At 39.1% G+C, this 255161-nt stretch overlaps 4 protein-coding genes across 17 annotated transcripts; 1 reads left to right on the plus strand and 3 right to left on the minus strand.

Moving 5' to 3' along the window:
- Positions 1-12145: 12145 nt before the first annotated feature.
- Positions 12146-57342, minus strand: TRAF3IP2 (TRAF3 interacting protein 2). 4 transcript variants are annotated; one of them, XM_081346663.1, is made up of 11 exons: positions 57220-57332; positions 52551-52695; positions 51310-51377; positions 50061-50816; positions 48843-49032; positions 43589-43785; positions 41544-41632; positions 40493-40561; positions 38631-38747; positions 22173-22247; positions 12146-18047 (listed from the first exon to the last, which is right to left on the minus strand). In XM_081346663.1, the coding sequence occupies exons 2-11, from the start codon at positions 52586-52588 to the stop codon at positions 17889-17891; spliced, it is 1758 nt and encodes a 585-aa protein (XP_081202789.1). In that variant the 5' UTR covers positions 52589-52695; positions 57220-57332; the 3' UTR covers positions 12146-17888. The 4 variants fall into 4 exon arrangements, with proteins under 4 accessions (XP_081202789.1, XP_081202790.1, XP_081202791.1 ...); XM_081346664.1 differs by having other exon boundaries at positions 57274-57302; XM_081346665.1 differs by lacking the exon at positions 52551-52695 and having other exon boundaries at positions 57220-57342.
- A 13958-nt stretch (positions 57343-71300) lies between these two features.
- FYN (FYN proto-oncogene, Src family tyrosine kinase) lies at positions 71301-192040 on the minus strand. 7 transcript variants are annotated; one of them, XM_081346424.1, is made up of 15 exons: positions 190135-192040; positions 137241-137304; positions 136482-136521; positions 116969-117046; positions 100198-100455; positions 98233-98329; positions 95753-95851; positions 93834-93937; positions 93160-93309; positions 85220-85384; positions 82853-83032; positions 79522-79598; positions 79276-79429; positions 73365-73496; positions 71301-73018 (listed from the first exon to the last, which is right to left on the minus strand). In XM_081346424.1, exons 5-15 carry the CDS (start codon positions 100442-100444, stop codon positions 72810-72812), a joined length of 1614 nt encoding a protein of 537 aa, XP_081202550.1. In that variant the 5' UTR covers positions 100445-100455; positions 116969-117046; positions 136482-136521; positions 137241-137304; positions 190135-192040; the 3' UTR covers positions 71301-72809. The 7 variants fall into 7 exon arrangements, with proteins under 7 accessions (XP_081202550.1, XP_081202551.1, XP_081202548.1 ...); XM_081346425.1 differs by lacking the exon at positions 136482-136521 and having other exon boundaries at positions 116969-117042; XM_081346422.1 differs by lacking the exon at positions 136482-136521.
- A 34610-nt stretch (positions 192041-226650) lies between these two features.
- CCN6 (cellular communication network factor 6) lies at positions 226651-230934 on the plus strand. Its single transcript, XM_081314075.1, has 4 exons — positions 226651-226895; positions 227546-227791; positions 229440-229633; positions 230631-230934. Exons 1-4 carry the CDS (start codon positions 226781-226783, stop codon positions 230910-230912), a joined length of 837 nt encoding a protein of 278 aa, XP_081170201.1. The 5' UTR covers positions 226651-226780; the 3' UTR covers positions 230913-230934.
- A 653-nt stretch (positions 230935-231587) lies between these two features.
- On the minus strand, positions 231588-250458 carry TUBE1 (tubulin epsilon 1). 5 transcript variants are annotated; one of them, XM_081327245.1, is made up of 12 exons: positions 250140-250458; positions 247689-247741; positions 247501-247559; positions 246592-246644; positions 245330-245445; positions 242887-243008; positions 241291-241478; positions 239894-240069; positions 238439-238579; positions 234346-234486; positions 232922-233096; positions 231588-232478 (listed from the first exon to the last, which is right to left on the minus strand). In XM_081327245.1, exons 3-12 carry the CDS (start codon positions 247514-247516, stop codon positions 232320-232322), a joined length of 1287 nt encoding a protein of 428 aa, XP_081183371.1. In that variant the 5' UTR covers positions 247517-247559; positions 247689-247741; positions 250140-250458; the 3' UTR covers positions 231588-232319. The 5 variants fall into 5 exon arrangements, with proteins under 5 accessions (XP_081183371.1, XP_081183373.1, XP_081183370.1 ...); XM_081327247.1 differs by having other exon boundaries at positions 246592-246649; XM_081327244.1 differs by lacking the exon at positions 247501-247559 and having other exon boundaries at positions 246592-246649; positions 250140-250213; positions 250350-250414.
- Between the last annotated feature and the right edge of the window lie 4703 nt (positions 250459-255161).

Consider the following 255161-nt stretch of genomic DNA (forward strand, 5'->3'; position numbering starts at 1 on the left):
TCTGTTTCACTGATAAATGAAAACATTTTGCTGTATAATACTTCCTCGGTGATTGCGTAACAAAACGGGTCTATTACTAAAGTAAAAAAAAATATTCACCACAAATTATATATCTTTTTTTTCCCTTTTGCCCTTTTTTTCACTTAACGTACGCTATACGCGTATTCTGCCTTTGTTTAAGAAAAGGAATGTTATTCTATGATAACCGAGGCAATGTACCCAGAACAATATTATGTTTCTCCAGTTTGGAATAATTTATTGTTTTGCTTATGAAACTAATATCCTAATTTTGTATTTGGTTTCTTCCAGTAATATATACAAGCTGAAGACTGGCTATTTTTTAAGTTTAGGAACTGCCAATGCTTTTGTAAGGTATTGTTCAAAAATGTTGGATCAAGTATAAAATTATGCAGAATGAGGAGAAGAGGTACAGTTTTGAGTGGTTATACTATGAAAGTGGATAGAAACTTGAAAGTACCTGGGGCTTTGTTCACCCAAGACATTTATGGTAAACCTATCTATCCATAGTTAATTTAACAAACTGTTCTGAGGTCATTCAACCTATGAAGCATAAACTAACCATATGGACTGGCTTCACACTGAACACTTGATTAGAAGGGCAGCAACAGGCTAATCTTCTCTAGACTCAGAAACTGAGCAGGTTTGGGACTGGTTAGTATTTGTATGAGAGACCAACTAATAGTAGGGCTGTGGGTTGAATTAGGAAGTCAAAGGCACCTTCCTGAAGAACATAGGGGCAAGCCATTTCCATATTGCTACTAAGAAAACTCCATAGTTATATCCATTATTGTGCTAGGGGTTCTTTTGAGAATTCTCTATTGAATTCTCTATTGAATGAGAATTAAATTCAGTATATTGTTTGAACACAATCATAATGCAGGCTACAGTCTGGTAGTCTCTCTAAGTAGATTTTCTTCCCCATGGATGGAGAGAAAGTACAGTCTCAAAGGAAAACTGACTTCATATGCAATATTTACTTTTTATTGGAAAAGGAATAAATGTGTCAGTCGAGACTCTGGGTTTGCTGATCCTAAGCTGTTGCAGGGTATTAGATGAACTGTATTAATTTACTTGTGTTCATCTCAATGCAATGGAATTTGTTTTTTCAAAAAGCAAACAAAAAAACTTACCTTCACTGAATCCAGGCTATTTCAGGCATCGGGGATTCTCACTGGAAATAACTTGTACAACCTTACATTAGCATTCTTTTTTTATTCCTCAGTTTTGAATATATGCATACTTGCTTGCCTACTGATTAAATAGAAATTTTATAAAACAATTTTTGTGTACAGCAAAAAAATGTAATTTTATTTAGTACTCAAAACAGCAAATCCAATCGTACCTAAAACAAAGACCTTTGTCCATTGCCCTTCAGAATGTCTAATGTGTGTTGCTAGGCAACAATCCCAATAATGAGCTGTAAATTTGAATAAGCTACCGATATCAATCAAACCAAATAAAGTAGCTTAATCTTAAATATATTTCTTAACTACCTTTCTGCCCTAAATAACCTCTAGATTTACATATCATATTAAAAAAACAACAAAGCTGGGTGCACAAGCCAATTGAGATTTAAGTCCTCTGCCAAAATAGATGATTGCTGATATTAAATTAGTAACTATACCAGAACAGGTGTAATACTAGGATGCAAAATGTTATATTGTTACTTCAGAAATCTGAAAGGATGTAGAGACCTCAGTTTCTTAATATTGTCTTACTAGGGGCTTGGCCATACATAACATACTTCCACCTTCTCAATACCTCAGTACCTCTCCCAGGCAGGATACTCCATAGTAGCCTTATTTACCTTTTGTGTTCTTGGTCAAATGAACACACTTCCAAACAAAGCACCTTCCATCTTTTTTGTCTGTTTGTTTTATGACAAAGCCTACTGGCCTATTTAGCCCAGAAGCCTTTTTAAAAATAAATATGCTGTAAGCTGTCACTTTATTTTTTTAGTTGTCTTTTTCCTTTTTTAATTTTTTTTGTAATTAAAAAAGTCAGGTGAAAGAGCTTGGAAGGCGCAGGGGCATATTGTAGAGTCCTTATTAACTAATAAATACAAATTGCATTAAAAAAGACAGTCTTACATAACAGATGGACTCTGCTATGTCAATTTTTATCAGGTGATTTTATTCGGTCATAAATATACCTAAGTAATTCTATATATCTAAATATAATGATGGCAGAAGGAATATTGATTTTATGTTTGGAAATGTTAGTATAGTATCTATACAATGCATAATTTTAGTTGCAATATTTAAAAGAAAACAGATGAGTAGCCATTATTTTTTTCAGTGTTTTTAGGTCTTGTTTCAGCTTTTTCATCAAGTAAACTACCTCCTCTTCCACAAAACCATTTTAAAGGAAAGTCAAAGCAAAACAAAAAATGATGTAGTCTTTGTAGCATTGCCTTCTTAAAAATTGGGCTCATAAGGAATCTGCATTTGTACTGTCCTGACAGAAAATATAAGAGGGCAATGTGGATGCATGGAGAACTCTTGAGGGCTCACTGGGTACCTATGAAAGTCATGAAAACCAGAATAGAGGCACATAGAGAATAGTGCTGGGGCAGGAATATTCATGGGCATCTTATAAAAATTAGTCAAGCAAGGTGCAAAGGATGTAAGAGCAGTGAAACAAGTTGTGTATGCTGTGGGAAACAAAAATACTAATGCTGGTCAAGGGGGAAAGGAGAAACCAGCCCAAATTAATGATGTTCCTTCCAGTATTCCTTCTAGGCTGATATTTCTCTTCCTGTGATTTTACCTCAGGCATATTTCATATTTTAATCAGAGTCTGTGTCAGTGTTTTTATTTGGTTTTCCACAGTTGTTGTCCATCTCAAATTCCTTGCAATTACCTTTTGGCCCCTTGGGAACCTGGGAGATATTACTTTAGATTCTAGCTTACTCAGTTTTCATAATCTTGTACTCATTTGCATTCCTTTCCCATACATAGTAAATCTAATAAAGAAAAAAAGGTTCCTTCAGATACAAGGAGATTCCTGGTTTGAGGTTTAAGTCTCTCTTGGATTAAACACACAAATATACATAAAGGGAGATCATGCTGCTATATTTTGTAGCCTGTCAATATGCATTCTACTCGTGCTCTGTGTTAATCAAGTATTCAGTAGCCAATTTACATGCATATAGTTCTGCAGAGAAATCCAAGATTCCTACATTAGTAGTACTGAAAGTACACTTTTCATATTGAATCAAAAAAGTCATAAAAATTGTATTTCCTCAATCAAAAAGGTAAGGTAAAACAGACAGAAAAAAATCTTGGTGATTTTGTGTGTGTGTGTGTGTGTGTGTGTGTGTTTCAGGCCCACTTTATTGGTGTACATGGTGTTCTTTACTAAGAATATGGCATAAGTTATTCTTAATACTGTTTGTGATCTTGATGTGCTATTTATATTATAAATATAAATATATTTATATTTATATTTGTACTATATACTAAAACCATAAAAATACACAAATGCTGTAGTTAGTTCTCCTAAATATTATCAGAAGTTCAGGATTGCAGAGGAAATAGCACATAAGCCTGCCTCTCTCATTGGCATAAGAAATCATTCATCATGTTGGCTTCCATCCCATTCAGATTTCTTTGACCTTTTCCTTGATTGTAAATGCCTAATGGCCAATAACACATCAGACATTATTGTATATATCACTCCGTCTTATCAGTTTCCATTTCATAACATAGCTTTTTGTATACTGGTAGAATTATGTCTGGAAAACCCTTGCTTTAATTATTTGCATTTGTTAATTGATTTATATGTTGCTATTTCCTAAGATTTTAGATAGCTCCCTATAAACGAAAACCACATACAGCAATAAAAGATTAAAAATAGTAAAGTGGATTCTGAACTGAATACTTTCTCTCTAGGTCACCTCCTTCCAGTTAAGCTGAACTCTTGTGTCCTGAAGGTGCAAGAGGAAAGGGCCCATTCTAGTCTGAGGGCAGGCTGTTTCAAAGTGGGGGGGGAGGTTGTTCAGGTAGAAGTGGGTGGGGGAAACAGCCATTGAGTTGATTAGAAGTACATTCACAAATACACGTAATCTGCCAGCGTTTAACATGGGTAGCAGATTTTATTCAGAAAATAAAGATTTATAGGCTATCCTGGTGAAGACGTAGTAAGCTAAAGGAAGCTTATAGCAATGTCTCAACATTTGGGATGGAAGAAGAAGAAATTTGGGATGGAAGAAGAAGAAATTTAAATGGTAAAGACTAGGAAGCTGGCAGATGGAAGAAAAACATGTCGTAACAGAGGTAAAGTCTTTAGTGCCAGAAGACTTTTTTGGGGCAAAGAAATGCAGTGATTGTTCCAAAGATTGGGGTTCCAAAGACTAGTAGTCCAAAAGAGAATACAGTTGTTTTGATTATTTTTATAAGCTTTACAAAGGTATTTTTAGTCACACAACAAATATTTAAATCAAAGTCATTGAAAAGTTTTTAGAGAATTCATTTTTCTATCCCAAACTAATTTATAGGTGTATACTCATGCATGCGCGCGCGCACACACACACACACACACACACACACACACACACTATATTTAACATCTTTGTATAGATCAAGTAGATTATAGCCAGGTCTTTTATGTCATAGTCATAATTGCCATATAATCTTTCTGTTTTTACTACAACAATAAATATGGTTACAAAAGTAAACCAAAACAATTTCTGAAATTCTTATTTAAAGGATGATAATCTTGATCTTGGCAAGAGAATAGGCATTCTTAAGTCTGAGTCAAGAATGGACAACTTGTATTTCATGTGAGCTTCCAGCTTCCTTTTGTTTTCTTGAGGTCCCACAGGTGGTAGTATTCTGTAGATTTTCAACAGAGGAATGAAATAGATGCCACAGTTTCTGATAAAAAGAAAACAAGGAAAGTACCCTAAAACCCTATCCTCCAGTAATATTGTGCTATTACAGTCCTACGCAAGTAGAGTAATACTAATTAAAAGCGAAGCAACCGGTCATGGAAAGATTACCTGCCCTATGCTTAAGTGGACTGAAACAATGTCGTTAGAATTCAGTACTCCCAATAGCCACTTGATAAATTGTATTATATTAATTTTTGTTGCATTAGGAAGCAGACAAAAATCTAGGCCTAGGGATCTCAAGTGATTGGAAATGACAATATAAAGCAGACATGTCAAACACAAGGCCCAGGGGCCAGATTCGGCCCGTGAAGTGGTTTCATGTGGCCCGCGAAACCATCCTGGAAACAGTGAGGGAATGGCCCCCACTGCCTTGGCCCTGGCCCAGAGACCTTCCTTCTGCCAGAGACCCTCAGATCTGTCCCACTCCTGCCCAGGCCCCCATAGGCACCCTTGATGCAAATGATGTATAGCTGGCCACGCCTACCCAGTAGGCCATATGCACTCTGGCCACGCCTACCCAGTAGGCCACGCCCACCCTGGCCACACCCACCCGGCCCCCTGAGGGCAACCACAATGCTGATGCGGCCCTCAATGAAATTGAGTTTGACACCCCTGATATAAAGTATCCATCTGAATGGATATACTAATTTGGATTTTGCTTTTTATATAATTTAATTTATGTTGTGCAACTTCTACCCAAACATTCCTGTCCATTTTAGACCTTGTTATTGTTTCTGATGTCTAAAGCAGCTGTCTCACTCTTCATAAAACATGGCATGCATTTCTATGCAAACAGGAGCTCAGTATGTCTTGTTTTCCATATCCTTCTCAATTTCAACAGTGAACTGAAAGTTCATGTAGAATTAGTAGTATTTATCTGATCAGTAGTTAGTTTGGAATTTTGATGATGAAGAGCAAATGACTGCTGCAAAATTGCAAAAATTAAAATTTAGATCTAGTGAATAAAAGGGATCAAGAATTTGCATTATTTTTTATACTGGATCCCTGGGTAAAAAGTTTATATTAGAATCTGTAGATTGAAGAATAAACCCATATCTTTTGTTTTTCTAAGTTTTGCCCGGGCACAATAGCATGTATAATGTGCAAGGAGATTTGAGTAAATAAATGGTCATGGCTTCTCAGTAATGAGACAAATGTAAATATGATCTGCATCTATGTCCTCACTTGAACTTGGAGGACTCTTATATCTGTAAAAGATGACAACTCTTGCTATAACCAGACCAATATGAATGACTATTTTTAGAACTGAGCAGCCTCCTTATTTAGCCATGATAGAACTGAACGGGTTGTTTGCTATAGCTCAGCAATAAGCTGTAAGTAATGCCAGATATAAGTGTGCCTTCTCTAAAATATAACAGAATAAATGTGGCTTGCAAGTAGCCAATCATACTTCTAAGTAAAATAATAGCAAAACAGTATTAAGAAAATTGTACTAATAACATAATTTTAGAAATAGATATATTCCTCCTATGTTGCATTCTGTAAATTAAGAATGTGGATTAATCCAGGGCTTTTCAACTTTTTCACCCATTGTACCACTTTTAGGATATGGCAACATCCGAGTACCACCAGTCGCCTATCAAGGTGTCAAAAACTTGATGACCTCCCAAAAAAGGAAGAAAGTGATAGTCCTTGACTTCACTTAGTGACTGTTCGAAGTTACAATGGCACTGAAAAAAGTGCCCCCCGAGCCACAGCTGAGCAGGACGCCTGCCCGCCTGGTGGCGCTCTTCCTCCTGTCCGAGGTTTTCATTGTTGTGAGCATTTCTGTTGAGGATTAGCAGTGGGGGTGGGGGGTGTTTGTTTTTTATTCCCCCCCTTTTCTGGGTGGTTGCAGAAGGTTTTGGTCACTTCACATGACCCTGGGACACTGTGACCATCATAAATATGAATCAGTTGCCAAGCATCCGAATGTAAATCACAAGACCCTGGAGATGCTGCAACATTCCAGCTGATTGGCGCTTCTGGGCTCAGCAGAAGTGCCAGGATCAGCGCCGAGCTCCAGCTGGAGCCTGGCGCTGATCCTGGCTTTTCAGCTCAGCCCTGACAGCCCTGCAGCTCCAGCCATCTGCGGTGCTACCACCGGTTCAGCTCATTCCCCTCCCTCGCTACCACCTTTCTAGGATGGTTGCGTACCACCTGCTAGGTGCCAATGTACCCCAGGTGGTACCTGTACCACTGGTTGAAAAGCCCTGGATTAATCTACCCATCTACCTACTTATCTATCTACCTATGAATATATTGAAAGCCACATAAGAAGCTGGCTTTTAAATAGCGGATGATTTATCCTGGTTCATTATAGTCATGACTGCATTGATATATTCTGCTAACCACGGTTTAATTTGGTTTTGGTTTAATATGTGAATGTGACTGGTATGGGGTAAATTATGGATTATTATTTGGCATGTTGTTTGAATTTAGCCAGTTGATATTTACTCTGTAAACCATGATTGAACAGGCAATGTGTCAAATATAATCTTTACTTTCACATCTTTTTATCTAAAAATGCCGTATGTTTCAAATCTATGCTTCAGGCTGAAGCTATGACCTTAGGCTTTTCCATGGGAGATTTAATCAGGCCCAAGGTCTGTCCCTGTTTTGAAAAGTTGAATTCACAAGTTAAGCTTTACTACCATATATGTGAACATGTGATGGCAGTATCTTCTGAGCATCAGGGCTACTTGATTGATGGCAAAAAGAGAATGCAAATAGAAAATCAGTCTGTTTTCTGGGAGTTAGCAAAAGCACCCCTGTATTGCAACCCTCAAATAGGTGGCAAGCATTTCTAAAAACATGCTACTTAATTCCAGTAAGTATCATACTATTCAGTCTGCTTTGTATAGAAAAAAAAGTCCCAGCAGTATTGGTTACTACCTCTTTAGCCTAGCTTAGGCTACAGAGATATTGCGACAATAAGCTAGTAACCTTGACCTATATTAGTCCAGAGAGCATTATTCTGCAAATTGCAAAAAAGACTTGGTTGTAAGACAAGGGGAGTGACATAAGCATCTGTTTTGTTTCCAAAGTGACAGTCTGGACCACCCATGCTTGATATTAGAGGCAACTAGGGGAGATCTTGTATAAAATGTTAAAATAAACAATTGTCTCCCTAACAGAAATGTTTCTCTTCCATGAATTTTATAGCAATGTTTAAAGAGACAAAATGGGGAGAAATAATATAATGAATGAAAAACAATTTACTTTCCTCTCACACCTTATTGCTTTATTACAATACAGTAAAGGACTCAGGATTGGGGCTGTGTTCAGTCCCATTTTGAACTCAGTATTCCTGTATGTCGAAAGGAAGATGTTTCTGAAGAGTCTGTTTTCATTTCCTGTTTCCTGAAACCCCTTTTCTCTCCAGGTTGAAAGATTCAATACTCTCATTTGATCCTTATCAGGCTAATGGAGCCATTCAACTCATGTTTTCCAAGCTCCCACCTCAGAGCCCACCAGGAAGCTGGAAGCCTCCCTAGACCATTTGCCATTTCCTTGGCTTAAAAAGGGTTTTTCTCCCCTTTTCTGAGCATTTGGAGGAACTTTTTTTATGGAGAAAATTGATGGCTGTTAGCCATTTTGAATTCTGTGTAGTAAATGAGGTAAACATTTAAATAATATGTAGATAAACAAGTTCCTCATAATCTATCATTTTCTGTCCTTGAAATAAACTGTTTACTATCTAACTTATATGAGTTTATATGATTATACGCCTTGTTCCAATAATTCATGTTATTTTTTGGATCGAGAAAAATACACCAGAGGCACATCTGTTATATAACTTGGGATGGGCAGTCTTATATCTAGGACAGTGGTGGCGAATCTTTTAGAGACCGAGTGCCCAAACTGCAACCCAAAACCCACTTATTTATCTCTGGGTGCCAGGTGGGTGTGGCCCACTGGGTGGGGGTGGCTGTGGTGGTCATGGAAGATTGGGTGGGTGTGGCGAAGGTGGGTGTGGTTACCTCAATGTTGCCCGTGGGGAGGGACACCTGTGGGGGTGGGCAGGGTTGGGGGAGCTGGCAGGTGGGGCGGTAGGCAGGAGACTCATCCTGTGGGGTGAGGCGAGGCAGGGTGGGGGTGCCATTGCCATGGGGCAAGGCAAGGGCTGGGGCAGCTGCTGCCTGACACCATCGGCCCCCACACACAGAGGCCAGTGACTGCATGGGGGCCAACGGTGTCCGTCAGTAGCCACAGCTTGCTGGCCCCTCGACAGGTGCACTTGGGCTCTGCAACCCATCGCCAGCGGTTCAAAGAAGCTGCCTCCGAGATGGATGGTCGGCCAACAGCTGAGGAGGTGATGCAGTGGGTTGTGCCTGGATGGGGGGGAAGGAAACCAGCCGTGCCAGGATGCATTCAGCCACGTGGGACTTCGGCGAATTAGCAGGCAGCTGGTTGAAGAGGGACAGTTGCCACCTCTGAGGTATGGCGCAGGTGCCCACAGAGAGAGCTCTGAGTGCCGCCTCTGGCACCCGTGCCATAGGTTCGCCACCACTGATCTAGGACATACGGATCCCTTTGTACTCGCTGCACTGCTGGGAAGCACTTTCAGGGTGTACTATTGAACAAACAAAAAGGTCTGTTTTCAGATATGTAATTTTTCCTAGGCTTCTCCCCCTCCAAAATGGCATTAAAAGGAATGCCTGTGTCTTAAAGGGTAAAGGCTCCAGCGGTGCTGTTAAATCCCTTTAAAAACTCAGCTCCAGCAGTCAGGGCAAGCCCAACCATCTACCCTGTCTTTTGTTGCCTCCAGTCACGGGCATGGTCAGTATCATCACTGAAGTGATTAGGGACACGTTTTTCAGTTTTTAATGTTCGGGGTCTGAGAAGGGATTTAAAATAGCCGCATGGAGATCTTGAGGCTTGATGACTAAAGGCACCTCTTATGCTACCTTAAAACTTCTCAAAAGGCTTCTAAAAATGCTGATTTTGCTTTTGGATTTCAAAAAGTGAGGGGCAAAATGCCTTTTAAAATGCCCTATGATGTAATTATACCATTGGCCATGCTCCTGCCACGCCTGGAGGCCATTTTTAAACCTTTTAAGTCTTGTTGATGTGGTAGCTCTGTATTGTTTAACCATGATTCAGGATGTCCAGATACAGGAATTATGAATAAAATAACTTTCCCGAGAATTGGTAGCGACATTTAAAAAATTGTTTTTCCCTCAGATAATAATAAAAGCTTGAAAGTATGAATTGCTTGTGGCCAGCATCTTTTTCTTTTTCTTTTTGCAACAGTGCTGTAAATGATGTTCTGCTTTGAATGGATACGATAGAGATTGGAAGCGTAGGAATAGAGGAATAGAGAATTAAGTCATAAACTGAAAAAACAGTAGCATGTTGTTGCTGTTCACTCTGATGTAGGAAAAGGAAAGCTTGCTTTCTAATGTTTGCTTCTTTATGATGAATTTGCTATGCCTTGAGTGATGCCTGGGAGATTTAGTGTTTTATCTGCTAGGATTTCCAGGAGCAACTGAGAAAAGTCATTATGCATATTTATCACATGATCCAGTTCATTATACAAACAGATCAGGGAGAATAAGCCATCCTCCTGGAAGACTCTTCAGAGTTCCTACACAAACTGTTTACTGACGCACAGTCTTCCTTGGTCAGAGAACAACGTATTCTTTGGTAGTGGAATGAATGAGGCAGGAAGTTCATTCTCTCGTTTTTCTTATTCAGGATCACTGAGAGGAAACACTCAAAGAAAGATGTCTTACAAGGAAGCTATTGAGAATTGACATTCTGGTGGTATAAATCAGTAAGCTAGCTAAGAGACAAAGCCTAAACACTCGTCTTTCCCATCTACAGCCCATTTTACTTCGTAGCCAGCAAATTTGAAAAAAAACAACAAAAAACAATTTTAACATTTAAACCAGTGTTTTTCATCCTTGGCAACTTTAAGATATGTAGATTTCAGCTCCCAGAATTCCCCGGCATCCTGACAGAATTTGCATCGCACTCCTGGGTCAGGCTGGGATGAGCTGGGCTTTGTCTGAAAATATTTTAAAAAGCCAACAGCAATTGCAGAGTCATGGCGTGCTAGAAAGCTTCTTTGCAAAAAAAGCTCCTGGGCCGGGCTAGCCTGGGCTTGAGCTGTCCCAAAAAAGGAAAAAAAAGAAGACAAAAGCAGCTCCAGAGCCACGGGGAGTCTCAGAAAACCCTTTTGCAAAAAGGACCTGAAGTCTATAGTCCAAATGCACAATCTTACGTACCTTACTGAGATTCGGAACTAGGAGGGGTTGAGCCTAGAATGCCTTGGATATGAGTAGGTACTCAAAGAGCTGCAGTACTCAGTTAATGATGGCAACCCACCCAGGACTATGGTCGCATGACATCTTGCTTTACGACTGCATCAGTTAGCAATAGAAATTCTGCTCCCATTGTGGTCATTAGTCAAGGACTGCCTATACCAAGGGTCTTCAAACCTGGCCCTTTTATGACTGGTGGACTTTAATTCCCAGAATTCCTCAGCCAGCATGCCTGGCTGAGGAATTCTGGGAGTTGAAGTCCACCAGTCATAAAAGGGCCAAGTCTGAAGAACCCTGGCCTATATGTACGGTATGTTGTTGCAGCAGTTTGTAGCTAAGATTTGTACCAGCTCAGTTTGATGCAAAAGCATTTCTTATATAGTACAAATGCGAGCTTATATTTACATTAGGTACATTTTAAGCAGGAAGTTAAAGAGTGGTCATATGGTTTTGGTGACCAATAGCACTGCAGTTGCAGCTTTGGGGTGGGGTAGGGTGACTTAGTCAGCCCTCCTGGGTAAACATGGTGGGAAACATAACCAGAGGAGTTAAATCTATTTTATTGTAAGGCCACATTAAAACAAAATCTTGCAAGTGTGAAGGTCCAACCTTCCCACTGCCATTTTTAAACTGATCAATGAGGGTGGGTCCTTTCTAAGTTTCTCTCTGACTATTGAATGACTGAATTCCTCTCGTCTGATTTTCCATTACTGGCATGCACATATGTGCATAAACACACGCGCTCACACAAAACACACCGTGTGTGGTGTGTGTGTCTGTGTCTGTGTCTGTGTGTGTGTGTGTGTCACTACTTGATTGTTGTTGCTGTTTATAAAAATAAAAAATAGCATCCCTTAGCAACATTCCCCAAATGAATCTGGTAACACCATGGTATTGAAAACCACAATTATCATAAAAGCCCCTTGTAAGGAAAAAACGGATAGATTGAAGCCATGTGGTAAACATTTATATCCTCCCCATAACAAATTTCTCCAAGCAGCTTACCGTAAATAAGAGCACAATAAAGTAAAACCATATAAAGAAGAATGTCATAAATGCAGTGGTATAATTTGAGATGTGTCATGCAACACTGTTGCAATTTGACCTGGGGATGAACATAGCAGAATTCTAGAGAACATAGTGTGACTTGCATGGAGGATTCTTGGCCATGTTAATTTTTATGAAATGATGTTCTAGTCACAGCTGTGTTGAAGTGTTATTTTTAATGTAAGGATCAAACAGCTGTGATTGTGACACAGTGGAAAACAGTTCAAGCTGAAATGTGAATCATGGTACAATTATGGCAAAGGGAAAAGAGCAACATATGAAACTAGAAAGCTGATCTTGGTTAAACGCAATCCTATATGTATTGTTTACTTGAATTTAAATTTAAATAACTTTAATTAATCTATTTAAATTAGGAACATAACTTATTTGTTTTACTGAGTCCAAACCATTGGTATAATTCCTACTTACTTGATAGCTGTATTGATATAACACCTATGGTAGACTTAACCATGGGGTTTCCAGGAAAAAAAAAAAGGGTGACCGAAGATAGCTCGGCAAAAAGCAGAGCTGACAACCACAGCAGAATTAAGAGTCAGTGAATACACCTACTCTTTGTAATTCCTCTCCAGACAAAGAAAGAACTTTGAGATCACCCTCAAAGTGCTCCAGACAGGGTGATTAAAACTTTGATCTTACAAATAGACTTAAGGGTCCAAATAGATTTGAAATAAAATTTTGGAATTAATTATAAAGAATCCTACCCATGAGAAAATGCTTTTGCTTTGAATTTTTTTTAAAAAAGCGTGGTGAGACAAGATTTTAAAAATTGGAGATTAGAGGGAACTTGAGTTAAATTAAAAATTTATAATTAAAGGAGAAGGACATTAAAACTTAAAATTACAGAATGAAGCAAAACATTTTAACATTGGACATATTGAAGAATATTTTTGAACTTTGAATCCAGAAGTTAATTTTAATAGTGTTTGCTTGTACAGATAGACTTGTGTTTAAAAGATGTTACGGAAGATGAACAAGTTCTCCCTGACAAGTTAGAGACTGATGAGAAAGTGGGTGCAAGAATGATACGAAAAAGGTGTTATACTGAACAAAGAAATCAGCTGATATATACAAATAGCAACCCAAGAAAATGACTTGGATAATGTTCCTAGATTGGATTTACAAAGACTCTTGTTAAAGTTTTTGAAGAATTTTGTGAGATGGGGCAAAAATTAAGTAATAAGTTCCATTACATTAAGATCAAGATTGTTAGAAGTAAAAGCAAGTAATATAAAGTTGGTGGTTTTGATCAAGGTTAAAGTAAATACGTTATCTCTAATAACTCTTAATGGACTTTTGCTGAAATCAGGAGTAAAATGATGGTTCTATGGATTTGTTTATAGATAAGATAAGAAATGGGATATGGAAAGAAGAGATCTATTTGTTATAGTTTAATAAAAGGTGATAAGTTACTGAAAGTGTTTATACTTGTGATGGAGAAGTAACTTGTTTAGATTTGTTTTTCTTCACTATATTCATATTTTTTTCTTTTCTATTACCTATTCTCTTTCTTTTCTGCACCTTTTCCTTTTTCCTTTTTAGTTTATATTAGTTTTTATTGTTGCAATTGTAATCTTTAATAAAATTACTATCAGAAATAAATTTAAAGAGATAAACCTAATCACTGAATATTCAATTAGCCAAATTTTCTATGTTCACATAGCTTATTGAACTATAAACAAATAGCATGGACTGAGTTCATAGACTAAAATGTGGGTGATTAATTTGTGGCTCAATGTATCACGTTTCAGCTAGCTAGTGAAAACTTTTCTTTGGTTTCAAAAAGAAGCCTTTTTAGGGAAGCTAGGGTTGAACTAGGACCCTAATTGCTTTTTTTCTATAGATGCTAGCTGGTAGTTAACTGAACTACGATTTATTAACTATTAGTTTGCCAATCTGATATTATACTGAATGATAAACTACACTGGCTGAGGTCGGACAGTATTGGATCCAAACTAGCAATAATTGCTAGTTTAACTTGTTATATAAACCCAGCTTCTCTGTCCCAAGCATGTGCTTTATTACTGAGGGTTAAGATCCACAATTTTCACATAGCCTTGGAAACAACAAAAGGCACTGAATTATTAGTTTTAATTTATTGTGAAGTGTTTTTGAATAAATGCCAGTTGAAAAAAAAGAATGGTAATGCACAAAGATGCTGCTGAATGCTTTGTGCAGTTTTTAGATCTACAAGGTCTGATCTACAGGAATCCAAGCATCACTAGTATAGTAGCTGATAGGTTAGAACTGTTACTGCAAGGAGTATCTTGGAGATTCTTAATCACCCAAGTTCATGGTTGTCCCAAAGGTGCTTATCAAAGGCAATTGGACTTTCTTGGTTTTTTCCCTTCAAAGGTTTGACTTCTTATCCAAGAAGCTTCTTCAGTTGTAGCTGAATGGTGAGGAATGGAAGGATTTATATTCCTTCTAAGGATGCTAAGGAAGACTGCTAAGGAATATAAATAATTCCATTCCCCACCATTCAGTCAGAACTGAAGTAGCTTTTTGGATGAGAAGTAAAATGTTTTCAAGGAAAAAAACCAAGAAAGTCCAGTTGCCTTTAATAAGCACCTTTTGCATTACTGCAAGGAGTTTTAATAATGGCCACGAAGCACTTTGGAATCAGAGAAAAGATCTGTTAAACACAGGCACACTGTGGGGACACTTGCCTGATTGTCCTTTTCAGGAATAGGGAACTCTGAAAAACATACATGCTATCATTACCGTATCTGTATATCCAGCCTTAAATATTGTGGAATTACTCCTCTCACTTCCTTAGAAATCATACCTTTAACTCTAAGAACTCAAGATATTCTGTTGCAATTTGGACCTTGTAAGAACATCAGAACAGTTGGATGAAAAGCACTAGCCTTTGTCATGCTTTCAAGAACAATCATTCAACATAATGACCAGAATCTATATAGCTTCTTTTGCAAATCTGTCCACTGCATTTATTTCAGCCTGCAAAAGGTTACACTTATATCTGAAAGTAAACAAAATTGTGGGGTTTTTTTGTGATAAGGGGACTATAAGTGGTTATTTTCCGCTTGTTGCTATACAGCTTTGCTTCTTTTAAAACCCAGGTATTCAGCTAAGCTTCATTAATGTGGACATGTGATAAATTATAGTAATTATCTTTCTCCTTCAACAATCTGCTGCTTTTCTGTTGCACAGCTACGAATTATTTCTCCCTTTGAACTTTGCTGTAGTTAGAATTAGCAGTCATTCTGATTTCTGCTCTGCTAACACAAGATAAGAGACACTGGGTTTTTAACAAGAGCCCTTTTAAATTAAGTAGCTTTTTGGACTAAGCACCTTTGTTTATCTCGTTTCACATGTAGTAATAGGTCTTGGCTTTCTCATTTAAATTGTGTTAAGCAAAGCCTAAAGATGGAATAACCAGTTTGTTTTTCTTTTTAACTAGTACATGCTTTTCTCCTGGGCTGTTATTTTAGGAATACAGTTTTTCCGCAGAACCACAAAGGAAGGAGATTGCCTACATTAATCCTTTTCCCCACCACCATCTCCCCCGCCATGTGCTCTGATCTCAACCCTGCTACTGACTTCATTGTTAAGAGTGAAAAGTATCTATTTTGAGCCTACACTATGAGAAATGAGCAATTACTGGTACAGTATCTCAGCGGTTCTGAGATGAATACTGTAAAGTATAAGTATCTTTCCAAAAGTTTATCATCCTCTCCATCTTAAGGTGAACTGTAAGGGTTCAGAGATGTGAATGTTGTGAGGGTCCTTCCTTGATGCACAATTATGGGCATTTCTGCAGTGTAGTATTTGCACCAGTTTTTCTACTTTCCAGTTCCTAAAGAACACTGCAGGACTTACAATAATTGTGAAAATAATGAAAACGGTGGTAAATGAGAGAAAAGACCTGGATGTGGTGAATGTTCCCAACACTAAGGGAATAGACCTCCCAGAAGCTCATTATAAATGTCGTACACTTCAAGAAATGTAGCTGGCTGGGATTTCATATATAATGCAGTAAGGTGATCAATAAATCAGATTTTGGACACAATATTTGCAAGAACAGATCTAGAGCTAACAGTCTGCTGCAAAGATACAGGTATGTATGTAAAAGATATGTGGTAATACCTTTTATACAGGCATGACTACAGTTAACTTTAAATGTAAGGAAACATCAGGCAGAAAGATGTTAGATCTCATCTTAGCTGGTGTATAACCTTTCTGAAAGCAGCAAGACACCCATTTCATTTTATTTTCAACGGAATTGGCTTTGCAGAATTCCTGATAGCCTTTCTTAAGTCGCTGGTAATTTATGTCTAACTGACAAATTATTGGCTTGTCCTCATACCAAACACAGTGCTGCTCCCACTCTGTATGCAGTAGCTTTATTTTTATTTATTTATTTTTTTAAAAGAAACACTCGTTATATTCTACTTATAGTTATGATATCCACATTCAGTATTTTTATAGATAATGTATAATCCTATGACCTGATGTCATTATATTCTGAGTATTTCTCAGATTGGTTCCTTCTACTTGATGGAAGCTATAGTCTTAACGTATCAGGAAGATACCGGGTTAGGGAAAAGTAAAAGAAATCTCAAGCAATTAGAGAGGCTTAGTCCAAGATAATGGTACTTTTGAGTGAGGAGATAGAAATAACAGAGTGTTCTGACTGAGTGACAAGAGGACAGTAGGCACCATTAGATCTGTGCGCCAGTTGGAAGATCTCTTGTTGCTGAATGACTAGGAGATCCTAGCAGATAGTGATAATACACTACTCTTTTGGCTGATGGCTACCATAATTCTTCCAAAAGGCTACTGAAGTTTCTTGCCTACCTCTTCCTCTGAGCAACAGCTTGAATCAAACCTCTTGCCGTTCTCCATGTCACCTTAGCAGATATTCCCTAGCATATTTATAGTTTGCCATTATTGATAAAGAGATGTTAAACCATTATTATAACCAATAGTATCTGTTATTAGGGAGACCCTGTGATAGGTATTCATTTTGAGAACAGCCATATAGGAAATGTAATACATGGCTTTGCTCTAAGACAGAGCAAGAGAAAGAATATTCTTAATTATGTTGTGGATCATCTGCAAACTATGTTTAAAAAGATAAGTGCCTAACTAAATAGCATCCTTGAAGATCATGATTATGCTTACCAACAATAAAAATATTAAAACTCTCATGTTTTTCTTACCATGAAAATGGCAGTCCATATGAAAAGTAACTCCTTTATCATGTACACGAAGCAGCTTTGCGATATTATTTTACAATATATGTTCATCTGCCTGACAACAAAAGGTGCTGTGAGCCAACAGGAGTATCCCCCCCTTTTTGGCATATTCAGCCTCATTCTAGTGTTGGCTTTGCCGCAGACTTGGAATGTTGCTCAAGACAGAAGAAAAGCAACCCTCATGAAATACATTTTTCCATTTGCAGTTTGTTGAAATGTAGCGATGTGCCTGATCAGCATCAGAAAGAAACATTCAGAAGGGAAGAAAACACATTGGCTTGCTGTACTCCAAGACAATTCTATTTGTGGTGGGAAGGGGAGAGTCCGTTCATCATGCCGTTCATCACCCAGAAGAGTAGCCAGGAAAATCCTGGCCATCAGCCAAGAGAATCGTACAACATTTCGTCCATGTGTGCTTCAGATGTGTGGTCCTAATGGAACAACCTGGAGTGTGGGCAGAGGTCCTATTGGAGGTGCAATATACTCTTCTTCTCTCAGCAACCGCAACAGAATGTTCTTTTTATTCCGAGGCCAATGGTAGATGTGAGTATTCTGAAGCCAGATAGGTACATGTTCCTGTGAAGAAAGAAAAGGTCAAAAAAGAGAGGGAAGGGTAGGGGTAGGAAAGAAGACAGAAAGAAGCAATATATAATCCCACCTGATTCTTTATGGCAGCCTTTGAGACATGCTCACCATTAGAGTTACAGACTCCACATTTGAAATGAATTCCCCAGCCTTCCTCATGTTTCTTTGCCAACAAACTAAGCAATTAGTTTTAAGCTTTGGGTTTCTTTTCTGAACAATTTCAGTAATTCCTTGTGAAATCACTTCTAGGAAGCATTTTTCCAGCATGTTTATTGCTTTTTACATCATTCAGATGTAATGTCCTATAAATACATCTGCATTCCTTAGTTACAATGTTTGAGGTACAGTAGAGCTATGTAGCACCCTTATAGCTCTGATAGCAAAGCTTCAGGAGGATCTTGATTAACTTATTTTAGATTATGTTAGCAAGTTTTCCCATGCTGATTAAGGAAAATTGAGAAAGAGATAGTAGTTCCTACATTTCCTTGTATGTGATATTACAAGGGGAGCAGGAGGGGTTATTTTGTTATTTTCCTAGTGTTTGTACAGTTTCATACATATAGTAGTCTGTTTGAATATGATTATGAGTAGGATCACACCTCATGCTAAGTTATAACCAAACAAACCAGGATTCATGTTGTAAAAAGGAGAAGTCACAAAGGAAGAATACAGCATCTGGAATTGTAGAGATGTCAGGAACATTAACATTTGGAATGAATTGAACTTGGCAAAGAATCTTAAGACCACCACCCCCTCCCAAAAAAAGCTTCTAAAAATGTTCAAAGTAAAAGAGAAAATAATCAGTATATCAGCTTTTCAGGAAGGTAACAAAATGTTAGCAAGTAACAAAGAAAAGGCAAAACTAGTCAACTCCCATTTTGGCCATTTTATTTAACCAGTATGTAGGTATGTGTTTCACTGAGCTGGTTCAAGGAGCAGGATTGAAGTGTTTGACCGATAAAATACAACTTTTTAATATTTTGAGTCAATTCAAATTTCCAGGGTCAGATCAATATCAACCTAGGGCACGGGTCGGCAACCCGCGGCTCCAGAGCCGCATGCGGCTCTTTAAGCCGTCTCCTGCAGCTCCCAGTCCTCCGCTGCCATGTGCAGTTCCGGAAAAAAAGTGGGACTAAAAAAGTTCAATCAATTCAAACTGCTCACAAAAAAAACCCCCTCGTGAAGTTTGAATTGATTGGTTGAACTTCTTTGGTTTGTGGGACTGCCCACAAACCTCTTTGTTTCTTCAGACTGCACATGGCGGCAGTGGAGGAAGAGACGGGAGGACTGGAAAGCTGAGTGGGCCTTTTTTCTACCTGCTGCGCGGGTGGGGGCAGCCAGTCTCGGGGTGTCCCAGGCCTGCCTCTTCTCTGCCTGGCAGGTCTCTCCTTGCCCTGCTCCACCACTGCCTCTGCTAGCCCGGAGAGGATACGCTGGGGGCCTCAGAAGCTTCCCCTGTCGGCCCCCGCCTTTTGGCTGTCCCGCAGGCGGCGGATCTTCCAAGAGATTTCCCCGCGGTGCATGCCAGGCCTGCTGACCTTGGCAACAAGTCCAAGCCATTGGCGCACCTCCCCTGTCGCCTTTTGTGCAGGGACCCGGAGGCATCCCCACCCCCGTATGGGGATCTGCAAGCCTCTGCCACCCCCTTCTCCACTGCCTGGCCCAAACGAAGAACAGCCGGAGGCAACAGCTCCGCAAGCCTCTGCCTCTCCCTTGTCTCCGCTGCCTGGCCCGAACCAAGAAAAGCCGAAAGCAGCAGCTCTACAAGCCTCTGCCTCCCCCTTCTCTCCGCTGCCTGGCCTGAATGAAGAAAAGCTGAAGGCAACAGCTCTGCAAGCCTCCACCGCTCCTCTTCGTTCAGGCCAGGCAGCGGAGAGAAGGTGCTCTTCCCTGCCTGGCGGGTCTCCCATTGCCCTCCAGAGTCTCGGCAAGCGCGCTAGGCTGCTGTAATAGCAGCTGCCACTGCTGCTTTCCTGTTGCTTCCACCTGGCAGGTAGGCGGTGCTGCTCCTGCCACCAAAGTTGCCAAAGACGGCGAGCATGGCGGCTACTACGCCAGGCCTGGAGCACCTCCAGCGTCTCAGCGAGTGCACTAGGCTGCTGGAACAGCAGCTGCCGCTTTCCTGTTGCTTTCCTGTTGCTTCCACCCGGCAGGTAGGCGATCCTGCTCCTGCCGTCAAAGTCACCAAAGATGGCGAGCGCAGCGGCCCCACGCTGAACCTGGAGCACCTCCAGCATCTCTCAGTGAGCACACTAGGCCTCCCGAACAACAGCCACTGCTGCCGGAGCAATTGCCTGGCCCGCTGCTGCCATGGGGGCCGGCCCGGAAATTTGTTTCTGCGGGGGAGGCAGAGGCTGGCAGAGATGCGGCAGACCTTCAGCGTCTCGCCGCCGCCTCCACTGCTACTGTCGGTTTCCACTATGGCCGAACCCAGGCAGCCTCCTCCACCCCCAGCAGTGGCATCCGGGGGGGTTCTCCAGTTTCATCGGAACTAAGCAGCAAGTGGAAAAGTTAGCAGTAGCAGCACTACCAGGAGCAGTTTCAGTCATCACCTTCATTGCCAAGCGTCCCCATGGAAGTCAATGGAGGCGCCGTGGCTGGCCTTTCGAGTGAATGAGAGCGAGAGAGAAGCCTTTTCGAGCAAAGTGGGAGAGGGAAGCTTTTTTGAGCAAAGTGTGAGTGAGAGAGCAAGAGAAAAGCTTTTGCAAATGAAATGTAAGTGAATGAGAGCGAGAGAGAAGCTTTTCCAAGCAAAGACGAGTGAATGAGAGCAGAGGGGGCAGGGTGTTTGCATGTCTCGCCTTAGGCTCCACTCTTCAGTTAAGCTCCGTTCTGCACATGCGCGCACGCACACGCACACACATTTTTTCTGGCTCTCAGTTTTCCCTTTTGTGAGGGAACCGGTTCCGAGTGGCTCTTTCACCGTTTCAGGTTGCCAACCTCTGCCCTAGGGCCTTTATGAAATCTTGAGAAATTTGAGATAATGAATCAAGTGTCAAATGAAATGAGAATGAAACATGTTTGAAAATAGGGCTGAAATTACAGAAGTCAACTTGGATTTGTCAACTAAGATACATCACTAGAAGTATAGTTTCAAAATCACTGGAACTGCTTACTTCATTAAGCATTGGTCAGACCCCCCAGTTATGGGCATCATACTTTAAGAAGAATCCAGATTAACTAGAAGGGATTCAGAAAAGACCAATGAGGTAACCCAGGAAACTACAAATGTAATCTGAACAAGAGACATTAACAGACTTCAAGAAGATTAAAGTGGTGGGAGGATAAGGTAGAACTTGAAGTACCACTTGAAATATCCAAATATCACAAAGAAGAAGGCCAAGACTTATTCATTACTGTCACAGACAGCAGGACAAGTAATAATTTAAATTATTATAAGAATGCAAGAGTAGTTCAATAGAAGAATACCATAGGGTCGGTGGTCTCTGGGTCATTGGATGTGATAGATAGCCACATGACACTAATGCTTTAATTTGGATTATTTCCAGTTTTGTAGTTCTACAAAATGATATGCTGGCCTACACAGTATGAGAACCTAGTTGGTGTGTCAGAATCTGCATATTCTGCAGAACAGATTTTGGGTAAGGATTGAGAGGAGACGTATAGATATATAAAATAGGTTATATCCATTAGAAATCATGGAAATTATAAACCTTAAGTTTAGTTCATTCTCTATCACATAAAATAATAAGACAAAACAAAATTTATTTTAGCCAAATGGTGTTCTTCAAGATGGACAAGAAAGATTTAAGCAGGTAAAAATGGACAATTGAAGCAATGTAGTTATTGTTGGGTTATGCCTGTCCCACTTTATCTCTAGATAAAACAGAAAATTAAGGTACTAAGAAAAATAAAATCCTTTTTTTATTTCAGGAAATTGGTGCTAACTCTTAACACTTCAAAATAAAAAAATGTTTTGTTCATTAATAAGTTTGATATAAATTATATTTCTGTCTTAAGAATATTGTGAAACATTTCTCTAAATCCAAAAAGGGGTTTACTTAACATTCCCAAATATTTTTTTAAAATGTTATATATCTAATTTAAATTTTCAACAAACACCGAAATGGAATTATTCTGCCGTTGTCATATTACCTTTTTTGCATTGGGAAAGAGGACAGGAATGAATCTAAAGTTCATGCTTCCTTGCTGTATAAATTCAATTTGCATCTGAAAAAATACAAAAAAATTAAAATTTGTCAACATTAATTTCCAGATGTATGTATTCTGATTTCTAATGTTTTATGTACAAATGGCCTTCAGCTATAAACAGATCCGTGTCCCTACAGTAGCACACTGGCACAGGCAGATAGACTTATGTGTGTTTTTCTTGGATTATGACCTGCACAGAAATCACAACGATGAAAGTAGATTGTGATCCAGTGTTAGACACATCATGTAGGTGCCCTGGTCTGAGCAACACTATTTTTCATTCTACACTTTTGGAAGTAGGGGGAGCCTGGATGTACCAATAAAACAGAATATTTGTAGCTCAAGGTTGAAAGGAAGGGTCCTTGGTGTTCTCTGAGCTTGATTGTCTTCTTGCAGACACTTCCTTACCCAAACTAGGCAATATCATCAGTGCAAGAAAACAACCAAGCTCAGAGAACACCAAGGAGCCTAAGTGTTAATTACCCCTTATCACTGAGCAACAGATAAGCATGTACAAGATACACATGGTGTTCTGTGAGGCCTGTTGCTGTGTATTTTTTTGTTGGAAGGCCCTTGTCTTGTTTTTACACACCTGTTGAATGTTACTGTTGATTATGCAACAAAGATGCATTTGTGCTTTCAAAAGAAATAAAATATGTACACTCTATACGTTTTACTGTGAACTTTTCTTGTTAGGTAAAGGTAAAGGTTCCCCCGCACATGCGTGCTAGTCGTTTCCAACTCTAGGGGCCGGTGCTCATCTCTGTTTCAAAGCCGAAGAGCCAGCATTTGTCCGAGGACGTCTCTGTGGTCATGTGGCTGGCATGACTAGACGCCAAAGGCGCACGGAGCGCTGTTACCTTCCCACCGTAGTGGTCCCTATTTTTCTACTTGCATTTTTACATGCTTTCGAACTGCTACGTTGGCAGAAGCTGGGATGAGTAACAGGCGCTCACTCTGTTACACAGCACTCGGGATTCGACCCGCCAAACTGCTGACCTTCTGATCAACAAGCTCAGCGTCCTGATGGACAATTGAAAGCAGAATTGTATTTCATTTCTGGAAGCTTTTCAACTATATCACAGGGCTTATTATCCACTTAGACTTGAATTTCCTTAAGTATGAGACTAGTACTGAAAATATCAGTTGGGGTTTAATTTGCATATTGTAATAATCTTGAGTTAGAGATTGAGAGCAGATAGACATTGGAACAGCCAGACAACTCCAGCTGTATCTCTGGCTGTCATATATGCCAGCCATAACTTAGTACCAGTCTGATTTAGAATAGAATAGAGCTGGAAGGGACCTTGGAGGTCTTCTATGGTAGTACAGCCCCCTGCCCAAGCAGGAGAAACGATGCCATCTCAGACAAGTGACTGTCTAGCCCACAGGTCTGCAACCTGCAGCTCCGGAGCTGCATGCGGCTCTTTCAGACGTCTCCTGCGGCTCCCAGTCCTCTGCCATGTGCAGTCCAAAAAAAAAAAGTTCAACCAATCAATTCAAATATGCAGGGTAGGTGCATATCTCGCCTTGGCTCCAGTCTTCAATCAAACCCTGTTCTGGGCATACGCGCATGTATGCACATGCGCACACATTTTTTGCGGCTCCCAGTTTTTCCTTTTGTGAGGGATCTGGTTCCGAGTGGCTCTTTCACTGTTTCAGGTTGCTGACCCCTGGTCTAGCCTCTTATTAAAAATCTCCAGTGATGGAGGACCCACGATTTCTGGAGGCAAGCTGTTCCACTGGTTAATTGTCCTCACTGTCAGGAAGTTTCTCCTTAATTCCAGGTTGCTTCTCTCTTTGATCAGTTTCCAACCATTGTTTCTTGTCCTGCCCTCTGGTGCTTTGGTGAATAACATGACCCCCTCTTCTTGATGGCAGACCCTCAAATACTGGAATACTGCTATCGTGTCTCCCTTATTTCTTCTTTTCTTTAGACTTGAGCTAGGGTAGGCAACCTTGGCTCTTTTATGACTCATGGACTTCAACTCTCAGAATTCCTGAGCCAGCATGGCTCAGCTTGGAAACCTCTCCCTTTCCTCTCAACATGGCTGGCTCAGGAATTCTGGGAGTTAAAGTTCATGAGTCATAAAAGAGCCAAGGTTGCTTACCCCTGGACTAGCCAAACCCAAGTCCTGCAGTTGTTCTTCATATATTTTAGTCTTCAGACCTTTGATCATCTTAATTGCTCTTCTCTGAATTTTTTCCAAACTCAACATCTTTTTTGTGATATGGTGACCCAAACTGGCTGCAGTATTAAAGGTGTGGTTTTATAAAGCGGTACTAATACTTCATGGGATCTTGATTCTTTGCCTCTGTTTATACAACCCAGGATTGTATTAGCTTTTTTGGTTGCTGCTGCACACTGCTGGCTCATAGTCAAGTGACCGTCCACTAGGACTCCAAGGTCCCTCTCACAGTTACTGTTTTTGAGTGACGTCTCGCCCAATCTGTACTTGTACCTTTGATTTTTCCTGCCTAAATGTAAAACTTTGCTTTTCTCCACACTCAAACTCATTTTGTTGGATAGGGCCCATTGTTCAAGTTTGTCAAGATCTTTTTGGATCCTGAGTTTGTCTTCTGGGGTGTTGGCTACTCCTGCCAGTTTGGTGTCATCTGCAAATTTGATAAGTTCCCCTTCAATTCCCTCTAAATCATTTATGAAAATATTGAAGAATACTGGGCATAAGACGGAACCTTGTGGTACCCCACTGCTTACTTCTCCCCATGTGGATGTAGTGCCATTGAGGATTACTCGTACGGTTTGCCAGCCAGCTACAGATCCATCTGGTGGTGATGTTGTCTATTCCAGAGGTCTCCAAACTTTTTGATTTGGCGGCTTGGAAAGGGAGGCAGGCACTGCTACATGCGTGCATGCAAATGGGCCGCGCACGTGCATGTACAAAAATGAGCCCTGTGCACGCGAACACAAATGGGCTGCATGTGCGCACATGTGCACATGCAGATGGCCGCACACGAGCACATACGCACATGCAAACAGGGTTGCGCAGGCGTGAGTGCTGCATATGGAGCGGTGCTAGCGCTGGCGGGACACCATGGGCGGCACTATGGGCGGGGATGTAATCTGTCATATCCTGGTGATTTATATTCATCAAGGTCGGATAGGTGTTCTCTTACCATTTTTTGCTTATTTTAATTTTTGTTTCCAGTTTGTCTTTTGCAGTGGGTTTTTTTGGTATGTTGGGCTATAGTTTCTTTTTTATTTTTTTATTTTTATTGAAAAGTTTTACAGTACATTTTTTAAAAGATATAACCCCTCCCAACCCCCTCCCCTCTCCCCAAACCTCCCCAACTCTTCCCTCCCCTCCCCCTCCCCCCTCCCCGACTTCCCAGAGCTAAATACAGGGTATAAAAATACAAACAATCATAGTCTACCATATGCAAAGAACAATAAAATATTAAGTTCTATCGCACTTTAACTCTTATTAAAATAACTACAAGTAATTTATATATCACATCAATACTTATTCAAATGCTAGGTGAAACTTTTTAGTCCCATATTTATTCTGGATGTAATCAATCCATCTTCTCCACTCCACAATATATCTCTGTTGCGACTGGTCTTTCAAGTACGCTGAGATCTTTGCCATTTCCGCCAAATTGGAAACTTTTAAAGTCCATTCTTCTATAGTCGGCAGTTCTTCCTTCTTCCAATATTGCGCTACTAAAAGTCTCGCTGCCGTAATTAAATTCAACATCAACTTAGTGTCCACAACAGTAGTATCTGTAATAATGCCCAGTAAAAACAATTGCGGACAAAACTTTATCCTTTTCTTGAATATTTTTTGCATATTCCACCAAATTTTAATCCAAAAAGCTTTAACCTTTTTACAGGTCCACCATATGTAGTTTCTTTTTATGTGAAGACTGATGCAAAGTATCAGTTAAGCACCTCTGCTTTCTCCCTGTTGCCTGTTATTTCCTTGCCATCTTTTCTCTTTAGTGGACCTACAGTTTCCTTGACTTTCTTCTTGCTCACATGCAGCCCTATGTTTTTTTATTATCCTTGATTTCTGTTGCAAGTCTTTGTTCATTTCGAGCCTTTGCTTTCCTGACTTCAACTTTGCTTGTTCTGGCTCTCTGCTGATAATTGGCCTTAGTTATGTGCCCCTCTTTCCATTTTTTGTATTTGTCTTTTTTTGTGTTTCAGTTTGTCAGAGAGATCTTTGTGCAGCCATGTTGGTTTCTTCTTGAGTTTCTGGTTTTTCTTTTTCAGTGGTATTGTGCTGGTCTGGGCTTTTATGATCTCATTTTTCAGAGTTTCCCATGCTTCTTGGGTTGTTTTCCCCTTTAGGACTTTCATCCATGGGATCTTTCCTAGGCTGTCTCTGAGTTTGTTAAAGTCAGCTCTTTTGAAGTTTAAGACACTGATTGGATTGTTTTCTATTGCTAGTGTTTGCATTATATTAAATTCCAGTATGATGTGGTCACTTTCACCCAAGGTTCTGGCAACTTCAACTCCCTCTATCACTTCTTCTCTATTAGTAAGAATTAAGTCCAGTATAGCTTTACGTCTAGTTCCCTCCTCCACCTTTTGAATGACAAAGTTGTTGGCTAGGTTGGTTAGGAATTTGTTTGATCTCCTGCTTGCTGTAATTTGTCTCCCAGTTGATATCTGGACAGTTGAAGTCTTCCATTACTACTATAGTATGCTTTCTACCTACATTTGTTAACTGGTTGGCAAAGAGTTCATCTATTTCTTCTGATTGGTTGGGTGACCTGTAATATACACCTATGGCAAAGTCACTTTTTTTCTCTTTTATATTGACCCATATACATTCTGGAGAGATTTTATCTTTCATCATGTGCATTTCTGTAGATATGTAGTGTTCTCTTACATATAGTGCAACTCCCCCTCCTCTTTTTGTAGACCTGTTTCTTTTGAACAATTTATATCCATCCATCAATCCATCCCACCAGATTTCTGTAATGCCAACTACGTCATACCCTCCCTTGTGTACTATTGCTTCTAGTACGCCCTGTTTGTTCCCCAAGCTTTGAGCATTTGTATATAAGCATTTAAGACATTTATGTCCATGGATATGTTTCCTGCATCTCCTGATTGTTGTTTGAGTTTTTCTTTTTTCTCATCACTGCCTACCTCATTGTTTGATTTGTTTTTTGGGGATTTATGATTAGTTTGGGGTTCTAGAGATTCTAAAGATTGGTTACCCTAACCCCTCAATTTTAGTTTAAAGCCCTCCAGAGTTGGGCCAGTCTTTTTCCGAGTACATTTTTCCCTGTTTTCGTGAGGTGCAGCCCATCCTTTGGCAAGAGTCTTTCACTTAGGAAACGCAGTCCATGATACAGGAAACCAAAGTTTTCTTGGTGACACCAACCCTTTAGCCAATGGTTTATTTGTAAAATTCTTTTTCCCCCTCAATGGATGTTGGGCTTTCATTGGGAATACTGATGAGAGCACTACTTGTGCTCCTAGCTTCTTAACTTTATTGCCTAGTTGTTTGTAATCTCTTACTGTTGTACTCAGGTTTTTAGTTGTGTCATTTGTCCCAATGTGGAGGAGGAGGAAAGGGTAGTAATCGGTAGGCCTAATAATTTAGGTTCTCAGCCACATCTTTGATTTTTGATCCAGGGAGACAACATACCTCCCTAGATTGTATGTCCGGGTCTGCAGATGGATGATTCTGTTCCTTTGAGGATAGAATTTCCTATTACCAACACTCGCCTTCCTTTGGGGGGGGGCTGCAGTCTAGGGTGCTTTTCTGTTTATCTGAGGTGTGTTTGTTGATGTGAATTTTTTAGGGATATTAGAAGTGACTTTCAGGGATATTTGAAGTTGTTTCTTTGCTAGGTGTCTGCATATTTTCTTTGAGGGGGAGGTTGTGGATCTGCGTGTTTTGATCTAAGGGGGAAAAATCAATGGCTCAGTTTTAATGGGGCTGCTTCTGGTTGGGTTGGATTGGGAAGAAAGGGTTTGCTAGTTGTATGCTGCTTCTTTCTCTGAGTATTGTGTTTCCTTCTGTGTGTGACATACCTCCATTTGTCTTCCTCCAAGGGTTTATCAGTAGGGTCAAATTCTCTGGGCGTTATTTGTTCATTATTTGGTTCGGTTTGGGTATAGCTTTCTTTCATAGATTGGGGTTTGGCTAGAGTTGCCTCTTAAGTGCCTTACCTTTTCCTCTAATAATTCACATAGTTTACATCTAATGCATGTATAATTTGGGTGTTCTTTGGGCATAAGCACATATATGGAACATGTATTGCATACCACTATAGTATCAGTTGCCTGTTCCATGAGTTTGTTGTTTGAAAATCCCTCTTTTTGGTTGGTGAATGTGCTTTACTGTTAGCCTTGTTCCTTCCTTCTCTGCTCTAGGTAATTGTGCCTGTTTTCTTACTATCCTTTTATCTGCCTGTTTGTGCTCGTTTTTCTACTTTGTTATTTATTTAACCTTCTTACTATTGTGTTAATTTTATTTATGCTTTTCTTCCCTCTATTTTTTTTAAAAAAAGTTGTTGAGCTCCAATTCCTTTTTGTTCTTTACTGGGGGTCTTCCCTCCCTTCCTATTGGGACCTCAGACTTAATTGTTGCCTTCGCTTCTGTTGCTCGCTGCTCCGGCCTGCCCCTTGTTGTTTTCTCTGCCGGCTCCCTTCTGTCTTTGGTGTTCATCTCTGCTCTGGTGAGGCCTCCGTTCAGCTTTCTGGTCGGCTCAGTTGCTCTGTCTGGTCTGCTCCTCTCAGCCGGCCACTCAGTTTGAGAGGCTTGAAGCCTCTCTGCGGCTGCTGCTGCGTTTCTCCCCCTCCCTCAGGTTTTGCTGCCTCCATTACCTCACAGCAGAGGGATTGCTGTAGAGGCCTTTTGTCTTCCACCGGATCAGGCTAGCAGGAGGCGGGGGAGGGGGCTGCTGATCTTGCTGGGGAGGAAATGCCAATCCAGTCCTCTACCTGAGGCAAGTCTCCCCTGGGGACGGCTGCAGGGCTGGAAGGAGGCAGGGAGAGGGCTGTGCAAGTCGGACTGTCTCTGCTTTGCTAGGCCCTGGGTTGGGCTGTCTGGCTGCCCCCTTGAGCTGGGCTGCCTTGATTGGGGTGTGGGCCTAGGCCAGACATACGTATGGGGACTATTTTGCCATTGGCGGCAATGGGGTGAGCGTGGCTTCCGGATGATGCGTCCAACCTGCGGGCTGGCAGTTTGACACCCCTGGCCTAGGCAATTACTGAATCAATAATATGACCCACCCGTTTTTGTTTCTAACGGCTTCCCCCCTTGTCTGCTGTTCAGATGCTGGTTCAGTGCTCTCAGTTGCCTTTTTTGCCAAGCGTTGGGCTGCTTAGCTATGCTCCGGAGCTGGCTCTCTCATTCTCTGTTGCCAGCTGCCTCCATGTGCAGCCATTCATTCGCTGCAATTGTAATGTATTGGGCTTTGTCTTGTTAAGGGAACACCACGTGGGTTAATTGCTGGAAGGTTGCTTAAGCTGGGAAGCTGGCTAACGGCTCCCAGCTCCTCAGACAACCTGTCTCCAGTGCCGCTATTGGTTGCCTCTAGGGCGGCAATAGGTCGCTTTAAACCTATTGGCCGCCGCCTAGAGGCCAGGGTATAAGTTGCTGCATTCGCAGCCCTGTTTCTCAGTTCAGAGCCTGCAAGCAATAAACAATGATCTTTGTTGAACTCGCCTCGTCTCGTCATTGAAGCAATGAACCCAGTACATAACACTGGTGACGAGGATGGGATCCTGCTCCTCCAACTGAGCTGAAGAGTCACTAGGGGAGAGGCAGCGCACGCCTGGCGGGAAAAGCAATTCCCCCCCCTACGGTCAGCTAGCATAGCCACACTAGCGACCACACACCCAGAGGACCAGTCCCTGGGCAATGGAGGAGCAGGACAAGAAGACACCGAGCACCAGCCGCGAAGACCAGCAGAAATGGCCAAGGTCGGAAAGCTGGAAGAATTCAACATAACTCAGCCAGAAGGATGGTCCTCATAATTGTCCATGGTCGAGAACTATCTTCGAGTGAACCAGGTTGCCGAGGATGGACTGAAGGCCACCATGCTCCTCTGTGTGTGCAGCCCAGCAACGTTCGATATAGCGGAGAACCTGTTCGCGCCAACGCCATTGGAGTCCGTATCATTCGTGGACTTGAAGAAGAAGCTCGGAGTCCACTTCCAGCCCAATCTGTCGGTAATCACTTGGCGCTGTGCATTCAAGCAAAGAGTCCAGCAACCAGGTGAAACTGCGTCTGAGTTCATCGCGGCTTTGAGGCAGGCCGCACGCCTGTGCTAGTTCTCTGATGTCAAGGAGAGGCTACGAAACCGGCTTGTCTGCGGTCTCCGCAACCGAGAGCTACAGCAGAAGCTCTTCGCCAGAGACTCTGTTGTTCCCAGACACACTGAAGGAAGTCATGGTGGACGAAGCCGCCGGCAGGGCTGTACAAGCCATGCAGCCTGCCAAAACTGCACAACGTGAAGAAGCCGTCCACCACGAGGACGCCAAATACACAGAAGACCCCGAAGACGACACAGAAGTCTACAAACTACACAGACACCATGTCCAGCAGCGTCGCAGTGACAAGCAACATGAGGCCACTTACAAGGCAAATCCCTTCCTTAGATGTCCAGGTTGTGGCGGCCGCCACCAATGCTTGGACTGTAGGTTCTGGACGGCCATGTGCCGGCCTGCAGAAAGACGGGCCACATCGTGTCCATCTGCAGAGGTCGCCAGAGGAACCAGCCATCGAATTGCCAGTTGGAAGATCCGACCAGGAGAGGTACCGGGGCCCCGGGACAGTATAGTATGGGGGTTTGCTCCAGCCGCAGAAGCATTTGCCGTACCGGGGCTCGCTGCCCAATTAAGCCAAAGTATAGACTTCAGGTGGAGCTGCAAGGGGTCCCTTGCAAGATGGAGCTGGACATGGGCTCCGCCATTTCTATTATTTCCCTTGAAACATTTAATTTCATTTGTAGTCGCAATAAGAGATGGGCCAAGCTGAGGCCATCTGATATTGTACTAACTGATTTTCAGAATGCCAGAGTCGCAGTCAACGGTGAGGCCACACTAGCCATTAAATTTAAGGGGTTTTCGGGGTACCTGGATGTTGTCATAGTAAGGGGTCAGCGAATGAGCCTGATCGGGCTTGACTGGTTTAATGCACTAGGCATCCAAGTAACTGGGATCAACCGGACAGAAGTCGAGAGTCTAGCGACAGTATGTGAGGAATTTGCAGATGTGTTTGATTCAGCTCTGGGGACATACACGGGACCGCCAATAGCATTTAAACTAGATCCAAATGTAATGCCAGTCAGGATTAAACCTTGTAGGGTTCCATTTGCTCTTAAACACAAGGTAGACACTGAACTAGATAAACTTGTTGAACAAGGCGTACTGCAGCCATTAGATGGGGGTGAGTGGGAGACCCCAGTCGTAACACCACTTAAAGCCAACGGGGAGGTCAGAATATGTGCAGATTACAAATGCACAATTAACCGTGCACTCAAACAGAACGCATACCCAGTACTAGTAGTAAGCCATATCCTGGCATCGTTGCAGGGTGGCACCATTTTTGCAAAATTAGATTTGGCTCAGGCCTACCAGCAGCTCCCTGTTGTTGAGGCCACAGCCATGGCACAGACTATTGTAACCCACAGGGGGGCGTGTAAAGTAAAGCGCTGCAATTTGGGGTCAGTGTAGCCCCCGGCATTTTTCAGGGCATCATGGAACGTACACTCAAGGGCATTCCGGGAGTTTGCCCCTATTTTGGTGACATGCTCATCGCCAGTGAATCCACTGAGGTGCTAGCAAGGAGGCTTAGAGCCATCTTGCAAAGGCTGCGCGAAGCAGGCCTGAAGCTTAAAAAGAATAAGTGCAGTATCGGAGTCCCCTCCACTGAGTTCTTGGGGTTTTGCATTGATGCTGACGGCATCCACCCTGCTGAGTCTAAAGTAAAAGCCATTCAAATGGCACCCAGCCCTAAAACAGAAGGAGAGCTGCAGGCATTCCTAGGCCTCCTAAATTTTTACCATGCGTTCCTTCCTAACAAGGCCGCAGTGGCAGAGCCGCTACACCAGCTCTTGGATAAAAATGCTACATGGAAGTGGACTAGTGTTCACGAAAAGAGTTTCCAGGAATTGAAGGCCCTTCTATCCATTAGTTCCACTATCACTCATTTCAAGGAGTCAAAACCAGTTTGCTTAGCGTGTGATGCATCCCCATATGGGGTGGGTGCAGTCCTAAGTCACTTAGAGAGAGATGGAACTCAAGTTCCAATTGCTTTTTATTCAAGGACACTGTCCTCCGCTGAGCGTAATTATGCTCAAATCGACAAAGAGGCACTGGCCATAGTTGCTGGAGTTAAAAAATTCCACGACTACTTATACAGCAGGGACTTCATGGTCTTCAAAGACCATAAACCACTATTATGGTTATTCACTACAGACAGACAGCACATTTTATCCCCTAGAATGCTTAGATGGTCCATTTTTTTATCGGCTTATACTTTTAAGATGATTCACAAACCCGGCAAGGATATGGGCCATGCAGATGGCCTGAGCAGGCTTCCACTGCCTCAAATTGAACCAGATCTGGCCCCAGCGGCCCACGTTTTGTCCATTCAGGACTTGCCGGAGTTTCCCCTCCATGCAGGGGTCATAGCTGCAGAAACGGCAGTGGACAAGACACTAAGTAGAGTGCTATCTTGGGTACACACAATGTGGCTGGATAAAAGCCCAGGTCCTGAGTTTCAGAGCTATTTTTCAAGGAGACATGAGCCCTCAGCTCACAAGGGTTGTATTCTTTGGGGGAACAGGGTCATAGTTCTTACCTCACTAAGAGACAGCATTTTGCAATCACTGCATGAAGGCCATCCGGGTACTGTTCGCATGAAAGCTTTGGCTAGAAGCTATTTATGGTGGCCAGGATTAGATAAAGCCATTGAGGCCCAGGTGCATGGGCGTCACACATGCCAGCAATCAAGGCCTGAAATGCCGCACACTCCAGTTCACAGGTGGGAGGAGACTCCCAATCTCTGGTCTAGGATTCACATAGACTTCGCCGGGCCCTTTCAGGGACAGCTCTTTCTTATAGTGGTCGACAGCCACTTGAAATGGCTAGAAGTTATACCAATCACAAACATGACTACTGGTAGGACCATCCAGGTGCTTAGGAAACTCTTTGCCACGCACGGACTGCCAGACGTTGTAGTGTCCGATAACGGGCCCAATTTACTGTGGCAGAATTTCAGGCGTTCCTTAGAACAAACCTCATTAGGCATGCAACATCGGCTCCATTTCAGATACTAATGGTCACGCCGAACGTATGGTTCTCACCACAAAAGAGTCATTGAGGCGTATAGTGACTGGGGACTGGCACCACAGGCTGGCTGACTTTTTGCTTTGCCAACATTCCACGCCATGCACGGCTACAGGGAAAAGCCCAGCAGAGCTGCACTGGGGGAGGCGACTAATCACAAAACTGGACAGGTTGCACCCAGACTGGGTGGCAGCAGAGGCCTCCGGCCCTAACCCCCCGAGGGGGCTGCAAGTGGGTGATGGGGTGTGGGCCAGGAACTATGAGCATGGGAACTTGTGGGTGCCAGGGAAAATCACCAAAAAGGCAGGCCCTCTCTCATACGACCTGGGCCTAGAGGGCGGACAAGTTGTCCATTGCCGTATTGATCAGCTTAGAAATGGGCTGCTTGAGCGTTTTCCAGAATGGCCACAAAGGCAATCATTTTTGGTTGGCTCAGCAGGTGAATAATACATCTCTGGTCACATTCTCATCTTCCCCTGCAATAAACCATGTCCTTCTAAACTTCATCTTACAGAAGCTTTTCAGAAATCTATAAAGTATTGCGTGCAGATCGTGTGAAACCCAAAGGAAAAATTCCACGGATTATATCCCCAAATGGCTAAATGTAGGTGCTTTGTCAGAATTTTGTGGAAAGGTGACTCATCAGGCCAGATTGCATCCAACTCAAGGGAGCATAAAAGACCTGTAATCTGAGATCGTGCTGCGCTGTTTCCCTCTTAATTTGTACAGTGACTAGGAGCCAGTGTGTGAGTCCATGTGTTTTTTGTTTTGTTTTCTTGGCTGATGTTTGCTTGCTGAGCACAAAGTCACAAGGGAAGGGGCTAAGGCTGCCTCTGCCTCACTCATCAGGAGACAGGCACTAGGTAAACGTTTCTTTCCCGGCCAACAGCTCAGTCTCATCCAGGTCTCTTGGAAAAGGCCAAACTGGTTAGGAGTTCATGACCAGAGTGAGCAAACAGGAGTGCGAAGAGGAAAACTTGGTGAGGAGGAAGAGCAGGGGAAGAAATTCTAACTACCCATCTTCAGAGTTCAGCTACACGGTCAAGAGGTCAGGGTTCCACACTCTATAAAATTACTGTCTGCCATACGCACTAGCTTTTAGATTTATCAGTTCCTAAAGAAAAATACCCCTTCATGGATTACTGCCTTGTCGTGGCGAAGGGGCTTGCGTAATTCAATGAAGCTATGAGCTATGCCGTGCAGGGCCATCCAAGACGAACAGGTCATAGCAGAGAGTTCTGACAAAACGTGATCCACTGGAGAAGGAAATGGCAACCCACTCCACTATCTTTGCCATGAAAACCCCATGGACAGTACCAAAAGGCAAAATGATATGACGCTGGAAGATGAGCCCCTCAGGTCGGAAGGCGTCCAATATGCTACTAGGGAAGAGCAGAGGGCTAGTACTAGTAGCGCCAGAAAGAATGAAGCGACTGGGCCAAAGCCGAAAGGACTCTCAGCTGTGGATATATCTGGTGGTGAAAGGAAAGTCCGATGCTGTAAAGATTTTTTCTCCATAGGAACCTGGAATGTAAGATCCATGAATCAAGGAAAGCTGGATGTGGTCAAACAAGAGATGACAAGACTGAACATCGACATCTTAGGAATCAGTGAACTAAAATGGACAGGAATGGGTGAATTTAATTCAGATGACCATCAGGTATACTACTGCAGGCAAGAATCCCTCAGAAGAAATGGAGTAGCCTTCATAGTGAATAAAAAAGTAGGAAAAGCAATACTGGGGTACAATCCCCAAAATGACAGAATGATCTCAGTTCGAATCCAAGGCAAGCCATTCAATATCACAGTAGCCCAAGTCTATGCCCTAACCACAGGTGCTGAAGAGGATGAAAGTGACCGGTTCTATGTAGCCCTACAGCACCTTATAGAACTAACACCCCCAAAAAATGATGTCCTTATCATCATGGGGGATTGGAATGCTAAAGTAGGAAGCCAAAAGATAACCGGAATAATAGGGAAGTTTGGCCTTGGAGGACAAAATGAAGCAGGGCACAGGTTGACAGAATTTTGTCAAGAGAATACAATGGTCATAGCAAACACTCTTTTTCAACAACCCAAGAGACAGCTATACACATGGACATCACCAAACAGTCAACCCAGAAATAAGATTAACTATGTGCTCTGCAGCCAAAGATGGAGAAGCTCTATACAGTCAGTGAAAACAAGACCAGGAGCTGACTGTGGCTCAGACCATGAGATTCTCGTTGCAAAATTTAGGCTTAAACTGAAGAAAGTAAGGAAAAGCACTAGGCCATTCAGGTATGAACTAAATCATATCCCTGATGAATATACAGTAGAGGTGACAAATAGATTTAAGGAATTAGATCTGATAGACAGAGTGCCTGAAGAACTATGGACGGAGATTTGCAACATTGTACAAGAGGTAGCAATTAAAACCATCCTAAAGAAAAAGAAATGCAAGAACGCAAAATGGCTGTGTGGAAGCTTTGCAAATAGCTGAGGTAAGGAGGAAAGCGAAAGGCAAGGGAGAAAAAGAAAGATACACCCAACTGAATGCAGAATTCCAGAGAATAGGTAGAAGATATAAGAATGCCTTCTTAAATGAAAAGTGCAAAGAAATAGAAGAAAACAATAGAATAGGGAGGACCAGAGATCTCTTCAAGAAAATTGGAGAGATGAAGGGAACGTTTAATGCAAAAATGGGCATGATAAAGAACCAAAATGGCAGGGTCCTAACAGAGGCAGAAGAGATTAAGAAGAGGTGGAAAAATTACACAGAAGAACTATACAAGAATGAGCTTAACGTCCCTGATAACCACGATGAGGTGGTCACTGACCTCGAGCCATACATCCTAGAATGTGAAGTGAAGTGGGTCTTAGGAAAGCTGAGCAACAACAAAGCTGAGCTATTCAAAATCTTAAAAGACGATGCAGTAAAAGTTCTACACTCAATTTGCCAGCAAATTTGGAAAACTCAACAGTGGCCACAGGATTGGAAAAGATCAGTTTACATTCCAATTCCAAAGAAAGGCAATGCCAAAGAATGTTCAAACTATCGCATCATTGCACTCATTTCACATGCTAGTAAAGTTATGCTTAAAATCCTACAAGCTAGACTCCAGCAGTATGTGGATCGAGAACTACCAGAAGTACAGGCAGGATTTCAAAGAGGCAGAGGAACTAGAGATCAAATTGCCAACATACGCTGGATCATGGAGAAAACTAGGGAGTTCCAGAAAAACATCTACTTCTGCTTCATTGACTATGCTAAAGCCTTTGATTGTGTGGATCACAACAAACTGTGGCAAGTTCTTAAAGAGATGGGAGTACCAGACCATCTTATTTGTCTCTTGAGAAACGTATATGCGGGTCAAGAAGCAACAGTGAGAACTGGACACAGAACCACCGATTGGTTCAAAATTGGGAAAGGAGTCCGGCAAGGCTGTATACTGTCGCCCTGCCTATTTAACTTATATGCAGAGCACATCATGAGAAAGGCAGGGCTAGATGAATCAAAAGTTGGAATTAAGATTGCCAGGAGAAATATCAACAACCTAAGATATGCAGATCATACAACTCTAATGGCAGAAAGTGAAGAGGAGCTAAAAAGCCTCTTGTTGCAGGTGAAGAAGGAGAGTGCAAAAGTTGGCTTAAAACTTAACATTAAGAAAACCAAGATCATGGCATCTGGCCCTCTCAATTCCTGGCAAATAGATGGGGAAGAAATGGAGGTAGTGACAGATTTTATTTTCCTGGGCTCCAAGATCACTGCAGATGGGGACTGCAGCCAAGAAATTAAAAGACGCTTGCTCCTCAGGAGGAAAGCCATGGCAAATTTAGACAGCACACTAAAAAGCAGAGACATCATCCTGTAAACAAAAGTGCGTATAGTCAAGGCTATGGTCTTCCCAGTTGCAATGTATGGCTGTGAAAGTTGGACCATAAGAAAGGCTGAGTGCCAAAGAATTGAGGCCTTTGAACTATGGTGCTGGAGAAGACTCCTGCGAGTCCCTTGGACTGCAAGGCGATCAAATCGGTCAGTCCTAGAGGAGATCAACCCTGACTGCTCTTTAGAAGGCCAGACCCTGAAGTTGAAACTCAAGTACTTTGGCCACCTAATGAGAAGGAAGGACTCACTGGAGAAGAGCCTAATGCTGGGAAAGGTTGAGGGCAAGAGAAGAAGGGGGCAACAGAGAATGAGGTGGCTGGATGGAGTCACTGAAGCAGTAGGCGTGACCTTAAATGGACTCTAGAAGATGGTAGAGGACAGGAAGGCCTGGAGGAACGTTGTCTATGGGTTCGCGATGGATCGGACATGACTTCACAGCTAACAACAACAAAAGGAAGCCAGGAGAACACATTACAATCTTGGCAGCAGGCTTGTCACTACCACAAGGGCTAAGGCTCCTAGGGATCCTAGTGAGAAAATCCTAACTTCTATCAAAAGCAATGGAACAGGATCAAGATATATGTGACTAAAATCTGTGTCAGAAGATATTCACTGCTAATAAAGGGCCAAATAGCTTTTCCTGCCTTCTCTGCCTCCTTCCCCATTACTGCCACTGAAGGAAGCTTATCTTTGCAGATCTAAAACATGCCTTTCCTCCAGCTGTACCTGTCAGTCTGCTCTCACTCTGTGATAAATCTGTCCTGCTGGAAGCTTTCTAGACAAGCATGTTATAGTATTTCTTTCCTACTATAGCTGAAAGGCAGGAAGCTCTGTTGCAGTTTATTCAATCTGATCAGAGGAAACCCTAGAGAGAATCCTCAAACGTGTTGTCAAGCTGAGTCTCTGTGGCAATGGAGAAGCCGTAGGGAGACAAAGATCAAATGCACAGAGAAAGAGAACACAGTAGCTCAGGTGGATGTGAAAGTGTAGCTAGAAAAATTCCTCAAAATACAATTCTGTTTGTATTTTTCACAGTCTGCCATGTGTGTGTGTGTGCGTGTGTGTAGCAGCTCTATGTGTTCCACATGTTCAGTGCAGGCATAAGATATCTTCACATGATAGTCATCTGTGGCAAGGCACAATGATGAACAAAGCAGGGCTTAACTACAGCACAAACGACAATTATTTGGCAGAAGAAGAAGCTGAAGACTTCTTTTTGAAATGGCAAACACGTGTCCTCACTCACCATCCTGTGAATGTACTTAGTATGTAAACCATGCTCGTCCTTGTCCAGCTGAGATCCAGCCCCTTCAACATCCTGTTTGTATTTTGGACTGATTGCTATGATTATCATTACTGTCTTCTGTCAGAAAGAGAAACACTTTTGTGAAATCATAAAATGCAGTACAGTTGGGCAAAAACAGCTGGGAAATCTGCCAGCTGGAATTTTACGTGATCTGATGTTCCCTGGAAGCATAAGACAAGCCAGTTCCTTTTGGCAGTGAAACGGTACAGTATACATTGGAATTCCTCATACCAGATTTCCTGGCTCTCCCATGAAGCTCAGCTTAATTTAACAGTGAGAGAAAATATTTTTCAGCATTGGCCATGCTGAATCACAAAGCTCACCAACTCATCCAATTGGACATAATTATGCATACTGTACAACACACACACACACACACACACAAATGCATATTTATAATGTTGATTCTCACAGCTTGGAATAGCTAAGAAGCTGTGGGAGAAACACCTCTTATTTTCCAGAGAAGAAGATTTAAAACTTATTTTAGGAGGTAGGTTTAAAAACAAACAAGCCATAATCACAAAGGTTCTCCTTCTACATGCTGGCTCAGGAATTCTGGGAGCTGAAGTCCACGAGTCATAAAAGAGCCAAGGTTGCCTACCCCTGTCCTTTCATAAATACTAGATTCATACACTGTACTAATTCACACTGTGGCTTTAAAAAAATTACTTTGTATCCCATCTGAAATCAGAAGGAGCACTAAAATTTACAGCAGGACTGGATGACTTTTTCTGCTTGGCAGAGCATGCTTTATTATATTATCATCTTCACTTCACTGAGGGGTAGAAGTGACAATAATGTAATAAGGGGATGAAGCCAAAATTATCGATTTGTTCTTTGGGGAGTATATGTGTCAATTTTGTAGGTGTATGAAGCTTACTGGAAGTGTAGCACAAACTTCCTTTAGTTTATCACTGAACACTGGTAGGATATTGGTTTGGGGGATTTACCACTCACTTTGGCTTGCAAATTGTTGAGGCATTAGGTACAAAGCTTTGGAAACTGCCTTTTATCTACAGTTCATGATTTCCTTATCTAGTCTTACATGTATAGTAAGCCAACATGTGCAAAAGTATCTATCCAGCATGCTATTTCTAGCAACTGATAGATTTCTTCTGGGCAGCACAATCATTTTTTTCAAGGCATACCCACCTATCTCATCAAATTATTAAAAGTGAGCAGAACCTAGGTTCACATAATGAATTAAGCAACAGTTTAATCTTAGTTTATCAAATAAGCCCCAATTGCCTTGGTTTACATGATCTACTTGGTCAAAAGCAAAATATGCCCAACTATGGGTTAATTCAGTATGTAAAACAAGTTCTCTTGCTGCTCATATGTTTCTTTGAATCTAATCCAAAATATACAGCATAGCTAATTGATGTGCTTGATGTATGTTTTTTTCATACACACACACACACACACACACACACACACACACACAGAGAGAGAGAGAGAGAGAGAGAGAGAGAGAGAGAGAGAGAGAGAGAGAGAGAGAGAGAACATGTACATTCCTGTACATAATACAGACAAGATGGATAGTTCATTACTCAGAGAAAGATTCCTCGAAATGCTCAGCAAAGGAATGTTACCGATAAAAAAAGAGCCAGGCTTTCTTCTCTCAGTTGCTTCCATTTTAAATTTGAGGAAAGGGGAGGAGACAGGGCAGGAAAAACATTAATAATTAAGCCACATGGGAAGGGGGGAACAGGTTCCTATTTTAATTCATTGGGTCTTAGGAAGAAGCCTTATGTATTCAGTGCAGGAAAAAAGTACAAGATTTACATTTTATCATTACTTACGTCACTTAGATAACGTTCCATCCACTTGATAATATCAATTCCTCGAATGGTGTCCTCAAATATGTCAATCTGTTAAAAAGTGAAAATATTAATATTTCTTTAGCCCTGACTGCTCTCTACGAGGCTACTTTAACCTTAATTCAACATTAGCATCCTTTGCAAACAGTTGGATTTAAAAAGCTTTTAATGCAAATGTACCTAACCCAACAATACTGTCAATTTTTTAAAAAATCACTATAACATTTTTACAGTTCATATCTTAGTGGAGAAATTGGTTAAGTTAACTCAATGCACCCTGGAAAAAAATACACACACACACTTGTGCGATAAGGCCTTGCCCACTTTGCACCTGTGCCATCCCAGTGGTGACCTCATCTGCCCCAAAGGTTATACTCGCCTGCCATAAGCCATGGTTTACAAACCACAGTGCTCACATTCGCACAACACATTTTGCCAAAACTATGAGCATCATGTTAAAATACTACAGACTGTTTTGACCCAACCAGGATCTTTAGGAGTCCCAGAAAATGGCCCTCCTTTGTTCATGTTAGAGTAAGTCAAATTTCTTGTGTGCATAGATTGCAAAATACCAGGCCAGCTTCCGCCATTTCACATCATTAATTGGTGTCTACCACTTCAGAGTATGTTTCACTCAGTCTTAGAGGAAGATGTTCATGAAGTTACTGTCATGGAAGAATAAAATGTAAACGGAAATTCTTGACGTGAAAGTAGGTCTGTTCCTACTAATATTGAAGTCAACACCTGTGAATGTTGTTCACACATGCAGGGTGCTGCTGGATAAACCTTTTAGAAATAAGTTACAATTCCAAAACATCATTTCCACCCAATACATCCTGTTTAAATTCACATTTATATGTATTACTTAAATGAATTTTCTGTCTCTTTTATATAATATTCATTATAAAATATAATGTGCAGACAGGCACATTAAAAACAAACAATACCACTTTGAATTTAGAATTGCCTCTCTTCAGATATTCTCACTTTTTTCTCTTTGCAGTGATTCAGGCTTCCAAAATAAAGTACCTACCGCAGTCTGAAATCCATTTACAAATAAAAAGTTCACAAGTTTCATGACCTCCACAGCTGCATCCACAGAATAGGTTATAAAGACTTTACCTAGGAGAAGTGACATTATCAATAAATAAAACAGGTGTGCTTTGAAACAAACTAGTTCTGAATTCCAAAGAATTCACAAAGGCAGCCTACCATGAGTAGCTGCAAGATGATACGCTGCAGAGCAGGTGGCAAGAGGCCCTTTGCACAAGTACATCTAGTGCAGGCATATCAAACATGCAGTCCATGGGCCAGATGCAGCCCATGCAGGCCACACCCAACCCGGCTCCACAAGGGCAAAAACCATCCCAATATATGGCCCGCGATGTGATCGAGCTTGACACCCCTGATCTAGTGCATCAATTTCATCCTTTCCTGGACCAGGAGATTCTCCAAACAGTCACTAATGCCTTGGCCACCTTACAAGTGGACTATTGCAAGGCATTCTACACAGGGCTGATCTTGAAAACTACCTAGAAGGTATAGCTGCATGCACCACTACCATGCAGTGGTGCTGTCAGAACCCATACCTATAGATCCCATATTTCTTTTCTCCCCTCCTCCAGCTCCTCATCTATTCTTTCTACCCTGACCCAATTGTCACTCTCTTCCTGGGTTCTGCCATACTCCTGGAGGGGAGGGGGGAGTGCTTGTGGGTTATTGCCTTGACTTCCTCTATTGCTGCAATGTAACACTTTGCTTTCCTGCATTATTTCTCTGTGAACTTTCTTCTTGCTTGATGTCAACTAGCAGAGGGGGGAGGAAGAAAGGAATGTAACCTCCGGCAACTGGTTTATCTCCGCGCTCCCAGGAGAAGGTGCGAAGAGCCGCATAAACATCACTGCTACAATCGGAGACGGCCTGATGTTATCTCCCCTTTCCCACGAAGGACTTAACACCTGGGGATTGGCTGATTTGAACCGTCCGAACTATGGGGTGGGTTTTGCTTGGGACACTTTAACATATCGATCTGCGTGGGAAATCCTCAGATCCTGTCTAGTATGCCTGCTATCAACTTCTCCTAATGAAAGTTCCTTTTGGAAGAAATCGCTTCCATGAGTTCTGCTTTCTTGGGATGAAGTTCTGAAGTGGGCCCTGACAGGCGCAGACAGCCGTGTGCAGACTGCATTATGCTGAATGTATGTTCTTGCACGGGAAAATTTATAAATTTATTTTCTCCAAATGGAGTGTCGGAGAACAGATCAAATTCTATCAAAATTTGCAGAGAACGCCTGTCTCACTTATGCGAAGACCTTTGAAAGCCATGCATGGTGGTGATGAAATTAATCCACTCAAATGCAAATGAAATATTGGCCACTAACCTCTTCAGATATAAAGAATTATGCACATTATCCTAAACTACAAGAAACATTGCTAAAGCTACCACTGTCACACTTTTCTGATAACCAATGACTCTGCTAGTCTTAGCCGGAACCTTACTAAATAAATTAAGAGGTAGAGTAAGTGAAGGATCAGAACTTGTCACTGACCAGTACAGCCTCCCTTTTAAGGAGTTCAATTTTTTGCTCCAGAAATATCTATATTGGCTTTGTAGATTAGTCCAAACTTTAATGCCCAGTGTATTGAATGCATCCTCCAACTAGCTGGTTCCTATTTATGTAGGAAGAAACTGTACTTGGGCCTCTTTTTACAGGAGAAGAAGCAACAAGATAAATTCTTCAAAAAGACTGTTTTCCTTCAGCTTTTTAAAACTTTCTCCCTGTTTGTGTTTTTAATTCTGTTCGGTATCTTTAGGTGTTTTTCTTTTCACTTTGCAAACACAGAGTCCCCCAGAGTTACGTGCTGAGTAGGCTAGCTATATAAATCAGAAAGATTTATAGGAATGTTCTTTCAAGCTTTTTATTAATATAGCTCTAGAAATCTCTTAATCAGTAGAACTCAATCATGCAAAAATGGTATGTGATACACGTTAGGGGGGGGGGCGATGATCCTTATTTATTTCCAGCACATACTGTAAATATATACAGAACTAACAAACAGGAAACAGCAGAAACTTACGTAGCTCTTCAGGCAAGTTGCTGGTCCTCAGTGTCCCTCTAGCTGCAGAATTATTCAGGGGTCTTGGGATAGCCCCAGGGGTGGACATGCTGCCAGACTGAGCCATGGAATCAAAAGGAACTCTCTCTATGCCCTCGTGGGCACCATATATTTTGAATGGTGTGTTATTATCAAGCATCTGCTTCTGAAACCGGTCACTGAGAAGAGAAAGAAAAACGGCTGTAAATTCTGAAAATGTTCAAATCTAATGATTATGAATATATGTTTGGTGTCCTTTCTTAATAATAAAGGCATAAAGATTCTCTGTGTTCAGAGGAAGGAAGGAAAAACTGCATTTATAAGCCAGGGAAGATTTAGCGTTCCCCTACCCACAAGCTCCTTTTGTTTTATTTTTATTTTTATTTAAAAAGTTTTACAATACATTTTGACTTTAATCCCCCCTCCCCCACCCCCACCCAACCCTCCCTATCCCTTCCCCCCATTCCCTCCTCCCCCCCCCCCCGACTTCCCAGAGCTAAATACAGGGTATAAAATCAAAAAACAAACATAAGCACCCCTATGTTATCAGCAATAAACTATTAATTCTATCTCCCTCTAGCTCATGTAAAATGAATACAAACAATATTAATATTACAAATAAAGTAAAAAAGAAAAAGAGAAAAACAGAAAAAGAGCTTTACTCAGAATAGATTTTCTTAATCCCAGTCCTTATTCATATTAATTTCAAAAAAAAGAAAGAAAAAAAAAGAAAAAAAACTTTCACCTACTATTTACATTCTCCAACCTTTCTCTAATTTCTAAACAGATTCTCAGTTACGCGCCAAAAGCGCCTATCTATTAACCTTAATAATCTCCAACCAAACTAAACCATAATCAAAAATAATTCTTGCATGTATCACACCAAATGTCTCGCAGTTCCAAGTCATCCTTGAGTTCAAATAAAAAGAGTAAAAAAAAAAAAGGTTTAAGCAGTCTGTAAGACAACTTGTTGTTAGTTAGGAGCTTGCATACCCATTCTTAGTTCAACACATACTTTTAGTCCATAACCCTAATATACTTTTCTAACAAGCAAATAACATCCATCTTAAATTGTGTTAAATATTAAAAAAAACTTTCTTTCTCCTCTATGATAAATTTAATCCATTAAGATTCTAATTTAAAAATTTAATCAGCAATCTTAACGCCCCAAAACTTTTGGAGCACGTCTGTCATGACCCCCAAAACTTCTTTGGACCGCGCCCCTCCCACATCTTCACTGTAAGTACACTTTGGAGATTCCATAACTATCTGCTGGTCTTGCTCTTGCTCTCGTCTCGCTCTTCTTAGGGCGGCACGCGTCTTCCTCTGGCCTCCTGCAACATCCGATGAAACTGTATCTTGATCCCCTCCAACACCATTGTCCTCTATCTGTCTGTCTGCAACATCTTGAAGCTTTCCCTCGCCGTATCCCTTTACAGCTTCCAAAAATGATAGGGGGGTTGCTTTTAACACATTGCTATAAAAATCACGTGCCTGGGCCACAGTAACCAGACGATGTCTTTTACCTTCATGCGTCACCACCAGTCCAACTGGAATCTCCCATCTAAACTTAATATCACATTTCTTAAGTTCCTGTACTAAAAATGCAAAATCTTTCCTTCTCCTTAAAATCTTCGGAGGAATCTCTTTTAAAACCAAGACTTCTTGCTCAGCCACTACCAGTTTAGTATCATAAGCAGCTTGAATGACTTCATCTCTAATTACTCTCTTTGTAAAATAGACCACCACATCTCTGGGTAACTTCCTTTGTCTTGCAATCCATGAATTTACACGAAAAATTTTGTCCATATTTCCCTCAATTTCAGATGCTGGCTGGCCCAATACCCCTTCCAAAGCCTCAGAAATCAGCTGCTTTAAATCTTCTTTACAGTTCTCCTTTAAACCCCTGATTCTAATAGCATACTGCATCTGATGATACTGTACTGAGCAAGGCTCAATTCTCCGTCCATTTTATCCCTTATATTTTCATTTTCTAATACCTTTGCTTCTAATATAGAGTTCTTTTGACTGAGATCCTTCACTTTTACATCCAGCTGTTGCACACATTCAGCTACAGATTCAATCATAGACAACATGTCCACCCTCATTGCTCTAAACTTCTCTTCCATCTTCTTCTCCAATTTCTCCATTTTCTCCTCCATTTTCTCCTCCAACTTTTTCAGCTTTTCATCCATCATGTCAGACATCAATTGTGAATGCTTTCCAAGAGCATCTTGTAAATCCTTAAGCGTCAATGCCGGAGGAGGTGCAGGAGGAAGTAAAGCTTGCAATGAGGTCTGTTGCACCAGGGAAGACCCCGCACTCCGAAGAGCTTTAGAAGTTTTAGCCGCCATCTTCCCCCACTTTCACTTATTGCGCACTTTCACTTTAAAGCTATAAAATCCATTGAGCTAGAGAGTAAAGATAAGAGTCCACATCACCTTGACCTCCTGTACCGCTCTGCCTGCATCTTGATAATCAAAAGTATTTCCTTTTGGCAGGGGTGGTTGCTAACGCCTGGCTCTGCTCCATAAATCCTGGAGCAGGGGCGCTGCGCAGCTCGGAGCAACCCAGGCTTCGGGGGGGCTCAATCCTTCAGCCACCCAAACTCTCAGCTCAGGCGGCCCCGGAGAGCTCAACCCCTACCTGGGGCCTCACCCCCTCCTCTTCTCCCGAGGAGGGGGCTTCAAATCCATCTAAACAGCTGATCGGCGCTGTTTACATGGAAAAACACAGCTGCGGAGCGGGCAGCCCGAAAACGGCTGTCTTCGGCGTCGCGTCGCCACCGGAAGCAAGCTCCTTTTGTTTTAAAATGCAAAAGAAATGAATTGAGCTTTCTCCTATTTGTTGAAACAGAATCGGGGTGGACCGGATTTAGACAAGTCTGCCACCATTTGTACTTGGGGCCTGCCAGTACTGAAGATGCTCAGTGACAGTGCAATCCTGCAAGCTAAAGTCCTACCATGTTTCCCTGAAAATAAGATCCGGTCTTATATTTTTTTTTGCCTCCAAAAGAGGTACCAGGTCTTATTTTCGGGGGCTGTCTTACCTGCTTACCTTAGGACCGCTGCAGCCTCCCATGCCCTCACACCTGTCGTGCCACTGCTTGAGTTGTTCTGTGGCCACTTGCGGCCGCATGCCATGTGGCGCATCGTACCAGTGCCGCTGCTCACGGCAGGTGGCCATGTGGCGCATTGCGGCCTCCAGCCGCCAGCGGCAGCAGTGGCACAATCACCGTGATGAGCCACTCGGTGCCTTGCTATGAGTGGTGGCGGCAGCACAATTGCCACGACAAGCCATGCGGCGTCCTGCCACGAGCAGGAACATTGGCACGATGCACCACGTGGCATGCGGCCACAGAACTCAAGCACCAGCACGATGGGTGTCAGGGCGTGGGAGGCCTGGCTGCAGCAGTCCTAAGGTAAGCAGGGGTGCAGGCCGTGTGGGGCAGCTCCACACCCCTATCTCCGCCCTAGCTTGATTTTTATCTATGTGCCTGGCCCCAAAACTAGGGTTTATTTTGGGTTAGGGTTAGGGCTTATATTAGGCGCATGTGTAAAAATCAAGCTACAGCTTATTTTTGGGATAGGTCTTATTTTCAGCAAAACACGGTAATTAGTTCAACGGCTTGTTGCTCAACATAAGGATTGGAGGAATTCATATCAATACTTCTTAAAGTATACTTTCTGTATGCCAAGTGTATCCAAGCTCTTGAAAACGCCATCAGGATTTTAAGAGGTCGGTCACTAGCATTTTTTACTTTTTAAAAAAATTTCAATTATTTATTTTGTTCTGTTTAATATCTTAAAAATTAAAGAGAAATCCTGAAGCATTTGATAGGAATCTGAGATCTCCTCTTCCTGTGGGATAAAAACAGTTCTGTGATTTCAATCAATCCTGAAGTCAGGGTGACTGTAGCAGCCAATCCTTTGTGAACAGGGAATTGTAAATCAAAAGGCGATGTCAAAGCTCCATTACGGGTTGGAGCAGGAAACACATGTATGTTAGTCACTACCTGCATTGCATGGCCTCATTCATTTCAAATAGACTTGGCCCCCAGAGGAGAAGCAGTAACATACAATATGTGGGCATGCAGACATACATCCTTACTATGCAAGTTGAATTGTCTGTGTTGAAGGACAATCTATTTCCAGACTGAATAACCTGCAGCTCTCAGTGGTCACGTGGCCTTCCAACTAATTTCATAAAAGATGACAAGATGGTATATGCAATTCTACATTGCTGCAAACTTCACCCACTTTTAACTCCAAACCCTCCTATGCTTTGTTATGGCTGGTTGACTTATCCCATAAGTTAGTGACTCTTCATAGATACGGTTACTAGATAGAGGCTAACTCTGGGTGAATAATCCAAAGAGGCAAGAAAAGAGAAAGCACTATATCTAGAAAAACTGGAAGCTAACGAGATGAACAAGGAGAAAGACATAAAATTACTGAATCAAAGTACATAAGATTTTGTTTTCCTGCCAGAAATCAGAGGCTTGTCAGAAGCAGCAGAGATTCATATCAACAAGGCAATTCAGCCTGGGAAGACCACTCAATTTGCCTCAGTGAAATTATTAGGGAGGTTTTAAATTACTTTAGGTTTATATACATTTTGTAGATGATCTCACGGCAATAAATTACAATACTCTGGAAGTGAAAAGTTTAGAGAAATACAAAAGGTTTGCACTTTCACTCAGAACCTTTAGATGAAACGCTAAGGTAATTTCTCTATTAACGACATTGTTTCTTCAAGAATCATCCAATGTGTCAAAATAACAGCAATGACAGTCTTTATATCCCATCAATCATGGCCAAGTGATGCTGTAAGTCACTAGCAATGAAATGGCCAAATCCACATTACTTAACTATTGTCAAATGATTTTTCTAATGTCCCATTTCTAGTGTTCTCTTTAAGTCAGTGGCTTAGTAAATTTAAGCTTGTCTGAATCTGAAGCAGCCATTCTTGATTAAATTTGGAACAAATAATGACTAAGTCAGTAGTTTGAAATTCTGGTTCACAATAACCAGAAATAGAACCCATTTGCATATACTTAGCCATCAGCCTTGATTATAAGAGCAAATGAGATGGCAGGTGAAATGGCAATACATGTGTTGATGTCATCCAGGCAAAGATTAGCATACCGTTCACACAAATATGATGCTAAAACAATCACAATTAGCTTTGCCTGGGGGAAAAAATGAAATAAGCTCCAAGCTTGGAAGATACTTACTGAAATCTCTGAAGTCCTTCGGAAGAGCTTTCCCCCTCAAGCAGCCTTCCTTCATGACACTTAGGTCCATATGGACTAGAATAATGCGGGATTATTTGCTGAGCAGGGCGGATGACTCTCGCACCAGGGCCAGGAAGAAGAAGCTGCACTTGAGGTGAACGTGCCAAATGTTGATAGGGGGCTTGCCCATCTAAGCATAACAGGAAATAAAAATTCAGGCCATTGTATAAATGAGACTCCTTTCCATAGCAGGTAAATAGATGATACAGACAATTCTCGACTTATAACGGTTCATTTAGTGACCGAAGTTACAATAGCACGGAAAAAAGGACTTCTGACCATTTCTCACACATACAATTGTTGCAGCATCCTCATGGTCACGGGATCAAAATTCAGACACTTAGCAACTGACTCACATTTATGACAGTTACAGTGCCCTGCGGTCACATGATCACCTTTCGCAACCTTCTGACAAGCAAAATCAATGGGAAAGCCAGATTCACTTAACCAGGTTACTAACAACAACTGCAGGGATTCCCTTAACAAATGTGGCAAGAAAGGTTGGAAAGAGGCAAAATTCACTTAAAATGGTCTCACTTAGCAACAAACATTTGGGGCTCATTTGTGGTCGTAAGTCAGACATGTCAAACTCACATCATGTGACAACGTGCAACGCATCAGGACAGTTTTGCCATTGCCGGCAATGGGGTGGGCGCGGCTTCCATGTGACGTGTCTGGCTTGTGGGCTGGCAGTTTGACACCCCTGTCATAAGTCAAAGATGACTTGTATGGCCAAACTGGATGCATTCATTACACCAAGACATGGTTTTATTTATTCACATTTTATTGACTAAACTCCACATGCAACTCACTAAGGCTGCACACGCTTCAAAACCAATTTGGAAGAAGTGCTTGGGATTCCTGCAAGCACAGTATCCCTCTGCTATTCATTAAATTATGCACGGCATTAGATAATGGTAACATCACACTAATGTGTGATTGTTTTCTTAATTCTAGCTTATTGAATAATCTGTTGGGTGGAATCACTTGATTAAGGCTGCCATAATGAATTCATACAACATATGAAACCAAAGCCCAATAAACTACAATATTACAGGTTAATATGGCACAGACCTAGCCAGTAGGACCACCACTTTACGCAAATACAGTCAATGTATGTGTGGCAATGGAAAAACCATTTATGACTAATGAGCTTACAGGGATTCTGGCAGTACATATTACGATTGTAGTATCTTGGACGCCACTGAGCTTCTGGTGAAATATAAAGATGGGGCATCTGTGGAAATAAAGGGTATGACTGAGAGTCCATCTGTGGATATTCTCTAGACATCAGAGGCTTTGGAAGGTCGTGTAGGTTCAAAGCAGAAGTAAAGGACAAGAGAAGCTCAGCTTGTCCAATGCCCAGAGGATCCTGAGGCTGAGAATCATATCCTGCATCTTCTGTCCTTAGGTCTACTGGCACCCTATTATCGTGCTGCCAGTTTGGCGTTGCCTTTTCCTGACTTTCAGCAAGTGAATGCTGGGATATTTCAGATGAACTTCTTTGCAAATTACTAGAACTGTGCCCGATGTCAGGAGAATCAGTGGATGGTTGAGACCTCAAGAGCTGGTTTGTTTTGTGTTGAGGCAAATGATTACATTCTGAATGATCTGCGGAGTTGCTGGATGGGCCAGGAAATTGCCCACTTCTAGAATCATAGGTGTCTTGTGGAAGACTGTGGCCATCAGTTTCTAGTATGCCATTATTATAATTGACACGATCAAGGTGCTTATAGAATCCTAGCTGCCCATTCATTGGATGAGACATTTGAGATGGATAAGATCCCATAGGCATTGAGTTATTTGTAATTTCTGCAGAAGGGTCCAATGCCTCTTTCAGTAAATGTTCTGGAAATGGAGACCAGTCAATAGTTTCATCCACTTCAACTGGCATACTTCGACCCATTGCAGCACCTAAAGTGGAAAAAAATATATACAGTACAATTTTTTTTATTATTTACTCTGCATAAAAGTACTTCATATCTAATTCAGATGTGCTCCCAGCAATAAAATGGGAAATCTGAGAAATGAAAGCAACACTTCTGGAAGATAAGGTAAAGTTGGGATTGGTTGAATTTTATTACATAATTGGGAATCTTATGGAAATACTTTAAAGAGATTCCTGACTTGACAAACACCTGCCTAGGTGCCTGAAAAAATTTAGACTGCCATAGTCAGCTTTGATTGCTCTCTTTACCACAGTTCTTTTTGCTTTCCACCCAATCCTTAGGACTTAGTCAATCAGTGGAGGGAACTGAGCTGGCAAAACCTTCCCCAAAGGTTTGTGAAAGTCTAAAATTTTCTAACGCATTTGGCATAATTCACATAGACAACCATGATCTGTTTTATTGGCGCTGGTTCGGTCTGAATAAAAAGGCTTTGCAAAGTGGCGAAACAAAACACTAACCTTGTAAGGATGTCATTTCAATCTTTTGTAGGAAATCTATGGAAATAGATACCAAGTGCAAGTGGTAGCTAGAGAGTAAAAAGAAGAAAATACAAATCACAACAGAAATAAACAATTATGATCATCATTCACAGAGAAGATAGGAAAAAGATTTATTTCCATAATAATATGCTCATTTCCAAATTTCCACTCATTGAAATGGCTGAAGGAAGACATATGGGATCCCATTTAACCAATGCTTGTTTTATGCCTTATTGCTTTTGATTAATGATATCATGCTCTGAGATCTATGGATATAGATTATGTGATAAATATTTAAATAAACCAGTAGTCAACAAATAAAACACTTTTCTTCACTTTAGAGTTCTTCAGATGCTTGGGAAGCACAATAGGAAGAGGAAGGACTGTGGGGAATGTTCACTGCCTTTAATTACCTATAAAGTAATAAAGACGGGATAAGAATACAATAAATAAATAAATATTAGTCAACTCATCTTCAGTCAATGATGCTTTTGTATTTATGTCAAGGAAACATTAAAAAAATATTATCTGAGTTGTTTTGGTAGAGCTGGGCGGCACTATAGGGCGTTGCAGGTCAAAACAACTAGACACGGGAACAGCTTTTTCCCTCACGCCATCACTGCAGAACATCCAGTTCTCACAATGCTGTCTAATGTCTGACTGTATTTACTCATGTAGTATGGCCGTAGTATTATTTATCCTTCCAATTATCTTCTTTTCTCCCCCCTCTTATTGGTATTATTATGATTATTATCATTATTCTGTTGCTTTGTATGCACACTGAGAGCTTCTGCACTTTGTCAAATAAAGTATTTAATTCAATTCAATTGTATCTAAGCTTGTTGTGATGTATGGCTAAAATATTCATCATCGAGTTCCCAACTTCAAAATTACACATGCATTTTTTGATCAGAATCAGTAAGCTTCTGTGATATCATAATAATCAATGAGGTTTGAGAAGCTATGGAAGCTCCTACTTTCAGTCTTCTAAATATGAAAAAAGCAACTGCGTGATTTACACAGGACTGTATGCTGGCTGGAGAATTCTGGGAATTGAAGTCCACACATCTAAAGTTGCCAAGGTTGAGAAAGACTGCAGTAGACCAACTAGTCCCATTGCCCCCCTCACTCCCACCACACCGAAGCTGTCATTAGCGAAGGGAGGAAAACCTTCAGGCTTAGGATCCTAATAAATGGAGTATTAGTTTCTCCGTTCTGACCTGTGCAGCTCTCTGGTCCAAAAATCAATGCATTTCATTTGAGGAAGCACATGTTCTTCATGGTTAATTTTCTTGCCAAGTTTGGAAAAATAACAATGAGTTCCAGTAGAGCTGACTTGAAGTATTTCTTCAAATCTTGCTCACTCTTCAGTTGCATAAAGGGAAAAATTCAGTAATGAAATGAAACACATCCAAATTAATTTTTTTTTTACTTTTTGCAGAAGAGAAACAGCTGAGAATGATTTTAAAATAGCAAGAGTTCTACACATTTTAATATCAGTCAATTCCACAATTTCAGAAAAAAGACTTAAAATGTATTTATTTCTACAGGATAAAGATTCACCCTTCAATGAAACTTCATAAGAAATAAGTTGAATCAGAAAACTATTCTGAGTCTCTGAAGTATCAGATTAAATTTCATCCTGACCCAAACATTTGCAGCATTTAAAACATATAAAGGGGGACTTCCGCTGGCGGCGCGGCGCCGAAGACAGCCTCCCCTGGCTGCCCGCGGCTCAGCTGTTTTTTTTTTCGCCCGAAACAGCGCCGATCAGCTGTTCGGGCGAAATTGAAGCCCCCTCCTCGGGAGAAGAGGAGGGGGTGAGGCCCCAGGTAGGGGTAGAGTTCTCCGAGGCCGCCTGAGCTTTGAGCTTGGGCGGCTGAAGGATCGAACTCCCCCGAAGCCTGGGTTGCTCCCAGCTGGCCGTCGTCTCTGCTCCGAACTTCCTGGAGCAGAGCCAGGCGTCTGCGAACCATCCCTGCCTGAAGAAAGGACTATGATTTAAAGGAGCAGGCAGAGCGGTACAAGAGGAAAAGGTGAAGAGATGAAGAGGATTATTTTATTTTACTCTCAAGCTTGATGGACTATGCTTAAAACTTAAAGTGAAAGTGCGTCACAATTGTAAGTAAAAGATGGCGGCTAAACCTCCCCCTAGAATTTTTCGGAGTGCTGGAAACTCTCCGGTGCAACAACAATCATTACTGCAGGCGTTGCATTCTCCTGATGTATTGACATCGAAGGATCTTGAAAAACATACCCAGTTAATTTTGGAGTCAATGGGTGTTAAATTTGCACAGATGGAGGAGAAATTGGAGAAATTGGAGCAGAGAATGGAAGAAAGGATGGAGCAGAAACTTAGAGAGATGAAGGTAGACATTTTGTCCTCAGTGCATAAAGTAGCTAAATGTGTGGAGGTGCTGGATGATCAAGTGGAAGACTTGACTCAAAAGAATGCTATATTAGAAGCAAAAGTATTGGAAATTGAAGATTTAAAAGACAAAATGGATAGCGAACAGAGTTTGGCTCAATTTTACCAGATGCAGTTTGCTGTTAGAATTAGAGGCCTAAAAGAGAATATTAAGGAAGATTTAAAGCAGCTGGTTTCTGAGGCTTTTGAGGGGGTATTGAACCATCCAGCATCTGAAATAAAACAAGGCATGGACAAAGTGTTTCGTGTGAATTCCTGGATTGCTAAGCAGAGAAAGTTGCCTAGAGATGTGGTGGTTTATTTTGTAAAAAGGGAAATTAGAGATGAAGTTATACAAGCTGCCTATGATACTAAAGTTGTGATTGCTGGTCAAGAAGTTTTGGTTCTAAAAGAAATTCCTCCAAAGATTTTAAAGAGAAGGAAGGACTTTATATTTCTTGTGCAAGAGCTCAAGCAAAGAGATATAAGGTTCAGATGGGAGATCCCAGCTGGGTTGAGCTTCATGTATGATGGCAAAAGGTACTGTTTGGGTACTGTGAAGCAAGCGCATGATTTTTACAACAATGTTTTAAAAGCAACCCCATCAACACTTCTGGAAGCTGCAGAGGGATCTGGAGAAGGAGAACATCAAGAGGATGAAGATGGACAGATAGACGAGAAGGGTACAGGAGGAGATCAAGCTGCAACTCTTTTGGATGATCCTAGAGAACAGAGGGTGACGCGTGCTGCCTTAAAACGCTCAAAAAAGATTAAAAAATAAGACCAGTAGAAATCTATGGAACTTCCACAATATACTTATAGTCAAGTGGTAGCTGTGTTTTTAAGAGTTTTGGGATGATATCTATGGTAACAGAATGTTCAATTTGGAATTAATGGACAATTTACTACAGAGGAAGAGGAAGAAAATTTTGTGGGTTAATGCGGGTTAATTTGTGTAAGAACTATCTATTATAGCCTATTTTGGCTAGAGAGGTTAATAGGGATAGGTGCTTGTGATGTGTAAGTGAGAATATGTCTAGGTAATAGTGAATTGTGGAAGAACATAGATGGGAATGATGCTAGTTTTCTTTTATTTTAGTTCTTTATACATATTTAGTATTGTTAAGGATTGGTTTACTCTATATAAGCTAGAGAGTGATGGATTTTAGAGTTTATAATTGTTAGTATATGATTGTTTATGATTGCTTTTTAGATATATACCTTGTATTTTGCTCTGGGAAGTCGGGGGGGGGGAGGGGGGGAGGAGGGGAAGTAGAGGGGTGGGAGGCAGGGGAGGGAGGAGGGAGAGGGGGAGGGGGGGAGATAGGGGGGAGGTAGGGAGGGGAGGAGGGAGGGGGAAGGGGGGTTTTTCAAAGGAAAATTGTATTTTAAAACTTTTCAATAAAAAAAACATATAAAGGGAAAAAGCGCAAATTTCTCTTTATTATGTTGCCACTTTCTCATTTCTACTCCTTCAGTCATCTTATAATTCAACTCCTACAAAATTAAACAGAAACGAAGAATACAATAGACATACATCTATCAAGTCCACAGGTACCTAGTTCTGAAATATAGTTCAAAATGTTGGGCTTACATCTATAAGGACTGTAAAACTGCCGCATCTGAGCAAGGAAGCAATTTTATTCTCTAGTATTTAAGAACACTTATTTTAATTTTGTTTCCTTTCCTTGTCTAGAATTATCCAATTCAAGAATCTTTCTGTAGATAATCCTGAAGGCCTTCAATAAACTGAGATGCAGAAATCTCACCCTTACAAGCAAAAGGACCCAGCTGTTGAATCTGTGCATCCTGCATCTGCCCTGTCAGTATGGCTGAAGGCAGATGAAAAATTCAGGGATGGGGGAGCTGTTTCCGTTTGGCTCAAACACCAGCACATAGCAGCAGTGTACACATTTAAATGATTGCTGGATAATGAATCCAATCAGGCTGTCAAGTGGGAAAGGGGAGAGGAGTCAAATAAGATAATTTGTTTGGGTAATTTGCCCTGAACGAGTCCATATTAAGTTTTAATTCATATTCAATCATGGCCAGCATTTTGGAAGGAAGAAGAGAGAAAAAACAGAATCCCTTGTGCTCCAACTATTTCTTAAGACAATTTGAACCTCATTGAAATCTCTGTACTTTCCCTTTTAAAGGCATGTGTTGGCCTATGAAATCTCCAAAGAACAAGGCTGACTCTCTCTGCTTTTGATTAAATCTTTTCTGACAGTAGAGAAGAAGAATGCGGAGTAACACATGGCAAGCTAGGTAGATTCCAGCTTCAAAGGCCATGCTGTTAGCTGAAAGAAACGGCTAGGAAATAAAAAACAGGGAGGGGGGTAGATAGACCGTAAAGCTAGCCTGAGCATGCAACAGTACAGTCATGGAGAGAAATGCAGTTTGGTTTACATGCTTTTTCAGCAAAAGCATTCTTCCTAAATTAGGGTATGAAAAAGAGATCCACAGCCTAACTGAGACTCCCTTCTCCCTAATTCTAATTTCAACTATTGTGCCATCAATTTTGGATTTTTCAGATAAGTAGATGATAATTCTAAGGATTAAGAGAGAATAGTGGGATATAGAATTGCCTTAAAGTTGTGCCAGTCTCAGCATGGCTGGTCAGAAATAGTGCTGGAAAAATCACACTGAGGCACCACCACTAAGATAGCTCGCTCCTGATACCCACCAATTAAACATCTAATAGGGAGAGACCACTGGGGACTTATTTCCTAACTAACCCACTGTGGCTTAACTCACTTTTTCATTATAAGTGGTAAGAGAATGCACACATCACTAAAACAGGCAGTTTATTGTTTTCTATTCAGATGATATATGTAGGCATCCAGAATTTTCTTGCAGTTGGGTAACCTTAACAAATCCAACAAATAAATAAATCCTAACCATGATATATTTACGTTGTCAAAATGTCTCCACTCTCTCAAAGAGGTATGTTGCAAGTTCGTTTTTTGAGTAATATTTTGGCAACAAATCAGAGAAGAAACATAATCTGCTCTATGCCTATACTTAGGAGGGCATTTCGCGCATAAGAACGGCTTTACATATTTCTCCCCTGGTACAAGAGAAGCAGATTGGGAACAGAGCCTCCTGGAGAAAATCTATCCAAGGCCCACTAAGAATTGACACCGGCTTGATGGCACATAATCAATCAAGCTTATTTAGAAGCCAAGCCAAGCCCGTGAAAATCCAGGAGAGCCAAACCCTGGGCCTCTCAGCCTTCTTTCCGATGACAACACAGATTTATTGGCAACAGAATCACGGGGTCTGCATTTTCCGAAGGGCTCCCATGGCCTGAGATAATGGCAGAGCCCAAGGTCTCACTCCCACCTAGTCTGCTGCGGGAGTAAATCAGCAGTCAGGAAGTGAAACAGGCCCCAGCCGAGAAAAACAAGAGCAGGAGAGGAAAAAGTGGGCCAACAGCTAACAGCCAAAGAGCTAAAGGAGGGGAGCTTTTAACAACTCACCTTAGACAACCCCCTCTCCCCCCCAAAGGGGATCGGCAAGGCAGGGCAGACCACCTGGCCCCGTCTGTCCTTCCTCTTCTCCCCAGATTGTCGCCTCCCGGAGTTTTTCCGGCTTCTCTCTCCTCCTTTGCTCTGACAGGTAAGTTGCTGAACAGGCTCCGCACCAGGAAGTAGAGCTGTGTATGCAAATCGCCGAGTTGGACGCCTCTTTTTGAAAAAGTCAAAGGGCTGTCAGGGGAGGAAGTGCCATTGATAAGGCTGGAGGAGGGAGCATTTGACTGAAGAGCGGTTTTAGGCGGCGAGGTTGGGTTCCTTGGATTTTCAGCTGGAAAAGGGAAGGAGAGCGGGGCGTCCAGATTCATTTCGGCCATTGACCAGAGCCGTCTCCTGCCCGACATTTTAGAAACAGAACAGGACAAGTTAATCAGGTGATCCTTTATCCCTCTACTGCAGGGGTCTTCAAACTTGGCCCTTTTATGACTTGTGGACTTCAACTCCCAGAATTCCTCAGCCAGCAAAGCTGGCTGAGGAATTCTGGGAGTTGAAGTCCACAAGTCATAAAAGGGCCAAGTTTGAAGACCCCTGCTCTACTGTGCGACTTTTAACGATCGATATCAGGCCTTTTTTATCATCAGGATCTGACAGGAGTTAACATTGGTAATATACACTGACGGGCATTTTTTGGCAATGTTGCAGCCCGCCCTCGTCAAAAAACAACAACAACAGAAAAACGCCATCCAAAATCAGAGGTCCGAAGGATTTGTTGCGGCATATGACCTAATGACTGCATAAGTTACAAGAATCTGAAACACTCGGGCTTCTCTAACGGAAGCTAACCAGACGCGGGTTGCAAAAATTGGCACTGATCGGAGCGTGCAGCAAAGAGATTCAGAAAACGACACTGCCATCTAGTAGTCATCTGGATGTTTGCAGCCTGGATCCAATAGCCTTACTACTAAATCTATTTTTTTTTTTTTAAAAATGTCTAAACTCTAAAACATAAAATAACAACGTTCTCCCACCCCCACGGCTTGTTTAAAGCCGTGTTTCTCAAACTTTCCAACTCTTAAGACCCGTGGAATGCTGGGAATTGGCCTACACGTCTTAAAGTTGCTAAGTCTGAGAAACGCTGCTTTAAAGGAAGAGGTGTCAACCTTTTGGCAGCCAGGAGTAGCGGAAAGACAGTGTGATGTGCTTAAGGTGTGGAAGTGAAAACAGGGATCCCCATATCTCTCTCTCTCTCTCTCTCTCTCTCTCTCTCTCTCTCTCTCTCTCTCTCTCTCTCTCTCTCTCTCTCTCTTGCCTGACCTTTCTTCCAAACTTGATGCTGTGGAGAAAAATAGGTCTTGCATGGTGCTAAGATATAAACACAGGTACCATAAAAAAATATAGGAGAGGTGTTTGACAGCAATCTGTCAGTGACTAGACAGTACTAGAAGCCATGATGTTCTGATTTTTCCCACTGCATGCTTTTTTAAAGAATGGGACCGTTTATTTTATTCTATTACTTATGTTATTCATGTTTTAAAATTGTCCTTCATGCCCCTGTGTGAATCATTAGTCAGGCCTCAGTGAAGAAAAAAAAAGGAAAAGAAATAGACACTGCAAACTCAAGATTATATGAAAGCAGATTAGGAGGGTATATGTTCTGAAAAGAAAAAGCAGGATGGCTACATATGTCTAAATGTTTTGGAAGCCTGACTGAACTACCACTTCAGTACTATGTACCAGCAAGACGTAACCATGGTGTTTATGTATTTTGGTTATTGACATCTCTACTATAATTTCAGTAATCCTCGACAATTGAGAGCAACATTTATGTTGCTAAGCAAGACATTTATCATTTGACTATGAGCCATCAGTGTGCAGCAGCAACCAAAAAAGCTAATACAATCCTGGATTGTATAAACAGAGGCATAGAATCAAAAACACGTGAAGTATTAGTACCGCTTTATAAAACCCTGGTAAGACTACACCTGGAATACTGCACCTAATTTTGGTCACCATATGACAAAAAAGATGTTGAGAGTTTGGAAAAAATCCAGAGAAGAACGGCTGCGGAACTTGGGTTTGGCTAGTGAAAGAAAAGAAGAAATAGGGGAGACATGATAACAGTATTCCAGTATTTGAGGGGCTGCCACAAAGAAGAGGGGTCACGTTATTCACCAAAGCACCAGAGGGCAGGATAAAAAACAATGGTTGGAAACTGAACAAAGAGAGAAGCAACCTAGAATTAAGGAGAAACTTCCTGACAATGAGGACAATCAACCAGTGGAACAGCTTGCCTCCAGAAATTATGGGTGCTCCATCAGTGGAGGTTTTTAAGAGATTAAACCAGACATGTCAAACTCACGATGTCATGTGACGTCGCGCAACGTATCGGAGCTTTTTTCCCATTGCCGGCAATGGGGTGGGCGCGGTTTTGTTGTGATGCATCCGGCTCGCGGGCCGGCAGTTTGACACCCCTGGATTAGACAGTCACTTGTCTGAGAAGGTATAGGTTCTCCTGCTTGAGCAGAGGCTGGACTAGAAGACCTCCAAGGTCTCTTCCAGTTCTGTTCTATTCTGTTCTATTTTATTTTGGGTTAAAAGGTAAAGGTAAAGTTTCCCCCGCACATGCGTGCTAGTCGTTTCCGACTCTAGGGGCCGGTGCTCATCTCTATTTCAAAGCCGAAGAGCCAGCGCTTGTCTGAGGACGTCTCCGTGGACATGTGGCCGGCATGACTAGACGCCAAAGGCGCACGGAACGCTGTTACCTTCCCACCGTAGTGGTCCCTATTTTTCTACTTGCATTTTTACGTGCTTTCAAACTGCTAGGTTGTGTTGTGATTCAGGGTCAGCCTGTGGGTTCGGCAGTTGGGTCGGACGACTCAGAGGAGGAGGGGGGTGTTGAAGACCTTGCTGAGGGGGTTGAAGATCTTGCTGATGATAGCCCTCAGGCAGGCCCCTCCCACTTGGTCACCATGGAGACCCAGCTGTGTGAGCCTGACAGTGTGGATGAAGATGACCCACAGCTGGCCCTGTTCAAGGACGCCCGACGCAGGAGGCAGTCAAGTAGGAGTAAACAGAGGAAGGCTGTGGGGCTTCTCGGAAGGAGGCAGAGAGAGGCCACGCCCTGAACTCTTTATAAAGGAAATGTGTGGGGAGGGCTGGTTTGCTGAAAGCAACCGCTCAGATAGTGTTTCAAAGCTCCTGTATCTTGGTTCGTGGCTGGTACAGAACAGGTTGGCAGAAGCTGGGACGAGTAACAGGCGCTCACTCTGTTACGCAACACTCGGGATTCAACCTGCCAAACTGCCGACCATCTAATCGACAAGCTCAGCGTCCTAACCCACTGAGCCACCACATCCCTTTATTTTGGGTTAGGATGTGCTATTTCCAGCCAATTATACCACCTAAATTACATGTTGTTCCTAAACTACCTTGGCAATACTAATCCAAATAATGTTTGTGGCAAACAATTTCCATTCATCTCAGTGAGCCTCCGGCCTCAAGTAAAGATTTTACTGATAAGGCTGAAATAATGGTCTTTTCTATAGAAGTAGTGCTTAGGAATTTTTAAAAAGTATATATGGTAATTTCTTTACAGTTTGACTACAAATAAAATGACAACACCCACCCAACCCCCCAGCCCCTTTTATATGTTTCTAGAAAAGCTAAATCATCCTTTCAAGGGGTAACACCCCCTCCCCCACGTTTGTTACACTCCAAGATACAAACAAAAGAATGAACGCAATCCGTTGATTTATAAGCAACTTCCAATTAATTCTCTCTTAATAATAAAAACCTCTCTTGCTATTTATTAAAGTTTTCCCCACAGCAATACATATCTCTTTAATTAAGATCAGCAATGAAATAACGCTTTCCTTATTCCCTGTTGCTTTCAATTAGTCATTCATTGATCATTATCCCAAAAACACATGACAATTTATAGAAGAACAAACATCGGATAGATTGCTTAGAAATTATGCTTCTGGAGGTATAATGGGGAAGGAAGTAATAGGGGAAGTATTGCAAGGAAAAACTACCTGCTTCATACAGTAGTGAGACAAAACTATAGCAGCATTTAATATCAGATTAGATTTTACCCAATGAGACATGCCTTGATTTTATAGAAAAGCGAGCTTCTTTGAACAGATCCCTTTTTTTGAATTGGGAGTCACTGGCATGAAGGATGGTAAAGAATGAGATGCTTTTTACATCAAGGGTCCCCAACCCCTGGTCTGCGGAGCAGTACCGGTCCGTAGCATGCCAGCAACTAGGCCACACAAACAAGCAAAGCCCCATCCACAGGATGCAGTCAGCACACAAAACCACGCCTCTTCCGGTTCATGGAAAGACCTCTCTCCATGTAACCGGTCCCTGATGCCCCAAACACTGGGGACTTCTGCTTTACATGGGAATAATGCTGTCCCTTCTGAAGCTCCAGTCAACATTTTTCATGGGAATTAACCTGGAATTTCTCATGTTTGACTACAGAAATGTGCTGTTCTTACAAATAGGAGAGTGTGTATTTAGTCCCCTTTCATAAGAAGCCTTGGTGGAGCAGTGGGCTAATGCCTCCTTAAGTATCACCAGCTGCCTACAATTAGTGCAGGTTCGAGTCCCACCAGGCTCAAGGTTGACTCAGCCTTCCATCCTTCCGAGGTAGGTAAAATGAGGACCCAGACTGTTGGGGGCAATTAAGCTGACTTTGTAATAATGCCGCTTGGGGTGTGTGTGAAAGCCCTAATAAGCAGGCATATACATAGAATGAAGGCTACTGCTAAGCTTGTAAGCCGCCCTGAGTCTTCAGAGAAGGGCGGGATATAAATGGAATAAAAAAATAATAATAATAATGAGAAAATGAATTTCAAAATATTTCTTATTTATTTATTGAATTTATTCGCTACCCATTTCATAATGAAATGATTCTGGGTGGCTTCCAGGATTAAAACACTAAAACCCTAACAAAGAATGCATATATTATTTTATGTTGGACAATTCAGACAGATGAAAAACTTCTTTCCTTAACTGCAGTTGAAACCAATTGGAGCTGCATTCAACAATGGACAAAGGTCACAGAGTAAGCAGAATCACAGGTGTGATTCTTCCCTTTGCACAGTACACAGTGGCTATGTTGCCATGACTTACCGAGGGCAAAAGAGCCAATCACATTTTAGTGTATTATGTGGTGCAAACCTAGCCTGAATGGTTAGACCATTGTTCAGTGAGTTGTACAAGTAATTGTGCTGAGTAAACTTAATTAAGTTAATCCTGAGTAAGCATACTAAAAGGACACGGATAAAAAGAAAAAAGATATCATGGCATACTACTTCTCCTGCTTCTGCAAGGTTCTTTTCATCTGTTTTGCGGGGTGGTGGTGGGTTAAACTGCTTTTTTAAAAATAAAACAGAACAAAGGGGAAAAAACCTGCTCTTCAGCTATTAGACAGCACGTCAGTTTGGGAGAAGACTGATGGACTGATTTCTGGTCTGAGACTTCTTTGAGTAGAATGTGATGAATAGTCTGGATCTTCCTTGCTTCCCATCTAAAGGAGCTACTCTTGTTTCCAAGGAGATCTGTCTCTCATTTTTGCTCTACACTTACTTGTGTACTCAAGGGTTGCAAGAAACAACTCATGGCTTGCTTTCTCTAAGAAGCTTTGTAAAAAGGTGTAGTAGAAACAAAAATACTAAAATAAAGCAATGGAGAAACGATTGGTGACAATGACAGAATTTGCTAAGATCACAAAACTGATGTGTTGGATTAGAGAAAGGACAAATGTCAATGATTGGAAATGGTTTATGGACTTTTTGCTGAAAATGGAAAAACGAGAACTTGTGTTTTATGGGTTTGATGGTTAGAAAGGGTAGACAATAAAGGAGAATATTTGTAGCTGTTGAAATGAGGGGTCCTTGGGACTCTCTGAGCTTGGTTGTTTTTTTGCAGATGTTTCATTACCTAAACTAGGTAATATTATCATGCTAATAGGGAGTGGGGTTTGCTCTCAGTTTATAGTCTAGTGCAGAGCTCCCCAACCTTTTGAGCACCAGGGACCTGTTCCATGGAGAGAGGTTTTTATGCGGATCAGTGGGGGCGTGGTTTCATGTACTGCCTGCATCCCGCAGATGGGGCTTTGCTTTTTTGCGTGGAATGGTTTCTGGCATGCCATGGCCCGGTACCAGTCCACGGCCCGGGGGTTGGGGACTCCTGTTCTAGTGGCTTGCCCTGTCAGTGTTGGTGGGCGAGGTTTTGGTGGTTCTTAATTGGGCTGTTTATTGTTAAGTTTTTTGGCAGTTCCTTAATCGGGGTATTGTTTACTTCTTGATTGTTGGTCCAATGTTGATTGTTATGTTAATCTATACTCATCTGGGTGTTGATTGCTGGTGGGGAGGTGTTTTGGTCTTTTGTTCCTATATTTGTCTTGTTATCTTTTTTATATAGCATATATATGTCTATGTTTCTATTGATGGCTTCTTTGTCTGAGTTCCAGACTTCCAGAAATTCTCTAGTATTTTTGGACTTGGCTTGGTCCAGGATGATCATGGTTTCCCAGTTGAAACTATGGTTAAGTCTGTCCTTATATTGTGAAATTAAAGAGTTTTCATCATGTCTTCTGATTACTAGTTGGTGTTCATGGATGCATTCTGCTAATCTTCTGCCTGGTCTTCTGCCTACATAGTGACTATTGCAGTCTTCACACTATTCAGATTGCCCTCAAGTTACAACCATTCATTTAGTGACTGAAGTTACAATGGCACTGAAAAAAGTGACTTATGACCGTTTTTGACACCTGCGACCTTTGTGGCATTCCCATAGAAACATGATCAAAATCTAGATCACCAAACCATATTCTACTACTATCTTATGCACATCTCTCTAAAATCCAACTGAGTTGAATGTGACTGGCTTCTGGAAAATATATGCAAGATTTAAGCTACCTCTCCCTCCACTTTTATAAACTAGTGTGTGTGAGACCAAATGAAAAAATAATAGGTCAAGAAGAAAAAAATATAAGGAAACAAAGCTCAAATAATTGTAAGCCATCTTGGAACCTGTACACTTTCTTGAGTAAAAAGGAGAGAGTACACACCCTTTATGTCTTGCATATCACACAATCCATCTATCCAACATCCACAGGGACAGAGTAAATATCTGGGAGCTGAGCACAAAAACATGTGGAGGCCTTTGCATGAGCTGAAACCACACAGCTTGCAGTTCTCTTGCACCGACACACAAAGCACTTTCCCTGTAGACATTTATGGTGTAAACACAGACATCCAGAAGAATGGCTCCGTGACCCTTGGGAGACTCCCTGCTCTGTTCCACACGCCCATCCCTGGATTATAATATAATTGGGTAAAAAATAGGGTGGGAATACTAAGAAATTATTCTAGGGACAGAGGAGAAATTGCTGAGTGGTTTCATGAGCATGCAGGAGAGAAAAATAATTGTCTTAAGAACCAGCATTTTGTTCTTAAAATCTCTATGTTAAAAGGATTTGCACTTTGTAGTATCTACTTCATTCTGTTTGTAGTCTTGTTTAACAATGATGATTGTGTTTTTTCCCCTCCTCATTCATAAACATTCACATAGCTTCCTTGCTCTTATTATTTGTTTGTCTTCCCGTGAAAGGTTGATACAGATGAACGATACTTTTTTGTCTGGTAGGCTAGGAGTCCTTCCATCTGGAAACACCTTTGTTGCCAACTCTAAGGTGAGACTACACAGTGTGACAAGATGTGATTTCAATATTGCACATGAAATAAATGGAATGCTCTGCATATCAAATGGAGGCATCATAAGCACTTTCATTGCACCGGGTTCTGTCTTCCTCTACATGTGACAGTGTGGTTTTGTGCAAATGGAACCTTTCTTTGCATCATGTTGAAGCAGGAAGAAGCCAGGAACTAGCCTTACAGCAGTAGGAAGGTGGGTTCTGGCCCAATGGAAAAAAAAAGGCAATGACATCAGTGCCTGATAAGCATGAGGTTTAATTTGCTTCCTGTGCAGAACTAAAAGCTACATTTGATGATGGCTTCTGATGATCTTGCAGTTATAATCTGTTTGCTTTAATTTTCCCAAGGCACTGTGCTACAATTAATTTTGGGGCCTGAGATTTTCCTCGAAGAAAAGGCAGGTCACCATCTCCCAGGCTGTCTTAAAACCAATCATGTCTTGCTAATGACTATTATTGAGTGTCTCCAGGCATGAGGATAATAGGCGAGTACTGGAGTGTTGAGATGTGCAAAAATGTTTTAAAATGCAAAACACTTTGAGCTTGGACTGAGCTGTTTTGTGGAACAGACCATTTCAGATGTGAAAGAATATTCAGAACTAGAGAGACGTGGATTTAGATCTCTGCCACTGACGTGATAAAGACAGGTGGGAGGCTGTATCCCAGTCTTTCAGGCAAAGTTTAATGGCAAGAATAAAAACCAGGCCCATCTCTAGTTTAGAGAAAAAGCAGTTTCTGGGTTGTTTGCTTCCTCTTCCATGCCAGAAAGATCACTCAGCCTCCCCTCATGCACACAAACACACTAGCTAGCCAGTTGCTATGGGAACCAATACAGACTTACTCCCCCTATCCTCCCTTGGCAGCTCCCCAGAGTCACCAGTCTTGCCATGCAGTCAGTTGGAGGTGGAGAGTCCCCCCTCCCTTCCTGTTGAATGATGACCTGAGCTGGACAGTACATCATGGTGGGAAGGACAGAATCTTCTTAGTTCTGAGCCCAGTTCCTATTGATAGTTGGGGGAGATTACAGGTATGAGGCTTGTGTGGGAATTTTCAATGAAACTGCTGGTCATCTGTTGTGAACTCTCGGGGTAAGCATTCCAAACAATTCCTCCTGGCTCCATTATCCAAAGTGCATTCCACTTCTTTGTTCACCAATATAAGAAGGGGAAGGGAAGGAACAGTTTTCAAAAGTAAGGAGCAGGGGGGGGGGCTGTCATAAACCAGCAAGGCACAATGGAAGACCAGATGAATCTTAACAAGAGTAGACAATTGCAAACAAAAGACACAGGATTAATTTGCTGGGTAACTGGAAAGGAACCAATACATTTTTGAGTCCAGCTTTTTAGATGAGCAGGCAGAAAGTAAACATTTAATGGAAAGCCACGTCAAATTCCCCCAAAGCAATCTTGCCCGTGTGCTTATGTAATCTGTTTGTATGTAGCCTCTGCTAAATCTGACCAGTGAAAGGATTGGAGAATCCTGTTTTTCCTGCAGAAAGTCTGAGGCTAAAGGAACTTCAGATGCTGGCATTCTGAAAGGTGAGATGGGAGGTGGAAGTGGTGGTAGCCATAGACCGCCTGAGAGAGAGACATGCCTATGGAGAAAGGTACTGAGATGTGATATACGAATTCTGCAAGCAACAATTCAGTCCAATTGTCTTGCTGATAAAGACCTAGCATTTCAAGTAACTGTTCTAGCAATTGGTTTTACCCTCTCTATTAATGGACTTAGCATTTTAAGTAGCTGTTCTAACAATTGGTTTATCCTCTCTGTTTTCCCATTAGAGGCCCATTAGAGGATGGATCACAAATGAATTTGAATGTCTAATCGCTGGAACAGGGCTTTCCAAAACTGAATGTACTGTAAATTGAGAGCTGTAATCTGGGATCACATAATTGACTAGGCCCCTGTACATAAAAATGACCAAACAAATGTTGTGCGGTTTGCTAGGCTGATGGAAAGCCCTTGCAGGTAATAAAAATGAGCTTATCTTGATAAACAAATTGTCTACCATAAAAAATGGTAGCATTTTTTAGTTAGTAGAAAAGAGCCGTGGTAGTACAGTGGTTAGAATGCAAAATTGCAAGCTAACTCCGCCGACTGCCAGCAGTTCAATCCTGACCGACTCAAGATTGACTCAGCCTTCCATCCTTCCGAAGTCAATAAAATGAGAACCCAGATTGTTGGGGGCAACAGGCTGACTCTGTAATCCACTTAGAGAGGGCTGTAAAGCACTATGAATCGATATATGAGTCTAAGTGCTATTGCTATTATACTGTACTGTACATGAGAAAGATTAGCAATAAAACCCATTGAAACAGAATCCTATACTCCCAGTAGGTAAGGGAGGAACTAAGGTAAATTGGCCAGAGCTTCAGAAATATTCTAACTCAGTCATCAATTTTTTTTACCACTTTATGGGAAAACATTTTAGCTATTCAATTCACAATTAAAGCCACACTGTCACTTCTTTTCATGTTTTCCACTCTACATGATCAGATCACCTGAACAGAATAACAGAGTTGGAAGGGGCCCTGGAGGTATTCTAGTCCAACCCTCTGCTCAAGCAGGAAACCCTAAACCATTTCAGACAAGTTTTTCAAAACCTCCAGTGATGCAACATCTTCTTCCCAATCCACCAGTTCTGTTCATTTGCACAATGCGTTCAATTTGAAGAACTTGTCCACCATTCATTTCTACAAGCACAGCTTTCTCTACCAATTGTGTGGACAATTTATATTCTTGCACTGGGGATTCACGAATGAAGCTGGCTATTGCACCTGGATGTAAGGGAAATGAGAATTGAGACTGCACAAAATATGAAAGGGATAATAAAATACACTTGCCTGCTGTCAGCTGCCAAAGCTCTTCTTGTCTGAGATCAAACTTGCTGAGTTCTTGGGAGCGAGCCCTGTAAACATTTCAAAAGATGAGCTCAGGCACTTGTTTGCTATGTGGCCTGCAGGTCCACAAGTGTGGCACTTAGCAACTGAGGCCTATACCTTAATGGGGCAAACCTTAACTAGGTGTCCTGGTGCTCAAATATAGAAATGCAAACCAAGATCTTTCCTCTTCTGTTTTTCTACTATGGATAGAATCTAACTGTTCCTATTGTATGGATTGTCCAGCCCTCCTCTCGAAGGCTATGGGGAGGAAGAGGTGAATAGATCCATAAAGGTTCTTACCCTTTTCCCCCTGTGCCTTGTCTCCTCCATTCACCCATTAATTAACACACAATTTTGGAACAATTGGTCCAAATTCTCTGGTGTGCCTTGATTCACTAATCCATTCCTGAGTTGTTCATAAGTTCTTCTTGGAACTGATCAATTAGAGCAAGGTCATTCCACCACATATCCCTGACATACGATTGCAAATCTGATAGAGTCTCAAACTCTGTGGTTGCCCTGTTTCATCATCTTTCATCTCTTCATTTCCTGTTGCTGTCCTGAGTTGTTAAATGCAGCTATAAATTTTTGCATGCAGTTCATACTTATTCAATAACAGATCCATGCCTTCAATGAGGGACATAGTTCATTTGGCTGAGGCCACTTTGAGGATGTTCAGAACAAAGGTTATTCTGGATGATCTCTAAAAAAATATGCTTGGCTAACATGGCCTAAACAATTTACAATGAGTTGTGAAAGTCAGAAACTGGTCCTGGGTTCTCCCAACGTCTCCAGAAAACTCTCGAGGGTGAAGAAATACCACTTAGGCTGCAGTTGTTGAGCTGCTTCTGGTTGTGTATCCCAAATGCAGAATTACTTGTATCATGATTCAAAATGCTTCAGCAAATTCTTCTGCAAACTTGAGTTCCTTAAGGATTGACTGCCATCTCCATAATCAAAGACAAGGGCTGATGTTTCTCTGAATAAAGAATAGGAGGCTTTCAAAACAGGTATCAGTTCTTTGATGTAGGCCAGGAAGCAGACACCACAGGACTACTGAAACTCTTCTCTACTTTTGGAGGCTACAACAACAGACTCATGGAAGCCTGACTTAAGTTTAATTCTGCATCCTCTTATTCTAAAAAGAATCAAGGTAGGAATGTCTTGAGAGTTTCTCATCCCTTCTTCCTTTCCAAGACTAAGCAGAGCTTACAATTTTTGCATTCCTTCAAGATTAGTTCTGTATTCCTCCACAAAGTGCAGTTAAAGGTTTCTTCCTGGATTTTCTTAATCAAGGTTTGGTATCAAAGTCCCAACAGGACTGTTTTCCTTAGCTGGATTTAACCTCTCCAGTTTACTTATCCTGGTGAATTTTTTTTGGTTTCTACTTCTGTGAAATGAGGGAGCTTGAGGCTCACAAATGTCCCCTCTAAGGAACAGCCTCCTGCTGGAAATAAGATTGGCTCCCACGTTAGTGATGTTTTTTAAGCTTCTACAACCTGAATTGTTTCTCATTGCCTCAGGGGGATAAGAAGATGCTTTGGTTTATGATGCCATTCTTCCTTGATTTATTTCAATCTTACAGTATGAATATTTTATTATAATGATACAATATTGTTTATTGCCATGTGGTCTGTATGCAGTGGCATGTAAATATCTAATAAATAAATAATAATTCCATTTGTCAAAGGTTATATACACACCCACAGTGATGATCTGATTTTTAATACCACCAACAAAATGCACCAGTATGATCACGTTAGATTGTGCTAGTTCATTGCTGTAGTTATTAGCTGAAAATTAATTCACAATAGATTGTCCCATGTTGACAATGAATGAAAAATGATACCTTTGTCACTATTAAAAATGGTTTAATAGGCAAAAGAAGATCTTACAGGGAACACAGAGCTAGAAATTGAATACTGATCTACAGTATGTGAAATAGTGCAGCACTACATATATGTCGAGAACCAATTTGGTATAATGGTTAAGGCACCAGGAGACTGTGGATTCTAGTCCAGCCTTACACGCAAAACCAGCTGGGGCACCTTCAGCCAGCCACTCTCTCTCAGCCCTAGGAAAAAGGCAAGGGCAAACTACTTCCAAAATCTTGCCAAGAAAACTGCAGGAACTTGTCCAGTCACCAGGAGTCAAGACTGGCTTAAAGACAAAGACACTTCTATAGATCTTATCAAAGAACTCCCCCTTTCTGTATTTGAAATCACTAAGGCTAAGAATATTTTTTGTTTAGGTAATCAGATAAAATCTTAACATTTAATGAAAAGCTAGCTCTTAGAAATCACACCAAATGGATCTACATGCCTTCAGTTTCATCACAAAGTAGACTGCAGGTATTTCTGATTGCTTTTAAGGGTGGTTCAGAGACTGCCTGACGTTTGACATTCCTTTGTTTCCCCCCCCCCTTGTTTTTCTTATGCAACATCAACAACAAAGAGTTGAGCAGGGCAAAATAAAATAAGTTGACAGTGCATTTTGATTGATTTGTCAACCTTCAGATACATTAAATCTCTTCCCTTTAATGCATCTCTAAGAACTAACTGGGCAACATGTTTGACTAGAATAGAAAATCTTTTTATTCTTCCATTTTAACAAGTGTGAGGATTTGTATCCCCAGACTATGAAACAACTAACCACTGGTTTGCTCTGCTTAATGCAACATTTAGAAATTATAGCAATAAAGCAGCATGTTTATCTAAAGTGGATCCTCCTATTCTTCCACAAAGACCCCTCCCTCTCCCTCCCCCCCCCCCTCTCTCTCTCTCTCTCTCTCTCTCTCTATATATATATATATATATATATATATATATATATATATATATATATATATATATATATATATATTTCCTTGCACCAGTTTCTTAGCAACAAGACAAAGGCATCTATGAAACTGTTTTTAAGTTCTTTGTCTACAACTTGAGTAGACAGAGGCAAATTCTGAAGAGAACAATGCAATAATACTCATTACTTGCAAATAAATAAATAAATAAATGTGAGTGTATGAACAAAAACCTCCTGGTTTCTTCTTTCTATAAGAATAAAGCAGTAATAAAGGATGAATACATACATACATATAAAATAAAAAAGTAATCTATACCACGACATCACAAAAATTCTGAGAGAGAAAAAACTGTATCTTCCTTTTCTAGCCAAAAGGTAATAATGGAAGAATACATGAAAGCATTTGTTGTTGTTTTTAAAATGAAGGCTGCTTGTCAAATAGAGACCTTTCTTTGCACTTTTGAAGATCCAGTGACCCCTGGTGATACTTTGGAAGGCCAAATGATGCTTGAGAAGCATTGATTTGCATGACTGCTCCTAGGAATACTTCATCTTACTTTATCATTGGTTTGCTTCAACTATTTTTGGGAAGGAATTTCCAGGTTAACTGTTATGCAAAATGCACTCCTACACAGAATTCTACCCAATGCCCTCAGTTCCAACCTTAAAGATGGAATTCTGGAATAATAGCAGAGGAAATATATTAACGTTTGAACATCCTGTAGAGTTGGAATCCAGATAGGTCACACCAGGGTCTAGGAATAACCATGCCCAATAGCCAAATAACCAAACTCTACCTCTACCTGTGATTTAAACAAATCAACGAAAATCCAAATGTAAAATGGTCTTTTTAATTACTAAATTAAGACAGTTAAACATTTAAAAAAACATAAAATTGCAAATAAAACAATAACAAAATGTAATTAAGATCATAACATTATTTAAAAAAAAAACTTAAAAGAGAAGTAGAAAGGAGTGGGTTTTTTGTTTCTTTTTGGTTAGAAAAAAGGAAGGAAAGAATTCAAGGTTGATAGAGACAACTGAAGAAGTAATACTTTTGTGCATCCCACTGCTCTCATTTCCCAGAAAAGATGTGCATAGTAATTCTACTGAAACACTTGCAGACATATTGAAAGTAATTTCGTTAGCAGTACAGGATATTTAAAACACCTATATAATGATGGAAAATGGTACACAGAAAAGATATTCTAGCTGAGCTTGATGAATGAAAAAGCATCTCAATATGACTAAAAGGCTATGAGGTTGAGACTACTGAATGGGGTTACAATGTTTATTATTTTTTGTAAAAATCAGAAAATTCAGTTTACATATTTTGATACACAAAAGCACTTGCAGTTTCAACCTTCCGGTCCAGGCAGGGGTACTTTTCACTGTCTGTTTTAATTCCGATCTAAAAATCAAATGACACACTTGGCAAATGTTGTTGAAATGTTGTACATGAGTTTTGAAAGATCAAAACTTACAACAACCTACGGGTATATAGTAAAACCAAACAGTGCAATCCAATTTAAAAAGTCATGCTGGGCAAAAGCCAAATATCCAGTGACTGGTTTTGGAATCATCACCAGCGTTCAATGTCCCCAGGAAAATCTTTCTGGGTGCTTCAGCATTATGGAATCCGTTTCTGAAATGAATTTCCTTTAGCTATAGCACCTGTGGACTATATATACAGGTATGTATATATTTTACATATTTCTATATATAAAAGAAACAAAACAAAAGCCCCAAACACTGGTCCTCATTTTATTGTGTTAGAACATGAAAAAATGTAGACAAAAAGAGGCCACTTCTGGAAAATAATACTTTAGTTGAATCAGGAGAAAACTAGTTAAAATCACATAATTCTGCATTTTTTTTAAAAAAGGAAAGCACTAGGATAAATTATTGGCACTGAATTACTATTTACAGTGAACAAAGATTTTGCAGTTTACATAACATTAAAACAATGCATTTTCAAAGTCTTTGATTAAGAAAAAAACCCCCACGTGTTCACTTTTCTGTTCAGAGAAGATATTCAGATTTTTAGGACACATAGTTCTAGAAGTTCTCATCTTCTGGCTTCAGTATATTTGGTGCTCTAAGATACAGCCTTGAACCATTCAACCTACGTCAATTGCAAATGGAACACCTGGGTAACCGGTTTGCACAGCCCCCTCCCCCCCAAATTACAGGTTATCCCCTGGCTGGTACTGTGGTTCAGTTGCTGTAAAGTAGTCTTCCAGGAAACCCTGTAAATACTCAAAAGTTGGGCGCTCTTCTGGGTCTTTTTTCCAGCAATGGATCATGAGCTCATGTAGAGAGATTGGGCAATCCTGAGGACATGGCATTCTGTATCCTCTTTCTACCTGTTCTAGGACTTCACGATTATTCATACCTAGGAAATATAAACAATTTTGAAGAGATGTAAAGCATATAATCTGAGTAAGCGCGCAATATATTTTTTATTTGAATTTGGGTTATTTATTTGGAAAATGGATTCCCCCTCCCCAAATGTTTATGAATGTCTTATCAGACAGGCATCCCTAAAAATCACTACTATGCCATGTGTGCGTCATGTAATTGATCTTAAACAATCAGTGTTTCCTGACTGAATCCTGAAATAGTCAAAGGTAGCATTTTTCATGCAAAATATCAGTAACCTATCACTTATTTGCATCTATCAATTAAAATGTTTGATATAACTTTGGTTCTCTTTTCTTTAATTTGTATTTTTCTCTTACCTGGATATGGAACTCTCCCTTTTGTTACTAATTCTGTTAGCAATATCCCAAAGGACCAAACATCAGATTTTATTGTAAATCTTCCATATAGTGCAGCTTCTGGAGCAGTCCACTTGATAGGAAATTTTGCACCTGAGAGAATACAGAAAATATCAGTAAGCCTTTCGTTGTGAATTAATGGCTAATAAAGCTCTATAATTCAAGAGAATAAAAAATTAAAAAATAATAATTCACTACATTCTTGTGAAAAACCTTGTCCTATATTTTAATAAATGATCCAATTTGAAACACAATTCAAACCTTTTTATTTGACACTGAAGTCTGAATACTAACCTGTTTCTACATCTCTTATGTGAGGGCTTTTCAACCTTTTCACCCATTGTACCACTTTTAGGATATGGCAACATCCGAGTACGACCAGTCACCTAGCAAGGTGTCAAAAACGTGATGACCCCCCCAAAAAGGAAAAAAGTGATGAAGTACAGGTAGTCCTCGACTTACAACAGTTTGCTTAGTGACTGTTCGAAGTTACAATGGCACTGAAAAAAGTGCCCAAGCCACAGCCGAGCAAGACACCTGCCTGCCTGCCCGCCCGGCGGCACTCTTCCTCCTGTCCAAGGTTTTCATTGTTATGAGCATTTCTGTTGAGGATTGGCAGCAGGGGTGGGGTAGGGGTGGGGAGTTTGGTTTTTATTTCCCCCCCCATCTGCTGGGTGGTTGCAGCAGGTTTTGGTCACTTCACAAGACCCTGGGACACTGTGACCGTCATAAATTTGAATCAGTTGCCAAGCATCTGAATGTAAATTACAAGACCCTGGAGATACTGCAACATTCCAGCTGATTGGCACTTCTTCTGGGCTCAGCAGAAGCACCAGGATCAGTGCTGATCTCCAGCTGGAGCCTGGCACTGATCCTGGCGCTTCCACTGAGCCCTGACAGCCCTGCAGCTCCAGCCGTCTCTCGCTCAGGCTTGTGCGGTGCTGCCACCGGTTCAGCTCATTCCCCTCCTCTGCTACCACTTTTCTAGGATGGTCGCATACCACCTGCCAGGTGCCAATGTATCACAGGGGGTACCCATACCACTGGTTGAAAAGCCCTGTCTTAAGCCATGTAAATTCTGATTGTATTTTCAAATAAATGAAAGGCAGAACTTTCAAATAGTGTGTTTGTATTCATGGAAACCATATTTATGTTCTACGATCTAAATGCTCAATTACTTAAGCATTCTAATTGTTTTCATGATTATTAAGTCTACAGACTCATTACATACCAACTGTGATTTGGTTAGCCTTTGAAGTGTTTTGCTGTAGCTCTAAACCTTTATTATGGCTGGTTGCACAGTCAGCCAGATGTTTGGATTGGATTTGGCATTTTTATTGCCTATCCTTAGGATACGCAGATACTATTGTTTGATGGTGTTAAAGGTATTGTTGCAGGATATAAGCTGTTCCAAATAAGGCTGCCTTTTGCAACTGACTGACGGAGATTTTGTCAATGCCAATAGTGTTCAATGGTGCCCCAGAAGTTAGGGGACAGCATCCAAGTGCCTACTATTATTATTATTGCTTTCTTTTTCCACAGCCGCTCTACTTTATTTGCAGGATCTTTGTATTTTGTTGTCTTCTTCAGTTCTTTCTCTTCTCTTCAGCCGTCTTCAAGTACTACAATGCCCACTATCCAGACTTTTGGCTTTATTGATAATTGTTAAGTCCAAGATGTTATGTGACAGATGCTTGTCTGTCTGAATTCTAAAGTACCAGAGCACTTTAGCTTCTTCATTTTCTATTACTTGGTTTATTTTGTGATACCAACAATTGTTGCTTGCAGGCAAATGATATTTATTGCAGATATTCCAATGCACCATTGTTGCTATGCTATATGCTGTTGTTTGCAATCAGTCTATGTGATCTTCTTGCAGCAGCTAATTATGTGGGTATTATTAGTATTATTTTGCATTGTGGTCGGTAAAGTAATAAGTATCACTTTGTTTTAAGTGAGTCAACAATTAAACCTGGGTTTCTGTTCTGCTAGAGAATTTAGCTTTGTCCCAACTATAAAAGAAGATTTGAAAGAGGAAAGCAGAAAAATGTTGATACACCTAGGAGCAGGAAACCAATTAATTTTGATAAAAACACTATGATCTGCTGGAACACTTGAGTAAAATGCTTACTTAACATTCAGGAGGTACTAGTGACTGATATTTTTCAATATTACAAACTATTCACATGATATCAAAGATACATGTCTATTGGCTTAGGTGATTTGCGGTTCTAATACCTGGGAAAAACATACATCATTATCAAGAGTAATTTTTCAAAGAATGAATACAAAGATTTATACAATTCCTAGGTAAAATGATCTGCAAAGCTGTTTGAATTTGCATTGTTTCAAATTTGAAACAATTTGACAAAACAAAGTTCTTTTCAAATTAAAAATGGTTTATCTTGGGTGTGAAACAATTGCTTCGAGCATGAAATGGGAAGTAGTCCTTGATTTATGACTGTTTAACAGTGGTCCTAATTATGACAACTACAATATGGATGATTTAAGGCCTATAAAGCACGTCTGGCCATTGTAAAATGCTCCATCCTCCCCGCTTCCCCCCATCACACGATCATGATCTGGGTGCTTGGCTAGGTATTGTTTGCATTTATGACTGGTTGCCAACCTCCCCTAACATGTGATTGCCATTTGCAATCTTTTCTGCTGGCCTCCCCAAGAAAATCAACAGGAAGAAGGGAAAATTCTCCAATGGGCTGCTGAAATGGAGCTCAGAAGATCTGAGTTTTGTTCCTGCAGCACTTCAAAGGGATTCCCTTCCATGCAGCTCTTTAGCTCTGTCTGCTTAATGACCCGGATAACTGCTTAACAACTGCAGTAGTGCCAGGATTGTGGTCATTGAATGAAGCAGTCATGTGGGCATCTCGCTTAATGACTACTTTGCTCATAGCTGAAATTCTGGTCCCAGTTGTGTTTATAAGTCAAGGATTACCGGTACTTTGAACATTTTGAAAGAAAGGTTCTCTTAAACAGAAAACTTTTCTAAAATGCTTTAAAGCAGAAGTCTTCAAACTTGGCCTTTTTATGACTTGTGTACTTCGACTCCCAGAATTCCTCAGCCAGGCACGCTGGGAGTCGAAGTCCACAAATCATAAAAGGGCCAAGTTTGAAGACCCCTGCTTTAAAGATTTCAAAACCTGCTCGAAACCTGTTTTTATGTTCAAAATGGTTTATGTCATTTGTCAAAATGGCCATTTTGAATTCAAAATACTTTGAATGATCTTACTGACTGGCTTTAACTGAAGTTACTAGAAAACCACGTCTGTCCTACAGCTATATTAGCGCAATAGAAACCAAGTAATATGTGTAGAGACCATCCAAATAAGCATTTGAGAAAGCTTGTCTCCATTTATGCTAAATCTTCCTGTTTTATTAAACAAAATTATCAATTTGCCATTTCACACACAGAACAAAAAAACAACAACCCAAGTATATCCTCCTTTGTGTCTGTAATTATTAAAGTTACTATAAGCAACAGGAGAAACCTGTTAGAAATATTCCCCCCAAAAGATACCATATTTTCCGGCGTATAAGACGACTGGGCGTATAAGACGACCCCCCAACTTTTGAGATGATTTTCAAGATTTTTCGTCTTATACACCGGAAAATCAGCGAGCCCGGGTGAGGCACGCCCTCCCCTCTCACAGTGGAGGAAGCAGGGCAGGCTGGCGTCTGGCGGGAGCCGGCAGGGCAGTCCTGCACACGCGCGCGCTCCCCAGTTGTTAAGGAGCACTCCTTAGCAGCCGGGGAGTGCGCGTGTGCGCAGGACTGCCCTGCCGGCTCCCGCCCGACGCTCTTCCCTCTTGAGGCAGCATCCCCGAGGACTCCTTAGGAGCCGGGGAGCGATGCTGCCTCAAGAGGGAAGAGCGTCAGGCGGGAGCCGGCAGGACCCGACGCTCTTCCCTCTTGAGGCAGCATCCCCGAGGACTCCTTAGGAGCCGGGGAGCGATGCTGCCTCAAGAGGGAAGAGCGTCGGGTGGGAGCCGGCAGGGCAGTCCTGCGCACGCGCGCACTCCCCGGCTGCTAAGGAGTGCTCCTTAACAGCTGGGGAGCGCGCGCGTGCGCAGGACTGCCCTGCCGGCTCCCGCCAGACGCCAGCCTGCCCTGCTTCCTCCACAGTGAGAGGGGAGGGCGTGCCTTCCCGGGCTCGCTGATTTTCCGGCATATAAGATGACTGGGCATATAAGACGACCCCCCAACTTTTGAGATGATTTTCATGGGTTAAAAAGTCATCTTATACGCCGGAAAATACGGTAATTTCTTCGTAGCTTAAATTAACACAAAGAAATTCTAAGCACCTAACACACAGCAGATCCTCAGAATATGTCCAATATCCCCTTTTTTAGCTAACTCCAGCTATTTCTGCACTCACTGAAAACTCCATTAACTATTTTGTGTTATACAAACACATCGCCTTTCAATACTTTAACCCTTCAATCCCACCTGTACAACTTTTTAGCCTTTCTATGAAACATCTAGAAATATTTTAACATGACTTGATCACTTATTATCAAATTTGGGACAGGACAGGGTACTAAAGATAGAATTCAGAAATTGTTTTTATTTGCCAATGTACATCCATCTTTTGCTTATGAATTATGGGAAATAATGTTGATAATCCTATTAGTTCTCAACTTACAGTCAGCATAGCTGTTAGAAATCAATACAAAAAGAATCAGACTGAACTCGAAATTTTATGTCCTGCAAATTAACTGGGGATGGATATCTTAACACCATCTGCTTCCTTTACTAATTTCTTCAGAGATCCAAGAAAGCTTTTGGGGGATGGAAGAGGCAGGAAGTCAGCCCAATTAATGTCAAGTACACAATACTGGTAAGAAAAAGAAAAGACTGTTTTTGAAATTCAGCCTTCAACTCTTCACAGGGGTGAGCACTTCCTGTCTCTAGAAGAACTGCCAGCCTGCATCACATTTTCCCAGCCAGTCTTCAGTTCCTGCATGTCAAAACCCTACAGGAACACTAACCAGTTAGATAAACAATCAGTCCTCTAGCTGCACCCCAGTGGAAAATCTACGTGGTGGAGTCATGGAAAAAGGAGGAGGGAGAATGCATGCCAGAGTCTGTAGAATTAAGATACCAAGAGCAGCAAAAAAAGTATTTGATTGCTATATTTTAAACATAAAGAACATATTTAGAGAAACTCTTACTTCTTAAATGTGGTCTATACTATACGAAGACTAAACTAAAAATGTAACTATGACTGTCTCTAATATACCTAGATAGTTTTTCAACCTGATTACAGTTTTCACCATGAACAGATTTCCTATTACATACTGTACGGGTGAATTTTCTAGAATGCAATCAATGCATTTTAACTTTATTTTAATAGGAAATCACTTAGTTCCATTTGTGGAAGTAATAATTGACCAATAACTTATGAAGACCTAGTAAAAATAATTAGGATACTCATTTTTTTTAAAAAAATGAAGTCACTGTGAGATAACATCTATTCCAAGATGTGTCCAAAGGCAGCAGATATTTTTTAAAGGGGTTCCACCCATTTACAGAAATTACTGATCAGAAAAGGTGGTAATAAATTATTTATCTTGCTTAAATGTTTGGAGTTATTTGTTTTAAACATTTGGAGTTATTAAGCTGTTCGAATTGCAATCTCTCTCGCTGAAGACTGCTATTATTTCCAAACTTGCCAGAGAGGTGATACGTACCTTTGCTATCCAGTGGACTTGGCAATAACAATTCCTTATCTCAAAAATTAAATGCAGATTACATTTAAAACAAGTATGCATCAGAAAGCCACGACTTGGGGGCATGTCTTTCTGCACATAATATTCACAACTATAACAATGGTTATATTGGCCACTCATCCTACCTTGTCTGGCTGTGTATTCATTGTCTTCAATTAATCTTGCTAGTCCAAAGTCAGCAATTTTGCATATTAGACCATTCCCCACCAGGATGTTTGCAGAACGCAGATCTCTGTGTATGTAATTCATTCGCTCTATATAAGCCATGCCTGCAGCAACCTGTTTAATTCACAATACATGACATACGCTAGTTAATAAATACAACTTACTTTCACATTCATACCTTGGATTAATGACACATTCATATTTACCTGTGCTGCCATGTCTACCAGATTTGGCAATTTCAGAGCTCTTCCTTCTCCATCTTTTAGGAAATCTAGCAAGCTTCCTGCAATACAAATAAAAAGTTCTTAAATAATATTTCTTTCAAAATAGTTAAAATTTACATTCTTAAATGATGATGATAATGATAACAACAACAACAACAATAATAATAGAAATTTGCTCTTCCCAAGCAATGGGGATTAAGGGAAAGCTGGAAATTTATTCCATTATCAAAGGAACTCCAAACCATTTCTCCTTGTTTTTTATTTTTCCCAAAATCTCATTTTTCTAATGTTGTGTTAATAATTTTTTAGCCATTCTCCATATACAAATATAATTCAGTTTTAAAATCAGCAATGATTTACAGTCTATCAAAATAATTTTATGGATCATAACTATGGAAAACCTGTGCTACATATTTATTTATACTTTGCATTTGTCTCCAAAGATCAAAATCACACAAGTCATGGAAAAAGTCAGGTTAATATAAAATTCAACCTATTGAATTCTAGATTTAATATATCATCCCACTTCAGAGGTAAGAACATGTTTGATAATGGGGCAAAACTTTTTTATTTGTTTTGGGACTAGCAATAGATAACAGGAAGTGATATAGTGGTATGGGTGGTGCCTGAATTTCTAGGAATATGTGTTAAGAGATTAGGGGGTTTTGGTGATTAAAGCTGAAGACACTTTAAATACACTTGGAGTAATTCTTAACTTCTGGCAACTGTCTGGAAAGTCCCTGAAGTTTTCTTGGCAACATTTTTGGAAGTGGTTTTTCATTTATCTTCTTCCTAAGGCTGAGATAACCCAAGTCACTCAGCTGGATGTAAGAAAGGACCAGAATCCACACTTTCTATTTACTAGCTTGGCACCTTTAACCAGACTATTCATCTGGTTCTCTCTTCTGCTACCCCCTCTCCGTTTGCATACAACAGGGAAATTTTGTGTGTTGATGATCTCCTGCCAAAAACACTATTGCAATTTCTCCTGGCTTAAGGAATCACAAGGGATTCACTACTGATAGAAAAGAGCAGAAAATGTTACCCTTTGTCTAAAGCGCCATTAGATGCAGGCTTAAGTTCCACATAACTTTGGATTCAGGTCCTTTCCCCCTCCAATATAGTTATTCTACCCCTAAACAAAAATAATTCTCTATAATGCAGAGCAGAAGGGATAATGTTCCTGGAAAACTGATTTACTGAAGTAAATACCAAGTGGAAAAAAAAGTACATTTGGTAATATCAGTTTGCATACGGCAAGCACAACAAAAAGGAATCCTTGAGGACAAACAAAGCATTCTATATTATTATTTAAAGAAGCAGCAGTGCCCAGTCATGAGTAAATCATTAAAAGGAACTCTCCCCACCACTTTATCATGTGCACAGAACTTTTGTTTAGATGATATATTTAAAGAGTAAGTTCAGAATGCTTACTTAAGCATTTCTGGAGGGAGAAAGTAGTCACACAGCAATGCTGAGCTCAGCAAATCCATGAAGCCAGGAAATAATTACTTTAGGATGTGGAAATCAATAACCCTTGCCATTTAAGGGAGAGTAAGATGCAATAATATATAAACATTTTAAGATATTGTGATAACAGCCTGGTATAAATCAGAAGAGTAGAAAAGAAAAGGGACCATCTTGAGATATTTCTGTGAAAGGTAATCACAAAGCTATAAAAAACGAAGGAAGTAAAAAACATAATAGTTGTGGATATTCTCAGAAAAATACTGAAATGTGAAATTATTGGGAAATTCTGGTATTGTCTGGAAAGGCCTTAACTATTCTATCTGGATCATGTCAATAATTTCCAAAAATTTCATTTTTAGTGTCTGTGGATTAGATACCTTGGATACCATTCAGTCCCCTCTAACCTTTGTCACTCCAGTCAAAGAGACAATGCTAACTTTTGAAGTTCAAACCATGGGTATTGTGAGAATTTGGATACAGGAGGCAAACAGTTATGACCACAGGAATTTATGGATATTTAATTAAGGTTCTTGTCCAATATAAACTTCTAAGTAATATATGAGGGAATGTTCAATCCTTTTACTCACACAAACCTTTTTGTTCAGAATCATAATAAAACCATCAATGTTCAGAAAAAGGAATGCAATATATTGAATACCAGATCACTCAAAATATAAAAAAACACTAAAAAAAGAAAAACAAAAATCGCTCTAAAAAGTTCTGAGTGATCTTAAATGATACAGATAACTGAGTCACTAACGTGAAGATACAATTAAAATACATAAAGAAAGCACTTTCTTTTCAACCATTTAAAATTGGATGTAAAACAAACAAAATCTCTGCTAGATTTTTACCCAGAATGAAGCATAAGAAGGAAGATGAAAGTGAAAGGATTTTATAAAGGAATAAACCAGATTTTGGATATTGCAGCTCAAACAGATTTTATATTGTCTTTCAGTAAGCAACTAAAATGGGCATGAAGAAACAGAGGTAGTTTTAATTCTTTGGTGGCAGTAAAACCTTTTGTGTAGTTGGGGAGATCTTTCTAGTATTACAAGGAAATCTTAATTCTTTGTTCCTTACCTTTTTTTACCTTATCAGTAATTTCTATGATATTATGTTCCCTCTTCCTACTCTAACACCATAAATATTACACCACAATGGTTCTTAAGAGTTGGAAAGAATTCTAGAGGCAATGTGGCATGTTGTAATGCCTTATCATCTCATTATATTTGACATAGAACACTTTGTCAAAAAATATCTGCTTGTTATATTGATATGGGAACATACAGGGCTTTTTTTGTCATAGAACGCTCAGAACAGAGTTCCGGCACCTTTTTTTGGATGGAACCTTGTAGGGTAGGCAAGGCAGGTTGTATGACATGTGTGAGTTCCAGAACCTTTTTATTTTACAAAAAAAAGTACTGGGAACATACATGCTATTTACAAAGATTTTATAGGTTTGATGGCAAGAATCTAGTTAAGAGAAAGGTGTAATCATAGGTAAGACTTTATATTTAATGAAATTATATTAAGTGATCAATTTCTGTATGCTGCAAAACCATTTTATGCTATCCACTTTTTAGTTCACCAATTACATTTTAAAAGGGAAAGAATTCTAGAAGTCGTGCCCTACATGCTTTCTCTACATTGTTTAATTATATTGCAGTGGTTTGAGGGGTTGGGTTTTCATTTATGCATTACTATTTATTTTCTGTTTTACTGCTAACTGCCAAGAGTCAATTGGCATAAACATTGTATAATTAATTAAATACAAGATAGCCTAATAGCACAGTTAATTTGCATTCTGCAATCTATTGAGTACACATGCTTCTTATCTTACCTTTACCCATATATTCTGTGACAATGTAGATGGGTTCTTCTGATACCACAGCATAAAGTTGGACCAGTTTGTCATGCTTTAGCTTTTTCATGATCTGGGCTTCTTCCAGGAATGATTCTGGTGACATAGTGCCAGGCTTCAATGTCTTTATTGCCACCTTAGTGTTCCCATTCCAAGTACCTAGTACCAGATGGATAGATAAATAAATAAATTTTACACATGCCCGACTGAGAGCTAAACTACAGAATGTTATTTGTAGATATTACAGCAGTCTTTCCCAATCTTATATTCTCCAAATGCGTTGCCTTTAAACCAGGGGTCCCCAACCCCTAGTCCGTGGACCGGCACTGGTCCCCGCATGCCAGCAAGCGGGCCACACAAACAAGCAAAGCTCCATCCTTGGGATGCTGGCAGTACTGAAAACCACACACATACATTTGGTCTGCGGAAAAACCTTTCTCCATGGCACCAGTCCCTGGTGCCCAAAAGGTTGGGGATCTCTGCTTTAAATTGTCAGAATTCTTAGCCACAGTTCTGAAGAGCACCAAATTAGGGAAGACTGCTGTGATACGAAAAATGAGTTGGAAAAATTAATCTGTAAGTGTTACATATAAGAAGCAGTGAGCACTAATGCAGCTGCAGAACACTGGTGATCCAACTACTTTAATTTAGGTTCATCCTCTACAGTCGAAAGAGGGATGACAAACATGAAAAACCTGTCTTAATGACTTAGCTCATTGGGTGACATAGAACAAGGTACTTGAGGCAAATGCATTTCACAAAGCTATTGCCCAGCCAAGATACAGCACCAAGCTCCTGGGGGATTGGGTAGGGTGGGGTGAATGAATTCACCTTGATTAGAAAGTGAACAAATTTATTGGGCTGAAATGTATTGATAAATATTCTTCTGCTAGAATTGCTCTTTTATTTTGGAAAGTCATTATAAAGAAACCTCTTTCTACTGGAGAAAGCCTGCACATAGGGTCAAAGCAACACACAACATACTATTCTTTACAATATAAATAATAGTAAAACATGAAGGTAAGGATCCCATGGACTCTTGTCAAACTAATTCTCCTGTGAACTAGAAATTATGAGGATGCCAATGAATAAGTAAATTCATATATCAGCTAAAAATATTCTTGTGATTTTATCTGTCTACAGCTCATAACTGTTTAATTTTGTAATCATCGATGGAACTATTGTCATTAATATTCCAAAACTGGAACCTTTTATTTTTAAGGGAGGAAAAAAAGATCGAAAGCTAGACAAATGTTAACATAATGAATTCATTTTCACATATACTGTAGAGTTGAAAATTCTCATACTAAAAGAAATCTATAGCCATGTGGCTCAGCTACTTATTAGTAATTAGCAAAAGGCTGTCCCAATAATTGGAACATATGAAAGCTATTTTGCTATAGGGGAAAGGTAGAGAGTGAGCCCAGAAAAATGCCCTCTTTGAGATTAAATCTTCATTACTATATCAAAAGGATTTGCATCCCAAATAGCGAGACACTTTATTTGGTCTCATAAACGCTAACAAGAGCTCCAAGAAATGAACCAACACACAATAATGGTGTGGACTATACCCAATCTTGGACCATATAAATAATAGTGAAACTTGGGAATTGGAAACCTCCAGTTTTAGAATCAACAATGCATTTTTTTTACAATATAACACAGATATATAACAATATACTGTTATATACTGTGCTTGTGTGGCCTAGAAAGTCTTCTGATGGCTTTAAGCATCCATCCCAAACCAGAACAGTTTTCGCTGCCTTACCACTCCACACTTCAGCGAAACAGCCCTGACCCAGCTTCTTTTCCAGAAACAATGAATCTCGTGCAACTTCCCATGCATCCTTAGCCAATCCGACAGTTTGTGGAGTATAATTCGATGCAATCACAGTTAAGTTAAAACATAAACCATCAGCTTTCTCTACAGAAAAGGAAATTAATAAAAGAAATACTTATAATTCATAGAGTAATTGCATGCACAGGAAAAGATGGAAGGTGCTTTTTCCCCTCATTAGTTATTTGTGTTCAGTAGTAGTTCGATTCTAGATAGTAGGCTCATAGTAAATATTTGCATAGCTATCTGATTAATGTATTTGAAAACTGAAGGCAGCTTGTCAAAATTAGCAAGTAAACTCAGGAAGCCCATTGCATTATCTGTCTTTTTATCGTTTTTTTAAAAAAAATGATAATTTTTCAGAGAAGACCATATTACTCTAGGTAATGGAAGACATCTGCTCTTCCTGATACTGATCCCTATTGCTTTTGCTTCCACCTTCCATCTTCCACACCTGTCCCCAATAGCTGGGGGCTGAGTAAATAAGTTAAAATATTGTCTCAGCATACCCATCCATACTTCCCCAAACTGCCCATTTCCCAGTCTCTTGATCAACTGTAGTGATTCTCGTGGAATTTCCCAGACATCTTTGGTTTTGACAGACAGGTCAGTAAGCCTTGGCATTCCTTTATGACAAGGGACTACTAAGCGGCAGCAAAGGCCCGCAGCTCTCTCTGATGAAGGAGAAGTAAAGCACAGGGAAAGAAAAGGGTAACAAACATCAAACAAACATAGCAAGCACAGAAGAAAAGAACAAACAAAAATAGTGCTAGTGAACAAGTTAAAATGTCTGTTAGTAGCATTCCAAAATAAGCTTGATGCTTAATCATCCTGCATACCACCGGAGGTGAGAACCGCTTCCATCCTTTTGGAAGACTATGAAAACTTGGCTTTGCTGGTTTGCCTAGGGCCCCCAGGGGGCGCTCTCACCACTGGAAGTGGCTGACAGGATAAGAAGACCTCATCCCCGTCTCATCTGTATCTCAGCTCTGGTTTCAGTATAGTTTTCAAATCTTAAATCTGTGCAGTTTTAATGTTTTAGTATTTTAATTAACTTGTTAATTAAAAATTAATTTGTAAACCACCCAGAGTCACCTTATAGGGGAGATGGGTGGTATAAGTACTTAATTAATAAATAAAAAGTAAACCCCTAAAATTTGTACTTCTATTCATTCTGAGGCCTCTGATGAATGCTTTCTTTGGTTTCCGCCAAACATGACTTTTGGTTCTGTGGTCAAATAAGTCTATTTCTGCCTTAGCTATCCAGAGTACGTTGTTCCATAAATCTCGTTCTTTGTTATGCCGAAAACGTGCCTACCCCATTGCCGGCAATGGAAAAAAAGTCATGATACCTTGCGACACATCACGTGACGTTGAGAGTTTGATATCCCTGTTCTAGACAGTAGAATGATTGACAGCTAACTGTTTGGCAATCTTTTAAAATTCCTTCCCAAATCCATTGACATATACTATATTTTTCCATCTATAAGATGCACCCTTGTATAAGATGCTCTGGCATGCAAGTTTCTCTGCACCGATCAGCTGTTTGGTGGAGTGCCAAACAGCTCAGCTGGCAAATCCAGAAATTCGGCCTGCCGACAATCTTGCCCCATCTCCCCTCCCATTAGTGGCAAGCCCACAGGGGTTGGACACTTGCACTAGGCGGCATGGCAACCCACATAGGCATGCCCTGGGCTGCAGAGATTACCATTATTTTCCGTGTATAAGATGCTGCACTTGTATAAGATGCACCTGATTTTTGAACAGGGTGTTTGCAGGAAAAATAGCGTCTTATACACGGAAAAATACTGTATAATCTTCTTTTTGAATGTCTCAGAGAGCTCTTTTGATTTAGGCATAGCAATCTCACACACTTCAACAACAAAAAGCAACTCATCTAAAAGAGGTTTAAATAAGACTGGTTTCTCCAAAAGCCTCTCTCATAATGTTGTTTATCTACATGTGAAATTAGCAATTATGTTTATTTAAATTACACAATGGAGTACAAAATGTAAATGATTAATGTATGTGTTATATCCTCTTCCTCTATCAATATTATTGAAATGAAGATCAAATACCTATATGTTGAAATATGTTTAGAAAGGGGAAAAAATTCAGTAGGGTGTACTTTTTCCCATTACTATACATACTATATATGTTAAATGTTGCTAAGTAGGCACTATGCAAAAATGAAGGATGGTCACAGGGATTATATCAGGAGTAGAAATGGAAGTTTTAAATCAGGAATGTTAAAATTACACTTAAACTAAAATTTACTCAATCGATTCCTTAGGAATAAATGTACTCTTTCCTACATCTTGGGTTTGTTTTTTTTAAAAGAAGTAATATTGAACAAACATCAAAGGCACAAAGCACTGAAATGGCAGATTTTTAAAGTATTTTTTTAAAATCTAGGAAAAGGCAGGGTGCCAGTCATTGTTGTTCAGGAATATATGGATATCAGAGAGTTATTTCCAAGAAATGGGAAAAATAGTGTACATCTTCACATAATATAAAGAGACAGTACTTTCAAATTTGTTCTGTAGGCTCCATATTGAGCTAAATATTGCAAATGGAGCAAAACTATGGAAAAGCAGATATGATGTATCAGGAGCCAAATATATTGGCAAGTTCTGGAAGCCTGTGTATTATATACACCCAACTGGCTACTTCAGTCCTGGATTCAGTTAATATATGGAGATCCTACTCCTACTGTCTAGTGCTTTTCTTGTCACAGCATAAGAATAATTTCTGACACAGAATCTGTTGTTTGAGAATAACTGTTTATGATATTCCAAACTATTGGCTGGGATCAACATGCATAGAAAAGTATTCACTGAAATTGGTGAACATTTGGAGGAGAAAGATTAGGTTTTCATCATTTACTAGAAGATACAGGGAGGACGTCAGCTAGAGTAAACCACAGAGGCTAAAAAGCATAGGAAATCCTTTGAAGGGAGTCTTAGATACAAGTAGTTTGCGTATCTATTTCCAATATTTTTATTCTATTCTCTCATTTTTCAGTATGGTTTAGATAAAAAGTTGGTAGCATTCAACAAGCAAATAAAAAAGCATCTGTTCAAAAAGCCACCATCTATCAATCTGAATTTTTGAAGATTATTGAATTGAAAAGACATAAACAAAATAGAAAGGTTTTCATCTGACACCAAAAAGAATTCAGACTTGGCATCAGGTGAATGCATTGTATAATCTGGACTTCACAATCAGTGAGGCTTTTCTTTCTTGTCTGATGAATCCAAAGAAAAATTTTCAACAAAGATTATGACAGCTATCAGGTTCACATTTGATTCAGTTTTATAGATTTAAGTTACTGATTTTAACTGTGTCTGGATTAAACTTGGAGCCACCAACACAGTTGCTTTGTGTTGTTAGCATTTGTATTTTGATGGCAGTTCAACTACTGCCATCACAATAAGCTGTTTTGGAAATATGTAGGGCACATCATATATTCTAATAAAATATTAAGGTAGCCCGAGGCTACTGCTTTCTTATTTCATTGTTGTAAAGGTAAAGGTAAAGGTTCCCCCGCACATGCGTGCTAGTTGTTTCCGACTCTAGGGGCCGGTGCTCATCTCCGTTTCAAAGCCGAAGAGCCAGCGCTTGTCCGAGGATGTCTCCGTGGTCATGTGGCCGGCATGACTAGACACCAAAGGCGCACGGAATGCTGTTACCTTCCCACCATAGTGGTCCCTATTTTTCTACTTGCATTTTTACATGCTTTCGAGCTGCTAGGTTGGCAGAAGCTGGGACGAGTAACAGGCGCTCACTCTGCTACGCAGCACTCGGGATTTGACCCGCCAAACTGCCGACCTTCTGATCGACAAGCTCAGCGTCCTAACCCACTGAGCCACCGCGTCCCCTTCATTGTTGTACCCTTCCCCAATTTCCCAGAAGAGACTTGATGTTTGCTAGAGATTCTATAGGCTGATTTATCCTATCTCTTCTACTGTACTGTGACTAAATAAAGGATTCTTAGCCTTCCTATTCTTTTTGGTAACAAGACCCAAGCATTCTCTTTTTTCCAAATTGGACTATGGCACGACAGAATTATTTTTATCACACCTACCATGAGATTAATGAATGCTAAAACCTGGTTAGGGTAACAGAAGCAGAGTCATAACATAAGTCTTAGATACTGTGGCATGTTTCTGAGCATGTTCAAATCATCTTGGGCCCAGTATGAACTTTTAACACTATTATCCTAAAATGTTTTTATTCATTACTGTGGTCTGAATGCTTCAATAGGAACAAAACAATCTCTCAGTCAAGTCAACCTAAGTCTCTCTGTTTTTTTCATGATATATGAAGAAATTTTAAGAGGGCAGGGGAAAGGAAAGCTGGTGGTGATTTACTAAGGTAGCTTATAATAATAATAATAATAAGTTGGAAGGGACCTTGGAGGTCATCTAGTCCAATCCCCTGCTCAGGCAGGAAACCCTATACCATTTCAGGCAAATGGCTGTCCAGTCTCTTCTTAAAAACCTCCACCTCTGGAGGCAGGTTGTTCCACTGGTTAATTATTCTAACTGTCAGGAAGTTTCTCCTTAGTTCTAGGTTGCTTCTCTCCTTGACTAGTTTCCATCCATTGCTTCTTGTCCTGCTTTCAGGTGCTTTGGAGAATAGCTTGACTTCCTCTTCTTTGTGGCAGCCCCTGAGATATTGGAAAACTGCTATCATGTCACCCCTCACTCTTCTCTTCGTTAAACTACACATACCCAATTCCAGCAACAGTTCCCTATATGTTTTAGCCTCCAGTCCCCCAATCATCTTTGTTGCTCTTCTCTGTACCCTTTCTAGAGTCTCGACATCTTTTTTACATCATGGTGACCAAAACTGGATGCAGTATTCCAGGTGTGGCCTTACCAAAGCATTGTAAAGTGGTATTAGTACTTCACTTGATCTTGATTCTATCCCTCTGTTAATGCAGCCTAGCACTGTGTTGGCTTTTTTGGCAGCTGCAGCACACTGCTGGCTCATATTGAAGTGATTGTCTACTAGGACTCCGAGATCCCTCTCACAGTTACTACTATTGAGCAAGGTACCACCTATACTATACCTGTGCATTTGATTTTTCCTGCCTAAATGTAGAACCTTACTTTTTTCACCATAGAATTTCATTTTGTTAGATAGCGCCCAGTGTTTGAGTCTGTCCAGATCCTCCTGTATTTTAAGCCTATCTTCTGGAGTATTGGCTATTCCTGCCAGCTTGGTGTCGTCTGCAAATTTGATGAGTTCCCCATCTATCCCCTCATCCAAATCGTTAATGAAGATATTGAAGAGCACTGGGCCCAGAACAGAGCCCAGAGATGAAGCAGAAAGCAATCAATGGCTGACACTAAGATTTTATTTACTGAAGATGAAATCCTGCTTCTTTTGTAGAGCACCTCTGTTAAAAACAGCTGGAATGGCATAAAGCAAATACACAATTGGTAAAAACCATCGGTTTTTGTCAGGATCTTACCTGATGATGTAATTGGCCATGACCAAAATACCCTCAACAGGCCCGTCATTAATTTTGTCTCCTATTCACTCACTGTTCTCTGGCAATTATGGATTGCTTGATAAAACTTTCAGGCAAATCTCTAGATTGGCATTCTGGATTCTGATAGCCTCTAGAGCAGGGGTCCCCAACTCCCAGTCCATAGACTGGTACCGGGCCGCGGCATGCCAGCAACTGGGCCGCACAAACAAGCAAAGCCCCATTTGCGAGATGCAGGCAGCACACAAAACCATGCCCCCTCTGGTCCATGTAAAACCATTCTCCACGTAACCGGTCCCTGGTGCCCGGTTGGGGACCTCTGCTCTAGAAATACTGCTAGGAAATTACATATTTTGCTATCTGAACAAGTGGATGGTACCAGGTTGATAAATGATACTCCTGGAGAAGCATATACCTTTTAAGTAGCAATTTGTCCAACTAGTAACAAAAATATGTCATGGATTACTTCAATATTATGGCAATAGAAAAAAAATGAGATAAAAAAAGAAACAAATTATTAGACGTGGAAAGATGCAAGTGGGCAGAATACATGGAAGCATAATAGCTCTATCTTTGATGCAATAGAGAGCAAGGAGACAACATCTGAAAGTTTCATGCAGTATTAATTAATGTATTAAACAATAGATGAAGCATGAATGTATAAATACATTCTAGTTAGCATACATCCTTGGGCGAGCAAAAAGAGAAGAATGTTTAAATGTGCCTGAATATAGGCAAATGAATATTGAATAATGTTACTAAAAAGATAAAATAGTTCAAAAATATTGCTAAACTCATTAACTTCTAAAACAATTTAAAAAACGGTTTAAATATTGAACATTCTTAGAATAAGTAAATATATTTCTAAGTATCTGGAATGTTAAGAACTTTGCACAGAATATTGTATGCATGCACACAATAACACATGACCATTCTAAGACATAAGAAGGCTATTTTTAAAAAAACAAATTGTCCTAGAAACATGCATTTTTACTTATTTTACAACAGTGGATAAGAGTAGATAGTAATTAGCCAATTAATACCGCCTACATTCAGTGAAATGAGGAGGACAAGATTCCCCCCCCCCCCCTTAGCATGCTATGTGTTCTCAGAAGTGTTTAGGAACCTTTTAATTGGAAGAGGGCAATTAGAGTCTTTCAGGGGAAGGAGCAATTTTGTTAAATGAAAAGAAGTCTATTTGCAAGAAACTGGATATCTCCCAGTGCTAGAATAAAAACTATGGATTACTGCTCAAGATACAGGAAGTATAAATGCATTTATTATCCACAACTGTCTAAAACAATTAAGAGTGTAGTTTTATAATTTGTTTACATGTAACCCCTATTAGTATCAATATTTGCTCACTAGATGAAGAAAAAAATTAGGTGTTTCTAGGAATGTGGTTTGTTGTTGTTTTTTTTACCTAAAAACAATTCTAAAAACAATTACAGTCCGCTCTGTAATTTTAATGTGCCATATACTACCTTTGGTACAGTGGAACAGGCTAAAAACTAGGAGACTATGAATTGCAGTCCCGTTGGGCCACACTGGTCAATCACTTTCTTTTAGCTCAAGGAAGAAGCTAGTGGCAAATGACTTCCAAAAAACCTTACCAGGAAAACTGCAAAGATTAATCTAGGCTGTTGTTGTGAGTCAACAATTACACAAATACACACACACACACACACACACACACACACACACACAAAACTCAGCAACAAAACAACAGAACCATCTTTGCATAAATACAAGACTAAGTATGGTTGAATCTTAGCCATATCAAGCAATGAGCATGAACTAAAGGCTTTCTATTTCAGCACTGTTTATAGCCCTAGCTGTCAAATAGAGAAAAAGGGAGAAATATAATATTTGTGGAATGCTTGTGCTAAATTGTACAAGATGTACCCAATCAGAATATACAAGTATAATGAGGTGATGATGAGGGTCACTGGAAGGAAGGAGGAATGTTCTGTCACTTACTTATAAGGTGGCATGAGCTGACAAGAGCAATTTCTTCTATCCGATCCTGATTTGTTTACTGTCAGCTTCAATCCCAGCATTGCAGAGAATGAGGGAACGGCTGTTAGGTGCATAATTTCTTAACAGAAATATGCGAACAACTACACAAAATTCAAGAACTAAGCAAGTGATTAGGCCAGGTCAAGTATCCCGATGATAGGTGAATGGAGATTTCTCTTAAGTGCCATAAGTTATAGCAAAAAGGCCTACAAATTCCAGCATCATTAAAGTCAATATTACTAAGATGACTAATTAGAGTTAAACCTAGGGATAAAATGTATGCATCCTTTAAAAAAATCAGAATGTATCTTTTCTAGGAAAAAGATTTCTATTTCCCAAGAAAGACTAAAATTGTGTGGCAGAATTTTGGGATGGAGGGGAGACAAATTAATTTTATTGGAAATAGAAGGGAAGCCACAGAGATATTTAAAAACTCAATACTATAATAAGGACTCCCTCACCTTTTTAGTTTCACGAGTTTATGCCTTCAAGCCCTCAGAGTTCTAAAATTTAGTTTAAGATGTTAACATGAAAGCAGTGGTGAATTTTGGGAAATCCAGTATCAAGATGTGACTATAAGAAACCAATTTATGCATTATATTAATAGATTACCCAAAATGTACTTTGCAGATAAAGTGGTTTATACTGAAAAACCATGCAGTTATCAAAAAATGGCTAATGAAGCTTATGTTGTACAGAAATGCTCTGAGGTTTATATAATGAAAGTCATATTTTAAAATGGTGAATCTTTATGTGTTCTGATAATATAAGAGATTCATCTATCTCCAAACTAAAGACCAAAAGAAAAAAGAAGACTCTAATTTAATTAACACTTTCTATTTAACAAAAGTTAATAGGGAGGCGTTATATCAGTAGTAGGTTTATTTTAAGGAGACTGAATTTATTTAACAACTGAATTTTCAAGGTTACCTGAATAATGCTGAACTAGTTGTTGAAGAGTTTCAAACTGTGCCCTGGTTGTAATATAATATCCTCCACTGTCAAGCTTACGGATTTTATAATGTTTGACATGATCACCTTTCATATCATCCCAATCACGAATGGACAATGAATAGGCACCTATAATAAGAAAAGTAAAAGATACATGTAAATAAAAAAATAGAATATTCTAACCAGAAATAATTTAAATTATTTTGGTAGCACGTTACTATAAAAATGGAGTATCCAGTATAATTTTTTGAATTTAAGGAAAGCAGGAAAGGCCTTTTTAAAGGCACAACATTTAACAGTAATTCTGAACTGCTCAACAATTTAGAGGACCTTTTAAAATTCTTTATACTTCAGCTATATTCAGAATTAGATCTCCTTACCATCGTTTGCAACTTTCAATTTTCAGAGCAGAATTTGAAAAATAAGCACTTCTGAAAAGTCAAGTCAAAAGTTAGATGCTATTTTTCTTTATGTAAGACACAATCACACCCAGCACAGATTCTATAAACTGAATGTGATGTTTATCTAATAGGTTTTGCTGAATTTAAATTATTATGAAAAAAATAATCTGTTTATGGTATTTTTTGTTTCATCTGAGCATGTCTCATTACCTTCACCGATGCTTTTACTCTGCTTTTTAATTAAAACATTACCTTTGGTGGTTTCACTTTCACGAATCAAGAAGGTTCCGCGTGGATTTCCAAAGGACAGTAGCTGCCTCTCAGCATCTTTTCGTCCAAGTTTCCCAAAGTACCATCTGAACAAACATGCCAGAAACAAAAGGTTTCAAACTGGAAGCGGACTTGTTTTTTTAAGGATATAAAACAATTAAGCTTGCGTAAAGACCATCTGTGAAGATCATTCAAGTTTTTCTTGTATCTTCAGCACACTTACATACAGACTTATCCCAGCAGTAAAGCATTTATATCTAATAATTATGTACAAGCAGAAGGGAGCCAATTACTAATAATGATTCCTGAGAAACGATGAGCACATAAAAGGTTGGCAACTGTAGTCAGATTAATTTGCACACTGATAGGCATACTCTGAATGAGAGATGTCAAACTTGCGACATCACATGATGTTGCGCGACGTTATCAGGACAGTTTTGCCATTGCCGCCAATGGGGTGGGCACGGCTTCTACGTGACGTGTCCAGCCCATGGGCCGGCAGTTTGACACCCCTGCTCTGAATGGTCCATTGACAATTGATTACGTATGATCATGTAATCCTAATCACAATTTAATGTAAAGCACTGCACAGCAGAATCCAATGCAAAAAAGTATTTCTGATTTAATTTAATTTAATTTAATTTAATTTAATTTAATTTAATAATTTGATTTCTATACCGCCCTTCTCCCAAAGGACTCAGGGTGGTGAACAGGGCAATACACAATAAAGATCAAATACAAAAATTAAAAAACCATTAAACATCATGCCCATAAAATCAATACATATTAAGTTAAAACTAGTTTTAAAAACCCAACCCCATCCCGTCAGACCAGGCCAGCTTGTTCGAAAAAGAATGTTTTAAGATCGCGCCGGAAGGAGCGAAGGTCGGGGGCCGTCCGGAGCTCAACCGGTAAGCGGTTCCACAGGTCTGGCGCACCCACAGAGAACGTTCTCCCCCTGGGGGTCACCAATCGGCATTCTTTGATCGGCGGCACCCTGAGGAGGCCCTCTCTGTGGGAGCGCACTGGACGGAGGGAAGTTGACGCCGGTCACAGGTGTTGCCGTAGGTAATCCGGACCCATGCCATGAAGGGCTTTGTAAGTCATAACTAACACCTTGAACCTCACCCGGAGAGCAACCGGTAGCCAATGCAGCTCGCGGAGCAAAGGTGTAACATGGGAGTATCGGGAAACTCCCAAGACGACTCGTGCGGTTGCATGATAAATTATAGAAAAAAATATCTTTTTTTTGCCTTGCACATGTATACATAACCCGAACTAGACTGTTGTTTCTCTGTGTCATATATGTGGGTATATGCATAATTCTGTATTTATTTATTGTCATATTTATGCAGCGTATATCGGAGGTGGTGACCCTGAATGCAATGAAATGCAATGAAATTTCATTTTAATGTATGCCAATTAGTGTACATTCAAAATGACAATAAAGTTATTATTCTATTCTATTCTATTCTATATAGCATTGTAGGTCTAGGAGTTCATGTTTATTCAAATAATGTCTTTAGAAAGGCTTCAATATTTCCTTTAGTGTTCATATTTAAAAACTGAAATAATAAATGTTGTTCCATCTGCCTTTATTATGAATTGAGCTCCGGCCAGTTAACTAAAATAAAACCTTCACAATCTTAGTATGCTTAAACCCAGTACACGAGAAAGGTTATACTTCTAAACCAGAAGATTCTGAATATTTCTACTCTGATCTGGTAAAAGCTAGCTCAGTTTTTCCCCCATCTTTCTTTTAATTACCCAAGTATTTAGCAAGTATAGTTGAAAAAGGAAGCTAATGTAATGTGTAATTCCTTGAAAGTCACCACAGTTTCAACTTCTCTCTATCCAAAACAATCGTATTTTTTTTTATTTTTATTTTTTAAAATACATACTCTTCTGCTTGGATGGAGTCAACTGGAGCCACATAATTACTGGGAATATAACCAGTTTCTCCAGTAGTCAGGGATCGGGCTTCCCACCAATCTCCTTCCCTGCAAAGCAAGAGTTAGAAAAAACAGAACATTGTTTTAAAGATAGCCATCATAATTTGCCTACCTTGGTCCTGGTTCAGTAAAGGACTCCATCCTTTTTGAGCATTCATAATTAAAGAAACAGACAATGGAATGCATTTTTCTTTTGTTACTATTGCCCAGAAATTCCACTAGATGGAGATCTTTTATAACAGCCATAAGCACTGCAGTTTGTGCCATGTTATAACAGAGATTCATTCAGAAAACAGAGAAAGCAAGCATTAACTGGTATTACTGTGTTTGTACAGTTTGCTTCCATGTTAAAAGAATGTATCAGTGTGGGTGGATTCCACAGCTCTGTTGAAAAAAATGCATGCTTGTGAACTTCATCGACTTTCAAACTACTGCACTCTAAAATGACTGACAAAAGACTGAAAATGTTTAAAGTTGAACTTTAAAAAAGAAACTAGAATTTAAAAAAAAAGATCCAGCACAACATGGGAAAAAATGATTAGGCATCCTTTGGGTATTTTTGCCAATATAAATATGGATAACTTTACTACATTCAATATCCCCAATAAAAACTAAAATTAATTGTATACAATGTACTGTTATGTACATCTGGATAGCCCAACTGCAGATTTAGAAAACTGTAATAAAATTGCTTATTATTCAATTATGTTATCTTTATCTTCATCAGGACCATTTGAGGCATAAGGAAAATCAGATATTAAATGAAAATTTAAGCAAAATATGATTATGAACATGCTATTCTTCTTAAAGTAAATTTTCTTTCAACCAGCAATGATATTTAGCCACAAAGAATCGCAGAATATTCCACAAATTACCTTGTTTTTTATTTCAGTTTTATAATCCGCCAGTTATCTTTGGAAAGATATTGTTTTGATTTACAGAATCTTTGTTAATATTGCAAGGATGGAATTGCCATTAAATACATGAAAAGCACATGATGCATTTAAGGAATATTTTAAAACTGTAGGTTTTTAAAATAAATATTTAAAGTATTTAAAATAAACACTGAATTTTTAGAAACACTGATTCTTAAAGGCCATGTTTTCAGTACTTCTACATTTATTTTAATTGTCATTCTGGGACAGAAATATTAATCCTAGACAGTAAAGGCCAGCTAAAAGATGAGAGATGGAAGGTTCAGATTATTCCTCTTCATAGACGTCCATAATTAACTACAATAGCATCAAAACAACAAAACATTAGATCATAAAATCTATTTGAGGCATGGAGTTTGCATCATGATGCAGATTTTGTCAGCCCCATCTCTGGAATGTCAGATTCTTTCTGTTCTATGATCAATCAATCAGTATATTTATAACCAATGACCAACGAAGTTCATTGTACAATATTGGATGATGTGCTTTATAGTGCATTCAGCAACTCAGTTCCAAAGCTCTTCTCATCAATTATAGAAATAATGTAAGAGTGAACATCTCTTGCCTTTTGTTCTGATGGTAGCATACAATTTAGATGAATGGCAATAAATTTAAAAAGACATGAAGATGTAGGGAGCAAATTAATTTAACTCCTTTCCCCCACTCCCATGTTATCCGTCCCTCTTTACATACATCAGACATCTACAATATTACTGGTTTTATTTATTTATAAGATTTCTACTCAGATATTCACTGATAAACAGTAACAGTGATTACTGTCATCAAAGTAACAGTAGCAATAGTTCCAGCTCTTTACATAATTAACAAGTAACTATTTTCTCTCCTCTTTTATTAGCTTAAACAATCAGTAATCTAAATGTCCTGCCTGATATGAAATGTCTCTCAATGGCAGAAATTAGCTCTGTATAATCTTCAATTACTTTAATTCAGCTTACATTTGTCACAATAATAACCTATGTTCTTTCTTAAACAGTTATAAATTGAAACAGATGATCCTAATATGATACGTTACAGGTAGTCCTCGACTTACAGTCATTTGTTTAGTGATTGTTTAAAGTTACAAAAGCACTGAAAAAGTGACTTACAACCATTTTTCACACTTATGACTGTTGCAATATCTCCATGGTCACGTTAAAAAATATGGATGCTTAGCAACTGGCATGTATTTATGACGGTCATATCCCAGGGTCACCTTTTGCGACTTTCTGACAAGTAAACTCAATGGGGAAGCCAGATTCACTTAATAACCTTGTTACTAAAACAACTGTGGCAAGAATGGTCATAAAATGGGACAAAACGCACTTAACTATCTTGCTTAGCAATGGAAATTTTGGGCTCAATTGTGGTCGTAAGTCAAGGAGTACCTGTACACATTTTAAAAATTCATATACACAGGAATTTAATATATCATTTCTATCTAGGGAACAAACTATCAAGGCATTAAACAGTAAATATATAGTAAACAGAACTTACGAATTGTTAAGTATCTGGAATTTTTCTCCTTTATGAAAACTTAAATCATCTTCTGTTCTTGCTTCGTAATCATATAGAGCTACAAAAAGAGTTACGCCTATAGAAAGAGAGTAAAATTGAATGCAACTTTTACAAATCAGAGTGTTTTTTTAAAAAAAATATTTCATTTTTTTCATAATGGAAGATAAATTTTAACCTCTTTTTATTTTTTATACAGCATTTTGCATAGGAGGCCCAAAACATTTGGTTATATACATACTACCTAAATTCTAATATTATCTTTTTCTAAACTGCTTTGTATGTATTATCTTTGATCAATGTTGTCCAGCAGGACTGGAGATTCTAATGTGGTTTGCAGGGCACCAATGTGCCAGTGGATATTTTTTTGGTGCTGGGTCAGGCTCATCATTTATTTAGTGTATTAAACAAATTTATTACTACCATATCTGTGAGGCTCTTTGCCTCCCCCATTTGAATTAATAAATCGTATCTTGGCATGCTGCAAGCTAAACTGACAACTTCTAGGAGTATATTTATATCCAAGAACACAACTTAATAATGAGCTCACAAGCATCATAAGCACACCACATCATTAGATGACCATGGAATATAAACCTAAGAAACAAACAACATCTCTCTGTTCTGGATATCTATGGGAATAGTATCATACACCATACAAAATAATAATATGGTTGGTTTGGCTTTGGCATTGTATGTTGCAGGAGCATACTGTGATTTGTGATTTGTAAATCATGGTTAATGGCTTAGTGTATTGGCCTGCTTGTGTCACACAACTTATTGTGCGTGGGTTAATGCATACACTGATATTTTATTTAGGACTATCTATTAATTTTATAAGGGATGCAGTGGCTCAGTGGGTTAGGATGTTGAGCTTGTCGATCAGAAGGTCAGCAGTTTGGCGGGTCGAATCCCGAGTGCCGCGTAACAGAGTGAGCGAGCGCCTGTTACTCGTCCCAGCTTCTGCCAACCTAGCAGTTCGAAAGCACGTAAAAATGCAAGTAGAAAAATAGGGACCACTACGGTGGGAAGGTAACAGCGTTCCGTGCGCCTTTGGCGTCTAGTCATGCCGGCCACGACCACAGAGACGTCCTCGGACAAGCGCTGGCTCTTCGGCTTTGAAACGGAGATGAGCACCGGCCCCTAGAATCAGAAATGACTAGCACGCATGTGCGGGGGAACCTTTACCTTATTAATTTTATGGCTGGTATCAGCAACAAACATAATGAATTTCAAATGTTATTATCTATATAGCCTTTCACCTCTTATGCTGCTTCAGAAGTTATAGAAAATTAAACCTTAAATCTAGAAGAATATATATATACTGCTCAAAAAAATAAAGGGAACACTTAAACAACACAATGTACTGTATTTAATAGTAGGATGTCTTATCTTGTGTTCCCTTTATTTTTTGAGATATGTTTGTGTTATATATATATATATATATATATATATATATATATATATATATATATATATATATATATATATATATGTGTGTGTGTGTGTGTTCCCTTTATTTTTTGAGATATGTTTGTGTTATATATATATATATATATATATATATATATATATATATATATATATATATATATATATATATATATATATATATATATATTTCAAAAACTTGTGTGAGAACTGATTCTGTAAGAATGTTGGGCTTGGTATATTGAACATACATGATGAGAAAATAATATCTACTAAACCTATATGACTGACTTTTGTGTCAGTAGAGTAACAAACAATAATGTCAGAGTATGAATAGTAAGTATGTGCATATCTGAATTCATGCACTGGCGAACCCTGATAATACTTTCATCAAGTACAAGAAATATGTCTGAGATAAAGGCAAAGGGATTTAAAGAAGAAATATACACTTATTGAGGAACATAAACATGCTTTAGGAAAGGAATGGATTCAGTTGCTCTTGTTGCTGTTATTCACCTGTTCCTCCTCTTGTACGCAATGTACCAGTATGTGATGAAGAATTAACACCACCGAAGACCGTCAATCCTTGTCCTCCAGCTGTGGGAAAATTGTTGTAGTTTGGAATTGAAGTCACACCAAAACTTGGGTAATGCTGGGGGGTAGGATCTGTTCCATAGCGATAACCTGAACTCTGGTTTAAACTACCATCCCTCTCGTCGGTCAGTTTTGTTGCTTCTTTATCCTTACATTGCACACAGCCCATTATCTAAAATCCTGCAAAAATTAAAATAAAATATACAGTATGATGCTTATACATTTCAACTAAAGCATACAACACATGCATATTCAGGAGTGATAGAATTAGAGTCATGGGGGGGGGGTAATACCTAGGCATCCAATTGCTAAAATGAGGCTAACTTTTATTGGGGTGAATTCTAATAAAAAAAAATTCTTCGACTACAGAGATAGCGTTTGAACTTCAAATTGTAAGTATGAAAGGATATCACATTTCTGTGGGGCTAAATATACCAGTTCAGTTTATGCCAACTCCATTTTTGCTGCCATGAGGGCAAAAGTGGATATTTTATCAGTGCCAATTATGGCTTCGGATATTAATGTTATTAATATTATTTGACATGTTCAAAAGGCAGGGAATCATAGATTTCATACGCTGTACAATAGACTGGAAAAAACCTTCACACCTTACAGACTTTCTATGCTCATGTTGTTGACAATGGTATTATTTTCTTTGTGCTTGTTGTTAGCTGCAAAGTCCTGTTCGACCCATCGCGACCCTATGGACAATGTTCCTCCAGGCCTTCCTGTCCTCTACCATCTTCTGGAGTCCATTTAAGCTCAAGCCTACTGCTTCAGTGACTCCATCCATCCACCTCATTCTCTGTCATCCCCTTCTTCTCTTGCCCTCAACCTTTCCCAGCATTAGGCTCTTCTCCAGTGAGTGCTTCCTTCTCATTAGGTGGCCAAAGTATTTGAGTTTTAGCTTCAGGATATGGCCTTCTAAAGAGCAGTCAGAGTTGATCTCCTCTAGGACTGACTGGTTTGATCGCCTTGCAGTCCAAGGGACTCGCAGGAGTCTTCTCCAGCACCATAGCTCAAAGACCTCAATTCTTTGGCGCTCAGCCTTTCTTATGGTCCAACTTTCACTGCCATACATTGCAAATGGGAAGACCATAGCCTTGACTATACGCACTTTCGTTGACAGGGTGATGTCTCTGCTTTTTAGTGTGCTGTCTAGATTTGTCATGGCTTTCCTCCCGAGGAGCAAGCGTCTTTTAATTTCTTGGCTACAGTCCCCATCTGCAGTGATCTTGGAGCCCAGGAAAATAAAATCTGTCACTACCTCCATTTCTTCCCCATCTATTTGCCAGGAATTGAGAGGGCCGGATGCCATGATCTTGGTTTTCTTAATCTTAAGTTTCAACCCAACTTTTGCACTCTCCTTCTTCACTCGCAACAAGAGGCTCTTTAGTTCTTCTTCACTTTCTGCCATTAGAGTGGTATCATCTGCATATCTTAGGTTGTTGATATTTCTTCCGGCAATCTTAATTCAAACTTTTGATTCATCTAGCCCTGCCTTTCTCATGATGTGCTCTGCATATAGGTTAAATAGGAAGGGCGACAGTATACAGCCTTGCCGGACTCATTTCCCAATTTTGAACCAATCAGTGGTTCCGTGCCCAGTTCTCACTGTTGGTTCTTGGCCCACATATAGGTTTCTCAAGAGACAAATAAGATGGTCTGGTACTCCCATCTCTTTAAGAACTTGCCACAGTTTGTTATGATCCACACAATCAAAGGCTTTAGCATAGTCAATGAAGCAGAAGTAGATGTTTTTCTGGAACTCTCTGGCTTTCTCCATGATCCAGCGCATGTTAGCAATTTGATCTCTAGTTCCTCTGCCTCTTCGAAATCCTGCCTGTACTTCTGGTAGTTCTCGATCCACATACTGCTGGAGTCTAGCTTGTAGGATTTTAAGCATAACTTTACTAGCATGTGAAATGAGTGCAATGGTGGGACAGTTTGAACATTCTTTGGCACTGCCTTTCTTTGGAATTGGAATGTAAACTGATCTTTTCCAATCCTGTGGCCACTGTTGAGTTTTCCAAATCTGCTGGCAAATTGAGTGTAGCACTTTTACTGCATCATCTTTTAAGATTTTGAATAGCTCAGCTGGAATACTGTCACCTCCACTAGCTTTGTTGTTGCTCAGCTTTTCTAAGGCCCACTTCACTTCACATTCTAGGATGTCTGGCTCGAGATCAGTGACCATCTCATCATGGTTATCAGGGATGTTAAGCTCATTCTTGTATAGTTCTTCTGTGTAATTTTGCCACCTCTTCTTAATCTCTTCTGCCTCTGTTAGGTCCCTGCTATTTTGGTCCTTTATCATGCCCATTTTTGCATTAAACATTCCCTTCATCTCTCCAATTTTCTTGAAAAGATCTCTGGTCCTCCCTATTCTATTGTTTTCTTCTATTTCTTTGCACTGTTCATTTAAGAAGGCATTCTTATCTCTTCTAGCTATTCTCTGGAATTCTGCATTCAATTGGGTGTATCTTTCTTTTTCTCCCTTGCCTTTTGCTTCCCTCCTGTCCTCAGCTATTTGCAAAGCTTCATCAGACAGCCATTTTGCTTTCTTGCATTTCTTTTTCTTTGGGATGGTTTTGGTTGCTACCTCTTGAACAATGTTGCAAACCTCTGTCCATAGTTCTTCAGGCACTCTATCACATCTAATTCCTTAAATCTATTTGTCACCTCTACTGTATATTCAACAGGGATATGATTTAATTCATACCTGAGTGGCCTAGTGCTTTTCCCTACTTTCTTCAGTTTAAGCGTAAACTTTGCAATGAGAAGCTCATGGTCTGAGCCACAGTCAGCTCCTGGTCTTGTTTTTACTGACTGTATAGAGCTTCTCCATCTTTGGCTGCAGAGCATATAGTCAATCTGATTTCTGTGTTGACTGTCTGGTGATGTCCATGTGTAGAGCTGTCTCTTGGGTTGTTGGAAAAGAGTGTTTGCTATGACCATCGTATTCTCTTGACAAAATTCTATCACCCTGTGCCCTGCTTCATTTTGTACTCCAAGGCCAAACTTGCCTGTTATTCCGGTTATCTTTTGGCTTCCTACTTTAGCATTCCAATCCCCCATGATGATAAGGACATTATTTTTTGTTGTTAGTTCTATAAGGTGCTGTAGGGCTTCATAGAATCGGTCAATTTCATCCTCTTCAGCACTGGTGGTTGGGTCATAGAGTTGGACTACTGTAATATTGAATGGTTTGCCTTGGATTTGAACTGAGATCATTCTGTCATTTTGAGGATTGTATCCCAGTATTGCTTTTCCTACTCTTTTATTGACTATGAAGGCTACTCCATTTCTTCTGAGGGATTCTTGCCCACAGTAGTATACCTGATGGTCATCTGAATTAAATTCACCCATTCCTGTCCATTTTAGTTCGCTGATACCTAAGATGTCGATGTTCAGTCTTGTCATCTCTTGTTTGACCACGTCCAGCTTTCCTTGATTCATGGATCTTACATTCCAGGTTCCTATGGAGAAAAAATCTTTACAGCATCGGACTTTCCTTTCACCACCAGATACATCCACAGCTGAGCGTCCTTTCGGCTTTGGCCCAGTCGCTTCATTCTTTCTGGCGCTACTAGTACTAGCCCTTTGCTCTTCCCCAGTAGCATATTGGACGCCTTCCGATCTGAGGGGCTCATCTTCCAGCGTCATACCTTTTGCCTTTTGGTACTGTCCATGGGGTTTTCATGGCAAAGATAGTGGAGTGGGTTGCCATTTCCTTCTCCAGTGGATCACGTTTTGTCAGAACTCTCTGCTATGACCTGTTCGTCTTGGATGGCCCTGCACGGCATAGCTCATAGCTTCACTGAATTACGCAAGCCCCTTCGCCAGGACAAGGCAGTAATCCATGAAGGGGTATTTTTCTTTAGGAACTGATAAATCTAAAAGCTAGTGCGTATGGCAGACAGTAATTTTATAGAGTGTGGAACCCTGACCTCTTGACCCTGTAGCTGAACTCTGAAGATGGGTAATTAGAATTTCTTCCCCTGCTCTTCCTCCTCACCAAGTTTTCCTCTTCGCACTCCTGTTTGCTCACTCTGGTCATGAATTCCTAACCAGTTTGGCCTTTTCCAAGAGTGCTGGATGAGACTGAGCTGTTGGCCGGGAAAGAAACGTTTACCTAGTGCCTGTCTCCTGATGAGTGAGGCAGAGGCAGCCTTAGCCCCTTCCCTTGTGACTTTGTGCTCAGCAAGCAAACATCAGCCAAGAAAACAAAACAAAAAACAAATGGACTCACACACTGGCTCCTAGTCACTGTACAAATTAAGAGGGAAACAGCGCAGCACAATCTCAGATTACAGGTCTTTTATGCTCCCTTGAGTTGGATGCAATCTGGCCTGAGGAGTCACCTTTCCACAAAATTCTGACAAAGCACCTACATTTAGCCATTTGGGGATATAATCCGTGGAATTTTTCCTTTGGGTTTCACACGATCTGCACGCAATACTTTATAGATTTCTGAAAAGCTTCTGTAAGATGAAGTTTAGAAGGACATGGTTTATTGCAGGGGAAGATGAGAATGTGACCAGAGATGTATTATTCACCTGCTGAGCCAACCAAAAATGAATTAACTTCCTAGTTACCAAAAGGCGGGGAAGGGAAGAAAGCAAAGAATAAAGTAATTCTTCAAAAATGTATGACCTTAGAAAAGTTATGCCAATAATGAATATACCTAAAACTTCCAAGCCATAAAAGATGATGATGGAGAGGATGGTGACGATAGTAATAGTAGTAATATTTCAAAGAGATAAAAGCCTATCTGTACAAAATAGGTATTTAATTAATGGACTGCAAACCAAATCTCTCCCTTTTTTGCTGGCATGTATTTTCTGTGAAAGAGATGGAGGAGTACATGGAAATGTTTGATGGGAGAGATTCCCCCCCACCTTTTCTGTTGTCTTTTTCAACTTGGCTCCAATATCTAGGCAATGCATTTTTAAAAGCGTGATTGGAGGACTACATAATTTGTGACAAAGGGTGTAACCTACATGTTTTGTTTTTCAAACCAAGAATTAGAAAAGTGATCCATTTTTTTCTTGAAAACTCCATACATGATATCATTGAAAGCTTAGTTAAGAATGTGGAGGAAGTAACAAAAGTATTACTGGATGGGATCCCAAATGACTCCAGGGCTTGTGTAAGTCATTTTAAATGCATCCTCTATTCAGCTGTAGCACAGAGCACAGAGCTCTAAACAGCCAGAGCTACAGTTTTCATATCAGAAACATCACCATATGGTCTACAGGCATTTCAAGCTTTTAGCAAGCTAGAAACATATGGCTTAGCAGGACGATGGTGATATCATTTCATAAAATCTGAAAATCATTACGTCTACAACTGGTAAATAAGATTTTGATGTACAGTACAGTAGTTCTAAACTATCACATCCCTTAATTATTTGGGCATGACTGGGTCGCATGACTGTTTTAGCAAATGACATTGGTTTTTCAAAATAAGTGTATAAAGAAGTTCAATTTGTATCTACTTCTCCAAAGCAAAACGAGGAAGGTGCTAATTAAAGCCCACAGAAATTATGAAACTGAGTGATATACTGAAATACAGTACTGTACGTATTTCCTCATAAATTCCAGGGCCTGTTTGCTTTATGAAATCAAGCAGTAATTTTGTAACCACGTGATAATATGACTGCAGCTGCAGCATACAACTGCAATCTTACAATATATTTTCATAGAAATAACTCCTAATGAGCATTCAGTAGAAGGGTGTGTGTTTGTGCATGTGTGTGTGTGTATGTTAAATCCTACAAGTATTACCTAAGGCAATAAGTTCTATTCTACACTGTACAGAATTACCCTGCAAGTGACAGATTGCCTCCTTATGCAAGAATACATGGATATACTGATTGGAATGATGCAACAACATGCAAAGGAGCAGATGGACAAAAATTAGGTATCAGCAACATTCCACCTCTTACAACGACATCCAGATTTTAAATGTTCTATTTGCCAATGTACTTATGTTGCAAAAAGCAAATTGTCATCATCTTTCAGACACTTCAGCTGTTCATATGTTTGATCATGAACACTTTAATGTTACAGTCAAGAATTAGAAGAAAAAGCTCCACAAAACATATTGTGTCTTCTTTAGAAATGCAGAGGTTTGGAGTTAAATAAGTTTCTAAATAACTGAAAACCAGATAAATGTTTATATAAACTCTTGCTCTTAGTTTCTTCCCACTCACTGTTCATCAATTCTTCACAGCAAGGAAAAGACAAGCCAAACAAGTAGTGTCCAATTGAAGCAGGTGCTATTTTTGCTCTGATTCAAGAAACAAGCTACAATTTTAGGCAGTTCAATTGGGATACCAATCCCTCCACAAAAAAGTTATACTCAAATAATTCTACCCACTTGAAGCTTGGAATAACAGCCTAGTCAAAAGATAAAGAGTCCAATAACACAGCACATTCTGGGCTTAGCCAACCCAGCAGTCTGCTGTCCTCCCATTGTTGTGATGAGAGATAAGTATGATTTCTGGAAAAGCACTGTCCCCAGGCATTCCTACAGCCAGATGTCTGAGATCAGAGTGGCGGAGACTTCCTATCAAGAGCTTTGGCAGGAAGGCTGCTGGTATAGCACAGTAGGTCTGCCTTGCAGTGTCACAGCCAATTCATTCTTATGCAGAGTACTTGCTACAAGTCCTATCACTACTATCATCTCAAAAGAGTCAATCCAACTACCTCTTCTTTTCTGTAGGAAGACTGGTAGCAGCTAAAGTGAATGCCCTCTTCCTGAGAATCGGAAGGGATCAGCCTCACCACATTTACACTGTCTGGAAGGAAGTGGATTAACTTTGAGGACAGTAGGGGAAGTGGTGCACTTGAATGAGGAGAAAGGAGGAACTGCCATTGGGAATCTTGCTAATGCATAGCTCCAATTAGGGTAGCTGATCTCTTTGTTTTTTTTGTGCACAAAGGTTATTATTGACCTTGTGGAAGACCTTGATATTTCCCTTACTGAAAAAAAAAATGGCTACCACATGAAGGTCTATTCTTTCCAGGAGCTAAAGCACAGATGGTCATGGAGACCCAGAGCCCTGAAGCCAAAGGAGAGAAGGGGAACTGGCAACAGATCAACTGGAGCCTTGCAGGTCATCACCTTCCATTTCTCCTTTCTGCAACATAGAACGTTCCATTTTCAGGGAAAACACCAGCATTTCCTGCCAGCTCACCTCAATCCAACTTTAGCCTGGTTTAGCAACAGGCTGACACTGAGATGGAGGCATTGTTGGAAGAACTTGCCTGCAACAAAGAGTAAAAAGCCTATCACAGTGGTAAGGCAAGGAATGTGCACGAATGAATCTTCTGCTAAGATGTTGTGCTCTTGCATGTTTGCAAGCAGTGCCCCAACTATGTAGGACAGGATAAACTTGCACAACCCAAATTACATACATATCAAAACTACAAAGTTAGAATAAAAGTACACGCAAAGCAGAAAACTCACTGGGACAAGTCACCTTCAGGCAACAAATCCATTCACTTCCGACTACTAGAGTAGATCATGCATTCTTTCAAGAAATTACATACTAAAGAAATATTCTAAAAGGCTTTAACCACTATATACTGAAGCAAAGACCATGTATAGATTTCCAGTCAACATGTCAATCATGGAGGTTATAATCCAAAGCATCTGAGGAATGTCAAATGGCATGTGTGTGTGTGTGTGTGTGTGTGTGTGTACGTGTGTGTGTGTGTGTATGATTGCCAAATTATCTGAGAATTCTTATTTGGAAATAATGTTTATTTATAATCAATTATAAATCATTCAACTCAGATGACTTTGCATGACTTACAATAATAAAATAAAAATGAAATATCAAACAATGAAAACTATCAAAATATTGCATACGCAACAAAATGTAGTAATACGTTTTATCAGATATTCACGAATTGGTAGCAAATTAATATATATATACAAGAACATTCATTGTTGTTGTTGTTAGCTGCGAAGTCGTGTCCGACCCATCGCGACCCTATGGACAACGTTCCTCCAGGCCTTCCTGTCCTCTACCATCTTCTGGAGTCCATTTAAGCTCACGCCTACTGCTTCAGTGACTCCATCCAGCCACCTCATTCTCTGTCATCCCCTTCTTCTATTGCCCTCAATCTTTCCCAGCATTAGGCTCTTCTCCAGTGAGTCCTTCCTTCTCATCAGGTGGCCAAAGTATTTGAGTTTCAATTTCAGGATCTGGCCTTCTAAAGAGCAGTCAGGATTGATCTCCTCTAGGACTGACCGGTTTGATCGCCTTGCAGTCCAAGGGACTCGCAGGAGTCTTCTCCAGCACCATAGTTCAAAGGCCTCAATTCTTTGGCGCTCAGCCTTTCTTATGGTCCAACTTTCACTGCCATACATTGCAACTGGGAAGACCATAGCCTTGACTATACGCACTTTTGTTGACAGGGTGATGTCTCTGCTTTTTAGTGTGCTGTCTAGATTTGCCATGGCTTTCCTCCCCAGGAGCAAGCGTCTTTTAATTTCTTGGCTACAGTCCCCATCTGCAGTGATCTTGGAGCCCAGGAAAATAAAATCTGTCACTACCTCCATTTCTTCCCCATCTATTTGCCAGGAATTGAGAGGGCCGGATGCCATGATCTTGGTTTTCTTAATGTTAAGTTTCAACCCAAGTTTTGCACTCTCCTTCTTCACCCGCAACAAGAGGCTCTTTAGTTCTTCTTCACTTTCTGCCATTAGAGTGGTATCATCTGCGTATCTTAGGTTGTTGATATTTCTTCCGGCAATCTTAATTCCAACTTTTGATTCATCTAACCCTGCCTTTCTCATGATGTGCTCTGCATATAAGTTAAATAGGCAGGGCGACAGTATACAGCCTTGCCGGACTCCTTTCCCAATTTTGAACCAATCAGTGGTTCCGTGTCCAGTTCTCACTGTTGCTTCTTGGCCTGCATATAGGTTTCTCAAGAGACAAATAAGATGGTCTGGTACTCCCATCTCTTTAAGAACTTGCCACAGTTTGTTATGATCCACACAATCAAAGGCTTTAGCATAGTCAATGAAGCAGAAGTAGATGTTTTTCTGGAACTCCCTAGCTTTCTCCATGATCCAGCGTATGTTGGCAATTTGATCTCTAGTTCCTCTGCCTCTTCGAAATCCGGCCTGTACTTCTGGTAGTTCTCGATCCACATACTGCTGAAGTCTAGCTTGTAGGATTTTAAGCATGACTTTACTAGCATGAGAAATGAGTGCAATGGTGCGATAGTTTGAACATTCTTTGGCACTGCCTTTCTTTGGAATTGGAATGTAAACTGATCTTTTCCAATCCTGTGGCCACTGTTGAGTTTTCCAAATTTGCTGGCAAATTGAGTGTAGCACTTTTACTGCATTGTCTTTTAAGATTTTGAATAGCTCAGCTGGAATACTGTCACCTCCACTAGCTTTGTTGTTGCTCAGCTTTTCTAAGGCCCACTTCACTTCACATTCTAGGATGTCTGTCTCGAGGTCAGTGACCACCTCATTGTGATTATCAGGGACATTAAGCTCATTCTTGTATAGTTCTTCTGTGTAATTTTGCCACCTCTTCTTAATCTCTTCTGCCTCTGTTAGGTCCCTGCCATTTTGGTCCTTTATCATGCCCATTTTTGCATGAAACGTTCCCTTCATCTCTCCAATTTTCTTGAAAAGATCTCTGGTCCTCCCTATTCTATTGTTTTCTTCTATTTCTTTGCACTGTTCATTTAAGAAGGCATTCTTATCTCTTCTAGCTATTCTCTGGAATTCTGCATTCAATTGGGCGTATCTTTCTTTTTCTCCCTTGCCTTTCGCTTCCCTCCTTTTCTCAGCTATTTGCAAAGCTTCCTCAGACAGCCATTTTGCTTTCTTGCATTTCTTTTTCTTTGGGATGGTTTTGGTTGCTACCTGTTGTACAATGTCGCGAACCTCTGTCCATAGTTCTTCAGGCACTCTGTCTATCAGATCTAATTCCTTAAATCTATTTGTCACCTCTACTGTATATTCAACAGGGATATGATTTAATTCATACCTCAGTGGCCTAGTGCTTTTCCCTACTTTCTTCAGTTTAAGCCTAAACTTTGCAAGGAGAAGCTCATGGTCTGAGCCACAGTCAGCTCCTGGTCTTGTTTTTATTGACTGTATAGAGCTTCTCCATCTTTGGCTGCAGAGCATATAGTCAATCTGATTTCTGTGTTGACCGTCTGGTGATGTCCATGTGTAGAGCCGTCTCTTGGGTTGTTGGAAAAGAGTGTTTGCTATGACCATTGTATTCTCTTGACAGAATTCTATCAGCCTGTGCCCTGCTTCATTTTGCATTCCAAGGCCAAACTTGCCTGTTATTCCGGTTATCTTTTGGCTTCCTACTTTAGCATTCCAATCCCCCATGATGATAAGAACATCATTTTTTGGTGTTAGTTCTATAAGGTGCTGTAGAGCTTCATAGAACTGGTCAATTTCATCCTCTTCAGCACTGGTGGTTGGGGCATAGACTTGGACTACTGTGATATTGAATGGTTTGCCTTGGATTCGAACTGAGATCATTCTGTCATTTTGAGGATTGTATCCCAGTATTGCTTTTCCTACTCTTTTATTGACTATGAAGGCTACTCCATTTCTTCTGAGGGATTCTTGCCCGCAGTAGTATACCTGATGGTCATCTGAATTAAATTCACCCATTCCTGTCCATTTTAGTTCGCTGATACCTAAGATGTCGATGTTCAGTCTTGTCATCTCTTGTTTGACCACGTCCAGCTTTCCTTGATTCATGGATCTTACATTCCAGGTTCCTATGGAGAAAAAATCTTTACAGCATCGGACTTTCCTTTCACCACCAGACACATCCACAGCTGAGCGTCCTTTCGGCTTTGGCCCAGTCGCTTCATTCTTTCTGGCGCTACTAGTACTAGCCCTCTGCTCTTCCCCAGTAGCATATTGGACGCCTTCCGACCTGAGGGGCTCATCTTCCAGCGTCATATCGTTTTGCCTTTTGGTACTGTCCATAGGGTTTTCATGGCAAAGATACTGGAGTGGGTTGCCATTTCCTTCTCCAGTGGATCACGTTTTGTCAGAACTCTCGGCTATGACCTGTCCGTCTTGGGTGGCCCTGCACGGCATAGCTCATAGCTTCATTGAATTACGCAAGCCCCTTCGCCACGACAAGGCAGTAATCCATGAAGGGGAGAACATTCATATAAACACAATATTAAAAGAGAAAATAAAATTTAATCAAATTCTGCTGTACTAAATAACTGGGAACTAAACTTAGCATAAAAAGGCATTCCCCTAATTTGGAAGCAATGTAAAATATAATTATCTGCATATGTTACACCTCTAAAAACAAGTGCTCAAAAAATGTCATTTGCATATTTTGGAACAAGATAGTTTCATAATGGGACTGCTGTTGCTAGCTTCAAATCAATAGGTTCCAGAATTATCTTAATATCCAGAGATAAATTTGTATCTCTGGAAAGACTGCAACAACTGAGTCCCTAAGACTGAAATAGACTAGATTAGACTAGACTAAAGCTGGAAGGGACCTTGGAGGTCTTCTAGTCCAGCCCTTTGCTCAAGCAGGAGAACCTATACCATCTCAGACAAGTGACTGTCTAGCTAGCTTCTTCCTACTATGTAGCAGCACCAAGACAATAAGAGAGTCAAAGCTGGCAAACCATAAAAAAGGACCACTAAGGACCACTTTTCTGGGGAATGGGGAGAACTATACGACAACCGGCTATGGGTTCTTCTTTCCTTGCCTTACAGCTCTGCCATGATGATTAGCTGGACAGTTCAGAATATTTAAAACTATCCACCCCTCCTTCTCTGAGACCTTTGGTGGCCTTCTACTAGAGATATCAAGGCCTGTGTTTCTTTTTGAAAAATCAAGCTTCCTGTTAGGAAACCAAGTGGACCGTTGCACTTTATAACTGACCTACCACTTAAGGGCTGATGTGCTATTTATGGTGGATAAATGTCACTAAGATCAACTCTCCAACTCTATGTAAACTGGCTTGATTTTTTATCTATTACTGTGTTCGCTTATAGTAACTCCAATAATGCCTCTACTCAGATGTTGCCATTTCAGGCCACCTATGGTTACTACCTACACCTATTGCCATATGCTTCTCAGTCCCTCAAATTTTGCCTCTCCCTTTTTCCACGAATGCTGAGCTCTTGGCACCTTTTCATGGATCAACTGGATCACACCAGGTCTTGTGTAAACATTCTATTGACAGTCAGCAGCAGGAAGCATTTTCCTCTCCTCCTCCACTGTCGCTGAAGATCACATCTGGCTTTGTATCCGATTTTTCCCTGTCACCCAACAGACCTAAGAAACTAGATGTAAGCTGGTTGATCCATTTGCCATACTTGCATAGATCAATACTACAGACATTATTCTGCAGTTTCCAGCCACATTAAAAGTTATACACAGATTCTCTCCTCCTTGTGCATCTTTGAACCAATTTGTGTTATGGGTTGAGGGAAGAAGCATTGGCATGGAATGTATTTTAGAGTTTCACTGCAGAAAGACCAGACCTAGAAGACATGATTCATTGGCAGTTACCCAGATATAGAAATATCATGGGATGTTTCTGACAACATTCATGCTCTGTACTTTCTCTGACATACTTTCACAACCAAAATGACCTAATTGATGACCAATTCTACTTTTGGCAATAATCTGAAGTTCTGACTCTAAGAGAGAAGTAAATTGTTTGGGGGATAGAAAAGGAGACATCTGTGCAACTAATGATGAAGATAAAGATTATCCCATTCAAAAGGAAGAGTTTTGAAATGGGTGATGCTCCTGATGAAGAAAATAGATAAGATGGAAACTAAACTCTGCTTTGAGGAATCAACTGGAAGTGGAGATTGGGAGAAAATAGGAAATTATCTCTTATTTTGCAGTCAAAGGAGAAATAGAATTTATATATATTATTAAGATCCTTAGGTAGAATGAGGGAGTATAGACATTTGAGGGGGAAGTTTTGTCAGCTCCAGTTGGCAAAGATATGGAAACAGACAGAGAGACACAATGCCCTTCAGTCTCTCACAGACTGAGGGAGCGGAAGATCCATCTGGACCTTTAAATAGGAAGGAGAAAATAGGGAGGAAGAATATAAGAGTTGATAGTGTTGATGAAGAAACCAACCCAGTTCAGGCCAGCTGCCTACTAAACTCAAGGCTAGGGAAAAATGAATAAGAGACAGTTGATGCAACAAGATGAGAGGAAAATGCTTGGGATAATCTCTGGCTCTGTCACTCATTCATAATTCATGCATATCATTCTACGTTCTGCAATACACAGACTGACTGCGTGAGTATAACTAATTTTTTTCTGCAATAAAGCAATTTATCCAGGTGTTATCAAAATGACAAAAGTCTGCTAGATTGAATATGGAGTTGATTTTCTGAAGAGATATTTAGATAAGATAATCGGTGGGCACAATGGCACACATCAAAAATGAAATTTAGTTGCCCGCTCTCAAAGTGAAACACATACATGACACACACCTAAAACATGCTATATACAAAATTGCTCTGCTCATGTTACCTCACAAATAGACAGTACTGGAAGCTGCAAAAATGTTTACAAGAATCAATAGGACAACAAAATGTTGCCCAATTTCCAGTTTGAATCATTCACTAGGTGACTGAACACTGTCAATCCTATTTCCTAGTTGAAAGCCTGAGTAAAATGGGTCCACATAAGAGATGTCATTTGCAATCCTCTCACTTTTCCTGATGGCCATTTGCAAGAATAAATAGATTCAAGTCCACAGCTGAATAAAAAATCTTTATTCCACCAACTGGCATTTTTCGAATGGCATCCAAAGGAATAAGTAGTTCAATGGAAATAGCAATAAGAATGTGTTTCTTCATGTCACATGTAACAAGAAAGTTTTCAATCATTTTCTTCCTCCTCAGAATTGGAGCCCAAACTAAACAAAGTGATTGTTAACTGAATCACACTACCAATTTTATGATTTTTTTTGCTTCAGTTGTTAAATGAATCATCATGGTTAAGTGAATCACATGGTCTTTAAGTGAATCTGGCTTCCCCCATGGACTCTGCTTGTCAGAAGCCAGATGGGAAGATCACAAATGGTGATTAGGTAACTCTGGGATGCTGCAACTGTCATAAACACACGTTAATTGCCAAGTGTCCAAATTCTGATCATATGACTGTGATAATACTGTGATGGTTGTTAAGTGCAAGGACTGGTTGTAGGACACTTTTTTCAGCATCTCTGATGACTAGCATTGATGAAGTTACCTAGTTTGGGTATTGAAACGTCTGCAAGAAAACAACCAAGCTCAGAGAGCACCAAGGACCCTAACATTGTAATTTTGGACAGTCACTAAACAAATGATTGTAAGTCAAGGACTATCTGTATATCTTAAAAAACACATTGATATGACACAGCAGTGTTTTGATAAACCTTTCTGGGGGAAGAGGGAAGCAAGGGTGATCAGCACTGTCTCTATACTCCAGACAAATATGTGGTTTCCATGCCTCAAAAGTTACCATCGAATTATAATTATTTAGATGACTGTCCATTAATACATGGACAGTAATTCCATTAGTATATGCAAAAAAAATGAAATGCATTTTAACTGAGCTTTAAATTAAAATGAAATGTAGTTCACCCACTTTGGGGAGAGTACCTGCAACATGCCATTCAAAGGCCAAATGTAGATCTTGGCTCCAAAGCCACTTTTCAAAGTGATGTTATATAATGTTACTATGATGGGCACAAAAGAAGCAAAAAGCAAACTAGAGCCGCAAGTAATTCTGAAAAATCAAGTAGCCATCTAAAGGAAAAATAAAGATACCTTATTCATATATGCTCAATCATATCTGCATTTGTCTGTTGAATCTACAAAATATATGCTGTTTATTAGCTGCTAGATCTAACAGTTCTTTGGATGACTGAAAATTTAGAATTTAAATTACTTTTAATGCTATCAGTAAAGATTTCGTAGGCACCCAGACAAGACTCTCACCATCAAGGAATATTCCCATTTTATTTCTGGCCTGCTAATAAGCTCTGGAAAAATGAAAGCAGTGGCAATACTGGAATAGGAAGTGTTATTTTTTTATTTTTGTTTCACTGGTTTGAGGCTATTTAATCGCTGGTCTTGCTATGTCTTACAACTGACTCTGTTCTCAAAATATATTCATATTACTTTTTCCATCTGCATTTCTCAGAATGCAGAAAGGCATTCCAATCTTATGATTCCGGAAATGAAATTCAGGCTTGTTCTGCTTTCTATTCTTAGGGGTGTCACACTTTAAAAAGAAGTCTTTTACTGTAGGTCCAGTGGGAGGAAGCATCCAAAATTGTCAATATCTGGCAAGTCTAGACATGTATAAGCGGACATTCCATTCCATTTGACACTTTTTTCCCAACAGGGCATTAAAACAGAAAAAGAAAACAAATTCATAAATATATTTTGATCTCATAATTATTACTAATTTCATGCTACATTATATTTGCTGCATGGAATTTATAATTCCTAAGGAGATAGGAAAAGAATAATTTGCTCAAATATAAGGCACATGTTGGAACCATAAACAAGCATTGCTTGACAAGGAGAGGAATGCTTAGAAATGTGAGAATTATGGTTTCTTTAAAACCATAATTCTTTTCTTTAAAAGCAAAATAGTGTGTGATAAAAGCAGTTGTCTAAATAAGCAAAAAATCCATACGGTATGAAAACATAATATTCTGAATTATTTCTCAGATCAAAAGTTTTGTATCAAAGTGTATTCCTACACTAAAATACATATATTTGGGAAAACTGCATACTAAAATATATAAGCTTATAAACAGTGCAGAAAGTAAATGAAAGATAACAAAGAAGTTATACTGCATAGAGAAAATATAGATAAAAAAATCTATCCATGCAAATATTAATTAATGCAATCTAGACTGCTTATCTGCAAATGTTGAAATTCACTGAGGAATAAACATACCAATCATATACTGGATGCTGGTTTTTGAGGTAACTTTGGGATGTATGAATAGAATAATGGTAACTGAAATTAATAGTAATGCATTTCTGAATCATAAACTTGATAGATTTGATGTGAGCACCCTACTGAAACTGTGAATCATGTGCAGTAGCTGTACTTTAAAAAGCAGGTTAAGGGGAAGAACAAAAGCTAAATTCAATTTAAACTTAGATTTAATTACTTTTTAATGTATTAAAAAATGTAAGATGATAACTCCCTTGTATTTATCCTTTTTGACATATTAAAAATGATACTTCTGTAGGGCCTCTGGAGATTGTAATAGCAGTTTGGGGAAATATGTGTAGCTTTGGGCCATGCTGTGCATTCTGATCCAGCACATGCATTTTATGACACAAATAAAAATCAGGGAAAACCTTATGCACTCTATTACTTAAATCAGTGAAATGTTAGAGCATACTGTAATATTTCTATTACCTGAAAAATTAATTGCTGTAATATGCTAAGGAAACAAGCCTCATCAGAAGCCCTCTCAATTATTTTTTAAAAATGTTGAGGACTGTTCTGCATGCTGAGTCCAGAGCAGCATCCTCTTTTTATTTCTAAGATAATTTCTTGTGTTCATTATAATAATTTGTACCTATTCCATTTGGCTTCTTAGTCCAAAGAAAAGTCTTGAAGGTATTAATAGAATGTAGCTAATTTTGTTCAGCTCACCTTGAATGAGTTCTGCTTCCACCCACTGCTCCTTTGCTTTTACGTTGCTCTTCCAACCACCTTCAGTTCCCTTTCTGCCTTTAAAATAGAAAAGACAAATGAAAAGACAAATGACTTTGCAGCAACCATTACTTAGTACTAAAGTTTTATCATATATTAAATACAATGATACGTGAATCTGAAAGATAATTCTCCAGTCTTTCTTCACCCAGAAGCTTAGTTGAGATGGCAATGGGAATAAATACCTAGGCCACATCCTACCACTGGTTTCACAGTGCCAGTCAGTGGCAAGCCAGGAGGCACTACCCAAGAATAAATTAGGACTTGGAACTAAAAGCAAGACCAGAAATCCAAGACACTCTGAATATTGAACTATGTGTGATTTAGAGCATAGCTTAACTCAGGGGTGTCAAACTCAATTTCATTGAGGGCCGCATCAGCATTGCGGTTGCCCTCAGGGGGCCGGGTGGGTATGGCCAGGGTGGGCGTGGCCTACTGGGTGGGCGTGGCTAGACTGTGTATAGCCTACTGGGTGGGCGTGGCCAGCTCTACATTGTTCGCATCAAGGGTGCCTATGGGGGCCTGGGCAGGAGTGGGACAGAACTGAGGGTCTCTGGCAGAAGGAGGGTCTCTGGGCCGGGGCCAAGGCAGTGGGGGCCGTTCCCTCACTGTTTCCAGGATGGCTTTGCAGGCCACATGAAACCACTTCGCGGGCCGGATCCAGCCCCCGGGCCTTGTGTTTGACATGTCTGGCTTAACTGGAAACAAATGAGCTTTTTATACCTGTTCTTTGGTCAGGGCAGTCGTTTTTCACTAGAGGTTGTTGTTAGGTGACTTGCCTTCATGGATAGTGTGTTCCTAATAGCTCAGAAGGTAAGCTAAGCTCAGAGGCACTAGATCAGGGGTCTTCAAACTTGGCCCTTTTATGACTTGTGAACTTCAACTCCCAGAATTCCTCAGCTAGGCATGCTGGCTGAGGAATTCTGGGAATTGAAGTCCACAAGTCATAAAAGGGCCAAATTTGAAGACCCCTGCACTAGATGGTAGACAAAGCATTTGACCATTTTGTGGTCTGTCTTATTTAGAACAAATGAGCAATAGAGATGAATGCAAAACACTGAATGGTGAGTTATTGTATTAGGACATTACCATTGTAATATTGAGCTTAGTTTCTATGACTACTTTTATCAATCCAAAGTATTTTAAAAATGCAAATGATGACAAATTATTGCTGGTAGGACAATCAATTTCCTGATTATTCAGTAAAAAAGCCACAAAAACATGGCACTACATGAAGTATGCATCTTATTTTTTTCACTTACTAGCCTCTCTTTTGTGTAAAGCTACAGAACTGTCACTCCTATCACTTCATTGCATTAGTTCAGTCCTAGAATGGGTTCTATATTTACTGACAATGAATACAATGTTGTCGGAACAGCTCTGGCTGTGTTCCCTTTCTCTGGGAGAAAAACCAGGAACAAGCCTAGATGATTACTCCTTTGCATATAAATCTCAGGACTAATTGTATATTGTGAACTGGATTAACTTCAGACCCTAAAATCCTTACTTACAAAACTATCCTACATTATACATGTACTAAAAGCTAATTACTACTCCATAGTATAAAGAGTGACACACAGAGACAAACAAAAAGTACCTTGCAAAACCTCATCAAAAGCTATCTTTTTAGTTCTGGTGTTCTGTGAGCAATCTTTTAGTCTTGCACTGAGGTACTTCATTTATTTAAATTTAGGACATATTCACCACCAGCTGAACCCTTCCCCCCATGAAAATCAGTGTTTCATCTGGAAAGCAGTAGCAAAAACTGACTTCACTTGCTATGCTTGTTTAAGGAACAGTTACTGTGGTGGAATTGGCTGGGTGCCTGTGAATCAGAGGTCACCTGGCAAATCCACAAGAAAACACATTAGCACAAAGTGGTTGTTTGAGCAGACGTGATAAAAAAAACTCTCCATTCGGCCTACCTCCATTGTCTTTAACAAAAGGCCACATGGCTGCTTTTCTTGATTTGTGCAGTAGTTACACTGCCAAATATTTCCATGAGTGGTAAGGACTCTTCCACTCCCCCGCCCTTTTTTTCATTAGGAATTCTTTTTCATTTGTTTTGTTCCAGTTTCAGACAAGGGGGAAAACAGGTTTAAATTGGTGGAATAGCATAGGCAAGAATAATTGCTCAACAAAATTGTACCAAACCATAGACTGTTTTTATTTTTGCTTAAGTGAGGTACAAATTTATAAACTGAGGAATCTCCTAACTATATTTTATTTTTCACCTTAAATTTTTATTTAAATACATTTGAATTTGAATGAAATACCAACTTTGTGATAGAGGAATATTAACTGTTGTGAATTCGGTAGCAAATTCACTTAAATGCTTTGATTTGAAGCAGAAATATCGATAACTTCACTGTTCACTGTTGAAATGTATACTACTATAATATTAGATGTTGTCTCAGAATTTCTGCCCATTTTGATAAATTAAACTTGGACTTTCAACTAATATTTCAAAAGATACTCATTTCTACTACTTTTCATGCTCTTGGGAAAGGATAGTAAGTAATTTCACATTCCAGTTTCTATGCTGACTGCAGTGGGGGAAAAAATCTTACGCCTAAATTTCTTCTTAAAGGGTCCTATAGCTTTGCCTTGTTCATTGTTGTATGGAACATTTAAAAACCATAAATTATTTATGTGAAATAGACCCTGCAGAAAGGTCGAGTAATCTTGAATATCTTTCTTTTCAACACTTGTTTCAATGTGATATGCTTTTTATTGGAATTTTCAAACTTTGTGATTCTTGTTCCATGTAACGGTTTTTTATCTCTGGCATTTCTCACTAACTAATCAAATCTCTGCTAATCTCCAAGAAAAAAAAAAGATTTCATTGGATTTCTATGTGCATAAATTCAGTCATTTTAAAAGATGCAAATCGTGAGGAAAAGCTTTTAAGTTGATCTAATTTGCACCTAATTTGCTTTCTATGTGGCTTTTCCTGCTGCTTTCTGTTTGGGTCTGGAATACATTCAGTTTTGGATTGTTGTTTGGATGTGATTGTTGTTTTGTCTTTTTGACTTGAGAACCATAATTTATCACCACCAAAGTAATTTAAATGAAAAAGGGCAAAAGGACTTGTCTATTTAACCAAGCAAGAAAGGAACAAAGTAGTCCAAAGCAGTATATCCTTAACCTCACAGAGATTTTAAATTTAATCTATTGCAATGCCAAGAAGAACTTTATATATTAATTTTAAGTAGTTAAGTATATTCTTTGTTGATACAGAAATGGCTAATTTATAATATATAAATATAAACTTAATGTCTTATTTTACTGCAACAGAGGGAGTTGGAAGTCAACACCATTTGCTTCTTCCCCTCCCCTTCTTCATTTTCCTTTTTCCCATTGTCATCCCTTACTATTTGCTTTTGTATTTTCATATTTTTTGTTATAAATAAACTTATTTTTTTTAAAAAAGCACCCATAGTTGTTGGAAGTCAGATAGTGTACATATTAAATAAAAACTAATATTTCATAAAACAGAACTGCCTTGATTCTGTGACAGTACATTCTTGCCAAGGCTTAGTGGGAAATCTAGGATGATACATTACATTTATTTTTAATTACTTTCAATTTATTCATTTTCCACAATCCCAAGATCTCCACACCATATATAACAGCAAAACAATTTTCTTTGGAATATATTTATGGCAGATATCTCTAGATGTTCTTCTGAAGGAGGGGAAAAAGGAACAGCAAGTTTCATAGATATTATAGCTGTTGTCTTCTCATATGATATATGAGCCTTGAAGGACACAATGTGAGAAATAAATATCAAGATATTTAAATGAACTTCTACTACACTGCCATCAAGAGTCCATTTATGTTTACGGGACTTTTTAGACAATACAATTTTTGTCTTCAGGGTGTTGGTTTAAAAAAAAATCATTTCTGTAATATTTGCTGAGGATCCTTCCCATATCAATTTGTGTTTTGGACAGTAATACCTATCATCTGCATATGGCAATATAGAAATCATCTGTTTATTGATGAGTGCAGGGGGGAAAAGGAGAGGAAAGCAGTGGATATTAACTAAAATAAATCAGACCACTGCATATCATTTATCAATAAATTAAACGTATGTTATCTGAAATACCTTATTTTAATAATATAAAAGCATTTAACATAATATATTCACGCGTGTCACATCCTTTCTGAATTAAATAAGTATAATTTGATTGTCACATATTTGAGTCTTAAAAACATACATGATTATCCTACAAAATCATCTAAATTTTTATACTGACCCCATGACCTTGGTATTAGATGGCTTTCTGTAATATTGAGAATTTTATTATAATTTCAAATATTTCCCCTAAATTGGTATTAAATTTATGGACACTATTTTGAATATTAAAAAGTAGGGTGGCAATATTTTGGATTCAGTTCTAAAATGTTTCTTTCAGTGTACAGGAATATGCCTGTCTGCAACTTTTCACTCAATCTAAAAAGTTCTATTTTGGTCTCATCTATCCACAGAGCATTCTCTTCCAATAGTTTTCTGGCTTATCCCTATAATATACATGCTGTCCTTGGTGTTCTCTGTTAAGGAATTTGTTGTGCAGAGGTCTCCTTGTGCTACCAAAGAGTTGCACAGACAAGGAAGGGTACTGAGAGCAGTAAGAGTCACACAGTAACCACAAGAGTACACTGAGTTGTAAAAGCAAAAAGTAGTTTACTTTAAAGTGGTGTAAAAACAAAAATGCACAGTCAAAAATAAACAGTCCAGGTCATACACAATAGTAACAGTCCAAGTAGCAATCCAAAATACAAAGTCTTCTTACCGGTCCAGAGGTCAATACACAGTTCAGGTAACAGAGCAAAAACAGTAATAGTAGAGAGCAGTGAATTCAGAGAGAGAAAGAAGCTACTTTACGAGCTCCCTCTTATGGCCATGAGAACACTTACACACCCATTGGCCAATTAACATCTTAAAGACATAACATCATGGTTAATATATTTTCAACCCAACATTGTAGGCTAACACCATATGCCTAACATTCTCCTAGCTTTGTTGTTTTCTTGCAGATGTTTCATTACCAAACTAGATAATATCATCAGTGCAAGGCCTTCTCCTTGCAATCTTTCCATATGCAAATATGTAGCTTTGGATCATTTTCCTCAACAATTAAATAAACAAGTATAATGTTCTTGATTCATTTGTTTAATTGGATTCTCTTTATTTAGTTTTAGGATTTGTATAGAAAACAATCACATTTTATGTCGTATTTATGCAGAAACATTGAACATCAAAAGGATTCCAAAATATAAGCACCACTTTACTTGACACGGTCAAAAACAATCAAACATTTAAGGACAGGCAAAAATTTAACCACTGAGATTTAATAGTCTGAGGTGTTGGGCTTTAAAATCTGTTTTTATTTTTAACATGCATTCTAAAAAATCCTGCAAAATAGTATTTTTTTAAAAAAATGTTTTAAACTTACAAAAATAAACATGTTTCTCTCTCCTTGATAACTGTCATACCTTATTCATTACACTTTTTAAAAAAAACAAATGGACTGCAGTTGCTGCAAAAAAAAAGGCAGGGTGTCCATCTCTTCTTATCTTCTGCATAGGCACTTTTTTCTTTGGTTTGTTCAGTATCATTGTGACATTCTTGATGATAAATGATACATACTTGTGCATCTGTTCTTTTTCTGAATAGGCTTTTATAATTCTTTGAAGGGCACAGGAAGGATGTGGGATCCTTTTGATTCAATTGAAGCAAATTAGCCTTATGTTGCATGCTACAAAGTAATACTCATGGTACATTTAAGCATGAAAAAAGGAAGGAAATGCACCATACCGTCCTATGTAAATTAATGAATTTGCCGAATTCCAAATTGCCTTCCTCCTCATAATAATTCATAAATGGTTACTTCAAGGTAAAGTATTATGTTTACCAAGAAGTACTGGGAAGATCTTTTTTTTTAAAGCCAGCTATTTATTTATTTATTTTATGAAGGGATGACTACTCAGACACATGAGACGGAATATGAATAAATGTAATGTTTTATCAATCCATAAACCAATCATCCCTTCATAGAATTGGAACTGCAACTCCAAAAACTGCCAGCCAGTATAATCCTTGGTTAGGACTCATTCCAACATAGCTGGCAGATGCCAGTTTTAGAGAAGGCTGTTATAGACTTTGGTAGGTTCAAAGAAACTCTAATTGAGTGGGCATCATGTTTCCTTTGGTAGAAGGTTGTGTAGCATGGCTGTGTAAAGCCTGGAAAAGGCAGGCTCTGTAAAGCATCTTTAGCATAACTAAAGTGTGGTAGTCCTCTGCAAAGTGGGGAGCAGCCAAGCTATTTCAAAGCTTGTACAGATGCTTCAAAGGTTGTCCTCAGCTGTTTGCATGTATATGCCAGGGAAGCAAGTGTGCATGCAGCAAATGTGCAAACAGCTGAGGACAATCTCTGAAGCTGCCTTGTGAGCTCTCCAGGGATTACAGCTGCTTAAACACTTTGAGAAGGATTGCACTCCGTGTAACATGTTCTGCAAGACTTCTCAATTGCAAGCATTTCTAGCAGTAGAAAGAGAACTATCACTAGATCAGCAGCATACTCACAGTCAACTCTTTCTTTCTCAAGTTAAATAGCAAGGCACAAGTTTGCTCGAAGCTTTTTTTTTTGTAATATCCAACAGCAGGGAAGGAAAAGAATCTTGTGGCATAAAATCTTTTACAACTCAGGAAAGATTTTATCTAATCCAGACTGCTAGTACGTTAAGTGCTTAGAATAGCATTAAGAGTTTGATTATATTACACATGTGCTCAAGACAAATAACTAGCTTCCTTCAAATCTATTTTTCTGTGACGCTTAATCTACATTGGTCCCAATGTTGTTGTTTTTTGTTTGGTGAAACCTAATTGTTTTTCTTTAAGTCTACCATCTGTCCATTTTTATTGCTGTTGTGTGTTCCTTATATATCTAAATCAATGTTAAACAAATATGTTTATTGCCATTTTATGTCTGGATTTTTAATGTGCTAATATACAGGTAGCCCTCAACGTATAACCAGAACTAGGATCAGAACTTCGGCCGTGAAGAGAGGATGTAAGTAAGTCACACTAGATTTTATGACCTTTGTAGCTATGGTTGTTACGTGAATCTCATGGTCTCTAAGTGAATCTGGCTTGCCCCATTGAGCTGGGACTCAAATGGCAATTATGTGGCTTGCCCCATTGAGCTGGGACTACAAATGGCAATTATGTGACCCAGGGACACTACAAACTTTGTAAATAAATGCCAGTTGTCAAGTATCCAAAATTTGATCATGCAACCATGGGGATGCTGTGATGGTTGTTAAGTGCAAGGATCAGTTGTAAGTCATTTTTTTCAGTGCCGTCATAACTTAGAACAGTCGACAAATGAACAATCATAAATCAAGGACTACCTGTATTTCAACAGGCCTTGACCTTATTAGGCTGAGTATCAGATAATGGCCTAAGATACTCTCATATTTCTCAAGTAGCAAAACTGGCAGGCAGGTTTTTTGTGTGTGAATTTTTTTTGGCCTTGTTCCTATCATCCTGACTGAGTATGGGTGGCAGTGAATAACAGTTGAAGGACATTAAACACTGCCCTAGCTCAGGCTATCTTAGTTAGGTACAGCAACCTAGATAGTGAGTGAAAACCTTGCAGTTTCTTTCAAATGCACTGCAGAGTCTTAATACACAGGCTTTCCCCATGCTCTGAAGCAGAATAAAAAACTTTGTATAGTTATTGTAACTTTTACATTCACTGAGTATGCTAACATTGGAATAACTGTGTGCACTTTACATCAGTATTCCTAAGAGCCTGAAAGGCAACTTGAGGCGCTTCAAAATGCTGGAAGGACAGATAAAATAAGAGACAAAACCAGACAAAATAAGACGACATCATTGATACCTAACATATTAGAACACATATAATTGAACACAGCGGACTTAGTAAAACACATAGGAATCTATAGAAGGACCCAGCAATCTCCTCACTTCTATATATTGATGCACTTCAGCCAGGATGTTTTTCATTTTTTTAATCTTCCCAGCCATTCCAAATCATTTTTCTTTCTTTCCTACTTGCTGCCACTGCTTCCAACAGACTGGGGGGGGAAGCCCTCTGGTTTTAGCCCTCTTTCACTTCATGTGTAGCAGAAATAATCATAAACTGCAGGATCCAATCTGCGTCGGTCACCAGGACCAGAGGTTTGTTATTCCAAGCTTTTGGACTTGTGCAAGAGCCCATCCACCAGCATGAATCTGAAAGCTTGAAAGAACAAAACTCTGGTCCCGGTAACTGAACCAGATTGGAACCTGCACCATTATCCTGGAAAATGTATATTTTCCTTCATTCACATAATCATAAATTGCCTAGAGAAAATTGTTGTCTCTTCCACAGATGGAGACGAGTGCGTTTAATCCCTGATTGGCCACTTGGGCGAACCAGTTGACAGGGGAAATTAATTTAACCCAAGCAAATCAGGCACTGTTTGAAACTAAATCTAATTGAATAGAATAGAGCTGGAAGGAACCTTGGAGGTCTTCTAGTCCAGCCCCCTGCTCAAGCAGGAGAACCTATACTATTTCAGACAAGTGACTGTCTAGCGCAGGGGTCGGCAACCTGAAAAAGGAAAAGAGCCACTGGGAACCGGTTCCATCACACATAAAAAAAGTGGGAGCCGCGTGCGTGCGTCCATGCACGCGCATGCACAAAAAAACATTTTGCGCATGCGCAAAATGGTTTTTTCTTGCGCATGCGCGGATGCGCGCGGTTGCCATTTTTTTATGTGTGATGGAACCGGTTCCTGGTTGCGCGACGGCGATGGCCCGTCTGCAAAGCTGCCGCTTTTGGCAGCCTGCAAACGTGCCGCAGCAGCTTTCTCAAAGAGCGGCGCCACTGCCCATTCCGAGAGGTGCGCGCGCACCTCTCCGAACGACCGTAGGTGCGCGCGCACCTCCCCAAACCTTTGGAGAGGTGCGCGCGTACCTCCGCGCGAACGGGCAGCGGCGGCGCTCTTTGAGAAAGCTGCCGCGGCCCGTCTGCAAAGCTGCCGAAAGCGACGGCAGCTTTTGCAGACGGGCCGCGGCAGCTTTCTCAAAGAGCGGCGCCACTGCCCGTTCGCACGGAGGTGTGCGCGCACCTCTTCAAAGGTTTGGGGAGGTGCGCGCGCACCTACGGTCGTTCGGAGAGGTGCGCGCGCACCTCTCGGAATGGGCCGCGGCGCCGCTTCTTGGGAAAGCTGCCGCGGCCCGTCTGCAAAGCTGCTGCTTTTTGCCAGTAGTGCTGTGGAACATCCAGGTGCTCTTTTGCAAACTTCAAACGTGCTGCAATATTTTTTTGGGACAGCAATGGCTTCCTCCGTGGTGTCCTCCCACGTACTCCATTCTTGTTTAATGTTTTCCTTATTGTAGATGTGTCAACAAAAATGTTAGCATGTGCCAGAGATTTCTGTAGGTCTTTAGCTGACCCGAGTGCTGCCTAACAGAGTGAGCGCCTGTTACTCGTCCCAGCTTCTGCCAACCTAGCAGTTCGAAAGCACGTAAAAAATGCAAGTAGAAAAATAGGGACCACTCCGGTGGGAAGGTAACAGCGTTCCGTGCGCCTTTGGCGTCTAGTCATGCCGGCCACATGACCACGGAGACGTCCTCGGACAAGCGCTGGCTCTTCGGCTTTGAAACGGAGATGAGCACCGGCCCCTAGAGTCGGAAACGACTAGCACGCATGTGCGGGGGAACCTTTACCTTTACCTGACACTCTAGGATTCTTCTTTACCTCATTAAGCATTATGCGCTGTGCTCTTGCAGTCATTTTTACAGGACGACCACGCCTAGGGAGAGTAGCAACAGTGCTAAACTTTCTCCATTTGTAGACAGTCTGTCTTACCGTGGACACATGAACATCAAGGCTTTTGGAGATACTTTTGTAACCCTTTCCAGCTTCATGCAAGTCAACAATTCTTGATCGTAGGTCTTCTGAGAACTCTTTTCTGCGAGGCATGGTTCACATCAGACAGTGCTTCTTGAGACCAGTAAACCCAAAACAGGTGTGTGTTTTTAAAGGGCAGGATGGCTGTCAGCAACACATTCAATATCATCACACTGATTGGAGTCAAGGTTGGCTCACTCCTGGCTCCAATTAGCTCTTGGAGAAGTCATTAGGCTAGGGGTTCACATACTTTTTCCACCCTGCACTGTGAATGTTTCCATCTTATGTTAAATTAAAACATGATAACAGCTAATGTTTGTGTAGTATTATTTTAAGCAGACTGTGTTTTTCTATTGTTGTGACTTACATGATGTTTAGAGCGCATTTTATGGCCAATTCATGCAAAACTCCACGTAATCCCAAAGGGTTCACATACTTTTTCTTGCAACTGTATAGCAGATCCAAACTTCCAGCTTACCCAAGCATTAACTGCCCACCATTTCTAGAGAATACGAATGCATGAATTTGTTCTCAACCATGTCCTAGCAAGCAGGCATACATAAAGAGTTCCAGCTCACCCACCAAGGTCCAGCTGCAAGGGACCTTGTAGGTCTTCTAGTGACTAGTCCAACTGAATTGACCTTGGGGAGTAATCTTTTAAAATCCTGCTGCATACTGGTAATCCTCTACTTACAACAATCTTTTTAGTGACCATTCAAAGTTACAGTGACACTGAAAAAAGTGACTTCTTTCACATTTATGACCGTTGCAGCATCCCCATGGTCATGTGATCAAAATTCAGATGCTTGGGAACTGGCCCGTATTTATGATGGTTGAAGTGTCTCGGGGTCTTGTTAGCATCTAGTATGTGACCTTTTGTGACCTCAATGGGGAGGCCAGATTCACTTAGCAACTGTGTTATTAACTGCTACAGTGATTCATTTAACAACTGTGTATTTGGAGATAACTGAATAAGGAACTCCTAATATTGTATGACTTGCAGACTTATATATTTATTTTTTGAAACTTATGGTACGTTTTACAATAAAATTATTACAATCTCCTATTCACACTAGCAATTTTGTAATGTAAAATGAATTGTATTTTAGCAAAAATCGAGTTAATTTTATGTCGGATATAAAGACTCATCTCAGTGACAAATTTTAACCCGGTTAACATGCTTTGGGTCCTCTCCAAAATCTTTTAGTTGTAAATCAGGTTCTTATCATAAATTTCACACAAGATGCTAACAAGGCTGCCATATAAATAGTTCACTGCTCTTGTAGTAATATATGTTTGTAGGAGTGCATAGGTACAGATATACTATGATGAAAGTACCATAGAATTTATCTTATTTTGTATATTTACAGAATTACGGTTAGGTAATTTATCTGATTTTACAAGGTAAGAGAAGTCAATAAGTAATTTAAAACTAAAAGCTGAATCTGAGGAAGCCGAAGATGTAAAAGAGCTAAGATTGAGAGAGGCAAATCATGTATATAACTTTTTAAAAACCACATACACTTTTTCCATGCAAGAGAAAAAATAGCTGTGCAAATAACCAGTTAGCGAGTTTGATAATCAAGCATTAATTTAAAAATATCTGCCTTCAGAGTAATAGCTTTTTATTGTCCTACATTGTTTTACATACTTTTCCACAAATAATTTAATAGTAAAAAAAAAAGACAAACTTGTTCCAATTTAATTTTGAGAGAGCTTTAGGAAAAGTGGAACAAGGAAGGAAAGATTTGTGCTGGCACACAGCAGACTTAGAAAGGTCAGAGGAAGAGTGTAAACAGAATTTGTAAGTTCATGTGTTGATGGGGTATGGAACAGATTTTTACAAAGGAAGCAAAAAATCAATGCCACTATTAAATGCATGGTTAAGCATGATAAACTAAGTTATTGTAGTAAGACTTAGGCATACCCAATTCTGAACAGGAGGCGAAGTGAAAACCACAAAGAAACACTGGATTTAACTTGGTCACAGCATATAGACAGAAAAAGACCGCAGAGAATGTACATCTGTGTAGAAATGTAATTACGTCTGTGTAAAATACATGGTCTCAAAGGAACCATGCTCCAAAATAGTTTTGGCAAATTTTATGAGGCAGATACAGTATGTTGCTTTACTATAATGATGAATTACATTAACCAGCTTTGTGAGATCCTTTTTGATTCACTGCACTCCATTTAAGTTACAGCAAAGAAATAATTTTGCTGCAGAGTTACCGGGATTGCCCTATTTTGCCTGAGAAAACATTGAAATCAGTGACGTATTATTTTTTAAAAGGATAATTAATTATAATCAGAATGACAGTAACCAGTTAAGTAGTAGAGGCAACTTTTGCTGGAGACTTATAAAGATAAGGTAAAAATGAAACACATACTACAGCGAACTATGCTTGTATATGTGCTTTGTGCATGGGGGGGGGAAGAGCACTGCTATTAGAAGAAAAATTGTTTTGGATTTCTTTGCAGAGGTGATTTAGGAGCAATGTGGCGTGCAATGTGATTCAGTGATAAAAGTGCACAGCTAATGCAAATGCAGAATGGGCACATACTTATTTGACTGTAAAAATTGTCATTCCTCAGTACAAGCTTGCTTCAGTGAACAAAAGGGCAAGAAGGATCGGAATAAAGAAAGTGAAATAAAAGTACTAGGAAGAGAGAGAGAGAGAGAGAGAGAGAGAGAGAGAGAGAGAGAGAGAGAGAGAGAGAGAGAGAGAGAGAGAGAGAGAGAGAATATGAATCAATAGCAGAGATTGGCAACAAAGGGAATTTGGCCAAAATAATAATAATAAGCAAGGTAGGAGAGCTAAAGAGAAAACCATAAACACCACTTTTTAGCCAGTGTTTCAATCATACCACTTTGAGTTTCATACGGGCCTCATAATCCTCCAACCCCTTCTTAATATTGATAGGCAACGAATTCTGAACCTGTAGGGCATTTTGCTGTTCCAGTTTATGCAAGGATTCATATTCATAAACATTAATTTCTCCTATAATCTTTAGAATAAAAAAATGCTATTATACAGCACTTGTGGAAGCTTAATCGTATGCTGAATAATGTGATCTGTAAACGCAACGTTTCTCATGAAGGTAATATTCCATAATTATAATGTTAGTTCCTAGACTCTAACAGGTTAGTTTTATTCCCAGTCTTAAACAGTTGTTCTTCCTAATGATAGAACAATGCCTATAGTAGATGCAAAAATAGAAACTATAAAGTTGACTTGAAAATGTTTTGCATTTTACTATCCAAATCTGACTACAGTATAGTTTTAGACTAAACTCTTATTAATGCTTGTATTATATTTTAGAGTAGGTCCAAGTGATCTGCAAGATCATCACGAAACAGAAACAGCAACACAAAGCCCAATATAGTTGTGTGGATACCTGGATGGGAGACCATGTATAATATTAAGAGAAGAAGAAGAAAATGAATAAATCTTATGAAGCAATGACAAACGTTGCCAAGAAAACCTGGCAATAAATCAAATTTTACTGGATGAAACCTGTGTCTTAAAGATCACAAAACACAAGCTTTCTATCTTAATATGAATTTTGATGTATCCTCTCATATTCTTTGTACATTCCTTAAAAATTCTGATTGTAGCCTGAGGTTCCAAGAGACTAAAGAGATATCCTGAGAAAATAAATGATAGTCACATATGCCTTGATGTGAAATAGGCAGCAGTGTTTTTTTAAGCTACAACAATAACAAAACACAGCTGCATTTCTACTTTACTGTTTGCAAGCTTTCAAACACCCCTTTACAATGAAAACAGTCCTCAAAATCTTTGCAACATTTAAAAATGTTTAAATGATTTAATACTATCAAAGTAGAAGAACAAACAGAAGAGCCAAATATAGATTTCAAACACTGCATTATACAAGGACATTAAAAAGTTAGTTTTGCAAAGCCATTTAGGTTTGTGAAAGACAGAAAAACTGCTTTGACCTTTTCTTCATGCCACTGGCATTCAGTTTAATTGATTATCTACATATACAGGGTAACAATCATGTTAATTACCCATGGGGTTTAAAGCAATCAAGTCACTGATGAAGTAACAAGACTGGCACATATGTCTTGCATCCAGACAGTCTCCATCCCTGCCCTTCATTTTAGATCCTGCAGTGTGCAGTGTGCTTTAATAAAAGAATCAACTCTGCAGCTGTCCCATAAGCAGACAAGGAATTATTCCTATTACTTTACATATAGCTGAAAATTCAAAACCTATGTGGGAAATAACTTTGCAACAGATGCAGAGCAAACACTATCAATTTTGTGCAAAAATATCTTCTCAAAATATTTGAGATACTTGAAATCCGAGGAAAACAGTATCAGCTCTGTCATTTTGCTGCAAGCCTGAAATAATTCAACATTAGCTTTAGAACACAGGCATTTGCAAAATTCATGTTCTAGTCTGAGATAGCTAAACCAAACGATAAAGGATACCTCCAATAATTAAGTATTCATTATGAGTGAATTGAGAGAATTAGTGAAGATGCAGGGGGGCAGGGAACTTCTGAATAGGACTATTTCTTGGCAGCATTAAGAAAGTTATACAGTAGAGAAAATCCAGGTGGAAGGGGGAAAATTTAAGGTGAAAGTAGAATAAAAGTAGAATGACAGCAGAGAGAGAAATATGAATTGTATGAAAAAACCAGAAGACAAATTAATTTTCCAACCGAATGAATGGAAAGTAGATATAAGGAAAGTGTTTATAGAAGCCAACTGTCACAAAGGATGTAGATTTAACCAATAGGAAATATTTAAAAAAATGGTGACATGATTTAATGAAAAATGTCAATGAAAAGAAATGCCTATACAAGAATGATAGTTGCAAAAAAAAAAAAGATAAGTGAAAGATATTGTGTAATGTATACAGAGGGGGAAAGGAATGTAATAAAAATGGAACAATTAAATAAGGCAGGGACAGTGCAGTCATACTACTGACTTCCCACTTACAGAACTATTCCTTCTACTGTATTTTTCCAGTAAGCAGGACCAAAGATTTATTTTGTAGCTCTACATGACTGTACAGAGCAACCTCTCAGCCATTTAACTGTACAGTAATTGTCAAAGCTCGTCCTGCAGCAGGCAGAGCGAAGAACCGAAACAGGAACGAGAGACCTCCACTGCGAACTGAAAGCACTTTATTCCTCAAGGCAACAGCCGCAGCAAGAAACAAAGCCAGCGTTGGCCGCTACCCGCAGCCAACGCTGCTATATACACGCCCAAAGCACCCACCCATACTCCACCCAAACACGCCCACGCCGTCCCATTCCCTATACCTACCCCACCCCTCGAATGTCGGGCTCCCGAGGCCCGACAGTAATATTACAAAGAGTTTCATAGCATTAAGACAAATAGAGGTAAAGACAAATTATTCCAGAGGCAATTCTTTCCATAGTATAACAATGCTTTGTCTTCCCCGAGAGGGGAAAAATCTATAAATCCTTATTTATGGTGTGAAAAGCAATTTTAAAGTAAGACTATGGCGTTTTTTGGGGGGGTGTTTGAGGACATGCAGTGGCTCAACAGTGAAAGAAGCTGAGCTTGTCAGTTTGAAAGCTGATAGCCCCGAGTTCGAGACCCAAGTTCCATACAATGGAGTGAGATCCCATTCCTGCCCCAGATCCCACCCACCAAGCAGTTCAAAAACATGCAAATAAGACTAAATAGGATTTAATGGGAAGGTAACAGAGTTCTGTGCACCTCGGCATATAATCATGCTGGCCACATGACTGCAGAAATGTCTACAGATAATGCTGCCTCCCTCAGCTAAAAGAGATGACTAGAGTCAAACACGACTGGACAGGGGAAACCTTTACCTTTATGGCATTTTTTAAAAAAAATCTGTTATTGTAGATCATCCTCGGTGTTGGTAGTGAGCAGTGCATCATCAACAAAATGCAAACTACTCACTAGGCAGGCCTGCAAATAAGTCATTATTTGTTGCAGGGCTTGTCAACTATCAGCTTTTTGAGCACTTCACATTAAGCAAGCAAAGTTATGAATGGTAGTACATTTCTGCCTCAGTAACTATTGTCTTGGTTATGGTTACATATCTTCTTCCTGTTCCTTAAAGTTGTTCTTACTACCCATTACATCAGGTGAAGCAAGCTTTGGGTAATGCCTCAGAAACAAGAGTAAGGAAAATAAGTTGCATGGTAGTTTTAATGCAAGTAGTAGTTGGGGTCTGCTATGCTCACCCTCCAGGGAGGCATTTACAGCCATGTTGGGTCTGGATAAAATTGGCCTCTCTGTCTAAAGAGGTCAGGGCTGATGGGAAAAATCCACAGGGAACTCCATGGGTCAACTGGAAACAATAATGATGACTTCACACTTTTTTATTTGCACTTGCTACAAAATGAGAGTCTGCCAGAGGAGTCATAGGAAAGCTAAAGACCCTTACATCATGCAGACATTCAGGCAAATCTTTTTTCCATAGGGAGCAGGGAAATGAATTCATGCAATTTGCTGTCCTATAATCCAGAGGTCACCAACCTTTCTTGGTTGGCGGATCAGAGGGAAAGGCAGGGGGAAGCATTTTACTTGTCCATGCGCACACGGCCACGAGCATGGATGTCACACAAATGGCTAGCGCTTGTGTGATACTTGCTAGCCCTGCCCTGTTCTTGTGCACAGTGCTATGTTTCTGTGCTCCACGGTGCACAGCAGTGTCATTTTTTGCTCTGAGGCATGGCATCATCCCATTTTTGCACTCCAAGGTGTGGTGGCATCCGTTTTTGTGCCCCAAGGTGCAGCAGCGGCCCGTTTTTGCACCATGCGGTGCAGCGTCCTGTTTTCGTGCCCCACGGCCGTGGAACTAGCGCGAGTGGGGGGATGTGCATGTATACTTGTGTGCACTGGCCAGCCTGTCCCGCGGCCCGTTGACCAGCAGCCCACAGCCCGCCACCGGGCTGTGGCCCACAGGCTGGGGACCCCTGCTATAATCTGAAGGATTCTATGAAGGATTCTATTCCAAGATTTTCCTGGAATACCTGTGGATCTAGGGTTCAATTTCCAAGATCCATGCTGCTGAAAGAGACATGTAATATGGGACTTTGTCTATTTACAACATCCTTCAAAACCTTTCCTATGAAGATGTGAGGCATATCATGAGTGGGGATTTTTCAGAACTAGCACATGATGGTGACAAAGTAAATATCAAATTCATAGTAAACATTAAATTTAGAGTGCTGGATTGATTTGTGTATTAGGAAATTTACAGTCTATCAAAGATTTGCTGCTTTCATTGCTAAGGCATCGACTTCACAAGTCATCTTTAAAATAATATAATCATTAGGACATGAGAAAGTCATTCCTATGTTTCTAAACCAGGAAAGCTAGTGGAGATCTATCAGTAGTTCCTTTAAAGTCTTTGACATGATTTGGAACAAACTATGGTAATGTTTGGCTATATTCTTGATGAATCTGCTCAGTTTATCAAGGAAGGGGATATTTGTTGCTGTGTCTTAAGCTACAAGTCCTATTTTAGCTACCCAAAATGCAAGAATGACTGGGTAGGTGATAGGACTGTATTTCCTGAGTGGATTTTATAGATTTAGGGATTTAACTAGGAAAATGAAATTGCTTTGATAAATCAATCTCAGAGAGTTCGTGGTAACCATTTTTTCCTCTGACGCCACCTCTACTTGCTTCTCTTCTTTAGTTCTCTTTCTTCCCTATTTAAATGCCTGGAAGAGAGAGAGAGTCATTGGGTGAGATGAAATCTGAGGAAGCCTTGCTCAACATTCCAGGAGATTATCTTTTTTGAGTATGTGAGCTGGGAATTTGCTTCCTACAGAAAGCCTCTTTGGGAAGTCCGAAGATGAAAGCAAAGAGGAAGTACACTGGCCATTTTGCTGTAGTCATTTATAAAGGTTCTGTTCCCACTGTGTTCTGAATTGGGTGAGGCTTTGCTCTCCTGGAAGTCTTCAAAATAACAAATGCTGTAAGTTTGACAAACAACTCAAGACAGTAGCCACAGGCTCCTGTAAAAAGTGCACATACTTCTTCATTTGAGATCCAAGTGAAGATCAAGCAACAGAGTGAAATATTCCACGTTTCATGTGGAATTCCTGGTAAGGAGAAGGGAGGGATGGGAAATTCAGACTGGCAAGGTATATGAACTGAAGGAGTGACACCAAGTCAAGGCTGGGAAGAAATAGAAAAATTGGACAGGTGGTATGCCAGAGCAGTGGCTGGGAAGAGCCACTGACTGGGTGAAACAATAAGCAGCAATGGCAATTCATTTTCCATAGCCTCCTCCAGTCTCAACCAATGCTTCCTTGCTCTCTAAGCAACTAGAAAAAACATGGACCCTCAACAGTCTCTATTATGGTGCTTAGTGAACTGCTCAGAGCTTTTCTTCCTGTAAGAAAGAGCATCTCTCTAGTTAACCATTGGGAGAGGAAAATAAAAAGATGGGATCTTTGGAATTAATGTACTTTCTGCCAACTACATTAAATCAATGTTTTACTGTAAATAAATCAGCAAGTGATAAATTTTGAGAAATGTGTGTGGAAAGGGATTATTATTATGGGATTATTCAAGCCTATTTATTCAATTAATAAAGGGATTTAAAATTTAATTTAATTTAAGGACCATTTATTTGTCTATGTTCTTTTCTAGTGTTTGCTTCATCTGAAGTCAGCAAACTGATTGATAACCAGTACTACTAAAATTTTGTTTTTTCCCACCCAGTATAGGGAAGAAAAGGAAATAAAGAGAAAAGAAACAGAAAGGCAGTGGGATTGTAATGCATTTATTACAAAATGTATGTATTTCCCATAAATTCCAAACTTATTAGCTGGTCTGAATATTGAATAATGCATAAAATATTCAAATACCGTATATCCTGCATTTAAGGCAATGATAAGTTTTAGCAGTGTGGATGTATCCTGCATTTAATCTTTTAATACCAGTGGCATTCACATAAAGCATATTGCAGAACAGTGTGAAACTTATTGTGGCAATTGTCTATCTTAGCTTGAGGCTTAAAGCCCATTTATGTAAAAATAAAATGAGTGTTCCTATGTTCACAGCTTACAGAAATAAAGCTGGAGGAAATCACATGTACTTTTCAAATATGTACCAGTATATGGAAAAAAATAAATTGTGAACAGACATAATTAGACAGATTTTCATTTACAGTACTTTCAGATTCAAATCTGTAGCAAGAGATTCAAAAGTGTGATTTCATTTGTTGCTGCTTTTGGATGAGGTGGCAATGGATAACATCATGGAGGTAAAATTTATTCCATCTTGTCATCTGATTGCCGTACAAATCCCCAACAGATTACTTCCTAGCATACACCATATTTCAGTAAATAAATGCCCTGTCTTGGAGCCTGCTTTCATTTCAAATGATGCTTTTAAAATATCACTTGAAAATCTAAAGTGCATCCACATTATCACCTTTCTGATTTTTAAAAAAATAAGAGTTAAACATTTCTTCAGTGAGTACACTTGAAAACTGCTGGACAAAAATAAACACAAATTCTACCTGGATTAACTCCAAGGTATTTTATATGTCAATGTCCAGTCTAGCAAAAACAAAGAAAAAAATCTTAAAAGAATCAAACTAATTAAAACTAGAACAAGAAATAGTCATGGCCTGTCAGTCCCAAGTTTTCCAAATAAAATCATTTCAATGTACTTATCTTACAGAATAAACAATCACTATTCTTAACTCCCAACTGAACTATGAGTTTTCATGGTGATATAATCAATTTGCTTTTTTTGAAGCAAGATGTTATTATATCCTTGCCTTAGATTTTAGACCTAAGTACTTTATAAAAGCCACAGCACAGTGTGTAGAAGCTGGTTTGAGAAATTAAATTGTTCAGTGCGCTCCTGGCCTGAAAGCTCTGCTAGATTTCTTTCAGATTTAAAGAGGAAAATATTGCTAATATATTAATCACCAACTTTGTAAAATTATAGTTTTCAATATACCAAATTAAACTAAAAATGATTGAAAAAAATAGATTTGAAAATTGAGCCGTGGTGGCGCAGTGGTTAGAATGCAGTATTGCAGGCTAACTCACTGCTCACAAACAGGAGTTCGATCTTGACTGGCTCAAGGTTGACTCAGCCTTGCATCTTTTTGAGGTCAGTAAAATGAGGACCCAGATTGTTGGGGGAAATATGCTGACTCTGTAAACTGCTTAGAGAGGGCTCTAAAATACTATGAAGCAGTATATAAATCTGAGTGCTACTGCTATTTAATTGAAAACACTCCTGTTGTAAAATGAAAGTTGCTTACCCCCCTGAAAACACAGCGAGCTTTTATTCACCACATTTTTTCGGCACCTTCTTTAAGACAGAGTCTGCAAAGAAAGAAAAGACTTACTCAGTTATGCTTTTCCATATTGATGGAACACAAACAATCTAATATTCTGACACGTCTCATAAGCTGTCTTCTTTAAAAACTACTGACATAAAGTTACTATGTGCAATACTGGAGATGGGATATTGGGCCACTTCCCTTTTACAAAACTTAACACGTTGTATGCTCAAAAGATAAACTTGTAGATAATGAGAGCTCTAAACTTTATTAGCTAAGCAAAGGGCTATGATACGCTTTTCAACATACTGAAATTTCAATTAAAAAATTGAAAACATTTACCAGTTATCAAATGTACTCAATTGCACAATGAAGCAAATTATTCCCATAGAATAATGAACTCTAATTGAGTGCTAGATATACAAATAAAAACCCACAGGACTTATTTTAATTGCATTTTAATTAATTCTCTATTTTATTTTTTTAACTTCTGATCATTTTTCCTGACTATAGATTCATTAAATAAAGTATTAATAAAAAATCTTCAAAAGGAACTATATTATTAAGCCTATTTTAAGTCATATTAATATCCCAAGTTACTTCAAAGTTGTTTAGCATAGCTTCCTGAGTTGTTGGCTGAAAATACATGAAAACACCACAATATATGTTCATACAATATGACCATGGAAACTTGGCTCATCAATCATACCTGGTTGACTATAAACTTTAAAATTTCTTAATTTTCAAATCCATTCAAATTCTTAATATTTTATTCTCTCTCTTAAAAACAAATATCACTGCTATCACTATTTTATAGAACTCCACAGGTTTATTGTGAATCAACGTTTATTGTAAACAGCAAAAGTATATTTATGAAAAAACAATTTATCAGTTACAGAAAAATTGCCAGACATGCATGATCCAGTTTGAATAATTTGAGAATAAGAAGGCTAAGGTGGACAAATATAACAATTTGCCAATGCTAAAGAAATCTTTGTGGTAGCTATTCCAATTCTTTCCTTAAGCTAAAAATAGAATAAAATACCTTACAGTGCAGGCAATTTATACCGACAGAATATTTTTTTTAGCAATTATTGGAGAGAAAAAGCATGTGCCTTGGGTAAGATCCTGCTAATAAAAGAAACAAAAAGGTGGGATACAAATAAATAAATAAAATGATTTCAAGGAAACAGGAAGAAAGATGTACTATGACAAGTACATACTGACAAAAATAGAAAAGGAGATTTAATATTTTTTTTATAGTGACTCTAAAACTATTGGTTCAGCATCAACTTTGTAATAAACATGATTTTGGAACTCTGGTGAATTAGCACTTGACTAAAAGCCACTTAAGGGATGCGGTGGCTCAGTGGGTTAGGATGCTGAGTTCGAAAGCACGTAAAAATGCAAGTAGAAAAATAGTGACCACTACGGTGGGAAGGTAACAGCGTTCTGTGCGCCTTTGGCATCTAGTCATGCCGGCCACATGACCACGGAAACGTCCTCGGACAAGCGCTGGCTCTTCGGCTTTGAAACGGAGATGAGCACCGGCCCCTAGAGTCGGAAACGACTAGCACGCATGTGCGGGGGAACCTTTACCTTTACCTTTTAAAAGCCACTTAAATTGCAGATTATGCCTTGATATATATTTTAATTCCATAATCCAGTTGAATATAATCACACAGCTATTATTGGATAATAATAAATTGGAAGGCCAAGGATTATATTGATCTGTATGTAGAATTTCTGTCTTTCAAATTTGGTACAGTGTATAACAAGTAAATATTTCCCTCCAATTGTATTTATTTATTTAATCTCCATATGAATCAAAGAGCATTCCAAACAATGCACAATGAACGCCATTACCTAAATTTTAATAATTCTTCACAACTCTTTCTTAAAGTTAAGTATATGTAGGTGAAGGAGTGGCAGAACCTGCGGGCAGGGTTAAAAAAGGGATCAGCCTACAATCCCTACATAGTCAGAAACGAACAAAGTACAACCCCTCTTGAATTCTGTTGACCCTTATCTAACACCAAATAGCTGTTAACTGTTAGATGAAAAGATTCTTATGCATAGGCATGGTTCACAATAAATCAGTTTAATTGGACAGTATGAGAAAATTCCAGAGCAGCTTGCTTTTCTCTTAAAATCCTCCTTGGTGTACTTCTGAGGTTGGTAGATGGATTTTCTTGGTAAGGCATTTTTCTAGTGACAAATGTAGATTAATTTTGGGGATGATCATTTATTTACAAGAAACACAAGAAGACATCAGACAAAGAATCATCCCCAACGTACAATGCAACAGACAAAACAAAACACTCAGCCACGATCCCAAATCCTTAATCTCTACCCAGAAATATTGTTCTGAAATAATAAAATAAATTGGAGAAAAGACAACCACCAAATAATATATTCAAATCTACAGTGGTATTATGGAAAGAGATTAACCTTTTTCTGATCCTGAAACAGTATTTAGCAAAACTGAGCCATGCCATTAAATAACAATAATACTAAACAGAACTGTAAGATAGAAATTAAGCATATTAAAGTATTGTGGGATTTCCGAACACAAACTGATAAATTCCTGGTATATAACACCATCACATGACTGTGGTTGAAAAGAAGAACGTGTGGGTAATTGAGGTGACAAACCGGGGGATAGTAAAATAGAAGACAAAGAACTGAAAAAGTTCACAAAGTACCAAGATCCAAAAATTGGAATTGAAAGATTAGGGTATAAATCAGTCTTAATGGTTATCGCCATACTGGGTTCCTTACTTGGACAAGCCTCAGAGAAGCTGTGCATTGGCAAGTTTTCCATCTGTCAACTGCAAAAGGCCACATTGCTTGAATATGCACATACACTATTAAAACATCGTAGATTTTTGGGAAGAGCTCAATGTGTATGAAGGCCAATACCAGATCAAGAATGGACAGTTATGACTTCACGTTACTGTGAACAGATAATAATAAAGATCTAGGTTGAGTTTAACAACGAGGCCCAAATGATGATCCTGGTTTGTCAAAAAACTGGGAAACTTGTAGTTAATTAATCATAATACATTAAGCCATGACAATTATACTTGTTCCTAACTTTTTAAAGTATAATTGATGAAGCCTTGAATGTCATGTCTAACTTAGAGCATAGCAGAATTTTTGAATGTGGAAGAACAATATTATGTATCAAAGAGCTTTTTCCTCTTTCTTGACTAGACTAGGACCTGAGTTTCATAATACTTTTTTATATAGGTCTACTCAGAAGTGCAGCCAGAAATAACAACATCCTAATTATTGTTTCAATTTGATGTATATTGTAAGAAGCATGCCAACAACATATTACTACCACTTTCTATGCCTCTATTTTATTGTTATTCTCCATTCTGAAAGTACAGAGTGAAAAGATAACAATTTGAATAAAAGTAAACCTACTGTCTCATGAGCATTGTGACTAGGCATTGGATTCATATTGTGAAATATTATATCTGTAATATAGTGAAAATCAGTTTATAATACTATATAATGTGTAAAGGTAAAGGTAAAGGTTCCCCCACACATGCGTGCTAGTCATTTCCAACTCTAGGGGCCGGTGCTCATCTCCGTTTCAAAGCTGAAGAGCCATCACTTGTCCAAGGATGTCTCCGTGGTCATGTGGCCTGCATGACTAGATGCCAAAGGCGCACAGAATGCTGTTACCTTCCCACCATAGTGGTCCCTATTTTTCTACTTGCATTTTTACGTGCTTTCGAACTGCTAGGTTGGCAGAATCACTTGGGATTCGACCCGCCAAACTGCTGACCATCTGATCGACAAGCTCAGCATCCTAACCTCGTCTCATTCATATATATATATATATATATATATATATATATGTATATATGTATATATGTATATATGTATATATGTATATATGTATATATGTATATATGTATATATGTATATATGTATATATTTATATATGTATGGATCTTTGGTCATTCGGGTTTTTTCCCACGTAGAATTGAAGGTGTAAGAGCAACGTTTCGACGGAATCCCATCCGTCATCCTCAGGCTGGTGGCTTCAGCTTCCTTCTTCTGGGAGAAGCATGTGGTAGTGGCTGTTTGTTCCTCTTTTTTAAACTGCCAGAGGGGGTGTGTTCTGTGGGTGGAGGTGTGCTCTGATTGGGTGGGGGATTAGGTGTGTTCTGATTGGGTGGGAGTGTGTTTTGAATGGGGTGTGTGTTCTGATTGGTTGGGGGGGTGTTTTGAGTGGATGGGCTGGTCTCAGCTGCCAGCCTTAGAACTGAGCTGGTGAGTTGTGCTGCTTTTGTTCGGCTTCGTGTTTGTGGTGGTGCCATGTTTTTATAGTGGGTGTCAGTTTGCTTATTGTGTGGTTTGGAGGGGTTTAAAGTGGCTGATGTTGCAGCTGTAGTTAGGTTTCTGTTTTGTGGTTGTGCGTCGTTATCATTGTGGGTTCGGATTTGCTTTTTGAATGGTTGTGTGGTGGTGATGTCATGTGATGTTATCATGAGTTTGGGTCTGGTATCATTCTTGGTGGTTGGGACTCGTCTGTCAATCAAGGCGGGTTTCCAAATGGCTGGTAGGCGAGAGGTATCATCTCGTTTGTTCATGCTGTGGGGGCGTTTTTCTATCTCAATGGCTTCTCTGATTATTCTGTTGTTAAAATGTTCAATTTTGGCGATAGTTTTGGTTTTTTTAAAATCAATTTCATGTCCCGTGGCTTCAAAGTGTTGGAACAGGGATGAAGTTTGTTCTCCCTTTCTGAGTGAGTTTCTGTGGAACCCCACTCAGACCCATAGTCAGCTCCATAGGCTCACCTCTACAAAATCTAGCCAAATTTCTTGCCAAACAACTACAGCCTTACGCAAATTCCATTACCTCACACGTACAAAACTCATTCCAATTCATAGAGATCATAAGTAAACTAAACTTACAGCCCTGTGACCTACTTGTGAGCTTCGATGTCGTATCCCTCTTCACCCAAGTGCCAATCAAAGAAGCCTTGACAGCTATCCTAAATAAATACAACCCCCCAAAACACATCCTAGATCTGACCAACCACTGCCTATCAAACACATACTTCATCTACAATGGACAAAGATACAAACAAATGGAAGGAGCACCCATGGGATCACCCCTTTCACCTGTCATCGCAAACCTCTACATGGAACACTTTGAAACCCTCGCTCTAGAAAAATCCAACCACAAACCCAAACTCTGGCTCAGATACGTAGATGACACCTTCGTAATCTGGCCACACGGCAAAGAAAAACTGGATGACTTCCTCACACACCTCAATAGCCTACACCCCAAAATACAATTCACCATGGAAACAGAAGCTAACAATCAACTTCCCTTCCTTGATGTCTTAGTCTACAAGAAATCCAACGGCTCCCTAGGACACACTATCTACCATAAAAAAAACACACACAAACCGCTATCTGAACGCACTCTCACACCACCACCCAGCACAGATCAACTCCGTAGCCAAGACACTCATCTCCAGAACAAAACACCTAGCTGACGAACAACACCTAAAAACCGAACTAAACACTCTCACTAATGTACTAACAGCCAATGGATTCCAAAGAAACACGATTACCAACTTAATCCGAAGAGAGACACCCACAAAAACCCAAGACAGAGAACAAGAAAATGGCAAAGCCCTCCTCCCATACTTAAAAGGGACCATAGACAGAATCAGCAAGATCCTCCAAAAACACAACATCAAAACAGCATTCTACACAGACAGAAAAATATCCACCATCCTAAGAAACCCCAAAGACATAATTGGGTTAGAAAACCAAGGAGTATACGAAATCCCATGCACCACCTGCCCCACCACATACATCGGACAGACCAACAGAAGAATAAGTGCACGCATTGAAGAGCACAGAAACTCACTCAGAAAGGGAAAACAAATTTCATCCCTGTTCCAACACTTTGAAGCCACGGGACATGAAATTGATTTTAAAAAAACCAAAACTATCGCCAAAATTGAACATTTTAACAACAGAATAATCAGAGAAGCCATTGAGATAGAAAAACGCCCCCACAGCATGAACAAACGAGATGATACCTCTCACCTACCAGCCATTTGGAAACCTGCCTTGATTGACAGACGAGTCCCAACCACCAAGAATGATACCAGACCCAAACTCATGATAACATCACATGACATCACCACCACACAACCATTCAAAAAGCAAATCCGAACCCACAATGATAACGACGCACAACCACAAAACAGAAACCTAACTACAGCTGCAACATCAGCCACTTTAAACCCCTCCAAACCACACAATAAGCAAACTGACACCCACTATAAAAACATGGCACCACCACAAACACGAAGCCGAACAAAAGCAGCACAACTCACCAGCTCAGTTCTAAGGCTGGCAGCTGAGACCAGCCCATCCACTCAAAACACCCCCCCAACCAATCAGAACACACACCCCATTCAAAACACACTCCCACCCAATCAGAACACACCTAATCCCCCACCCAATCAGAGCACACCTCCACCCACAGAACACACCCCCTCTGGCAGTTTAAAAAAGAGGAACAAACAGCCACTACCACATGCTTCTCCCAGAAGAAGGAAGCTGAAGCCACCAGCCTGAGGATGACGGATGGGATTCCGTCGAAACGTTGCTCTTACACCTTCAATTCTACGTGGGGGAAAAAACCTGAATGATCAAAGATCCACATACAAACACCCGCGAAAACCTCAGAAAACATATATATATATATGAACCTTTATCTTTAGACACACACACACACACACACACACACACACACACACACACACTAGTTAGCCAGGTCCATAATAGCTTTATGCTATTACGTACGGTCACTCACGCCCTCGTGACCTCTCGTCTGGACTACTGCAACGCTCTCTACATGGGGCTACCCTTGAAGACCACTCGGAGGCTCCAGCTGGTACAGAATGTAGCCGCGAGAGTTGTGTTGGGAGTTTCCCGACACTCCCATGTTACACCTCTGCTCCGCGAGCTGCATTGGCTTCCAGTTGTCTTCCGGGTGAGATTCAAGGTGTTGGTAATGACCTACAAAGCCCTACATGGCATGGGTCCGGAATACCTTGGGGAGCACCTGCAGCCGGCGTCAACTTCCCTCCGCCCAGTACGCTCTCACAGAGAGGGCCTCCTCAGGGTGCCACCGGTCAAAGAATGTCGACTGGTGGCCCCCAGGGGGAGGGCGTTCTCTGTGGGCACGCCGGATTTATGGAACCATCTTCCGGTCGAGCTCCGGATGGCGCCTGACCTCCGCTCCTTCCGGCGCGATCTCAAAACCTACCTTTTCGAACAAGCTGGCCTGACCTGATGGGATGGGGTTGGGTTTTACTAATCTGTTTTAACCTACTTTTTAATGTGTTTTAACTTATTCGTGGGCATTTTGTTTAATCGTTTTTAATTTTTGTATCTTGTTTTTTTAATATGTATTGCCCTGTTCACCGCCCTGAGTCCTTCGGGAGAAGGGCGACATACAAATAAAATTAATAATTAATAATAATAATATTTCCAAAAACAGCAATGCGAATTCAGGTAAGATCTTGAACTAAATGAAATGGTTCTTGGAAGTAGTTAGTATGTATTCTGCTCAGCTTGTATTCAGGTCATATAAAGAGCCATTTACAAAGGTCCTTTATTACAGCAATACACAAGGAAACACTAGCTGTCTACTGTGAGGCTTCCCACCTGCTCTAAACAGGGTGAAGAGGGGGAGGAAAAAGACTATTATACCCAAGTTTCCGGGAGAAAGAAAAGAAACTCAAGCCTACATGTTCTCTGAATATGTATACGTGTACCCACATGTAAAAAAAAAATCTTTCCCATGTTGAAGTCATACTGAAGCATATGTATGATATGAATTGCCATACTGAATAGAGCCTATAATTAAAATGTCACTTCTTCCAAAACTTCACCAGCTGGTTTTAATCACGCAAACTGTTCTCTGCTCCTGCCGAACGACTGATCTCTGTTTGATCATAAGTTCATTTTTATCAAGGAGATTAATTCTCTCATTTAAATTTACAGGTGCTCTATATGAATGCTTTATCAAGAAAAAGGATAGCTCTTTATAAAACAGCAAAGCTTACTTGTATTACACAAACAACAATGTTGGTTTCCCTGAGAAGCTTTTTCTTGGGGGGTGCTAAGACAGATTTGACGAGACATGTGTTCACATTGAAATGGGCACAGATATTACGTGACAGGCGCATTCCAAGCATTTCGAAGGCCAGAACAAGGCTCCTATTTATAGGATTCTTTCAATGAATGGACTTATGTTAAAACAGTGAGTTGTTTATAACGATTTCAATAGACATGAATTGCACTTGGTGGCAGCTCTTTTTAAAGAAACTGAATTTCATATTTTTAAAAATGTTCTGAATCCCAATATTTTATAAACTGCTTTGTGCCATTGCATGTACCCACCATTTCCTATTATATAAGGGACACAGGATCTCACTGTACTCCTGGCACAACTGTAATGGTATTTAGAATAAAGAGAACCAGATGTTCATTTGCACAGTATTATCAATTATACTTCATACTGAGATTCATTGCTTAGGATATTCTTCCCATTCTGGTGGTGTCTGGTGGAGCATTTAGCTCCCATATAGTGTTAGCTGGACACCATGAAAGTGAAAATCTCCTATGTCCAGAATGCACTGAGGAAGATTGGGGTGGGAATGAGAAGACAAATGGAGAAAGCTAACATTGATTGCTAGGACTCTAATAAAACTGTTTCAAGATTCCAGTATCTTTTTTGTTCAAAATCTTTGCAAATAATAAATCTATACACATTCAGGGCAAAAATATTTTCTGATAACATTTGATACAAATCCTACTAGATTGAATACCTGGGCGGCTTTCAGATCAAATCAGTCAATAAATAAGGAAGCATATTGCTTTCAATTTCAAGGGATAGTTTTGCTTGAAGCTTATCAAAACAACACTTTAGAGGAAAGTTACTGTAACTGCAAGGAATGGCATCCAGGTATTTGGACTAAATGTTCATTAGTACACACAGAACATACTAACTCTACTTCTCCTAAATAGGACGTGGAACTTGGAGATTTGGGGGAGAAAACTGAGAATGAATATACTCAAAATAGGGTTTGTGTTTTTAAAACAAGCAATAGGAGTAGGGAAACTTTTACAACTGGATATGACTTGGAAAGGACTAATGTACATTTAGGGAACTCTACACTAATAGGTGAGATTCAGTTGCAGTGACCAAGAGCAGTTTTAAAACAGCTTGTTCTGATATGCTACAGTAGTTGCAGCACTACAACTCTAAGTGGAGTTTACAATTTACTTATTCACACAATAGTCTAGGTTCAATAAACGAAGTTTTCTTCATGGAGCTATCTTGTAGAGCCGTGGTGGCGCATGGTTAGAATGCAGTATTGTCTGCTAATTCTGCCAATTATCAGCAGGTTCGATCTTGACTGACTCAAGGTTGACTCAGTCTTTCATCCTTCAGAGGTAGGTAAAATGAAGACCCACATTGTTGGGGACAATATGCTGACTGTAAACCACCTAGAGAGGGTTGTAAAGCACTATTAAGAGGTATATAAGCTACTGTGGAAAATTTATCTGGTGCAGAACAAGGCCATCCAAGAGTGAAGAACTATTTCAAGCACACTTGTTATGCAGAATAATTAAAAGCCAAACTCTTTGTTTCTCTCCTGTGGTTGGAAAACTCAAACAAATCCCTAGACATTGCTGATAATTTTTGATGGCCATTAGATTAGGACAGACATGTCAAACACAAAGCCCGGGGGCCGGATCCGGCCCGCGAAGTGGTTTCATGTGGCCCGCAAAGCCATCCTGGAAACAGTGAGGGAACGGGCCCCACTGCCTTGGCCCTGGCCCAGAGACCCTCCTTCTGCCAGAGACCCTCAGATCTGTCCCACTCCTGCCCAGGCCCCCACAGGCACCCTTGATGCGAACGATGTAGAGCTGGCCATGCCCACCCAGTAGGCCATACACACTCTAGCCACGCCCACCCAGTAGGCCACGCCTACCCTGGCCATACCTACCCGGCCCCTTGAGGGCAACCTCAATGCTGATGCGGCCTTCAATGAAATTGAGTTTGACACCCCTGGATTAGGAGTTCCAAAAAAGGAAAGTGAAAGCCAACGCAAGTAAAGCAATAATAAAAAGAAATAAGTAGATAAACTATTGAGATGGCCCTGGCCACACAAGAAGCTGGCAGAGCTTTCCAGAGCAAAGCAAGACTGGAATTGGAAAAGAAAGCTATCTTCTCCCACAAAAACTGATTTTAGAAGACTTTCTAGCCCTACTCTTGGGAATCAGTAGAAATGAAATTCTTGCTTCAGAAATACTTTTCCTCCACTATAGAAAAAAAAATGTTGATCTTTGGAAATGTTTCTTGGGAGAACTGAGGAAAAAAATCTTCTCCAGTTGACTGTGAGAATCCTTATGAAGCCTAAAACAAACTGATTGTTAACGTTGGATGTCAAACATCAATTTTGTTTATGCAAATATGAAAAACAACCGCAAGAAATCTTGTAATTGGATAGAATTCTGAACAGCTGCTGTTTTTTTTTGCATTCATTCGACATGCAATTCTAGGTAAAAAGAAATAAAAGGCTTAATTTAGTAAACGTAATTCAATTTCAGACATTACTTTAAAGAAGATAAATCCAGGGGAAGCTACAATAATCTATAGTACAGTATGTTGATATGTAACAAATGTTCCATATAAGTTCTCAATAGCTTTATTGTGTATGGGGAATCTAATGCCAGCATGGTGTTTGCAGATTCTTCTTCTAAATCATTTCCTCAAAAAATATCAGAACATGTAACTGTGATTATTAGATGTTAAATTCTTACTTTTTCACAGTATTTCTATTTTTAAACCAGAGTTCAGTAGAATTAATAGAAATGTTGCCTTAGAGAAGCTTACATCCAGTTAAATATATACAAAATTGCCCTACTGCATAAAAATGCAGTTGACATTATGAATTCAAAAGCTTACAGGTTTTAAAAAAGTTATTAAGACAGGTTCAAGTTCTATAGTGTTTACTTGCTGACAGTTGCCTAAAGAACAAAATATGTATTTTACACAAATACTTTGCTTTTCTGAACAAATGTTCAAATGTTTTCTCTACTTTCTGGCATTTATAGCATTTTAAGAGTCTTGATTGCTTTGTTTCTTTTAAAATCCAAATATTACAAACAAATGAAGAACAAGGACATTAACATTAGTATTAATATTATAGATTTTGGATCTTATTTGCTGCAATGGTTGTAAATGCGAGGACCAGCTGCAAGTCACTTTTTTCAATGCCAGTGTAACACTGAACAGTAGCTAAACAAATGACTGTAAGTCGAGGATGACTTACATATTAATTATAACCAGTATTTTTGTAATAAGTCATAATTTTATAGCCAAGGGTTTTGGAGTAACAAGGAATGTTTATAATTACTAGCAATGGCAAATATAAACTTTATTTATGAATTAAATGAAGGTAGTTTGAATTAGGGAAGTTCATAAAAAGCAACCACCCTTTTCTTCTTCTCTAAACAGTATTATTGAATAACCATTTCAGGGTACTACCAACCATTAAGTGTGGGCAGGATCTTGCCATTCTGATAATACATTTTTCATGACATCACGGTTCTAGAATATCCCAAATACTATATATATGTCAGCAGCACAAATTCTTATGCTATCTTTCAATAGTGAGACCTGGACAACTGCATGCTAAGTGCTAAATGCTAAAAAGATAACACATGTTTGTCACACATCTACAAACATTTCCTGCTACGTGTAGCAAAACAGAAAAACAGCCATTGCAGACTTTGGGGTTTTTCATATCTATCATAAAGACCACTTTCTCTGCAACTCTTTTCCTGTTACTATCAAAACCTGCATTTCTCAACATAATACAGCTCCCACTCAAACATATCCAATTCAAGACCAATTTATTATCTATCAAAATGTTTTTTCAAGTTGCAGAATTTCTGCTATTTTAAAAACTTTGCTCTGGCTTTCTAAATGCAGGAACTGCCTTGATGCTTTTATTAGCAGGTTAAATATATTACTAAATTGCATTCGATGTTACGTTTACATGTAGGGGAAACTATGAATGCACTAAGGAGGGAGGAGAAATGGTAAACTATGGTAGCATAGAAGAACCAACAATAAAGACTGCACATCTGCCTACGGGGAGACAAAGTGCTTGGGTTTTGGAGAATATCCAACAATTCTGATACCAAGTAATTTAACTGCTCATTTCTATGGCTGAAACAGCAGTTCAGAAGAACTCACAGCTGTTGATTCATCACATACTAGACTTCACGGGCAGCTGTCAGGTCCCATAAATTCATATCTTGTTTTTAGCAGGAGTATTTGAGAAATTCCATACAGCAAGAGATTCTTTTTGAATTTTAGGAACTTACAGTATGTGGATTGAGGAAGATGATCATACCGCCTTTCCCAGCAAGTTAAAGTACCATTTCAAATCTTATCTGCAGTAAAACCACATACACAGACATATTCAATAAAGTCAGATTAGACTGAGCATTCAGTTAAAACCACAGATAACTTAGCCACACAGAAAGAAAAATATTTTTTTTTAAAAAAATAGTAAAAAAGAAAGCTACAGCTAAAGCTACATCAGGCCAAAACTGAATGCAGAGAGAAAAATTAAGTACCCTTCTGACCAAGTGATTAAAAAAGAGCAGGAGATGCTAAGCCTTTTCTAGAAGATCTCTAGAAGTTTAAATTTGATTAAAGAAAAAAATCACAGTAGAAAAAAAAGACATATATCTGTGCATAAATGTTTGCAATACATCAGTGTTTCATAAATATTGCATGGATAATTACTGTATTCAATTTAGTGAACTTTTACATGAATGGATTGTAAGGACTCTAGGAGAGCAGTGCAATTTGACTGATAACCTTTCAATGCAGGCTGCTTAGTAGGCTTTTTAAATGCCTCAATGAGCTCATTGAGGAAGGAAAAAAGCCATTTGCTTCTCCTCCTCCAGAGCTCAGTCCGTTTCCATTCTGAGTGCCAGTGTGAAAATCAAAGCCAGAGGAATGACGAGGCACAGTGTCCTTCCACCACAAGCCTACTCATTCATCAAAGGGCACATGCACTCACCGCATGAGAAGCCCTGGTTGATTATTGCTTTGAGGTAAATTGTCAAATCTGAGCTGAACAATTTTCAATGTATTTGGTTGAAGTAGGAAAGAAAAAGGGGAGATAAATGGATTCAGACTCTGAATTTGAACTGAAGCTAAGCAGTTCTGGGCCAGTGCCTGGCAATATGTAAATAAGAATTAGAATTTTGCAGAATTATTATAATGTGTAGAGTTAACAGAAAGGTAACAGAAGTTAACAGAAGATGAGAAGAAGACCCTGAAGTCTATTTCTCCACATCTTACAAGAGTGAGAAGAAAATAAATTAATACAGACAAAAATTCTGTGTTAATCCAGAGTGGCTAACTGAAATCAATTGCAAAAACTTTTCCTCAACTGGATGTATGTTCATACAACCAGATTTGTGATGTGTGGATTTAAACATACACACATACATCTCTCTTTCTGCCAAAAGAGAAAAAACATCAAATAAATAAAATAAAAGCAGGGACCAAGCAACATTTTAATAACAACTGATTAAGTATAATTTGTAAAGTAAGGTGCCATTTTATAAGATCTATTAGTTCTCTCATTTGCATAGGCCAACCATTCTCTTACAACAAATCAAGCAAATCCATCTATTCATCCATTTACTCCCCCCATTTTTAATTTTATTTGGTCATTTATATCCTGCCTTTATCATTTTTACAAATAACTCAAGATGGCAAACATATTTAGAATAGAACAGAATACACTGGAAGGGACCTTGGAGGTCTTCTAGTCCAGCCCCCTGCTCAAGCAGGAGAACCTATACCATCTCAGACAAATGACTCTCTAGCCTCTTCTTAAAAATCTCCAGTGATGGAGTGCCCACGATTTTTGGAAGCAAGCTGTTCCATTGGTTAATTGTCCTCGCTGTCAGGAAGTTTCTCCTTAATTCCACGTTTCTTCTCTCTTTGATCAGTTTCCAACCATTATTTCTTGTCCTGCCCTCTGGTGCTTTGGTGAATAACGTGACCCCCCCTCTTCTTAGTGGCAGCCCTTCAAATGCTGTAATACTATAATAATCTCTCCCCTATGTCTTCTTTTCTTTAGACAAGCCAAACCCAAGCTCTGTAGCTGTTCTTCATATGTTTTAGTCTCCAGGTCTTTACTCATCGTAGTTGCTCTTCTCTGAATTTTTCCCAAACTCGCAACATCTTTTTTGTGATATGATGACCAAAATTGGTGGCAGTATTCGAGGTGTGGTCTTACTAGGGTTTTATAAAGCGGTACTAATACTTCACATGATCTTGATTCTATGCCTCTGTTTATACAACCCAGGATTGTATTAACTTTTTTGTCTGCTGCTGCACACTGCTGGCTCATAGTCAAGTGATCATCCACTAGGACTCCAAGGTCCCTCTCACAGTTGCTGTTTTTAAGCCAGGTCTCGCCTAATCTGTACTTGTACCTTTGATTTTTCCTGCCTAAATTAAAACTTTGCTTTTCTCCACATTGAAACTCGTTTAGTAGGATAGGGCCCATTGTTCCTCCTCCTATTTCTCCTAGAACAACAACCCTGTGAGGTGAATTGGATGTGAAAGAATGACTGGCCCAAGGTCACCCTGCTAGCTTTTATGGCTAAGGACGGACTTGAATTTCAGTTTCTTGTTTTCTAGCCTGGTGCCTTAACCACTAGACCAAACTGGTGTTCATTTCTGCATAAATAGCAAAAGAGAGTAAACAGGATAGAAATACAGTGGAAAAAACCTGGACTGATACACAATAAAACAGAAAAAAAACAGCACAGGCAAAAAGAAAACCTGTGTAAGTTTCCAAGAAAAATCAAAACTCACTAGGAAGAGAGAGGGGTATTTAGGCTAATCTTCCAATTTTCAGCAGCCAGGATTGTCTTACTGTAGGCAAAATAGTTAAATATTAAACCTATTGCAGGATCTATTGTCAATTTATCTTGCCTTTGTTTCCAGCAGTTCCTTCTATTCTTATCGTAAATGCTCTCTCTTTCTCAATTAATAGGCAATTATTCAGGGGAGGATGATTTCCTACTCATGAAAACTAATTCTTCACCGTACTTAGTGAAACAGAAAGTTTGCCCAGAGAAAATGGCTATGCAGCAAAGTACAGATGTAATAGCCTGTTAAAAGAAAGATTATGCTGAACTATTATGAGTTATACTGAAACAATTGAGTTACTTTGTTTTACTCAATTTAAAAATAAAAGCCATTTTAAAAGTGTTTTTAAAGCTTATTCACATGAGCCAAGATAAGTTTAGTTGTATGTTTATTTGCACTTGAAGAAAAGATTTCTGCATCGTATCCCAGGAGAAGATACTATGAGACAACACATTTAAAACATCAGCATTTATTTTCTACTTGATTTTGCTGACAAAATCATTCTGAACAGAGTTCTAGGAAAACTACTCATAAAACAAAATTTGAAAAAGGACAGCTACTTTTTCATAGATTTTTAGTTAACCATAGTAAACTTCAATCCCACACAAATTTTACAGTATATAAGAACTGTATAAATTACTTCTATGTAAACACTGTATGTAATAATATATAAAATTCATTCCAAAAAGTACATTTTGATCTTGTCAAAAAGACAAGTTTACTGAATCTTCAATTTAGCAGCATTAACAATGTGCCATGAAGATGCACAAATGATAATAAGCACAAGATGTGTCATGGTGCAAATTCCACCCTCATATACCATAGTTGTATTCCAATATCAAACACAACTGTGTAAGCTGCAATATTTTTGTCATAACAACATGATGTGTATTTTCTTACTGGTCTTCCTTATAATCTTAATTAATGTGACTTTCATGGGAAAACAAGAGTTTTTTATTTGATTTATTTTAAATCCAGGCAAATTCTATAATGTGTTTTCTATAAGCTGGCAGAGAGTTTTATTTTGAATTTTTAACAGAGTTTCCCCCTTCCAACTAGGGGATATTTTGTTTGGCACTGTACTGTATAATGCAAAGAGTGTTGGTCCAATAAACCAAGATAAATGTCAACCTATTTCATTAAGAAGTACTAGAGCCCCTATCTTGTCTTCATATAGCTCTGTGTGTGTGTGTGTGTGTGTGTGTGTGTGAGAGAGAGAGAGAGAGAGAGAGAGACAGAGAGAGAGAGAGAGAGAGAGAGAGAGAGAGAGAGAGAGAGAGAGAGACAGAGACAGAGACAGAGACAGAGACAGAGACAGAGACAGAGAGAGTATCCTAAAAGCCTTAAATTTTCAAGAAGAAATATTGCTGTGGTGGCATATATATATTCCCCCACAAACAATGATTTCATTGACCAAGCCATCTACCATTGCCTGCCTGGGTATAAAGAGGAAAATGATGTAATGAAGGCTTACCAGAACTTTGCTGGCATAAAAGTTATGGGGTACCAAGCACATCCTGGAAAATGTGGGTGGGGACTCTATATTCCCCAAATGTCAATTTTGACTCAATTTGTATTTTTGTGGGCTGCCAGAAGCACAAAAAAGATTTGGCTGGCTGTGGTTAGTGGCTGACTGTCAAGAATGTCATAACTTTGCAGATATAAGATATTATTTTACATATTTTCCTATCAGAGATAAAATGCATCTGGCTCTGATACTCAGGCTTTTTTCATTAACAAGGAATAAGCAACATTGTCACTCACTATATTCTATCCTGGAATCTCTATTCCAAATGATTTTGCTTCATTTTAAGTTACATTTTTTAAAAATATGAGACAAACATCAATACCCAAAATTCCTGAACCAGCCTTGCTGACTCAGGAATTCTGGGAGTTGAAGTCCACAAGTAATAAAAGAGCCAAGGTTGCCTACCCCTGGTCTAATCAGAAGTGATTTAAATTGGTCTCTTCCACACTGCAGATTATTGAACAAAAACTCCTGGGTATTAAAAGGCTTTAACTTGCTTCATTCTAAGAGCCTTGGTGGAGCAGTGGGCTAATGCCTCCTTAAGTAACACCAGCTGCCTGCAATTAGTGCAGGTTCGCATCCCACCAGGCTCAAGGTTGACTCAGCCTTCCATCCTTCCGAGGTAGGTAAAATGAGGACCCAGATTGTTGGGGGCAATTAAGCTGACTTTGTAATAATGCTGCTTGTGTGTGTGAAAGCCCTAATAAGCAGGCATATACATAGAATGAAGGCTACTGCTAAGTTTGTAAGCCGCCCTGAGTCTTCGGAGAAGGGCGGGATATAAATGGAATTAAAATTTAAAAAAATAATAATAATAAGGGTTGCCACCCTAAGACATCTAGACACTAGTAAGGTGAAGAAACTGGATTTATTCTGTAGCATTTTCTGCTGGCAGCTAACAAGACCAGTGTAAATGATGTATTTTCAACATCTTGAAGTCCACTGATTATTCTACTAAAGTGTTGTATCATGACATTACAAAGAACATGTTAACATCTTTTTATGCAGAAGCAATAAAGGGGAGCGTATCAGCCTCCTGAATTAAAAATGAGGATATTGAGATTTTATTTCTTCTTATTGAACTTGATTTCTGAATTACAGGGACAATAAGAGTTGTATTTGTGGGATCTAATGTTGGAACTACTGCTAGTGTCTATGTTGTTAAATTTCATACCTTCAAAAAAAGTCCAAAAAGATTCAAACAGAAGTGGAATTCACTGCATTCTATTCCAGATGTAAATTTTAATTTGACTTATGCCAATTACAGCTCAATGTTTCTAAATGTTTAGTCAAACTCTAATTTAAACTGCTGAGTAAGGCCCTGTTCCACCATTATATCATCTTTGGCTCTCTTCATCACTCTCTACCCAAGACCTTGGATGCTATCCCAAATTCGCTCTGCTTTGCTTGACTGATGGCAAAATGACACTGTGTGTGCCGCTGCAGTATTACTGCTAGCCAGCTATTCCTAATGGGCGGGTTAACTGTGTACTTGCCTGCTTGGCAATTCCATTCCTGGTTTTGCATATTACCAGGGCACTCAGTCTTCACTGAATTTATTCTGTTCCCAAATACTGCCACGTGAGCATTTGCATAAAACATCTTTTGCTCCTCAGCTCTGATCTTTCTTCTGCCTTTCTGTTCTAAACTAGATAAGGGAATGAAAAAGTAATAGTTTGATAGATAATTATTTTATTTCCAGGGATGCCACTTGATCAATGACTGATAGAACCACTCTTCTCGTCAGGTCCACCTCTACTGCATCTCTCTCTCCACTTTTTACATTTTCCCCACTGGTTAGCTAGCTAACTGGCTTGCAGCCCACCAGCAAATGTCACACACAAAAATGCTGTGCTGGCTCATTCAGTTTATATAATTTCATTAAAACAGGACTCACTTCACCACTTTTGGATTTGTGCAACCAGTGTGAGCAACATGAGCAAATAAAGCATGAATATTCACATTAAACAGGTAGAGGTATATAAATACATTGTGTGTGTCTGTACTTGTTTATTCATTTTATCGGTTGATTGAATTACCAAATCCTTCAAGACTCTTGGTGGCTTTCAAGAATAATAAATATATAATGAAAAATTATAGTTGTCAGGTTAATAATGCCAAAGAAACCCATCTACCTCCAACAATGACAAAATATATATGTGATAAAACAAAATATTAACACAATAGTGACAAACTTCCCCTTAGAAAAAATGCATTTTCACAAGTTTCTGAAAAACCATTACCAAAGAATCAAATTTCAAATCTAGACCAATGTTATTTCGCAGCACTAGTGCTACATCTAAAAAAACTAGTGCACCACTAATGTTGTTAAACTGGAAAGCAAGGGGGGGGATTTTTGCCTCATACTTTCTCACTTCATGAAATGAGAACCACAAACAGTTTATCCTGAGTAGGTCATATTGGGTGGGTCAACTTCTGGCTGGAACAAGTGATCCTGAAAACATCTTATTGTCAAGCAATATAGGGCTTTATAACTTAAAACCTGCAGTTTGAATTACTGTACACTCAATAAAGGGCCTACTCAAAGCTGTGAGCTCTGGCCAATGAATTGGATGCTGTCTTTTGAATCAAATGCTCTTTCCAGGTGGTCTTCAAAGGTAGCCCAATCAAGAGGTGCTAAGTCATTGTAGCCAGGTGTTTCCACTCTAGGTAGGGATGCAGCTGGTGCACCACTCAGAGCAAGGGAAAGGCCCTCCAAACCATGGCCTCCACTTGCACATCTAGCAGGAAGCATGACTCTAGGGCAGGGGTAGGCAACCTTGGCTCTTTTATGATTCATGGACTTCAACTCCCAGAATTCCTGAGTCAGCTCAAAACACCATTCCAAAGACTGATGTTCTATCAGACTTGTTTTTTAAAAGTTGAAATTGTGATTTCCTTATCGAAATTTGAATAAAAGCAATGCTTGGTTTTAATTACCTCAGAGTTCATATATAAAGTTCCTATTTAGAAACCACACACTCTATCCCAGTGTTTCTCAACCTTGACAACTGTAAGATGTGTGAACTTCAATTCCCCAAATTCCTTATCCAGCATAGCTGGCTGGGGAATTACGGGAGTTGAAGTCCACACATCTTAAAGTTGAGAAACACTGCACTATATCCATAGCAAACAGAAGCTAGAAAAGATGCTAAAAAAGAATTGCAGATATACAACAGATAGATTGCTTCATACTCTAGTCTATTTCCTGAAATGTCAAAAATACATATCACTCAAATTCCCCCTAATCTTCTCACATATCTTGTGTGAAAACAAAGTTTGCTATGATGCATAATTAATACTCCCATATTAATTTAATCAATTAATCAAATGTATGTTTTAGAAAATACAGAAAAAATCTTGGAAGACTCATAAATTGTTTCTGATAACCAGTATTTACTTCTTCCATGCTAATTACCAACCCAATTCTTAAACATGAGAATCAAAATCAATATAAAGAAATAAAAATTTGAAGTGTGTTTTTTAAAGTAAATACTGCTGCAGAAGAAATGAAGCAAGTTTGCCAAAAATATCCTGCTTTTGGAATTTAAGTTAAAAGCAAAGCCATAAAGTTTTATAGAAACTTATAGCTATGATTATAGGTTTTGTCCATATGCTTGTAACATAAATATAGCTGTCATGTTAACAACTTTCTAACCACCAAAGATTATTTTTAACTACACTCATTCAATTATAAATGTAGAATCCTTTCATTTGGGGGGAGGGGGCAATTGTCCAAAGCTAAAGTAACTTCTAAGATGATGCAAGCCTTTCTGTTCAAGACCTTACAATTTCAAATTCAAGCTTTTTATATTTATAGAAATGTCAAAGATGTTAACTGTATAATTTAGCTTGCTGACGAATCTGACTTCTACTTGTAGTAGATTAACATACTCATCTATTCATTTCAAACAACAAATGTTGAGCAAAAATATCAAGTATTTTATTGCCTTTCATTTTTTCCCTAAATGCAGACACAATAAAATAATCATATATAAAATAATCATTCCTTCTACAGAGAGCATTATCTGAATTTTAGTCCTAAAAAACAAAATTATCCATGTGTTTGACCTATTACATGCATACATAACAATATTCCCCAACTTTGTATACTCCAAGTGGGACTACTCTACATGGACTAGTATACTGCAAGCGTATTAGTTTCTATAAGGGACAATTTACTGGTAAATTATAAATATAGGTGGAATGCATTTGTAAAATGACAGATTTGTGAAAAGATGGTGTGACTGTCAAATAAGTAGGTGAATGCTGAAGCAGTAGACCTCACAACTAATCCTGCTTTGGCTCAATTTATTTCTGCCAATTCTGTGGTTTTATAGTAGGCTTAAGTTGATAGTTCTGCATGAAATAAAGCAATCATACATTGTAACCCTAAGCCACAAACTAGTACAAGCAGCAACCCATCGAAGTGTGAAAATGAGCAGATGCAATGGCAAAAATCAAATTTAGAGAAGCTTACTCCAGGACCTGTTTATTTATTTAATTAGATTTCTATACCGCCCTATTCCCGAAGGACTCAGGGCGGTTTACAGGGCAGCATAAAATACAATATAAAAGATAATATAAAATTAAAATAAATTAAATTAATTAAGCCCAACAATTAAAATTATTATGTCAAGTTTTAATTTATTTACCAGTTTAACTGCAATGTTTTTCTCCCAAGTAGAATTCAAATACCCAAGCCATCACTAATAGAGGCAGTAGTCAATTAGTCTAGCCCCAAATCAGAGTTACTCTTATAATCAGGCTACAGATTGTTCCAAACACAATCGTCTGGATAGTTGAGAGAAAGCAAAGATACCTTCTACAACAAACCTCACTGATTTCAATTTTTAGGGTGAGAAGCTTTTTTTTTATAATTCTCAATCCCATTCTTACTCAGTCTTTTTCCATTAGTTTGCTTATCCATCCTTTCCATTCATCTCATCCCTTTCTTCCAGAATATATGCTCTGAATTTCAATGTTTTATTTTGTTTAAAGATAAGGTTTCATTTGTGATCCTCCTCCCTGATTTATTCACCTTTCTTGCAATTCATCCATTGATTTTTATGTTTGGGGGTATGTTTCATTTCTCCTAATGGCCTGTCTTCCAGAGTTTCTTTCACTCTGATGAAAATCAACAACAATTTAATCTATTTACCATACTGTACTTTTTTGAGAAAGAACAACTTCTGTTTTTCTGAGATCAAACTGCAGGAAGGACTACTCCTTGGACCATGTGCATTTTTTTAAAAAAAAGTGTCTTCAGATCAGTTTTTGACTGCTGTGACTTCCTGGATAGTCCTTCTAGTTTTCTTGGCAAGGTTTTTCAGGGCTTGCCGTCGTCTCCTTCCTAGAGCTAAGAGTGGGCGGCCCAAGGTCAATCAGCTGGTTTTGTCCCCAAGGTAGAACTAGAACTCACTGTCTCCTGGTTTCTAACCTAATGCTTTACCCGCTGTACCAAACTGGCTCTCGTATGTGATGAGGCAGGCTATTTTCTCAATATTCATTCTGGTGAAAAGAAATCCAAGTAGCCTCTGCAGAACTCTACTTCCTACCTTGCCTTGCCTTTTTATGTATTACCCATTAATCTCTGTAGAAATCTATCTGATTAATTCTCCCACTAGTTGTTCTTTAGCAGCAACTGAGTACCAACTATACCAGTGGGTTCTCTTAGGACAGGGCTTTTCAACCAGTGGTACGGGTACCACCTGTGGTACATTGGCACATGACAGGTGGTACGCGAACATCCTAGGAAAGTGGTAGCGGGGGAGGGGAATGGCAGCACTGCACAAGTCTGAGCGAGAGATGGGTGGAGCTGCAGGGCTGTCAGGGCTCAGCAGAAGCGCCAGGATCAGCGCTTCTTTGGGGTTGTCAGGGCTCAGCGGAAGCGCCAGGATCAGTGCCAGGCTCCAGCTGGAACTCGGCGCTGATCCTCTGCTGAGCCCAGAAGAAGCGCCGATCAGCTGGAATGTTGCAGCATCTCCAGGGCCTTGTGATTTACATTCAGATGCTTGGCAACTGATTCATATTTATGATGGTCACACTTGTCCCAGGGTCATATGAAATGACTAAAATCTGCTGCAACCACCCAGCAGATGGGGTCAAAAAAACCAAACACCCCCCCATCCCACCCGTGCTGCTAATCCTCAACAGAAATTCTCACAACAATGAAAACCTTGGACAGGAGGAAGAGTGCCGCTGGGCGGGAAGGCAGGTGACTTGCTCGGCTGTGGCTTGGAGGGCACTTTTTTCAGTGCCATTGTAACTTTGAACAGTCACTAAGCGAACTGTTGTTAAGTTGAGGACTACCTGTACTTCATCACTTTTTTTTCGGGTCATCAAGTTTTTGACACCTTGCTAGGCGACTGGTGGTACTCGGATGTTGCAATGGTACAATGGGTGGTACAATGGTGAAAAGGTTGAAAAGCCCTGTCCTAGGATATCAACAGTCAAAGGTAGGAAGTTAGCACATGAATCACTTTATGTACACTGATACCCTGAACATAAATGTGAAGTGGGTGGGGGGAGTGTGCACCTAATATTTTATTGTTGCTGACAGATGCCAAAAAGAATGAACCTCAAAGAATTAACCTCTTTGTTTAGCAACTGAACAGTTGTGGCAGAGGCTGCTTCTCCCACACTGCTTAATGATTTGGCGGCATTAGAAAATAGAGGAAAAAAGCTTGTTCTGTTTCCATCTCAGCTGAAAGGGACAACTGATCCTATTGATGTCAACTCCAGCCATTACATTGTAAACTGCAAGCTACAAGCTTCATTTAATATTGGCCAATAAATATGCTAACCACAGTCTACAATAGTTGTCTTTTTAAAATGCTGAGGATTTTTGTTTTGTGTGTTAAAATTGCAATTGGATTGAGGAAGATTACTGTAGCTTCATATAATCCACGCACCTTGGCATACTCTATTCCTATATTGTGAATAGAGGAAGAAGACTTAGATATATTATTTGCTATTATCTGCATTAAATGGGAAAAAATGTCTACACTTACTTTTGCTTTCTCAGTATATTTATCAGTAGAATATAGCTAGCATTCCATTCTAGACTGTATATATACCAATGATTTATCATTTTCATAGCCTAGTATATAACCTACTCTGCTAACCTTTGCTCATGCTATACAGCTTCAAAATATGTAGGTTAACAGTATGACAAAGTTAAGATTAATATGGATTTTCAAAATCATTTTGTTAGACATCTCATATTGAAAGTTTGCAACTGGCATAAAATAAGATTGACTCCCAAAATTTTTCTATGGTTGTCAACCCAAGAAGCCTTTTTAGAAAAGTAATGATAGTTACACAAACTTGGCTGACCTATGCAGACTTATTGACTTTTTCCAAAGGAGAACCAAATTAAATGAAGGGTCATATTTCTCAATGGTATGCTCAGTTGACAGAAAGATTTAAATTGAACCAGAAATTTGATTTTACAAATAAGAAAAACCAATTTTGAATTGGATATATGTACCATTGATGAGCATGTTATTAATAAGGTATAAATTTTTACTGAAACTGAATTATGAAAGATGGATTTGTTAAAGATTGTATGACTAAATGGGCAAAAATTGATATAATGTAATGCTTCATCAATGGGAGAATATGTGGAATAAAGAACAGAAATATATATTGAATTATAACATGAAAGAGAATTTTTATAAGAAGACGTACCTTTGGTATTTAACACTTGATAAATTATCAAAGATGTACAAGGGTGTGTCAAACATATGTTGGAAGTGTAATCTATTTAAAGGTACTTTTTATCAACTTTAAGGGACATGTAAAAAAGTTAAAAAATATTGGAATCAGATATATACCTTAATTCAGACAATTCTTGGAATAAATGTGCAATTGAAATCAAAAGATTTTTCTTTTAGGTTTGATGCATAAAAATGCATATGCATTTGCTGCATATCTTGAAAATAAACATGGCATCCTGTTTTTATGTAAAATAACAGCAGCAAGACATGTATGCACTGAGAAGGAAGGCTTACAGATTCTACAATGCAAGTATCCAAAGAAAGTCAGAAGTTACTTTTTTCCTATTTTTCTTTTTCTGCACCCCTTACTTGTTCCCCTCTTGTCCTTTTCTTTCCAATTTCTCTTTAGTTTTCTGTTTGCTATTTTACTTTTCATTGTTAACTTAATGAAGTTTTATGAAACAAATAAAGAAAATAAAATGTGTGTACTAAAGTAACCTCTATCCAGCTGCCCCATTCAACTTTCTGAAGCCTCACTTATCAGTTTAACAGATACAAATTTACTACTAGTTATATTTAAAACTCCACTCCTGGTTATTGTTCTTTCTTCTATCTGCTGATTACATGCTTTTGTCTTTGCTCAATTGTGCAGAGTTGCATATGTCTGGCCAAAATCGCGTATACATTTTCCAGTGATTATTGTTCAGGAAAGTCTACCTACATTGTCTCTGCTAGTGATGAGACTGGTTCCTGGACTGTTTCCAGGAAAGTGAAATCACTTATGAGCACATAATCACCAAAGATCCAGTCAGCCATTTTCTAAGTCCTTCCAACTGCTGCAAAGCAGCCTAAGAGATCGTTATTTCCTGCATTTTTACTAAAGAAATGAACAGAAAATTTGAAAATCTACACTATCCTGATTAGTTTCATACCATAGCAGATAGATGGAGGTGGTCTTATCAACCTCCAATATTTTCTGTGTCATTTTCATCCTAAAAAGAAAATCCAGGACCCCGTATTATTATCTATTCAATTTATATGCCACCCATCTCACTGTCAAGCGACTCTATTAGCCTTGAAAGAAGGAAGGGAAGCTAACTTCCTGTGTGCGTTCAAATGATACAGCAGAGTGGGGGAATTAATTTAGTCCCAAACAGTCCAAGGGGCTCTTGGAGATGAAAACTAAATCCTGAATAATGAATGCAGAAACAATCTTAATATAATAAGATCAGTGACAATCAAAACAGCATCTTATGCTCCCCTTTTGTAACTGCTGGAGTTTCCATCCTTTTTCTTCTTCCAACTACAAACAGATGGCAGAGCGTTGTCAATCTCATCCATATCCTATTGTTCTTTTTCTACTTATTATATATTTAATAGCTCCAGCTGCAATGGTGGGGGTAGTAGATGGAATGGCAAAGTGACCCACATTGAAAAGGATTTCCCCTGACCATATCTGTTTGATTAGAGACTGAGGTGATGAGATGGAGTGGAAGAAATTAATATCTAGCAGAAGCCAACCGCAATGAAAAAGGGTAATTGAGTAAGCAAGTTTCATCTCTTAGTAGTGACTAAAAATGAATTCTCTATATGGAACACAGATCAAAATTTAAAAATATGTTCTCTAATGAAAAATAGGGGGACTAAAAATATATTGATTGAAAATGCTTTCTTACCAATTACATGCAGAATGAAAAGTGATAGTGAACTCATCTTCATTATCTACAAAGCAATCAATTAAAACAGGAAGCCAGCACCATTAAAAGTTTTTTTTCCTTTTGTACCAGCTGAAGAGGAGAACCTTAAGAGCTCATTTTGTCTCTGTGTGAAATCGGTCTTGACTTCTTGTCTCTGCCTTTATGACTCTTGCAGTGCTTCCTGTTATGTTTGCTGCAGCTGTATCCTCCATATCAGTCAACTAGCATGTTCTTCTTCTCACGGATTCCTTTCACAAAGGATTTCCTAAATCACCATTTCACATTTGCTATAATTGGTTACCACTATGGAAACCAAATTCTGTTCTTTCTTTTGTTTTTGTCTAAAATAATATTTTTTATCCTCTTGATCCATACAACCTTCATGTATTTGTCTTACTATTCAACCCTCATTCATTCTCTCTCTACGACCAACTATCTTAACATACTTTATTCCTTATTGGTTATTCATTTTGTATCAAACCTGTACTCATTCAGTACCCATTAATTCTTGACTCTATGCAGGGCTTTTTTTCTAAAAAAAAAAAAGGTGCCAGAACTCTCATCTTGTTAATATTTTATTTATATAATTTTATTTATATATTTATTTATATAATTAAACAATTATATATTCAATTCTTAACATACATTTAATTGATTGTATTTAAGGCAAATGTTCATAGAAAATTCCAAACTTTTGTCAAATTCTCCTCTGGCAAATCTTCTTGACTCCTTTCCTTGCTCTTAGTATCTATGGCCGAATGTTGTTCTCTGAGTAACCACAGATCGACGTACTTTGAAGGATCGAAAAGTCTCAGAGGTGGTCCGACAAGTTTGATGAACAAAAGTGCTGAAATTGTCTTACTCTTTAACAGAGCTCTTGTTGGGGTGGCAATTAAATTCATCTGTGAAAACCCATGTTCACATTCACTTGAAAGAAATAGGAATGGTATTCAGAGTCCGTATCAAATGCAACAGTTTTTCTGGATATGTCTTTTCGAGAATATATTCACGGAATCCACGAATCATTTCTCTTTCATTTAGTTGCAGTCTGATTGATAAGTTTCTAATTTCCACTTCTCCAAATGTCAGTTGAGTATTAACATCTTCAGGCCAATGTTTTTGATCAAGTACGCGAGACCAATACGCCAACTCATTGTCTTTGCTATCAAGTAATCTTTTTTCAATTGACTCTTTCAATTTTGTATAAAATATACTTGGGTCAATGGGGGGATCCTTTTTTGAATCTCTTTTGTGAAGTAAAACTCCACGAAAGCGAAGATCACTTGCAGCAGCAACAGCACATTTATAATAGGGCCCAAAGTTCTGCCTTCTTTCTTCAAAAACTTGTACCAGTATTTTTATTTTCTTATTTGCCTTATACAAGTCAATGTTGCGGTCCTGTAGATCCAAACTTAAATCTGACAATTCTTGGAGAGTGTCACATATCAATCCTAGGTCCAATAAAAATTCTCATTTTATACAACTATTTATTTTTTTTCAGCATGCAGCTCCCACAGCATCCAACTTACTTTTATGTTTTTCTTGACATATCCAATTATTGCTTTGATATAACAAAGTGATCAAAAGTACATTCTTATACACAGCCATTTTCATATTCTCAAAAAACATGTACCCCATGTAAAAGATCAGACACTATATATAGTACTTTTCTCCTAATATTTACACAATTTAAGATTTCTCCACCTGTTTCCCTATTTTTTGTAAAGATTTAAAGTTCATAAATTCATATACTAGCTTTTTCGAATCTATTTTTTTTGCAATTATTAATTCCATTTTCCTTGTCAAATATGACTGCCTTGGGCTTTGGCACATTAATTTTGAGATACACACCCCTTGTTGCTTCATATAATTTAACATTTGCTGCAAATCATTTGAATTCTCAGCCATAACATCGTATCATCTGCTTACAAAAATACACACACATTCATGGCTCCAAACATTGCACACATTTTCTAGTCATTTATGTATAAATAACAGAAGACAAATCACTTCCCTGTCTCTCGACTCAACATCAAATCATTTGCTATGAGCATTCCATTTATTTTTTACCTACCTACCTATTAAATTTGGTTTTCCCAGTTGTAATGTATGGCTGTGAAAGTTGGACTATAAGAAAGGCTGAGCGCCAAAGAATTGAGGCCTTTGAACTATGGTGCTGGAGAAGACTTCTGCGAGTCCCTTGGACTGCAAGGCGAGCAAACTGATCAGTCCTAGAGGAGATCAACTCTGACTGCTCTTTAGAAGGCCAGATCCTGAAGTTGAAACTCAAATACTTTGGCCACCTAATGAGAAGGAAGGATTCACTGGAGAAGAGCCTAATGCTGGGAAAGATTGAGGGCAATAGAAGAAGGGGACGACAGAGAACGAGGTGGCTGGATGGAGTCACTGAAGCAGTAGGCGTGAGCTAATGGACTTCAGAAGATGGTAGAGGACAGGAAGGCCTGGAGGAATGTTGTCCATGGGGTTGCGATGTCGGACATGACTTCGCAACTAACAACCTATTAAATTTATATCGCCACCCATCTCACTTGCATGTGACGCTGGTTGGCATACACAACTAAAACAAAAGAAAAATCATAGTTTTCTTCCATGAGAAACAATTTAAAGAATTAAAAGCTATATTTAAATATGCAAGAAGAGTGCACTCTAAGTATGAACAATGTAACTTTTAAAAAAGTTCCACAATTCCTTGGGATATCCAAACCCAATGGCACATCCAAGTTTCAAGGGCATTGTAAAGGTATACAGGGTTGTGGCCAATCTTACCTCTTTCTATTCTCATGACTTCTTTCATTTCATTACTCATGCTTTAGTTCCATATTTGTCTCTGATCCAATTCAGATGTATAGTAAATTTCAATTACATATTGCAAAAAATGTTCCATTATTTAAGTCTATTCATGTTATCATATGTTTTCAATGAATCAACAAATGGGCTAATGTATTTTTTCATATTCATACATTTCTTAATGATTTGCTAAAGAGCAAAAATCTGGCTTGCACATTCCCTGTCCACTATAAATCTGCACTGTACCAATAGCTGTATGTTTAGGAGAAGTCCCTAAGTCAGGGGTCTTCAAACTTGGCTCTTTTATGACTTGTGGACTTCAACTCCCAGAATTCCTCAGCCAGGCACGCTGGCTGAGGAATCCCGGGAATTGAAGTCCACAAGTCATAAAAGGGCCAAGTTTGAAGACCCCTGCCCTAAGTCATACACAGCTGCTTCTTAAGGGCATTACCATCCTCTCAAAATACCACTCTGGAGCCAACATACAATGGCAATGAAACAGCAGCTCCACCTTGCTTAGGTTAAATTTCAGGCTGTTTTATCCAATCCAGACCTCAACACCCTCCAGACGCAACAACATTTCAACAGCATCTCTAGATGAGCCTGAGGTGGCAATTTACAACTGGACATCATCAGTATATTGACAGGATCCACACCAAGTCTCCTGATAATCTCTTTAACTGGTTTCATTGTAAATCTTAAGACATTATGGGGAGAGCACCAAACAGGGCATCCATCCCCTGAGGAGTAGTTCAATAGTTGCTAGCACTTCCAGGGTTTTATATTATCTGCAAAGATCTTAATTCTCTTAGCAGCCTTCTGAGGTTCAGCTTCTGAGCATTTCCAGTGCCAGAAAGAATCCAGATCGACCGTTTTTCCTTTCTTTTCTCTTTTCTAGATGCCTTCCATCACCTTCCATTATCCATCATCCCTTTTCTTTTGCCATGATTATGTGCCCTATATGGTATAGTAACAGCTTAGGCAAGGATAGGTGGGCCTCTGTGGGAAGGAAAGGCCATGGAAGAACCCAGGAGTTACAAGATGGCGGTGTGGGGGAGGGAGGGGAGTGAAACTGATTTACATAGTGAATGCAACTAGTATATTTTAAGCTCTAGAGCTGGATTTTCCATTAGAGAATGCTTGCTGTACAACACTGATGCTCAGAGTGACAAAGACATTAGTGAGATATGGGTTATAAGGGTAATGTATAAAATAGATTTAAATGAGATTTAAAGATGCTGGCTTTCAGCTTTCTTCTCAGAAAAATAAGCAACCAGAATGCCTGTAAATAAGAGAGGATGCAGAATATGTCTGCAAATGAACCGACACTTTACATACCTGCGCTGTAATTGTTAACATCCTGTTCCTGTCTAGACTTCGGCTCAAGGAGACAGTGCAGAAGACTCTTCTTGCAAGCAAAAATCCAAAAAGCCTTTTGAAAAACAAAACTTCTTGCACTCCTAATTAAAAGGTAGAAATCTAACTGCCTCTTGCATTCACATCCTCTTCCTCCTCTGTCTGGTTATGGACATGAAAAAAATGAGCTCACTCTTCATCAGTTCTACAGTATTTGCCAGAAAAAGCTCCAGTGTGGGTGCCAAAGCCTCTTCTGATACTACCAAATGCTGCTAGAACTGCTTGTCCAGTTCAATATAAGACTAAGCACTTCATTAAGGTAAATCACAATGACTCTGCTTTGATGAGGACAATTGCACTGCCTCCTGGATGTGATATGCCGTGTCATTTTAATAACAGGACCTTTAGACAAAAAACCAGCAGAGCATATCCACGAGCACCAACTAGTAGTTAAAAGACATGATGAAAACTCCTTAATCTTGCGACACAAACCCAAACATAATTTCAGCTAGGAAACAGAACATTCTTTTTCTTCTATTCAATCATGTCCAATTCTCAGAGACTGCCTGGATAAATACCTGCACTTTTCTTGGTGAGGTTTTTCAGAAGTAGCTTGCGATTGCCTCCTCCCTAGCACTGAGAGAAAGTGAGCAGTCTAAGGTCTTTGTACCTAAAGCAAGACTACAATTCACAGTCTTCTATTTCTAGCCTGATGCCTTAACTATTACGCTAAACTGGTTCTCTAAGAGAGCATCCTAGAGTAGACCAAGCTCAATCCAAAAGTGGTAAGGATTTCCTGAAAGCTTTGCATTCAGACAAATCAGCCATCAATAGACAGACAGAGATAAACCTCATTTACATGCCATTCAAAATAGACAATAAAAAAGCTAAGGAACTATAAACACCAGAACACATCCTCTCCAGCAACCAACAGCCAGATAAGCAGAGAACAATATTCCAATCAAGGAATTACCAAGGAGAAAGCCCTCATCTGCCCTCCCAGCAGGACAAGCTACTATATATAAACAGGGAGCAAATCCCATACTCACTAGCACTGATGTTACCTAGAGTAATGAAAACAACCAATCTCAAAGAGCACCAAGGACTCCACAGTTCAATCCTGAGCTACACATATTTTCTTCTACTTAAAATAGACATAGCACTGAATGAATTACCCATTTCTTCCAGTTCTTCTCAAAGAACCAAGTGTTATCTTGCTTTGGGAAAAATATGTTGGTACAGTTTGTGCAATGGTAATTATCTTAGTGCTAGAGTACCTACCATATTGCCCCGAAAATAAGACACACCGAAAATAAGGCGCTTGGGGCAGCTCCACCCCTCCCCCTCCTGTCTCAGTTTGTGGGGATGGCACTGCACAGCTTGGCTTCCTGTTGGTGCCCCTGCCATGAGGCAAGGCAAGTGTCGGGGGGGGGGGGAATACTTCCCCTGAAAATAAGACCTACTGTCTCTTTTGGAGGCAAAAAACATATATAAGACCGGGTCTTACTTTCGAGGAAACACAGTATATAGAAAAATAAGTGTGCTTATTGCATGGATGGACACACACACATACCCTTCCATATAGCACTATTCTAATTATTAGTGCCAATTGATGCTATTTTAACAAACTGATTGCCTTTTTCTATATTTTAATTGAAGTATCTAAGCTGTAAGTCTTAAAAAGAAAAGAACACAATTAAGCAAAGATCTGAATAAACTTAAAGACATTCTACTTTTCTATTCAGCACCATTTAACACTGTGGAAGTGATTTCAGGAGCCATTTTTAGAATTATTTCTAAAACCCTTTACAGTATGTCCTATCGTTTTAGAAATGAAATTAGTCATCTAATAGTCACTAATTAAAATAATATTTTATCTCAAATTAAATAACTGAAACATTTACTGAAAGAATAATGCATTCATAATTGTTCCTTTCCAACACATATAACTGTTGTACTGAGTAGTATGGAAACACATAAACCACCATATCCCACCAAATGTAGAAACGTAGATTACTAGTACAACAGTTTTGTTTTTTTATAGTTTAAGTGCCTTTGATTTTACAGTAAGTCACATTTTATCAGATGGACAGCTATACAAACCTAATAAAGTAATCATGAAAGTCAGTTTGGTGTAATGGGTAAGGCTCCAGGCTAGAAACCATGAGACTATGAGTGTAGTCCTGCCTTAGGGACAAAGCCAGTAGGTTGACGTTGCACCAGTCCTTCTCTCTCAGCCCTCAGAAGCAGACAACAGCAAACCACTTCTGAAATCTTGCCAAGACAATTTCAGAGACTAATTGAGGATTCAACCCTGACTCAGAGACACACATACAACAAAAGTAATAATTCTTCATGTGGCTTATTTATAGTTGGAGATCAATAACTGGTAGTACAGGTAGTCCTCACTTAGCAACTGTTCAAAGTTTGTTGAGTGCTTGGCAACCAATCAGCCTTTTCAGCCAGTTTCAGGGGGGAAAAAACACCCATAGGAATGCAATGACTTAACCACCATTGTGTTCGCTTAATGACCACCACAAAAAGGATTGTAAAATTGGATCAGTCATGTGGGTACCTTGACTTATGATGGATGTTCCTGGTTCCATTATAGTCATAAGTCAAGACTACCTTTACTACTGTGCTTTCACATTAGCAGATTCTAAGACAAAATGACTCGTGACTGAAAAAACAAAGGCTTATCTTCACCTTTTAATATGAGTCTATTTGAAGGGACGCGGTGGCTCAGTGGGTTAGTCAATCAGAAGATCGGCAGTTTGACGGGTCGAATCTCAAGTACCGCGTAACAGAGTGAGCACCTGTTACTCGTCCCAGCTTCTGCCAACCTAGCAGTTCGAAAGCACGTAAAAATGCAAGTAGAAAAATAGGGACCACTACGGTGGGAAGGTAACAGCGTTCTATGCACCTTTGGCGTCCAAGTCATGCCGGCCACATGACCACGGAGATGTCCTTGGAGAAGCGCTGGCTCTTCGGCTTTGAAACGGAGATGAGCACCGGCCCCTAGAATTGGAAACAACTAGCACACATGTGCGGGGGAACCTTTACCTTTACCTAAGATAAATTAAGAGAATGGGTGAAGGAACTCTATGGAAAGCTTTGTCTTGGAATAGAATTTCCAAGAGTAATTTAATCTCCAAGCAAAACATCCATGTGGGGAAAGCATTTCTTCTGTTTTCCTTGGCTTTTTTTCCTTCTTGAAACTAAAGTCACAATGATACCTGTTCTTCTTATTCCTTCAACTGCTAAGTGTGAACTTAAGTTCTTGCAAGTAAAAAAAATGCAATATTACAAAAATTTTAGTGTCACTAAAATAATTTTCCTGAAAAGGTTTGGGGAGAGTTAATTGTATCACAATAAAGAGTAGCACCTTCCTTAGTGTACCTTAGAAAATGAGACACAGCAATCTGTTCAATGACATGACTATGTTAAGATTCCAAAAAGTTAAGTCTTCTTTTTTTTTTCAGGAATAATTAAGAGTGGCTTTGACTACTGGTGGGAAATTTTTTGATCTTATTAGTCATATTATTCAGAGATCTACCTGCACCTAGGAACATGCATATTGTTTTCATGCTTGCATCAGTTATACCCTCCATGACTTACACAGCTCATGAATGACACCACTGATCTGCGTTAAGGCATGACATGAATAATGGAATGTAATAAAAATAAGATCTTTGTCCTTATATTCAATCTTAATATGCAGCTAATTCAAATATTTTATATCTCATATAATTCAGAACTGCTCATATTTGACTTTTTTGCTTCCATTCAATTGTATGAAGCCATACAATTTTGGGTTATTCATCATATTCTTTATTTTGGAAGCATAGATTATTGGACTGAAATGTACAGGACACATTTTCATGACTGAAACAGCATAATGAGTCTGACAAATAAACAAAGTAATCAATGTGATTTAGCTTAACATGGTTAGGAACCTAACCACTGTACTTTGTAATATGGTTTATTACTCATTGTGTTATATGAGTTGTGGTTTATTTAATAACCATGTTGTTTCAAGGTGTTGTTTCTAGTAACTCTGAGAGTAGTTTGGTGAACTGAATTACATTCGACTCTTAAACTTGTCTCAAAACAATAAACTCAGTTTTTAGGGAAACAGCCTTATTTCTCACATAAAACTCTTCTATGGGTAAAGAATCTTATCCAGTAGGGTAAATTCAATTATGCTCATATACATTCCTCACCCATTATACAGACTGATTGGTTTTTAATAATTATTTCCAATGAATAGAATAGTGGGGCTCTGCTATTCTATCCACAATACACCATATAGCAATGTCATTTACAAAGAGCTTCAGGAATTTGGGAATGGTTTTTATCTAGCACCAAGTAAAGCTAAGGAAGAAATTCTAGACAAACTTTCCTAGAGAGAAAGTTCCAAAATTACAATACTACTATTATAAAGATCATGTCTCTATTCATTACCTGCTTTATTTCAAAGGAGCTGTTACACTGCATCATCAAAGTATCATCCAACAATATTGTTGAAGTATTATTTTATGTATTTGTTAAATTTATTTGCCACCTATCTCATCCGGGGGTTATTATTGCAGCTTACAATAATAAAAAGGAAGAAAATGAAATGAATGTAAACAGAAGTAAAATAATAAAACCCACAAAATAAACAATGAAAAAGGAACACAATGAAAATACATCAATATAACTGTCTACCTTTTAGGATCAGCCATCAAGAATAAAGGAACAAGCTGTCAAAAAATACACCAGAGACTAGCCCTTGGTAAAGAAGCCATGAAGGCCTTGGAAAAGATATTCAAATGCCATGATGTGTCTATACCTGCAAAAATGAGAAGGATGTTCCCTAAACACATTAGGTTGCTGAAAGCTGGATTTTAAAGAAGCATTAAAACCAATGGATCACTGATCAAATCAACTCATCTCAAAATAACAAGACAAGAAATTTTGCTCTACATTCCAGCTTGGTTAGTAATAATAATAATAATAATAATAATAATAATAATAATAATTTTATTTGTATACCGCCCTTCTCCCGAAGGACTCAGGGCGGTGAACAGGGCAAACATATAAAATACAAGAATACAAAAATTAAAAGAGATTAAACAAAGTGCCCAGAAGCTTACAACAGTAAGTTAAAATAGATTAAAACAATAATAAAACCCAACATGTGCTATGTAACAAAGCTGCTTCTTCAGTTTGGCCTAAATTTCCCTGTACTTAGTTTCAATTGATGACCTTCGAGTTCTAACACTGTGAGAGGAGGAAAAAAATCTCTTTCTCTTCCTGATACCTGTATGGCTTAAATTAACTAAGATGGCAAATGCTGAATATTTGTTCTTTAACTCCTCCCATTTATAACCTTATGTAGTAGTAGGGTATAAATTTAATAGTAATCTTCCTTCACAGAAAACCCATTTCCAAACCAGCTTTTCAACCTGTTCCATTTTCCTCCATGCAGATACCTTATAATACCCACACCTAGACTATAAGGTATTTTGTAATCATCTTAATGCAGTTTTGTCTTTTAATGTGAAAAGCTCAAATGAGATAATTTTGTGGAAGTTGCAATATTTGGTAAGAACATTAGGAAGAAGAGTCCAGCTGTCTAACTTAATTAAATTTCTTCTTTAGGCAAGGATTTAGGTCAAACTCTGAGAATTACTGACAGGATTTTGAATTGCTATAATGTTTACTTGAGTTAAAATGATGCAATACAGCCATACAATTTAAGAATGTAGCTGAATTGGAACAGAAATTACTCCACTAAGAATGCATTAAAAAACATTATTTTGCCACTAAAAATGTCAAGGTTAACTATAAATAAGTTATAATTATATAATTCAAGCTTTTTTAATTACATAAAATATTTACTTTTATTTATATAATTTATTTCATTATATAATTTAATTACATAAATATAATAAAAATTCCTGAAATAAAAATACAATAATACAGCATTTTTCAGATTAAACTTGCTTTTGCACAAACTCCAGAAACTGTCTGAAGAAACAATGTCATTGTTTGCCAATGGAATGACAAGTGAATTACAGTTAGCTGTTCTTCCTTGGCAGGGAGCTCCAGCACTGGGAAATAACCTCTGAAATCTCCTTCAGGGTCACTAATTTAACATTATCCAACCCATCACAGTAGCAACTACAAGTTATTACACACTGTCTCCTTGGTCTTTTCTATGGGAAACTGCTAGAGGAATTTCAGTCTAGTTTCAGCCTGAATGCTAGCCATAGAGCAACTGCATCTAATTTACATATTTGATAATATCTCCGGAAGCACAAAGCATAGTGGGCACAAAGGATAGATTTCCAGTGTTTCATTATTATTAGCATAAATAAAACTTAAGAGATTTGATTAATTTCTTTTTTTTCCAGAATTTCATGATCATCAATTTTCTTAGACCAGCTCTTTGTTTTTCCTATATCCAAATGGCCGTGATTCTTGGAAACGCAAACACAGTTTAAGTAGCACCTGGTCTCTGTTCTTCTCATCCAATAAAATAAAGTCCTAATCTCATTAATACCTGTCATCAGCCCACATAAAGTAGTTTATTCTACTAATGTTGCTGAACTACAATTCCCAGCAGTCTCGGACAATGATAAAGGATGCAAAGAACTATGGTTCAGCAATATCTATGGGTCAAAAATTCTCCCTCTCCTCATGGGACAGGCTGATTTTACTGTGTAAAATTTGCAGTGAAAAAGTATTAACTTGGTTCAAATAACTAGTTTCCATCTCAGCCATGTACAGTATCTACCGTAGTTTCCGGCGTATAAGACTACTTTTTAACCCATGAAAATCTTCTCAAAAGTCAGGGGTCGTCTTATATGCCGAGTGCTGAAAATTTAGGGACAGGGCTGGCTGGAAAACCTGGAGCGGATCTCCCATTTAGTCTGCGCAGGGAAAGCGGGACCAATTGGAGAAGAAGCTGCAGTCTGTGATTTTTTTACAGGCTGGGGTCTGGGCGTCTTTCCTTCTAAAGTTGAAGAGCAGCTGTAGTATATCCCAACTTGAAAGGCAGGTGGGGAAGGCAGCAGCCAGAGCAGGCTTAGCTCTAAGGACACATTTGACTCAGGAACTGGGCGGGCTGGCTGGAAAACCTGGAGCGGATCTCCCATTTGGTCTTTTTTTTTAAAATCCCATTTATATCCTGCCCTTCTCCGAAGACTCAGGGTGGCTTACAATTTAAAGCACAAATCAATGGGCTTAGCAATAGCCTTCATTCTGTGTATATGCCTGTTTATTAGGGCTTTCACCACCCCCCAAGCAGCATTATTGCAAAGTCAGCTTATTGCCCCCAACAATCTGGGTCCTCATTTTACCTACCTCGGAAGGATGGAAAGCTGAGTCAACCTTGACCCTGGTGGAATGCGAACCTGCACTAATTGCAGGCAGCTGTTTTTACGTAAGGCTCTGCGCAGGGAAAGCTTTAGAGTGAATTAGGAAAAGTGAAAAAGTGAATTAGGAAAATAGGGAACGGTTGCTGGAATTGGGTATGTGTAGTTTAACGAAGAGAAGGGTGAGGAGTGACATGATAGCAGTGACCCAATATCTCAGGGGCTGCCACAAAGCAGAGGGAGTCAAGCTATTCTCCAAAGTACCTGAAAGCAGGACAAGAAGCAATGGATGGAAACTAGTCAAGGAGAGAAGCAACCTAGAACTAAGGAGAAACTTCCTGACACAACAACTAACCAGTGGAACAACCTGCCTCCAGAAGTGGTGAATGCTCCAACACTGGAAGTTTTTAAGAAGAGACTGGACAGCCATTTGTCTGAAATGGTATAGGGTTTCCTGCCTTAGCAGGGGGTTGGACTAGATGACCTCCAAGGTCCCCTCCAACTTCTTCTTCTTCTTCTTCTTCTTCTTCTTCTTCTTCATTATTATTATTATTATTATTATTATTATTATTATTATTATTATTATTATTATTATTATTATTATTATTTTATTGTTATTATTATTAGTTTAATCCACTTGCACTGTTTTATGTTTACATGTTTGATGACAAACAGCCTTATGTTTATAAGTGACAGTTTTCCTACTAAGCACCTGCATGTCATAAGCATTTGAATTAAAATTACCATATTAAAATCAAATCTGATGTTTTTTAATTTTTATTTGGTGTGCGTTGGAAGAGGGGTAGTCTCATACGGCGAGTATAGCCCAAACCCTATAATTTAACAGGAAATGTAGGGGGTCGTCTTATACGCCCAGTCGTCTTATACGCCGGAAAATACGGTATTTCTATTTTTTTATCCTCAGCAGAAGCAAACACTTGCTGGAAAAACTATTTCCTTTTTTGTAACAGCAGAGCCTCCCAGTGTAGTGCTTATCCAGCTATATTAGTGTAAAACTCCACTGTTTTCATCCAGTATTAGCAGTGTGTTTCCTTTATTATCTTTATCAGAGACTCTAAAAAATTAGGCAAATATGTGTTCTGTGAAGTAGATTTCAATATAAATGTACTGCCTGGGGTGGATAAAAGATAATTTAGAAAAGGTGAGCTGAACTCTTCCGCATCTTAAAGAAACCCTTAATCTCCTCCAAATTAAAGAAGCAAATGAGATTACTCTCTAATGATCAAAAAAGAAAAAGAAAAAACACACCTGTTCATAATATGCAGAAACAAACATATCTACAAAGTATAATCTTGTATATGTTTACTCAGAAGGAAATCTCATTGTGTTCAATGTGGGATTAAGGCGTACTCAAAGAAAAAAAAGCATACATAAAAGATTATGTTCAGAAATATAGAGGTTTTCTAGTATTATGTTTGTTGCCAACTCTTGTGAATGTACTAGAATAAATTGAAAAATAATGTATCAAAGCCTTGTCTAGAACCAATATTGTTAAACTATTCTTAATCAAGAATTTGTATTTCTTTATGTCAGACTTTTCCCCAAAAGCTCTGAAACTCATGGCTCCTTGTATAAAGTAAATACATCAAGTAGGAAGAAAAAAAGCGCCATTATAATCAGGGATACTGATCCCATGGATAGTGGAAATCAGTGCTAAGAATTTACAGGCCCCAACTATAAGTAAATATTTAGTCTTATTTGTGCTCTCTTGTCCTTAATCTAGGTAGAATTGTTAAAAAGTAAAACATGAGTCAGCAACTTTTGCAGCACTCTTTGTTAGATCAAACGTTAGCAGAAAAAAGACAAAAAGGGCAGGGCAGGAATTATCAGCATGAGAACCATGAAACTTTGGAGTTAAAATAGAGACTGCAGAGATTATTAGGCCTCTGTGAGGCAACTGGGATTTGCTTAGATCACTTGATAGTCATTTTTATACAATCATTTTATTAAACATTACCATTAAACAGATAAAAATAATACAAAACCTACAAAACTACAAAAAATAAAAGAAAAAATAAAGCACAGAAAACTAAAAAATATATAGCAAAGAAAAACAAAATATATAAAGAAGTCACTTCATTACAAGTATAATTTTAACAATTTATCACTTTCTTAAAATACAACAACCTCTTCATCCCATCTCTCATCTCTAAACATATCCTTAAAACCTTTACTTCAGTCCTAGTCAGCAAAAGTCCATTAACGGTTACCAGAAATACAGATAATCCTCCAATTAGGATCAGGACCCGGAATCTTGGACATTGAGTGAAGCGGTTAAGCAAGATGCCATGTAACCGCTTCACTCAATGACTACAATCCTGGCTCTCCCAATTGCAGTCATTAAGCAACTGCACAGGTTGTTAAGTGGAGCATCAAGGAGAGGGCCCAGATCTCTGGGGTGGGAGAGGGTATAGAACTTCTCTCCCCCTTTCAGGGAGAATAATCCACCAACGATAGTGTTCACTAGCATTTTTACCATATTTGAGGTCTATTCTTCAGTCTACTGAGGGATTTCCTTCAGGGGAATCTCCTGGGCCACTGGAAGAATAAACCTCAAATCTGGTGAAAACATTATGCTCAGAACTGTGGCATTTGCTAGTGTTTTCCCCTTTGGTGTGGAAAATGCTAACAAATACCAAATTTGGAAAGGCTCAGAGTGTTACCATTTGCTAGCATTTTGTTAGATTTGAGGTCCATTCCTCCAGCAGACAGGAGAATTTTCCCTTCCTGTATAGAGGGAAAGGGAAGTCCTTATGTGCATCAAGTAAATAGATTTCAAATCCAATATCCCCTCTGCTTGTGTTTTCTGGGGACAGTTTTCATTGACTTTCTGGGGAAACCAGCAGAGAAGATTGCAAATGGTGTTCACATGATTGCAGGGCACTTGCGAACTGGTTGTAAATGCAAACAGGTTGCCAAGCACCCAAAAAGTGATCATGTGACCAGGCAGCTGGTATGTTTTATTATAGATGGAAGTGCTTTAGGGGCCATAAAGTACCCATTTGGAGAACGTTGTGACTGCAGTTGTCAAATGACTAGTCATTAAGTTGAGGACTACCTGTAACAACATATTTATTTTAATTTTGATCAAGTAAACCCACCTTATATTCATTCTTTTTACTTTTAAAAATCCCAATCATTAATCCCTTCAAGTAATGTCCTAGACCCGTGGTGGCACGCAGAGCTCTCTTTGTGGGCACACACGCTGTCAGCCCAGTCCTAGGCCTTCAGCTAGGTTTTATAAAACCTTTTCGCTTTAGGACTCAACCGCCGTGTGCAAAAAAAAAGGTTCAATCAATTTCAACTTCTCGTGGAAAAAAAAAAGATCTCGCAAAGTTGGAATTGATTGAACTTTTTAGTCCCACCGTCTGCCGTTACCACCGCAGCCACACACACCCAATGGGCAACGCCCACCCAGCACCCGACAATACATAAGTGGGTTTTGGGTTGCAGTTTGGGCACTCGGTCTCTAAAAAGTTCGCCATCACTGTCCTAGAGCTTGTTTTATTTTTTTCTTTGTCCCTTCTCACAAAATCCTTCAGAACTTTCACGTATCTCTTTTGTAAATCCAACATAAGAAAGTTACCCAAGTCATTATTTGATTTGCCATTTGTATATTCCTTTTCATTATTAAGATTGGTCTTATTTGTATATCCAATGTAATATCTTTTTACATTTAATTCTTGTACCTTGTCATTTTTAAATGCAGTTTCAGAGCAGACTTAGTCTTGTCTGTTGAAACGTTCCTTTTCCTTACCAAATGAATGCAAGCTATATATAACAGAAGATACTTTTAAGATTAATCTCTGGGTCCTTTACTCACAAGTATCTTCCAATACATCCAACGTTAAAGTATTTTGCTCCATTCTGTGCGAGTAAGTGAAATTTAAGTGTTCTCCTTTAATTGTAATATTTAGTTCCTTCTGAATCCCTCTAGTGTCTAACATTAAAATTCCCATCCTATTACCACCTACCATTTTCCCATAGGAAGGATTCTAATGGTTAATTCAAAATGTTATTTCAAATCTATCTGTATCCTTAATACATTTACAATTTTCTAAAATCAATATTCTAATCTCCCTTTTGCTGTTTATTTAAAAAAAGCGGTGGGTGAGTTGGTCCTTAAACCTATCTTTAAAACTTCTTTTGCTAATTATTATGAATCCTCACCAGAAGTCACTTCACAGTCTTGACAGACAGTTGTAAAAGCTGAAAAATGAGATTTCTAGTAGTCAGGTGGAAGCATCAAGACAAATCTATACAGGCAGAGAAGTCTTTTTCAGATATTGGAAGTACTAATCAAGGATGTGGTAAAGCTTTGTAACAGGACAAAGCAAAGCAATGTGGATGTTTCACTACTGGTTGTTGTAACTTCAAAAAATAGCTCTAAAGAACAGCCTAAATTTTAAGATAATTGAATAAGCATGTTGATTAAACTACATAGAGAATAAACAATATTGGTAGTAGACAAGGAAGGTAGTTATAGTATGGCTGCATAGCTGTTCACAAAATACATTCAGCAGCAATAAGATTTGTGTTTGTATATGGCGCCATTTTACACCTATAAAACACAGCTATTTGAAATTTCAAGCTTAATTTATCATATAAATAGCTGTCCTCTTAGAGACTTAGAATATCATAAACTCAGTGCTATACTTGGGTTTGTTGCATATTACAGCAAGATAACAGCCATTTTGATTCCATGCAAAGAGCCCTATTTAGAAGTATTAAAATTGCACTATATATTTTTGTTAACTAAAGATATTCAGCATATCTTGCAAGCATAGTTTATATTAAAACTGCACATTCTTAGCAAACCTTGTCTTCTAAAACTTAGTATCTGCAAAATGGAATAGTGTTTAACAATGAAGCTGGTGATTACAAATTTAAATATGTATAAAGCAGTGCATTTTATCTTCAGAGCTTTTTGGAATGAGAGGAACCTGAAACAGAATTCCCTTGCAGAGGAGGTTCAGAGTAGGATGTCACTGACAAGGCCTTACACATGGACTTCTTCCCTTGTATTTCGCATGATCTCATGTGGATCTCTCAAAAGGATATTTGGACTAGATGAGCAGAATTTTTTTTGGTAAAGCAGTTCCTGATGTATCCTGGTGCGATGCTATAGTTATTTTGACTACCAGAATTTTATATTTGAAACACACTATGCTGTTTCTGAAACTTAGAAATGGATAGGATAGGATAGGATAGGATAGGATAGGATAGGATAGGATAGGATAGGATAGGATAGGATAGGATAGGAAAGGAAAGGAAAGGAAAGGAAAGGAAAGGAAAGGAAAGGAAAGGAAAGGAAAGAATTACCAGGAACTCCCCTGTTAGTTTACAGATAATGTAGGATTTAACTTTTAAAAACTGTACTTGGTACAAAAAAGATATCTGATCTATCTATGAAGTTCTCAAGAAAAAACATCTGGAATTAGTCACAAATTCATTGCTCTGGTTTCAGAAATGAGGATAGTGCAGAAAAAAATCCCTTCTGTAATACTTAATTTATGGAATACATTTCTGAAAAAGATTTTCTGCCACCTTCACTCTTTAACTTTCAAACTACTGCATTAAGATATGTTATTCTCCAAACATTTTAACTGATTTTATTACAGCAATCAATAATTTGAGTTTTTATGCTCTTTTTCCCCATATATGTTAAAATTTCTCAATTTTTGTTTTTATTGTTTTGCTTATTTATTTGATGCCCTCTCTATTTTAACAAATAGATTTGATATTTGAAAATAGTTGTTTTTAAAATGATTAGGACTATTTTTTGAAAACAGGATAAACTGATTTTATGAAAACAGAACAATCAGGAGCATCATGGTCCTTGAAATCAGAAGTCAAAATTGCACATTCATCTTGTGTAGAAGATATATGAGCCAGTAAAAAGGTTATATTTTCTGTATGTGTAACACACGTGCGGTAATCAGTTCAGGTAGACTGGATATAAATCAAGCACTGTTTGGTTTGCTCTTGACTTGCTTCGTTACACAGAGTATTGGCAAGGTCCTTGATTTGGAAGGGCAAAACATTACTGGCATCGTCAAGGGGAAAAATGTCCACCTCACTGACTGTTCACACAGCAGAAAAGGAAATCATTTGAGCTTGACATTTAATCAGAATAAGAAAGATTCACTCTATCCTATGCCCACACACTAACAATCCACCAACAGGTTAATGACTACCATGACAGAATCAGCAAAATATTTATTTTAAGTTATTTTTCCCCTCCAAAAGTAGAATCATGCATCAATCTACAGAAGTTTGTGCAATCAAAATCATGATTTAATACAAGCATATTTAAGCACACAGACATACCCACATCTATACACAAGATAAATAGCTCTATATGAAACTGGTATACTGTGCATAAGGAAATTCCAACAATAGAATAATTAAACTAAAGCAACATCTAACCCTCTGTATCAGATCCAAAAAAGCAGATAGGCAAAGCATGTCCATACAATTGTTTTTTCTTCTTCTGTCAGTAGCTTCTTATTACTACCAGGAAGGCCTTGTCTGTGAAGAATGTTCCTGGGAGTGAAGTCTGCCATTTAGACAAAGAGAGAATAGGAAAACATAAAGGTACATTTGGATCACCATATGCAGTTATTTGGAGCCTGTATACAATATATGCATGATTATTATATTATTTGTCTTGTAGCTCACATGCAAGGACAAGTTCCCCACTGTACTTGAAATGATTACCTGTTCACTTATGGCATAATATGGTTTAAGAGAGAAAGGGAGTGATTGTGGTGGAGATTGTGCACTGCTTCCCATAGCCTAAATCCTATTTGGAAATATATTACTTTAAAAGAGCTTGGATACTATCCCATTCCTGATGCTCTAGAAACAAAATATTTTAAGGAAACAACTTTTAATTTATCATATAGACATACTGCCTGATCAATACTCTTATAGTGTGAAAACAGTTCCAGACTTCTTTCTTAAAAAATTTATATAGATTTCTACAGAAGTGGTTTTTGCCAAAGAAATGGAAAACTGGAAATATGACAGAGTTGTAATTACTGAGAACACTGCAGCGTATTAATATTTTTCTGGATCCCCAACATTTTTGGACTGATGCCTCAAAAGGAATTTTGAGAATACCTTTGGTGGCCAAATGAACACAATAGAATAAGCATTAGAATTAGGAAAGACACAACTACCGTATATACTTGAGTATAAGCCGACTCGAGTATAAGCCGAGACCCCCAATTTCACCCCCAAAAACTGGAAAAAGTTGCTGACTCGAGTATAAGCCGATCCGCTGTTCTGCAAGCCTCTGCTGCCAGCAGAGGCTCGATCCGCCATTTTGCAAGCCTGAATACACAGGAATACCCTGTGTGGCCGCGGCTCTCGGGGAAGCCCTGGCTGTCCGCTTCCTCGCTCCACGCTGCGATTCGGGGTCCGCGCGTTCCCCGGGCAAATCGCGGCGCCCAGCAGGCGAGGAAACACGCCCGCTCCAGTCGCCCCCCCTTCCCTCAGGAGACGCGAAGCAAGTGACCGCCCGGAGCTTACCAAGGACTTGCTTCGGTGCTTCCAGGATCGCGCGCACCTCTCCCAAGCCGCCGCCGTCCGGAGACCTGCCGAAGTTTGGGGAGGTTTGGGGAGGTGCGCGCGCACCTCCCCAAACCTCCCCAAACGTCGCCGGGTCTCCGTTCCTCCGCGCCCTGCCTGCCTGCTTCTTTCTGCAGCGGAAAGAAGCAGGCAGGCAGGGCGCGGAGGAACGGAGACCTGCCGACGTTTGGGGAGGTTTGGGGAGGTGCGCGCGCACCTCCCCAAACCTCCCCAAACTTCGGCAGGTCTCCGGACGGCGGTGGCTTGGGAGAGGTGCGCGCGATCCCGGAAGCACCAAAGCCTCGGCCGCGCACAAGTCCTCGGTAAGTTTTTTTGTTGACTGGAGTATAAGCCGAAGTGGAATTTTTCAGCCCAAAAAGTGGGCTGAAAAATTCAGCTTATACTCAAGTATATACGGTAAATAATAATTTCAATATGCCAATTATTTCTGGATAAGAATAATGAAGTGAATAGCATATCTACTTTTCTATTATTCAAATTCAATTCTATGAAAATTATTTTGAAGTTAGTTATATTATTTTCAAAAAAGTAAATAAGAGAAAAAAATAAAAAGTACTAATTCTCCAGTGATGGGTTTTTCTCTAAGATAGTTACTTTTCCCTATACAGATAGAAGTAAATGTTTCCACAGTTATTCCATTGTAGTATTATTTGAGACATATTTATCACGTGTGTTTTTTAACTGCAAGCATTCATTTACCAAATTTTTAACTATAAATACAGAAACAAACAATTTTTCAGATATAGTAAGTTGGCATCACACATGATCTTTAAGATTTTCCAATGACTAGCATGCAAATTAAAGCATAAACTCATTGAAATTAAACAGATCCCATTGATTTCAACAGAGGAATTCTAAATATAGGCATCTGTTAAAATCAACAGGAGTGAAGTCTTTAATGTTGGCTGGATAGTATCTTTATATTTTTACTTTTTTCAAAATGTAATAAGAAAGCATAATAAAGACAAAAGCAAGTGTGTAAGCACTCCCATCTTAGCATTCATACTTTATCTTCACTTAGCTTCTACAGCATTGTTTTTAATCATTCTTTTTCTGTTTTGCATTATCAGTACAAGTATAAACACTTAGTATAAAACTATAAATTTGTTAGAACTACTCCTCAGGAATCCAAGGCAACCTACAGAGCATTCCTTCCTACTGATTCTACAAGACAACTGTCAAAGCTTTTATCATGTTTTAGTGAAAGACATTAAAAGCTGTTTTATATAAAAGGGAATTTCCCCCTTCTCTCCTCCTCTTCTGACTTATTGCCAAAGGACAATGGTTTTTACCCATCACTCATTTTCTTAAAAAAAAACCAACCTCTTATACAAGTAATTTATAATAAAACAGAAGGCAGAATTTACAGCCTAGTATTTTGAAGATGGGAAACTGCTCTGGCCAGACGGAATAACTATGTAGAAAATTACTAGGAATATAAGAGCTTCCAGATGTCTTTTTTAAAATATTAGATAATTCATGAAGGCAAAATATGATACTAAATCCTGACTGCAAGGGTAGAATCCAAATACATCCAAGGGTCACTTCTGGAGAAAGGCAACAAATAAAGTTTGTTCATTTCCTGGTAACATTTTAGTCACAATGGGAAGCAGGAGGCAGAATACAGTGAATGCTAAAAGGCTCTTTTTAGGTTCTTTTTAGCTTGATTCTTCCTTCTGTGACAGTTAGTTTTACTTCCATGCTGAAAGAAAAAAAACACCTGTATTTTCAGAATTTTTCATGCTTGCAGTCCCACTAATCATGTCTGAAATATTTATTTCCTGGTTAAGCTGCTATGTTATATACATATATTATAAAAATAGTTCCTTCTTGACGGGAGATCCGTTGGGACTATAAATATCTTTAGTGACCTATTTTCATACCAAACAATTATTCTATGACAGATAAAGGGAAAGGGTGGTTGAATTGGAGTCTGGGATCCACTAATAATGGTTTCCATAAGACAGTGTACATTGATGTGGATATTAACATAAGCACATAGAAGAGATATATGACATAATGGCACATATATGACTTTACTAACAGTTCATTTTAGTGGATGGATAAGAGATTGCAAGAGTAAATATTTGCATCTATGAACGTATGGACGATAAAATTATAAAAAGTGTTTTCCAAAAGGTTAGTTTAATGCAATTATTAATTGAAGCATGCTGCTTGAAAGAGCGAGTAGTTTTAACTTCTGCAATCAAATTTGCATTAAATTCATTGCAAATCATATTATGCCTAGAAATAGTGTTTATCCTAATGAAGCTTATTAGTATATAAGCCTCAAGGGTATTTTGTCAAACAATTCCACCTATCTATACTTGCATCATATGACTCAAGTTCCGGTACAATATATTATTTTCTATTAAGGCATAAAGAAGATTCATATTCATAGCTTTATAGATAGCAAGTATTTTCTACTGTTACCTCTTTGATGGAAAATTCAACAGACAAAAACTTTCAAAGCTGCCTAGCATCTGCATTGGCTAAAAGAAAATAGCAGATATATCTTATTACAAAAGCCCATTTGTCCTACTGATAATTAAAAGTCCATCTTTGGAGCAGTTAAGGAAATTACAGTCACTTCATTCTCATGACTGTACCAGTGGAAATGTGAATTGACTCATTTCTAATGAGCTGAATGATAAGATTTAAGGGACACATCAAGGGGAAAAATGATTTGACACTAGATATCCTGAAATGTTTTATTTTTTTAAACTCTAAAACATGTCTGAATGTAACAAGATATGCACACATAAAAGCATGCACTATTTGCTGACAAAAATAAAATTATTCCCCAGGCTAATACAGTACCTATTCTCCAACTGGTACTGTATTACCTTGCAACTATATTAAAGGTAGCTAGGTGCACTTATAAATCTGCATATTCAACAGAATATGGTGTTCCACATATCTGGAAGACATCCAGTCAGGAAATTTTACCACCCATCTTCCTTATGGGATACAAATTATTGATTTTTACTATTACAATAGTGAATACATCTTTTCTGGAATTGAACTCTTTGAAAAACCATCTACACTCATTCAAGAAGTATTACTTCAACTGGGCAAGATAATGGCTCATAGAGATGTTCAAAATTACTTCTGTTCTACAATTTTCACTGTAATCTGAAAGCCAGAATCCTCTTGTTTAAATTGTTTCCTGAACTGCTATTCTAACAAAAGAAATTACTACATGGTATATCAGTATTGCAAAAACAGAAGCAGCTCTTTAAATTACTTCCCAACAGTACTAATATCCCAGCTGCAACTATTAAATTCTTCCATTAAACAGTATAATGTTACAAAAGACATTCAGCCCTGTCAAAATTGTCTCATAAAGCCAATGCCTCTAAAGAAATTACTACACATCAGCATTTCCTCTAAGGTAGGACAGAAAAGTGAAGTGAAGTTGTTCCTTGGAACAAATATAATCATATTTGAATTGCTCATTATAATGAATCAAAGTTATTTATGAGTAACCTTAGTGCTATAGACATCAATGAGTTGATGTCTATTTACTAGTAGTTTATCTGAAAAACTACAGCTATTCTTCTTTGGTTCTTCAACAAGAAGCCTAAGAAACAATTCTACAATTCAGATGTTTTCATGCATTATTAATTAATTAATTAATAATTTTATTTGTATACCACCCTTCTCCCGAGGGACTCAGGGCGGTGAACAGGGCAAACATATAAAAATACAAAGGTACAAAAGTTAAAAAAGAAAAAAAAATTATAAGCACTACATTACAATTATTACAAAATATTAAATTGTTTTTAAAATCTCAACCCTTACTTTTATAAAAACAATTTCATTAAAAATAAATGGACACAATGCAGATAAATTCGTGGAAGCATACATTACTTGTGATGTGATATATCTATCTACATTCACCTATGTAAAAAGTCAATGGCTGTTGTTCCCATATTTTCAATTAAATATGCAAGTTAGTATGTTAGTGAATAGCTAAGCTTAGGCCAGTTAAGACTCAGATGATCTTACTAAAATTATCACTTCCAGAGAACAGATTCACTGGGGCAAGAATCTTTAAACTTGGCCCTTTTATGACTTGTGGACTTCAACTCCCAGAATTCCTCAGACAGGCACGCTGACTGAGGAATTCTGGCAGTTGAAGTCCACAAGTCATAAAAGGGCCAAGTCTGAAGACCCCTGCACTGGGGTGTGTCTCAGGTTTGTAGCATGAAAATATAATCATTGAGAGGAGAATCAAACCCTCTTCCCACCATTTAAATCTAATGACACAAATCTGAGCTGAGATTTACTTCTGATAGGAATCAGTTTTCTTGGCAACAGAAGTAGTTTTTACTCTTCTGAGGCTTGGGTGTTGATATTTTTCTTTAGTTTGCCAGTCTAGCCTACAAGGTTAGGTAGTGGTGAGACGTAGTCCTCAACTTATTACAACTGTGACCAGAACTTCCATCACTAAGCAAGGCAGTCATTAAGTCATTGTGTGACCACACCTGATTTTAGGAGTCTTTTTGCTGTGGTCATTAAATGAACCATGCACTTGTTAAATGAATCTGGCTTCCCCCATTGACTGTGTTTGTCTGAAACCAGCTGGCAAAGTCACAAATAGTGATCACCTGACCCTTGCATGTTGCTGTGGTCATAACATAGTCTTTTGAGATTTATTTCAGAAGGGTGTGTGTAGAATGATGTAAAAAGCACCATGGCATTGTGATGCAAACCCAATCACCTATGTACATGTGTTGTAAATATCATATGAACAAACAAAAGGGGTGGAATCTTCAGCACAGTATATGCTTTAGCTTTTTTGCCTCTTGGACAGTGTAAGCCACGGGTGTCAAAGACGCAGCGTCACGTGACGCAACTTTTTTTGCATTGCTGGAGCTGAAGTGGGTGCGGCCTCCACATGATGCAACCAGCCCACAGGCTGGCAGTTTGACACCCCTGGTGTAAGCGATGAACATATTTAAGTGGAATTAGCATCTCTTTACATTTGTTCAGGTAATACATAACACTTATAATAGATACAACTATGGGCAAATTAAAATATAATAAAAAGCTAGGGAATTTCATAAAACTATTCATCCCTTGCAATCGCAGAATACAGCCAGTTACTAACATAAGGACAATAGGACCATTTGTAAAATAACTTCATTATATTAAATAGTAAGCAACTAAAAGTATTCTTTTATGAATTGTTAGTCACCCAGAGTCAATATGCTAAAATAGGCAGCCTTATAAATAATTCAAATAAAATTAATTCTACTAAATTTATTCTAGAGTTACAGGATGTAACATTATGTGATAATTCTGCTGTAAAGAAGTTCACTATAACTTACTTAGGTAGTATAAACAAGGATGTGCAATTGAAAATAAGAAAACCAGTCTTTTAAGCAGAGGTTTTAAATTCTATATATGCCAAACTAAACTGGAGTTCCCAGAACTCTCAACCAGCAATACTGAGAATTCTGGAAGTTGAAGTTCCCAGAAGTCATGTAGAACAGGGACGTCAAACTTGCAACATCACATGACGTATCACGACATATCGTGACTTTTTTGGCATTGCCACCAATGGGGTGGGCACGGTTTCACTATGATGCATTCGGCCCACAGGCCGGCAGTTTGACACCCCTGAAGAAGGTACCTAGAAAGAGGTTATCTTCCAAACCTGTTTCTCTTTTGGGAGGATTCAGATCCTTCACAGTATTAAAGGTGAGGTGAGAGAATAAAAGAGAAGGTCTGTGCATCTTTTATTTCACTTTTATTATGTGCATTATAGTTGCAGTCTTACATACCTAAATCCATTAAACTTAACAGGATTTGTTTCTGAATCAGCATGAATGGGACTATGCTTTTGCCATTATCCTATCTCAGAATGAATTGAATCATCTGCATGAATCACTCCTTCATTTTTAAATTAGAAAAATTCTGATATTTTTTTTTCCAGATAGAGCATTATATCAAACTCAAGTGCACCACAAAACCAGGCTTTTAAAAATGGTTTAAATGCCCTTTAAGACTGCAGCCACCAAAAATGCAGGTACCCATGGTGGAGCATTTAGAATCCTTCACTAGGGCTAAATGTCTAAGGAAAGTAAATGAGAATAGAGTAGTGGTCTCTCCTGAGGAAAGAGAATTGCAGCCCCTGGGAGGAGAAAGAAGAATCAAAAGGAGGAAATGAGAGCCCCTTTCAAACTTCAGTGCCCTTCAGCATTTTATCGCTCTCGTCTCTTAAAGCCCTCTTTGTCACTCTTATACAAATCCTGCAAAAATTGTTTGAAGAGGAGGGACCGTTTCACTATTTCTTCCACTCCCTCTTTTTGCAGCTAACTTACAGGAACATAAAGCCCAGGCATGGATCACTATGGCTCCTCCCATCCTTAGACTACTAAATTACTCAGTTTGTGCAAGTTAGAGAGTTTGAGAACTGATCTAATTTCACGGATATTTTTCTTTTTGCAAAGGACCCCAATGGAAGAAAAAAAACTTTACAGTGTGTGAAAAACCCAGCTGAACAGGAAGCTCATCAGTTATTAAAGGATTACCGTACATCATCAGAGTTATTACCACTCTTTTCCACATTCACAAGCTACAGAACATTATCTATTTAATGTTCTCTCACACCTCCATGCATTTCCATCAGGGGTTATCCAGTCTTTCTTCTCTTCTGGGCCAAGGGAACAAGTGCCACTCCAGAAGGCCACAGCCACACAAGAAGCAGCAAGCCCCCATTTCACAAAGCCTCAGCTCTGCAGATCTGTAAGCATTATCCGGTTTTGAACATTTTGTCATGTGGCCCCATTAGTCCTAATCAGCAGGTCACAAGAGCCGGTCTCACAAATTCGCCAGCAAGTCACACTAAGAAGCCCCACGCTTTCTGGTGCCGATACCCTCCATGCCAACACATCATCGGCCAAATCTAGTGAAGAGGAACTTCTAATCTCAAAAGTCTTCCTCTCATGGACTTCCGTCCCCAAAAATAGCATAAGTACCCTTACCCAACAATAATGCGAATGACACCCACCCCACACACACAACCATTAACGCTTAGGACTTGGACTATACACCCTTTGTAAGTCTTAGCCACGGTGGTCTTAGCCAAGCTGGAGGTTTAATTCTCGTATACATTTAGGAGAACGCGTATAAACGGTCCGGTATTAAGTATATTTCTATCTAAAAAATTCTGTAGAATTTAGGGGATCCTCACTTCCCACCCGGCCGCGTTCAACGACATAAATTAACCCTTCCTGCGCTGCGAACGCCAGCGATTTCTCTTCGTCCGGGTGGAGGAGGCTTCCCCGGCTACTCCGTTCTTTGGGCCCATCCCCACCCACTCCGAAATTACCAAATGCACGCCTCCACGTTTCTATTGCCGCCGCCGCCGCCTTTTCAATTCTCCTGCGGGAATGTAGTAGGTTCCTACATGGCCCCGGGGGTTGCAGGAGGGAGCTCCGAAGAAGAAGAAGAAGGAGGAGGAGGAGGAGGAGGAGGAGGAGGAGGAGGAGGAGGAGAGAAAAAAAACAAGGCAGGAAGGAAAGAGCCAATTACGCTCACAGGCACTTCAGGCAAAGAAGCGCGCACAAAGCAGGGCGAAGGGAAAGAAAGCCAACACGAGCACACAAAAGCCGGCGCACGCTTCCTTCCCTTTCCCCCTAAGGCGGGGCGGTGTGTCATTATCTGTGTGTGTGTGTGTGTGTGTGTGTGTTTGTGTGCAGGGGCGGGGGAGGGCGTCGCTCTGGCTCTTACCTGAAACGCAGCAGGACTTGGGTCTGCAGAGCCCCTTTTCTCACCAACGCCCCCTCCCCTTGGTTTTTTTCCTCCTCTCTGCAGGATCCTCAGGGCGGAGGCGGGAGTCCCTCGCGAAACGCTTCTCCTCCAGGTCCTTCGCTCGCTCACTTCCCGCCGCCAGCTCCGGAGCTCGCCGTTACAAACCCAAGAACGAAAAGACCGCGGAGGAGAGGAAACGGGGGGGGGGGTGGGCGTCAAAAGTCCCTGCCTCGGCAGCGAGGGGCGCGGAGGCGAAGAGGGCGGCCGCAGCTTTGTTCGGCGCCCGGGCAGCCTTGGCGGGTGCTCGTGTCCGGAGAAGATGGGGTTCGGGAGGGCTCCGTTTCCTCCTCTTTTTTTCCCCCCTTTCTTCTTTTTCTTTTCCAAAGGCAAGTCTTAAGGAAAAGCTGCCTCAGTCAGTCTCCTCCCCTCCTTCCACTATCGCCGCCGCCGCCGCCACCCCCCAGGCTCCTGACAGATGGCGCAACCGCAGCATCGCAGCTTTGGCGCTGCTCCTCAGTAGCTCGCGCGGCTGGAGCCTGGACTCCGCTACCCTGCCTTGCCTTGCCTAGCCTTGCCTCGCCTCGCCTCCTCACCCCTGCGTCAGTTCCCAAAGCGGGGAAAGCGACTCAAGAATGACATCCCAAGCCGGCCTATGGCGAAGCGACTTTGGGGCGGATGGAAACGCTTCGGTCCTTATTGGCAGGAGCCCTATACGGGAAGGCGGGTATGCAAAAAAGAAAAAAGGAGGGGGGGGGGTCGTTTGCGCGTCACATCAGCTGCAACAGCGGCGGCTTCCACGCGGTGGGCTGGGCTGCGCCTTCGGGTGTCTCTCGTCCCGTCTCGTAAAAGGGCTCTCTCTCTCTCTCTCTCTTGAGGCATCCAATTTAAACGGAAATGGAACTATTACGGAGAATAGTCTTCTCTTTCTTGACTGGCGTTCGGATTGGAAGATCGCCAATGAATCATATCTTCGGGAAGATCCAGGCTGTGATTACCCGCAACCTTCCTGTTTCGCATCCGATTTTTCTTTCCAGCCGCCCGTAAAGTACAATGACTACCGGCATTTCTGTAAAGCAATCTCTCTAATCCAAGCCCACCCGCTTCGTTGGGTTGAAGTCAGATTGCCGCTTGGATTAACTACTAGGTGATTCTGCAAGCACTGTGGATCCAGTCACGAGCAGGGCGGAGAATTTTTACAGCAGGTAGTGGTGACCGCTAGGCAACTCTCATAAAGGCAATACTGGCATGACAGAAAGCTGGAAAGTGGACATTCTTGGTGGACTAAAGTTTACATCATCATTATTATTATTATTATTATTATTATTATTATTATTATTATTATTATTATTATTATTATTATTATTATTATTATTATTATTTTGGAGGGAACCTTGGAGGTCATCTAGTCCAACCCCCTGCTAAGGCAGGAAACCCTATACCATTTCAGACAAATGGCTGTCCAGTCTCTTCTTAAAAACTTCCAGTGTTGGAGCATTCACCACTTCTGGAGGCAGGTTGTTCCACTGGTTAGTTGTTCTAACTGTCACAAAAGTGAGAGTTTAATGGGCAACAAATGTGAGATTACTCCCTGCCACCTATCTAAATACACTACCTCTCCCGCTTTCCTTCATTTCTTCTCTCATTTGGGCACTTCTCCAAATAGACCTCCCCCACCCAAATAAACCACTGGTGTGCAATCAGTTTTTCTGAACAGGTGATGTAGAGCCCAGAATATGTTGGCTGGGGAATTCTGGAAGTTGAACTCCACACATCTTAAAAGTTGCCAAGTTTGAAACACACTGCCTAGAGGCTTTCATTCTTTCCTCCTTCCCTTCCTAGATATGTAAAGTTTCCCCCCATAAATTGTGACTCCTGGTGGCATACAACAATTGAAAAATAATTTTAAAAAACAAAAACAACTTTAATCAACACACCATCAAAACTGGCAACAATAACATTACAGAACAGGCTCATCAGCCATCCCAGTCTAGTGAATGGGAGAAAAACCAGGCCATTACAGAAGGCCAATATGGCCTTGGAAGCAAAGTAATGGAGAATGGAAGTTCTGCTTTGCAATATCCTAACTACCAAATTAAAAATAAAATGCTTTTTCAAATAAACTTAGGGTAAAAAGCCCCATTTTGCCTTTTCATCCTGCCACAACACTTAAGATTAGGAGACAATCCTGGAACTCTTTCTTGTGGCTACCTTTCTCATCCCTGAAACGCTTCCCAAACTGTCAGGGGCACTGCCAAAATGGCTTGTGATTGAATTCATTTGAGTGTTGCAAGAATAACTCATATTGACCTTGCTCCCTCCATAAGGAAGTGTGGAAATTGGCATCTAGCTAGTGCCCTCATCCACCCCAGTTCTCCCTCTTCTCATTAATTGTGAAGGGGGAAAAATGTGGCCTGAGTGAAGATGAGTGTCAAATCACTCTGATACCCTGGAGGAATAAGGCCTGAGATCAGCAAGATAGGGACCAGTAAGTTATCCAATTTTCAGGTTCCTCTAGCACCAACAAGACACTAGCCAACCATCTGTTAATTTAGAAGTAAGAGGAAGAAACCTAGCATTTAAACTGTAGTAATCAATTATTGTAAGTTTTCACTGTTGTCTATGATGAAATAGTAAGCTAGAGGAGCCACAGTTGAGAGCATGGCAGGTAGAGGCAGGAGAGGCATCAGTTTTCTAATTTTGGATATTGATCAATTAACTTTTTTTAAAAAAATGATTCTCCACTGGTGCTATCAGTAGTATGGTACTACACCAGGATTGAGTCAAAGCCTACCTGAAAGTGCCCTTAATTTTAGGCAATATGGCATACTGTGGCAGAATTTTTAAGAGAATAATCAAAGAAGTTGGGACAAAGTAATACGACTGAAAAATAGAATTAAGAGTGGAAAATGGAAATGAAACAGAGATGGGACAACAGGAAACCCAATATAGGAGCAAGGAATGGAAGAGGATCTGCATTGCTGGATGGAAGGAAGAGCTAACTCTGGAAAGATGAAAAAATATTATAGACCCTACAGGAGATCTGTTTTGCTCAGGAGAGAATGTAGATCTTAGCTGTTTTAACATTAAGGACCTGCAGTTATGAACTATTTATACTAAAGTATACAATACCTCTAAACGTTCTTGTGGCATTCTGCCGCATCAGACAAGCTGACTTAAAAGCACTAAGAAGTTCCAAAGATGCTAGGCTTTTGTAAGAATTTATTAAACTGGAAAAATTTAATCAATTTTGCTTTGCCTTTTGTTCTTGCAGGGTATGTGGGGAATGAGTGGAATCATTCGTTTTCTGAATGTAAAAATGCTTTCAAATGGATGGCACAATAAAAAAATCAGTATTTATATATTTGCCCCCCTGCAAAAATACCTGGGTTATTCTAATTATTTTTTCCTGGCTATTAATTTTTTTTTAAAAAATCTGTTTTTTATTCTTTAGTAAATGTGTGCACATTAATATATTCCATTTTCTGGGAGAGGGGAAATTTCATTGCCACTGAATTGCAAAATTATAAATACAGTCTTCCATGATTTTGTAAGAATGTAGTGTACCTTATTTTGCAATATCTGTATTCTGATGATAATATGGATCATGCTGATTTTAATTCAAATGACAAATAAGATAAATCAGTTGTTAATCCTGTGCTATGTAATCTGAGAATGCACAAATATACATCCGCTTACATTGTGATTTATGTCATGCTTCAGTTCAACGTTATTTTTCTTCAAGAACTCTTGCAGTAGTTCAGAATTCAAATTTACAATATTTTATTCATTTCCTTTTACATTTCTTTTTTTTGAAAGGATAACAAATAAATGACAATTTGCATAATATTTGCATGCTTATGTATATATTAAAATAATTATTGTACATTAAATGGAGATATAATATCTCTTACCATAAGAATACAAGAACACTGTATTGGATTTCATCAGTATCCCATTTAATGCATCATTCTGTTTCACCACTGTTAAATCACAGTTCCACAGCAAGCCGTAGTTTCCTTATACTAGTATTTTCCAGCAACTGGAATTTAGTGGTATCTTGCCTCTGATGGAGAAGGTAATATATAGCTCTCATAATTTAGTAGGCAGTGGAGAGTTCAATGAAAACAGTATTTCTCAATTGTAATTATCCAGCTTGTATATAAGAAACATGTTTTCCTCTATACAGTATATTGCTTTTTTAGCTTATTACATATGACTGAAGTAGTAAAGGAAGCACATCTGGCTTGGGTGGATGTTCCTGGACCATTTCTGCGGGAGTTCTGGTATTTCTGTTTTATATGAATCCATATGTGGGACTATTCTCTGGTTTGTATGTGTTAGTCATTTTAGATACTTAAGGTTTTATAAGAATTTTTGTGCAATACTTTCCTGTTAACTTTCCTGAGTTTTCCACCATTCATTCTCATTGATTCCAGCATTCTATCATACTCGCTCACATAAGAAATATGTTAATTCTATTCAGTTTCTCAATACCATCCATTATTTAATACCCCTGTACCCATTTGGGGCATCTGTAGATGCATCCGTCTACAGTCAGCTTTGGTCGGATGCCATCATCCATGTCAAGAAACTGATCCAGTTCTGGTTTTACTCAGTTGGTATGCTTCTAAAATCATATTCAATATGTTACATCTCTCTGAAATGCTACAGTACTACAGAGTTTGTGGGCGGTGTTTTCCCATTGGGAAGAACCTTTGCCTCACTCTGGCTCCTGAGCTTAGCTGACATTGCAATTCGCTTATTGTATTTAAAGGAGGGGGGACTTTGACAGCATCACAAGTCCCCCTTTGCAGCATCCTCTGGCTTATTTGTTTATTTTGGTCAGCGACCAAAGACGCAGACTTTTTGCTGCTTCCACTTGGAAAGGCAGCAGAGATTATTCTGGACTCTTTTAACTCTTAGGCCTTTGCAACTGTTTCCAAGCACACATTTCTCCTGATGAAGGAAATTGGGCTGAAACTGATAATAGTTCATCTTGGTTTTCTCCCTTTTTTTAAGAAGGAGGAGCAGCCAGTCTGTAAACTGACGCTCCATTTGAGGGTCCCCACCTCAGTTTTGGGCACAGAACAAGGTGCTAGCAATTCTCCCCACACACACACTTTTGTGTGATGTGTTTCTTCAGTTCTGTGTCACCTTCCCAGACTTCCTACAGGGAAATTTCAGCACCTTGTTTATAGTGTTCAGCTGTATTCAGAATTTCTCTTCTTCTCATCTTCATTCTGCCTTCTGCGACACCATGTGAACATAGTGACAATGACAAGGAAAAGGCCTGGTTACAAAATTGCCAGCACACTGTCCTTTCACCATGACTGCAAACAAGAGGGGTTTTTTGAATGCAAGACAAATGGTGGATTGGTGAGTTTGCAGCTCTTCTTTATAGAACAGCTGCTCAGCTTTTTTGCAAAAGGACTAGGCAAACACATACAGTATATCCAAAGCACCTGAAAGCAGGACAAGAAGCAACGGATGGAAACTAGTCAAGGAGAGAAGCAACCTAGAACTAAGGAGAAACTTCCTGAGTTAGAACAATTAATCAGTGGAACAACCTGCCTCTAGAAGCGATGAATGCTCCAACACTGGAAGTTTTTAAGAAGAGACTGGACAGCCACTTGTCTGAAATGGTATAGGGTTTCCTGCCTGAGCAGGGGGTTGGACTAGATGACCTCCAAGGTCCCTTCCAACTTATTATTATTATTGTTTTGTTGTTGTTGTTGTTGTTGTTGTTGTTGTTGTTGTTGTTGTTGTTGTTATTATTATTATTATTATTATTATTATTATTATTATTTATATATTTGAAAATGTGGTTGGACTGCTGGTGGGGGGTGTCTTTGTCTGTTCCAGACTATGCAGCAATTTGAATTGGACACCAATTGAATCCTCCTCCGGTTATCAGGGGTAGGCAACCTTGGCTCTTTTATGACTCGTGGACTTCATCTCCCAGAATTCCTGAGCCAGGTTGGCTCAGGAATTCTGGGAGTTGAAGTCCACGAGTCATAAAAGAGCCAAGGTTGCCTACCCCTGGGTTAGATGGAGGAAAAGTATTAATATTTCCACCTGTTCTCTGCATTTCAAGTTTGGCAGAACTGAAGATAATTGCCATTGCTTTTTGTTCAAATTGTTCTACATAGTAAATGTGGATACCTTGCTACTCAATGCTGGTTGCAGAACTGTTATAAACAATTAAAAGCTTGATCCCTATACTGATTCTTGGGGAACCTTTGTACACATCTCCATGGGACGTTCTGTCAATCTATATTCCTTTAATCTAGTCTGTTTCCTGCTGGCTACTAAATTTTTTAGGGGAATGTGGAGAGAGGCTATGTTATAATCTTTTGAAAGTCACTTTGTTGATATCCAGTTTAATCAATTAGTAATACGGGGCTTAACTTTGCAGAAGCCCCGTTGATGCTTCTTTATCAAAGCTCACTTTTCTCTATCAAAAAGAGGCAATTTATTTATGACCAGAGGAGAAAATTCTTTGGCAACTTTTTGGTGGTTATTAAAACTTTTGGAAGTGATACTGCTGGTTCTGTGACTTTTCTAAAAGTCACTATGTCTCAAATAGTTATACAAAAACCTACACTGAACTTCAAAAATATAAATTCTACTCTGTATGTGTCTATGCATATGTATATTTACACACACATAACTATGGGAAAATAGTATGTTCCCATAAAACAAAACTGTAATGTGAGAAGCACCATTTGTTCTTTTTTTAAAAATAAAGGTAAAGGTAAAGGTAAAGGTTCCCCCGCACATGTGTGCTAGTCGTTTCCGACTCTAGGGGCCGGTGCTCATCTCCGTTTCAAAGCCGAAGAGCCAGCGCTTGTCCGAGGACGTCTCCGTGGTCATGTGGCCGGCATGACTAGACATCAAAGGCGCACGGAATGCTGTTACCTTCCCACCGTAGTGGTCCCTATTTTTCTACTTGCATTTTTACGTGCTTTCGAACTGCTAGGTTGGCAGAAGCTGGGACGAGTAACAGGTGCTCACTCTGTTACGCGGCACTCGGGATTCGACCCGCCAAACTGCCGACCTTCTGATCTACAAGCTCAGCGTCCTAACCCACTGAGCTCTGTTATATACTTATATGACGTTACAATATTATTATTTTCTCTCATTTTGACCTGGAGCTGGGTCTGGAGTGTTTCCTGTCCTGTTTTTTTTTCTCTTTCAGTTCCAGGGTTATTGGTCAGACTTTTAAAGAATTATTTTAAAGTTGCATCAATTTAGAAAGGCAATTGCATATGTAATGTTCATTTTGAAAACAGTAAGCGTCTACAGCAGTTCAGATACAGAGGCTGATTTGGGACTGATTTAGGCTGATTTAGGGACAGATTCTGCCGTGGATGATGAGATTTCTCTTGTGACTTCCACATTATGCTTGGAGCATATGTTCTCCATATGGACAAAAATGGTAAAATACAAAGCTCAGTCTGATATTTTCCCCTAGAAATACAATTCTGTGTCACTGATCTATAGTACTTAATCATATAATACTGGTAGTCCTCGACTTACAACAGTTTGTTTAGTTACGACGACACTGAAAAAGTGACTTATGCCCATTTTTCACACTTAGGACTGTTGTGGCATCCCTATGGTCACATGATCAAAATTCAGATACTTGGCAACTGACTCACATTTATGATGGTTGCAGTGTCCTTGGGACAAGCAAAGTCAATGGGGATTCACTGAACAACTGTGTTACTAACTTAACAACTGCGGTGATTCACTCAACAAATGTGGCAAGAAAGGTCATAAAATGGGGCAAAATTCACTTGACAAACATGTCATTTACCAACAGAAATTTTAGGCTCAATTTTGGACATAGGTCGAGGACTACCTGTACAGTATGTACAGAAAAGATTTATCTATTTGATTTCTACCTTGTTTTTCTGCTCTGATAAGCACAACTTCATTAATATGGGGCCTGAGAGCAATAACTACATATGGGGAAATAAGCTCTTTTAGCAAACAGGCTCTAGGGTACATTCCACTGTGCAACGTTACCTCTCTTTCAAGGTGTTAAAGCATAAATCCCACAATTAAAATGCAATTGGTAAAATATACAATTGGCAATATCATTGTTGCTACATCCTTTAGATTAGACATGTGCGACTTCAGATGGGAAACCCTATGTGCCATATTGGGATCTACATTTTATGGGGTGATTAAGTATCTGCAAACCTAAAGGGATCTGTTTTACTTTTTAACCTCCCTAAAATTACAAAAAGAGCATAATGTTCTGGCCCCATTCACCCTGGGGCTCTGGGCCTTCAAAAACAAAATGCTGACAGGCTGCCAGCTGCCAGAGGAGTGCATTTGTGCAGCCTTCCTTTAGACTTTTATGGCTCCCGGGCACAAGAAGCTTATAGAAATGCAGGTGGTTTCATTTTGGTGTCAAAACACAACTAGAATGATTAAACAAGTGAAATTAGGAGATTTCTTTATGCAATCATTCTCTTTGCACCTGGTTTTAGAGAGAGATCATGTTACCTGTAGGTTTTTAAGATAGGAATTAAGATGGTTGTCATAAAAGGGACAATGTCCAGGACTGCTTTGGCATCCCATACATTGAATAATGTGCCAAAGTTGAAGTGAAGTGTGTTTCTAACTGTGAGGGTCCCTTTTTCCTCTTTCTTGTTGCAGTTTTTTTTAAAATTTCTTAATTCACACCTTGCAAAGCCTGATCTTTTGGTGCCACTAAGTATTGTGAAGAAAGTATAGAAAAGTATTGTGAAGAAGTAACATGAATGATATCAGGGAAAAATTCCTACCTCTATAACACCTCCAAGGAAGGGAGAGTAGCTGCTGGTAGCTTAGTATGACTATTGTTAAAGTAAAGAGACCATCAGTGTATAAACTGGGTCTCCACAGATAATGAAGAAATGTTTGAAAAGAGGATGAGAAACAACTCAAGCACAGAAAACAATGAATCCTTAATACTCTTAAGAAGGCTTCCTGATAAGGCACAATATCAAATACCTATATGGCACTGCCAAAATATGGGGGAGGCTTCGCCCTGTTGTTGTTCTTAGTTGCGAAGTCGTGTCTGACCCATCGTGACCCCATGTACAACGTTCCTCCAGGCCTTCCTGTCCTCTACCATCTTCTGGAGTCCATTTAAGCTCATGCCTACTGCTTCAGGCTTCACCCTAGGCATCCTTTTAGACACATCCAAAAATAGAAATATTATTTCTACCTCTAGGTTCATCTTTGGCTAAAAACAATGTTCTACAATTCACTTTTCACCATAAAAAAGAGTTGCTTAGCTTCCCACTGTTTTGCTTTCCTTGTTCTTTGCAAATTTGCAGCATTTTTAACATTCCCCTTTAAGCTGTTTTGTCAAATATCTTAATATATTTATATCTTTGTTCAACTCATACTCTTTGCACTACGAAGTTATTTGCTCTCATGGTATTTTCCTGATCTTCTCCTAGTATAGTATAAGAGGGTTACATATCAAGAAACCTTTAATTGGTAAAAGTTAGAGAATTCAGGCCACATAGAATGTGGGTGATTAACCAGGATTATTATGTACCAACCTGGGACTGAAATATAAATGTATGACAAAGTTCACATTTATTTAATTTTAGGATTTATGGCAGAATCCAGACTGTTAATTTTGCTCCAAGCCTTCTTCACACATTTTTAATGCATTAAGAAATTTTGCAGTCCTCCAGCATTGAGGGTTTACCATTGTTATTATACATTTAGTAATTTTAAAATTAAAATGTAACTACTTATGGTGAGCAGCAGATGAGCTGAAATCAAATTCTCAGGAGAAGCAAGATAAGTTGGAAAGTGTTTTCATCTTGGGGGTCAAAATAGGTGAGTCTGATCTCTCTCTAATCCAATACTGGGTGTTGATATTTAGGTCTTGGTCAGTATCTCTGGATTCTCAGTGCACCTTGAAGGGTTTTTCTGTAGAAATTCATTAAAGCAAAAGGTTTGTTGCTTATGTCATATGCTGCAGTGAAGAGAGAAGAGTGATAGGAATTACTTGATTTTCATAACCAACAGTCTTGTTCTCAAACATCTTTTGCAACCCTACCACTTTTGATCACTCTAATTATGCTTTTCTTTAGCATGGAGAGATGATAGAGTGAAGATATCCACAGTTTTGCCATTTATGTTACATGATTGTGTCAACTGGTGCCAGTCATTCATCTTGAAATAGTAGTGTGCAATACCACGTGGATGATTCTGGGTACCATTCCCTTCTGAAACTCTTTGAAGAACATTCAGCATTTAATTTCAATGGGCTTCAAAGACTTTAATAGGTAGTCTTCTGAGTTAAGCCTTCTGTTAAAGGTCTTTAGTATTTTCAAGGCAAAATATATTTTGTTTGCAAGGACAGAGTCAAGATTTTTTTTGCTTAGTAAACTAAAAACATCTAATTTGTCCTCATCTTCTGCATACAGAAGATCAGACTACAACTCAACCCTAGCAAGAAGGAGCTGCTTTGAATTTTTTTTTTGGGGGGGGGACCTGAATTCAGGGATTTGTTTGTTCTGTTTCTGATTTCAATTACATACTCTCACAATTGCTATGGAAATCAGCAGTTTACTCAAGGGACATAACAGTACACAAAGAATGCAACCCAAAACAGAATCTTTGAAAGAAATTTGCCTGAATAGTTTGCTTTTAACTGGAGCGTATAAAAGAGTAGCCAAAATCCAGTTCACCGTTACAAGATCCAAGTTAAGGTTGTCAGCTAGTCCAGAATTTCACAAACAGAATTCACACAAAAGCCAAAGATCAGACAATTGATTCCAACAAGGGATCATGGGCCAGGGCTGCTTCTTAAATCAAACTGCAGCCAGATGTCTTTAATAAAGAGATTTATATCCTTGCTTGTCAAGAAACATCTTAGAACAGCTCTGATGTGCTCTTTTTTTTTTTTTTGCATTTGCCAGGTGTGGGAGTCAGGAAGCCTTACATCATCCCCACCTAAATGCTCCACCTGCCTAGGGGTTCCTGTTTTAGATCAGCCTCATGAGATTCTTGGGTTTTATGTCTCCTTAGCCCAGGGGTAGGCAACCTTGGCTCTTTTATGACTTGTGGACTTCAACTCCCAGAATTCCTGAGCCAACTGTGCTGGCTCAGGAATTCTGGGAGTTGAGGTTCACGAGTCATAAAAGAGCCAAGGTTGTCTACCCCCTGCCTTAGCCTGATATTTCACAGGCTCCGTTGGAGCTGCTTCTTCAAAGTCAGAATCAACTGGAAGGTGAGCTGCACTAGCTCCTGTTAAGCTTTCAAATGCAAGGTGCTGGTTACCATTTTAAAAGTATGGCAGACACACAGAAGTGTTGCAGTAGTCCACATTACTCACAGAATCACGTATATATTAGGGTCTCTGCCTGCCTCACCAGATCTGTCAGGGCAGGTGTGCTCCAGGCCCCCTCTGTTAAACAATGTCATCTTGTGAGTCCAAGGAGTAATTTTTTTGGACTGGGGGGGAGGGAAACATCCAACATCCAGAGGGGCTTTACTCTCGGAAAGCTGTGAATGCTAGATGATCCCAATAAAGGTGGAATTTGTTATATGGTGGTTGGGTTACTGCATTGTGAACAATTTAATTCTGTTTCTGTTTGATTTATAAAGGTTTTGTGATAGTTTTTGTTATTTGGTATAAGCTACCTGGAATTCATATGTACGTTGGACAACCATATACACTTTTTAAAATGAATATCTAAAAATTAAAAGCTAAAGGAAAAATAATGCATGTTCTTTTAACAAAGACCACTGCTATACTTTTACCACTGTTGAGACACTAAAGACTTGTTTGTGATCCCTTGTCCTGAAGAAATTAACTTCTTGATTAATCCTGATTGCCTTTTTATAGAAACTACTTGATTGTGATACATAATTTGCTAGTACTGTTTTCTCCCTTTTTATTTTTAACATAGAGCTTTATAAGTAGAATGATTAAACCTCGTGGTATCGTTTTCCCTTGCTATTGAGATTTTGTTTTATATTTCTAAACTTATTGTTAATGCCGTTAATGGAATCCATTTACATTTTAAAGAATAAAACAGTTGCAAGGCAACAGCAGTCTCACAATCCCAGTGTTAAAAGATTTTAGCCCTTCAAGTTTTATTGATTGCTCTATGGTCCTTTAAGTGCTCAGTTTGCAATTCTTATTCAGTGATCAAATGACGATATAAACTGCTGGGTGTCTGTACTGCCTATTAATTGTTAAAGTGATTGTAGATGGAACCTGCACAAATATGATAGTAGACATGATGAAAAATATATGGAGATGAGACGAGGACAGTGACTTCTTAAAGCCATAACAGAATACATTACTTAGCCAAATCTAAGTTACGTAATCTTCAGGTTATTAACGCTTAATTTTAAATTTGCTTGGTTTTGAAGCCTGAGTGGGAATTAGAATATTGCTGTCCTCTGAAACCAAAGGTCTTCTGAATGTTGAATCAAAAATAGGCCCCAAGGAATTTGAATTTCAGGATGTTTTGTATGCTATAGGTTAATTGTGTAATGGTATAATGGGAATGACCTTGGAAAATAAGAGGAAGAACTACAAACTAGGCCACAGTCAGAAAAGAGGCAACTGATCCTGCAAAAGTAATGAGGGCGTGGTCCTCCCTAGTTTCAGATTTGCAAGATTTTGATAATGTAATCTTACAATAAAGGTAGTTCTAGTACTCCTGGATATGCTTCTTGCAGGGACTACCTTGCAAGACCGACAAATTGGGAGTTTCCCAAAAGAATGTCAGAATTTATCATTCAAAGACCATATATACCCAGTTCAGTAAGTAGGTCCCTTTAGGATTTCAATATCTGTGTCAAAATGATGCAATGAACATGGCATACGTACTGGTTAAAGTGCAAGTATGATAGGCTAGACTGCATCATGATATCACAATACCTAATATTTGTATTATCACAGTTTGTACTGGAAATCTCTGTGCTGTTAGGCTTTCTGAAAACATCTAGGTAACAGAAATAATGGACTGTGTGAATTCATGGATCTGTCCACTTTTTGTTAGGCTCTTTTGTAGCAGCAATGGGAATCTTTTTTTTTTGCTAGTGGCTGTTTACCCACAGAAATAATATTTGGGACTATATGTCAGTAATGAGATAAAGAAGGAAAAGTAGTAGGGACACCCATCCCTTTATTTTTCTCTTCTACACAGTCATTTTTTCTCCCCACTTTCCTTATCATAGTTGCCAGCCATTCTGTCATGTCTGACCTTCGGCCACTCTATGGATCAGCACTCTCAATACTGCCTCCTTCAACCCCCCCCCATGGTCATCCCGGTGTCATCCTTTATAATGTCCAGCCAGCGGGTATTAGGGCGGCCCCTTCTCCTTTTCCCGCTAATCACTCCCAACACGATTGACTTTTTGAGTTGAGTCAGCTCTCATGACATGTCCAAAGTATGACAGCCTCTTTATAGTACTATAGGTGGTATCTTACTCAATAGCAGTAACTGTGAGAAGGATCTCGGAGTCCTAGTGGACAATCACTTAAATATGAGCCAGCAGTGTGCTGCAGCTGCCAAAAAAGCCAACACAGTGCTAGGCTGCATTAACAGAGGGATAGAATCAAGATCACGTGAAGCATTAATACCACTATACATTGCCTTGGAAAGGGCACACTTGGAATACTGCATCCAGTTTTGGTCACCACGTTGTAAAAAAGACGTTGAAACTCTAGAAAGTGTACAGAGAAGAGCAACAAAGATGATTAAGGGACTGGAGGCTAAAACATATAAGGAACCATTGCTGGAATTGGGTATGTCTAGTTTAATGAAGAGAAGGACGAGGGGTGACATGATAGCAGTGTTCCAATATCTCAGGGGCTGCCACATAGAAGAGGGAGTCAAGCTATTCTCCAAAGTGCCTGAAGGCAGGACAAGAAGCAACGGATGGAAACTAATCAAGGAGAGAAGCAACTAAGGAGAAATTTCCTGACAGTTAGAACAATCAATCAGTGGAACAACCTGCCTCCAGAACCTGTGAATGCTCCAACACTGGAAGTTTTTAAGGAGAGACTGGACAGCCATTTGTCTGAAATGGTACAGGGTTTCCTGCCTGATGACCTCCAAGGTCCCTTCCAACTTTATTATTATTACTCATCATCCTTTGCAACCCAATGGAAAACTGTAAAAGAATTACATAACAATGTTTGGGATTCTCTTTGTATCTGCCTGCCTGTCTATCCTCAAAGTAGTTCTCTGCAAAGAGAACAAAATAAGACAAAATTTGATGTGATGAGAGAAGCTGGCAAAACAGATGAGCTGGATAGAGCAGGATGCTGCAGAGAAAAACATTCCCGAAAGTGATCCCCAATACATCCCATTGGGACAGGCAATTGGGAAGTAACTTGTGATGCTGGCCATTCTAAGCCTCCTCCTTCGTGGTGACATGACCTGGAATGGAGCATACAGCTACTGTTGCCTTGCCAGTCCTGTCCAGTGCCCCTCTCTTCTGGCTGCAGCAGCACTGAGTGAGGTTTTCCACCCAAAATAAAATACAGATAGCTCCTAAGCAGAGTATGGAGGCGTTTCATTGGCTCGCACACTTTCAATGATGTGAAGATGGTAATTTTTGTTTACAATGAAAAAATCAAGTACTGTATTCACTGCTTTTCATAACAACATATCCCACTGGACTATTGGTAAAAGTGTTGGAAAGATCTTGTGATCTAGAAGGGAGCAAATGCAGTCCATCCCACTTCCCCAGTAGGGAGAACTGAAACACACACACACACACACACAGAGAGAGAGAGAGAGAGAGAGAGAGAGAGAGAGAGAGAGAGAGAGAGAGAGAGAGAGAGAGAGAGAGAGAGAGAGAGAGAGAGAGAGAGTGTTTTGGTTTGGAAAAAATACAATTTTGTGGACAAGAACATCAAAAGAGCAAATAGCAAATGATGGTTACCAACCTTTCATAGGAGTGGTACTAAAAATGATGCTCTCTGTGTTTCTCCACCTTATTTCCTTCTCTGATTTCTTTCTCCCTTTCTCTCCTCTCTGCAGAGGGTTGCTAGAGGTGGGACAAATTGGCTTTGCTGGTGAGAAATGGACAGTCCTCAGAAGTCTTTTTAAAACAAGACTAAGTGAAACATGAAATTGGATTAAGCTTCGGATGTGGCTATTTGGTTACAGACTGCTCAGCTGACTGCTCTTTTTGTACAAACATTGATATCACTAATATGGAGAAGTATCCCTTATCTATGAAATGTTTAAAGACTTTGCATTGTATTTCAGTGGCATTTATAAGATATGAATCAAATCCATAGGATACATGGGAATTGCTATTATTAACACTTAGAAAGACCTACATTAATTGTGACTGATTCTAGGCTCATTAACATCAACAGTAATGCTTAAACTTTTAGCAATAAAATATAAACCTATAATCTTTTATAACTAGGCTGAATTCAATAAGGGTGTAAAAAGGTTTGGCAGTTCATCTTGAATAAAGAAAATGCTAGAATATGAAGAGATGTTTCATTTATTTACATATTTACAACTGTATGAAAATGGTGTTTTTTTTCTCTTCAGTGAATGATCATGTACATTTTATTGTTTTTCACAGAAATGTATTTTAATTAAAATGTAAAGGAAAGCTGCAGCTTTTAGATAAGTGAAATATATTTAGACGGTCGTAGATTGTTCATATATTGTCAATACAGTATGAATGCTGCTATTGAAAATATTCTGCAGCAACTATAATAGCAAACAGTAGTGTCCAGGGTGGGGAGTCGGAATCAAAACAAGAAAGATATTGATCAAAACACAGAAACCTCATCTCTTTGTACATGTGTAAATTCTTCTGGATACATATGCCTTTTATTTATTTATTTAGCATACAGCGATGTTACATTAGCCAGGAGACTACAATACTAATACAGAGTAACAGTTTGGCAGCCTAAGACTACTAGGCTTGTTTGGTACACGCTTGTGTGGTTTCAAAGAAGCTTTTCCGCAGCATCATCTGGGGCCCTCTCCCTCTGCCAAAGCCACCTCATAAATGGATGTTGCAATTGGGAATGTCCAGCATCAGCAAGATTCTAAACATCTCTACAAAGTACTGGCTCATTTCTCCACTGAACTGGTACCTATTTATCTATTCACATATATAACATGCTTTAAAACTGCTAGGTGGGCAGAAGCTGAGGCAAGTGATGGGAGCTCACCCCACCATGTAGTGCCAGGGCTTGAACTGCTGGAGCAAAGACCTTCATCATTGAGCCACCACTGAGCCACAACACCTCTCTATGCTGTTGAATACACTACTTACAAATGCTGTACCTGTAACAAATGCAATCTCTCTCTCTCTCTCTCTCTCTCTCTCTCTCTCTCTCTCTCTCTCTCTCTCTCTCTCTCTCTCTCTCTCTCTCTCTCTCTCTCTCTCTCTCTCTTTCTCTCTCTTTCGTGTATTCACTGACCCTGAAGAAAAATAAACAATTTTTGTGAGGTCCACCACGCTGATATCTTGGCATGCCAAGTATCCATAAATCAAATTATGTTCACAAGCAGTGCTTTTTTTGTAAAAGAAAAAGGTGCCAGAACTCACACGTGTCATACAACCCGCCTTGCCTACCCTACAAGGTTCTATCCAAAAAAGGTACCGGAACTCCGTTCTGAGCGTTCTATGAGAAAAAAAGCCCTGTTCACAAGAATATATAACAAATGCTGCAAACACATAGAAATATAATTTTCTCTAGAAGCCTGCAATGCAGCTCTTTATTGGGTTTATTTTTCTTACTGAACTCAGGAGTGACTAGAAAGCAGACTCTATAGGATGCAGGAACTGGGTATGGCTAGTCTAGAGAAAAGAAGAACAGTGTGTGTGTGTGTGTGTGTAGACATGATAGCAGTCTTCTAATATTTGGGGGGCTACCACAAAAGCACTAGAAGGCAGGACAAGAAGCAACGGATGGAAACTAATCAAGGAGAGAAGCAACCTGGAATTAAAGAGAAACTTCCTAGCCGTTAACAACCAGTGGAACAGCATGCCACCAGAAGTTGTGGGTGCTTCATCAGTGGAGGCTTTTAAGAAGAAACTGGACAGCCACTTGTCTAAAATAGTATAGGTCTCCTGCCTGAGCAGGGGGTTGGACTAAAGGACCTCCAAGGTCCCTTCCAGTTCTATTCTGATTGATTGAACATCAAATAATTAAATTTATGCTTAACACTGCATAGTCTTCATCATAATGAACAATGCTACTTGGAAGCATCAGAATATTCAGTATGTATCTGTGCCTGTAGTCCTAAATGTACTTAGTCATCTCTGACTTTACTTCCTTGTGTGATGTGCTGCACAAAATACCAGAGGGCATATATTTAAAGAGCTTCTTCGCTGATTGAAGTTGTTAGTTGGCTTTATTGATGCATATTGTTGTGGCAGTATTGATGCCTTCTTTGGGGATGTTGATAAACCTCATGCCCCAGGGGGAATATGCCTTTCCTAGCTAAGACATTTGGGAGCACTTAAATCTATGATGCAGGGTTAAATACATGAAGCAAATTATTCAGCTGCCCTTCTTTGTGGGTTTGTCTTGTCAAATGGCACAGAACAAGAGCATGTGATACATGAACACTCCAGCTAAGTCCCACATTCTTCAATGTCCTTCAAATGACATTTGCAGTATAAAAAAGTCCTAATTCACACGGAGGCCAAGATGCATACAGCTTTATGGCTTTCCTTTCTCCGATATTATTCAAGGATACGAAGGAGGGAATTATCTTGAAGTCTCGTGGCAAGTGCTTTGAACAAACAGACTGGAACAGTGAGCTGATTTTAGTCAGGAGTTCTGCTTGGAGGGAAAGGGTGATCTAATTCCCATCTTTTCCACAGGAAAAAAAAAAAGAACAGGAAAAAAATGCATATTTTTTACATAGAAACGGCACTGTAATACTTCACTGGCACCAAAAGCTTTTCATTTTGTTTTGTTTTTTTTTTTTAAAGAAAAATCCTACATCTTCACTGGAAGGTAGGTGTGAGTTTTTCTATTAAAAAGGCCTGAAAAAGTTGATTGATTGATTGATTCCTCTTTTCTTTATTGGGCAATCGTTCTCTTCCACGTGCAAAAAAAGAAAAGCTGGAAAAGCAGCTTTAAAATATAGTTGCGCAAAGCGTTCCAGAGTGTCGTCGTGCCCTGTGCTTCCACAGTCCATACTTGTGCTGCTGCTGTGTAAAGTGAAAGTAAGTCCATCACCTGATCCATGTTTGGGTTTATATAAGGAAGGGAAAGAGTTAGCTCAGAGGGTTGCAGTTTTAAACATCAGTCTCCCCCAACCGCTCTAGGCATTTACATCACTCCTGAAACTTTGCCTTTGATGGAAGAGGATGATAACTGATGTTATGTTTCGGGTTCGGACGAGCAGGAAAGACGCCAGGCAGATGAGTAGAAAACAATAGTTGCTTTATTCATAACTGTAACTGTACTGAGGGTTAGGGGTATCCATGCAGTCTTTATATAGTCTCCCATAGTCTGAACAACCAATCAGATTGAACCCATCATTCCCGCCAAGTTGACTGCAGCCTGGACTGGAAAGTCCCATCTGTGTTACTGGAGAACTGTTAGCTTTCCAACGTACACGTGATAAGGTCTTCCCAAAAGCTCAGTACATAACAACTGAGACAGAGGGCGTTGTTCTTCGGTCAAGGATATGGAACAGACGTGCCCTCCTCCCCTGCTAGAAATTCCATCCTAGTGTAGCATTTGTCAAAACAAATATTCACCTGGGAAACCAGTTTAATATATTGATACGTATCTGGACATTGTAAGGACGCCTCTTCCAAACTGAGTTTCCTTGCATCATGAAAAGTGATGACAGATCATTCTATGGAAAGGCCTAGCTGGATGATGACATTTCTTCCACAAAACACTATAAAGTGATGTTACGTAATAGTAGTGCAAGACCTCTTGGCTGGAGACAGTATGAGGAAGCCCAGCTGACAAAATATATTATCAACACTGCTGGTAAGAAGTCCCTGGGCAGGATATGCCACATGAAGATGTGCAAAACATCAGGAACTCCACAACTTTGAAGGAAATAAAACAGGAAACATGTTCCAAATAATCTTGGAACAGGCCTACTAAGACAAGTTGCTGAGTCAGGCAAAAAACAGTGAAACACTAACCATGAACGTTGCCACTCAAATAAGTTATTCTGACTGACAGTCTTGTCTTCACATGCTTCGTAACATTAGCAGAAGAAGGAAAATCTATAGGGATATATAAATCCATTTTAAAAAAATTCTGGACATTCAACAATAAAGCAACACTTGTCCCTGCAGCAGAGACATAGAAAAAGAGATACCTTGGCCAAAAGAGCATTGAAAAAATAAACAGGAAGATGTCTCATGATCATACAGAATAATGGGGGTGGGTGGGAGGAAGCGGTGATGTGGCAGTGGAAATTTTTCAATTTCATGAGCACATTTGTAGGGACTAACACACTTTCAGGAAGTGTGAATCAGATTTGACTCAGTGTAAAATGGAAGCAATTAGTATTGTCAAAGAAACTAAGTATCCCAACATAACCCCAATGAAAGAAAGCTGCACTCTGAAAAATGTGGCCAAGAAATCAGACAGATTTCTTAAGGTACCTAAAGTGGTACAATCCATCAGAATTTTTCAATACCTTTCTTTGAGTTTTGTTTAACTTACATAATGTAAAGACAGATGGTACTATCTTTAAATGTTTACACTGAATTTTTCTAGAGTCATACAACCATCACTGTACCAATATGACAATACTGTACTAAGGACAGGTGGCTGATGCCAACCTGTTACAAGGAGCTAGTTATAAATTACACGTACTTGGGGTGTGTGTGTAATATCTTAGGTCTGCTCTAACCTTTTCTAGTATTTCATGTCAAACACTTGGTTAATGTGACAGATCAAGCCAATTACCTTTGAAAGTGTTACTAAATGCAATTAAATTGCCTAATTCTTTAGGGCAGCAGAATTTTCTGCAAAACCCACATCATTAGCAAATAAAATTGTTTTTAACTGTTTGATTTTATAAGCCACCTTAGAGTCTTTTGGAGTAAGCAGTCATAGTAAATTTTAATGGCAAAGCAGATAACAATAAGACGCGGCAATAGCTTAAAGCAGGAAAGTTGAAGAAAGAGACACAGGCACTGGTGGGATTCAAATATGTGAACAACCAGTTCTCTGTGTGGATGCCACTTCCGGAAGTCCATTCTGGGCCTGGGCAACAAAAAATTAGCTTCTGGTTCTGCCAAACTGGTGTGAACTAGCTGAATCCCACCACTGGACACAGGGGCCAATTCTGCACAAATCCATGCCTTAAGAACAAATACAAATAAAGTCAGAACTGAGAAGACATCAATTGACAGCAAATGCCGCCTCTGCAAAGAAACTGAAGAAACAGTGGATTACCTAGTTAGCTACTGCAGGAAGATTGCACAGACTGACTACAAACAATGGCATGACAAAATAGCAACAATGAGGCATTGGAATATCTGCAACAAATACTGTTTGTCTGCAAGTAACTGGTGAGACCACAAAACAGACAAAGTAATAGAAAATGAAGAAGTTAAAGCACTCTGGGACTTAAAGATTCAAACTGACAAGTATCTGCCATATAACACTTAACAATTGTCAATAAAAAGGCAAAATCATCTGGATAATGGACCTTGCCTTAATGATCTTAAATCAACACAGAACAAGGTATATGACAAGGTGATACAATATCACCTATCCTTTTCTCAGCCTGCCTTGAAGAAGTATTTCACAAAGTAGACTGGGTAAAAGATGGAATAAAAATCAATGGCGTCTATTTAAATCACTTAAGATTTGCAGATGATGATGTTCTCTTCTCACAAGACCCAGAAGAGCTACAAAGACACATACAAGAGCTGCACAAAGCAGAAGAACTATTTGGCTTAAAAATAAAGCTGAAAAAGAGCCAGGTTATGTTTAATAAATTCACCAAGGAAAGAAAAAAAATTATATCTGGAGAAGAGCTAGACATAGTAGACCACTACATATACCTTGACCAACAGATCTCAATGGAAGGTGATACAATTAAAAAAATGGAAAGGTGTATTAAATGTGGTTGGCAGGCATTTGACAAGCTAAGCTTAATTTTCAAGAACAACTTCTCTCCTAGGCCTGAAGAGAAAAGTTTTTGATCAGTGTGTGCCACCTGCTCTGACATATGCCGGTGAAACATGGACACTAACCTCACAAGCAATACAAAGGCTAAGAATGGCACAAAGAGCCATGGAAAGATACATGCTTGGCATTACCAGACAAGATAGAAAGGCCTGCAACTGGATTAGAGAACAAATGAAAGTATACGATATCGTCAAGAGAGTAAAAGAATTGAAATGGAAATGGGCTGGTCACATAACAAGAAGAACTGATGGCAGATGGACCAAGGCGGTCATAGAATGGATTCCACTTGATAAAAACCGTCCACGAAAGAGACCTAAAACAAGATGGATCGATGATGTCAGCAAGGATTGTGGGCCCAATTGGCAAAAGAAAGCTCAGGTCTATATTGGTTGGAAACATGCAGAAGAGGCCTTCATCTGGCGGTGGACAGACAATGGCTAAAATGATGATGATGAATGAACATTGCAACATCTGGAGACAGCAAAATAGAAGAGAAAGAACTGGAGGAAGTCACACAATGCAAAGACCTGCAAAGAGAACAACTGTAGCAACAGATGCCTTGGTTGACAATTCCAAAACAGCTGGAACACTACTTTATTCCCATTGGCATTGACAAAATCTTCATAAGTAAATTGGAAAAGGCAGCTTTACTGGGAAGAACTCATATCCTTTGATAACTTGAACACCATCAAAGAACAACATTGCCTATCCCAGCCTTAGGACAAAAGTAAGTGGACAAAAATGTCAAATCCAGTCTAAACACCTATAGCTGACTGTGTGGAGAACTATAACAATACAATTTATATGTTGTTTGTCTCCTGGTGACCTGGGCACTTGTGTAAAGTGATGTATCTTATGTATCTAAAAGTATTGACTGATTGCATTTTTGGTCAAGGAACAGAAGAAAATGACAGTAACACCATAAATAAATAGCTAGCTAATCTAAATATAATTCAAATGCAGTACCTTCTAACACCAATCAAAATCAAACCAAATTTAGCAACTTTGTCAGACCAATTTGTCTAGTGGAAAGTGCACAACTCTATTTTAGGCTAACTTGTGCATTCATTAAGGAGGATGAATATTATCTTAGAGCACCAAATATAGTACTGGGGAATGCACAGCAAGTTGTATGAGGCTGGTTGGATGGCTTTATCTGAGAATGGATAAAAGTGCCCTGAATTTATTTATTTGTATTAATGTATATGACTGCCCATCTCACCAATATGACTCTGAATGGCTAAAAAGAATTAAAATACAATATAAATACATGTAAATGGGGGAAAAAACCCACACCATTCCCAGGCAATTAACACAAGTAGAAGATATGTGATAAAGAGGATTTGAAAACATTTTTAAGAAACATCTACTTCAGAAGTAGCAAGTTAATTATAATTGGGTAGGCTGGAAAGTTTTATTTTTAAATTGCTATTAGCATTATACGAAGTGGTTAATGCACTAGATGAAACAGGAAACCATGAATTCTAGCTATCCTAAAGATGCTTTTTCACAAGGCAACTGGACTTTCTTGTTTTTCTTTGAAGATGTTTTGCTTCTCATCCAAGAAGCTTCTTCAGGTCTGACTGGATGGTGGGGAATGGAAAGATTTATACTCCTTGCAGACAGCTGTTCATTTGCATTCTGCAGGAGTATAAATCCATTGCCCACCATCCAGTCAGACCTGAAAAAGCTTCTTGGATGAGAAGCGAAATGTCTTCAAAGAAAAACCAGAAAGTCCAGCTGCCTTGTGAAAAAGCATCTTTGGGATAACTATGACCTGGATGACTGAGAATCCTCGTAGACATGAATTCTAGCCTTCTGTCTTAGACACAAAGCCAGCTCAGTGATCTTGAGCCAGTCATTCTCCATCAGTCCTGAGAAAGAGGCAATGGCAAACCAATTCCAAAAATCCTTTGCCAAGAAAACTGCAGGGGCAGTCATGTTTTAAACAATTTTTGAGTGTGCATTCTGAGTGAAATAATGAATGGCTTTCAGTTTCTCTTAAATGATGTATTCTTTTATTATAAGAGTGACCTCTAGTGTGTAGTTTGTGTTGTGATTCAGCGTCAGCCTGTGATATCGGCAACTGAGTCTGATGAGTCTGAAGAGGAGGAGGAGGAGGAGGAGGGGTTTGGAGAGGCTTTGGTATCAGAGGGAGGCTCTGATACACTGCAGGACTCTCAGCCTGGCTCCTCCTGTCATGTTCCTCCTCAGACTCAGCCATGTGAGCATGAGGTATTGGATGTAGATGATTCACAGCTGGATCTATTCAGGGACGCAAGGAGCCGGAGGCAATCCAGCAGAGCAGAACAGAGGAAGGCAATGAGGCAACTCAGGAGAAGGCAACGAGAAGCCATGCCTTGGGACTGCTGATAAAAGGGGAAGGTGTGGGAGGTGCTGGTTGCTGAAGGCAACCGTTTGAAGATCTTCTGCTAGAGTCCTGGTCTGTTATTCCTGTTTAACTCTTGTTCAAACTTTTGGTTTCTTGTAAATAAATTTGGTTGGGTTTTTCCAGCCTGTTGACTATAAAAAGGGGTTGTTCCTGACATTCAAACAGGGCCGGTCGTAGGCTGGAATAGAACAGTTTGCAGCACGTTTTTCCATGGCGCACTCATTATTAAAATGAAAGGGCATTCTATTGTTTAACAGAAGGATGAAAATTTTCTTGAATAATTTAATGGTGCACTCTGAATTTTAATACAGATAAAGAAACAAAATCTCCAGAGGGCAGAGCATCTGGGAGAGCAAACAGTGATAGAGGATATCCTTTGCAAGCAGAAGACCCCCCAAATTCTCTCTCCAGCATTTCCTAAAAGGACTTGAAAAATTCTTCCTTCAGTGCACAAAGAGCCATTGCTAGTCAGTGTCAACAAAGTCAGTGTGCCACAGAAGTAGCCTAAACCCTTTCACTACTTGCACATAATCACATCGATCATGTTCTCACCACAGCAGTCTCCTCCTTTCTCTGCACAATGTTGCTCTTCCCTCCCAAGCCCATGAATTAGTCAGCCTTAGATTGTCATGAGACGTATATAAATAAAATTAATAATAATAATAATAATAATAATAATAATAATAATAATAATAGTAGTAGTAGTAGTATTAGTTTCTAATGCAGTATTTCCTCATCAAGCCAACACTACTTCACATTCAAGATGCATCAATCCGTAATGGTTTGTCAACACATTATCTTAAAATCAGGTGATCCCTGAGGCAGGTCTGATCAAGGTTGGATTAAGAAGTGCAAGCATTCCCTCCTTCTCTGGCCACCAGTCATCCTCCACATGGCTATTCTCTCCCAGCATTTGCTTCCTTCATTAGTACCTCGCTTCATCTTCAGTTTTTTTCCTACCCGTCCTTCTTTCCCTTCTCCCTAGTTTTGACCCCAAACTCTTTAAGGTTTGTACAAGATAAAAATCAGAACAGCAGAGTGCTACTATTTCAGTGGGGGAGAAAAAGGGCAGCACATTTATGCTTATCTGTTTTAACTGCATTCTGAAATACATCTTTATTTTGAGATGTATCTTTATTTTAAGCTGCCCCACCTTTTCTCACTGTAAAGTCAAGAAAATAATATTAGGCTTTTTAACAGGGCTTTGTTGTACAGTTCTGGTGTATTTTTTTTCCAGTTTTAGTCATTCCCTCATTACCTCAGCAGCTAGTCATTTTCAATTCTCCATCAATATGGGCCTAATTAATTGCACAATCATTGCTGATTTGCTTCCCTCCCCTTTAGTATTCTCTCTCCCTCCCTCTCTCCCCAGCTTACTTTAATTTGAAAAATATTCAAGAAGATTCTGACAAAACAATCCAGGCTGGAACCTGAAATCAGATTATTAGCCCCTCAGAAAGAAGCACAATTATGAATACTAACTGTATTTTTTGCAAGCCTGAAAGTATTCTCTCTTTTCCTTTTACTCTCCAGAAAACTAGGGAGGTTCCCTTTGGAAATGCTCCTCTGTTTCTGTGAGATACTTTTTGCATGACTCTTCCTACTATCTCCCAAGGTCCTTCCCACATATCATTACCCCATTTGTTGTTTCCCTGATTAACCTAAAGAAATAGAGTTGTCGCAAATCAGGAGGACAATATTCAGCCACGTCTTAAAACAGATGCAATAAAAGCAGGCTAGAGATCAACAATGCATAGAGCAATTTTTATGCTATTATTGTTTGTGATATCTAGAGCAGTGATGGCGAACCTTTTAGAGACTGAGTGCCCAAACTGCAACCCAAACCCCACTTATGTATGGTCAGGTGCCGGGTGGGCATGGCCCATTGGGTGGGTGTGGCCCATTGGGTAGGCGTGGCTGCGGTGGTAATGACAGACTGGGTGGGGCTAAAAAGTTCAATCAGTCAATTCCAACTTTGTGAGATCTTTTTTTTCCCTGCAAGAAGTTGAAATTGATTGAACCTTTTTTTTTGCACACAGCGGTGCAAAAAATCCCAGCTGAAGGCCTAGGACTGGGGCGATGGCGCACGTGCCCAGAGAGAGGGCTCTGCGTGCCACCTGTGGCACCTGTGCCATAGGTTCGCCACCACGGATCTAGAGGATAGACATCACTAATTTAACTCAGTAGTGGGGAAAGGGGCTAAGGAATGTACTGCCAGAGACAGATCTGTGATGGCCATCTCAGGACACCTGACATTGTGGCATGTTGATGAGTAATGTGGTCTTTGACTGCAAATCAACAAAATAAATAAGATTTGCATGCATGGTTAATATGGGGGTTACTGCATGAACATCTTTTCCATGCTAAGCTACCATACCAGTTATAACATTTAATCTGATGACTTCTGTTTGCCTACATGTCTCATACGATAGCATTAGTTCGTGTTGATTACTCTCTGTGTATCTAATGGAGAATCATCACCAGTGAAAAACTTTAAGATTGGTGTATAACGAAAGAGTTGCTATGCTAGTGCCTATCTTACCTTTTGATTCTATTGCTATTCTTGCATCTATTATTTTGCTGCATGGTGATCCTAGCATAATTGTGGCTAATGCAATGGAAGTCCAGATTAGCTTGCTTGTTCTTGACAAACCACGCTACTGGTAACCACCTACCATTAATGCTGTTACAAGTGCTCTAAAGATAGATTGGCTTTATCACTAGTCTGCTGCAAAATCAAAATGGATAGGCCTCATTACTCAAATTATATGTCCTCAGAAGGTCTTTCACACAGGGCAATATTAAAAAGCACATTTAAATGGAAAGCAATTTTCTCTCTTTGCTGCTTTCTGTATTCCCTTATGGGGCATTTGAAGTAAAAGCTTTCCTTGGTGCTATACTAATTTTCTTTTCCTCCTTTAACCCAACTGTGAAATCATAAAACTTAATGTTCATGCCAATAATTTGTGGAGACATTTATGATGTCATGCATTTATTCCCATGATATAATCTCCTGTGGTGCAAATAAAACAGAAATATGTGTTGTGTTATATTTAGGGGGAAAAGGCGATTTTTTTTTAACATTTTGTTTTTAAACCTTCTGGCTCCCCCTCAGTAATAAGTCTTCTATTATGAACTTTGAGATCAACCATTATATTATTTGAATTACTCTGAAAGAAATTCTTGCATGTCAGCCATCTTTCACCCATAGCTTTATTTTGTAAATTTTGATTCCCATCCCTCTATATATATTATTATGCTTTTGGCAGTTACACCATTTTCTTTTGGCCTAATTTTGTTCTGACATTTGCATAAAATTATGCAAATGTTATCATATCCCAAAAACCAAAAACAGCTGTTTAACTTCTGTCCAGAAAGACTTTGGAACTTCATTCAAAACCCATGGATTGTAGTCAATAGTTTATTTAACAAAATCAGTAACTAATCTTAGAATTATTTTTAGACACCCTGGATTTTTACTGCATATAAAGTAAAAATTTGAAAGAATGAAATCAAATGAATTTGAAAGTGCCAGTAAAAGATAATATTTATAGCTTGGGGTTGAATTGTGGAGTCCTTGGTGCTCTGTGAACTTGTTCACTTGCAGACATTTCATTAACAAACTAGGCAACATTATCAGTAATACCACAGAATTTGAAAGTGATATTTTTTATTCAAAAATAATGCAGATAAAAGGACAAGAATTAGAACACAAAGGGCCTTTTTGCAGAATTTAATCGGTATACTATATAGCAGTAATATTTTACTACTCAAGACATGAAAAATGAAAAAAGAACTAAACTATAATGACTAAATTTTAAACATAAAGAAGTCTAAACTAATGACAACAAGTATAAGAACCAGCCTCAGAAGTCAGAACTGACAATGAACATCCTGAAATGGTGGATAATGTTTGCCTTTTATGACTGACTATCAATACTAAAAACACCAACAGGAGATGGCAAGCCTGAAAAAGCTCAAGGTCTTCACCCCCCAGCAACCACCAAAGGAGAGGAAAGTCATTGGCACAAGGTGGGTTTTCAAGGCCAAACCACTTGCTAATGGCCTCTACCTGTATAGATACACTGCAGACTAGCCCTTGGTCATGTAGCACTGAAGGTCTTGAAAAAAATATCCAGATGTGGGGATATGCCTGCACATCATCACAAAGATCAAATAATGAAGGCAATAATTTTCTTTATGATACTTTATGGAGGTGAAAATTGGACTTTGAAGAAGCAAGGTAGGAAGACTATTAATGTTGTGAGCTCTGAAGAATACCATGGATAGCCAAGAAAACAAACCAATGAATCATAGACCACATGCATTCAGACCTCTCACTTGAGGTACAAATGACTAAGCTCAAATTATCATATTATGCACATGTTATGCAAATATCTAGCTCTCTTGAGAAGTCTATAACACTTGGAAAGGTGAAAAGTAAAGAAGTACCAGCAGCAAGGTAAATAAGATTTAATTACAGTAGTGATGGATACACAGGACCCAAAGGGCCAGGATGGGGACAGATCATTCTGAGCAACTTCCATCTATGAGGTCCCTCGGGGTTGACATAAACTTCTCCAATCTCTCTGTTCTGCAAGGCAGGGGATGAGGGGAGGGGAAAAAAAGCAATTTCTGTAAGCAATCTTTCCTGTACCTGACCCCTTCGCCCTCCATGCATTCCATATCATGCATGTCCATATGTCATAGTTGTCAGCAGAAGGGTGGGGGGATAGATATTCATCTTCTCCATCCATCTTGACTTTGGTCAGTCGAGGCTTTCATATAACTTTTTTAAAAATAAAAAAGAAGTTGTAGACTAGATTGTCAACCTTAGTCATACCTATGCCATATGCAGCATCCAAGCTACAATCAGTTTTGACACATTTTGCCAGTGTGCGTCAAAGGAAAGTCTTTTATGCATGAGCATGCTTCTATGTCATTTAATAATTAGATTACTACAATTTCATTATGTGCAAATTAGCCTTAAATTCATCATTACTTTCTTGGATCATTCTGACTTGGGTACTGTTTTCACAGCTTTTTATAGGAGATATATTTTGCAAAACACAAGCCATCGCTAGCATTCTTGGGTCCAAAAGGAATATTAAAGCTGCCTCCCCATTTCAACAGCTGAACGTAAGGGAATGCTTTTATGCATGGCTTCCAGCTGGCATTTCCATGGAAACAGAGAACTTGATTATCCATTCACTCACATGTGTGTAAATGGGTGAATAGTATTTCCCATCACAGAACGTTTGTGATGTGATTTTTTTTTAAAAAAAGAACCTCAAGCCATCTCTTCTTTATGGAGTTTGTCATTGAATACATATTTCTATACCAGCTGTATATAAACCCTTGAACTGACTGGCAGAAACAAAGATGTATATTGTATTTCAAAAGGGGAATTGATATCTGAATCATTATAGCAATACCAATTTATTCTATCTATTTCTATATCTGTGTCTATGTCTCTCTCAATATATTCCTAAATCCAGCGATTAATGTTATTCTTTCATAAAAATTCTATGACCTTATGGGGTTACTTAGTTTACATCTTACTATCCAGCAAAAATTATATTAAAAGTAGCTCACCATAAAGTATAAAACAATAAACAAACAAATAAATAAATAATAATAAGAAGAAAAAAGTTAGATCGAATTTGCAGCTAGGAAATGTAAAGTTTAAAGAAACAGAACAAAACTCTTGTCACTTTCTTGAGAAACACTGAAATAATTCAGAGGCTTTCTCCTTGGTATTGCTGTGAATCAAGATTTTTTTTCTCTTCAAACTGTTCAACTTTCATCCTCTTGGTAACCTGCGCAGTTGAAGCAGGCATGCTTCCCAAAATTTGGACATTGGAAATGCGGTAGAAGTCACCAACTTGCTTGTGCTGCAGCCCTAAGACAACTTTGTTGCTGTAAAGAACATTGCAAACAAATCTTGCAAGATACTGTATTGTCATGGTTTCCTTCAGCCTGAAGCTCCTGGAAAAAGGGTTAGGGAAGCTCACCATCATATTCTAAGGAGCAGAAATATCTCTCGAGTGGTTACAATGAAGAGTGAAAAAGGAAGTTGTGGGAGGGTGGGGGGAAATAAAGTACAATGTGGACATACTTCAAGTGAAGAAGCTTCTTGGATGAGAAGTGAAATGTCTTCAAGGAAAAACACTTGCCTTTTGAAAAAGGACCTTTAGGATGGACATATTTGCTTTCTCTGACATTTCTCGAGAACTATTTTTCCACACTAATCAATGCTAAAATTTCCCTGAATAATTCTCTATAAGCATTCCTTAAGCAACTGGTAATGCTGATATTACTATTTTACAGAGCTAGAGAGCTATAAGACCAACTATGGCAAATCAGCAAAGATCACAACCATAGATCTTTTACGTGGCATAAAATTCATGGCATAAAAATGGCTGAATTAATCCCTACAGTGTTTGCACGTTTGTATAATTTTGGGAAGCAGTATTAAATGTTGCACGGTCACCCAGTTCAGGAAATGCCAAAAAAGAAAATATTTGCCTAAAAAACCACCTTGATTGCTGCTGTAAGCAATTTTGCATTATAAATGAAAAGAGCAAACGATATCTCAGCCACGTCATGACATCTATCTTCCTCCTGACTTCATTGTGTGTGTGTGTGTCTGTGTGTGTGTCTGTGTGTGTGTGTGTGTGTGTAGATAAGGATGGATATTATCCTTGCTTACACTGGCTAGCATCTGTTCCCCTCCCTGCCCAGAATATTTATTTATGGGAGTAATAAAAATCTCAAATTCACTGTCCCCGGGGGTCTATCTAGAGTTTATTTGAATTATATTTATGTCCTATGCTTTGAAATCAATGGAACTTGAGTTATAATGAAATATTCACGTCTTTTCATAATAAAAGCATTAACAGGAAACTTCCTGATACACACTCTAGGAGACAGACTTTACCCCTGACAGGAGATTACTCCTTAATATGAAATTCATAGACATGTTTGGTGGGACAGAGTCATCTTGGCAGTCTGCTAGATAAGTTGGGAAAAGGTTAAGCAGAGACACCTCTAATTGGTTTGTCAAATGGAGCGTGTCTGCTACCATACTGTATTTAATTATATCTGCTTAACTTGCTTGTATTCGTTTCTTAGGAACTGGACATTTGTTAATATTGCCACATCCCAATACTGATATTCTCATGGATCTATAAATCATTCAAATAAATAAATAAGCAAACGTAAATGTAAACCCATGCTTTCCAGGGTATGTAGCAGAAATGGGCAAACAAGACTTCACCTTTGGCATCTGCTGGATCTAAATTGTAAACTCATGGAATGCTTCAGGCTCCAAAACTGTTCTCAGATGAGGAAGAAGCCTTTCAAAGGAAAGACATTTCGAAAAGTCATTGTGACCAAACCATCTGATGGAAGAGACGGTGCTCCAGAAGAAAGAAAGAAAGAAAGAAAGAAAGAAAGAAAGAAAGAAAGAAAGAAAGAAAGAAAGAAAGAAAGAAAGAAAGAAAGAAAGAAAGAAAGAAAGAAAGAAAGAAAGAAAGAAAGAAAGAAAGAAAGAAAGAAAGAAAGAAAGAAAGAAAGAAAGAAAGAAAGAAAGAAAGAAAGAGAAAGAACAAACTACTTGACAGACTGAGGGCAAAGCTTCGTCTCGGTGGAGGATTCCAAACATGAATCTGTGGGTCTTTGTCAATCTGCTGAAGAGAGGAACCTGGCAGGGTATACAGAGGCCACTTTGTCAACAGCCTGGGCTCCCGCACAGCTCAGCCAGCTCGCTCACTCTCTGCTTCTCACTTCTGCCATCCCAAGAAAATGCAGTGGGTCTTCATCTCCACCCTTCTTATAATCCCTTATACTCAGCAGGTAAGTAAGCTCTCTAGAAAGATGATCTTGTCATATCAAAGGCTGATCTGTTACCCGAACAAGCAAATCTTAGTTAGAGAAAAGGGTAGGGCATAATAATCAATTGCTGCTAAAAGTTTGCATTAGTTGCCTTTTTTGAAGTCACATTTTTGATCACGATTTCTTGATTGAAATCCTTTCCGCCCCCAACTTTTCAATTTGTGTATAACATATATGGGTTTATAAGTATAAATAACCACCACAATATAAGCTGTTGGCTCCTTTTTTAAAAAGATCCTATTGTAATTTCATAGCACAAATTATTCATATTCTAAAGATACAGAATGTTATAGAGCTGCTTTCATTTCAACTGCATCTACCCATCTTTGCATGACCACTAAGAATTACCCAAACTTATCAGAAATAGACTTTATAAAACAAGTTAATTCTCTCACTTTTTACTATGGATTTACAGAAGAGGCATTTTGCTTAATAACATTTTTTCCTCATGAGATTCCTACAAAGTGCTTCTATTTTAATTTTTGCCCTATGAAGTTAATTGAGAAAGCTGAAGTGTTAATTCTTATAATGTGAACACAAGAAGACCAAACTAGGAATATATTGTAGAACATTCAAATGATAAAAAGTCAGATTACTGTAAGGGATAAAGTGGGGGACATCTAAAATTTTTAAGGTGATCTGATCTGTTGATTTGTTAAGCATATGGGTTATTAAGGGATAATTTTAATATACTCTTCAAAACTCAAATTGTTTATCTCTTTTTATGGTGAAAATATGCTTCCTAAATCATGCTATAATTTAATTAACATAAATTAAGCTATTCTTTTCCATGGATCCAGTGTAATAGGATTATGTCATATGATATTAATTGCAAATTGGCTTTTTGTTATCTTAATAGAATGAAAGTCCTACTTAAATTGGTGTGAATATTTCAGAATGACTCAAAATTCCTTTCATTTCAAAGTGTAGGACATAAATAATCCGGATCCACACTACAGTCTACAGTAGGACGGATTAAAGGTTTACCTGAATTTACTGATTGCATATTCAACAGTTACCAGATTAGGGCTGCAAAAATCTGGGTAAGGTAGTATTTTGTACGTTGCTTTGCTGCCATCTGGTGGTTCTCTGGATTTTTGCAGCTCAGATCTGGTAACCTATTTTATTTTATTGCTTTTTAATTTTATTTCTAATTAATTGCTCAACTCGTTAGTTTTTTTTTAATTCTGGAAAGGACTTTTGAAAGATTGACTTCTAGTTGATTAATCAAACCAGAACTAGAGCTGAAAGAAGAGTTGTTATAGTGTATGGAATTAAATACAAAAAAGAAATAAAAAGGAAAAAAATGATTTTAGATATTCTCAAACGTTTGGGTTGCATGAAATATGCAAGTCCATTATGCCTCCAAGTTAGCATCTCAAGTAAGACCTTCATCTCCCTGAATGATACCAAACAGCGTTACTAAAATTATATTTTTTAAAAAATAAAATGATAAAGATCATTAACATTAGGGGCATGAACATTTTCATGAGCAGAAAACTTGATGTCTGACTACCGCAAGGGAGGCAAAACACCACAGCTGAAGAACGAAGCTAGCTTTTGTTTTATTTCAATTTAAGTACAGAATCTAGTGCTTTGTGATAATTTGGGACTGCAATTCAAAGAATTCCCAACTGGAGTCCAGGTTGGAGAATGCTGTTACCAAGGATATTACCCTGTAAAAGTGGATTCAGTCACTGCAACATGTTGTGCTTTGTTGAATAAACTCCAGATGGGAAGGTTTACAAATAACACCAAACTATATTGTTTTGCAAGTTACAATGATTGGTGCATGCAACAGGCTAAGCCAAATTTTAGTATGGATTAAAGTACTATATGAACCTTCTCTAAATGAAAATATGGGAAGTCCCTGTAGGAAAGCAAATGTTCTTTGTTCCAGAATATCTTAATCTGGTACTTTTTTGTCCTGCTACTCCAATCATCTTTGGTTAGCATACCCACTGGCTGTGCTGATTGAGGGTGATAGGCGTCATTGTTGTCAGCCATTTAGTCATGTCTGACCCTCAACCACTCTATAGACCAACACTCTCCATGCACCTCCATCAGATCTGCCATAGTCATCCCAATGTCATCCTTCACAGTGTCCAGTCAGCAGTTACTACAGTGGCCCCTTCTCCTTTTTCTGCTGATCACGCCCAGCATGATTGACTTTTCGAGTGAGTCAGCTCTCATGACGTGATCAAAGTATGACAGCCTCTGTTTGGGGGTTTTGGCTTCAAGTGATATTTTTGGGGAGATTTGGCCTAGTACTTCGTTTGTTTGTTATTTTTGCAGTCCACAAGGTGTGTAGTAGTCGCTTCCAGAATCACAGTTCAAAGGCATCCACCCTTCTCCTATCTGCCTTTTTCAGAGCCCAGGTTTCGCAGCCATAAATAGCAACTGGAAAAATTATTGTGTTAGCTAATCTTTCAAGTGTTATATACCTTCTGATCTCAGAGCTGCATTCATCACTTTGGTCGATTTAAGAGCCCCGGAAGATGAATTCCTTTACTGTTTTGATGGTATCATTGTCGATCTGCACTCTGACCTGTGTGTTCTCTGAAGTTGTTGCTATCTTTGTTTTCTTGATGTTAAGGTGCAGTCCAAATTTGGGGTGATAGGAGCTGGAGTTAAATCCATCTGTAATGTATTGAATCAGAGAAGAAAATAGGAAACATCTAGGAAACATCCTTAAGTATAAATGTATCTGTCTGAAATAAGGACACATTTGCTGGTCTGTGTTTTCTATGTGGACTGAGAGTAAAACTGGATCAAAATATTTTGCAACATCAACATCCTCCTCCATGAACTGCCCTGATCCACGTATGTATATACTTTGAAGGCCAATCAAGTTATTGTGGCCATTTACCCTGATTGGCAAAGAAATATAGTAATGAACCTGTTCCCTGAGGAAATTGTCTTGACTTGCCTGTGTGCCCTGAGTGATATGGAATCGTTCCACTCCAATGCAACTCCAGACAAAGTCTCCTTTCATCTGGATCCTTAATGCATGTATTGCTGAACCAAGCCCATTTGACTTGGCTCTTTGAGATATTAAACAGAGCTGAAGAGAACACACAGATTGCAGTCTGGTTAAATTAGTTTTCACTATGCCTGCATGCCAAGAAATGTCATGCTTAGACCAAGATGGGACACAGATGTCCTATTTGGCATCATTTGCCTTGATAACCCTGGTGGCGGGTGTTTGTCATTTGGTTGATAGTCTTATGGCTGCACAACTTTTCTATGGCAAGGCTAATGGTTGTCTTTCTTTAGCCAAGAAAGATAATCATCATCATCATCATCAACAACCATCCACCAAACTGTAGAAGAAGAAAAATGAAGTTTGTAAATCAAAGCACAGAAAAATTGCTGCAGGCTGTGAAAACAGAGAACATTATAAAAATAACAGAAACAAAGGCAGAATATAAGGAAAAACGGCTGGATGACAGATTAAATAGATGGAAAACCAAAGGTTTGCATGGACAACATTTTAAAAACATTGAAGGAAAATGTGATAACAATTTTGGCTTAAGATGGGAACCATCAAGAAAGAAACAGAAGGCTTAATACTGGCTGCTCAAGAACAAGCACTACAAACTAATGCCATGAAAGCGAAGATACAAAAATCTACTGACAATCCAAATTGCCGACTTTGCAATGACAAAGTTGAAACTGTTTCACATTTAATATGTGAGTGCAGCAAAATTGTGCAAACTGATTACAAAGCTAGACATGACTGAATTGCTAAACTAATTCACTGGGCATTGTGTAAAAAATATGACTTGCCTGTGTCAGAAAAGTCATGGGAACATAGGGTAGGAAAAGTTGTCAAGAATGAGAGGGTGAAGATCTTGTGGGACTTACGAATACAGACAGATCGCCATTTGGAACACAACACGCCAGATATCACAGTTGTAGATCACCGAAGCATACAGCTGATTGATATCGCTGTACCATGAGATGCCAGAGTCGAAGAAAAAGAACTGGGAAAAATTACGAAATACTGTGACCTGGCCATCAAAAGTGCGCGATTATGGATGAAACGTGTAACAGTGATACCTATTGTCATCGGGGCACTGGGAACTATGTCCAAAAAGTTTGCAAAATACATCAAGAAATTGCAGCTTCCTGCAATAACTCCAGCAAAGCTACAAAAACCTGCGCTACTCAGAACATCTTACATTTTAAGGAGATACCTGGTTGATACCTAGGATGATGGCAGCAACCCGTGTAAACCATTAGTGCCAGTCAATCTGAGTGTTCAGTTGACTGAGTTTCATGTTTAATGAATAAAAGTTATATAATAATAATAATAATAATAATAATAATAATAATAATAATAATAATAATAATGTTGATGATGATGATGATGATGATGATGATGATGATGATGATGATGATGGAAGGGACCTTGGAGGTCATCTAGTCCAACCCCCTGCTCAGGCAGGAAACCCTATACCTATACTATTTCAGACAAATGGCTGTCCAGTCTCTTCCAGTGTTGCAGCATTCACAACTTCAGGAGGCAGGTTGTTCCACTGAGTAATTGTTCTGTCAGGAAATTTCTCCTTAGTTCTAGGTTGCTTCTGTTTGGTTAGTTTCCATCCGTTGTTTCTTGTCTTGCCTTCAGGTGCTTTGGAGAATAGCTTTTGTCTCCCTCTTCTTTGTGGCAACCCCTGAGATATTGGAACACTGCTATCCCCTCTCGTCCTTCTCTTCATTAATAGATGATAAACATATTGTCCTCTTGCTTTGGTCCTGAATCTTCAATGGCTCATGAGATCAGGCTGTAGGGAAACACATTAGGCATTACTTTTAGGACTCCTAGGTAGACTTGTATCCATTATGCTATTTTGTGTTTTAGGAGTCATTGAGGTGGAAGAGTAATTGCACAGGTTGTAGAGTGTCCCACCCTCTTGTAATAAAAGGGTATTAATATTCAGGATTTTGTTGCACTTGGGAAAAAAAAGTCGTGATATGTCACTGCAAGCTTTCCAGCTCTCAGATGAGTCCACCTGTATGAAAGCTTTCTTTTAGGGCATCAGGCCAAAGGCAGCATCAAGGAAAGAGTGGAGAAGGTGCAGCCAACAGTGAACCGCATCAGCGCCAAGAGTTATGTCACTGGCCCTGCAGATGCCCACCTGTGCCAAGCTGCAGTCCTGGGGTGAGCCTGCTGAGAGATGGCTGCGGATGTTGCTGGATGTGTGCCAAACAAGCAAACACCACCTGTAATGAAGCAGAGGTCTGTGACCATCACAAGGGACTCTACTGTGATTACTCTGCAGATAAGCCTAGGTATGAAAGAGGAATATGTGCATGTAAGTCTTCACGGTTTTCTTTCTATTTCTTATCAAGGGGCTGCAGGGCTGCAAAGAAAGGGCACTCCCAACTGACCCACGTTCTGTACCCTGCTATTTTTCTTCCGAAACAGAGATAAGGGAGCACGCTCTGAAATAGTGGCTTGTATCACTCTCTGAAATAACAGAGGAACGTAGTCTTTAGCTATTAATGACACTAGAAATTAATTGAACAAGTGAATTTTTGAACCGGAACTTTCTTAATTGTTAGGAATCTAATCCCACCAAAGCTTTCCAAAGCTAACTAAATAGATTTCCCCTTTAAAAAGGATTTTTAGGATTAGAAAGCTGAGATAATGGAGATTTTACCATTAGATCCTGGTTTTTTTTTGTCTATGGAAAATACTGAAGAACAGCAGAAAATATGAAATAGCAAGAATGCTTCAAATCTTAACAAAGCTGCATGTGTTTTTATGTGCATGCAAACTGTTTTGAATAATGTGAAACATTCTTTAATACTAATTACCTGCTTCATTATTAAATTTATATGCCATCCATTTCCTTGATAGGTAACTTCAAACATATCACCTGCAATATTTATATTTAATTGATTTCCCTGACATTTATTCACTGTTTTGCTATTTCAAGATATGATAGCCGTTGGCTGTGAGCTAAATGGTATATACTATACCAATGGCCAATCTTTCCAGCCTTCTCCTGTGTTTTCGTGCCTGTGTGTGAATGGTGCCATTGGCTGCACACCGGTATTCATCATCCCGACGTCAGCATCATATGACTGCGCATTGCTCAAGGACAAAAAGAAGGATGGATATTCCAACTGTGCTTTAGGGCATTCGGAAGAACGGCGATCAAGACATTACCGAATAATGTCAGGTATACAAGGTTGGACCAATGAAATATTATTAGTGTTAAAAAAAAAGAAGACGTGTCTCATTAATTAAAAAAAGCTGATATTTTATTTGCTAAATTTAGTTGCCATCTATCTCGCCATAGGCTGTTTTTTTTTTAACCAAAAAGCAACAAGATTTGAGAACAGGGCTGGCCTCTCCACATCTGCCAGATATCCTTGAATATTCTACTTCCCCAGTAAATTAGAATCCATTCAAAATCATGCACATGGCTGCTAAAGTTTCAGGATAGTCTGGCGTTATCGTGAGGTCTTGTGTGATTTCTGCAATCTCATACGAAATGTCTACCTTGAGAGACTGGCTTTCTTTGCGAGGGCAGGGGAGAAAGGAATAGCTGGCCTACTGTGTGATGTCAAACTCAGGGCCAGCTTGCTGGGAAGCTCCGCTTTTTAATTTGGGGTTCAAGGATACCAATCCTTTTCTCACACCTGACATATTAGGATAAATATTGGTGGAGCAGTGGGCTAATGCTTCCTTAAGTAACACCAGCTGCCTGCAATTAGTGCAGGTTCGAGTCCCACCAGGCTCAAGGTTGACTCAGCCTTCCGTCCTTCCGAGGTAGGTAAAATGAGGACCCAGATTGTTGGGGGCAATTAAGCTGACTTTGTAATAATGCCGCTTGGGGTGTGTGTGAAAGCCCTAATAAGCAGGCATATACATAGAATGAAGGCTACTGCTAAGCTTGTAAGCCGCCCTGAGTCTTCGGAGAAGGGCGGGATATAAATGGAATTAAAATAATTAAATTAAAAATAAAAAATAAAAAAATAAAAGTAAGCAATTGTGGAAACGCTGCCTCAAATTCTAAAAACCAAGCAGCTGACCACTTTTATGCTATTAATACATGGTTTGCACGCAGCATGATAAATAATTGTTTTCACAGTTGTTTATTTTGCCAGATGCAAAGCTTTATTGGAATGTCCGCTGTCTTTCTTGCTTTTTTCATTTACTGTCCTAGTTAACAAGTCCCTGTAGAAAACGCAATGCAATTACGTTATATACAATAAATCTAAATATATCATCTATTAAAATATGCCATTTTGTAACCTCGCTTTATTTATTTCAGATCTGTGACAGTTTTTACTTTGCTTCCTGCACTGAGATTTTAAGCTGCTGTTTACTTCCCAGGAATCCTGGCTCTTCTGCTTTATCCCTTGAGCTGTGCATTGTTTACATCTGGTCAGTCATCCTCTGAAACTCCCATCAGGATTTGCTGATGGAGACTTTAAAGAAACAGTTTAACACATAGAACTGTTAGTGCCCAAAGAAAATCAAATTCATATAGAATTAAGTTCAAGAGTAACAGGTACCAAAGTTCTGTGAAATTTCATGAAAATTTGAAGAGGAACACATCCATTGGCCAATTCCGCAAAAAACCTTAAGCTCATGAATTTAAATCAGGGGTCTTCAAACTTGGCCCTTTTATGACTTGTGGACTTCAACTCCCAGAAGGAATAAAAGGGCCAGGTTTGAAGACCCCTGACTTAAATATAGTGGCATTTTTTAAAAATCATTTTTGCCATATTTTATCTTATATTGTGGTTTGCTTACTATCATTCAATATTTTTAGCCTTTAGTTTAAAATGTAAAAAAATCAATATATTTCTGCCTTTTAGCTTTCAGAAATGTTCCTCTTGTTTTGAAAAAGAAATGCCTCATACAAACAACTCCATGGACACCTTGTTCCCGAACGTGTGGCATTGGCATCTCTGACAGGGTGACCAACGGAAACAGTAAATGTGAAATGAGGAAGGAAAAGAGACTGTGTTATATTCAACCCTGCCAAGCAAATTTTACAAAGATGCTGAAGGTAAATTGTAATGCCCAAACTGCCTCTTTACTCAGAAAGCAAATGTTTAATGAACACAGATTTAAAAAGAAACATAGTGCAGACTATCATTTTGCCCTTTAGTTTGAGTTATGGGCTAGGAAATAGTAGGGTTGAGGAACAGGAGTCAGGATTAATAGCTCAGTCATTTAGTTCTGTGGGCCTTTTCCTGCATTGCTTTTATATCTACCAATTACTTCTAATTAAGGATTTGTTGCCTTCTGTTTGTTTTAGTGATTGCTGACGGAGGGGGTAGGCATTTTACATCAGTTGCATTGAGTTCTTGGTTTGGCGGGTCGAATCCCGAGTGCCGCGTAACAGAGTGAGCACCTGTTACTCGTCCCAGCTTCTGCCAACCTAGCAGTTCGAAAGCACATAAAAATGCAAGTAGAAAAATAGGGACCACTACGGTGGGAAGGTAACAGTGTTCCGTGTGCCTTTGGCGTCTAGTCATGCTGGCCACATGACCACGGAGACGTCCTCGGACAAGCGCTGGCTCTTCGGCTTTGAAACGGAGATGAGCACCGGCCCCTAGAGTCGGAAACGACTAGCACGCATGTGCGGGGGAACCTTTACCTTATAAGGTAAAGGTTCCCCCGCACATGCGTGCTAGTCGTTTCCGACTCTAGGGGCCGGTGCTCATCTCCGTTTCAAAGCCGAAGAGCCAGCGCTTGTCCGAGGACGTCTCCGTGGTCATGTGGCCAGCATGACTAGACGCCAAAGGCACACGGAACACTGTTACCTTCCCACCGTAGTGGTCCCTATTTTTCTACTTGCATTTTTATGTGCTTTCGAACTGCTAGGTTGGCAGAAGCTGGGACGAGTAACAGGTGCTCACTCTGTTACGCGGCACTCGGGATTCGACCCGCCAAACCAAGAACTCAATGCAACTGATGTAAAATGCTGCCCTAAATTCTACTATGTAATCCAGTGTGCATATTGACCATAATTTTCTATCTTTTCTGTGTGTATTTTTGAGATTCCAAAAGGAAAAACATGTCGGCCCACCTTTCAGCTTGCTAAAGCTGAGAAACTAGCCTTCTCTGGATGCACAAGCAGACAAATATACAAACCTGTGTTTTGTGGAATCTGCCTGGATGAGAGATGCTGCATACCCAATAAGTCTGTAATGATTACAGTACAGTTTGATTGCCCTGAGGAAGCACCCATCAAGTGGAAGATGATGTGGATTACATCTTGTGTTTGTCAAAAGATATGTGATGATGAAGGAGACTTGTTTTCTGAACTCAGGCTTTTATAAGAAATGTGTGGAAAGAAAATACCCCCCCCCCTTCTTTTTTTTGCCATGAAATGCAATTCACTGCCCAGTATATAAAATATTAACCAAAAAGATTATTTTTAAATAGTTTTGAATGTCTTTAAACCCTAAGAATAAAAAGGAACTATATGAGAAAAACACTTATTTGCAGTATTATGGTCACTCTTGAGCAAGAAGCAAATAATTAGTGGCCTAATGTGTTGATTTCAATTGGTGTGTTGATTTCAACACAATTCCTGAATATAATAAAAACAGATTTATTTCAACCTGGTTATATACTTGAGAAAAACATCTTCATGCACATGAAGGGACCCATTTTATGTTAGAGATATGGCTTGCTTGTTATAACTGTCAAATATTCATGTTTCTGGAGTTGGTAGGTATCTTTTTCAAAATATCTATGCATCATAATATGATCCAAAATGTCCACCTTTCATAACTCAACATCCCCACATAATTTAGTTTGTATTTAGCAGTAACTCCACAAATCTCAGCCAACAGCATAGCAAAACTAGCAATATATATTTTGTAGACTGTAGAATTTCATTTTACTCTCAAACTGAAGATTTGCTCTATAACTGCAGTTTTTGTTAATCTTTCTACCCAACCATCCGTAGGAACAGGAAGGATCCTGGTCTGCATAATGATTATAATAATAATTAATAATTATGACTGTTTTATTTTCAAGAACACACAGAAAAATGCATCTCATTCAAAGCCACAGACTTCTGAACGACTGCATCACACTTCGCTCTGAATCAGAATAACATCCAAAGAAACTAGCAGTGTGTGCGCCTAAACCTCAGTTAAATTGGAGCAACTGATAGAATCCGAAACAGGGAACTGGATTCTAAACTAGACAGCTTTTACTTCATATTGGGATTTCTGTCTGCAGTAAACCTCATAGGTCAATAGGACAGTCAGCAAATATTGCACAGGTAATAATTCCAAATTCAAAACAAGGAATTATTTTACACTTAAAGTATTAATATAAAAAACATGAGAAATATTTATATTCAAAATGGTTTCATTTCAAAAAATATACATACAAAATTACCAGTGCTTGAGGTAAAAGTGCATTTCACAATATAAGTTGAGATTTGTATTATCCAATCTTAGTACAGTCTCTGTGCAAAATAAAAAACATACGTTATGAAACAGTTGGGCAGACTGAATGTTTCCACTTTCTTTCAAGAGTAACAGTAATTCTGATTGTCATAAAAGATCATTTGTTAAGAATTTATCAACTAGAACTGGCCTTGTGTTTGTCCAACTGAATCAGCCAACTTGAGTGGTGCTCACCATGGATTAGATTGCGCGCGCGCACACACACACACACACACACACACACACACACACACACATGGTTGAATTTTTCCTACTGCATAGCTACATCACTATCTTCAATCTTGGTGGATCTACTGCAGGCCCACTGTTAGCAGCTTCAAGCTGATTATAGTCCTCTATTAAGTTTGACAGCGATGAAAGTGCTTCAGAGAAACAGTTCTGATCCATCCCATCAACATGTAGGTAATGATGAAGGTGAGCCTGCAGAAACAAGTATTAGCTTCAATTATGCAGCATATCCTTTGCTGGGATAAATATTTCACATAAATGCAATTGTACTCCTAAAATTGAAAAGTAACAGAACAAATGACCACTTATGGTAGAAAATCTACGTAGTTTTTTTTTAAAAAAATATAGATATCATCTGTCACCTGCACTCTCTCTCTCTTTCACACACACACACACAGACTTTTTCTTGTTTCCTCTCTCTCCCATTCTGATTATATAACTTTGCACTGCAGCCAACTGGCCATTGATATACCTTCAAATATAATACAACCCTACTACAGTCTATAAACAGGGAAGCCAGCTGACATAGGTACATAGTGTTTTGATACAGAGGGCATTTCCTTATACTGAGAATAACACAAGTATAAATGAAGTAATTAAAATAGTTCCATGATTTTTCATTTTAGGGTATATACCTTTTTCTTGTACAACTTCATGAATCTCTCTCTGAGTTCAATGAAAGTTGGTTTAATGCAGGTGTTATTTGCCAGTGCCAACAAAGAATGGGAATGGCCAACTGGAGGTACTGAACACAAACCAGTTTTCCATCCTTCTTGATTCCAGGATACAAACTGAAGTGAAGGCTTCAACCTGCAACCAGAAATTTAGGGCTGAAATAATAGCAAGCAATTATTAGTGCTATATTATGCTTCCTAAATGGACTCTAATTCCAGGCAATAAAGTCAGATTATGATTAATAAAATTAGATTAGCATATCTCAAGGGTGCCTGGTTGGAGAAGATGCCATTACACAGAGCATAGTTAGCGGCAGATCTCACTATTTCCAGTGACATTTAAACTGATGTCCTCAGCACTAGTATTTATTTATTTATTTATTTAGTTTTCTATACCGCCCTATTCCCGAAGGACTCAGGGTGGTTTACAGGGCAATATTTAAAAGACAATATAAATTAAGATAAAAATAGAATTAAAAAGAGTTAAATAATAGCCCAACAATAAAACAATGTTAAAATTTAAAACTAAAACCCCCCTCAGTCCAGGCCGGATAAATTGAAAAGCCAGGTTTTCAGGTCCCGGTGAAACGAGCGCAGGTCGGGGGCAGTCCGGAGTTCCACAGGTAAATCATTCCAAAGGGCAGGTGCGCCCACAGAGACTGCCCTCCCTCTGGGGATCACCCGCCGGCATTCCCTGACCGGCGGCACCCTAAGGAGGCCCTCCCTATGGGAGCGCACAGGATGATGGGAAGTTGATGCCGGCAGCAGGTGTATGCAATAAAGACATTCTAACGATCCTTTTAATGGAAGTGCATTCAAAAGCATTTGTCAAAAATTGATGCTAAATCTGAGTTTTACATTCTGTGTGCTAGTTTCTAAACCATGTATCAAACTGATGCCTAAAGATGCCTAAAAGATCTTGGGAACACAGAAGACGCAATGAGACTCTTAAGGGAGAAAACAGCTTTGTTACAAAAGAGATTCTTGAGTCCAGGGAGATTCTGGGGGGTGTGTGAACATGAGAAAAATAATAGTTCTGCCTTAATACAGCAGGTGTAAGTCCCACAGAATAATGACTCTGTAGGGCTTTATGATTCTTACATATTCCTAGCAATAAAAGATTTTTCTAGAAATCCAAGTGATTCTTGTTTTCTGAGTTGGCCAGACTCGCAAGGCTTCTGAACGTTACATGTACATCAAATTCTATGTTCAAGAAAATGTAAGATTAAATTACCAAAAGCTTCTGTATTCTCAACAATACGATCATTTACAACGTAAGTGTACTTGTGCATTAGGAAGAGATGACACTAATCTCAAAAATGCTGTATTTTGGCCTTTTGAAAAAGCAATTAGTAATTCTTGGGAACATATGTTTTAGTACAAACCGTTCAATATTTCTACGAAGATCTGAAACCTGTACGTTTCCTCTGACTAAGAGGGCGCAAGCAAGGTACAAACTATGTCTTGGATCAGCGCGTAACAGCTGGTGTTCTTTGCTAAAAGCATCAGAAAACATTTGATCCAACCTAAAAAACAGAGGAATTATTTAACAGCATTAAGAATATATGACAAATAAGGTAAATATGTATTTTGTATATATTCTGGTTGCAAGCTTTTGGAAAGTCTACTGTAATTATATGAATAGTAAGAACATATTTGTGAATTTTATTTCCTACAACCCCCCCATCCCACCCCTGGTTCCCGAAAGGTCAGGTACATGTCCTTTAGAATCTAAAAAAAAAAAAAATAATCTTCCTTAAAAGGAAAAGAAAATCAGATTTGTAGATTCTGACAATACAGCAGACTGAACAAGAACAATACAAATTCTGGCCAAGTGAACAGCAGGCCTCACATCTCCCGAAGAGGTATAGTTAGATTAATACAATCCTTAAGTCAGAAAGACCCTGTGTTTTGATGATATATTACCTGAAATAAGGAAAATGAATTTTCCCATTTTTAGCCAGCTGCTTATCTTCTCAGTGCAGTTAGCAAATAATATGCCAAAGACTTAAAACTATAAGAATGGATGGAAATGGAAAGCATAACTAAAGATGAGCAAGCAGGATTCAGAGTATTCTTGTACTATACCACGGGTTGGCAACCCGCGGCTCCGGAGCCGCATGCGTCTCTTTGAGCCATCTCCTGCGGCTCCCAGCTGCCCGGTGCGCGCGCACCTCTCCGAATGGGCGGAGGTGCGCGCGCACCTCTCCAAACCTTTGGAGAGGTGCTTGCGCACCTCCGCCCAAACAGGCAGTGGCGCCGCTCGTTGGGAAAGCTGCCGCGGCCTGTTTGCACAGCTGCCGCCTTCAGAGGAAGGCGGCAGCCTGCAAACGGGCCGCGGCAGCTTTCCTAACAAGCGGCGCCACTGCTCGTTCCGAGAGGTGCGCGTGCACCTCTCCGAACGAGCGGAGGTGCGTGCGCACCTCTCCAAACCTTTGGAGAGGTGCGCGCGCACCTCCACGCGAACGGGCAGCGGCGCCGCTCTTTGGGAAAGCTGCTGCGGCATGTTTGCAGGCTGCCGAAGGCAGCAGCTCTGCAAACGGGCCGTGGCAGCTTTCCGAACAAGCGGCGCCGCTGCCACTGGGAACCGGTTCCATCACACACAAAAAAAGTGGCAACCACGGGTGTCCGCGCATGCGCAAGGAAAAATGTTTTGCGCATGCGCAAAGTTTTTGCGCATGCGCGTGCATGGACGCACGCACGCGGCTCCCACTTTTTTTTGTGTGTGATGGAACCGGTTCCCAGTGGCTCTTTTCCTTTTTCAGGTTGCCGACCCCTGTACTATACCATCTCATACAGAAATGTTCAGAAAAAGAAATCCTCTGCATACTTGACCTTCTTACATTTCAAAGCTGCCCATTATGCCCCTGAGGGCAAGACAAGAACCAATGGATGGAAACTAATCAAGGAGAGAAGCAACCTAGAACTAAGGAGAAACAACCTAACGGTGAGAGCAATCAACCAGCCGAATAGCTTCACTGGAGGCTTCCAAGAAGAGACTGGACAGCCATTTGTCTGAAATGGTATAGGACAGGGGTGTCAAACTGCCGGCCCGTGGGCCGGACGCATCATCCAGAAGCTGTGCCCACCCCACTGCCGGCAATGGCAAAACTGTCCCGATACGTTGCGCGACGTCACGTGACGTCGTGAGTTTCACACGTCTGGTATAGGATCTTCTGCTTGAGCAGGGGGTTGGACTAGAAGATCTCTAGGGTTCCTTCCAACTCTGTTATTCTTTGTTATGTTATGATGTGTTATGTAGAACTATTCCATGGGAGAAAGTTAAAAAAATATTTATTGACAGGCACCTATACTGATTCCCAATTAGCACTAATTCTTTTTTAAGAACGAGATGCCATTCGCAAGGGACTTTCTCTGACACCCTATGGCTATGCATACAAAGAGGAGACTGCCAAAAATATATTCAGTTCTGTTCAAACTGTATATCAACTGCACGGTAGAAGTCCTAACCTACCCAGACTTCCATCCACCTAAAAAGGCAGGCCATAAGATCCCAATACTCCCTTTATGCAAATGACATTGCAATCACGTTGCAACTCCCGACTAGGCTTAAAAGCAAGCTAAATAGTCTGATATTCAGTTTTAAAAATATCTAAAATATTAACTTTTGGTCTATAAGGCAAAAACTAAGGCTGGATTACACAAGGGAACAGAATAAAACAGATGTATATCTTTAAATATTTGGGGTAATTTTCTATTCCAAAGAGACCTAGTATGCCTAATCTAGTCCTAACCTGTTCTTGTATACCAGGATTACATCTTCCAGTCAGCTTTAAAATCGTCAGCTGCCATAAAGGGCTTTATTTTAAAAAAATCCAGTTTGAGAATTAATATCTTAAGCATAAAAATTCTTCAACGATAGAACCTTAACCAAATCATACATGCTGCACAAGTGAGAATTTATGCTGAGTAGAATGCATTAAAGCCAGTACAAGCCAAGCATTTTGATCAGATTGTAGACAAGGATGCCTAAAACTGAAGTTCAAGTTTGGAAACGGATAATTATTGGTTAAAGATTCAGTTTTTTCTAACAAATTGACTACCTCTAGTTTTTGTTGACAATTATTGGTCAAACTAGAAAGTTGCAGTAGAACAAAGATTAATACCATGGGGGTGACCAGCATTATCTCTAATGGGATATGAACAGGTTGGAGAGCCAATTATGTGTAGTGGTTAAAGCATTTGGCAAAAATCCTGCCTTTGGTAGAAAGCAAGCTGGAGGATCTTGGGACAATCGCTCTCTTTCAACTGTGAAAAGGAGGGAAAGGTAAAATACTTCCAAAAAATCTTGCCAAGAAAACTTGGCAAGGGACTTTCCAGGCAGTTGCTAGGAATCAAATCTAAACTGAAGGCACCAAAAAGAAAAGAAAAAGACGTTGACTAAACTCAAAGATTAACAATATGGAATGTTAGTTTAAATACTCTTACCTTCCCCTATATGGGAAAAAAAAACTTTTTTTGGGCTTGACACGATATCCTTCTCTCTGAAGGGTAGGTATTCTAAAAAAAAAACCTCATTTGTGGAGGGCAGCCTCCCTGCCTGGATCCAGGGAGAAAGAAATTTGCACGTTCTTTTATTGTAGCTTCCATGACGATATTCAGAATGGTTATTATATCCTTGCTGTGACAATACTTAGGAGGAGTGGATAAGCACTATGTGAACCTCCTTCTCAGATATAAAACCTTCTACTACCTGTTTTATGTGTTCAATATGAAAACAGCCGACACAAGGCTAAACATTATTTTTTCCTTTAAATATTTCATTTAGACTGCTGATCACTAAACAAAAGAAATTTGTTAAAGAAACTAATTTGATGTTGAATATGATAACAGCAGCACGGTTACTGGTGGGACAATATTGGAAGAAGGATAGTTTGCCTACTATAGAAGAATGGGTGTTTAAAGTTTCGAATCTTGCAGAAATGTCTAAGATTTCTGCTTACTTGAAAGATCATTCAGAGGAAAGATATATTTCAGTTTGGAGGAGATGGATAGATTATATTCAGAACAAATATGGGACTAAAAAGTTATGAGTAGATTTTAGAGGGATATTGTTATTGGTACTTTGTATGTAGTTATGTTAAAGGGGAGTTAAAGCACATTATGAATTTGGTTAATTGTATATTATGCATAATTTTTATTTAGAATATGATTATTATAACTATAATCCTGTATTTAGCTCTGGGAAGTGGGGGGGGGGAAGTGAGCGGGTTTGGGGTGGGGGGGATTTGGGGATATATTGTAAAATCTTGTTTTTGTAAAACTCTTTAATTTAAAAAAAAAAGAAATTTCATTTGTTTTCACCTATGGATGTTCCAAAGCAGATTCATTTTCAAGTTACTTAGCATACACTTGTCATTTACATGTAAAAACAGCCAAGAGCTGAGAGTCTTCAAAGCATAATGCTAGTTTTGACAGGTTACCCTTCTAGGAACAATGCTGAATAAAAATACTCACCTTCGAGAAGGCACATTAACATCAGCCAGAGTATAAAGAGGAGTCAAGCTGGAAACTAGATAATGAAGTCGAGGAAAGGGCACCAAGTTCATGCTGATTTCATTAAGATCCATATTAAGAGAGCCTTCAAATCTAGCCGAGCTGAAAATAACGTACAAAAGTTGTATACGATCAAACAGTCCTTTTCATGCTTGAGGAGGTGATTACAGATCTTCTCTGCCAAGTTATGTGGTGCTTTAAAAGCTCTGAGTTTAACAATCAGACTAATCATAATACTTATTTCAGAAGGGTAGAAAAGGAAAAAAAAATCCTGTGACTTTGCCCTTGCTACGAGACCCAGACTGGTGGAAATTCTACATAGGGATACGCTGATATTTTGCAAAACTATACCTATGTTTATCAATTATACACAAATGCTACAGAAACAAAGTTTCAAACTTCCCATTCAAAGCCAAACAGGGCCTCAACAAAAAGAATGAATTTTATCCTTTCAATTTAGCAAGTGTGCTCAGGGGCTTTACAACAATTTATTTTCTTTCACTGCCCCTCCCAGCACCTGGCCTTTTAAGCTTCTCAGAAAAACATCAACTCACATCATTTTTAAGGAGATGGCTACTTGTAAATAAGCAAGTGACTATGACCTGTGGAAAAATGTAGAACCTTCATTTCAACAAGATAACATATTTTAGTATAAGTACAATATATATCTATATCTATATATCTATGTGTTAAGTATTTGTCAAGTCTTTTGAATACACCTTGCTAATCAAATCTTTCTTTGCTGTTTTGGCCTAACTCAAGGCTATCCACAGGATATAGTCACAACTTATGACAGCTCATTATTTGTGTAAATTATTCAAAAATTCAGATAAGGGTATGACTGACTGATGAGAACATAAGAAGTTCGAAATGATCATATCAGCCTCCCTAAATTCTTTATTAGCAATTTGAATAATTTACACAAATAATGAGCTGTCGTAAGTTGTGACTATATCCTGTGGATAGCCTTGAGTTAGGCCAAAACAGGAAAGAAAGATTTGATTAGCAAGGTGTATTCAAAAGACTTGACAAATACTTAACACATATATCTCCCTTGCTTCCTAGCTAATAAAGAGAGAAAGAACCTGTGGCTCAGGAAGTTAAAACAACTGCCTAATATATAATCAGCCCAGGTTCGAATCTCAGATAAAAAGGGTATGACTGACTGATGAGAACATAAGAAGTTCGAAATGATCATATCAGCCTCCCTAAATTCTTTATTAGCAATTTGAATAATTTACACATCTATATCTATCTATCTATATCTATCTATATATATATACTGCTCAAAAAAATAAAGGGAACACTTAAACAACACAATGTACTGTATTTAATAGTAGGATGTCTTATTTTCTGTTCCCTTTATTTTTTGAGCAGTATATATATATATATCTTAGAAGGCTTAAAAAAATTCACCTGGTCAAATTCAATAGTAAGTTAGCCACAATGTTGTTCATAGCATCAAACGGTTTTTCTTGAAGATGTTTTATTCCACCTGCACTGGAAGTCACCAAGCTGCTTTGTTTCACCGTTGATCCTAGCTTTCCAGAGTTGGACATCTGGTTAATTTTACTAACTATGTCAAATAAAGACTTTGGAAGAAGAAGAAAAAACAATGAAAAATATTTATATTATGCAAAGTCAATAATTATTGTATAGTTCTAATTAAATCCATTGAGCAGGAAAGATATTTTCAAAGTATTTCATCACAATGCAGGAATGCAGCCTTATTATGTTTCTAATTTGTTTCAAATACATGTAAACCTTAAATGACAAAATAAGCAAAACTACAATGGACTGGATTTTATAATAGAATGACAGATTTAGTTAGTCTTAGAGTAGCTCCATGAAATGGGTAGAGCTTATGATATTCTAAACAGTGCTTTCAATCAAGGAGTTGGACTAGGAAGATGAAAAATCCAAGATCAGGCGGATTCTCCATCATGGATATTCAATAAGCGATTGTGGATTGTCAATATCACTCAGCCCAATTCACAATGGAAATATGAGCAGGATAATGCAATTTACACTGCCTTGGGCTCCTAGAGATTGGATATACACATAAATAATAACATTGTTATTAAAACTAATTAGAAAAAATAATTTAAAAAACTAAAAAGTTGCAAGATGCTTCACAAATTTAACATCCAAACATATACTAAATCAATGTAGAGCAGGAGTCATCAACTTTTCTGGATTGGCAGCCCGGTGGGAAAGGAAGAGGAAGGCACCTTTATGTGCGCATGCACACACATGCAAGTGGCTGTGTGCGCATGAATGGGGATGTGAACATGTGCGCTCCACAAATGGGGCTGCTAGCACCAATGCGCGGATCAGTTAGCGCCAGCACAAGAGAGAGTGTGTACACGTGCATGCGCATGTGTACTGGCCAGCCACTCCTGCGGCCCAGTAACCAAGAGGCCGTGGTCTGGTAGTGGGCCACGGCCCATAGGTTGGGGACCTCCGATGTAGAGAACCAAGCAAAATATTTAATTCCTATTAAATGCAGAATAAACATATTCACATATACATATAATACATACACATGAAAGGCTAAAAATTTACACAATACATACATTGGTCATATACTACTTTAATAAGGAAATATTTTGTTTTTATTTAAAAAGTGCAAAAATGTCTCTTCCGTTCACTTTAAAAAGCAAAGCTGTCATTGGTCTTGACTCAGAATAGTTCCACAATGGAAAAAGCATGCAGAAGCTATCAGTTCAGAATTTCTACTTACAAAGTTTATATTAAAGATGGAAAAGAACTCCCCTTCTAAGGTCAATTCTCAGGCCTTGACAAAAGCTCACCTCATTTTCAATGGGCAAGACGCAGTCGGCATGTTCACTGAGTTCCTTCATAGCCAACACACTGTTATATGGAGACGTGATGACATCATCCTCACGAGATGGATAAACTGAAGTCACAAATCTATACACTTCTGGAAATTCATCTTCGAGCACTGTTAGTAAAAATGTACCAAGACCAGATCCTGTTCCTAGAAGAAATAAGGGAATAACTACAATGACAAAATGACCTGTCTTACAAATTATAGATTTTTTTTAAAAAAAATTCAAAATCAATGTTTACACAATTTACCTCAGGCAACATCTATTGGAAAACTTATGAGAAAATGTGTTAGACATGCCCCTCCCTAGTTCACCCAAAGAGAAAGTGAAGGAGAGGGGAAGTCCCGACCTATATGGCATTGATTTCTTAGCCTGGTCTACCTTGTAAGGCTGACATTTACACATTCATTTAAAGGCTGCCCTTAAAAAAATCCTGATAGATTCAGGCCACAAAAAGAATAATAATGTGCAAGATGCCAAATACTTTTGCGGGCTCAGTATACTGGGCAGGAAATCAATGTTTCCTAACCTAAATCATTACAGGAACTAACATATGTGACTGACGATGTGTCCGTACAACGCTGTGTTGCAGGGTATTCTTTCTAAGATACAGCCTGAAAATGCAGGATTTTTCAAACTTTTTCAGGCTATGAAACCTATTACATTTATTTATTTATTTTTGCAAGATTTCCATGTTGAGAGGCAAAGCTCTACTGCTAAAAATTGTGTTCGAGTGAACCTTTTTTTGGCCCTTATTTTCTTATGGAACCCATTTAAATGTTCTAGGGTTCTGTGGAAGATAACTTGAAAAGCCTGGCATTATGAGAAAAGCAGAGGAACACAATTAATTACCTAAGTATTCATGAATTGTTTCATTATAAGCTAACATACAATGACAGTTTCTCCTCACGTAGGGAGTTTAATACTATGCAGGGGATAAAGCCACATCTCACGTTTTGTTGCACATGAAATAGACAAACATTTTCCCTTCCTGAAGTCCCCTAATTATGAATAAACAGAAAGTGGAGAAGCATTGTTTTTGACCCAAAATATTGTATCTCAGAATTTTTCTTGTGCTCAAGGGCATTATGAAATACAAGAACTCTCATATATATCAAAGAACTCAAACGTAAGCTAACAGCAATATGATTTTTGTAAAGTATATAAACATAAAGAAAAATGTAATTAAAAAAAACACCATTGAAATCCACTAATAATTTTAATGAATATATCTTTTGAAGCCAATGAAACATTGCAAGATATCTCCTTTATTTATTTTAAACATCTGTTTTCAGTGTAGTGAACTTTTTTACAGCATTTTTATAAACATCAATTGGCATACTTTGCCCAATGCAACAGCACTTCCTATAACATGACCAGCAAGGTGGAAATGGAAAGAAATGAAAAAAATGTTGCCTCACAGCAAATAGAAAAACAACTGTGACGTTGTAGTCAACTCAGAAGTCAGAAATTTCTTTCCAATTTCCAACCAAACGGAAATTTCTTATTGGATGTAAGAGTATATGGCTATATCTCTGGGACTAGAGCAATACTTACCCCCTCCCATGGAATGAATAACAAAGAAGCATTGCAGACAGTCACAGTGTTCTGCAGTTTTCCTCAATTTTTCAATAATATGCTCTTGGTACTGACATCCATACACATTGTGACCCACAGCCCTGAAAATAGGAGATTTTTTAATATGCTACCCTTCTATTTCAGTGCTAATATTAACATGCTATCATTTATTTATTTATTTATTTATTTATTTATTTATTTATTTATTTATTTATTTATTTTATTACATTTATATACCGCCCTTTCCCGGAGGACTCAGGGCGGTTTACAGGGTAATTAAAAACCAAAAATACAAAAGTTAAAAAACCAAGTTTAAAAAAGATTAAATTTATCCCTGTATAAGTAAAACCCCAATTAAAATAAATTAATCCTCAGCCTGGGCCAGAGAGCTCGAAGAGCCAGGTCTTCAGGTCCCGGCGGAATGAACGGAGGTCGGGGGCAGTCCTCAGCTCCACTGGCAGCTGGTTCCAAAGGGCAGGCGCCCCCACTGAGAAGGCCCTATCCCTGGGTGTCGTCCGCCGGCAATCTCTTACCGGTGGCACCCTGAGAAGACCCTCCCTGTGGGAGCGCACTGGACGAAGGGAACTTGATACTGGCAGCAGGTGTTCCCTCAGATATCCCGGACCCAAGCCATGTAGGGCTTTATAGGTCATCACCAGCACCTTGAATTTCACCCGGAGGGCAACCGGAAGCCAATGCAGCTCGCGGAGTAGAGGTGTTACATGGGAGTATCGGGAGACCCCCATCACAACTCGCGTGGCCGCATTCTGCTCCAGCTGAAGCCTCCGAGTGGTCCTCAAGGGCAGCCCCATGTAGAGAGCATTGCAGTAGTCCAAACGGGAGGTCACGAGCGCATGAGTGACTGTGCGTAGGGCATCTCGGTCCAGATAGTGTCGCAACTGGCGCACCAGGCGAACCTGGGCAAAAGCCCCCCTGGTCACGGCTCCTATATGGTCTTTTGAGCTCATATGCATTAGTATCCGATTTAAGTACAAGCAAGATGATAAATGGAAGCAGGCCTCTTAGCCCCTTCTTCCTCTCTTGGTCCCACTGGTTTGCTTCTCCCAGTCCACGGCTAGTAAAGGCAAAAGCTGGTTGACATGGACAGAAAGGGCAAAGTGTTTTGTCTGTTTAAGGACATTCTTTGACACCACAAAGACAAAATATATTTGAAATTTAACCCTCCCCCCGGCACTAAACGATTAAACTGACACCAATAAACCACTCTTCATCTACATTCTTCTAGTCTTCCCATGCAACTTAAGATGATTGTGGTCATAACTGGCTTCCAGTTGCCTTCCGGGTGAAATTCAAGGTGCTAGTGATGACATACAATGCCCTACATGGCATGGGTCCGGAATACCTACGGGAGCACCTACTGCCAGCGTCAATACCCCTCCGTCCTGTGCGCTCCCACAGAGAGGGCCTCCTCAGGGTGCCACCGGTCAGAGAATGCCGGCTGGTGACCCCCAGGGGGAGAGCATTCTCGGTGGGTGCGCCAATCCTCTGGAACCGCTTACCAGCCGAAATCCGGATGGCCCCCGACCTTCGCACCTTTCGGCGAGATTTAAAAACCTATCTATTCCAGCAAGCCGGCCTGGCCTGATAGATTTGGGGTTTTATTTGTAGATCTGGGGTTTTATTTGTTTTATTGTTGGTTTATTGTATACTTACTTTGCTCTGTACACCGCCCTGAGTCCTCCGGAAGAAGGGCGGTATATAAAACGAATAAATAAATAAATAAATAAATAAATAAATAAATAAATAAGTCAAGAAATTACCTTCTATGTAATTTGAAATCTCTTTTAAGAGCACTTGTGTGAAGTTGGGTTTGGGGGGGGAGGGGGGCTTAAATGTTTAAATCTTCTCTTTGGTTAGCTGCTCCAATTTGTTCTTAGATGACCAAATGAAATGAAGCAGCAGCAGTTAGGAACAGATGAGCATGTGCCTGATAAAGAGAATTTGGACCAGCTGGATTCCTCCCCCCCCGCCCCCCCCAAAACCAGCTATTACCAACTGTCCTAAGAGTTATTTCAAAAGGCAGTCAAACAGACTGTCATCTGGACAGTTTCCTCTCCTCAAGGGCTATTTATGACCAACTGTCCTAATGGAATAAATCTAAGCCATCACATACAGTAAATGTTTATAACCTGAAAATCAGGATACAAAGTGTACAATGAATAGATCAATACAATTATATGCAAAAAATGAAATATCTATTTATGGAAGCATGAAAACAGGCAATATATTTGGCAAAACAATTATAATTTTGGGATTTAAATAGTCATCTTAATATCCTCCTTTCAGGGATTGCAGTAAGTGCAAAAGATAGAAAAAAAGAGTTCTTAAAATTTCAATTGAATATGAAATTTTTCAAATAGAATCTGGTTGAAGAATTTTATGAACCTGAATTTATTCTTACCAATTGTTCCCTGAGCCAGAAACATCTGTGATCAGCTGTTTGCTATCAAATACCTCTCTCAATGGCCCCTGAAGTATTTCATTCACTACACCCTCTTCCATGTCAATAAGTAAAGCCTGAGGGAGCAGAATAAAAATAATTTACTCAGCATACCTTTAAAAACAGGGCACAAAAATAAAGTAGATATGCTTTGATTAATTTTCACATACACTTTTAATTTTAAAAAAGCTGACTCCAGAAAAATATATCCTGAATTCTCATATAAAATGAAAAAATAATTTCAATTATTGTTATTAAAATAGCTCCAAGATCAAATGTACACAAATGTTTAAATACAAAACAATAAATGTAACTTATACTCAAAATATATGCTTTTACTAAATACTTTCTACAGTATTATGTCTTAGTTAATTGGATTTATCAATGTGATTTGTCTCAACAAGCATATTTTCTAAGCTCCAGCATGAGTTTTTTTTGAAGTATGAATGATCCTTTATTGTCAAACTACAACCATGTATACACTGAGATTGGCTGAGTTTAATCTCTGATTAAACTTTGTACTTTTAATAATGATATTCAAGCCAAGAATACCTCTGCAGCAAGAATGCTCAGGAAAAATAATGACTCTTAATACTATATATCAACCCTTTCTGACAACTAAATATAAAAAGGGAAAAGTTAGCCATCAACCATAAAGACATTTTTCATTAAGAGAGGCATCTGTGCAGGCAGATTTTTCTATGTAATCCTATTCCAAAAGTGTACTTATTTTCATTTTTTAAATTTCATATTCAGACTATACTCACAATAAACTTATTAAACAAAATTTGTTTTTAAAACTGTAATAGATATATATTGTTAAATATTTAAATATTAATGTCTAAATTAACTACTTACTTTATTGCTAATCCTACACTGTGTGTACTGTATGTGTGATAAATTATATCTGGCATGATGCAACAGTATTATAACTTGCATAGGAAAGTTCCTTCTAATAGTTCACTTTTGAAGGAGACTATACACCATTGCATGCCCTGTCCTATCTATTTGAAAATGGGGGCAAAATATGAGCAGGTAATATTATAGAGCTTTACAAAACAAAGCTGAAAGGCACAAAGACCTCACTTGTTTAACCAATCACATAAATATTATTTCAATAGTTACAGAGTAAATATGTTTGATAATAAAACTTTCCAAGTTAGGAACATTTTATAGTCTACAAAGCAAAAGAATGGGTTAAATTAAATATTTTCTCCTCTTACACGTGCTTTTAAGGAACAGATTTTTCCTCTGGAAATGTCAGCATTGTCACCATCTGTTCTAGAAAGATCAGAAGTCAGTTAGTTATAATCATGGATAAAGATCAGCCAGCCTTTGCAGGTGACATCACACTTTCTCATTTTATAGAAGACACTGACATATAAAAACTGAAAAATACTTTTCCTAATATGAAATAAAGAAACAAGAGAAATATAAAAACTAATAAAAGAAAAAAGAGGCTTGGCATATGTAACTCCTTTTGCAGGATTTCAAATAGATAACATCAGAAGACTATAATGTTATCAGCACTATTTTCCTACTATTATGAAGATAAAAAGCAAGACAGATAAGAGGGGTTTTTTTTCCAGTGCAACTTGATAAAGTGATGAAGTTATAACAAGTCCACTATATTAGCAAGCCACAAAGAAACAACTATACTGTGCAGGCAATGTAGCCCTGGCTTGGAAATAGCTTTTTGTTCAGACTATGGAGGGTAACAAATAAAATTAGAGCTACAAAAATCTGGATGAACAGTTAACATCCCAAATCTTTGCTGCCAGCTTATGACCTAATAGTTCAGAGACTGAAAAATGGAACTATGATATTATTCTAAATAAAACAATGAATACCAAGAATTATGGCTCAGTCAGAATAAGTTAAGTCATGACAGTGGTGTAACATTTAATTAATTAATCCAATTTCTATACCACACATCTCAACTAAGTGATTCTGGGTGGTTTACAATAAACTTATTTTAATTCTGCTACAACCATTGATATGAGTATCACTACAGAATCTGCCTATTCACCTAATCCAAAAATAAAGAGATACAAACTTCAATCCTATACTCGCTTAATTAAACCCCATTGAATTGCTAACATACAGGATTATAACAAAACAAATTTACTTACACAGCATCAATGACATATGGTGAACAATAAAGTCATACCATTAACGCCAGAACTTTTATCTTTCATAAAATAGAAGAAAATGCAAACTTTCAGCAATGCAAAGCCTGATACAAAAGAATCTCTCAACATATACAGAAGTTTTAAAACCAAATGTCTCAAGTAACATATTACTTCCCAAAGAAACTTACCTAGTGTTCACATTTCTAAAGAAACTGCTTATTGCTTCATCATAAAGTCCTTTCTAAAATAATAAAAAATACTTTAAGTAAAAACTGAACTTGGGACCTGTGCTATAAATTATAGCACAAATATTTAAAAATAACTTTGTGAGATTATACTCCCTATTGTATTTAAAAAACCATTGGTGTAATTCAAAACATACACGATGTGTTTATCTTGTTTTCTTGTACAGATATATTCTCTAAGTTATTTTAACAACAATTCTGCAAGATGGCTTTGGATTTTTTGATAGGTAAGTTTGTAAGCAGGCTCAAGACCTATTGAATGCTAGTCACTCAAAATCTTACAGTAAAATTCATGTTAAGAACTGTGTGAAGAAATTAGAAAGGACAAATTAGCAGTACTATTCAGAAACAAATAACACAACTGTAATATTCCAACAAATTGGGATGTTACAATACTGTTAATTAAAAAATTAATGAATTTTTTTAAAAAATGTTAAAAGCATAAAAGCTGTAATTTTTTGAACTACAGCTCACTTCAACCTTATTCTATGGTGCTAGGCTTGCTATACGTTTTAACATTTTTTTCTGATTTTAGATCTAGTTCATACTGTCACATATACTTGAAAGAGTTAACCTATCCTTTAATTTAATTTAAGTTCAGCCTCCCCTCCACCCACAGATCTTCAAATCAGATACAATGGAACCTGATTAGACTTCTTGTTCCCATTTGTGGATGGTTTCTCCAGCTTTCCATTGTAGGCAGCAAAAAAGCATCCCCAAGAAAATTGTAATGTGTACACCTTGTTTTCGGTAAATAACATGGGGCAAAGAAGTGTGTATTTTGAACTTTGGTTCAAAGACTCCTGAGAATGGGTCTATGATAACTCACCACAACCAACTCATCATGGCCAATTCACTGCAGCCAACTTGCCTGCAGGAGAAGAGTTACAAATATCAAAGAAACAGTGGAATAGAATAATTAAAGAAAGAATGCCAAAGGAGGGACAAAAATGAAATGTGAATGACAAAAATTAAAATATTGTTTTAAACTACAGGTAATCCTTACAACAGTTCATTTAGTGACTATTCAATTACAACAGCACCGAGAACAGTGACTTATGGCCGTTTTTCAGAGTCACAACCTTTGCAGCATCCCCGTGATCAAAACTCACATGCTTGGCAACTGGTTCATATTTATGACCATTGTGGCGTCCCGGGATCATGTGATCACTTTTTGCAACCTTCTGTCAAGCAAAGTCAATGGGGAAATGGACCAAAACCTGCTTAACAAGTTCTCACTTAACAACAAAAAATTGGGCTCAAACTGTGGTCGTAAATTGAGGACTACCTGTATTTGAAATAATTACACTGAATTGTTGAATTATCCTGCAGCAAGTTGGCCACAGTGAGTTGTCTCGTGGCGAGTTGGCCTTGGTGAATTGTCCCATTCCACCTCAGAACACCGTGGTCACACAATACAACAAAGTGATGGATCACAGAAGAGTCCAGAGTTCTTATTTGAGGCACACACAATCAAGGCTCAAATTATTCCTACTCCCTATGCACTCATTCTCTAGTAAAGGATGAGAAAGGGGGAGGGAAAGAGAAGAGGGCCAACAGCAGCGAGGTGGAGGGACTCGGTTACAGCGGGGATGAATGCACCATTGGAAGACTTGAAGGATCAGGTTAGAGAGACAATCAAGGAGAACACCTGGTTGCTGGAAGCCAAAACTACTTAATAATAATAAAGTTGGAAGGGATCTTGGCGGTCATCTAGTCCAACCCCCTGGTACACAATTCATCAATAATCGAAGAGGGTTATCCGCGCGAAGCCATGTTACTCAAGGAAGAAGGATCCCAGTCGGCTCTTAAAAGTAAAAAAAGAAGTCAATGGACTCTAGTAGAATCACATCCCACATGAAGGTTTGTCGGGAAACTCCAGAACAGGGGTCTTCAAACTTGGCCCTTTTATGACTTGTGGACTTCAACTCCCAGAATTCCTCAGCCAGCTTTGCTGGCTGAGGAATTCTGGGAGTTGAAGTCCACAAGTCATAAAAGGGCCAAGTTTGAAGACCCCTGCTCCAGAACATCACTGGAATCGTAGCCATGACAACAGAACGCCGGGCGGGACAGTAATCACAGTAACCAGTCGCCGGAACTACCCGGAACAGAAGGGCTGCAGCGCCCCACCGTGGCGGCAAAAATGACGGCTGTGGAGGCAACCACCTCGCCACAAAGGAGATCTTCGCTGCTGCCTTCCCACTCGGCACACTGTTTGCTGTGGTCTTATGCGGATGGACCACAATGGCAAAACAAGGGAGTAAAGCCACACACCCCCCATTTTTTTTTTTAAAAAAACAACATTTTAAACAACGGGAAGGAAAACGGGTGAACAAGTAACCTTTGAACAGCATAACTGCGCATGCGCTCGTACTAAGAGGTGGGGCTTGTTACCTTGTTAACGGTCGCGTGTTCGCGCAGCGCCAGGTCCCAGAAGCGGCATCCTATTTGGTTTCCGCATTGTCCCACTGTATTGAGAGATTAAAGGGAAACACACACACACAAAAAAAGTGGAGGGAGGCAGCTGTCACGGAGCAGTACGAAGGAGGAAAAAAAGAAAAAAAAGAGACTTCAAGAGGGACCGGGAATTACGTGCACGCTCACCCTGGACTACTACGGACTGCGTCATAACTGCTGCTCGCGCGGGTCTCGCGTCTCAGGCGGGTCCGGCCTGAAAGATGCTCTCCTCCCCCCCCCCTTCCTCTCCTCGTTCTCCGTTTGGAAGCGGCTTAAAAGGCAGGAACGCAGAAAACCCAGCCCCCCCTCCCTCCCGCCTTGTTGATTGGGCAGTCGCGCACGCGCAAACCAACGGACAGCGGGCGTGATCGTTTCCAGTGGAGTTGGGAGGAGGGGAACGTTTCAGCGTTGGCTTTCAGCGCGTGCGCGGTCGCCTTTCACCGATTAGAGCGGTTTTAAACTCCCGCCGGCGGGCATGATGGCTTATTTCGGAGAGGTTATTTCAGCTCGTTTGTTTGTTTGTTTGTTTCCCTTCAGGATGGTGACCTGCACGACGCGGCCTATTTTGGAGTTGTGGGTGCTGCCTCCTCCAAATAAACGAGCCCTTCTGATTCATTCCGCGTGTCAACTCCCATAATCCATACATAATTCATAATTAGAGTTAGACTGCTTTATCGGCCAAGTATGGTTGGACGCACAAGGAATAATTCATATAACTTCACATGAGCAAGTGTTATATGCCTAAATGGAAGGGGCCGTTCGAGCCTGTCTCGATCTTGCCTCCCAAAGCCCATTTAGGAAACACCTTTTAAGCTGAAACAAAAGGGGAGTACAGGTAGTCCTCGACTTAAGACCATATTTGAGCCCAAAATTGAACCATTGACTTGGCTTGTCAGAAGATCACAAAAGGGGATCACATCTTGGGTCACAGCAACGGTCATAAGTTGCTCTCTACATGGGGCTGCCCTTGAGGACCACTCGGAGGCTTCGGCTGGTGCAGAATGCAGCCGCGTGAGTTGTGATGGGAGTCTCCCGATATTCCCGTGTAACGCCTGTTTTCCACGAGTTGCATTGGCTTCCAGTTGCCCTCCTTGTGAGATTCAAGGTGCTGGTGATGACCTATAAAGCCCTAAATGGCATGGGCCTGGATTATCTTAGGGAGCACCTGCTACCACCATCAACCTCCCATCGTCCTGTGCGTTCCCATAGGGAGGGCCTCCTTAGGGTGCCGCCGGTCAGAGAGTGCTGGCGGGTGATCCCCAGAGGGAGGGCGTTCTCTGTGGGTGCGCCTGCCCTATGGAATGACCTACCTGTGGAACTTTGGACCGTCCCCGACCTTTGTTCGTTTCGTCGGGACCTGAAAACTTCGCTCTTTGATCTATCTGGCCTGGACTGAGGGGTTTTAAGTTTTAAACTTTGTTTTAATTTGTTGGGCTATTAATTTAATTCATTTTAATTCTATTTCTATTTTAACTTTTATATTGTCTTTTAAATTTTGCCCCGTAAACCGCCCTGAGTCCTTCGGGAATAGGGCGGTATATAAAACTAATTAAATAAGTATGAAACACTTGCCAAGCATCTGAATTGGGATCATACGATTATGGGGATGCTGCAAAGGTGGTAACTGAAAAATGATCGTAAGTCACATTTTTCAGTGCTGTTGTAACTGGATAGTCACTAAACAAATTGTAAGTCGAAGACTACCTGTATAGTATTCTGAGAGGAAAATAGACCATAGAGCTAGAATATGTTAGTTTTTATTTTCTCTTATTTTAAAACATATTGATGCTTGCTAGTTTATATAAGTCTTCATTTTACTGTTTAAATTTTAACACATACAGGCATCCCTCAAGAGATATTAGTGGTTTGTTTTATTACCAGTGCAATAAGTAGTGAATATTACAATAAAACAATCACTTTTTGTTTCCCACTGCATGTAAAAGTTAGGTTTACACTGCATTTAGTCTATAAGTGTGCAATAGCATGTCTTAAAAATGTGCTTACCTTAATTAAAAGTATGCTATTGTTAAAAATGTTAATCATTTGAAACTTCAACCAGTCATAAGCTTTTTGCAGGTGGAGGGTTTTGTAAAAAAAATGCAATACCTACAAAGTGCAATAAAGTGAAACAAGGTATGTCTGTATATATGTTCATAACCCTGTGAAATATGATATAATGCTGATGATATAATGCTGATATAATTATCACTGAATATGGGATTTATGGCTTCTCAATCCATTATTTTGACTGAGAAATTAGATTGCTTTTCTAACATTAAAAAATCCCCCATTAATTAGTACTGATAAATAGAATAATACATTGTAATTATTTCCCAGATTTCAATAATTTCATGATTAGGAGAAAACACAAAGTACAGCTTAAGTCTCCACTTTCAAAAAACACACACCCATAGAACATCTTAAAAAAATAAACTATTCTTAAAACAATATGGCTTAATACGAGTTTTTTCGTTTTGTGTGGTTTGGGGGGGGTTGCTATTTGTTTAGTCTAACTGTTGCTTTCTTGCTTTTTGTAATCAGCTTTTGCACCAGAGAAATTTCATGCAAGCTTGGGAAAAATGTACATGGATAGGATATACTGAAGGAGGGAATAAGGGAGTGTACAGGAATGATTGATGTTTTTCTTATGATGTAATGGCTCTGTTGTCTGATTTTCATTGGCTAACAAAGTTTATAAAGCAATGCTACCAATTTTCAAATGCGTGGCACTTCTGGACATAACTGCCAGCGTTCCAGATCATTGGCTACCCAGCTGCTTAATTTGAATAAAGTGCTGCTTGATCAAGAAGTCTCCGCTTGGGTTATCTGATTAGATTGATATGGTATCTCAGGTTCAAGTAAGGAACTGGGACCTTACACTACCATTTGCCAAGACAGTAAATTAATCTGAGTTGAATATAAGAAAAGGATGAGTCTATATCATAATCTTGAAATAGGTGTGCTCACACTGATTTAACCTGCTCTCGCTGCTTAAATTGAATGTGTATGGCCATTGAATGTGCATCTTAAGGTCTGAAATCAGGAATATACTAGGATGGTGTTGTTGAAAGAAAAATCTTCATCAGGGGTCCAGTCCAAGCTGGGAATAAACAAAATGGAGAATGTTTTAGAAAGAAGGCTCTAGTTTATTGAAGAGCAGAACCACAACAGCATGTCGCTCTGGAGCAGCTGAATACATGATGCTGAGAGTGGTGGGTTTTTATACCTTCTTGTTTTGTGTTCGGAGTTGTTCCTGTTCCTATGGCATGAATTTTGACCTGAGCTTTTGAGCATGTCCTTTTGGTATTCTGATGGTGGTGGGTTAATCCTATTATGTCCTAAAGGTCATGTCCTGCTTCCCTAGGGATCTTTGTCTTTCAAATCCCATCAGCTCCAAGCTTCCTGGCTCTAGTCTTTCTGAAAGGATTATCAAATATGCATTTCTACAGGGCTGGTTTCTGCTTGGGCCAGAGAGACTTGGGCGTGGTGGTTTCTGCCTAAGATTTTCTCCATTATTCCTATGGGGAAATATAATATTCTGCCTTTTTAATATTCCCCAAAATATTTCTTTCTCTGGGTGTGTGCGTGTGTGTGTACTCTCTTTCTACAGTCTTTTGTCCTGTTCCTCCATTGAAAGCATTACTGCATTAAGCTATACCACTCTAAGAATTTTGATTGCTCATCTCTCTTGTCTGTTTTTAATACCAAATGTTCTAAGCCTGTATACATTTTCAGTGTAAACCAAAGATTGCTAATATCATAATTAGGATCACAACTGAACATGATGTTTTTGCAATGATTTTGTAATAGCCAAGATAATTTAGGCCAGAGTTCTTTCTGGCTTTGCGGACTGGCTAGATGTGTGTGTTCTACATGAGTGGCGGGCAAGTGCGCACATGCATGCAGCTCCTTTTGTGTGGGCAGCAGGCATGCGTAAATGGAGTGCACGAATGCATATACTTGCCCACTGGTTGTGCAAGTAGTGATGCTCATGCCCGGGTGCATGCCCGCCACTTCTGCAGCCCAGTTTCGAATGGTAGCGGGCTGTGGCCCGGGGGTTGGGGACCCCTGATCTAGGTTGTTCTGAGAATAAGGAGGTAAACCAACGTAGTAAATGAAGTAAAATGAAGTAAAAACTGGGTGGCCCTGAAAAAATATCAGTACTGCTTAATCTTTTAAATTTATTACTCTCCTTTGAGACTCACTAACTATGACAGTATTGCCATTTTCCTACTGTGATATGTTTTTTTAATCAAAAATACAAATCTAGTCTGATATGTGACTGAAATTGTTTAATAGCTTTTGTTATTATAATTGAATGCTTCTGCCTCAAAGAAAAAAATATTCTGTGGTTCTTAGAGGAATACAAATTTGGGTAGCAAATTCAGATTTTTTTTTATAAAACTGCTTTTCATTGACATCATTGGAGTAAAATAAGGAAATAAAAGGTGGACATGGGTAGTAATATAATCTGATGACATTAGGGCATTATACATGCAGGTGAGTTATATAATATACAATCAGAATATCTATAGAACTACAATCAAGCAGTTAAAAAATCAAGTATGCACATTTCTGACAACCAATTAAAAATATTCTTTTATAATGAAAATGGTTTACTGTACAGATAGGAAATGGAAACTGGTATATTTATTCAAAAAAGTGGAAGTGTTCTGGCTTGCTGTTGTCCATTTAGTAGATATGTTGACCTTCAAATGCTAGAAGATATTTATTGCTTGTAATTTTTCCTCTACTTATTTTGATAAATAGATTATCACAGACTGTTTTTTCCCATGCTGATGGTAAAATGCATATGAAGCAGAAGGAAAACTTGATTGCACTTGCTGCTTCATCAAAAGAGATAGGTTTGACCTTTTATATTCTTGCAAAGAATTTTCCATGAAGAAACATATTTATTAACTTGCTGTGGCTGTGTAAATTCTATAGAATCTAAGAATT

This window comes from Vipera berus (genome assembly GCF_964194415.1).
Source record: "Vipera berus genome assembly, chromosome: 1".
Taxonomy (NCBI): domain Eukaryota; kingdom Metazoa; phylum Chordata; class Lepidosauria; order Squamata; family Viperidae; genus Vipera; species Vipera berus.

What these genes read in the sequence shown, in the direction of transcription:
- TRAF3IP2 (XM_081346663.1), bottom strand. Translation starts at nt 52,588, where the DNA reads ATGAAATGCATTGATTTTTGGACCAGAGAGCTGCACAG. An exon ending in TGGACCAGAGAGCTGCACAG is followed by an intron (nt 51,378 to 52,550) that starts GTCAGAACGGAG and finishes TTTACTCTCTAG; the next exon opens with CTACCACTTGCACTTGGTAT. An exon ending in TGAAATGACATCCTTACAAG is followed by an intron (nt 50,817 to 51,309) that starts GTTAGTGTTTTG and finishes TTTCCACTTTAG; the next exon opens with GTGCTGCAATGGGTCGAAGT.
- FYN (XM_081346425.1), bottom strand. Translation starts at nt 100,444, where the DNA reads ATGGGCTGTGTGCAATGTAAGGATAAAGAAGCAACAAAACTGACCGAC. An exon ending in GACTCCATCCAAGCAGAAGA is followed by an intron (nt 93,938 to 95,752) that starts GTATGTATTTTA and finishes ATGTTTGTTCAG; the next exon opens with ATGGTACTTTGGGAAACTTG. An exon ending in TGAATACACAGCCAGACAAG is followed by an intron (nt 73,497 to 79,275) that starts GTAGGATGAGTG and finishes GTATTCTCTCAG; the next exon opens with GTGCAAAATTTCCTATCAAG.
- CCN6 (XM_081314075.1), top strand. Translation starts at nt 226,781, where the DNA reads ATGGCTGCGGATGTTGCTGGATGTGTGCCAAACAAGCAAACACCACCT. An exon ending in ACATTACCGAATAATGTCAG is followed by an intron (nt 227,792 to 229,439) that starts GTATACAAGGTT and finishes TCTGCCTTTTAG; the next exon opens with CTTTCAGAAATGTTCCTCTT. An exon ending in ATTTTACAAAGATGCTGAAG is followed by an intron (nt 229,634 to 230,630) that starts GTAAATTGTAAT and finishes TGTATTTTTGAG; the next exon opens with ATTCCAAAAGGAAAAACATG.
- TUBE1 (XM_081327244.1), bottom strand. Translation starts at nt 250,374, where the DNA reads ATGACGCAGTCCGTAGTAGTCCAGG. An exon ending in TCTTGCCCATTGAAAATGAG is followed by an intron (nt 240,070 to 241,290) that starts GTGAGCTTTTGT and finishes CTTCTTCCAAAG; the next exon opens with TCTTTATTTGACATAGTTAG. An exon ending in GTTAATGTGCCTTCTCGAAG is followed by an intron (nt 234,487 to 238,438) that starts GTGAGTATTTTT and finishes TCTGTTTTTTAG; the next exon opens with GTTGGATCAAATGTTTTCTG.